Source organism: Neolamprologus brichardi, chromosome 20, assembly GCF_056152115.1.
Source record: "Neolamprologus brichardi isolate AB-2024 chromosome 20, ASM5615211v1, whole genome shotgun sequence".
Classification (NCBI taxonomy): Eukaryota; Metazoa; Chordata; class Actinopteri; order Cichliformes; family Cichlidae; genus Neolamprologus; species Neolamprologus brichardi.
The window spans coordinates 26,341,276-26,604,535 of record NC_142123.1 but is presented as its reverse complement, the minus strand read 5'-3'; the positions used below and the strand labels follow the sequence as shown (position 1 = coordinate 26,604,535).

Below are 263,260 nucleotides of genomic sequence, written 5' to 3'. Positions count from 1 at the left end.
GTTTAGAGGAGAACATCAAAAGGTCAATGAAGGTTCGTGAACAGATGCTAGTCATTAACAGTCAGCACGATCACCTGACATTATCAAAACAGCTGTTTGTTTGTTTTTTAATGTATATTTTCCCTTTAGAAATCCCCGTAGCCAAAACCTGCGAGGGAAGTTGGGGAAAGTTCACCGAGAGTTCTGGAAGATGACGATGGAATCATAAATGGAGTGCTAGTGAGGCCAGGTGGGTCTGACTCCTTGTTTTCACCAGAAATGTCTCTGAGCATTTTATTGCCAAACATCGGGAGCTGCAACTGTAGTTGCTGTAGTTATGCAAAGTAACTATGAAATAACCGAAAAGAGATGCAAAATATTAAGATCAGTATGACATCCAAAAAAGCCTTTAATCACAAAAGCAGACAAACAGTGCCTTCACAAAGTCACTGCAATTTTAGTGAAAAAAAAAGCAAACGTTTCCCTGTTGTCTAAAACTATGCATTAAAATGCACACTGAAAAAGTAAACGTATGTCGAGGGTTGGCGTGACAGAAGAAGAGGCTCGAGACAGGATGAGATGGAGATAAATTATTCGCTTTTGCGACAGATAGAGAAAGATAAAGCTCAAAAGCAAAAGTCTGTAGGTGCTTATAATTCACACTTGTTTAAAAATATTTTTTGGTCACATTCACATCAAACGGTGAAGTAAACAGCACACGGAAAATCCATTTTCACATCTTTATGTTTGAATGACTAGATGGGAAGAGGAAGTGTATGAAAGTGCTGCAAATGCCAATTCAACCCCCTTCTTTTTATTTAAAAAAAAGTGATGTACTGCTGGCATGTCCAAGTTGTACTTACTTCCCACCATGTGACACCTGGGGTAGATTAAAGAGGGCCTTATTATCTGACATATATAGTATAATACTATAACTGTGGATAATCATATTAAAAATGTTAAGCATAGAAACGAGTAATCCCTGCTACATATCCTCCAGATTAGACAGTTTTCTTCTTTGTATGGTGTTAATGAGAGGGATGTCATTAATCCAGTCATCTGGCCACCTGCTATTAAAATCTACTAATAGGGTGGGGCGACCAATCAGAAGAAATGTTTCAAGGGAGGAGGAGTGGAGCTAAATCCCTTGTTTTAGTCAGTAAATTAACTGAAGGGGATGCATGAAGTATAAGATATATGTAGAATAGTTTGAACGACGAGTTATGCAAAGCTACTTCGGTACAGTCCAGAAATAAAAACTGAAATTTGGAAATGCAGAAGGTAGCTTTCCTTAAAGGGTACATTATACAGGGTTTTAATGTTGCTGTGCAGAGATAATCCAACCTCCTTGTCTTGAAAGTCTTTAAGAAAGCTGTTATGTGACAAGAAACCACTTCTCCAATTGTTTGCATCAGAATGGCATGTTTAAAGATTTTAAGCCAGCCCCAAAGCTCTGGTCAGACAACCTTCTCATAATGGTGATTGCCAAACGTCTGATTCTGGGGGAGTGGAAATCTGCCTCCCCTCCCTGCTTCAAGAGGTGGCTCGAGGAGATGGTCTCCTGTTTATACCTGGAAGAAATTCGGTTCTCTACGTCTGATTCCATGGAGAAGTTCAGGAAGATATGGGGGCCCTTTATAGACCACATTAAGAAGGACAGTTCACGCCCTGGGTCCTGACCACGTTGTTTTAACTACTTTCATTCTGAGCTGTTGCCCATAACTGTTATTGTATGATTGTTATCGGCTCCTCCTAGCGATCTTGTGAATTTGATCTTGTGGATTGGACTCACTGGATTGTGAGTTGTTTGACATGTATACCAGTTGCTTTTTTTTTTTTTTTCTCTGTTGTTCTTAATAAGTGCTGGTCGTGTACCCTGTTGTGGGGTTTGTTGCTGTTTTTTTTTTGTTTGTTTGTTTGTTCCTGTGTTTTGTTTTTGATTTTTTTTTTGTTGTTATTGTCTTTATTGTCTGTGTTCCTCTGTCCCCCGGTTTGTGAATGTGTAAAAATTTCGAAACTTGCATAAATAAATAAATTAAAAAAAGACAACCTTCTCATATTAGATGATCAACTCGTCCTCTTTTTGCTCGTATTGTTAGATGTTAGACGTGGGTTTGACACAACTGATTGCAAAAGCTGGAGCATATTATTTGGATTAAAGGCACCACACTCTTGTTTATATCAGTAACACACACGATCATGGAGTTCACCTTTTCAATGCTGTAGAGATAAAACTTGGCTTATGTTAGTACCACCAAAATAACATGGCCCGTTGTACCAGACGTTCTTTGTGATTCTGGTCAGTGAATTTTTGTATTTTATTCTCCTCTTAATTTGCACTGGCTTGCAGATATCTGTCTGTGCTTTGCACTTATATAATTTATGGATGCAGCTTTCTAATGAAGCTTGCATAACTCTCATCCGAATATGGTCACTGCTTACTCCAAAAACAGAACATAGCATTTACCAAAAGGCTAACATTTAGAAAGCCAAAACGAGGGGTGAATATGATGGTGGCTGCATCCATCTTTAATGTACAATACAATCTATTGGATGACACTGACAACAGTTAAGGCATGTCTTAAAACACATTCTGAGCATATTTTTTCAATTCAAAGACAGCTTAAGTTTTTGTATGTGGGCCAGTGCTACTGTATGTCATGGTCCTGGGTACTTTGATCCAGTGTTTTGAGTTTTCCTGTGGTTTTTTTGCCATTTTTCTTTAAGTTCACTTCTTGTTTTAAAGGTTAATTCTATGTTGCACAGGGTGTTCTGTTAAGTTTTGTTTATTAGATCCCCCCTTGTTTCTTTTCCCTCTGTCTCCCTCAGTGTGTCTGTGTTTATTTAATTGTGAGTTCTTGTGTCCCCGTGTGTTCCCACGTCCCTCGTTATCTTTCTGTGTATTTATGCATCTCCCTCAGTTCCATGTCGTATCCTCCCTCATGGCTGTGTTCCTCTCCCTGTGTTTCGTGTTATCATTAGTATTTTCCCAGTATAGTTTTGTCTCGTTTACACTTTAAAGTTCTGATGCTGGTCTATAAAGCTCTGAATGGTTTAGGACCAAAATACATCAGTGACCTCCTGACCCAGTGTGAACCTTCCAGATCCCTCAGGTCATCTGGATCCGTTTTTTTTTTTTTTTTTTATCAGTTCCCAGAGTCAGAACCAGACACGGAGAAGCTGCATTCAGCTTTTGTGCTCCATATATCTGGAACAAACTCCCAGAAAGCCTCAGATCAGCTGAAACACTCCAGGTTGAAGACTCACCTGTTCTCAGCTGCATTTGAATAAAGCACCAAATCCGCACTGTTTTACTTTCAAGCTTAAATTTCAAAACGTACATTTTAACTACTGATTTTATCTACTGTTTTCTTTTTTCTTTTTCTTTTTAAATCATGCTTTTTAATTGTTTCTGTTTTTTAATGTCTCTGTAAAGCACTTTGAATCACCTTGCTGTTGAATTGTGCAATATAAATAAACTTGCCTTGTTTTTGCATTCAGCAAATAAAGCTGGTTTTTGAGTTAAAGTCCTGTTTCCGAGATTTTGCATTTGGGTCCTTCTCCTGCCTGCACACAGCCGTTTCATGACACATGCAGTCTGAGATCAAAGAGCTCTATTGAGATAATATGAGGTCTTTAAGATGTGATGGATCCTGATGATTCAAGCTCTTATGTAGGAGGAGAAAATTTTTAAATTCAATTCTGGATTTAACAAGAGCCAGTGAAAAGAATGTCAAATGGGAGAATTTTGATCAATGTTAGTGCTGTTTAACAACTCTTCTGGAAATTTTGGAAATAAAAGAAAGGTTGGAAAGGGCGCTGGATCAAGTAAAACCTTTTAAAGTCTTGTCCTATTGCAGAAATCTTCAAACTGAAACGGAAGATTTACCGTGAGAAATGACGAAGGTATCATTCCCTCTGTGATTCAAAGCCTTTAATAAGGAATACTTACCCAACCTTAAAGCATCCTGTAGTTACATTGCTATAAGCCTTGGATACAAAAAAACCCCTCCCATGACATGCCAAGCTCCTGTCTTCTCCTTGCTTTCACTCTCTGTGTACTTCATAGACACTGTGACTCTCTGTGACATAGACTCTCTCAGGGTTTTGCTTTTTTTGTAATCCAATCTATATATTTTTATTTCCTGTCCCTTTCCAAATACTAGCAGCTAACCTGGATAAAACAGTAGCACAGACTCTGATCAAGAGCACAGACAGAAAAAGGAAATATAAAACGGTAAAGCCGTACCTAAACAAACCAAAGTAAAAGCTTTCTACTTAACACAAAATGGATTTTACACAGATACTTGATGTACTACTACAATAGCACCGAATAACAAGCATCCATGGCTAATAGCTTTGCATGTTTCTTTTCTTTAAAAGGGGAAGTGAAACCCAGATGTTACCCATCTGCTGGTCCATTAATGTCTGATTATATAATTCGCTGCTTTAATTTTGTTGTGGGTTTTCAGTATGTGCTTTTAAACAAATACAAAGAGCCTTTGAGACCGTGTGCAACGTTTGGAACGATATCCGATCTGCAAAACAAAAATTAACGAATGTTTGAGAAAACATTTCATTTTATTTGTGCACAGTGGATAGCCACGCAACCGTTCAGTCACAATGAATCCGAAACATAATTTGGACATTTTCGCCACAAGTTTGCATTGTGCATCTTAGAGGATATTCATTATATTTAAATATTTCTCTAAAGAAGCTAATGCTGTTGGAAACTCACAGTCTTACTCAGTTGTATCAAGAGTAAAGAAAAGTATTTGATCTACATGTGCAGATTTAAAACACTCTTATTTCAGAGTCTAGTTTCCCTGATTGTAGCTGAACACACGTGTATAAAGTGACCACAGTTCAAGTAGGGTACAAAACGAGAGCACAATGCAGAAAATGAACTTGCGTCCTGCTGACTCTTCTGCTGCAATCAAAATTCTTGTCACAAATTGACACGTACACTTAAAATCAAAGTGTGTTTTTGGCATTCACAAACAAAAGCACATCATACCCAACATGATAGAAATCTCATATGTGGGATGTTTCTTTTTGTTTTCAAAAGACATTTAAACACACACACACAAAAGATTTTCTTCTCCCTTTTTTTTTAAAAGAAAAAACAAACTTCACATCTCAGTTTCTCACACATTTCTCTTACAGTTCAACTGATCTCAGTAAGAAATCACACAGTTCATTTCATCAGCCAGCTCCTCCTCAAATCGAGAAATCGACTGAGTGGCTCCACGCACTATCAAGTCAGCAGCTGCGCTCTCCATTTCATCCACGCTCATGTGGCAAGCTTCGGCAATCTCCCGCTTAGCAAAGTTCACAAACTTCGGGTCCCTTGCATAGACACCGAGACCCTCAGAGATCAAGATCTGTGGTTGGTGACAGAAAGAGTAAAGAAGCAATCATTTAAGACAGGTTCGTGCTGTCAGCTGCTCACGTCCAATCTAAAGTTGAGCAAATATTCAAATGAATGAGCAGGATTACATTTCAGGGAGGCGATAGTGCAAAGAGTTGCTTTAGTCATTCATCCTGTTCATGGTGAGATCTGTTCCTAAAAGGATTTTTAATATGATGGATAACACTTTTGCCATCCTTTTTACTGGGCAAGAATATCCCCATGAGGTTTCAAAAGTTCAAATTAGTCAAAACAGGTGAATATCAGCCTTAAAGTCTCACCAAATCAAGTTACAAAGGGTCACGGGAATTTAAAATACACCAAGTTCTACATAATAGTGGGTGTAGGAGGTTTCACCTTTACGAAAATCTCAAAAACTACTTACCGACTCCACCAGACTGTCTGCGCTGCCTTTGCTTATGAAGCCCTGGTTCACAGGGGGTGGCATTCTTACACTGGTGTACGTCCTGGTTTGACCGGGGTACCAGCCGGGGCGCCTTCCTGCAGGAAGGCTGGCAGAACCGTCATTCCACAGCGGTTGACTGGTACCTGTGGCTTCATCCATCAAGATCATAGGAGTGTAGATGAGCTTGCCCTTGCGTGCCGAGGGGGCAATTATTCCTGGAACAGGAGTGGCACCAGCTGCTGCCGTGTTCGCCCAGGAGGTGGACGACATGGAGGACACACTGCTGGGCCGGGACTCCAGGCTGTGCTGGTTCTGACAGAGGAGAGCAAAAGTAGAGCCAGTAAATCCAGATCAGACAGGCTGCTCTCTTATCATTTATTCATATCATTATGAGTTTAAGCTAGAAATGAGTAGGAAAACTAGCAGGCTGAGTGTCACTGTTTTACCTGCAAACGTGATCTAGTTGGAGATGTGTGGCCTTGATAGATTCCTGGGATGGGGAGGTTATCTACGCTGCTCTGTGGTCTCAGACACTGGAAATTAAAGGCGGGTTTATGACCTGAAACAGAAAGCAGGAAGATATTAGTAAAATGACCTGAGTGCAAGAGTAGCAGCATGCGTGGAGAGAGTTTGTATTAGCAGGGTTCAGTTATAGTTCACATGCCCAATAAAACCCCTCAGAAAAGTTCAGTTTATAAAGTAAAATAACAGTAATATTTGATAAATTCACTTGACAGATTATTTAAACACCAAAAACATTATCAAAATATTTGAATTTTAAATTTCTTCTGATTGGCAATGTCCAAAAATACACAACCACCTCTGTCTATCAGTACAGAATGGAATAGAAGGAGGAAAACCTTTTGGAATAGCAGGAAGTAACCTTCTCCTAACAAACTGGGCACCGCTGTTCTCATTGGTAGTGTAGCCGTTTCCAGTGTAACCGATGCTGCTGCCGTTTTCGTGGCCGCCGCTCATTGCGCTTCCGTTCCCGTTGGCGGTCATGACGCCGTTTCCATTCTCACTGTATCTTGGATATTCATTCTCATTATATTCATTTGTGGTGTAGGGAGTGGGACTCGTGGCAGCACTCCCTCCATTCATGTTGATGTCAGTGTAATCATTGCTGACGAAGCCACTGGTACCATTAGAGTCATACGGTATTTCGCCAAGGCTGCTGCCTCTTTCCAGACTCTGGCCATTGTAGCCTGCATCAGTTGGTACTGGGGAAACAGCCTCTGGATACATATACCTGCACAACCAAAGAGTAAAAGTCCTAATTAGTGAGCTCTAGAGGTGCTGGTAGGTTGAATTCTCTACCCCCTTGTTTCCAGTCTTAATGCTAGGCTGTTCAATCTTGTCTTCAGTTGTTGTTTTTTTTAATGCATCTATTTCCCAAATTGTTTTTTTTAATGAATAATTTAATAAACCTACATCTATCGCTTGACCCTCTTGATTATTCCTTACCGGTCTACTGATGCCAGACTTGCAGCATCTCCTTCACTCAAGTACGCCTGCTCGGATACTTCCTCTGTAGCTTTGACTTCTTCAACAAAAATCTCAGGTGGAGGTGGAGGAGGAAGAGGCGATTCACTGATGGAGTCCGCCCTGTTTGTTAAGAGTACAAGCAAGTTAGAAAACTCCTTGGTATAAAATAGAAGGAATACCAGTGTGAGTACCAATGTGAGAATTCACGTATGACGCAGTAACGTACCTCACTGGGAGGGGTTCTGACCTCACAGGCTGCTCTGTTACCACGCTGACACCTGCCAGCTCGGATCCCGGCCTGTGGTGTTCCTTCAAGCCCGTCACCTGCTCTGTGATCACACCTCCGTTGGAGATCGTGGGCTCTGGTTCCATGATCACAGTCGTCTGCTCTACCAGCGTGTCCAGAGGTGGCATCGGTGTGCTGCAGGGAGTGGGGGTTGCTGACGTTTCAGGCCCACTCTCGAATATGTCATCGCCTCCACCTTCCTCGTCCTCCAGATCAGAAGCCATTGCCAGACGCATCTCTGGAGCCAGATCCTGCAGTGTCCGCAGCCCTTGCTACAAACATATCCATAAACTGAAGTCAGCCTACATTCAACAATGAGTTTAATGCAAAGTTAAGCACCTGAAGAGAGATGAAAAGATTTTTTATTTTTATAATTATTTATTTTTTATTATAAAAAAGTATATTTGATCGTAAGTTGAACTTAACCTTTCAAATCTCAGTTTAAAACTCGCATGAAAAAGATGATTTTAACTCGGAAAGCAAACATGGTTCAAGATGCAATTAAAATGTATGTGCATGAGTTTTTGTATTTTGCATTTTTTTATTCTTTTACTTTGAGCATTTAGGTTATTTCCTTTTATTTTCTGCCAGTTGCCTGTTGGACTTCTGCCTCACTGAAATAAAGATTTGTTTTGTTTATTAATCCTCTTTTAGGTCAGCATTTGGGTCCACATTCACACACAGACATGACCGTGTGATTTTATTTTGCATCGAGTCAATGAAAAAGTTGTGTCAAACATGGGATATTTGAGTTGGATAGCAGAGTTTATGTTACCTGTAGAGAAGCTGCTTTGTCCTTCCTTTTGGATTTCCTCTCCCTTTCTTTTCTTTTCCGGAATTTTTTAAAGTAGTCTTGAATCAAGAAGCTGGCATAAACCTTTCCACAAGTCACCTCATCTCCTGAGAGAAGGTAATGTTACACAAACATTACTTATATGAATAAATGTACATATTTGGCATCATCAGGTACACAATATGAAAGAAAAAGGGCTTGATTTAATATTCAGTGTGCTTTAGGTTTTCTTTACTTTTCATTATGTTGGAAAGCAGTGCAATTTTGTGGTATACCTCTAGGGGGAGGAATGACTTCATCAATGAGCTTGGGTTTAGTGCGCTTCCAGAGCTTCTTGATAATCACCTTCAGCTCTTCATTCTGCTGGTCGATGGGACCTGAGCGGGACACAAACAACAGATCCTTTAATATAAACAGCACTATCGTCAAAGAGTGAGGTAATCTCATACACAAATAATGAGCTTCTGTGTTTTTGTTTATATGCAGCAGGTCAAACCTTCAGTCTTAATCTTCAGTGAGGTTCGCACGAGAGCAAACAGAGTAGCGTTGAAGGTGACTGTGCCATCAGGATGCAGGGGAACATTCATGGCAACCAGTCTCTGCAAAGACAAGTTGAGGCAGAAGGAGTCAGATACATATCTTTAGTTTGTTCATTAAATCCGCAGGAGCAAATGTGTTTTTGCTCACTTTGCAAGCAACACGATGAGGACATAATTTTCCGAAACCAAGAGGCGGCTGAATCCTGCGCAGCATAGTGACAACATCGATGTGTTTTATACGACCGCTGTAGGAGAGAGATGGACGCAGAGCTGGTGAGACAGATGTAAAACAAAGTATGCAAGGACAGAAAAAAATACACAAGTTGTGGAGAATGATACTAAAATGATTCTCACGTGGCCTCTGGATCATAGTCAGACCAAACTCTCTTAAACTCGTCCAGATGGTGAGTGCCGAGTACGGTCCAGTCTCTTGTCAGATATTCAAAGTTGTCCATGATGACAGCAATGAACAAGTTGATAATCTGAGAGAGAAAGATATGACTATAACAGCATGTGTTTTATATAAATAAATCTATTATTGAAAAAAGTGAGAATAGGGATCCAGAAAGTCCAGTATAACCAGTGTTGGGAAGGTTACTTTTAAAATGTATTCCATTACAGAATACATGCCCCAAAATGTATTCTGTAACGTATTCCATTACGTTACTCAATGAGAGTAACGTATTCTGAATACTTTGGATTACTTAATATATTATCATGCTGTTTACAACTACGTGAATGTACTATTGCTGTGATTTATTACTGTTACTGAAGGTCCGCGGCTCCGAACCGTAGTAAAGGGACCTTTGGCTGATACCTTGGGTTCGTGTCAGGCTCGTAGCCAAAAACTAGCTTTACTTTGTTGTCTGGGTCAACTTTGCTAGCGAGAGACAGAGAGAGGCGTTGAAAGGCTGCTGCAACGGAACTTATTGTTTTTGGAGGAAAACACGAACACCGTGTACAGTCGAGTCTTAATAGCTTACTTACAACTGGGCTCGTCAGGCACTCTTCTTGGCTGCAGTGGTTATTATTATATTTACATGCTTCCAGCTCCCGTTTTTGCTCCGTGACAACTCGTACTTTTCCTTTTTCTCCCTCCCTCGCTCACAGACACATAACGTGTATGGCAGTCCATTCTCCCTGCAGCACGGACTACACTGCCTATGATGCTACATTCTTTAGAGCTATACCTGTAGCATTCTGCCTGTTAGCTTAGCACAACAACAACAAGGCGCTCTCTCACCCAGGAAACACAGAGAGAGAGAGCGTCACCCTGTAACCATGGCAACCGTAACGCCGCCGCCTGGAACAACAGAACGTAGCTGTCAAACAAAACCGAAACAGGCCTGACCCGCCACAATATGAAACAGGGAAGTACCGCCGTGTAATCCATTTATTTCAACAAAGTAACTGTATTCTAAATACCACCTTTTTAAACGGTAACTGTAACGGAATACAGTTACTCATATTTTGTATTTTAAATACGTAACGGCGGTACATGTATTCCGTTACTCCCCAACACTGAGTATAACATGGTAGTATAGTGTAAAAATGATAAAAGAAAATTTAGGAAACATTTTAAGTAAATTTAGCAAATAAAAGCACCTGAGATTACATTTTGAATTATTGTTGCTTCTAAATTTTGTATAAAGTCATAACAGGCAAGTCAGGCCACCACAGTTCTGTGAACATATTAAAAAAACCCAACAGCACACAGAGGTCCTGATCTATATTAGCTGCCAGGTGGGTCTTTGTGGGTTTGTGCTAGAGGCCGAAAACCACATACGGATTGATTTTTGTCAGCTGTCCACAAAGGAAGAAAACATAAAGAAGGACAAATGAACAGAAAAACTGTAACACTGCTATAAATCGAACCGCCTAAACCAGGGGCGGGGGAACTCCAGGCCACAAGGGCCGGTGTCCTGCAGGTTTTAGATGTTTCCTTGATCCAACACAGCTGATTAATATGGCTAAATTACCTCCTCCACATGCCTTGACATTTTCCAGAGGCCTGGTAATGAACTAATCATTTGATTCAGGTGTGTTGACCCAGAGTGAGATCTAAAACCTGCAGGACACCAGCCTTCGAGGCCTGAAGTTGGACACCCCTGGCCTAAACTGAGAAAACTGTCCAGTGGAACAGTGGAAGAGATTAAAGGCCAACGTCTGTCATAGGTAAATATTATAAATCGCATGGATTACATTGGGTTCCATAGCAAGATTGAAATTGTCTATGTATTGGACTAGGGTTATATTTTAGGTCAGGGGTAGGAAACTCCAGGCCTCAAGAGCCGGTGTCCTGCAGGTTTTAGATATCATCCTGGGTCAACACACCTGAATCAAATGATTAGTTCATTACCAGGCCTCTGGAAAATGTCAAGGCATGTGGAGGAGGTAATTTAGCCATTTTAAATCAACTGTGTTGGATCAAGGACACATCTAAAACCTGCAGGACACTGGCTCTCAAGGCCTGGAGTTCCCTACCCCTGTCTGAATCATATATGATACTGCTGATAATTCTAAGCAGGTAATCTGGAACAGATTATACTCTGCTGTATTTTCTGCGTTTTTTACCATTTCCACTGCAGGAACGCAGCAACTTGATAGAGTATGAGATCCTACGTGGACCCTCCTCTGCCTGCTCTCTAGGGCAAACGCCACCTTCTTTCGACACATTTAATGTTTTAAAATAGCACCATGGTCAAAGTACTGTTACCAAAATATTTGTGCCCTTTTAAATCGGGATTTTGTGGTTTGAGTGTGCTGCCTGGATTAATAAAATCCGTGGATGGGAGTTGTCTGATGAGCTGGGAATTGGAGAAGACAGGGTAAGCTTTTAAACCTGCTAGTACGCTGCAGCTGTAATACTATGCTGTCTGCTTTCATCTAACTTTGATTCCTCCTGACCTGATATTCTACAAAACACGAGTTAGAATTAATTATACCTACATTTCTTTTAGAGACAGGAGGTAGAGTGTTTAGTCATATCAAAAGAAAGGACATGTTTTACCACAAACAAGATGAACGAAGGGATTTTAAAAAAATGATCCTGAATTTTCGGTGGCTTTGCTTACCAGGTAAGCACATAGCATGAAGAAGCTGATGAAGTAAATGTAGGCCAAGTTGCTACCGCAGGTGAACTCTTCACCAGGTTCAACGTCAGCTTCTGGGTCACAGCGTCTGCCAGGCAAAGCTGCCAACATGATCTCTTGCCACTGCTCTCCAGTGGCACACCTACAAGGAAAAACAGCAGCATTATCACTATTCCTTCACACTGTGTTAGACCTTCTAGATGTTAGAAAAGATGCATGAAAGTAATTCAAGTTTCACACTAGAAGCACTTTTTGTTTGACCAAAAAGTCGTGTTAATGCAGCACAGTAACTTCTGATTCTGAGTAAGACTATAATCAGTGTTGGGAAGGTTACTTTTAAAATGTATTCCATTACAGAATACAGAATACATGCCCCAAAATGTATTCTGTAACGTATTCCGTTACGTTACTCAATGAGAGTAACGTATTCTGAATACTTTGGATTACTTAATATATTATCATGCTGTTTACAACTACATGAATGTACTATTGCTGTGATTTATTACTGTTACTGAAGGTCCGCGGCTCCGGACCGTAGTAAAGGGACCTCTGGCTAATACGGTGGGTTCTGTGTCGGGCTAGTAGCTGAAAACTAGCTTTACTTTGTTGTCTGGGTCACTTTGCTAGCGAGAGACAGAGAGAGGCGTTGAAAGGCTGCTCCAACGGAACTTATTGTTTTTGGAGGAAAACACGAACACGGTGTACAGTCGAGTCTTAATAGCTTACTTACAGCTGGGCTCGTCAGGCTCTCTTCTTGGCTGCAGTGGTTATTATTATATTTACATGCTTCCAGCTCCCGTTTTTGCTCGATGACAACTCGTACTTTTCCTTTTTCTCCCTCCCTCGCTCACAGACACATAACGTGTATGGCAGTCCATTCTCCCTGCAGCACGGACTACACTGCCTATGATGCTACATTCTTTAGAGCTATACCTGTAGCATTCTGCCTATTAGCTTAGCACAACAACAACAGGCGCTCTCTCACCCAGGAAACACGCAGGGAGAGCGTAACCCTGTAACCATGACAACCGTAACGCTGCCGCCTGGAACAACAGAACGTAGCTGTCAAACAAAACCCAAACAGTCCTGACCCGCCACAATATGAAACAGGGAAGTACCGCCGTGTAATCCATTTATTTCAACAAAGTAACTGTATTCTAAATACCACCTTTTTAAACGGTAACTGTAACGGAATACAGTTACTCATATTTTGTATTTTAAATACGTAACGGCGGTACATGTATTCCGTTACTCCCCAACACTGACTATAATAAAGAAATGTATTATCGGAAGAGAGAAGAAAGCCATGGACTGTAGATAAACGATGGACATAGCTTCCATGCCATCACCAGTTGTTTCTTAGACTGTGCATTTTGAAGCTTCGGCATTTATGTTTTGTCTGCAAAAACAACGATATAAAATACGGAGCTGTCTTTGAAGTGCGTTGAATGTGCATTCTTGCTAATGAGCAGCAGGGAGCGATACCTCTGGTTGCACAAAGAAACTGCCCCGTATTAGTTAGAAAACAGGATGTTCATCATGTAAATTATGATCCTCATAAAAGTCAAAAAGAAAGATAAAGTAAGGCACATGGTGTCACATTTTAATTTTTTATTTAAAGTGCTCCAGAAGGCACCTATACTACCAGCAGTGCTGAGAGGTTCAGTCCACTGATCCAGTGGTCACTGAAGGTGGTAAGCCTCAACACAAAACACTTTTCAAGAGGCCCACTTAAGAGTCTTTATGAAGGAGGACATTAGTTTCATTGCCAAAAACAGTTTTCATTACAAGGCTGTAAGCACATTAATTTAATCTCTCTGGTAGCCGGCCTCCAGTGGCCATTGGATGAAGTAAAGCTTCATTTTTCAACAATTCAGCTTTGTCCCTTTAATTTTGCCCCTTCCTCTGGCTAAAAAGACTCACCTAAAAAGTACCAGAACAGCCATAAAGAAAGTCTGGAAGTTGCAGTTTCTGTTGATGTGTGTGTCATCATCAACAGCCACCTTCCCAAACATCTACAAGAGAAAAAAAACTGTCATTAAAACCAGAGACTTTTTATTATTATAGACTTGTAAACTGGGGGCAGCCTGTATGATGTAATGTTTTGTTTATCATCGGATACCTGTTTGATTAATTGCAATGAGTGAAACGGCCAAAATTTAAACCTACGTTCATAACAAAGACTCACCTGCATGCCGATCACAGCATAGATAAAGAAGATCATGGCAATGAGGAGGCCGACGTAAGGTAAAGCCTGAGCAGATAACAGTCGAGAGCAAAGTTACATAAAAGTTGTCTACAGGTGTCACAAGAAATTGTTTAATCCTTTTGTTATTTCTGTGCTGCTACTGACCTGGAGGGACTTGACAAAAGTCCAGAGAAGAGTCCGAATGCCTTCTCCTTTACTGAGGAGTTTGACCAACCTCAAGACTCGGAAAAGACGGAAAAATGTGATGGACACTTTTCCACTTTCACCTTTCCCGGGACCCTAGAAAGAATAAAGGCAGACAGAAATAGTTAAATATCTGAGACTGAAAAAGCAGATATGTCATCAGGAGTGTGAAACGTGTCCTGAAGGCCAGGACGGTTTATGTAAACGGTTAATTCTGGCCTGCTTGAAGCGCTTGTCAAGTGTAAAGACTGAAGATAAGAGCACCGTTTTTGGACTTTTCACAAGCCATTTGGATTGGAAATCCTTAAGGTGAATGTTCAAACTATTGATTTCCTCCAATCCAGAAGAGTTTCAAAGCTTTCTTCCTGACAAAGGTGTTACACAAACCCTGAGATATCACAAAGAAATGCAGCCAAGGAGCAGCACAGAAGTGTTTAAGTTATGAGTAGAAAAGCTGAGACATGTTGTTCAAGTTGCACTTCTTTTTCTCAAGGTTATTAGCTTATTAGCTTTTGTCCACCCAAAGTGTATTGCAGAAGAATTAAAACGAGTACTTCAGCATTCAGCTCTTACCTCACCATGACCGCCTCCGCCCTGCATTGTTTTGCATGTGGTGAACAACAGGCAGGCGATACCATGCAGGAGAAAAGAAATTAAAGCACAAATTATTTCATTTTCAGAGTAATACATATTTCAAGCCATATAGAATTTCTTCCTCAAAAAATTGTAGAAAGGTTTATTTTATTATTTTTCATCGTGTAGTTCTTAATCATTTGTTAAGTTAATTGTTCACAAAAGTGCAGCTGACAACCCTGATGGCAGTAATAGTTTTCCTTCTCGCATCTGAATTATCTTCTGATTTTATTCCTACATAATAGCACCATAATAACCGACACCAAGCTGCTGAGATCCCTTTTAGCCCCTGCAGCTAAATACCAGCAAATCTTCAGGATATTTAAAGGAAAGTTTCATCAAAATTGAACAGAAAATACTGGGACTGGCTTCACCCAGTGTGTTAACTGCTCACCTCGCCTGAATTTAGGTGAGCAATTGCTCACTGGATATTTTTTCTTTTTTAGACCATTCTCTGTAAACCTAGAGATGTTTGTGTGGGAAAATCCCAGTTCTCCACCAACAACCATGCCTTGTTCAAAGTCATTTAAATCACCTTTCTTCCCCAATCTGATGCTCTTTCTGAATTTCAACAGGTTATCTTGACTATCTCGAAATGCCTCATTTGACTCATTTATTGCATGACTAATTGTTGGCGTGTGATTGGCTGATTAGATATTTGGGTAGATAAGGAAGGTAGCTGGTGATATTTTGTTGCTGTGTGAACAAACTTACGCTAAATTCAGAGACTGCAATGTCCAACACACTTCCCACGACGATAAGTGCATCAAATGAATTCCAAGGATCGATGAAATAGTGCTGCAGAGATTAAACAAGCAAAGTGAGAGTCATCGAGACAGCAGACAGTGAGTGGAGTTGTGCCAAATATCATTGTCTGATGAAAAAGAGTGAAACCTTACATGTGCGCGCAGAGCCATTAGCTTGATAATCATCTCTATAGTGAAAACCACAGTGAAGATCATGTTGAGGATGTCCATAATGGAGGTGAATAGTTTTGACTGCTCATAATGCTGAGAGGAAAAACAACACAAAAATTCACATCACAGCCCTGAATCAATATGTTAGTATTTTATCTGAGTGAAAACTGACTGACATTGTACCTGAACAGCCAGAGTAAGGGTGTTTCCCAGAATCAGTACAAACATGACATACTCAAACTGGCTGGAGTTGATGATTTTCCAGAATTTGAGCTGGGATGGGTTTTTGGGAATGTAAATCTTAATTGGTTGAGCTTTCAATGCATAATACACGCACTGACGCTGTGAGGAGGGAGAGGATAGAAAAGATTGAGTCTGAAATAATGCTATTACACTGACATCAAAACTACAGTTTTTAATGATAACTAACCTGATTTTTATTGAGTTCGCAGTTTTTGAACTCAGCCTCTCCTTGCTCTCGAAATGTAATGATGACAAAACCCACAAATATGTTCATCATGAAGAAGGCGATGATGATGATGTAGATGATGAAAAAGATGGAGATTTCCACTCTGTAGTTGTAAATGGGGCCTCGATTTATGGCGTTGGCATCGATGGCCCGGTACAGAAGCCTTTAGGCAAAAATAAAATAAAAAAGACAAAGCGAGTGACACACAGGATTCCTGATACATTGAGTCATTTAATCATTGATATAAAGATTCCTAAACTTATGTTATTATTTGGAAATTCCATTAAAAAAGCCATGAAAAGGTGATGTAGTTTCATGTATGTATTTCCTCTCTGTGCCGTCACAAAAGAGCATGTCATTTCAGTAGCAATATCTTTACATAAGTAATAAAGAGTAATCTCATAAGGCAGGCTGTAAAACAACAGTCCCAGTGATATTGTAGCGTAGCCCTCAGACACACAAGAAACACAGTATTTCTTTTGTCTGCTTAAAATGGGGTAGTTCAAGCTTTGGCATAGCCACGCAATCATGAAATGTCAATTCAAATTCTATATTCATCATTATTTGTGTGATGTGTAAACAATTTATGAAACAAATAATTGCTTGGTGAATATTTAGATGGATATATTTAGATTACAATGAAATCTGGTCTACAGTCACAATGACAAGTTTTTGGCAGTGACACATATTTTGTGTTTCATATACTTTCCTGTTTTTATTGTTGAGCACAGATGTTTGATGTGATTAAGATATGGACATTTTAATTTAATGATCTTTGAGCCTTCCTAAAGCGAAAGAAGATGGATGGATGGATGGATGGATGAATGGATGGATGATCTTTGAGCCTCTTACGTCTCATTTTTGCCTTGTGAAAAGTGCTATATCATGCTGAAAACTTAACAGATTGTCACCAAACTGCTTCTGGATCATTAAAAGCTGGTCTTTGAGTACATGTTAAGTATGGCCAGTGCTTAAAAAGCAGAGAGACAAACAGAACCCCAAAAACTGTGATCAATTTTGAGCACTTTTAAGGCAGGACTGGATTTTGATTAGTCTAAATATTGACTCTTTGCATGGCTTTAATTTATTGACCAATAAAAGTCTTGATGTCATGATGGTTCTTCACTGTTTCATGGAAACATGTCTTGGAGCAGCTGTGACCATATAATTCTCTCTGGGGTTAATAAAATATTCTTATTCCGATTCTAAAAATAATCTAAACAAAAAGTGAAGCGGCAAAGTGTATGAAACATAAACATTTGTGCCACTGATAAAACTTTAAGCCACGACTGTAGTGCTCTGAAGGCTGTTTTCACTTAATCTTCAGCTAAAAATAGTCCCTACAACTGCTCTGTTACTTCCTATTTTAGCGATATTTTCCAAAATAAAGAAAATAACAAAACGCTAAGTTGTTCAATAAACTTCTAAGAAATAAACTTATAAAAAAATGAAGCTCCCAAGGAATGACACAGATAGTTTAGAGAGGTGATGGACTTAAAATGTAGAATTAATACTCACTGCGGCCAACCTTCAAATGTTGACACAGTGAATAAAGCCAACATTCCCATTAGCACATTATCAAAGTTGAAATCGCTGTTCTCCCAGATGCGTTCCCTGACCATGGGGTGATTCATATCTCCATCCTTATACACCACAAATGTGCCTCTAAAATTAGATGCATGCACATCTTTTAATAAACAGCGTGATAAGAAATTGTCAAGAGCTTTATGTTGTGTGAAAAAAAAACCCCACTGACTTGCACTCATCTGGAGTGTGTCTGGCTTCGTCAGTGCAGCTGTAGAATCTGCCCTATAACAGCAAACACAGAGAAGTTACACTGTTACAAACACTCACTCGACACACTCTATATATCTGCTGAGGGTGTTAAAATCTTATCGTGCTGAAAGTGTGAACATGAACCTTGAAAAGCTGCACTCCAATACACGCAAACATGAACTGGAGGAGGGTTGTGACAATTAAGATGTTACCGATGGTGCGGATCGCCACAAACACGCACTGCACCACATTCTGTGAACATATAAACAGCAAAAACGATGTGACTAAAAAGCACCATGTTACACTTTTTTTATGTACACTGAATAAATTGTACAGTATAAACAACAATATTGTCACAGTTGCTGCAGATTTGTCAGCTGCACATCCAAAGGTGCTCTGTTAGACTGAGAGCTGTGGAGGCCATTTGAGTTCAGTGAACTCATTGGCACGCTCAAGAAACCAGCTTGGCAATTCGAGCTTTGTGACATGGTGTGTTATCCTGCTCGAATTAGCCACTAGAAGACAGAAGATCACACTGTGGTCATAAAGGGATGGACATGATCAGAAACAAAATGCCGGTAGGCTGTGGCGTTTAAAGGATCCTCAGTTGCTACAAGGGGACCAAAAAGAATATCCCCCACACCTGTGCATCACCACCAGCAGCCTGAACCGTTGACACAAGAGACAATGGATCTATGCTTTGTTTACACCTAATTCTGACCCTACCACTCAAAAGTCACAATCTTACAATCTTCTGTTATCCAATTTTGGTGAGTTTGTGTGAATTATAATCTCAGTTTCCTGTTCTTAGCTGGCAGGAGTGGTAGCTTGGATGGTCCTCTGCTGCTGTAGCCCATCTGCTTCAAGGCTTGATGTGCTGACATGATCTTCTGCATACCTTGTTTGTAACAAGTGGCTATTTGAATTTCCTGTTGTCTTCCTATTAGCTGGAAGCTGTCTGGCCATTCTCCTCTGACCTCTGACATCAACAAGACATTTTCAGCCAAAGAACTGCTACTCACTGGCCCCGTATTTTGGACCATCCTCACTGAACCCTAGAGATGAATCCCAGTCTATGAGCACCTTCTGAAATACTCAGACCAGCCTGTCTAACACCAACAATCATGTCATGTTCAAAGTAAATTCAATTTCCTTTCTTCTTCTGATGCTTAGTTGGAACTTTGTCAGTTTCTCTTCACCATGTCTACACTCCTAAATTAGTGTTTGCCATGTGAATGACTGATTAGATATTTGTGTTAAGTGATCAGCGAGTTTACATGACACTGATTAAGTGTGACATGACATGAAAAGGAGGAGCTGAGGTGCAAGCGGCTTGCAGATGCAGCAGGCTGAACGGTGCACCCTTTATGAGATTTGCTAATTGGATACATAGAAGGGTATCAGCTGAGCCATCAGCCGATGTAGGTAGGCAGTGGGATCAGCTGTTATCAGCTTGGAGACCAAGCTTTACTTGGTGCTCTGTCTGAAATAATGCTTAAATGAATATTGGAATGAAACTATAGAATATAGCTGTTTACTAGGGGTGCAACGATACTCGTATAGATATTGAACCGTTCGATACAGTGCTTTCGGTTCGGTACCCATATGTATCAAACAATACAACATTTTTTATTTATTTTATCAACTTTTCTTCTGACGATGCTGTCTGTGTTGAGCGCTCAGTGGATCTGCGCTTGACAGTGCAGCCTAGGCGGAGTAGTCGAACGCAGATTCACTAAGCGCAGGGCAAGCTAGCGAGACAGAAGTTAAGCTCTCCTTGCAACATGGCAAATTGAACCTCCCCCACCCTCACTCAGATCTGGCGTTTGGAACTATTTTGGTTTTAATGTGATGTATGACCCTGAAGGTAAGCGTGTCATGGACAAAAGTAAAACAGTATGTTGGATGTGCCACGCAATGCTCAATTACATTGGTGGGAACTAGTGGCTTAGCGCAGATAGCTCGTTAACGTGTTGGCCGTCCAGCCCCACGCACGGGGCGATCCGCGGTAGCTCGTTAACGGAGATTTGCCGTGTTGTGGCGTTAATGTCATTTCAATGAGATTAACGCTGACAGCACTAGTGGGAACACAACGAACATGACTGCACATTTATGCTGACATCATCCTAGTGCAAAGACAAGTGGAAGCAGACAAAAACAACAAGCACGCATGCTACAAACTTTACCCGAGTCATTTAGACAGCCGTTAGCACATGATTCTCCTTATGGGGACCTGATATGTTTAATATGCTGCTGAGAGTATAGCCCAGAAGAAGCGTATAGTATAGCTTTTATTTTGGAAAGAGCCATTTCTCTGTAATAAACTCTCTTTTCCAAAGATGAGTGATTTCTCAATCAGATAGATTAATTTTTTTATTAATTTGTTGTTTCAGCAACATTAAATTTAAAAACTGTACTTTTGAGTTAAAATATATATTTATAATTTTAATAAATGACAAACTAAAAAGGCATGAACAGTTTTTTTGTATCGAAAAAATATCGAACTGTGACACCAAAGTATCGAACCGAACCGAACCGTGAATTTTGTGTATCGTCGCACCCCTACTGTTTACCTTTAATCCTTTGGCTCTGTTAATGGCTCGAAGAGGCCTGAGCACTCGAAGCACTCGGAGAATCTTCACCACAGAGATGGCACTTGAGCTGGAAGAAACAAGGAAAAGAGATTAGAAAAGAAAAGTTTGAGCTCATAAATTAAAAAAAGTTATCCTCAAATCTCTTCTCTTTGCTACAACTGCTCCTGATCTTTCTGCCAGAACCCGACAGAAGAACCACAGCTTGCGTTTCACGTGTATCTACTCACTGCAGAAAGAAGGACGTGAGTGACACACTGACAACCAGCAGGTCAAGAAGGTTGAAGGCATTTCTACAGAAGGAGCCAGTGTGCAGAAAAGCTCCATAAACAGTCATCTAAACATGAGTGAGAGGGTGAAGAAACAAAGTCAGAAACTCATTGCACTGCCATGTACTTCCGAGGTCTGCTAGTGCATAATTTTCTATTAGATTTGGTCCTTTACAGCCACTGCAGCTGTTACCTTAAGTACGATCTCCACAGTGAAAACTGAAGTGAATACATAATCAGCATATCCCAGCACCTGAGGAAGACAGAAGCTAAATCAGTTCTCAGTCTAATGAATAATATTATGAGTCAGTAAACATGTAGGGAATATGACAGGAAAAGCAAGTGAAGCTTGGCCTTACAGTGTTCCTGAATGAGTGGGATTTAATGGGATCCTCAGCAGCCAGTGAAATACTACTGAGGATGATGAAGATGAGGATGAAGTTGGTGAAGTAGGGGTGATGGATGAGGTTGTGGCAGGCGACTCGTAAACTGAGGAATGAAAAATGGGAAGGAAATCACGTGCACGGCACTGGTATTAGATTGTATCCCTTCAATCATTTCTCGGGTTCATGATTATTTAAAATTACCAGTTTTTCTTTCCGAGAATGAAGAAGGAGCTTCCATCGGGTATTGGTACAATCTTTTCTTTGGGTCCGGAGAAATCGGGCTTCAGAGGAGCCACTCCTACAATAAAGACACACTTATAATCACTGTTGGTCAAGATAGTTAATATCTCTCTGTTGGGTGTAATGTCGATCAAACTCACCCTCCAGGCCTTCGATGACTCTCAGCTCCTCATTTTCCTGCCAGTCGTCATCTTCGTTCTGCTCCCAAGACAAAATACCAGCGGCTACTTCGCTTTCTATAAACATTCAATATAATATATAAAAAGATTTCAGAGTTCCTTACCCCTGCATCTTCATCCTCTTTCTCTTCATCTTCATCCCACTCTTCTTCATCTTCCTTTTTCTCTCTGAATAAATAAATGTTCATACACTACTGTTATGCTTCAAATAACATTTTATATTGAATACACTGATGCGTAAATGCAGCAGAAATTAGAAGAACGTGTCACCGTTTCCTTAAGCATATTGAACCAAGCTGCAACCTACACAGCTGACCTAAACTCGTGTGGGAGGGACAAAAACTGGGACGGGGGATGGTAATTGATAATGATACAAAAATGCATTATGACCAAACATCTACACTTTGGTCATGTCTGTTTAAAGGGTATTGTTCCCAAAGTCATGGGATTTGCTCAGATGCAAGAGAGAGAAGAAGCTTTCTCACAGCTTTCTGTATGTATTAACACAGATCTGAATGCTCCAGACCAGGGGTAGGGAGCTTTAGTCCTCGAGAGCCGGTGTCCTGCAGGTTTTAGATCTCACCCTGGGTCACCACACCTGACTCAAATGATTAGTTCATTACAAGGCCTCTGGAGAACTCCAAAAAAGTATTGAGGAGGTAATTTAGCCATTTAAATCAGCTGTGTTGGATCAAGGACACATCTAGTCCCTGCAGGACACCGGCTCTCGAGGCCTGGAGTTCCCTGCCCCTGCTCCAGACCAAACTACTAAGCTTTTTTAGAGAGGTGATGAGATTCGCTGATGCTGAGTTAATCAGTTCCATCTGATTAACTTGTTGCTACTTATCCTCTTAATTGCTATGGAAGGAGTAGGGAAGAGCTGTGAAATATTTGTGTATATAGTCCCAGAGAGGGACATAATGCTGAGTTCACAAATTTGGGTGACTGTAGCTACATCCATCTGCAGTCTATATATCAAACTTACTCGACTTTTTTCTTCCCACCACCTCCTGCCAAGTTGTCCACAGCGATAGCCAAGAAGACATTAAGCAGGATGTCTGATCACAAAATTAAGGAATTGCTGTTTATTCCTTTTGAAATGAAAGACCAAATGTAATATTTAGACTGTTCTAGCTGATATCATTGCTGATAATCATTTGCTGAAAAGGATACAGTTACCACAGACAAAGAGGATGACAAAGTAAATGCACACCACCATGTTAGGGAATATTGGCCCTCCGTATGCCATAATGCCATCGTACATCACAGCGTTCCAGTCCTCTCCAGTGAGGATCTGTAACAAAAGTCCATCCGAGATGAACAAGAAGGAATTCAACAGACAGAGGGAAGGAGATCTAATCAATACCATAAACAGAAATGCTAAGCAGTGAGCATAAGAGAGAGATGTTTTGGAGACGTAAATCACCTGGAAACATGTGAGCAGCGCCTGAGGGAATGAGTCAAAGGTGCTTCTTTTCATCTGAGTGTCATCAAAGTTGAATTTGCCTCCAAACAACTGCATACCCAGCAGGGCGAAGATGATGAGGAAGAGGAAGAGCAGAAGCAGAAGGGAGCAGATAGCTTTCATAGAGTTGAGCAGTGAAGTGACCAGATCAGACAAGGCAGCCCAGTGCCTAAAAATGACAGGACATCATGACCACACATCAGGATGGGCAGATAGGGCATGGAAATTTGTAGTTCCCTTCTCACGTAAGGTTTAATCACTAATTACCGAGTCATCTTAAATATGCGGAGCAGTCGGATGCAGCGTAGCACCGATATGCCAATGGGCGGGATGACTTCAAATTCTACGAGGAGTGTCTCGAGAATACCGCCACACACGACAAAGCAATCAAAGCGATTGAACAGCGCCATAAAGTAGATCTGCAGACCAAAGGCGTACATCTTCATCAACATCTCCAGAGTGAAGAGCATCAGCAGGATCTTATTGGCTCGCTCTGAGGGACAAAAAAAAGTAACATTTGTTCTTATATCACTGACTCATTCAGAATCAAAGCATAAAGATGGTTGGGATCACAGGTTAGAATAAAAACGGGCGGGGCTATTTAGTACCTTGCATTTCTGTGAGCCATTTCGGCTGCCCGTAATGCTCTGAAGCGCTGGCCACAGTGTTGAGAAACACCAACAGAAGCACCAACCAGTAGAAGTTAGTGGTCTTTACTGCAACGCGGCAGTTCTTCCTGAGAGTGTGATTCAGCTGGCACAGCTGGTCACTAAAGAAAGTGTGGAATGAACATTTTTACTGCATGCATAGTAGACATGTACAGTCAAAAAGTATTAATATGACATAGCACAATCTCACCACTGGCCTCAGTACTGAGTGATCCCGCTCTGGTCTACAAGTTCTAACCACTTACAGAATATTTAGGAGGGAAGAAATTTCGCAAGCTGACTTGTTTCATTGGTGTCATCCTTCTATAGTTTGAGCGTGGGCTCAAATTCAGTAAGCTCTTTAAAATGATCAATTTTTCAGTAAGTTTGTAAAGGCACACTGCATCAATAGGTGATTGATTTTATACACCTGTCATAATGGGACTGAAAACGCCTTAATTCAAAGATTTATAGTTTTTGTAGACTGCACCCATAAATTAATTTATCTGTTTTGTCTTTTCTTTATTTCCAATTTGTGTTATTTCTCATCCTGTGTATAGTACTTTATGTTACCAGCTCTCATTTAGCCAAAATTTGTGTTTAGCATTTAGTGTGCAAGCAGGAAAACCGCCTGTGCCTGCCTGAGCTGTGATAAAATCATGACATCATATTTATTTTTCATAATTATTTTACCATTAACTTGAAAATAAAGTCCTTTTTGTTTCAGGTGTAAAAAAATGCATCATTTATTTAAACCCACTGAGCCTAAAGTTGTACGTCTTCTCTTATTCTTACCAGAAACTATTGGCCATCATCTTTGCCCTGTGAAAGAAATCAAACAAGAGAATAACATTAATAAAATGACACCATCTCCTCCACAGAAAAAACGATTTAAAACAACGTTGACCTTTTTGTTTCCTTACATGAGAGACGCACAGAAGCCGCTATCATCATCCAGGTATGCTATATCATCATCTGAGTCTGACTCTGCTGAATGCACACACACGTACTGGCTGTTAGAGATTATCACGTAAAATGAAAAATAATAACAGCAACAAGCAGCAGCTATCATACCTCCTCCATCCTCACTGTGCTTATACCAGCCAAACTTCTTCATCATCTTTTTCTTTGCAATTGCAGCACCTTCAAAGACACATCGAGCCAGATTAGTATGTACAAATGTAAAGATTTGAGAGTTTATATTTGAATGTAAATGTTCTCCTAACTAACGTTTGTTTCCTTCTTCGTCCACATCCTCGGCCTCTATGAGCCAGTCCATGTATCCTATCATGTCCTCCTCCATCTGCTTGCTCTCCTGCGCCTTCTGCAGCTCACCACGAGCGACGGCCTTCTCTCTTTCTTTAGAGAACTCTCTGTGCTCATAAATACAAGCACAAACTTAATAACAACAGGAAAACCATTAGGGACATATGTGGTAGATTCATTTTAAAGTATCGCCTTTGTTTCTCATTGCACAATTCACGCAAAGTTAGTTGAAACCTGCAGTGCAGGGACTACCCACCCGCTCAACACACCCAATACAAGATTGATAATGAAAAATGATCCAAAGATGACCAGAGAAACAAAGTAAATCCATGGGATCTCATAGCCAATAGCATCATTCATCTGCACAGAGACAAAGGCATAAAGAACTGATAAGTATTGTCAATCAACAAAAGAAAAAAATGGAGCTTGAAAACTGTGATCTAGCAATATGTATGTGTACCCAGTAGAGTACATCTGTCCAACCCTCCATAGTGATGCACTGGAAAACTGTCAGCATGGCAAAGAAGATATTGTCAAAGTTTGTGATCCCTCCGTTGGGGCCCTGCCACTTGCCCCTGCACTCAGTCCCATTAGTGACACAGAAGCGGCCGTTCCCAGCAAACGCACAAGGTGTTGGGTCATCGTCCACCATGAGACCTGGAACAGGAAACGGCAAGAGACCAAAAGGCTTTGAGTCTAGAAATCAATGACACATGGAAAATCCACAGAATGACACAGACCTGTGCTCATGAGGTAGCACGTCTTGTGCATCCTCCCGATGAAAAGCTCCAAGCCGATGATGGCGTAGATTATGATGACAAACATGACCAGCATACCAATGTGGAGCAGGGGGACCATGGCTTTCATGATGGAGTTCAACACAATTTGTAAACCTGACAAGACAAACAAACACAAACATTAACCACAAAAAGGCAGAAAAAGAGGAGGAAGTTTAAATAACAAAATTAAATTTGACCTTTTAAGATTAAAATGAATTTTTGCTTTGATGAAGAATAGTATTTGAAATGTCTGTGATTTAAATTTGTATAGATGTGAACAATAAAAAAAATGTTAAGAATACAATTAAAATAAATCTAAAAAGAACAAAATGTTGAAAATAATAAATAATAATAATAATAAAAATAAGCTGCTTTGTGTCCCCCCCCCCCAGTGCAAACCTTCACTTCATACTAATATCCCAACAAAACTAATTGTAGTTGACGCACTTGGCACTCCAGACACAAGTCGAAGTGGTCGTAACACTCTGAACGCTCGGAGAGCTTTGACATCCAGGCCTCCAGGTTTTCCTGCAGCGTGGTGGGCCTCACCGGGCTTGTGATCTGTCATTCCTTCTGCCATCACACTGAACAACCTGCAGAGTCAGAAAATAGCCGCTGTATTTGACTTTTCGTACTAACAATACAACATTCGTGGATGCAAAATGTGACTTTATAAAGTACACAAAATACCCAACAATGACGATAATGAAATCAAGCAAGTTCCATCCGCTGCGTATGTAGGCGCTGGGGTGCATGACTAAGCCGTAGGCAAGAATTTTAGTGAAGGTCTCAATGGTGAAGATGACGAGAAAGACGTACTCAACTTGTTCCTGAGAACAAAAGAAAAGGTAACACGGGGATGGTTAAGTAAAATTGGAAAGACCTTTTACAGACGGAATGTGAAAAAAAATGGACGAAAACTAAAGAAAATGTCAAGTTATTGTTAGGGCTGACATTTAGAGGCTGTTATTCTATTTATCACACATTGCAACTGGTTTTAGCTCCCGCCTAATGCAAAAAACAACCTGTGCAGTCATTAAGAGCTGATACTGTTGGCTTTCTAACCTCTTAACCCACTGTCTAACACATGCATAAGTCTGCCAACAGATCCCTTTTCTGTAACCTTCAGCTTAAAGCTTCTAATCAGTGTCACTGTCACTGGGACTTTACCTCACGCTGACACTATAATCCAGGAACTAAGTGCTTTAATATAAGAAGATGGAGCTTGGAAAATCTGTAACCTTCCCCAAAATCTGATCCAAAAGTTATGATGATAACGGATATAGTTAAGTCTCCAATGAAGAATATCTTCAACTGTCCGCTCTGTGAAATCCAACAAAGAAATCTACTAACATCTATCCTGCTGCGACTGTGTGTCCACTACACATTTGACTAAACGGGTCTGAGCTCAAACTCAAATACTGAATCAGCTGTTATCTCTCTGCAAACAATGTCAGGATTAGGTCAAACAAAGCAAAATTATTGCATGACGTATTTTATAAATGTATTAAGTTATTATTTAGTCATAGGAATCTTTTATGATTAATAGAACTTGCTTACAATTTGACAAAAATATGACATTTGATTTACTGGAAAAAGAGATCAGAAAAAAAACAGAGTGCTGGAAGGAAAGAAGGGGCAGATGGTTGGTGTTTAGGTAAGTCATGATCCCAGATAGATGTCACGTCACCGAGGTTGTGGCACAACTTTTTCCATGCTAATGCATCACCATCCACCAGAATACCAGACATACTGACTGAACTAATGAAATAATGACTGATAATACATATCAGGCATGTGTGTCTCAGATAGATAATGGTCACGCTCACTGCACTACCACCAATATGGATGAATGAATGGATTCAGTCACTTATATTCGATCCAACAAAGAAAATGATTCCAGGAAGGCAAAGGGAAATCTTCTTACTGAGAGTAAAGCTGTAGAAACCAGGAACAGAAAAGCATAGAAGTTGTAAAAGGAGATCAGACATGTCATCACATGACAATACAAAGTGTTAACCTTGTTATATTTCCAAGGCTCGAGCCTCCTTTCTGAAGTCTGATGAAGGCAGCTCTATATGATCAAAGCACCAGCGTCTCTTTGACGTTTATAGATAACAAGACTTCCTCCATGTAAGATCTTTCATCAAACATTTTTTCCTCTTCACACGTCCTCCAACGATATGATCTCTTCGTCTATTTGACTTTCTGACACCACTGCCAAGTATCCACAGATGTGTCTAAAAAATGAATAAATCTGTCATGTATCCTGCAAATTAAGAAGTAAAGGTGAGGCACTGTTAAAGACGTAAATTCACTTTCCTTCCTTCCCTTCTGTGTAGTGTTACAGACCTTCTCCTTTCTACACTAAGTTGGGTTTCCCTTTGCAGGAGTCAGGATGCCTGAAGTATAGTCCTCCACACAGAGGTTAAATAACGAGCTATGCATTGTCTACCATTCCTCTTGCATGCCTTGCCCCTGCTTAAATGTCTAAATAAATACTTTCTCTGCAGACTAAGTCTAAATTGTGCACTTGTTGGAGTCTTCATCTAATAGTAAGGTTTTAGACTTCTGCATGGCTACATCTCTTTAAAGGCTCTCACCAGTTGCCCACAAAACTAATATGTCCTCGGAGACCTGTTTTCCTGACCACTAAAGTAAAAACATAGCAACTCAACAAGTGTCAGCGTGTGGGAACTGCTGTGAACCAGAGTCGCTGGTATCTGTGTTTGACGAGTAGGGTTATTTTGTTGGGTAATAGGGTAGGCATTTGGACAAAAGCAGTTAGAGCTGGGTATACCGGCCCAATGTGGGGTCAAACAAGTTTCTAGCAATTCCTACTGGGATAACAATGACCTTCAGGGGTAGAGACTTGGACCCTTTAGACAGCGAGCTGGTCCAGCCTCTTCGTCACTGGCTTTTACCTTAATGTTTCTAGATTAGAGATGTCATCAAAACAACTAAATAAAAACAGTGTGCCAGTTTGTATTACATATAGAAGCTGTTCAGTAAGTTATTCACTATCAAGCTGTTTTATTCATATCCATGTGTCCAAAAACATATATTTGACCCACACTATCATCTGTGATCTGGCATATATGTACAGATATGTACATATATGTACAGGGTGGGCCATTTATATGGATACACGGTAATAACATGGGAATGGTTGGTGATATTAAAGTCCTGTTTGTGGCACAATAGTATATGTGAGGGGGCAAACTCCTCAAGATGGGTGGTACTCCTGCTTTACAGGTGAAAATAGAGCAAAAGGACCGCTAGTCTTTGACTTTATTTATTTTCTGCTGTGTTTTACTTGCATCTATTTGAAAGAGTGAGTGTAAACACAAAAGAAATGAATTATTTTATGTGCTGGAATGTGCAGAAAATAGGTTTAAATATTAAACAAATTTCTTCCACTCAGAGAATGTTGCATATAATTAAATGTTTGCTTGATACATAAAGTTAAAAGATTAAAACTGATAAAACAAGTTTTAAAAATGGACTTTTCCATTTGATTACATTTTGTATGATGGATTATGTAGAAAAAGTAGAATTGGGCTGAAAGATCTATCGCTTTATCACCTATTCAGGTTGTAAATTGTGTTTTTAAAAAGTAACTAAGTAATTAATTACTTTTGAAAATAAGTAATCAGAAAAGTAACGGGATTACTTTTTTGGGGAAGTAATCAGTAATTAGTTACTGATTACTTTTTTCAAGTAACTTGACCAACACTGGTGGTGACCATGGTGGCCATTTCGAAGTCGGCCATCTTGGATACAACTTTTGTTTTTTCAATAGGAAGAGGGCCATGTGACACATCAAACTTATTAGTAATGTCACAAGAAAAACAATGGTGTGCTTGGTTTCAACGCAACTTTATTCTTTCATGAGTTATTTACAAGTTGCTGACCACTTATAAAATGTGTTGAATGTGTTGATTGTCAATGCAACCCTCTTCTCCCGCTCTTCACACACTGATAGCAACACCGCAGGAGAAATGCCAACACAGGCATCCAGTATCCAACCATTCCCATTTTATTACGGTGTATCCATATAAATGGCCCACGCTGTATATTTTTGGTGGCTTTGTTAAATTATTTTATATTTTTACTGAACACTTACTAGTTGGTGGTTGGTAGGGTTGGAATCGTCATCTGGAAACGGCTTGGTGACACCCATGGCCACACAGTTGGCAAAAATGGCAAGAAGAATGAAAATGTCAAAGGGCTTGCAGACTAGTTAAGGCAAGAGCGGGCCTTGTGAATGTATCTCTCCAGGAAAATACATGAAACAAATGATTATTAATGAATGTGCATCATATGCAGGATTAAACATACACAAACCAAAACACACTACATGTGCAGAGACAAACACAGCAACTCTCTCAGAGAAAAGGATATTTCCACTCCACCAGGGCCAGTGCAGCCATCCGGATGGGGTTGCTAAGGGTGAGGCAGCAAAGAGCTCGGGGGGCCCTGAGGGCAGACTTGTTTGCCTGCATCGCCTTCTTGGCGCCCCCTCCTCTTTTTCTGACCGAGCCAGTTGACCCGAGGGTGTCTGATTTGCCTGCATCGCCCCCAGGGAGGGCATCTGAAAATAAATAAGTCAATATATACATAAAGATTAAAAAGGCAGGGTGAAAATGTGCATTTTCACACACAGTGAATGTTAGCTCTGTTGGGCATGGGTTGAGTTGTTTTATTGTAAGTAAGGACATATACATGCAAGGTAATTGTTTCTTTTGTTTTGGGGAATAGATTCAGTGTATTAAAAAAAAAAAAGGCAAGTTAAACAATGTTTTGTCCAGTTCCAGTGTGCATTTGCACACAGATTCAAGTCATGTTACTCTAGCATTGCTTATGTGAGCTCAGATTTTATTATCTAACACAATTAGGAAAGGATTTGACATGTGGCTGTGGCAACAGGGAGGTATTCTGTCCCGGAGGCCTCATATTATAAGACCAGATGTGACCTACTTCTTTAGTGGGAGCAGCGTGGCACTTAGCCCAGCCCTATCCCCAAGTAGACCCACGAACACCTGTTGACAAGGCACTGCACAGAGAATAAGCCTAAGGGTACTTTTATCATCCCATCCGTGAACAAACTAAACGAGCAGCCAAGACATAAACTGTCTGCCCTAGTAAGAAAACTTTGAATATGAGACCAGCTGTGCATTTCCTGGTTATTATAAAAGCCCTTTTTTATTTTACTAGTTAGGTTTTGTTACTTTTCAGAAAAGCGTCATGACAAAAATGTTTATGCTCATCTTACGTTTGTCTGTTCCCACTCAGAATAGCTTTACAGTGCAATAAAACATAGCAAATGTTACGCGCGGAGGCATACTAAACACATTCCTGAAAGCCTGACAGACCATACCTTTCTTTGCCGGGTCCATTTTCGCAGGTTAACGCCACGTAATCACTGAAGAAAACGCACCATCAACTCCTCACAAAATCTGTGATGCGTAATGGATCACAGATTTGAATTTGGCCCCCAAAGAGAGAAGGGAAAAAATAAGGACCATCTGTAGCCTGTCATTTCATATCCACATGCAGAAAGCCGGTGCAGCTGAGAGGCTGCGGGCCATTCTGTTCACCGCCAGTTTGTAGCCCATAAATCCAATTAAAGCCGCTTTCTGGTCATTTCTTGCGGTGAGTAAATGAAGACTGCAATTAAGTTTATCTATGCGGGCACACAACGGTGAGGAGTATTAAAACAAACGCGTGCATATATTCGCGGCGGCCAGCCGTCAGGATTAAAGTAGCTGAGCCGTTTAAAAGGATGACAAGGGAAATCTTTCAAGGGGAAGGTGGAGGTGGAGAAACTCTCCGGCTCTGTGGGAGTTTGCTGCGATGTTTTAGTTTTGAGAGAGAATAATATTAAGAAAATAGTCCATCAAGATGAAGAAAACAGTTGCAAGCTGGGACCCCAATATTTCAGGACCTTGGAGAGAAACAGCCACTGTATGCAGTACCGAAAGGCCGGCGACGGGGGGCGCCAGTCAGCAGTAAATCACAAGACTGCAAAAATATTCATCACATTACACATTACCTGAAGTCACAACCGTGAAAATAAACAATCGATCACATTTTTAAAGATCATCTGAAGCTTTATTATTTTTAGGAACATTGTTCACAATACGTTTATTACCATAAATATTTGCTGACAGTTTGTAACCAGATCGATTTGATAGAATTTTTTGTGGATGGTGCTAATTTCAGGAAATGAGAGACTTTCAGGTTTTTAAAAAGTGCTTTGTTGCTTTATACAGCAATTAAAGTGACAAATGGTGCACAGATAACAGACTAGACAAACACTTATAATCAACAAAAACTATTTTTTTAAAAAAAGGGTTTGCTGAGTTTCAACAAAAAAACCCTCAAATGTCCTTTGAACCGACTTTAACACCTCACAGGTAAATAAATATTAATGTTAATATTCGAAAAATATCTTTCTAATGCAAAACTTTAAAGATGTGCAGTTTTCTTACTTTAACTTTCTGCCTTTCAGTCATTAAAATACATAATCGGCCCAAGTATAAGATCTTTGGAAGCATAAAGCAGTTTTTGGATAAAACTTATTTGGTTGCTTGAGTATTGTCCCCAACTCTCAGCAAGAATATAAATGAGCGAAAATTATTTATTTTAATAGATACGTGTTGCTATAATAACTAATTTAATTTACTATGTGGTTTTGAGAACTACACATTGAACAAAATAACCATAAATATTGAAAACGTTGATTTTTCAGGTTGTGCAAACATGAGGAAATTATTATCATTTACTCATAAATAACTGAAACAGTAATTTGTCCCTGAGGTATCTATTAGCATCCAGTAGGGACCAGTATCTCCACCTCTCGGTCATCCTGGTAGATGCTGTTCATGTGCTGGCATTCCTGTTATGCTTTTGGTTGTCCACAGCTTCAGTCCTGAACCTTCTTTACTGAAACTGCCCGCTTTGCCCCTGATGTTGATGATCTCCATCCTTTGGTGGTAACTGACTAGGGTCGTCTGCAAAGGGAATTGCTGGAGAAATCAAGGAAGAAGACACAACAAAGTCAGTTTTTCATGCTTCACTGGCATGTAATCAATATATAACCCATGTTTCCCTCAGAAATATTTCTATGAATATTACTACTGTCTAGGTCTGCTGTGCATTCAGGCTTTTTGGTTTTGTAGCCTTTCCTCAGCTCATCACTGTCCGGGACCTGGATCTGAGCTACCTAGGGTCCCTGAGCAATTATGGACTTGTTTTATATTATATGTGTTTTTGGTGTTGCTGTCCCTCGTTCTCCCTGCTTGCAGGTATATGTGGGTGTGTGTGTGGATGCAGGTGTATCTGGGAGCACCTGTTTACAGGCACCTTCAGGCCTGGTGGGTGTGCCAGGTGGTTGGCCCCACCTGAAGACCTTCACACACCTGCAGCTGATCAAGCCTCGTCAGAGGAGCTGCTTAAGAGTGTGATAGAGCTCTATCCGATGCTGGATCATTGCGTGTCTTCACGTTAATCTCTCGGCCAGTTAGTATGATTAGTCCGCATTGTGTGTGTCTTACAGCTGCCTCTTTGCTATTTCCGCAGGAGAAGCGTGGAGACGAGAGGGAAGCGAGCACGGGGTGCTCAGACACTGAGGGAGTGGCACTGGGAAGAGGACATGTCACGGGAGTCAGGAACGCACTGAGGATTTATTGTTATTGTCCATTCACTGTAAATAAACGCACTGCTTGCATTCAGAGCTCCGCGCCTAGGTCCTCCTTTTCCTCACATCCCCACGGTTGGCCAGCATCAGCCGTGACAATCTCATCCAAAATAAGACATGTCTCAGCAGGAAATCTAACTTGAGCTGTGCTGGAGGCAACCTGATGTTCATACATTTGTCTGGTGATTCATAGCAACACTAAAAACAAAAACGATTTTAATAGTCTCACATCCTTCAAAGTTTTTTATAAGTTATATCATTAACATTGTGAGAAATTGTGTTGTTTGGAAAAACGAATCAAACAGGAAACACAAATTAAACTGCACAAGAACTTTGAGAGAGTGGATGATTTTCCTCAGGTTCTTTAAAACATTTTGATAGAAACAAAAAAATGCTACAAGTGTGGCGAGGGTGAGTAAAAATGGGACCAGTGAGATGAAAAATGTTGCTCTATGCCGAAGTCCAGCCATAATTCTGTCAAACTGAGGAGTGGACACCAGTACAGGGGTATAAAACCACTCACACATTTAATCATGTGACATTTTGCTAAACTACTGATAAATCATTGGTTCTGCCCAGTTTAAATATCATTTCTGAAACATAATTAACTTCACTCACGGTTCTGAAACTGCTGCGCTGTGTATCTGGTTAGGAGAATCCCAAACCCCTCAATGAGAGCAAGCAAAATTCCCCCCATCATTGCAGAGCCCATCATTGTTAGAGGTCCACCTGGAGAAAAATGCAATATTCAGCGAGTCACGCTAATTATCACAATGTAGAAACCCAATTCCAAAGAATTTGGAATTTTGTTTACATTTTACACAGCGTGCCAACTTTTTCAGAATTGGGGCTGCATTTACTGACACAGAGAGACACAGTGGTGTATTGTTTCTTTTGAGCTAATGAGCTCCTTACTGCGTGCTGCTAGGATGGCTCCAGTCAGCGCACCACTGGTTATAGAGTTCCAAGGATCCTCTTTCCCTCTCAGACGAACCAAACCACAGTCAATTGTGGAAAAGAGCCCTCCCCAAACAGCAAAGCTACCTGCAACATAAGAAGTAACCAGACTTCAGCTACTTTTATGAAGCTAACTGTACCTAAACTATTTAATCTACACAAAAAATGGTATATTACTAACTAACTGCCATGTGTAACAAAAAACAGGAACTGCTCACCTCCAATCTGTGGAGCTCTAACTCTCACTGCTTTTGCACTCCCTTTCAGCCTGTGTCCGACACCCTGAAATATTAGAGCTCAGTTGAATTCTGCTTTTAACAACCTGACGAGCCAGAGAACAAACAAAAACCTGTGTTTTGAACTCACAGCAGGGGCATTTCGAAAGCCCTTGACCGCCTGGAACACCCCTCCTCCAATTGCACCCATTGTGAAAGCACCTCCACAGTCATCCACTATCCTCCAGGGGCTGCGTTAAGAGAGAAATGGATATCTATGTGATAGGAAAACTGACAATGGAGATATATCTGACAACTAACATCCAGTTCATATACAAAATGCAGAAGTTATCTATCGGGGTTTTGATGAAGCCGAAGACAATATGGGCACAGTTCTGGCTGAGAAATGTATATTACCCATGGATGAAGAACTAGTTCCTTAAAGCCACACAAATAACTAAATACTCACCTCTGAGTTATGTTTGTGTTATAAAACATGTCAAACATCATAAATGAATATGTCAAACAGTAGTGAAAGAACTAATGAGGTGTGGAGAAGGGAAATGACAATTTAGTATTCTCCAGCCAAAGCCCAGCTGCTTTGAGGTTTGATATGTTGTCCATTCAGAGATGCTATACTGCACACTTCAGTTGTAAGGAGTGGTTATTTGAGTTACTGCTGCCTTCAGTTCAAAGCAGTCTGGCCACTCTCAACAAAGCTTTTTCAACCATATAACTGTTGCTCACTGGATATTTTCTCTTTTTCACGCTGTTCTCTGTAAAACCCTAGAAATTATTTTGTGGGGAAAAGGCTGTAGTTAAACAGTTTCGGAAATATTGAAAAGATCGGCCATTCTGGCAAAAACAATCATGTGATGTTCAAAATCAATAAAAATCAGCTGTTTGAACTTCTCCAGCCTGAACTTCAGCAATGCGTCATGACCATGTCCATATGCCTAAATGCACTAAGTTGTTGCCAAGTGACAGAATGTAGGTTTACATTAATCAGTAGGTGGACAGGTATGCCTAATGAAGTGGCCGATATCTGGATTCTTTATCCCGTTCCTTTGAACTCTGTCATTAAAGTTTGACTTGTAGGGGATCAACCTTGGCTCGAGGTGTGTCTTAACTTGATAAATAAATAAATAAAGCTTCATGTACTGCCTGTTTGGAACCAGATTAATCCACCCTGAACTATTTTTAATTTCTATCCTAACTCCAGTTGTCACTTAAAAACAGCGACATTTTCAGATAAAGATGACTCTACCAGCTTATTGTGTGTGCAGAGGGCGCCTCTATATAACGTCTTTATCTTTTTTATATGCCTTTAATAAGCAGGCCGCAACAACCACAGAGCCTTTCTGCTCACTCTCACATCAAAGCTGAGTATGAAATTTAAAAAAGTCAACACTTGACTCCAACTTAATTAGTTCTAAAATACAAACAAACGCTTAAAATCGAATCTTACCAGGGCTCTCGGGCATACTCCTCCATGTCTGTTTACGTCGTCGTCTTCGTCAAGAGGGCGTGATTACGTCATCATTAAGCGCGCCGTGTATGCTGTTTTGGAAAGAGGTATCGTTAGCTTGACGATAAAAAACGGCCACCTTTTTTTAAAAAAAGGTAAGAATTTAATTATTTCTTGTTGTTCAGTCTTTTGAAGTAAAGGGTAACATTTGTGTTTGTGTGGTGTGGATGCTTTTTGGAGACGCATAGTTTTGTTTATTGCGTTAATCTTACATCTGCAGCCACGGATGCACCACAAGCGTGTTAGTTTCTCGTTAAAGGAAACAGTTTGTATTGTACGTGGTACAAATAATCACAAAGAAAATATATATATATATGTATGTGTATATATGTAAATACATATATGCACATACACATAAGATAAGGAGCTAGTAAAGTTTTACCTGGGATTCGCGTACGATGGCCATATAACCTAAGAAACTGATTTCTTTATTAGGATTATGGAGTTACTTTAATTTTTATGAGCAGATTACTTTAAATGATGACAGGACACATAACAGTTCAGGAGTTTAGTCATTCTCAGACCTGCCAGGATACATGCTTTAAACTACAATTCAGGAATATCATTGTGATATCGACATCAAAACAGCCAGCAGTAATTTATTGCAGGAAATACTAGTCTACAGATGTGACAAGTCTGCTGCAAAAATGTGGTTCTGGGCAGTGTTAAAGCTGCTTTTGATAGAATTATTACAGTAAAGGCTTAATCTCCGCTTATCAGAAAACAAGAAATGTCCCAGAAAAAAATGGACAAAACAAAATAATGATAATGAGAAGAAGATGAAGAATAAAAAACAGGTAAATATGGGAACTGTTTCAAAACCAAGTGCTCAGTAAAGTGTGAAATGAATGGTGTACCAAAAATATTAAACATAATGATGATAAAAAAAATAATAATTAAAGACATGTGTCTAATATATAAAATAGCCCATGAAAGTAATGAAACGGTTACAAAATGTGCTTATATTAAAGATCACTAAACTATATAATGGTGGTAATCATGTGCATTTTACTTTATGGCCACATGTGACTCAGTGGTTTGTGTGTAAATGATGAGTTTCTATATGTCCTAAATAATCAAAGGGTACATATTATTGAAAGTAAATGATATGTATTATATTATCTGATTTATGACAGATCTAAGACTATTTTAATACTGTGTAATAATGTGCTATGAGCATTTGTTCTGCAACTGTTATTTTGGTACCCCAAGTGAATTTCAGCCATAATATGAACAGAGTTTGACATGGACTCCGTCTTTCAGGATGCCTTTACCTCCAGCACTACTGGCCCGATTGGCCAAGAGAGGGATTGTTAAACCAACAGAGCAAGGTAGTGGAACAGATTTCATATTCGGGTCTCTACCCTTCGTGAATTTCTCCTTATGTTTTGTGCTTTTTTTCCATGCCTTTTTAAAAACCTTTTCCCCTTCAATTAATTCAGGGGCAGATGAGGAGATTATTGCTGAAGATTATGATGACAACAATGTAGATTATGAAGCCACCAGAGTGGAGAATCTACCACCAAACTGGTACAAAGTGTTTGACTCTGCTTGGTATGTACACTTGATATACTATAATTTAATATAATAAGAATTTTATACTTTAATTCAAAATGATTGTTATAAACGTCACAATCAGAATGCGCTTATTACTTTTTCTTTCTTGTTTCTCATTTTATTCTTGAGAAGTCCTTGAACATTATAACTACTGTCATGGAGAGCTAAAGTGTATTTTTAAACTGTTAAGTAAGTTTTATTTAATTTTGTGGTTGCAATAATAATCGCTAATGTTTTCTATTCCTTACACAGTGGTCTTCCTTATTACTGGAATGTCGAGACAGATATGGTTGCCTGGTTATCCCCAAATGACCCATCTGCAATAATAACAAAACCTGCCAAGAAAATAAGAGGTATGCTTTTATTCAGCCTCTATAATGTAATGTTTTCAAGAAGCACAAATTTCAGTTCTGTTACAGTTGACGTGTGCTACTTTGCATGTACAACCTCAGAATACAGTTTGCTTTTGACAGATTTCAGCCATGGCTAATCTTGTGATCCTTGCCTTAACTTGTGTTTTTAGTAGAAGGAGGAGATGAAAAAGGCGAGAAGCAAGTTGAGAAACCAGACAGAGACAGGGACAGAGAACGACACAGAGACCGGGATCGGGAAAGGGATCGAGATCGGGAAAGGGACAGGGAAAGGGACCGGGACAGAGAGCGTGATGATGGGAGGGACAGAGACAGAAGAAAGCAGAGAAGAGATGAGGCAGCACCATACAGTCGAAGCAAAAAAGGTAATGTTTACATCTGATTCATTACGTTTACACATCAGCGACTTTCACACGATTGAATATTGAACACTTAATATTTTTTACAGGTAGAAAAGATGATGAGATGGACCCCATGGATCCAAGTGCTTACTCTGATGCTCCAAGGTACAGTACAGATGGTCACCTCGATATAAGCTATATACAGGTCGTTCTCTGGTATTCTGATTTTGCCAGAATCATTGTTTTGCACTTGTTGAAAAATAGTTATGAGAGACAGACCAAATCAATTCCCATCATGCATTTTTATCTTAGACGTAAGAACTAAACCCTGACATAGCACAGGTACAGTTTTTGAGTGTGTCCTCTCAAAATTCAAAATGGTAATCAGCATAGCTGATATCCCTGGTTTAGGGAGCTCACATAAATCTACATTTCATGCGAGGCACAACACCTCAACAAGAGGCAGATTTTATTGCAGTAGCATAATGTTCATAGTGAACTGGATTAGTTTTCCTCCCATTTTCATAAAAGATATTCTTAATATTTGACCAAATTTGACCAGCTTTTATCACAACTCACTTATTCCCTTGAGCATAAAATAAAGACTTGCAGAAAGGCCTCGTATCCTTATGAGCTCTGAGCCCTCAGAGCAGGAACTCGTGTGAACGCTGGGAAGGGGCCATACACTTTATTTTTTTTAAACAGCATTTTGACTTGGCATGTCAGAGAAAGCACAGGTATAAAAACAACTCAAAGAACTACTTCAGCACGCTAGTTTCATTATCCTTGTATGTGTAGTCAGTCTTATTGTAGCTGTAAATGCAACATACTGTAGCCATCGCTAACTAAATTTACCTCACTTGCAGTTTTCCTGCCACCATGAGCCAAATTGTCTGCTGTGGAAATGTCTATTAAAGATCTACACCTCCAGGGTTTCTGTTTAAAATATTCCTAAGACCAAGCTGAGATTGTCATTGCAATTTGATCAAGGTTGTTTTCTCAGGCTTGACAAAACCCCTTTTCAGACACAAGACATTGTAGTGCTGATTACAAATGCAGTTAACACAAACGTATTCATTTTTGCAGGGGGTCGTGGTCAAGTGGGCTGCCCAAACGTAATGAAGCAAAAACGGGTGCAGACACTACAGCAGCGGGGCCTCTCTTCCAGCAGCGTCCGTACCCGAGTCCAGGAGCTGTTCTTCGGGCTAACGCAGCAAACCAAATACCCAAGGAGTAAAAGCAAATACTACGAAGACAGCAACTTAAAACCCACAACTCTACAGTTGGTCTTCATTATGGTCACATGCTAAACATCATAGTTTGACAGGCTTTTCTTTTCATTGTGAAATGTGTACATGTCAGAAATCAAGGGCTGAACTTTTTTGGACAGCTTCTCTATTCATACTCCTGCCGTGTAGAGCATTTGTAAATATGTTTTTATATGACCCAAAGGTTCACTTCTCGTTACTAGACCCATCAGTGAACATGATAATAAACTTAAGACTACTGTGAAAATTATCTGTTGCAGCTTTTTCTCAATTGTTGCATTGCCATATGTACAAGGAAAAAAAATCTCGACAAGTTTTTATTACAAAATTGCAATCTTTTAAAATCCATAATACTTGAATAATAATAATAAAAAAAAAAACCCAGCTGGGATGAAGTCGATGGAAAAAGGACAGTGAATATTACAGTAAACATCAGAAATCAGTGGTCTGCTGCTGCCCCAACATAGTGACAAATGGAGTCATAGTCCAATGTGAACACTTTATCCTCGTATCTGTCGAGCTGGACCATCGCTCTGCACTTGTTCTTGTCCCGCTGAAGAATACGGCCAACCTGAATCAGGTGGGAATATAGTGATCAGCATTAGCTAATCAGATTTAAACAAATATATATAAAGCAGTGAGGTTACTTTGCTCACCTTTCCCTTGTGCTCACCCAGTACCACCATTACAGAATCATATTCACTTTTTGGGACAATAGTTTCCAGCATGTCCTGCTTCACATCTGCCACAGGAAAAGAAAAAAGACACGCTGGGTCATTCATTGAAGAATTTCTACAGTAATACCAGCTAGGTAGCACTCAGGAGTAGAGCCAGCAGATTCTGACATTTACAGTGAAAGACCAATACAAAGTGGTGAACACGTGAGAAGTGGAACGGAAATCATACATGATCCCAAACATTTGTTACAAATAATTAACTGCAAAGTGGGGTGTGCGTAATTATTCAGCCCCCTGAGTCAATACTTTGTAGAACCACCTTTTGCTGCAATTACAGCTGCCAGTCTTTTAGGGTCTGTCTCTACCAGCTTTGCACATCTAGAGACTGAAATCCTTGCCCATTCTTCTTTGCAAAACAGCTCCAGCTCAGTCAGATTAGATGGACAGCGTTTGTGAACAGCAGTTTTCAGATCTTGCCACAGATTCTTGATTGGATTTAAATCTGGACTTTGACTGGGCCATTCTAACACATGGATATGTTTTGTTTTAAACCATTCCATTGTTGCCCTGGCTTTATGTTTAGGATCGTTGTCCTGCTGGAAGGTGAACCTCCGCCCCAGTCTCAAGTATTTTGCAGACTCCAAGAGGTTTTCTTCCAAGATTGCCCTGTATTTGGCTCCATCTTCCCATCAACTCTGACCAGCTTCCCTGTCCCTGCTGAAGAGAAGCACCCGCAGAGCATGATGCTGCCACCACCATATTTGACAGTGGGGATGGTGTGTTCAAAGTGATGTGCAGTGTTAGTTTTCCGCCACACATAGCGTTTTGCATTTTGGCCAAAAAGTTCCATTTTGGTCTCATCTGACCAGAGCACCTTCTTCCACGTTTGCTGTGTCCCCCACATGGCTTGTGGCAAACTGCAAACGGGACTTCTTATGGTTTTCTGTTAACAATGGCTTTCTTCTTGCCACTCTTCCATAAAGGCCAATTTTGTGCAGTGCACGACTAATAGTTGTCCTATGGACAGATTCCTCCACCTGAGCTGTAGATCTCTGCAGCTCGTCCAGAGTCACCACGGGCCTCTTGGCTGCATTTCTGATCTGTGAGTTTAGGTGGACAGCCTTGTCTTGGTAGGTTTACAGTTGTGCCACACTTCCATTTCTGAATGATCGCTTGAACAGTGCTCCGTGGGATGTTCAAGGCTTGGGAAATCTTTTTGTAGCCTAAGCGTGCTTTAAATTTTTCAATAACTTTATCCCTGACCTGTCTGGTGTGTTCTTTGGACTTCATGGTGTTGTTGTTCCCAGTATTCTCTTGCCGGGCTCACACTGTGCGATTTTGTCAGTCGCGCGATTCAGCTCCTGCTCAAACTGTACGATTGACTCGCAGGGGTTAGAAGTTCGTAGGTCACGATGCAGGGTCTCACACTATGCGACCCGAGTGCTCGCACTGTGCGTCCATAAAATGAAGGTTATAACAGAAATTCTGTCGTTCGCGCTCCCTCTCTGTCTTTCACTCACACAGACACGCACACCACCGCCATCAACTTTGCTAAATTGCTAATGAAAAACATTGATCAGGCAGCTGTGATTCAGCATCAATGTCTATCCAACTATTTTCACGTTGTTGTGGTCGTGATAATTTTGTGAGGCCACATCGAAAAGGCTCGGATGAGCTTTCCAAAGTTCTACAAGTGCCTCCATCGCTTGTGTCCAGATCACACGCTGCACTGCCGTGCTGCGCAGTCTTTTTCGCTGACATTTGTGTTTGCGCGTGCGCAGTGTGAGAAACTGCGGAGACACCCTCACGACCAAGCGATTGATGATCGGGAGCTGGTCGTGAGGTGTTAATCGCTTCGTTACCCCACGTATACTACACGATGCACGACGAAGGCCAAAATCGGGCCGATCGTCAAAACGGTCGCACGACTCAAAAGTCGGCTCAAAATGGGCCAAAAATCGCACAGTGTGAGCCCGGCATTAGTCATTAGCACTCATAAGGCAATGTCTATGGGCAACTGACTGCACTCAGACCAAAAGGGGCTGAATAATTACGCACACCCCACATTGCAGTTATTTATTTGTAACAAATGTTTGGGATCATGTATGATTTTCGTTCCACTTCTCACGTGTACACCACTTTGTATTGGTCTTTCACGTGGAATTCCAATAAAGTTGATTCATGTTTGTGGCTGTAATGTGACAAAATGTGGGAAAGTTCAAGGGGGCCGAATACTTTTGCAAGCCACTGTAAGTTTGCTAATAACCAATAAGGAAAAAGAATCAAATTAATCCCCAATCTGGGAAGTCTGGTTGCCAGATTTAAATCAGCAGACCAGCCTCTCAGAACAATAACCAATGCTTCCACCATAGCCAGCAGATATCTGTGGTAAGAAGTCCTGTTATTATTTTTGCAACAAATACATTTTAAAGAACAAATAAAATGTAAAATATTATTCTAACTCAAGGTTATATTTAGGCAATAACAATAATCAGTAATCCCTCCCCTTGCTCTTCAACAGGACCATTTACCTGTAAGTAATCTGCAAACAGATTCTTGTCCTGCGCCTAAAGATTCTGAACACTTTTATGATGACATGATTTTAAAGTGACAGATTTGACATGATAGCATTGTGTAAAGTTAGCTGTTGGAAAGCACAACTGCAGCCAGGACAATATGAAGTTCATTTCAAACAAAACACAGATCTTTTCTGTCATGATAAGTTTTGTTTCTGAGTATAATCCTAACAGATTAAAACTGTACATATCTCTCAAATTAACTAACTGTAAACAGTATAGAAGACTGGTTATTCTGGAGATTCGGTCGTGCCAAAAGGGATAGTTCAACCATTTTTTAAAAATCCATATTTGCTTTGCATTGTTGAAAGTTAGCTGCGAGCACCTATACACCTTTATATTTAAATATGCAAAGGTGCAGACCTGGGAAACTTAACCTGAGGGAAAAGAAAATGAGCATTACATGTTAATCTACTGGTCAACAATTATAACTTACTCATCATTATGTGCAAAGAAATGGGAAAAAAAGAGATTTAATAAACCTTCAAAAACAAATGAAGCCAAACTTTTCCTTCAAATTCTAACAAAAAAAGTCATATCTGTCTATTCCTTAAACACCTCACAATAACAGTGATTAATTTATAGCTTGTTTTATACTATGTACGATATAAATATACTACATAAAAAGCTTTTTTCATGCAAATTATGAGCAGCTAAAAACACCTTAACTTGCTAGATGAATAAGGAATTCAACAGAGACAGTGACAGCACACATTTTACACATTTCCTGACAAGCTCCAATTAGGCAACAGAAAACACGAACGCCACAGACTGAGAAAAATAACACTGAGCAAGCCCGAGATCACACTAATAACTCACCGTCTAACAGTCTTCCCTCTTCAGTTCGGCACACACAGGTAGACGGCGTCAGGACATCCTCCACTTGCATCTGCACAAAAACGAGACTTATTTTAAGAGCTCTGACGGAAACTGAAGGTTTGCAATTATCACAGCAACATTCTGTGGCTTTTCTGTGAATGCCGATACTTTGGTTTAAAACTAACTACAACTAATGTCTGACTCTCAAAAAAGTGAACACACTTGAAAGATAAAGTAGTTTCTGACATGCTACATGATGATAACAAAGCAGTGATTCGTCTATTTTAGCTGCTTAGGATTAAAAGTTTTCTATATAGAGTGTGAAAACTAAAAAAGGCTATTAAAAAGGGCTTTCTAGTCCTTTATTTTCACATCCAATAAAGCCATCTTTAATGCAAACTGGCACACCGCTAACAATTTAAAGGAAAATCCTGAGTCCCTAACCTTACAATGAGGGTATATCCAGCTTGTTTATGCTGTGAGGGCTATTTTTCTGTCCCTGTTGGGGTTACCGCACTTAATACAAAGTTGTTCTGGGGGATTAACATTTCTATCACAGTGGGAGTGGGCTCTTCCTGGATGATAATGACCCCATCACTGGTAAACAAGTAGCCACACTTCGATGTGTCACCAAATCTTAAACCAACTACTCATGTCATATTAGTACTCTCTAAAACCATCATCAAAGCATCAAATGGGAGAATTTTTTTTCAGAAGAATGATTTATGGCCTCGGTAGAATTTCAAAGACTTAGAGAGTCAGTGCGAAGTAGGCTTGAGCTGAACTGTAGGGTATTTAGAAATCCTGACAGCAGGATTTTCAATACTGTCACAGAAAAAAACCCCAAAACTAGACCATCTATTTCTATAAAGCTATCTATCATGGCATGCCGCCCAGAAACGCCACCAGAGGGCAGGCTCTACCAGCAGTGGCAACTGAGCTCAGTGAGCTGTGAACAATGACAACTTCAAGTAGTAAATGGAGCAAGTCCTGAAACTCCACCTTATTGATGCAGGTGAGCAAACCAACAAAACAGAGACCACTTAGTTCTACAAGTGTCGTGTTGTCCCCAGCCCAGATTTCTAGATTAAATTATTTCCCAACTAAGTTCACGTCATAAGATGGTGTTTGTTTAATTTTCCATCCATCCATTCTGTGCCGTTTATCCTTTTCAGGGTCGCGGGGGGGCTGGAGCCTATCCCAGCTGTCTTACGGCGAGAGGCAGGGTGCTGCCTGGACAGGTCGCCAATCTGTCGCAAGGCTAACACAATGTTTTATTTTCCTCCTTTCTTATTTATGAATTCCAATAACAGGGAGAATGGAGAAATCAGGAATGCAGTGCCACATAGACTGCAACAGTGAGACGTGTGGGCTGGCTGTATGGCTGTAGTACATTCATGAAATGAATAATTATTTCAATAAATTTGTATTTCTGATGTTATTTAGGAATTGTTTAGTTCGTTATACCGTTTAAGCCTGCTAAATGTCAGAAAAGTTAAAAATCCCACCAAAATCTAATGAAGGCACAATGAAGCTGTGGTGGTATGTGATTCCCTATCAGCTTGCCCTTTCCTTTAATTTTTTTTATCTGCCTGTAGCTTCAACACATTAAAATCTGTTAAGTCAAAGCTGTTAATAACTGACATAGAAAGGTGTAATAAAGCTGGAGTACCTTTGAATTGTAGTACCTGCCCCCTTTGAACGCTTTGTCTATAAAGCGAACTTTCAGGTCTCTCTGGAGCCAGGACGGGGGAGCTGGTGGTCGCCTTGCTTCTTTCACTGGAGGCTTATCTCTACAAAACAAACAGCAGATGAACACATGTAAGCAGAGAACATGCTGTTAAAATGATAAAGTAAGTAAAAAAACATCAGATAATTCACTTTAAAATGCTCATTATTGAAATATTACATCTCTTAGTGAAAATGTACCTGTCTTGACTTGATTCTCTGTGTCTCCTCTTCTTCTCGTCTTTTTCTCGATCTCTTTCTGAGGACTTGTGTTTTACTTTGTCGCTGTTACTACTCCTCTCGTTCTCCTCCCGCCTCTGACGCTCTCTCTCTTGATCCTTTCCCTTCTCTTTCTCCCTTTCCTTGTCTTTGTGGGCTTTACTGAGGCGACCTAATTGTTGGGGGAAAAGCAGTATTAGATGGCATTAAAAAAAATTTTTTTTTGCAAACACAGACAAAAGTACTGAAAGAGTTATTCTTCATGGCCTTTTCATTCTAGGAAAAACACTGCTGGCTAACGTAAGTACAGGCTGTGGCTAAATCTCTGTTCGGTGAAATGTCACTGAAAAGGATAAGTCTGATTCCCAGAACACTGCATAACAGCAGGATCCCTTAGATATTTAATTAAAAAATTAATCTGTATTATATGTAACTACAATAGCAATAGTCTTTTACAAAACAGAATTTTGGTATTTAATGAAATGTCACCATATTTTAAGTGAGATTTCTTCCAATTCGTTATGCAGGAAAAAAAATAAAGGTCACTTTTTTAAAAGTCAGAGTTACTCACTGAGATCTTTGCTGTATTTCTCATATTCCTTGCGCTCCACCAGTTTAATGGCGTATTGGCTAATCGTCACAACCTTGCTGCCAATAGCCAACTTCACCATGACTCGAGCATTGTCTGGATCAACACCTTCTATCTACCTCAGGCAAAGAAAAATACATAGAAGTGGGTAGTACAAAACAAATGGCTAACTTCAGTTACATTTCTTACAGGTTTAACGTTAGAACCTGGTGTATGTCTAAGTGTTTGCATGCCTGTGCGTGTATGCACCTGTTTGTGATAGCCAAGAACTTTATAACAAATAACTGAACAATATAAACAGCTGCCTCCCACAGTGAGTGGCCACTGGACAGACTCCAGCTCCACGCCTTGACTGCAGATGGGAACGATAGTCCTCGTTCTGCTCTGTGTACTGAAGCATGAACCAGTTCTCCATCTGCTGCTGGTTCTGGTTCGCTGGGGGCTTCTGCTCCAGCTTGCAGCAGATCGACAGAGCTGAACAAGGACTATATCACTACTCTAGTCCAAGATGGTGAAACTGGAGTCCTTTCAACCACGGCACACATGACTAACAAGTGAACCAGTTTTCAAACATCAAGCGCTCAACTCCATTCCAGCCCCTACATGTTGCCACTGTCTGTGATTCTATATTAGGGTACACACTACATGACAAGCAGTTCCAAACTGACTAGCCTTTAATCAAAATGTGTTGCGCAGCCCTCCTCAATGAGTCTGCAGAAATACCATCTTACTATAGCTGCACAAAAATGAGTTCCATGAGATTATTTCATAAATACAACCCACGATTTATACATGGTTTTGTGAAATGTCTCATAATTATTTATTTATTTTTCTTCATATGATAAAATACAAATATGGTGGTAATGAAAAAGAAGATAGAGTGTGGGATTTCAGAAAATGAAATAAAATAGGTGCATGTTATAACAGGTGAAGAAGATCTCAATAATCTGACAGCAGAATAAATTGCCAAAGATGTTCGTTACAAGTCCCTGTCTTTGGTGCAGGAAGGTGAGGAAGACTCAGAGGTTGCTGTTGTATTTCTACTCTATCCCTAATTAGAATCTCTTACATTTGCTGTGGAGTGAAAGGGTGTAGGGGGGCGGACTTGTTAGCAGACTGAACTTGCAAAATAATTGTGAGAAGAGTATCTACAATTGAATCATACACTTGTATAGTTAAAATAAATAAATAAAAATACCCAAATGAGTCACTGAATATACTTGGCTAGCATGTCTAATACAGTCCTTGTGTGGGAAATGCTGACTTTGTTCCACACAGATTCTAGATCAACTCTACCTTGCCGTAGAGATCTTTATGTGGCCCCGACTGTACCAGCACACAACCCCCGGGACCCATCACTAGCTCCTCCTCCTTTCCCCGCTCCTCGCCTGGCTTTGGGGGACGCTGATGTTTGCTGGGCTCCAGGTCCTTTACTGCCGAACGATCTGCTCCAAGACCCAATCCTTTTGGACGCAGCTGGTGCTCAATTGGCTTCACATCTCTATAGCAGTTAGGCAGGCACAGGAATAAATCAATAGACATGAATAGACATGTTCAGGTTGTAAAACAGGCTAAAGATTTAAATGCTTTACTTTTATGTAGGTGAAGAATAATGCACAGTTATTAGTTATTTTTAGTTTTATAGTCTGTGCCACTGTTGTAGGTTAATAAGAAAATCCACAGGAATTAATCAGTTATGCAGCAATCATAACAGCTGCCAATTAATTGTTTGCCAGTTGACTTGCTGTTTCAGTATACATTTGAACACCACTGCGTTAAAACGTCAGTGTAGCAGAACTATCAATTTGTTACTTACTGTTTAAAGGTACGTCCAATGCCTTCCTCCTTCTTCCAACCCATCCCTTTAAGCATTGCAAGTCCATAAGCCTCAACAGGAACACGCTCATAATCTGCCTCTGTTGACTGACAAATAAATACTGCAAAATTATTTTGGAAATTAAAGCATATTATATTCAAAAATTCAGACATCACAGTCTGCATTAAAAATTCCCAACGGGCTAAACAAGGTGCTTATGTAATCTTTGACTTATAAAGCACAAAAAAAAAAAGTTTGTTGCAGCTGACAGAGAGAAACAGCTTGTCACGCCGGTCTTACTCAGCCTTTTGGCCACAGGCTGTCAGACTCGGTCCCGGCTGACTCAGAGTCAACAGGCCGCAGCTACAGCAGCAGTAGCCCTGCTCATCTCTCTCCACTGAAGGTCTTCCTCTAAAGGGGGCTGGGAGCCCTCGCAGAGGATACTGCATGAAAATGAGCTCAGGGGCACCGTGAGCAAATTTTCCCTGACTCTCGTGTTTTGCTAGTCACATCCACAGTGACAGAGCAGATATGGGCTGACAGTGAGAAGACATGTGAGGCCTTTACATGAAAAGAAACAGAGAGAGACCCAAATGGTTGCCTTTATGTCTCTGGGAGACTCTGATGCTTGCCTGCTACCAAAGTCTTACTGTAATGACAAAGTGTGTGTCGCTGTGTATGTATGCAGGGGTGTCTCCCAGTCCAGAGTCAGCACTTTCAGTCTGAGTCAAAGCAGCCAGTCTACCAGACAGTTTGCACTGTCGGGCTTTTTTATTTGCTCACTGCTTTCTAATAGATTATATTGTAGATTATACACATTTGATACAGTCATAATAGTTTCCCTTTTTTCATTATTTTTAGCATTTTATTCAACATTTTTTTGTTTTGTTTTAAATTCCGTTTATTTTAAAAATGTTTAAAAATCTTTATGTTTTTATTGGTTTCAGTGTTAGTTTTGCTTAACTTTGTTTTGTTTTTGTTGTTTTAAAACAATGCAGGGTTAACTGTAAGGGCAATATAATAGGTATTTGAATATGCCTATTATATCTCAACACTGTTGAAATATAATAGGATATGGACTCATGTCCATACAGAAATCTAAGTGGGGACCAAAATTTACACAGGTATGTTTTCAGGACTAATTTGACTAATTTAAAACAATTTATGTATATATTTTTCAACATGCATGGGCTATATCCCAAAACAAAAAACAGAATTCATTTTGTAAATGCAATATTGTTCCAGTTAATTGTCATATTAGAGTCACTTTTTTTAACTTTTGAGACAACTAAAGTTGGGGTTTTTTTTTTTACACCTAGTTTAAATTTAATACAAGAGTTATGTATCAGTTCCTTAAATTGTAATTTCTATGGTTCATTTCAGACTTTTCCCTGAGCAAAGACTGAAATTCAACATCTAATAAGAAGCTGTCTTTTAGGATATATCATCAGGTTTTTCACGTTCAAGCCCTTTAATGCTGTCGCAATCAGATATTAGTTCTTTGTAGTTCCAAATATACTGTGTGGCTACAGACCTTAATGTTCATTTTGATGGTGGTTTTTTTAATTCCATACTGCATGTTATTTATTTATGTATTTTTTTTTATTTATTTGCATTTTTATCCATTAATTCCATTTTCACCATTTTTTTAAGTATAAAAATTTGTTTAAATATATTGCAAAAAGGGTGATTTCTAGAAAATTATCATCAAAACAAATAATTCTATATTTCTACACATTTATTTATTTCATCATTTATTTTCTTAACTGTCATAGGCTGAGAGGTGGGAAACATCCTGAACATAACCTCAACTAAGCTTACACACATCTTTGAAAAGTAGCTAAAATAACCAAGAACACAGAGAACATGCAAAGTCCCAGTTAATTGTCAGGTTCAGACCCAGGACCCCTTGGTGTGAGGAAACCATTGTGCTGCCCAAATCACTCTGGAATTTTCACATTTCTTAGTCAGTACAGTTCAGCTGTAGTAGAAACAGTTGGATATGAATAAAAACAGGCATGTCTAAAAAAGTCTCTGTAATCAACTTTTCCCTTTAGGAGTCACCAAAGTAGTTCATCGGACTTCATTCACCCTTTTCTCTGGCATCCTCTTCCATCACACAAACCCTTATTCTTGTTCTCTAGTGTGTGCCTTTCTACTGTTTTTGTATATTGTGTATTAGTGACACTAACCTGTTAGAGTACTTGGAACTTTGTTAAGGTCCTATAATATTTAATATTTATAATATTTATGTCTTATTTTCTGTCTTTTATGTGAAGCACTTTGGTATACCAGTGGGTTTTAAATGTGCTCTATAAATAAAGTTGTATTGTATTGTATACTGTACTGACTTTCATTCCTGCCTGACGTTACCTGTCATCCTGTCCATCACCATCACAAGCACACCTCACCACTATCTCACGGTTCTCATCCATGTCCTGCACCACCCTCACATAGAAAAGACATAGTGCAGCTTCTTGTCTATACTTCTAAACTTTGTATAAAAATAAAATTAATATTATACCCTTCAGCAGTGTATATTGGCAAGATAATACTGTGAACTGCACAGCAAATAGAATAGAATTTATGTCCTTATGTTGCTCTCCATACTTACAGATTCAGGCCTCAGGTCCACCTTTACTTGGTCTCCATCCTCAAAGCCTTCTGGCACTTTGTTTTGCATTAACAGGGGGATGGAGAGGTTTATGTTTTCTGACTTAGGGCCATTTTGCCACAGATCAAGCTGCCTCCGCGAATCTATGAACGTAAAGAGAAGTTTTAGGCGATTTGTGTTATCTAATGGTACTCACAGCCTTGCTTCCTACACATACACAAACCTTCAATGAGCTCCTTAACAGCTTGAGACTCCACAGAGTCATTGTCTTGGGTTGTGTTTTCTGTTTTGCCTCCATTTTCTGAGTTCTGGCCCACTTGGTCCGGCTTGTGCCAGCGGTTCTTCTGGATCAGAGGGATGATGAGCTCCTTGGGTTTCTCACTTGGCTTTGAACTGCACCAAAGTACAAAATTAGAGCGCCGTCAGGCGGGGCCGTTTCAAAATAACAGTCTGCATTGCTAACTGTGTCCATATCACAATTATACATAGTTATTCATTGTCAAAAAGCACAGTAATTACAATGACTAGCTAAGATTAGAAACGTAACCGGTAAATGACACCGAAACGTTATGTTAGCATTAGCAGAAAAAGCCGACCTTTGCAGCTCATGTCCATGAATTCCTGTCAGGTAATCTCTGTCATCTTTCTTGGCCTGAGCGTCGCTCGTTAACGGTTTAAATTTACTGGCTGTTTTGGTGAAACCAAACGACACGGCCGCTGGTTTTCTCTCTCCCTGCTGCTCCTCCAAAGACGCTATGGGCTTGGAGGAACCCGCATCTGCTCCGTGCGACGCCATTGTTGTTTGTGAAAAAGAAAAAAATGACGTACGCGGAAAGACTTGTGGTAGTTGTAGTTTATTCCCGGCACAAGAACGTTCTCTAGCCAGTTGAAGATTACTACATCTTCCGTCATGCGTCATAATTAAAGGTACAGAGTAGTTTTGACGGCGATGCTGTCCCTGTTTTGTAATTTTCAAAATCCACAGAGAAGAGGAAACAAATGTTCACAGTTCACGAATATAGTTTTCATATTTATAGATGAAAAATATATTATAATAACACGTGTCCCTGATAATGCTCAGTGCCGTGAAATTGTTTGCGTTTAATTAAAAACCAATAAGGACCGAGTAGTCATTCTAATTTGAAATATTGGGGGAATATTTAGGTAAATTTTAAGAACATATAATATTTCCAGTCGGTATTTTTAAACTGTAAAGTTTATAAGACTATTTCTGCATTATTTTCATAATTTTACAAGCATTTGAAATCAGTTTTCATTCGTGTTTCGAAAAGCAGTAGCCAGCGGTGTATCCGGGCTCCCATACGTCCCAAAACATACTTGCAACATCCCTGAAGGACAACCTAGATTCTCACCTTCACTAACCTCAGATTTTCATATCCATTACGAAACCACGCTTGCCAGCGCTGGATTAAATAACATGCAGCGCAATTGTGGCTTAGAAAGTCTCCTGTTTAAATCTTGCTCTCACGCCTTTAACTCGTAAGCGAAAAGTGATGCTGCTGCTGCTGCTACTGCAGGTACAAAGAGACCTAACAGGGGCGGTACTTTTAACTCTTTTATTCCCTCCCCTCCGTGCTCCTTAACTTCTCAAGATAACCTTCTCACTTGCCATTTATGCTTTCACTATTTCTATCGCTGCAAAAGTCCATTTTAGTTGCACCAGCTGCAGCCTATACCCGCACTTTCAACCGGACAGTAAAGCCTAATCTAATTTTGTCTCTCTCACTTACGCCCCGGGAGCACCGCGCCTGCAGTTCAATGACACCTCTACCCGGTCAAATCGATAGTACCGATGTTGGTCTTTTTGTTAGCTGCTGCAGTTGCATCGATCAAATAACTATGCATCCGTAAACAATTAACCTGGACCATCTCGCAAACAAGGAAGGGAGGATTTGAAGCGAGTAACGCGGACATGGAGGTAAGTCCAGCCATTATTATTGACACTTATTGCACAAGTTAAACATTTGTAACCACGTCTTTCATCCATCCTCCACGCTGGTTTGCCCACAGCAGTGCAGCAGCTGTTACAAATTATGAGCGGCCGCTGTCACATTTAGCCGACAGTGTGTGTGTGTGTGTGTGTGTGTGTGTGTGTGTGTGTGTTATTTTCCCTCTCTCTCCTCTCCCCTCTCTCCCTCTCTCTCTCTAAGATCAGCACAGCTCTCAGAGCATCACTAGTGTCCAAATATATCCCGTCAGCCGCGCACATCGTATCTGACTTTGTCTGGGATACAGTGGCAGCATCTACACATCACTGCATTCCCACACCTTTTTTAAAAAAAATATTATACACCGGACTGCTGCTGCTACTGTTACTGCCGTTGCTTTTTAACAAAGCAACTCATTTTAATTAAGTATACTGGCTTGTCATTTAACCTCAGTCGGGTCAATGTATATAGACGCGTTCAAACGGATCCTCTTTGAAAGGCTGAACTGCTTGAAGAGGATGTGTGTGTGTCAGCGGCAAGGCAGGTTAGTATTTCCCTAAATATGGGAAATCTGAGAATTTGTTGTGTGTAAGCCAAGTGTGTGTGAGGTAAGATGAGGGGGGGAGGTAGAGAGTGGACTGAGAGGAGAGAGAGAGAGAGTGTGTGTGTATGCATGTAAACTAGTCAGCCTGCGTGTGTGTGAGAGAGAGTGTGAAGAATGTGGGTTTGTGATTAGGGTGGCAGATCTTTTGGATAACAATGTCAGTTTTAACAGATGTAGCAGCTGTTAATCACGTGCGCATGCTTGGTTGTGTGTGTATCTGTGTATATGTGTGCACATGAACCCTTGAATGGCTTTCGAAAGTTTGTTGAGCCCTGTTTCATAAATCCATTCGCCCGTGTGTGTTTTTTCTCTCCACTTTTCAACCCCCTGCTCCAGAAATGGTCTTAATGAAATGCTCGATGCACCTGCACCCATTTTGCCCTCAGAAATAGACTGACTTGCAAAATGCACTCTATAGTTCACAGCCAGGTGTGTGCATGCATGTGAACAAGTGCCTGGCAGCTCTCTGTACATGCTTGCGCGTGCGAGTGTTTTTGTTGCAGTTCGTTTAGGGTGTGTCCTGGTTCCATAAAGGCATCTTGTATTAAATTGATGGATGTGTAACCCTGAGTTAATAGCGTGCATTGCCCTGGGTTTAGAAAGCAGTCAAGGTTATGCTGTTAATATAAATCTTTAATTTGTTAGTAGAGAAACATACATGTGTGTTAGGTAGTCCACACACTGAGAGCTCGTTCTGCTCTGGTACTCCACTGTTTGTTTTGCCTTAGCTTAACCTATGCATCCAGCACCTGTTTTGCACTATAAATAAGGAGAGCCTTTTATTCTGCATTTGTCCCCCTTTTGTTTCCAGTTATCCAGCTCAAGTTTTAACCACCAGTAAGTGGAAATGCATGTCAACTCCCCTTTCACCGCTAACTAGAGGGGAGGATGAAGTAAGGTGCATTTCTCCTCTGTCGTAGTAATGCATGTCATCTGGGAGTTGGTGGTTGTCTAATTATGTACCTCCTGTGTCCTTCGGCATCATGAATATTCATGCTGTTGTTTTAAGGTGTGGTGAAAACAAAGTGTGTGTGTGTGTGTGTGTGTGTGTGCGTGCGTGTGTGTGTGTGTGTGTGTGTGTGCGTGTGTGTGTGTGTGAGTGTGTGAGAGTGTTTCAAGGCAGTTTACCCTTGACAGGGCAGGGCTACGCAGGCACATTCTCCCATCTGTGGTCCAAACCTTTGCTCCCAGCCACTGCTTTTGAATTCTACAGTTGTAGCTTGCTCTATTCTTAGTTCTCAGCAGTTTGTGTGCAGTCTGATATGAAATTTCAACAACAACAAAAGCATGCTCGTGCTGGAACTACCTCTTGTGGACATACCTGCACACACACTGAAATTCAGTTTGGATCGGCCAAGCTGCCTTTAAGTGGTTTACTCTGACTTAGGTAGAAAATCAATAACTAATCAATGCTAGTGTGTGGAGTTACAATTTACACGGTTCCATATTTGAAATGTCAAGAAGGCAATGAATCCTTGTATCCTTGAGTCAGATCTGAGTTGGACAACTGGGATCAATATCAGGTGGTGAGACTGGCAGCAGGAGCAAGCGAGGGTCACCTTCACCCATCCCTACTGAATCAGCAGTATCTCTCTTCCACACACACAACTGAAGGCACACACAGACACATGTACTTGAGGGCCTGCTTAGGTTACCAAACTGCGACCTCACAAAAATGCTCATTATAGTGAACTGAACCTTCCCTCCCATTTCCTTATGAATTATTCATTTTGTTATTATGATTTCAGCCATTCTTTCATAAGGTTACCGCACCCTTCTCTGTTTGGATTCTGTTTCCTTCCAGGCTTCCACTGATTCCCCCTTTTTTATTTTTTTTCATCCGCTTTGAATTTTCCTAATTTCTTTCTGCTTTTCCCTTTTGGTCTCTCTTATCCATCATCACTGTTGAGGAGCTGATCTGCTGTGTTTAATTAAACTGCTCCGTCTTCCTGATGAGAGCTAATCTGGGATCGCGGCGAGGGGTGCACCGCTTTTGCGTAAAAGGGGACCTGTTGTCACAGCGCTGGTCCTCAGAGGAGCCGAGAGTCTGCACAACATAAAGTGACCCACTAATGTGCCTCCTGCCTTGACCTTGATCCCGTGACTCTAAATATACAGTTTGCCCAAGGCGAGCATCACTGAGCTGGTGTTATCCTTTCAGGTGTGTGTGTTTGTGTTTGTGTGTTTATCTGGGTGTTGCTCCAAAGCTCAACAATTTTTGGATCTCGCACTAAATCCCCTTTTGTCGTCAACACCCAAGCAGCTTAGTAATAGTTCAATAAAAACATGAACTCATTTTTGGATTTGTTGATGCCGTGCAGAGAATATTTTTTTTCATTCCTTCTATTCTTATCAACTATTCATTGTGTTAAGTTTATATTGAGTGTGTAAGAGTGGAAAATGCTTTAGTGCATGTGTATGCCACTGTGCATGGCATTTTGAACCCACAAGCATTTAATCTTATATTTATAAATCTGCCACTGCTGTTTGTTTTATGTCGAGCACTCCCATGCCCTAGATTTGAGAGAGAGTGAGCATCAGGGAGGTTTAGTACACCCGGTGTTGCTTGTGCAGTTTGGTGTAAATGTTCGGAGCGAGAGGTCAGGGCATGGGTAAGCGATAAGGCGACAAAGTAGGAGCTGGGAAGATTTTCCTGTGCGTTTTCCATCTGTCTGCCACTCCACCAGTCACATGAATTTAAGGTCACTGGTTATTTAAGATGCTTTACTTGGCTGACCTCCAACACCTCCTGGGAGGATGCTGCAAGATTAAGAGCAGTGTGCCTCGCCACAGGTTAGAGGGAACAGATGAGCTTATAGTGCTCAGTGTGTGGGATGGGTTCAGCTGAAGGTTTTGTTTTCTTCACTGGTACCTCATTTTTCACTAAATACCCCTTTCTCTCTGAACTTCCAAGATAAATGTTTCAAGATGCATTCTGGGCTCTTTTCAGAATTAATGCCAGAAATGTTAGAAATAAATGGATTTGCTGAAAATTCATCAGTTGTTATTTTAAAGACTAAAATATTCTCTGGTTTTGTTCAAACTCTTTATCTTGTGTGATTTAGGAAGTCATTATGGACTTTGTCACAATGAGGCTAGTTTAGGACAAAAAGACTTATCGATAAGTCCAAACAAACCAATCATTAATAGTTAGGTGTAACCCTGGAATGATTCTTTAAACAATGTGAGTTAGTTCATAAAGACTGAGCTAAAAATTAATAATGATAATCAATTTATTGATTATGAGCTGCACTTCTACCACATCAAAAGGAGCTAGTTCAGGTGGTCCAGCCATCTGGCTAAGATGCCTCCTTGACTTCCCTAGGTAAGGCATTAAAGGAACAAGGTGACAGGGCAGACTCAGGACATGCTGGACAGATTACACCTCCTGGTTGGTTTGGGAATGCCTTGCGTCCCCCTACAAGAGCTAGAAGAGATGGCCAGGGAGAGGGAGATCTAGGGATATCTGCTAAAACTGCTGCCCCTATGGATGAAATGAATGAATTATTTTACAACAAAAATTAAACTCCAATCAAAATGTCAATTAAACAACAGGCAAATGGTGAAAAACTTCACCACAGGTGTCGTGAGCTGAACATAAAAAACATCAAATAGCTTTTTTGGTGGGCTCAACAGACCAAACTCTTTTCATTTAGAACGTAAATGATTAGGTGAGTAATCAATAAGTCAATTAGGAGAAAGGTAATCAGAAACTATGCAGAGTAGGGTCACTCAGTCAAGGAAAACCTTGAACTCCTGACCCACAGTGAGAGGATCTGGCTCTGTTATGCAATGGGATGTATAATAATACTTGGATGGTTTGGGTTCACACGTACCTCTAGTGGGAGGGCCAGTACAAATCAATATATATCCATAAAAAGGCACAAGGGGTCACTGAGGGACTTAATGATTATGAAAATGATGTGGATCAATCAATGCTATGGCCTTCGCTGTCACCAGATCTTAACCCGAGCGAACACCTGTGGAAAATTTTGAACTGATGTGTCCCTCCGCCACCACCATCAAAACACCAATGAGGAAATATTTTCTGGAAGAATGATTCACAAAGGCTTTCATTTACATCTCCTGAAGAATCAGTCGAGGGAGTTCTGAAGCTGTTCTGGTGCTGCTTGAAGGCCAAATACCTCATACCTCACACATTATATTGGGTTTTATTTGTCACCCTTTTCTATACTGTAGTAATGCATAGCTACAAATGTTACACATCTTCCTTTAACATGTCAGTGCTACTGTTTTGACTCCAGAATCCACCTGTAGCAAAGAGTCTTACTTCATTTGTTCTTTTCCTCACTCATCCACACCTCACCTCCCTTACCTCACTTCCTGTCCTGGTTTCCTCACTACTGATTGGCTCCCGTGTTCCTTTGTTGCTCAACGGAATTCACCTGCTCACATTATATAAGGTCTGCACTCACTCTTTTCACTCCCATATGTGACGGCAGCTTAGGTGAGTTAATTTTGTTCTTCTTCTGAGTAGAATGTGTATATTTTTAAGTCTGTCATTTAGTGTAACCTTCTTTTATCTCGTCAGAACGAATCAGTCAATGTGTCTCAATCACTCGTTTAGTTAAAATACTTTAGATATAAAGTAAAATAAGTCTAAAACACATGGACAATCATGGCTGTGTTCTTTGCATTCTGATAACTGTTTCCTTTTAACCTGCTAATTAACTCTCTAACCTGTAGTCTCCAGGATGAGGAATGCTGAAAACGTTCCTCAGAGATTTTGGCCCTTATTGACATGATAGCATCACACAGTTGCCAGCTGCACATCCATGATTATACTGTAATCTCCAGTTTCACCACATCCCAAAGGTGGTCTGTTTGATTGAGTTCTGGTGACTGTGGATGCCATTTGAGTAAAGGGGATTCATTGTCATGTTCAAGAAATCAGTTTTAGATCATCTGAGATTTGTGACACGTGACTTGTTATCCTACTGGACACAGCTGTCAGAAGGCACTTTCTCCATAAAGGGATGAACATGTCCAGTATTAGTACTCAGGTGGGCTGTGGCATTTAAATGTTGCTCAACTGGTACTAAGGGCCCAGAGTGTGCCAAAAAATATTCTCCTACAATATTCTACAACCAAAATCCTGAAAAACGGATAGAAATCAGGAAGCTTTTATGCTATTTATAACAAATCTTTACCCCATCATCTGAATGTCACAGCATAAAGTGAGGCTCATCAGATTTGGCAACATTTGCCCAATCTTTTTTTGTACAATTTTCTGTGAGCCCAAACTGTAGTCTTAGTTTCCACCTCGTAGCTCGCAGGAGTTGCACCTGATGTGGTCTAGTGCCCCTTTAGCCCATCTGCTTCACAGTTTGACGTGTGTTCAGCGATGTCTTCTGCATACCTTGGTTTTACTGAGTGGTTACTGTTGCCTATCAGCTTGAGGCAGTCTGGCCATTGTCCTCTAACCTCTCACATAAACAAGGCATTTTCACTCAGAGAACTGCTGCTTACTGGATATTTCCTCTTTTTTAAAAATCCCAGAAATTGATGTGTGGAAAAAAATCCCAGTAGATCAGCAATTGCTGAAATACTTAGAACAGCCCCTCTGGCAACGACAACACCACTTTTAAGTCCTTTAAATCTTCCTCACTCTGATGCTCAGTTTGAACTTCATAACATTATTAGGTCTGCCTAAGTGCACTCAGTTGGTGCCTTGTGATTAGCTAATTCATTCATTTGATACTACAAGTATACCTAATAAAGTGGCAGTGAGTGTATTATGAAGTGCTGAGCTTGGAGCTTTGATGTTGAACACTAACTAGAGCTGCCGTCTGACTGAAATGTCTTTTGGTTTAGGCCTTTTAAAGACATCATGCTGGGCCTTTGTTGTTGTTTTTACATTTTACAGATTTAGAAGTTGATGCAATATTTGGAAAAATAAGCAGGAGATTAAATGATTATGAAAATAATTAATGTAACACTTAATTCAATTTAAAGTCATGAGAAATAAATTAGCAGGAAATCCAAACACTTATGAAACAAGGATCAAAAATTATTTGACTTTGTTCCTTTTTCATCTGTTTACTGTACCTTCTCTGGATTATCTAATCAGCAATAGTAAAAACACTGTTTCTGCTTCAGTGTCACGCAGTGTCATGAATGTCAGTGGACATTTATTATAGCCGTTTCAAAGGTTTGATGTGGAGCAATAGTGTTGTTGGTCAGTAATCATTATGTAATGCACAGTCATGCTGACTGGCTTATGCAGCGTTGTATAAAAACAAACAAACCCTCTCTTATTGTTTTGTTGTTTTGTTCTGTTTATTCATTGCCAGCATTTGCAGAGAGACCAACAAATGGAGCGCTTAGGCATGCTGGTCACATTCTAGCTGACAAAACACAAAGTCAGTTCATCAATATCCACCGGAATTTACATTTAGGAAAGACAACTGTTCGTCGCCTTGCATTTCAGCGAGCATGCATGAAATACAAAATAAGCTTACATAAATTCAAAGAGCATTGTAGCTGAGCTAATTGCCCAGGCTAATTTCATTACCGGAGGCTCCATTTAGAGCTGCAACAAAATGTGGACAGCAGAGCAAGCGTGACTCCAGCAAGTCAAAGCAACCAAGAAGCTTTTATGAGCACATACTAGTTCTGCTGCTTCGTGAAGCAGCAGGACAACAATTAATGACGTGAGGATTTAAAATGAGATGATTAAACTGGGGAGAGCAGCATTTGATTAGAGCAACAACTCAGAGGCAAAACGCTGATTGCGTTAAAAGTTTCTCATCTTTGGAAGAAGTTGAACAAACTCTGCTTTTGTCAAAGCTGATTATGTCAGAGAGTGATCTACAAGCTGAGAGACGGCTTTGATGGGATCTAGATAGACATCAGGAACATGTGGAGAATCACGAGAGCTGACAGTCGCTGCTTTCCCCATAAAGCTGGACCTCTATTATCGATACAGGCAGACTTTGAGAATAGGTGTTGAGGTGCCAAAACGAAGGTTAAATTCATTGCTAACAGCTGTGTGGTCAATAAAACGGTTTTAAGTGCTGTTATGAATGGAAGTCTGTGCACCCTGGCTTCGCCCTGCTGGATAAATCTGTCACGACAAGATGTTCTTGTTTTGCTGGCCTCACCAGAGACACTTTTTACCGAGCAATTCAATTATTCACCCGTCTTAACTGATGTGTTTTGCTTACACCTGTTGGGGGGGGGGTTCTTCTTGAAGGTCTTTCAAGACATCGTCCAGCCCAATGTCAAGTGCTATTCCCTCTTGTCCTTGCTTCGTTGCTTTAAGTTGACTTTGAATTATTGAGCTCCATGGCAAAACTCATCTCTGTAACTTTAATAAATTAACACCCTCGAGATCCAACCTGAAATAACCGCCAAGTTAATTTGTCGTGTAATAAAAATATTCTGATCATGACTATGAACTGCCAGGGGGAAAATGGCCTTTTAGACTAATCACTGTAAAGGATTTTGTTACCTATAAATGCAGCTTTTTGCACTGCTGTTTCAGAAGGTGTTATTATATTCTGTTGAGGCTTAAAGTGCACTTTTGCTTTCTTTTATTGGAAAAATAACTATTGTGGTTAATTAGCTAAGAACGACAAATGTTCTGTGGATAATGAGTGCTCATGTAGTTCAGGGCAAAAAGACATTTTCATACAGAAATCTGTGAGGCACAGCTGTTTGTGTTATACACTGACTCGTAGCCTCTAGCACATGCACTGTAGTTTCTGAATAAACAGATATGATGAGGAAAAAAATGGGCACTAAGAATAGACTAAATCAAGGAATTGTGTGTTTTGCCCCTGACAGATCACTGTGGAGGTTGAAATTACACTGAAAGGCAGAGGTTGCAAACTATAGAGATCCTCACTGGTGCAGAGGAAGTCAGTGAAACAGGATATGTATTGGTCAGCTCTTTTCTGACCTAAAGGTCAGGAATCTCTATAGAGCATTCTTTTTATAGGCTTAGATATCCGTGACCCTGCATATTGTTCAGTCTATGTAATTCATGCTCTCAGAATGGCTTTACTTATAGCAGCGCTAGTGGGGCAATTACTTTGGTCCATATTAAGCTCATAACTGTGTAATGAATTGCTATTAAATTATGTACAGGCAATTACAGCCCCCAGTGGATGAATCCTACTGTCTTCCATGTCACTATTTGATGTGTTTCATAGTGGAAAGATACTATATTGACAAAAGCATTGGACCACACCTCTTTATCTTTTAATTCAGGTGTTTTTAGTTCCATTGTATAAAAATAAAACGTATAAAATCAAGTATAAATCAAAATCAAACACCTAGCCATGCAGTCTGCCAAAATTTTGTCACTGATTATTTTAAAGAATGTCGCCGCTGCAACCAATTTGTGAAATTTCTTTCCTCATAGATAGTCAATGAGTTACTAAGTGGTGTTATTGCAAAGTCGAAGCGTGAGTCTTGAAGTAGCAGAGCTTTGACATCATAGAATTCCAAACTTCTTCTGACATTAACATCAGCACAAAAACTGCGCTCTGGGTGCTTCATAACATAGGTTTCCATGTTCAAGCAGCTCCAGTAGGTGTAACGTGAAGGTAACTTGGTTCCTGTTTCCTTATAGTGTACCTCTTGATTGATTTGGCATTAAGTACACAGATTTATGTTTCCACAGGATCAGCTTCATTAGTCTTACAACTTTAGTAATACACGTCTGACATGCCTGTGCAGGTTCTCAGTCATCCAGCTCGTGGTAGTCTAAGGAGCTTGGAAAGAAAACGGCTGGACTCCTTTAAGTTTCATTCAAGCAACTTAATGAAGTCCAGTCACTCTCTTTCCAAGCTCCTTAGACTTTAGTGATTCACTTTTTATTTGTCGACATCTTAAAACTAATATTTAATAATTTAATATTTCAATTAGTCCTGTGTTAATGGTTTGGGCCCAAATCCTTGCAAAACTGCTGGGATCTCTTTTACTGCTCTTTATTTGATAAGATCGTTGATAAGATCAAGAACAAGGTAGAAACTACAGCTGTTATCTCTCAGCATGTTGCCATGCTTATTGGGAACATGTGGCTGACTTTAGCTTAAAACACAGTCACATTGCTTCTAGCATAGCTGCATATTTTTAGGTTTGCTTTGAATCAGCATGAGAGGATGATTAAGAGCTCATCATTTTCATCTCATAATCAGTTCAAGCAGTCACGTATTGCGATTTTGATCAAAGGAAATTTCATACGACACAAAATCTAATTAGTATTTCAGAAAATTCATTCATGTTTTCATACAATAGGCTAAAGGCAATATCACCTTTTGGGTTGTGTTCTCCTTTTGAAGCCTATTTTGTAGCATCATGGCCATTGCCATCTTGGATTTTTGGAACCAAAAATAAATATATGTGAATCAGAAAGTGGAATGCTAAGTTACTGGTTAATGCTTGGCAACTGCTATCTGTTAATTAATGCTAAACAACATACATGTAAACTGCTAGAATTTAACACACTAAAACTGAAGAAACAGCTTCCTGGATGTTGCTGAGGTGGCACTGCAGACTATTTAAAACATGGACGAAGTTGCATTGATAACATCACAGACATATAACATCTATTGGTTTGTAAAGTCCACCGCATGCTCATATAGTAGCCATTTGCCAATGAAATCCATCAAAATGAGCATCATAGCGCACTATGTCAAACTCATTAGGAAAGTGCTTACTGAGCTGAGGGCTATTTTTCCATAGGAGTCTATGCATGCAGACTTCTTTGTGCAACTAGTGGTCATCAGAGATAATCCAGGTTTAAAAGACTTCCACACAGGCTTCACATTTAGGCCCAGAAGCTATATTGATCTTTTATATACAGTCTTTAGGAAACCATTATTGCACTGCTATCCCAGTTAACATCCAGCTCTGGCTTTAAACCTTATCACTTAACATAGTTTAAACAGGTCAGTAATTAAAAAAGGGGAAAGAAATCAGTCATTACAGTTGACATAAAGGTGGAAATTAGCTATGGAGACTAAATGAAATTTCTGCTCTGTAGTTTATTTTAACATGGAAGTCCATGTAGATTGGTTCTTTCTTCCTCTTCCAGTTTTTAAAAACTTGCCATTCAAGGAATTGCAATTCATGCCACTCCTGTATTAGCTTAATTTTCAGCTATGTGGAGTAACTGATTTATACAGATATGGTCCGATACAGGTAAGATCATCATATTCAAAATTATATTAAATGCAAACAAATGATTTCTTAGTAATCTATTAAATCTAACATGATAAGATCACTGCGTAGAGTCAGTAGCCCTTGCTCCTCCCCAGCCTTGATGACAATGTGTTTTTAATGAACATGGTAAGATGAGCGTGCAGGGCCAGTTTGTAGTGTCAACACCAACAGCAGGGAGAGAGAGAGAGTGTCAGAGTGTGTGTCTGCAGCGGGACGAGTCAGGCTTCAACAACCTGACAGGCTGTGGCTCATTAAACCCCCATCAGACGCAGGAGGTCAAGACAACAACTACATCTCAGGCAACACACGTTAGGCAGAAACACAACGCAACTGTGTAGTTCCAACAGAATACTGCTTTATACCTATGAGTGGTTTTATTTTAAGCTTTTTAATCTTTACTGTTGAGACGTTCCCAGAAATCTTTAGATAAATCATGAAAAGACCAACGGCTTATAGACTTATTATTCAGGGACGATGCAGATGTTGTGTACAATATGATTAAATGGAAAAAGTTGCTTTTGTTTGTATTCTGGCCTCACGCCACCCTTAATGCACGCTGTATTGCTGTGTTTTCTGTGTGGGCGGATGGCTGGCTGACTTCGGAGAAGCAGGTCGACAGTGTAGCTGCAGAAGGTTTCACAGTGGGGTAGAGAGAGGGACTGGGGGCACTGTTTGGCAAGACTGAAGCGATAAGCATAATTTCAGGCTGAAATATGCCGGCGTAAACAACGCTACTTGTTTGATTGTGTTTAATTCAAGTGTGCTTGAACAACAGTGACAGGCTGTTATTCCAAAAAGAAATGTGTGTTTTGGGGTTCAACTATTTCTCTAGTTTCACCTAAGCTGAAGTCCTACAAGGTCAAATAAGTGAGTCCTACGCCAGCCCTCAGGCAGGGTGGCGCCTCTCGATCTCCATCTGACCTCTGCTTTTCCCTTTTTCTCTCCTCTCCTGTTACTCACTGAGTGCACTGCAAAAACACAAACAACCCATCTGTATTTCTGGGTTTCATGGTTCTGTTTTTTATAATTCAATCTTATTTAAAAAAAAAAAAAACCCACACCAGGGACCTCCCTTCTTTAACTGAGCAGCAGCAGAGGATGGAAGAGGATCTCTGTCAGATCTGCAAGTCGATTTGCCAGTCAGCTGGAAAGGATTAGAAATATCCTGTCCTTCTCTCACTCTTTGAAGCAGACTTACTAGGTCTGTTGGGTCAGAGGACCCTAGGGCCTCCCTACTAGCTCTGGGTCTGCCTAGCCAGGGGTCACCACAGCCTTTTAAGAGGATTGCATCTTGGTGAAGTGAAGTGTAATGGCTTATTTCCTGGCCACACTGGAAGTGGAAATCAGTAGTATCCATTTGGGATATTTTATTTAAGCTAAATTGACTTAGTGGAGGTGTTCCAAAGTAAGTAAGAAATATGCTTAATTGTGTTTGATGAGAAGATTGATATCACCATCATGTTGCTATGGTAATTATGAAGCCTGAGCCGGGGGGTAGGTAGCTTAACTTAGCATAAAGACTGGAAACTGAGGGCAAAAGCCTGCCAAACGCTGCCCAAAGGAAATTAAATCTGCCTGCCTGACTTCTAAAGCTTTTATTCCACACATTGTGTTTGTCTTTTTGATTGTGATATAGTGTCTTGTGTGGCTCCGTCTTACCGTGTATTAAGGTGACAATGCTGCTCTGATAATGTCAGAGGAACATTGTCTGTTCTCTGGCAGTGCAGCTGTCACATCCGGGACAACTCAAACAAATCTTCACCGTGCCAGCTACATCCTCCTGCACCCTCCCACCCCACCCAAACACACAGCTGCTCTCTAGGAAATGTGTTTTAACAAAAAAACAACAACCCAAAACTGTATTTCAGTACAGCTTTGCCTTATTATTTGTCTTCTTTACCGTAACCAGCTGCCATTAGTGGACAAAACATCACCCTAGCAGAGCGTAGGAGAATCTATCCATGGGAAAATAAATGGCGTGGTTATTGATGATCTAGAAAACGTATGGATAAAGACAAGTATGTGAAAATGGATTCTCATACCTCCATCAAACTCACACTCGATTTTTCCCATGTGACTGTGGCTGTGCACTCATGGCCGTGCTGCCTGTTTACACATAAATAAAACGTCAGCCAAGAGCACAGTGAGCATGAGGGAAAGTTTCTCTCAGTCTTTTGGCTGGACAGTCATTTGGCTGTTGTGTTGTTGTGTGTTTGCATAAAACATAGACACATTTTCCATGTTGTCTTGTTCTTGACTTTCAAGCTGCCATCCTAACCTGTGACGCTAGAATTATTCATGACTCTCTGATGTGAAACGCAGCAACTCCACAGGCAGTAGGCATCTGCAAACTGACAAAAGTTAAATAACATGAAGTCACAGGTTCTTTCTCTTCCTTGTTATGTAACCGACACTTTTTCCCCTCCTTTTTTTTATTGTCCGACGCCTTCTGCTCGCTCTCTAAACACCCGTTTCCTTTCCCCAACAGTTCATTTGCCATGTCTAAGTCGGCGGTGAAGAAGCTGCACTGGCGTTCAAAGGTGCTAGACAGCTTTGTACCTCTGCAAGGTTCGTCGGGAGAGCTGGGCATCGCCATCGGTGGAGGAGCAGATTATGGAGAGTTTCCCTTTGTCACGTCAGCCCCGGGTGGTGGCCTCACTGTGGGTGACATCATCCTAGAGATTGGGGGAACACCAGTTTTAGGGATGACATTAGGAGATGTCCGTGGTATCCTCAACTCTTGCCCCCATCCTATCCGCATCAAAACTGTGTCACCAGGTATGACTCAGCACCCAAAACAGCCAACACATTAGTCTGCAACTCATTTAAATAGATGAGCAAATTATGGGCACAAAGGTGATGAAATGTGTGAACACAGGTCTGCTTTGTTTCTGGTAAGGCCCTTCACATATCTTAACTCTTAATCTGAAATTCCCACACTCTTACTGTAGACAGTTTACAGTGACTTATCACTGTTTATCTTGCACGCCATTGCACTTGTTTCATCTGTCTACACCCAAACAATCTGCTACACTTGCTTCCAAGCTGTCATCCATGATATTCCTGCACAATAACACCCTCCCTCCCCCGAGCTCTCACACTCCAAATCGTCGGTCTGTAGTGTTCTGCTCTGCTGATTTGTGCTTGTCAATTATGTCAAGAGGACTGGTTAACATGTGGGTAGGAGTTCAAAATGTTTGATGACACATGACAAGAGTGTGGCAATCGAATTGCCTGTCACTCGTAGTGGGGCCTTGATGTTTAGAACAGAGGGCTGGGGGAACGGATGTCTTTGTCGGCTGCGGACAGAACGATATGTCACCAAAGTGTCACCTGACTGCACCTCCCGATGGCCTTGCTCGCTAGATTGATGGCCGATTTGGCCACAGGGGCGTAAATGGGGACCTTTGCTCCTGGTCGTTCTGCTACCGGTAGATCCATTATCATTTCTGAAGTCTGCCTGGTCCTGTCTGTGCAGCTTGACTGCATGTGGTGTGGACAGTGATGGATGATCTGATGCTTTGGGTTTCTGTACCACACCTCCTCTGCTACTCCTACTACTACAACTCCCTCTGCTCCTGCCTCAGAATACTGACATCAGGCTACAGTCCCGAGAGGAAGCAAGCATTAATGCTGCAGAGAGAAAACAAAGAGCAGTGATGCCACACAAATCAAAAATACCCAACTTTAAAATTTCATTCTCTGGTTTTGATGACAGCAAAGCTCCAGAAAATCTTCTTTGCATTCCTGTTATTCCTGGCTTCAGACATATGCTTAAACATTGTGAGTTAATTCAGTTCAGATTTGAATTTTGCTCTTCAGCAGACTAGAAATTAGCAGCTGTTTCGTAACATCACGAACAAAGCCGCCATTTCTCCCAAAGGGCGGCAGGCTAGATTCATTTCCCTTTACAGGCAGCAGCCATATGTGACCAGTCATATGTACATGCTGCCTCCACTAATAAAGTTATATCACTGATCCTTTTTTTTAAATAGCCCTCTGTAAATTCTGCCTGCTCCTGGGCAGAACCACTGTAACAGCCAGTATGGATAGGGGGTGACAGGAGTGTGGATGGCTCGGCGACAGCCTTCAGGGGAAGCACTGACAGAATGGTCGTCTGTCAGACTGACAAACTCTAGACACGCTCAGTCCATCCATAACAGCACGTGGCCTGCCATCAAAGGCCGTAAAGCACGCGAGACGATATTAAGAGATCAGAGAGGAAACAAAGCCCCGCTGTGTTGATCGGCTCTGCCTCCTCTGGTGACAGCCTCTACCGTTGTGTCTGGAACAATTAACCTCAGTAGGCTGTTGTAGGTATACGCACGAGGAACTTGGACAGGCACGTTTAATTCTCAGGAGCTACTATGAAGTGATATAGAGACATCAGCGGGCTGTAAAGTACTGGTGCTAAATCCAGCTTGTCAGGAGTAAAAGTTAGCGCTTTAGATAAATTTAAGTATGCATCATCCTACTGTTTATGCTTACTGAGCTGATTTATTTCTTTTTCTCTCTCCTTCCTCATCTCTATGCCAAACTTGTTTTATGTGCCCTTCCCTCAGGCCCCACATTGTGTAAGGACCTCAGGTTGTATCTGAGTAAGTGCTTCACACCCGGATCAGTGGACAGCCAACTTCAGCAGGTCATCAGAGAGAACCTCTACCTCCGTGCTGTACCTTGTAAGTCCTCTCCTGTGTTTCACTTCTTATCTTTATATCCAGCATTCCTGTATGTATCTTGCCTTTGTATATCTTATCTTGTCTACTGCAGTTTCATCACCTGTGTCCTGATGCTACCACGTGGCATGCCCTAATAGCAAATGTATTGTCTCCAGGTGTAATTCAGTTTTATTTCACTGAACTGTATTCAGTTCATTTCAATGAAATTGTACTGAATTGAATGAAAATACTGATTTATAAGGGCATGTCTCTTTTATTAGTTGCTAATATTTTGTTTTTACACCAGTCTCATTGTTCCTGCCATGTAAACATGATGGTGTTAATTAGCATTTGAGCCGGCAGAATTGTTTTGATCACTTTCTTGTGTCAGTGTATATTTGTATGGAGTTTTTTTTTTTTTATGAAATATTAAACGTTGGCATATGAGAAATACATATATTTTAAATCAGCTTTTGGTAAAGCTGACTGAACTGTAACAGCAACCATTTGTATTGTCACAACACTGAGCCTTTTCCTGAGTGGTAGTCTCATGTTTACAATCCACATCCGTAAGCTGTTTGACCGTTTGTTTGGTGGGATATCTAATTCTATTCATGCTTAACAAGTTTTTTCTTTTGTCCTGGTGTTTGCATCATGTCCTGAAAATCAAGCCTGTGGTCTGCAAACGCCGTTTCATTTTGATGCCTATGACTAAAATCAAGCACAATGGCAGCCAAAGGCAGCTAGTTGTAGTGCATCTGTTGCTATCTTAATCCTCTGTAATATGACGTCACTGGAAACAGCCAGAGGATATAACAGCTGAGTAGAGTTTTATCAGAGAAGCTTTGTGTTTTGTTGTATTTTCCTGGCTTTCTTTAATAATATATTTTTTGTTGTTGTTGTTGTTGCTGGGGGGCTTTTTTTTTCCTTATTTTTTTCAGGTGGTAGTGTTAAATATACAACCCACCTCGTGTGTCAGTATTGTTAACCTTGTCGTGGCAGTGTGGAGTTTTGTTGCTAATCTCTCCTTTAGTCCATGAAGTAGGTCATGTGGGACAATCTGCCCCCGCACCACATGACGCACTCGCTGACAGAACAAGGAGCGGTTGAGAAGTGCGTAAAAGAGTTTAAACTGCATCTCTCAGTATACCGCATGCTTATTGTCATTACAGTGTAATTGCAATTTTAGCCACACTCCCTCATTACTTAGCCATGCATCTACACAAGCAGCTGCTCGGGGACTGAATCACCCAAATTAACATTAAGTCTTTCAGCTGTTTTGTAATGAGAACGGTATCAATAAGGAGGGGATCTTTGTATACACAATAAATGGTTGTTAAATGATTTCACACGTTAGTTTGAGAAAACAGAGGATTTATATATGTTTACCTATATATCCATATTGATTAGATATGGATTTATCACTTGAAACAGTCCAGAGGATCCAAACTTGGCAAACTACCTCCCATCCCTGGGTGCTTTATTTTAGTAAGAGTGACAATAAAGCAGACTCAGCCCCTGCAAGTGCAATCCCCTGACCTGCTGAAGATGACACCACAAAGATGCTGTTCATCTCATGCTTATAGCAGCACAAGCATCTCCGAACCGATCACATTTCAAATTTGATCACTTGTAGATACGTAGAAGCTGAATTTTCTTCCTTTTTGTTGTTTTTGTACAAGTAGGCAGCTGTGTTTAACAGGAACTTAAAGCTGAAGAGTTTTCATCAGTGGCTCATTGTGGCCCCCTTCAGGATCATGTGCGTGCTCCTACTGCTCCCTCCAACACCTCCTTGAATTACCTGATACAATGAGTAATTAGCCTCAGTTCAGGTTTTAAAAACGTGATTGCCGTAGGGAAGCAAAGATGGTACGAGACTACCTCAGTTTTGACTCGCTTTTTTATGTGTAGATAGTTCTTCCCTGGAAACTGTGCTCAGTACCAATGAGCTATTTCAGTCTTTAAACCCTTTTGATGAGACAATGTTCTCTGATATTCAAGCTGGCACTGATGTAAGAAATAACATTACAAAGGCTCAGTCAAGAGGACAGTGCATAAAAATGGAAATGAATTGCAGAACTAAGTAAATGCAGGCTACTGTATCAATAATTCTGAGGTGGAATTAAATTAAAAGCAAATGTCTATCAGTGCCAAAGTGGAGGAGGGGACGGCTGCGGTCTAATAGCCCTGTGTGTGCAGAGAGGATGATCGCTGTGTAGCTTTGGAGAACAGGTACATGCTCAATAAACAATCCTGCACCCTGTGTTCTGTTCTTTTATACAGATTGTTCTTTTTTTGTCTTTTCATTCCCATTATTTTGTTCTGTATTCATGCTTTGCAGAATTTACATGACCCTCCTCAACTTTCCCATCCATATTTCTATAATCGCATTTGCACATGTGCCCTTGGATGATTCAGAACCAATGTCACGGTATCAAGGCTGGCTGTTTCTCTTTCTCCTCCATAAAAGACTTTTATAATTGTCTTCTGAGTGAGTCGGAGATAAGAAACATCATCATTTAGTTATTCTAATATGCTTGCTCCAGCATGTCACCCAGACTCTCTGTGCCCTTTTCAACTGCAGGATTTATTGTTGGCTATTTGTGTGCAGTGATCTTGACAGACAGCTCTCTCTGGGTGTTGATACAGAGTTCTGTGTAATTACCTCTTCAATCCCCCCCTCGCCCCGTCCCCCGAGGATCAGAGCGCCGCTTATACGGGGACAGGCGGGAAAGAAGATGTCAATAATCCATCCTGTCTCCCCGCCGACATGTCATATATGTCTCCGAGGAGGGTGCATAGATAATGAATCTGTGACTCTCACCATATCAGCTGGAGTGATGCTGTGTGTCCTGAGGGGAGGGGAAGAATCATAGACATGTCAGATGCCATCAGGAGATTTGCAATCAAATCTTTAATTAGTAAAAGAAACTGCTATTTTTTTTTAAGAAAAGCATCTAAGAATAGGTTTTTTTTTCTGTTGCCATTTTTGGAAACCAGAGGTGCAAGACCCACCCTGATCTGATACAGATAATGCATCACATCAGCCCTTCTCATCCACTTTAAACATGGTCGACAGTTTCCTAATAAGCTGGGACTGGAGCGTCAGACATCACTGGAGACAGTAAGCCACATACTGGAAAACTCAACATGTGGAAGTAAAACACAAAAAAAGAGGTTAGCCCAACAGGCATGAAACCAAACCGATATAGAAGTGCATAAGTGATTTGAGCATATACTGTTCATTAAAGGGGACCTATTGTGCCAATTTCCAACTCCATCTTGTACTTTTTGCGCTACATGACAGTAGCTTTGCATGGCTCACAGTTTGAAATAATCCTTATATTTATCTTATACTTGCCTTTGCTCATCCTCAGTTAGAAACAAGCTGTTCTAGCTAGTCTGCTTGTAAACCAGCTTCTAGGAAAGATGAAAAAGAAAAGGTGTAGGGAATGTAAAAAACAAACCCAAATCACAGTGATGCTGATTCACACTGGACTAATATTATCTTGGAACCTCAGTGGCTGACAAAGTATAGTAGGTAATTTGTGGCTGAAATTTGACTTTTGACTCTGGGTAATTCTGGTCCTTTGTGATTGTGGCTTCAGAAGAGAAGATCAGTAACACAGATCTATCACGTCTGTGGGGCAGTTTAAAAATAAATCCTGTTTAAAAGTTGTTTTTGTTTTTTTGTGGGCAAACCTCCTGATTTGTTTTTTGTCTCTCTCAGGCTTAACCTGAGCTCACATCCTACCAAGCTGACTCTCAAGTTGACTTATGACTTATGCTGAGTTTAATAATAACTATGGCAGTGAGGTAGGTGATGTTTTCAGTAAGAGCTACAATGACTGTCTGACTGTTGACTGTTTGTCAGTAGCCTTTATGCTACAGTTGACCTGTTCTGCATATTATTGTTTTTGTACTATATTGCAGCAGCTTTGCATGCACAGTTTTTAAAAAATCAGGTTTCATGTGATACTGTGCTTTGGTTCAGCCTCTCATTTTATCTCTTGTCTTGATTAGCTCCCCTGCCTTTAAGCCCCCCTCCCTCTGAGGCAGGCTTTCTTCTGATTGGTTGCCCCTGGAAACAGAAGATGGATGGGTGGGGCTGATGTTTTAATGTCTGATGATCAAATTAAAATTGTTAACCTTGAATATGTCTAAAGCCAAGTGCTTAGAGCGGTCTGAAACCCAGGATTTCTTATACATACTTGGAACTCATAATTTTTTAACATTTTCCATGTTTGGTATGAGAGCCTGCCAGTGTAACAGTAGTTATATGACAGTAAATAATGAGCAGCATCATAGGTTACTTTTAGATACATTTTACGCTTCAGAAAGAGCAGGTCAGGCTGATGGAGATTCCTCATGCTCTCTAATGTGTGGTGCCTCTGTGACTACATGGGTGAATTGGCTGCAGAGTGTGTGAGGGCTCATTGTGGGGCTTTGTGTGCACTTGTGTGCATAAAGTCCTGTATGTGTCATTGTGGCTGCGAGAGCTGCTCCCAGGACAGCAGTGCATTAATCATGGGTTTTATAGGGTAGCTGGGTATGACTCCCTCCTGCTGGATCCACAGACATCATATATGGTCCTCTAGGAGAAGGACAGAGATTTGTCCTTACTTTGGCTTTGGTTGGGGATTTTTTTGTTTGGGTTTTTTTTTTTTTTTTTTTTTGTGTCTTGGGAAGTGAATTAATTGTTTCAAGGTCAGTGTGGGTGCCACAGTGTTCAATTTGCAAATTAAAATTACACCACTGGATTTGCGAAAGATAATTTTGTGGTGTGTGGTGTGATATTTTTCACACCACATGTCTGTACTTGTGTTTAATTGGTTGGAGATTTGGCATTGGGGTTAAAATACAGCACGCACACAGCGTTACCTCAGTGATCCCACAACGACACAGGATGCTTTTACTGCCATGGCTTGGACTCACCGTTCTCTTCCAGGCCAAGGTCAATGTGAATCAATTATGATGACAGACCATTGATCATCTGAGTGCTCCATCTTCACAATGGTGATAGAGCGGCTTTAAGACTTTCTCAGTGCCTCATTAATGTTTAATTCGGTTCTTATTGATCTGTTTATAATAAAGAGGCCTTGGTAAATGCCTTTTGTCATCATTGTGCTTTTCATGCCGAAGGGTAAAGTTTGGTTTGTGGACGCTCTGTTCACCTTGGGCTGCTTTTACAACGACGTGGAAATCCTTTTATTAAAGAAAAAAAAAGAAAAGAATAGCCGACTTGGTTATTTCTCTGCCAAGGAGAGAGCCAGCGCACAGGTTGGGGCTTAGAGTTGTTTGTGTATTTGTTTCCTAACAAGAGAAATCCACCCTGCCAAATTTCACGAAACTTAGTGGTGAATTAGAAGCGGTGTTACATTTTGCTGCAGAGCTGCATCAATGCAAATTTGCATTGATTTGCAATCTGCAAATGTCCGTCTGGTTGTAATGATCAATGCATGTTGTAGTTTCTCTCCATTTCTACTTTTTAGACTATTTTTGACACTGTTCTGAATTAACCAGTAAAATTAATCTTGTATAGAGCGATAGGCTTGTTTCATATTTCATCTATTTTGTCAAACTTATGTACTTATGTAATCCTAAGCTATTTATAACCTGCTGATTTGCAATTTTTTTTCAACGCCGAACTCAGATTGATGACCCCTGACGAGAGGAAAGGGTCTTGATTAACTGATACATCATCCATGTCAGAACTGATGGTGTATTGAGCCCTGTGATGCTGATGTATGACATAATAATTTGGGTTTTTTTCTTCTCTCCTAGGTACAACCAGACAGCCCAGAGAGGGGGAAATCTCAGGGGTAGACTACAACTTTGTCTCTATTGAGGAGTTTTTCTCTTTGGACGAATCGGGAGCGCTGCTCGAGAGTGGAAAGTTCAAAGGTAAACACTTCAGCTAACTGCCTGTGCATTCACAGACTGCAAGATGGTGTTTCATTATGCAGAGAGATGAAAAGCTTTCTTTACAGCATCTCTGGATTCTGATCAGACAACCCAACATACATCAGACAATGAGAAATAACCCCTCAATGAACACAATTTACTTATAGATATAGATATACATATATAAATAGCATAAATTGGTGTTTATATGTCAGAGGATTGCTGGTTAGATTATTATTCCTGAAAAGATTAAATTTGGATCAGTATTTAACGTTTGACCGTCATTATCCACTGGAGCAAAAACTGGGTGTGATTAGGACACTTCAACACACAGCGAACACCATCCCCACAGAAAAAATGGCCAGAGAAGCAGAAGAACATCATATCAAGAAGGCCCTCTGTAAGTGTGGTTATCCCAGGTGGACATTTGTCAAAGCCCCAGGTGATCTAAGAGAGAAGATCAACTGCTGCCTAAGCAAAAACCCTTAGTGATGCTTTTTGTGTCAGGAGCATCGGGACAGTTGACACTCATTTTCTCTAAACACTGCATCTCTGTGGCTTTCAGACCCCAAAAAACACTGGGCCAAAAATTGGTCCACTCCAAGAGCCCGGTCCCCCAGCACAAAGAGAGTAATATAGTGTATGCTTGTTCCCTCCTGGAGAACACGGCGGGTCTGGGCCCAGCGCTGGAAAAATAGCTGCAGGGCAGGATGGCTGCTGTGTTTGTTTGAGATTACTCCTCACCCCCTACCCACCCCAGTTGCTTGTCACATGCTCCATAATGTTGTGCTGTGGACATTTATGTGCTTCTGTGCAGAGGAGTTTTTCTGTATTATCCTTTTGTTTTCAATGTTTTTTTCCCCCTTGCCAACTAGCCTGACCTGTAGGTACACTGAGGGCAATCGTGGCTCAAGAGTTGGCAGTTCGTCTTGCAATCGGAAGGTTGCCGATTCGAGCCCCGGCTCGGACAGTCTCGGTCGTTGTGTCCTTGGGCAAGACATTTCACCTACCGCCTACTGGTGATGGCCAGAGGGGCCGATGGCGCGATGTGGCAGCCTCGCTTCTGTCAGTCTGCCCCAGAGCAGCTGTGGCTACAACTGTAGCTTGCCTCCACCAGTGTGTGAATGTGAGAGTGAATGAATAGTGGAATTGTAAAGCGCTTTGAGAGTCTCGAAAAGCGCTATATAAATGCAATCCATTATTATTATTATTACCTATTTTCTGATCATTGGTCAATGGTCATGACAATCTCCATATAAACGATCCAGAAAGTGACCTCATAGTCCATTGTTTGCCAGTGATGCTAGTTTCAGTCATTGTGCAAATGTACTGTTTATAAGGTTGCGGAAACTGAAGACTGAAGAAGTCAACTAGATGAATGACAAAATGTTTCACCCACTGAAAACTTTACGTCCAGATTAACAGAATCATCTTTTTGGGACATGGTATGCATTCACTGGCTGCTTTTTTGTATACACCTGTTCAACTGCTCATTGATGCAAATGTCTAATCAGCCAATTAGACTGCAGCAACAATTCAGTGCATTTAGTCATGTAGACATAATCAAGATGACCTGCTGAATTTCAAACTGAGCATCAGAATGGGGGAGAAAGGGGAGTTTTGTGACTTTGAACGTGGCATGGTTGTTGATGGCAGACATACCAGTCTGCTCAAAAGCTGCTGAGCAGCTGGGATTTTCCCATACGTCCTTCTGGGTTTACAGAGAGTGGTCTGAAAAACAGAAAATATCCAGTGAATGGCAGTTCTCTGGGGCAAAATGCCTTGATGAGGAGAAACAGTTTCAGCTGACTGCTGACTATTTCCATCCCTTTACAACTACAGTGTACTCATCTTCTGATGGCTACTTCCAGCTTGATAACACCATGTTACAAAGCTCCCATCATCTCAAACTGGTTTTTGGCCTCAACAGTCACCAGATCTCAGTCCAGTAGAGCAACTGTGGGATGTGGTGGAGTGGGATATCGTGGATGTGCAGCCAGTAAATCTGCAGCAACTGTGGGATACTATCATGCCAATATGGACCTAAATTGCTCCTTGAATCTATGATATGAAGAATTAAAGTGATTCCTGTACAGGCGTCTTTCCTCAGTCTTTTTGTAAGGGTGAATGACGAATACATGTACAGATTCACGCATGTTTCATCTGAGCCTTAGTCTGGAAAAGGTCCCTCTCCTTTGGAAGACTTTCTGGTGTGGGTCCAGTGCCAAAAACCGTGCACCCCAGGAAGCCTAATCATTTTCAGACTTGTGTTGTTAACTTCCTGCCTGATGTAGACCCTGGAAAGGATCTTCCTCACCCACCTGGTGAGCACAATACTTGACCCTCTACAGTTTGCCTACTGTCCTGGGTGGTGAAGGTCATCACTGACTTTGTCATCTGGTGTGAATTCAACCACCTGCATATCAACACTAGTGAGATGAAGGAGATGGTAGTTGTGTTCCAGAGAAAACCAACTCCTGGGTGTTCACCTTAACAGTAAACTGGACTGGTCAGAAAACACTCATGCTCTACACAAGAAGGACCAAAGTCGGCTCCATCTGCCCGGCAGGTGGAGTACTTTGGGGTGTGCATGTCTTTACTGAGGACCTTTTATGACACAGTGGTGGTCTCTGCAGTAGTCTGCTGGGGAAGATGGCAGCATGGAAAGGGGCCAGAGCCAACTAAATAGACAGGTGAAGAGGGCCAGCTCTGTCCTGGCCAGTCCACTCGACTTTATAGAGGAGGTGGCTGAGTGGAGGATGCTATCCAAGCTAACGTCCATTATGGACAATACCTCATATCCCCTGAGCAGCTTGTTTAGCTGTTCCAGCCATGTTGTAGGACGGAGCACTCATCCCGACAGCAGTCAGGCTGGGCAAAACACACGTACAATAGATACCTGCTAAAATATATGTGTATGTATAATCACGCCCACTGCTCTTTGTGTGCAAATGAAAAAATCTCCCAGTGTATTTTACTGTATTTACTAACCACTTATAAATAGTACAAATTACTCTTGTATATTTTTTTTACTTGTTTATTTTGTACAATATTTTTTCTTATTTATTTATTCTTCTATTTTTATTTTTCTAATATATCTCCAATTCACATTTTCATGTAACACGTGAATTCCCCCAGTGTGGCGTTAATCAAGTCTATGTCTATGTCTGAAACCACAATTTTGTACCAGTGCAGGAGTCAAAGAAGGCAGACAGGCAGGTAGTGAAACAAAGGTAACTTTAATCAAACTAAAAGAAGAAGCATCAAAAGGTGCCGCAAAAGTGAAAGCAGCATGAATCCAAAAATGGAAACAACGCGACCAGAGATCAAGTAAAAGAGCCAAAAGTTAAACAGTTAACAGAAAAAAAACCCACCATGAGACAACTTGTCATCTTTACATTTTACCTTCTGTCCATGTTGCACAACTGAGATTTATCTTGTAAATTTGTAGGTGCTCTGATTTGTTGCTTAAGTTCTGTTGTTTTTTACATGAACCTATTTCCATTCTTTATGCTTAGCTCAGCTAAATGTCTCCTGGCTCACATTAAGTGTGCATTTATCAAACCCATGTCATATCGGTCTTCACATTTACTACTCAGCAAGAAAACACTGGAAGACTTTTGTCACCCTCTTCCCTTATTGTGCCTCTGACAGTGGTGATGTGTAAGGTAAATACAAGGAGGCTTCAAAGGCTAATTCTTGGTGCTTATTCATGAAAGCTGGTGATACTCAGCTTGTATCTTCCCCACAGACTCTTCCTTTTGTAAGGGTCAGAGTGCTGCCTCTGATTAAAAAGCCTCCATGCATTAACACCCATAATTTATAAGAGTTTAATGGGAGCAATAAATGCCGTCCTCACCTGCCTTGCATGTGACATTGACGGACGTATTGCTACAGTAAAGCAGTCTGGAGTGTCGGCAGCGTTGTTCGTCCAATCGCCTGCAGAAAGCGCAGTAAACGGTGACGGCTGGTGACCTTGCTGCTGAGTTCACTAATCTAATGTTTCCCTCAGCCCATTTGGATCTCCACGAGCCAAATGGAGGGGTGGAGGTAATTTCATTTCTGCTTTAGGAGCTGGAGCAGATGGCTCGTTATAAGAATGTAGTTTATGATCTCAGGGGATACATAACAAAGGTGTGTACATGCATATGTTGTACGAGGTATATATGTGCATAATCGTGCAATTTATTTACCTCATGAATTCATATCATGTTTGAACTGTTCATATAGGCTTTGTGAAATTAATGATCTTCAAATGAATGCCAGTGGATTTGAATGGGCTCATAATGTCCATTAATCCCAATATCTCAGTTTATTTCATTATAACATTTAACTTTTTCATTGCATTTCAATTTATTAAGAAAGGACGTCTCTCTTCTGCTTTTCTCTGTCTCAGGGAATTACTACGGCACACCTCGGCCCGTTCACGTTAGTGCAGAGAGCCCCCCCATCACCTACCAGGAACACCGCAACCTGCTCAGAAACTTCCGCACACGCAGCAAATCGCTCAGCAACTTGGAAAAGGCTGCACCAGAAGGCATACACAACGAGGGAGACTCGGGCAAGTGTCGCTGAGCTAAACTATGGCCGGTGCTGGCAGAGCAATGAATGTTCGTCTGCATCTAAGTAATCATAAATGAAGCATTGAAGTTATCAGTTATATTGAGTTATTTATATAGCATATCAGCAGTGGGAAAATGTATCTTCTCAGAACTGCAAAGTATTCAGCAGCTTAATACTGCGTCGTCTCTCTATCAATAGCTCCAGTCTCCAATGCCCAAATTAATCAATCATTAGCATGATTAGTATGCTCTAAAATCTCAGTTGGGCTGTGGCCTCATCGATTGCTGGATCACCTCCAAGGGAAGGTCAAGCTGCCTTGGGTCAAGCAGGTAAAGAGGGAAGCAGACAAGTGTGCACACAGAGAGGTGAGGGACGAAAAGTAGCAAATCATGCGACAAGAAAGCAGCATTGTTCGACTCGAGTCATTAGGCTCCCCAAACATACGGTCATTGCAGGTTTTTGTGGCAGTTGTGACCAAAATACTATCTCGTTTAAAGAGAAGGCTTAAAGGGCTCATTAATCACCAGTGAGAGAAAAGACTAATGCAAAGAGCTTACTTTCAAAAACATATTTAAATAAAAGCATCCTCAGCGAAATGCACTTAAATGATCAAAGTAGAAGCAGCTTGTTACTAATAATGCTTCGACTTGTGAGGTACTCCTTTTTTTTTGAGTCCTAGTGCAGATATCCTTTGCCTGGGACTCAGTGTGGGTATTAGATCATAAAAATACAATTAATATTTATTCAGTTGTTATGAAGATACCTCCGGTTCGAGTCTAGATGGGGACGCAAATTCTCTTTGGTTTTCTGCCAAATCAAAAACATCTGGAGCTACCTGCTGTGGCGACCCCTTGTGGCGAGAGAGCATTTGGAAGTAGTTCTCATTCACACCATGGATGAATTTCGTATGGACCTACATTTACTGAGCCAACCTGGGAGGCACGAAGAACCCGAACACTCAGAGGTTTCTGTGCTCTATTATATATTCCAGAGAGACTAGAACAGCTGCCAAAAAAGTCCAGGAATAATGAGAAATAAATGTAAATGACCATAAAGACACACAGTGACCATAAGAGATGCAAAATGGATTAAAAATAACCACAGGTTGAAGCAAAAAGGCGCAAAAGCTTTGCAAGATACAGCGATCAAGACAGGAAATGATCACATATACAGATATTTTTGTGCTTTCATGATTAAAAGGAAATGACAAGGGCCTCCAGCCATACACTTTCAAATGATCCCAAGCTACAAAGAGTAAAAAATATAAATTATAAACAATATTACCCTTTGAATTGTGGTGAATAAGCTAAAGATAAATAACCGAGTGAAATACAAATACTGCAAAATTATATACTTGAATAGACTGCAGGCACAAAGAACAACATGAAACTAGTACACAGGAGCTGAACAGAAGGTGAGTGTAAGATTAAATATTAGAGAAAGGGAGCACGGCAGCAGCGTAGGGGGTGGAGGTGGCAGGTAGGGTGGCTGAGTGTTAAGAAGGGTGAAGGCAGGGAGCCAGAATGGGACAGAAGATAAGAGAGAGGCAGGCAGTGTGGGAGGTGAGAAAATCAGGCAGACAGCTATCCAGAAACGTGCTCCAAGCAGTCAGGTATTGCAGCAGGCAGTCCGGACCGGTGCAGGATGCAGGATGCAGGCAGGTTGGAGTTTGAGAGCCGTCCAACACCCTGACCTCTGCTGAGTCATCTTTTGAAGTGACGATGCGTGGGTGGATGGGTCCAGCATCACTTGTCGCGTGCAGCAGGACTCCCAGTGTTAGGGCTGACGTCTCTTAAATCCATGCTGGAGCTCAGAACTGAAGGACAGCTACAAGGACAGCTAGGAAAGAAAATATGCTTATTTTTCATCTACTGCTAGTGTGGCATGCATAGTCACATATTCTTCCTCCTTAGAGAAAGGACAAAGACAGCTGAGATGCTGACCTCAGGTCTTTTTGCCTGACAGCCCCCAGTGGAAATGCCAGAATAAGGTCATTACAGCTTGCAGGAGAAACTTTTTACCTGCCACATCTGTTTAATAATATATCAGTGTTACGTATTTCTTCTCTGTCATAAAAAAAAAAATCCTGCATGTGCACGTGACAATAAAAGTGATTCTGACTGTAATTACAGGAGGCTCTGCGGGTGTTAGCAGCAGCATCCCTCTTGGTCACCGGTCTCCCGGTCGCACACGAGCATCCAGTAGCGGAGGCGATGGTCACGTCATAGAAAACGGCATCATCAGCAGCAGGAGTGGTGCCAGAGTGAGAGGCGTGATGCCCGATCACTGGGAGCAGGCCTTCAGTGACCCAGGAGAGTCAGTTTACATAGAGTAAGTGTCGCCATAAATCTATTAAATGAATAGTCCAACATTTCAGGGAATAGGCTTATTCACGTTCTGAGATTTAACTTCTATTCACATGGGATTATTATTCAAAGGGGATCTTGTGATTTAGAAATTACCCACCCCCCACGTCTGTATTTTGTGCAGCATGTTCGCACAGGATCAGTGAAGTCTGTGTTTTACTTGAATTTACTGACATCTGTGGTCAGCAGCTACAGGACTAAGATTAATAATAATAGGCTGCCACGTAATAACAGCCAAGTCTGTTGAAAGACAGCAAAATGTTAATTACCGATTCCTGTCATTGCGGTTATCCATCTCATCATCATCCTTGTTCTTCTGCAAGAGGATATAAAATTTCTATCGGTCTTTATGCTATATAGTGACACTAACCCTCCTTAATTTGTAACAGTCACAACTCTGACAGCAAAGATGCACAAGCAAGGTGTGGAGAACACCTTAAAGATAATTTCATACAAATAATATATAAATAACACCACAGCACCTCTGGGATTCACCATAAAAAGGTTATCTGTGGTACAAATATTAACTTTCCAAATGATGGATCCTGTAGATTTGTATGAGATTTTGATCTCAGACTTCTTGAGCAATTATTACAAATGACTAGAGGTCTTCAGATAATAAGTCCTGTGTGAATAAGGCTTTAGACAAGAAGATCAATAACACCATTCTATCTGTCAGCTTATTATGAAGCTAAAGCCAGGAAATACAGAACAACAGCAAGGCTGGCTTTTTTTTTAAACCCCAGCAATAGCTGAGTTGCATACACTTACCAGCTTAACATGGCCGAACCCCACCCATCTACTCCTAATCCGAACCTAATCACTGACATAGAAATATTTAATTTATTCAACATGTACATTATTTTTATTAATGAGATTTACTGTTTTCAGGCATTTTTAGTCAAAGCCTGACTGGCTGTATTTCCTTGCTGGTCTTCTCTATTATAATTCTTTTGATTCTTGGACTCTGTTACAGTGGCTTTTGCACAATTCCTAATTCAGATCAATCAAGTCATTCTCTATTCGATTATTGATTGGCTGCCCCTCGTAAAAAGATGTGAACAATAGGAGGTCAAGGCTTCCATATTCACAGCAAAAATGCTGCACCTGAGATAACAGTAGAAGGGATATCTACTCTTATAAATAGATAAAAGTTTTTTAAAATAAATATATTATGCATATTTTTAATATGCATATTAAAAATATGCATTTAAAAAAGTCAGAAACCTGAGTCTGTCTGTCTATCATTTTCATTTCATTCTAAAAAAAAGTGAATATGTGATTTTCTCAATTTGCTCAATGCCTCCTTTTAGCACGCTGGAAAAAGATGGTAGAGCGAGTTGCATTGTTTGCAGTGGCAGGCGTTTCTATTGTTCAACAAAAGTGTAATAAATTCCAGCACTGTCATATTATATCCAATGCTGTTGTGTTTCTAAAGAGGGTGGCTTTCATTTCTTTTCCAACTTTGTCTCTCCAAGACGCAACCCAAAGAGGACCAGCTGGCAGAGTCATCGAGCCTCAAGCAGGGAAAACCTCTACAAAAACGACTGTGAGCGTCTTTCGTTTGCATTCGTCTCTATCTTTCTCTCTACGTTTCACTCGAATTCCGTGTAATTATTAAAACACTGGCAAGCGATTTAACCGTTGAACAGTCTAAATGAAGCTATATATTTGTCAAAAAGGGAAGAAACAGACACAGCCAGCTTGTTAGAGCCAAATGAGATGGAATGAGCTTTTAGCTGAACTGAGACGTGTAAGTGATTAAGGCCTAAAGCTCAGAGCTGCTGGCGAAGAGCCAGACTCGCTGCTGGGACTGGCAGGGTTGACACGTGTATGACATGTGACTGGCAAGTTGATTTCATGATTTGGCCACATCATTTGTTGTTTAGAGGCGTAATCTAGTTGCAGATGGCTGTTTGTCGTGATTGGAAACGCTCTGTTGCCACACTGTGACTCAGGCTTGTCTCGACAAAGTGCAGTACACTTTTCTCACCAGCAGAAGGTGATATAATATTCATTATGATCAGAGGTACCTGATAGGATTTCTGCACAATCTGGTACAAACATTTACATGTTTACAGCTGGAAATGATTGCTGCTTCTGTCCCCACAATTAGGGCAGGATTGAATTACGAACAAACATGAAAGGAAAGGCGCAGTCTGTAATAGCACAGATTTCTTGATGCAACAGTAAATAGTAAATAAAGACCTGGATTACTGTAGAGAGCTGGGTCGACCTAATGGATTATGTTTCCATTTTAAGGTGGTCGTCTGTAATGGATTCTGCTTTTAATGCAATCGCCCAACCATATGCTTTGGTTTGTGTAGCATTTTGTTAAAAGCCCATCTGCTGATTGGTTTGCAGTGTTACAGCTCTCTCTCTTTTGCCTCATTCGTAAGACCTGTCAGGTCTAAGCACTGAATTGTATGTAAACATGCAGGACGGTGTTCAGTATTTTCAATGATTCCACCCTTTTGGCATATTTTTAAATTTCTTTCCTTAAGGACTATTATGACTTTTTCTTGGAGGTAAGCATCGTTATTAACCCATCCTCTCTTTTCCGCCTTTATCGCTAACTCGCAGGGTTCACGGACGAGCCTGGGGACCTCAGGGGTTTCCCTGTGCACACGCACTTGATCAAAGGCCCCAGAGGGTTTGGTTTCAATATTGTGGGGGGAAGCAGGCCGAGAGAGTTCCTGCAGGTGTACAGTGTGACAGAAAGTGGACCCTCCACTCTTAAGACAGGTAAAAGATTATATGTATCATGGTCATGACTGCTACAGTTTTGCAGTTGGTAGTGTGTAAGTGTCTTTTTCTTATTTTTGTTCTTTCTGTCAGAATTTCTGTGGGTTTCACTATAAAATATTCCACAGAAAGTGAGTGATCAGTTCTTAATCTTCAGGGCTAGCACACTCTAATCTGGCCATCATGCATAAACACCATTGCACATGCTGGTTGCAGACACACTCATGCAAATGCACTAGGCATGGTATTTGCACTCTAGAAAGCCGGGGCACAGGCTGTCTCTGCAGGGACTGATCTAGTTCATATCTGTTAATAGGCTGGTTTAGGAGGATTATGTGGTCGGATTAGTCTACACACATACAAAATACACAGTGTGTATTCCATTTACAAACGCTGCACACTTAAGCATATGAAACTAGTAAGAAAGGTTAACCCTTACATACTGCTCGGGTCAAATTTGACCCATTCTGACATTTTTCAGCTGCAAAAATAACCTAAATTTTGCTTAGTTAGACTGCAATATGAATATTTTTATACTGTTGTACGGGTGATACAAATTTTTGTACACTGCGGTTGTTTGGTGTCACATTTAACCCATAATAACTCATAAAGATTTTTAGATTTAATGATTTTTAGGTCCAGCAGTGTCGGTCAAATCAAGTAAAATGGTGGTTTGAGGGAATCGTGACAGACATGTCATGTCTGTGTGTATTTTTCACGGGACAGTGGTGACAAAGTTCATCAGCACACTGTCATGAGAACTGCCTGTGTTCACATGCATTCACCCAGCGTCCCGCAGGGACACAAAATCGCTGGTCTTTGCAGGGTCATGGGAGAATCTCAAAAGAGCGTAATAGTAAAACAGTGTAGATATGATCATATATGGTCCGCATCAGGAACAGAGGTCATACAGAGGTCAGAAGGTGCCTTGAGAGATGGTGCCTTGACACAGACACGGGATGTGAAACCGTGTGGTTGTAGTGGGATGAGCCGCACTGTTGCCTCACATCCAGATGGTTCATGGTTTAATTCTGTGCAGAGTTTGCATGTTTAATCCACTCCAGAGTACTTGCAGTGGGTTTTCTCCACACATTTTGAGTTAACTGGTGATTGAAGTGCATAGAAAACAGTTATTGTGTGACTTGTAGTTCAAAGGGCTTTGAGGAGTCAGTAAAACTAGAAAAGTGCTAAATAAATATGTGTGTTTGTGCTTTGCATCTGCAAGCACAAACGCACACAATTTCAGAAAACAATGCAACAATTAACAAATTATAATCTGTTCATTTTAAATTATTTGAGATTAAAACAGATCAAAAGTGTGCTTTGAACGCACAGACTGGTTGATAATAAGCAATTTTCTAATTAATATTGAATTAACATGGGTAGTTATGGACGGTAGTTTGGTAGGTTGATTTTTTTTTAAAAATATGACACAGAAGTGAGAACAGTTTAACAGTAGTAGTTATACATAGTTATGTAATAAATCCCAAAGTTCCAGAATGTTCGTGTCATTTTCACGTTAAATAAAAATATCTTTAAATCTTTACTGTTATATCTTTTTTTCTTTATAATGTTATGACTTAGGTAAATGGGACATGACACTTTGATGTTTTTCTCCAAAAACAAGTGCTGGGAAACTTAAAAAACACACTATTGTTACTCCTTGAAACGTTAATTAAGGCTTAAACCGCCATTTATTAATGTCAGACATATTTATAGATTCTCAATTAATCTGTAGTTAACAATTCTTTGTTGTGACTTGTTATGTAGGAATTTTTGGCCCAGATTAAAACCATTCTGTGAAGGCATGAAATATGAACAGTATGTAAGGGTTAAAACAGTATAGCTGATTCGAAGAAATTTGTGATAATTATTTTTGTATCCCTGTCCTTTTGTTTGTGGTTTATTAGCGGACATCCTGGTGTACATCAATGATGTCTGTGTGTTGGGAATGTCTCACAAAGAGGTTGTAGAGATGCTCAAGGTGGTGTCTGTAGGCCACAGCGTGGATGTCGAAGTTAGAAGAGGGTATCCAATGCTCTACAACCCGGATGGTTATCCAAAGCACTCGAGGTTACTGGACAGTGTGGACCCCATCCTACCGCCCACCACCACCCAACCTCAATCTCTTCACCAACTACCTCGCCTACCAGCACCCTCACCCCACATGCAGCACTTTAATGGGGTTCACGGTGATGGGAGGTACATGGAGCCTGGCGTGACTCTGGACACAAATGGAAATGCCATGTCTGTCACCTCCAGACACCTGCCCCCTTACAGACGCTCCAGTGTGAGCAATGCCGTCTCTTTGTCCCCTGTTCGCCCACCTCGCTCCCACAGAAGTTTAGCCAGGCTGCAGTCACTCGACCCAACAATGGCAAGCCAAAGTGACAGCGAAGTTGTTTCTGCGATTGGTTCACACAGGTAATAACTTAAATGCAAAAATAAATGCATACCTAGAGACATTAAATGATTAATTGTCTTTTAATGTGTGTAATTTGAGTATAATTTGATCTATTTATGAGCTCATTGGGGAAGTCCTTCCAGTTTTTCTTGTAGCCCCTTGGGAAATTTAACTATCCACCGCTGTGTGGGCGTAGCTAGCTCAGCAAGTTCACCATCAGTCTGGAGTCAAGGTGCAAACCATAAATCAAATTTTCCCCTTAATGATTCATGGAGTACAGTTTTATGGGTTATCTTGACATATACGCCTACAGGCCACTTTATTAGATACACATGTTCAACTGCCCATTATCTGATCAGCAAATAAGCGCATTTAGGCACATAGACCTAGCCAAGAATACCTGTTTAAACTGACACCATGATTCAGAATGGAAAGGTGATTTAAGTGACTTTGAACATGGCATGGCTATTTATGCCAGACGGGCTTGTCTGAGTATTTCAGAAACTGCTAATCTACACACAACCATCAGTTGGGGTTACAGAGAATACTCTGAAAAAAAAAGAAAGGAAAATATCTGTTGTCCCAGTAGTTCTCTGGGAGAAAATGCCTTGTTGACTTGAGAGGAGAATGGCCACACTGCGACAGTAACTCAAATAACCAATTATTACAATCAAAGTATGCAGAAGAGCATCTCTGAACCCACAGTATGTCAAACCTTGAAATAGATGACAACCACATGGGGTTCCTACCAGCTAAAAACAGGATACTGAGGCTATAATTAGCCTCAGTGCAACAAAATATTCAGTGATCAGTCAGGTAATCATCTTGCCAGTCGAAAAAAGGAAGCATTTTGAAATCACAATAATTATTTTTGAAGCAAAACTTACAAATGTCAGATAGATTAAGCTTCACTACGGTTTGCTGGGTTGTTAATCTATCTGCCATGTTGTGATGAGAGAAAACGGGATTTCAGAGATGGACATTATTTCTAAAAACTAAATGGCAGATACTGCAGCCCTACATGTTTTAGTATGATACTGTCTCTGAACACAGAGGCATTTAGTATTGATTTTAACTCTCCTTTCTCTTCTTCATCAGGGCATCAATGATCCGTAATCATAACAATAACTCACTCGCGACACCTCGTCATCCTTTACTTTATGGAACATCCAAGTCGTCTGAGAGTGACCTGTCCACCCTGTCGGGGTCCCGGCTGCCCCTGCCTCAGTCCCCAGGAAGGCCCTCCTCTTCCCCCGGTGGTCCCCGCAGCACTCATCCCCACCTATTCAGACCACAGACCTCCCATCTCAGACCTCCAACCCCAGACAGCCCGCAACACCGTGGCTTTAATGGTTTCCAGGGCAACACCAGCCCCACTGCAAGTCCCAGCAGCATGTCCTCACCTGGGGCAATGAGTGTAGGCAGTGGACTTGGCGCTTTCAGTGGAGGGGAGCTGGTGCCAGTGGCCTTGGCCCAGACTGAAGGAGACAGAGGCCTGGGCTTCAGCATGACGGCTGGCGGTCCAGGAGGCACTATTGCTTTAGTGAATCGAGTTTGGGACAGGAAGCAGTGCAACTCCCTGCAGCCAGGGGACGCTGTTGTCAAAATCAACGGAGCTGACGTCCAGAGCCTTAGCTTTACACAGGTAAAGGAGAAAAAGTGGAAAGAAAACCAGGGAGATGAAACATAAACCGATGAAGATGATACAGTGCGTAAAAACAGTAGTTTCCAACATTTTAGCTTATTTTTTTCTTCACACCCCTTAAGTTTGACTCATCAGAAATGACTTTGCATAATTAAAAATTTTGAAACAATTTCAAAACTTAATACTTTTAATGTTTGTTCTCAGGTACAAACAATTATCCAGGAGCACGCCAAACGGGGAGAAGTCATCTTACTGGTTTACAGAGGAGGTAAATAATTCACAATCATTTGATATTCAGTGATTTTTTTTAAATAAGGTTGAGCTCTCCTGCAACCCTGACTTGCATAAGAACTAGAACCAAAAAACTGCTTTGCCAGCTTAGTAAAGTGCATACATAATGTGCATGTTCGTTGCAGTAGAATCAAAGATGGGAACTTTTTAAAGTTCCAACTTTTCCATCTGACCAACCAATTAAAATGTTTGTTGGTTTTGTGGAATTCAGATTGAGCAGCTGTTGTTCTGATGTTTACTTTGCAATCTGCTCCATCAGCGGTTCTCAGCCTCTCCCTCCTGACATTCCTCTGTAGCTCTGTCAGGTCTCAAGAACGTTCATTTTTACCACCTGTCATGTTCAAAAGTTTTAATTTAACTCACTATTTATAATTTATAGTTATAAGACAGTTTCAGCCACTTGTCCTGTTAATATCTGCTTTAACCATTTATGCATTCACTTTTTTCGTCCATTTTTACTGCTTACCCAATACTGTGAAATTTTCTGTTCAGACCTGCAGGTAGACTCGGTTCTTTAGATTAGATCATTTCCCCACATTAGTTTTTTCATTCTTTTTCCAATACCCTGCCACTGATGAAATGAAATAACTCAATTGTACCAGTGGAATAGTTGGGAATAACTGCCTCTCTACTGGCAAATTAGCTGCCTATTTGCTAACAGACATGATGAACATGAATGACACGATCATTTGTCAGGAACAAGCTTATTTTGAAGTCATACTACGAGGAAATTATTTGGTGATTAATGTGTAGATTTTCCTTTATTCCTTAAAATGCCTACTCAGCAGCGATGCTACTCTGTAACATTTGCTGCATCACATTGAGCATAACGGTGGTGTTTCAGTGCACTTTGCTGGACAAACTATCCTTTAGGGCTATTTAAACTTTTTAAAAAGCCCCTTTTTTGTTATATGTGGTGTCTCCAGTAATTAATAAAATAAGAAGCTCTACTTTTTAGTGAATCGTTAACAAAATGTATTCTCTTTGTTTTTATTTGTTTCGGTTTTATTCTCTCACTCTCCTTATCAGGAGTCTATCATTCAGCTGTCTCCCCTGGAACTATCCGGAGACTCCCTCCACCTCTGCTCCGTCCCCCTCCTCCACCTGACAATTCCTCTGTGCTCCCAGAAGCACTGCAAGTGCCCCGGACCTCTGTCGGCACACCTCCCTCTCCAGCACGTTCCTCGCTAATCCAGAGCACGAGTTTCTTGGAGTCCATTCCAGTAACCCTCACTATGGAGCCCAAAGACTGGATTAACACGGGCCTGGAGGATGAAGCTGCCGGCGTTCCAGTGCTGGAGAAGCAGAGCGGTGAACGAACTCGGCGGCATCGAGGAATTGAAGTGGAGCTGAGGAGAAAGCCAGGAGAAGGCTTTGGCTTTGTGATTGCCTCACAGGACGTGGAGAATGGGAAAGGTAAGATTCAACTTGTGACTTATCATGACACTTTCATCAGGTTAAATCTTTTAGAAATAGTAAAGCTTTTAACTTGTTTTGGTGAGCGACACAGTATTTTTTTTAATCCAAAGAAACAGAATTGGATGGACATTATGCAACATTAGTTGAACTTTTCTGGCTGGGTAAAGCGATTTGGTGAGATGCCCACTAAAACGGGTCTCATTTGGACGCCCTTGTGGACAGAAAGACCATTAGGTAATTACAGATTAAAAAGCGGTCACCGTGGCCACATGCCACTGGATGAGTCATGATGCACCATGAACCTTTCTCTTTTAAAGGCTTCCAGGTTGGTTTTATTTGGGTTGTAAAGAAAACTGGTTCTGACCTCTATTTTCAAGTGACTGCTTCATCATGAAGTGCACTTTTGGCTTGGAAGCAGGAAGTTGCTCACCATTTGTCAGGTGCACAGCTGTGCTTTAGATTCATTCACTCATTTGTTGTTGTTTTTTTAAATGTTTAAATGTTTATCTAGGGTTCTGGGCTACCAACTCATTAATCCCGTTGCAGGACCACCCTAAGGCATAGCCTAATTTATCCTATTTTTCATACTATTTGACAAAATGAACTCAATATTTTTATTTTTTTATTTTGTCAGAGTTGAAACAAGTAATTGAAACATTTAAGATTATATACAATCTACTATCCCATCTCACACTGGACTCCTTGGACAGGTTGTTTCTTGCACTTTCTTGGACTGTGGGAGGAATTTACCAAAGAAGGAATCACATTCACATCACTTTTATTTATTGGAAAATGCATGTCCTGTTTATTTATTTATTTTAATTGGAAACTATCTTGTATAGATTTGTAGGCATAAACCCCCTCAGCCAGTCAACAAAAATTTCAAAAATATAGACAACCATACAGCTAACTCACAAAAGCCTGTTGTACAGGCCTGAACATGACCACTGTGTGGTAACATAAACAGCAAGGAAGGTGATAAGTGGACAGCATCAGCATACTAGTCAAGTTTCTTTTAAGTGTACTTTATTTCTGGCATCTCCATTCTACCATAAAACAACCATCCTGGTAGGCAAAAATCCCACTTGCTGTATACAGGACTTTACACACACCTGAACCTCATTAGTCTCTACCATTGAGAAAAAAAAAAAAAAATAGGTCAGACAATACGATTCTAAACAAAGAACAGGAATAAGATTACACATGAAACTGACAAACTCATTTACTCTGCTAAATGGTTTGGAAAGTAAAACATTGCATTCAGTACAACTCGAAAATCTACTTTAAAGAAAATAAACAATGCTATACAAAATGAAAAAACCCTTCACTTGGTTACACCCAGTGTTCCAATCAATGACCTCATGACCCTATATAAACAGGAAGTACTGGGGCAGCCCTTCCCACACACCTGGTTTAAATATAGGACCTGAATAAATGGACAAACATGGAAAGTATAACCAAAGCAACATAAAGAAACATCATTTACCAGACATTTGCCTGTGAACAGGAGAAAATTCAAATGACCTGATGGTTAATAGTATTTGCTTTAAAAAACATGGATGCATGCATGGATGTGATGGATGTAACTACTGCTACCACAAACAAACCCGGGATAGTATGTTAAGCAAAGTTACACCAACAATGTCTAAATTAAAGCATTATGGTTGACTGTAAAATAACAAGGAATAAATTATCAATGTGGTTAAGGGACAAGTGGTAAATGAGTTCATGCCTGACCACTTTGTCACAGGGAAATGTAATTTTAGAAAAGAAATGGTCGTGTAGTTTACATATGTCATACAGCAAAGCAAGTGAGTGAAACCGGTTGCACAGAAAAATGTAATATTTTTCTGTCCACTTTGAGGACAAACTATACTTTTGCAAACAGAGATTTCATTGTTGCAGATAAAATTGTTTAAGTTGTTAAGTTAACATATCACAGCTAGAGCTGCATGGGCCAAAATTAATTGAGTCTAACCTGATTTGCCAGCCACAGATTTTTTCTACAGGCCTCAAGTTTGACACATGTGCTGTTAGCTGACCGTGCAAACCACCAGCATACAGTCCATTTTATATTGTTAATGGATCGTATCCTTTTATCCACTAAAAAATACTGTAAGTTCAAACTGCTTGAACTGCTTTAATGCTAAAAGATCACAAAGTTTATGTGGCAGCCCCATCTTTCATTCATTCCCAAAAATGATTTAAGAATGGATTTTTTTTTTAATTTTACGTCTGGAATCTTTTGAATTGAATATTCAAGCTTGAATTAAGAAAAGTAGTCTCGTATCTTTGATCTTATGGGACAATGCTGCATTGTTTCAGTTCTGTCTGGGAAGTGAACACATCCTGCCCCTTATTAGCTTTCAGTGTATTGCTTATGAATAGCAGGTTAGCCGCAGCATCCCAGTGATGTATTACCCCCTCACCTTTACATGTCTTGCATTAGCTGCTCTGTTCCACTTTGATGCAGTTCAATTTGCTTTATGGCCCAAGCGAGCACACATTTGTGTTTTCATGGTGAGATTAAGGTCGTAGGTGCACCTGTCCCTGCAGTACAAAGTCTGTCCACTCTTGTAAGCCTCCATCTCCATCATGTCCTCATTCTCCCCTTCATTTCACCCCTGTCATGCCACTCCTGTCTCTCTTTTCCTCTTTTTTTTTTTTTTTCTTAATAATTTTCTATTCCCATCTCTGGCTTTCTCTTCCTCTCTCACTCTCACTCATAAGCTCCTGCCCACTCTCCCTCTCTCTCTCACACCCCTTTTGCTCTGCAGTAAAAGCGTCCAGTCGGGTTTTTCAAAAGATTAAAACTCTCTCTCCGTCTCTCTGCATCTATCGCTCCGTACCTCCCGCTCTCTCCATCACTCTGCAAATGCTACACTGAATGTTTCCCTCGCCGAGGAGCAACAGAAGCGACAGCAAACCTGTGTTTTCGCTCCTGTCGACCGCTGCATGTGAATCTGCTTGACACAGATTTTTTATTTTTTTTTTATCCTTTTGTTTGTTTTCCTGTGCATGCGAATCAGAGAGCCATGCTGGAGAGACTACAGTCTGCTTTGAGAACTGTGAAGGAGTCCAAACGTAATTATTTGCTCCACTTCTTCTTGTGTGTTTGGCAGAAATGAGGTTGGTCTCGGTTTGGTGCAGTGTTTCACATTCAGCTTTGTAGGTGAGGTAGTAGTGTTAAATACTGCGTTCTGTTCTCGAAAGTTTGCTCAGCCAGATGTGTTGACGGTGTGAAAGTTCGAATCACATGCTCACACGTTCGAGGTGTCAGACGCTTGATCAAAAGGATGCTGCAAGAGATGCGTTGTATGGTTGATTTTGCAGTTGTGATGATGCAGCCTTTGTGATTGAAGCAACAGCTGATGAAAGGAAATCTTGTTGTTATTTTAAGCCCAGTCAGGTGTAAAGCGGCACAAGACATAACGAGCATTTGTGGTAAAAGGCGATTAGTCCCAGCTCTAATGGTAGTTCGATTGTAGCGGTGATGTTCAGCATTAACTAACTGGCAGAGACACTACCATGTGAGTGATCCTGCTGAAAACCAGCACTCCTCTCTCCCCCTCGGTGTACAACATGTAGTATACATCCGCAGGCTGCTGTAGCGATGTCCGCGCTCGCCGCCTCATCTGGGGTCCAGAGAGGGTTTTTTACGGAAGAGGGGAGGGCGGGCTGCTCGACTCCTGAGCGGTAATCAGTGCAGCACGTCAGAGGTTGGCTGGCTGCTGGGCATACCGCAGTGGGATTACTGTGGACAGGAGAACATGGAGAGCCAGAGGAAAAGACACTACGATATAATGCAGTCCGTTCAGATGCATGTGTGTGTAGCTTGTGTGTCTGTTTGTGCATTTGTGGCTGAGTGCATCTGTCCTCATCTTTTTGCATGTGAGTCACTGTGTGTCTGTGTGTGTGTGTGTGTGTGAGATTCTTAACATGTGTCTGTGCATTTCTACAATGCTGCCGTGTGCGTGTAAGCATCGCTGTTGCATGTGTATTCATGTGTTTAGCCACTGTTGATGTATTATGCATGATAAGAAGACTATTTGCAAAGCTGCCTTGGCTTTGATTTGACCTGATTGCTGTTTCCGCCTGGGTCACCCAGATTAGGCCCAGATTGGACTCGTGTCTCTGGGCTCTGATTTATAGGCTGAACCTTGTAACTGAATCATGATTCCAATGTGACATGCTCCTCATCTCATACGACATACTCCTACCCCCAAGAATACAATTTTAATCTGTTAACGAAGCATTTCATTTTGCTCTTTAAATCACTCTAAACATGCTATTTCGGTACCAGAGGGACATGGGCAGAATTGAGCGTCATGTACCTCAGCTGAATAACAGTTTCAAAATGTTTATGCTGCCTGATGGGTTACATAAGGCCACTGGCAAGACTCTAGAAGGGCCAGCTGCCACTAAAGCTCCGCATTCCCTCAAAGTGGGGTCAGGGAAAGCCTAATAGGGAGTTTATTAAAACACAAAAAGAGAAATAAGAGATACAGCAGACAGAAACAGCTGTCCAGCTAAAAAAATTTAAGCTTTTTATTTGGTGCAGGCGATTAAAGGAAGCAAATTTATTGTTAGGCTGCTGAATATTTTTCTCATCAGCCTCAGATTCTGACCATTTTAGCTTAATTGCATGTGATCTCTTCATAAAGACAATAAGACAAATGGAGTTCATTATACATGAAGCTAATGGTCCGGTCCTCGGCTTCCACAACACACTTGTGTATTATCTGTAACCTCAGTTTCACACTGTGTCTTATAGCTGATGAGGGTGAGAAGAGTCGTTTTCCCACATCGAGGAGAAAAATATTCGATGGTGCTTGCACGAAAAATAAAAGTACTGCTGTGTGTGTTTTGTAAGCCGGTGGCATACTAATGCACACAAGCTACAATTTGAGGGGGATCTTAGATGTGCTGAGCATAAGAATCACTGGTGCTGGGTAAACAGATATCTAAAGATCTAAAGTTTGTTGTTATGTGCGGTTTGACAGATTTGGGTTGGGAAAAAATATTGCCGGAAAGATTGCGTTCCATGACAGTTTATTCTTGAGGGGGAAGATGCATTGTTGGACAGCTGAAAAACTGTTTGCGGCGTGTCAGTGGTTAGAGAGGTAGGTTGATAGATGGGAATATGAGGGAGAAGAGGAGAGTGTTTCAAGGTGATAACGGGGAAAGGAGGGACTAGGTAGGCTCCTTTAAGGAAGTAATTCATAAAATAGCCTGTCAAGAATGATCCGAAGCTAAATTATAGCTTGTTTTAGGATTTCTGGCACATGCGCTGATGAGTTAAAGCTTCCTGTTTTTATAATTATCCACTTATTACTCTCAGCCTTCAGTTAAGAGGAAACTTTTTAGGCCTGATGGAATCTCGTGTTCCAGCCTCATCTACTTTAATGCGCTAATAACTGTTTTATTCTGTCCTATTTCAGCTGCTTCTCTTCTGCCTCACCGGTTTGTGACGGTCCGTCGTGGCAGTCCTGCGGCAAAGAGCGGTCAGATCCGGCCCGGGGATCGTTTAGAGGCTGTAGAGGGACGCTCGGTGGTGACTCTGCCACATCGGGAGCTCGCTCAGATACTTCGCCGGGCAGGAAATACTCTACGTCTTACCATTGTCCCGCGTTCCAGCACCTGTAGGCATTCACATAAGCATCCAAACATACACATATGCCACAGTGCAAAGCTTGGCTCTTATTTCACAATCAGACTATCTTTTGCAGACTCTGCAAACCTTCCGGAAACTGCTGACTATGACTCTGGTCACAGAAACAGAAAGGGACAGAGGTCACGTCCAAAGGTGAGGGAAGCACATTCAATCACGTGTACCTAACGGGCACTGAAATTCCTACATCGATTGTGGCTGTTATTAACTGCCAGTGTATAATATTAACCTAAACTTCTTTATCTGTGTGTCCCAGCGGGACTCCAGGTATTACAGTGTGGATCTGGATCGCGGCCCCTCAGGATTCGGCTTCAGCCTCCGAGGAGGAAGTGAGTACAACATGGGCCTCTACGTTCTGGGACTGATGGAGGGAGGGCCTGCATCACGGAGTCAAAAAATGCAGGTGAGTCTGTTTCCTATGTGCATTTCAGCTTGTTTACACAATATATAACGAATGCATTGAAGTTCTTTGAGTTTTGCTTTTATTTTTTTCAGCAAAATCTACAGAGTCGTGAGGTCGGGGGTTATGGTTTAATAATCCATGTTGAAACACTCTTCCCTGACCTCAAGGTCAAGAAAAAATGTGAAGGGGAATTCATATTTTTCATGTTTTTCCTAAGTGAGAAATTAGGAAAAGACAACCATAGTGCTTAAAGAATCAGTTTTTACTTATAAAAAGCTGCTAAATTAGCCCAAACTGGACATTGTTGATTAGAGTCTCCTATGTTGAAAAAGAGCCACGTTGTTCCTCACCCTTCTCTGTGGCATGTCTGACGCACTACATGGCAAAAGCTGGGATGGACATTTCATAACATGTGTATTTTTCTTCCTCTACTCCCCCACAGTTTTGTTGGAGTCTCTGTCCTCATTCGGACATAACGAAAATGGTCTCTGTGGTCTTCTCTGACTACTAAACAATAAAACACCTTCTTGCACATTTCCATTGATGGCTATGGTATCTTTTTGAAACCTCTGAAAAACATCCAACAAAATGTTCAAATCTAGTCCCTTCCCTTCCTCCAAGGGTGGCGCCAGCTCAACTTTGCCATCCTCTCAAACACTGAGCAACAACAGGTATCTGTGCTCACAGTCATTTCTCTTTTCTTCACTGTCAAAAGCAATATGCTTCCTGAAAAGAATTACACAGATGTTTGCTAAATCCAATTTGGGGCTATACTGAAGAGCTAACAGAAGCCTTTCAGATGCTAAAATACAACTTGAACTCCCAGCCCTGGGTCCAGAACCACAGAGGCTCAATTAGGCTCTGCTTTGAGCTATTCTCAAACTGGAGGAAACTCTGCAATGCTTCAGCCTGGCTGATTCATGTCAGCATCATTAAGGAAAATTCTCACAGTGCAAAATGCAGAGGCTGGAAATGTTTCAAACAGATGTCAACCACAACTGAGCCCTCGCAAGAAAGTTGTGATTATTCCATCTGTGTAACATGATGTCTTTAAAGAGTTCAGACATCTCGAGGAGGGAAAGATGTTTAACAAGCAACGCCTGTTCAAGAAGCAAAATCCTTCACATTTCGTGTATCATTTGCAGACCTCTCAAGGGAACATACTCTGATCGTCCCACACATCACAATGCCACACTGCTTGTGAGATTCTATCATGACAAAGTATCTCAGTAAGGACATAATATAATGGAGGCAGCAGTCCAAGCAGCTGGATGCTGGGTTTTTGGCAGAAAATGCTTTATGTCCTCTGTTATCCGCAAGTCTGTTATTTGTCGCAAGTTACGTGGGAGAGGACTAGAGGATGGCATCAATGTGTTTAAATCCTGGACAATTATTAATGTACATGTTCTCCGAAAGGTGGGAGTGCAGACAGCAAGCATTGGACAGTACTCGTTACCTGGATGTCAACCAGAGCTGTGCACATCGAGCTGATTGAATTAATCAGCTCAGCGGTCCTCAAAACTCGCAACGACCAACATTTTTGCAAATTGGAAGTGAAGATTATAAAGGAAAGAACTTTCAGGTTATTTTTTTATTTAATTGTAGGACAGAATTATCTGTTTTTCTTTCAGAAAGGATGATCCAGTGTATCCTGTGGTAGAAGATGAAATAAATTAAGCAACTTTGCTTTGCTAGTGCAGCAGCCATTCCCAAGTAAACACTGCAAAGGCGGTGGCCAATTTCCAGATCTGCAAACCTGTAATCAAACCTGTAATAACACAAGCCTGAGATGAAAGATTTACTCCTTTGTTTTCAATCAGTCTTGTTGAGATTTATTCTCCATTGACAGTCAATTTTGTAAACTGTAATTTTGTACATTCGAAAATTGAAAAATGAAGGTTTTTTTGAACTACTTATTGTGTTTCCATAGTGTTGTAACTCTCAGATTCGCCTAAAAATGTGAAAAGATCTCCCGGTTCAAAAGCCCAGGGAGGCTTGTGGTGTAAAATCTGTAAAAGGTAAATATGTGGCAAAACTAAAGAGAGAAGAGAAGCAGCCGAAAGTACCTACCTGCCTGCCTGCCACTCCTATTCATAACAGCCTCACAGATACTTCCAGGCCATATCACTCAGAACCAGTTAAACTATTATTCCTACTACATACTTCTAAATAGAAACCCTATAAAATATGTGCGTGTAATCTTTTCTGTTAGCTAAAATGTGTTTGGATGATATTTCCTGAAAAGTCTGAAGGGGAAACCTTGACATTAAAGTTGATATGACTATAATAATAATAATGGATTGGATTTATATAGCGCTTTTCAAGGCACCCAAAGCGCTTTACAATGTCACTATTCATTCACTCTCGCACACACTGGTGGAGGCAAGCTACGGTTGTAGCCACAGCTGCCCTGGGGCAGACTGACAGAAGCAAGGCTGCCATATCGCGCCCTCTGGCCAACACCAGTAGGCGGTAGGGTAAAGTGTCTTGCCCAAGGACACAACGACCAGGACAGAGAGCACAGGGATCGAACCGGCGACCTTCCGGTTACAGATACGCTTCCCAACCCCCTGAGCCACGGTCGCCCCGTGTTTGCATGTTCTCCCCATGTCTGGGTGGGTTCTCTCTGGATACTCTGGCTTCTTCCCGCAGTCCAAAGACATGCAGTTAGTGGTGTTAGGCGTGAATGTGAATGGTTGCCTGTCTCTCTGTGTTAGCCCTCCCATTGAGTGGCAAATTACGAAATTCTTATATGAGAAACATTTAAGACATTTAACATTAACATTTAATAGTTGAAAATAAAGGATAGAAATTTCAGACTCTGGTGATTAAAACGATTGAGCTCCAGTTTGTAAAGCGGTGAAATGATGTGTGTGGCTACAGGTGAGCGATCAGCTTGTGGAGATAAACGGGAACAGTACAGCCGGGATGACCCACAGCCAGGCCGTCGAGCAGATCCGCAGAGGAGGCCACCGCATCCACCTGGTCCTCAAGAGAGGAAATGGCTATGTGCCTGATTATGGTAAGGCAGCGTGGGAACATTTTAATTTTAAGAGTGGCAATACATGAGAGCAAAAGAGAAATTTGAGAGTGAAACATAGGCAACCTCGTAGCTTTTGCATGTTATATGTCTGCTATGGGTGTGTTTCCTGTTTTTCTATGGGACTGATTCCAACTAAAATGCTCTCTACTTTGTTTTTAACATTTTCTCTTCTGGTGTTTCCCACCTTTTAACCCATCACATCTGTGTTTCATTTGACTATGTTTGCTTTTAACACTCCCACACCACATTTCTCATTTGTCTGTGTTGGTTCTTCTTCCAAACACTGCTCTTCTTTCTGCTCCACTCCTTTGTTTCCTCTCCATTCCCTTCTTTCTCTCTCTTTCTCTCAGTGGAGCTCTCCAGCTTGTCTCTATGCATGACCAACTCCAAGCTAGGCGAGCCTTGCTTCTATGTCATTGGACGGACAGAGAATACGCGGTTGGTAATGGTTCCTGTTAGTTCTCCCATTTTCTGTCTCTCTACATCTCTCTACCAAACCAGCATTGCTGTCTTCATTAAGTAAACGACAGTACTTGGACTTGATTAGCAATTAACATTGTAGCAGAGTACAACATTATGCTTTATGTCTCTCAAACCTATGCTGAAGCAGTAATTGGACAGCTTGTAATTTGCCCATACACTGAACAGTTAAACAATGAAAGTTTCACTAAAATAGAAAAGCAGCTGTTATTACACAAGCTGACCTAAGGCACCTTTCTGGATTTCAGAAGTCTTTAATAACAGATTACATAATTCTCTTTACCATAGATGCTGTCATTCCTCTTTAACTGCCTGCTCAGTCTATATCTTTTGTCTCTGCCCACCACCCTAACCCTACACAATGTCTGTCCAGGCCATGAGCACCAAATCACCTCCTCCCCCCTCCTGCATCACCCCAAGAAGCAGGGTTTGGCTCCAGTAAACTCCACCGGACGAAGGGGGCGCAGTTCACAAGAGAAGAGGAGAAGCAGGTCAAAGGGAGGCGAGAGGGATGATGGGACGGGAAGGAGAAGAAGACATGTTTCAGGTGAAGGACAACGCTTGCGTTTACAAAGCCCCATGTCTGATCAGACAGAGAGGTTGAGGAGAGCCAGGGACAGGAGGAGGAGAGAAAAAGCCTCTCAGAGTTTACCTAGAGATGCCCTAAGGAACTATGATGATAGTGACACGGAAACGAGGGCAGAGAGGGGAACGAAAAGAGGAAAATGCAGGGGGAGGAGCAGGAGCAGAGAGAGGAAAAGCAGGAGCGAAGAGAGGGAGAGGACGTTAGAGAGAGAAGAGTTTATGAATCGGGACAAGCTGATGAGGGTGGGAGAAAGGAGGAAGGAGGTGGTGGAAACGTTTGAAAGTGAGAGCGAAGACAGTGACGGGGAAGTCATTTTACCAATTCCAAGTCTTACCCAAAAGCTTCCCAGGCCCAAAGAAATCTGGGAGGAGGAGAGCGATGACGACTGGGGTATGGCAGCAGAGTACAGAGAACTGAGGGAAGAAGGGAAGCCAGAGACTGAGTGGGAGAGGTCCTGGGGTGATGACAGCAGAGAAAGTAAAGACACAGGGCTGAATCGGTATGAAAAAGAGGACAACGTTGAACAGAGCAGCAGCGTCAAGCGGCCTTTACGAAGCGTGGGTGTGATTGATCCGGAGTCACAGAGAAAGCCCTTCTCCTTCCTCGCTTCCACACTGTCCATAGATCAGTTGGGGGATGATGAGTCAGACTCTGAAGGCAGCCACTCTGACGGAAGTGTGTCTGCTGCCAGTATCTCAACTCTTTCTTTGGTCACCACACAGCCAGGTCCTTGGTTCATGCCCAGCCAGCAGAGACTGACTCAGGTCATGAAGGAGAACAGGCAGGCGGACAGGGCGTGGGGGAAGAAGAAGAAGTGATGTCTCTTGACTTTTAACAGGAAACTGAGCATCCATTGTAACAGATTCTGTCAGATTCACACTGTTAGACCTCTACTTGTTTTCTGCAGCTACCCCCACTACCAACTTTTTTTCTCTGAGTCACTTTGATATTTAAAGTAGTATGAAGTCATATTCTTTGTGCCTTTTTACAGCTGGTCTCTGGCTGTTAATATTTTAACTTGTAAATGACACCAACAAAACAAGATTATCCCTCTCCCAACAGTGTCATTGTCTTTTCTTCCTCCCCTTCGGCACTGTTGCCCTACTTAAGTTGCACTTTCGTCTTTTCTCACCTACCAGTGATTCACACTACATTAACAGTGTCCTCTCTCAAAGGGACAGTTCACCCTAAAATCAATTTTGGCATTTATTTCCTCCAGTTTGTAGTGCTTTTTGTCCATCTAGATTATTTTAGTGATACCTATTTGTGGTTGGTCTTCTTTTAAATGTATATATAGAACTAAATGGCACTCGTGTCTTTGAAAAACTCAGCAGCAGGGTCTCTTTTGAGAAATCGATACCCAGCTACTAAGAAAGAAAATGTTGGTGTAAGCAGTTTTCATGTAGGAAATGTTTTCTTTCTACAGTGCTGCACTAACCAACCATATCACTGTGTAGAAGGAGCGAGCATCTACCTGTAACAAGAAACGTGCCCATGTGACAGAGTGCAAATGTTAATTTGTGTCCCCCTTCACTTGAGTTTTAGTGTTAGGTAGCTACATTTTTCTTTTGCATGGTAGATGTAGTTCAGTAGAAGCAAAGTAGTTTCAAATTCTTGAATAATCAGGCTTAAAAACCCTCTTAGTATCATTTTATTCCAACAAAGCACTACGCTGTTAGATTGCAGGATTACTTGTGGTTCTTCTAAAAGTAGAATGGGAGGCAGTTTTTCACTTCTTTCCACCATCACCAGCTGCTTGCTTATAGAGGATCACCAGATTTCTTTCTTAGTATTGTGAGCATCTCATCTTAACAGACACTGCTGCTAATTTAACAGCATAAATAGCACTGCAGGCCAGAGGAAAAACAATACATTTGATTTTCAGTCAAGCTGTCCCTTTAAGTATCCCCTACTGTTTAAACACAACATAGAAATTCACTTATACCTCATGAAGATATTGAGCAATAATAATGCAATCAGTAATCCATATCCACTGCGCCGCATCTATCTGGCCTGAGAGGAGTCAGTGTTTGTACAGCATCCTCTTTGTGTTGCCTCAACTTGTAATCTTGTTCTATATTTGATTGTGATAATGCAAATCCCTTTTAAAAGCCAACGGTATATTCTGTAAATATCTGTAGACAACAGAAAGCACTGTAAATACTATACTAAATGGAACCGGATTTATATTGAAATATATATATATATTATAATATGTCTAAACATTTGAATATATGCAGTATATATCTAGATATTACAAACAACAGCTAACTATTCATATTATTTATTATTGTGTGATGACAAATAATGTGAGAACTAGCTTTTGTGAAGGCTAAAAATGTAAACAGACTAAGAACTATATTGTAGCCGTCCTATTTATACATGAATGTTTTGTATTATGCTGCTTGGGTGTGGATTAGAATGCTCTGTGTTGTACCCTACTTCAGAAGTCAGCAAAAGATGCCAAAATATGCATCAGGTGCGTGCATATTTCAAGTACTGTTAAATATTGTGTATGTGGGGTCAGTACAAAACCACTATCTAGATTCTAAAGAGTGCTGTGCCCATCGTGCCACGTACTGTTGCCTTGGTAACATAAACCACTTTATCCTAACCACTGATTTTTCTTACTGTGAAAACCTTTGCTCTGAGGTCTCTCATACTAGAAGTGTGTGGGCTGTTTAGTAATTTAAGTCATGCCAAAAAAAGGCCCCACAAAAATATATTTAAAAGAAATAATAATAATCTGCAGAATCTGAGCTCGGTGTTGCATCTGAGGTGACAAATTAGCACATTGTTTTCTTTTGCTCTCTTTCTTTTTTTAAATATTCTGTTGAGGGGGAAAAAAACAGAAGCCAAGTTGAATGGATACTGTGAGATGTTATTTTTCTATGAAATTATCTTTTTTGATATACTCAGGTTTTCTTGATAAGCCATTAGGAGGAAAAGCTACAGTCACTTCACGCCATTTTCGTAAACACACGCAATGGATTAATGTTATTTAAATGTTAAAGCAATATTACGTTGGTTCTCTACGGTGGCATTTGGAGACACAGACTGTTACAGCTGTTATTTGTTAGCACTCCATAATCATTTAAAGGTTGATGCCATAAGTGACGTCATTCCTCCATTTGTACCCAGAGGAACAAAGCAGAGAAATAAAAAGCGTGGTGTTCTCTGTCTGTTTGCTGAAAGACATTACAGCAGCCAAACGGACATTCTGTATTCTCCATCCAACGGCCATACAGTGTTGCTAGGTAGCCTATATATATAAGACCTTTTTATATATATATATATAAATGTTTGCCAATATTCTTTTTTTTCATTTCCTAAGTATGGCTGAACTGTAAACACACTAATAAAAGTGCAAATAAACTGCTGAACCAATTTCCTCTGTGGTCATGATGGTGTTCCTTTCCTCGGTCCACATAATGGACAGCAGATGGCAGCAAAAACATAGACAACAGTATATTTATGTGAAGTGGGATTTCACAAGATGAAGGTGTGTGTGAATGAGAGAGAAGGGGAAATGCAGCCTGATATTCAGATGCAATATGTGGGTGAGATGTCTGTTAATAAATCAGATGTAAGCTCTTTAACTAGTGGTGAATGAGATCCACGAAGAGGCTGAAATCTCAGCATTTCCCGCAGATCAATCATTCATCTAGCCTTGCTAGAGCATGCATTTTGCATACAGCCTCACTCCTCAGTGGAGTATTAACTGTACAGTGAGGCAACCTCACCTGTCCAAGCTGCTGTGCAGGGAGAGAAGCGGGTGAATTTACAGAGTCTTAGCTTAGATATGAGCACTTAAGCACTGACACTAAAAATAACAGCGCTCTGAGGCCTGTCTTTCTCTCGTGTTGTCCTAAGCCGCATCCTTCTGTTCAAATCAGCTCGGATGCAAAATGGAAAAAAGAAAAGAAAAAAAACGGCAGTAATAACAGCGCTGCTTTCACTTCAGCTGCAGGAGATTGTCTTATGGAAGTGGATTAAATCACGACTTCAAATATAGCATTTTCAATGTTATAACAGGGAGTTATTTGACACGACAGGGGCAATGTTTCACCTGCAAAGTGTTGCAGTGCACTGTATTGTTTTCGTACCTGAACACCAGGGATTCAGGCGCTCAACAGGGTTCCTGGAATACGTAAAGCTACAAAGACAGAAAATGAGATTCTCGCAGTATTTTCAATATAAAATGTCTTCTTTGCGCTTCTTTGTTGAAAGCTGCATTCCTAAATTCACTATCTGACAAATGTAATAGGACCTGTGAGATCTGAGGGAAAAAAATGAATGCCATTTTCTTTGTGCTGCACAGTGTGGAGGTATGAATAAAGGTGTCGCTTTTGGATGAAATGGGTCGTTAATATGCTGAAATATCCTGGTTTAGAGGTAATTAATTAGCTCTTAAGTTGCGCGCGTTTGTCTCAGAAGACTGTGAAATAATGACCAAGAATGACAGACGTATTATTTACCAGCTAGACTAGTCATTCAGATTCCTGCAGAAAACTATTAACCGACCCAAAGAAAATGTCTTTCTCTATCTACTGCAAAGAAAGAAAACCTTTTTGAAAGCATGTGCATAATACTGCTTAGAAATTTGAAAGCAGCGCACAGTTATTACAGTATAACACGGTGCTGGTCTGTGTGAAGGATGTCAGATTCTCATGTCACCCTCGTAAAATTGCTTTTGACCGTTTGATCTGAAACAAACACGAATAGTCCACTGGAGGTCATTTTATAGGCCACCGGCAGTGCTCCCCCTCATTTTCCTCAAAAAAAGGAGCAGATACTGGTCATCTGCTGCGTTGAAGTCCTTCTACGGCCCTGTCCAGCTCTCCTTATAGAATCAGAGAATTCCTGAATTCTCTCTTCCACAGTCTTGAGACTTAACTTAAGCTCTCCTAAGAGTGATAGCTGAAATCAGTCTTGTCCAGTAATTGTCAAGTAATTTTTTTTTGTATTTTTTTTGTATTTATTTATTTCTATATTTATTTTGTATGTATTTTGTGCAACTTTGTTTTGTCTCATTTATACCTAAAATATTGTCTTTGTTTTCTTAGAAGACACAATAAACAGTTTTAACGTGTTTTTGTGGATATTTTGTTGACTCCATTTACATATAGGAGATTTTCACATTCACAGTCAAATCCGTCAGGAGGGACGAAGAGAGGAATGTGCTGTGACCACCGTTCTTTTCCTTTTTGGGGGTTTGGCCTCACCAGTGCACATCTGGCACTTTCATTTCTATTACGGCAGGTGAAATGGATCCATAATATACTTCACAAGTGGACAGTTTGAAATCCATCAAGTTTAACTGACTGTGTGATGCGTTAATTTTTCTTTTATATTTTTTTAAGCAAAAGATAAACTTTCAGTTTACACTGTTTGGTAGCTCAACCTTTAATATATATTTTAATCAGTGCTTATTAGTTGTGGAAGTTGTGGAAATATTTAGCCATTGCACCGACTGTGTCATTTGTTTGTTGTGATCTTGTATGAAAATCAGCGCTCTGCAGCTTATACACTCAGGACACCTTAATTTATTAATTTGCGCCTTTTTTTAATAATTCGTGTTTGTTTTTGCCCACAAATCAACTGATTTTCACTCAAAGTCAGTACTTTATTGTCGACCGTTCGTCCTTTATTTTGAAAACCTTGCCCGGAAGTTACTTCCTTATTTTCGCCAGGTTGTCTTTGATGAGCTCCAGAGGAAAAGGCGCACGCAACGCTGCGGTTCAGACGCTCAAGGAGCGAAATCCTCTCTGTTTCTGCGCCACCTCACAGGAGACTCAGCGCTACTCTCCTGCATGGATTACCGACCTGCTGCCACTGAGAGTCAGATAAGTAGGAAAGGACGCTCCCTGTTCTTTTCGACCAATTTCAGATTTTTTTTACGCCAGCGGCAAAAACAAAAGTACAGTTTTAAGATTAGAAACAGTCATTAAGACTTTAGGACCTCAGAATCTTGCGGTTAGGTTTTAGCCTTTAAGAGGTGACAAGTTTTATCTTGAAGATCAGTATTTATGAGTGCATGACGAGGAGGTAAAGTGCATTTTTCTTGGATGAAAAGGCGAGACAGATACTGGGATCTAGTTTGATTTTTTGTTTTGTTTTGTTGTGTTTTTTGTTTTGTTGTGTTTTTTAATAACGGGATGTAGTTTTGGCGAACCAAAGAGGAGGATTCGGACTTCAAGAATGAACTTCGTAAACCACCTCTACTCACTCTCTGTGCTTTAAAGACACATCAAATCATGGGTTGAAAGCGACGATGACAGACTGCGGGGATATTCAACGTGGGAAGGAGCAGATTTTTCTGTGTTATGTAATGATTGACAGCGCCTGATAATTAGTGGTAGATCAAAACTAGCATATCCCCCCTCTCCCCCACCCCCTTTCCCCCTATATATCGATGAAAACATAAAGTGTTTTTTTGTTTTTGTTTTTTAATTAACCAAAAGCTGATGCCAGAGCTTTTAAAGTTAATGAGCAGTGTATGTCACAGGTCAGTGGATAAATTCATATTCTACTTATACTTTTTCTCTATCAATCATCGAAGCAAGTTCATTATCAAACTCTGAAAAGCTTAAATTACACCATACCTATGCGTGTCACTCCCTCCGCCTGGAAGTCTGTTTTTAAACATTTCTTTTTAGTAAATTAACATTAATCATGACACCCCAAACTCTTTACCTGCTACGTGTCGATTTCAAAATGCCTGGGACTTCACGAACTCAGACACTCAACAGTGCCATGAACTTTTTTTTTAGCTTTAAATTCTCTTCTTGGCTTTGTGACGTTTTCAATGGCTACTAAGATGTTATAATGGTAAATTTTGCCCTCATGTTTGGGGATATGTAGTCGCTATGACATTCTCAATATCTTAATATCTGTGACTTCCTGTTTCTGAACATCTGAAGCCTATAGTTAATCTTCACCACAGCCTTTCTTGGTCCCTCCCTCCCCCCAACTCATCAGGGCTGGTGGGGAGGGTGGATCTCTGCCCCACGGGGTAGAACCTGTGGCTGGTGGTGGTCGTACCCCGAGAGGAAGGGCTCCCACCATGGATACCAGCCCAGAGAGCCCAAACCGGGCAGTGGAGTACCTCCTGGAGCTCAACAACATCATTGAGAGCCAGGCCAAGCTCCTGGAGACGCAGCGCAGGCGCATCGAGGAACTGGAGGGCCAGCTAGACCGGGTCAGCCAAGAGAACCAGGACCTGAGGCAGGAACGCAGCCCGCGTACCCCTGGAACGGACACCCCCGAGCAAAACTACAACCACAACCAGCCCCTGTCACTGCCCATCCATCATGGCAGCGGTGCTGGTGGCAGCGGTGGCAGCGGGGATGGTAGCACCTCAACAACTCAGGTGATATCCGGATCAGCTACAACTCCAGCGCCCGGCAGGGAGAGGAGGACCCACACCAGGCTGACGCGAGGTCTCTCCTGCGGCTCCTCCACCACAGACCGGCTTGAACGCACTGACAGCACAGACACCAACACCAGTTCCACCTTGCGCCGAAAGTAAGTTCACCTCGAATACACGGGCCTCTTCTGCTGGCTTTATCTTCCGCCTGTAATGAATGTCAATAATCTTGTCCAAGTGGCTCTAAATTATAGTAATGACCACAGTCTGCATGATAGCTGAGTGTGGCAGAACATTCATAGGCCAACATGATGACAGGCTGTACGAAGCATCAGATAATCCTCGCAGTAATGGGACTGAACCTAAGATGAAATGTGTTAATACACCACCATGAGGAAATATGCTAAGTGCTGGAGGATTATGAGTGGAGTGATAAGTGGTCAAGGTGTGTATTTCATCATGCTGTGTATGATTCTGCCTGCAGAGAGGATGATTTGTGCACTGATCTCCGTCTCAAATGTGAATCCTGTAGGAGTTGCATAGTAGTATGCTGAGGAAAACATGGGCCCAGGCAGGAGAGTCTTATTTTTTCATAAAGATCTGAACTTTCTAGGCAAGAGAAGCATTTCTGGATGAAAATCTACCCGCTGTTTGCTAAAAGTGTGTTTTTCTTTTCTTCCTCGCTCTGAACTGTCGGCTGCTTGGTCTCCAAGAGAGTTTTTTTCTCCCCCAAACTCAAGGCTGACCTGAAGTTAGAGTGCTCCAAAACACAGCTTTGGCAAACAGCAAGTGCATCTGTCCTTGCTTTTACTTAACCACGCACACACCCGCACGCACACACATGCAGATAGAGTCAGCTTTTGTTCTGGAAGCATTAAGCTTCGTGAGTAGGCAGCGATTCATGTGAAAAAGCTCACTGTGAAATAAATTGTTGCAGTCTTGGTAACAGAAGCCGTTTGTTCTTGTGCATATGTACTTCTCAACACGCAATCATCTTAGCAGTTATTACTGGATTTCGCTCACTGTCTGAGTTGTTATGGTCCCAATCCTCTTATCAATGATTGACTCAGATTTGACTAAATCCCTTATCGATTAGAGTTGTCTCTGGTCCCTTCTCCTCATCCCTAGGGGCGACTTAGTCATTAGACAGAAGCACATATTAGTTATTTATGTGGGTGTTAAATGCAGTGATGAATTGCAAATGTAGATCTTGCTGATTCTCCCTTGTTAATTGCCTGTAGCCATTGTAGCTGACTTTGGATCCAGGCTCAGACAAGCGTATCATATGAAGTGCCACATTTAATAAATAGTCACCCGCACAGCAGAGCCATATTGTGCTTGTCTGGCTGTGACTCAGTCTAGCCCAAAAGTGGCCTATTAGCTTAGGTCAGTGACAATACGCTCTGCTCTGATAGTGGATCAGATACAAACATGAATTTCTCTATCGTCAGTGCTTGTGACACGCTAAATATGGCTCGGATCAGAGGGAGAGACAGAAGGAAGATGTGGGAGAGGAAGGGGGAGAGGAAAAGGGATGACAAGGGGGAGGAAAGTGACTGAGCGACCTTACTCAGCATGCCTCAGTCTAAAAGAGAAAAAGGTGGAACACACACACTGATTTGCCATCTGTCAACGGAGTGTGTATAAGAGGGAGGGAGAGATGAAAAGGGGAGTCTGGGCAAGGCAAGGCAAGGCTCTGAGAGCTGCCTTTGTTTTGGTCCAATTAGTTTTTGGTCCTCCAGCAGGAGCCCTCCTCTCGTCCCTGTGTCTCTGTGTGGGTCACATAACCCACAATTTTGATCTCAGACAAAGAAACTGAATAAACGAACCCCCCGCCCGCCTCCACTTCTATTAGCCATGCGTGCAAGAAATGCATCAAAACAAAGTCCTCTCCTCTTCTTCCTCCTAGCGGCACACCATAAACAGCTGTCCCAAACGCGACCCTGTTTCATCCTTTTCCTGCTGTTAATGGCAGTGTGAACAATGTGAGTCTGAGGCCTTGCGGTGAAATGATGTTTGACGTGAAGTCCCTTCTCCAAGAAGGGTTGAGGGCACTGCCACAGCTCGCTGTGCGGCGGTTATTTTGGGAGACATCTGCAAATGTATTTCGTATTACCCTCCGCATGTATGTGTATGCGAACGAGTGCATGTTTATACAGTACACGTGCTAGTGTAAGTGCACAAAAATGTGTGAAAGAGGGAGGAAGACAGACAATTAGTGTGACTGGAGTATAATTACCACTGGCCCAGAGGTGACAACTGCTGCTGCGCATGTGTGCGTCTCCTCGGTGTGTCTTTCCTGCGAGTGCGTATGCCCGCTTTGCAGGACATCACCTGGGATGTCCTTTATAATAAAGCTGATGCAACCCTGGTGCTGACAATAGAGCCTGTCATGTCGTGAAGATGTCGCAGTTCATTGTGTGGGTGAGAGATTGTGTCCTTGTTTATGTGCTACGCGGATGTAAGTGTGCTCAAACAGCTCATAGGATGACAGGCAGGAGGTCTTGGTGACAACCCCAGTAGTGCTCATACTCTTAGCAGTTTTATTATGTAATGGCAAAAAAAAAAAAGATCTGCGCTATCTTTCTTCTCTTCACTCCACTTTGACTGTCACACTGGGAGAATTCAGAAGCTCCAAAGAGCCCCGTGAAGGTGCTCGAGTCTCCGTGCGTCTCTTTATTCCATCATCCCTCCATCTATCTCCCCTCTCCACGCATGCCATCGACGGCATGTTCACTACTCCATCGGAAATTGACGTTAATTCCTCTGGGAGAATATGGAGAACGATAATGGCCTTTCATTTCAGAAGGAGCTCAATTTTGCTAATTTTACGTGGCTCTACTACACATAAGCCATCCCCTTTCACAACCCCCACTCCACCCCTTCTCTCACTCTTCGTTTCTAACTCTCTCTCTCTCACATACCCACGTACATACACTCACTCTCTCCCCCTCGCTGTTTCTGTTTCCCACTGCTGCAGATATGACTCAGAGAAGCAGCAGAAATTACTTTTGTGCTGTTCTCCTTCTCTTCCCCTCTGTGCTCATCTGCCTTTTTTTCCCCCTTGCATTTAACTGAAGCACGGTTATTGTTCCTGATTGAATTTTCATTCTTGAGGCTAAAATCAAGCTCATAATGTGTATTCATTTGAGCCTTTTGGCTTAAATTTTACATCCTATGATAACAAAGATAGCACAGATACAACTGGCCCCGGGCAAATGTGTGGGTAAGCTCGGCTGAGCCTGTACTGACCTTCTCGAAACATGCCGTGTGAAGTGATGGGAGGTAATCTATTCTCTCTGGATCTGGCATGACTTTCTAGAAAAATAATACAGTGAAGCTGCAGCTGTTTATGCTGTTTATCTCACAAGAACCCAATCGTAGACCTGTTAATATTTTTGGTTTCGGGACTGAATAATGTTGCCGGGAATTAAAATATCGTAATGGTGCTAATGATTACAGTGATGGAGTTTAGCTTGATGTAAATTTAAATGATGGATGTGTGTGTGCGTGTGTGTGTGTATGTGGGAGGCAACTGTATGTGGGTGGTGTTTGTTGCTTTCTACTTGCCATTTCTGAGTGCAGTGAGTGTTCATGGCTGCATACATGCACGCGAAGAAAAAGTCATCGTTTTGTTCATTTATATTTAGCTATGCATTAGTCTGGATTCACGAAAATGCATGTTTTGTTTTAAATATCACCAGACCAATTAGAAACACGCACCTGTGCTTCATCTCCAGTGTAGACTGGCCGCTGAACCTGCCTCTTTCTGCATATATTCTATATAATTAAGATAAAACACACAGATTTAGCTTCTGTTTTTGTTATCGGGCTAGAGATTATATGTAAACGCTGATGAATTCGCAGGTTTGATGAGGCAGTTATCTTCACATGTTATAGATAGGCTTTATGACAGAATGAAAATGATAAAATTATGGCTGTAATATGTTCAAGTTAATTGTCTCAAGTAGTATGTTGTTGTGCTTCTAGGCACAAACCCATGCCGCTTTCATTCAAACAACATCCCTTCCCAGTTTCATTCCTCTTATAGCTGCATGTATCATCAGACCCGACTTTCTTGAAATGGCGAGGAGACAAATAAGCAGCTGTGATATAAAGATTTCCACAGGAAGTGAAATGTGCATGCGAGTTGCTGTGGAAACCGTAAAGCTGTCCTCAAGACAGTTGCGATATTGCATTCCTGTCCCTCCCTCCCTCCTGCTCCCCTCACCTGTATCTTGATCCTGACATACCCCCCTCCCTTTTCCGTCCTCATGTGTTTGGAGCAGCCACCATTGCTTTGTTTGCTGAGGGCAGCTGTGTGCAGATTGCATCTTAACAGCACCAAGTGTACTGTAAATTAGCGCAGAGATTATGGGTCTTGCTTTGTCATTAGTGAGGAGGACAGAGTGCTAAGCTGCTGTCCAGTCATCACTGGGGATCTAATTATGAACCCCTCGCTATAGTATCAAGAGTTTTGCACATCATCGCTCTTTCTATCATTTAAACTGGAGCTTGTTTCGCTAAGATTAATTAGACTGGTCGGTAAGGGTAGTTAGAAGTTAGAAAGTTAGAAAGTTTCACAAAAATGAAGACTTAACTCATTTTAAGACAAAAAACAATTTGATCCTTACCTCCCATTTTTGCCATTGTAACAATAAGCAGTGCCTCCATTTAACAGTAGCATTTAAAATAATAAAGGAGAGAAAAGAACATGGCTCATAGTTTGCTAAGAATAATAAACATTGAAAGCACTAGTTTATTATGAAGCCAGTGTCATACAGAGATTAGTCAACTTTGATTGGATTGATTGATTTTGATTTAGGACTTCAGCTGAATCCACAGGTAAAGAGATTGAATTATAAGGTCTTCCCATGTTTTCCGCCTGTTTCTCCCAGGGTCACTCAGTTGGACATTTAATTTATTTATTTAACTTTATTTACTCATAATTCCCTGTACCATGCTGCTACTTGAGGTAGTCAAGGTCTGAAGTGCTTTGTGCAGTGGATGAATTCAGACATTTATCCTAAGTTGGCCTATTTGATCTAATCTGTAGTCAAAATCGCCTCCAATCTGCGCGTACTGCCCCCAGACTCAGCATCTGACCAACACAGGCGTGATTCCCAAGTCTTTTCTCAGCCAGGACTTTAAGCATTGTCTTCTCCCCCATTCAGATGCAGATAAGTGGCACTTTTGAGGCGGGATGTTTGTCAAACACTCATGCACGCGTTCTGCGGAGCCGAATAAGGGAGACTGGTTACCGTGGGAACGCTGTGAGCTCTTCTGTGAAGAACTCTGTGGGCGAGAGACACAGAATAGAGAGAGATACAGAGAAGTGAAGAGAGGGTAGGAGTGGGAGCGGGAGCAGGGCGAAAGACAGAAGCGGGATTGAATGACGACTTGATGGAGATGCGGGAGACATATTGAAGACAGATGAGTGCCGCCGCACGTTTTCATCGCACGGTGCATGTTCTGTTTCACTGGAAAGTTGGGATGCGGTTTCTTTGGATACTCTGGATAATAAGAATATCCCTTTCGGTGATCCGCAGTGATATCAGTTTCTTGAATTACTCCTTCTCCGTCTCCCACATCACATTCAAATGAAGCCTAATTTTTCTTCATTTGGATGAATCATATCCAGTTATAATCAAGAGCGTGCACGCACACAGACACCTGTGCACAAGTGCTCACACGTGCACTCAGACTCACAGGGTACAGCAGGTGCCTGGTATGTGTATTTGAATCGTAACTGTAACTATGCCCCTCCTTGTCAGTGCTTTTGCCTGGCACTTAACGCCAGACGCCCACACAGGCAGTCCGCCCTGTTGCCAAGCAGCAGGAGACTCAAGCTTGCGGTGGAAAACCGGGGGGGGGGGTTGGTTGTGGAAGAACTGGTGGAAGATGGTGGTGGTGGTGGGGATAAAAACACACTCTACTTGAAGCTACATCAAAAATCTCTGTTTGTCAGCAGGAGTGAGCCAGGTCAGGCTGGAGGTGGGATGACGCAGTACGCTCCCACACGCTTATTTCATAGACAATGGTGAAGAAAAAGAAGGAAAAAAAAGGTGAAAGCACAGTTTGAAGTGGCTCGCACCATTAAATCGGGCGAATGGATTTTCACATTAAAACTCTGGAAAGCCACACAGATGTAAATGGTAGTGCTCTCTGACCTGTGGGCTGTGGTATGTAAACCTGCCACAGAGATGAGGCTGAATGTCTTCCTGTGACTGCCGCATGTGAGCCTCGCTCCCACTCTGCTCACTCGTCTATACATAGACACTCACCTACACGCTGACACCCCCAAGCCCAGCACAGGTTTGAGGAAACACTGAATCCAGCACTATCACTCCACATCATGTCCCCCCCCCCCCCCCCCCCCATCACCATTCTTTTTACCTTCATTCTTTCTCTCTTGATTATTTTCACCCTTGCCCTCCTCTGTATTCAACCTCTCCCACTCTCGCGTAGCTCTTTCTCCTCCCACTCTTCTTCCTGCCTCGAGCCTCTGTCAACTCACAGCTTTAAATACACGCCACCTCATCCGTTCTCCCAACGTACCGCTTTTTCTTCTAGCCTGTACTTCCTGTTCCTCTCTGTTTTTACTAATATCTTTTGACTCGTGTTGATTCATATCTTATTCTCCTCTCCCTATTGTCTTGCTATTGTGTGTGGGTCTGCTAATAATAGAACAAGAGATGTACATACTATGTGTGGGTAGTATGTGTGTTTTGTGTTTCTGTGGTAGAAGGAGGAGGATGATCGGGAAACTGTGTGTGTGTGTTTTTATGGCGCTCGGGGATTCAGGCGTAACTGCTCATGAAGCAGAAATCAGATTCTAGATTAGCCTGTCAACACTTGCCTCACTGGGGGGATACTCTTAACAGGAGGCATTCGTTACCGCTGGTAAAATACAAATCTTGGCAGTGTAAAACCACACAGTGTGTACAAGCAAGGCTCAGACTTACGTAACAGCACCTCTGCTTCTCTCAGCATCTCCATCTGAAGATGAACAGGTCAGCGGGTTTATTTGTTCCGAATGTTTAATTCCTTTGTCTTCCACAGACCTGATTAAAAATGACCAAGACAGAAGTAACATCTTGTCAGAATGTTCAACAATAGAACATCTGTCCTTGTAAGTTACGCCTAAACTTTTCATTTTAATGCGCTGAAGTGTAAGTTATATAGACAGGAATGAAAAAGGTGGTCTTCGATACTATGGTGCTAAAATAGCCACTGACAGTTTTTTGCTACCCTAATTGGAACTTATTATTCATCTGCACTAAGGAAACGAGCGCTCCACCTACGTGATTGTATCTTTAAACACTCTAATTTCGACCACTCTTGTAGATCTTAAAGTGCTCTTAAAATTAAAGCAACGGGATGTGAATCGCTGCTCAGTGTGGTAGATCTGTGTCTTCTTTGACTGAGCCAGTATTAAAAAGGGCAGAGTCGGAGTGAAATCCTGTCAAACATCTATTAGGTTATATGTAAACGTTATGTCATCAGGAGGATTAAGGGATAAAACTGAGTATGCCTTTTGTCATTGTCAACTAAGCCCATGAAGTATTTGCAGAACCACAACCATGACTTCACCCCAAGTAGTTTCATTTTAAAGCTCTAGTTACTTCATGTTTTGCACATAAATTGCATCACTTTGGATCAAGCTACCCAACAATAAGATCAGTCAATGGCTGCAACAGTGATATGCAGTACTATGTAAAAGTTGTGAGCCGTTTTTGCACCAGCAAGATGATTTTCAAAGAAAAAAATACAGTGAAGACTTGAAGGATCCATCTGGTCCTTCAGCTGATTCGTCTGCTATTTGCCAAAGCCTCTTAAGAAATGTTGTCAGTGGAACTTGGCTGTCAGGAAGCCATTCTTAAAGAAGGAAAACAGGGAGGAAAGATTGAGGTATGTCAAAACACAAGGACTGGATTGAAAATTAGTGGCAACAGATCTTATGGAGTGACTAACCAAATTTGACCATTTTGATTAAAGTCAGTGAGTGTGTAAAACACATGAAGGCTCTGACATGGTTTGGCAATGCATTTCAGGCAACAGTGTTGGGTATGTTGTCAAAATTCATGGAATTATTGCAGAAAAGTATCATAAATTTGTTAGTACTGTTTAAGCTCTGTTTCTGCTTTATATACTATATATGAGATTTAGATAAATTTTCTTAGGGTGGCATGGAAATCAGATGGGGTGGGAAAATCATATCCATTTCTTTACACATATGCAGGTCTTACATTCTGTAATATGTACTGTATATGGTAAAATACATCAAATGCTGCAAGTATATACACAAATAATTCAACATTTGAGTTACATTTCATTTTATATAGCCTGTATAATAAATAATCATGCCGCCTAATAAGTATAAAATCCAGAATGCTTCACAACATGAGGTGGATCAGTTAGAAAGTCTTAAGTTTCACACGCTCTCAATTATTGATCTGAGTTGCTACTGAAAATAAGAAATAAAGCGTTTCAACACTGTGGGCTGAACCATTTTTTAATGGTCGAACCCAGTATGTTCAGTTTTATAATTCATATTCAATGTTAATTGTAGCTATTGTCATATGCAAAATGGAAAGAGATTATTTTAGGGTAGCACAACCCATCCTGTTCCGCATCAGTAGATCTGCCTCTTGCACATTTCACTAAATCACTGCACTTATTTCCCATTTTCCTAATGAAATATAAAGAATTGGGTTTAACTCAAAGTGTTTGCCCAGTACTTTACACATCAATGAATTAGAAATTATAATTCAATATGTATAGGAAAATTGGTCATTTTAGCCTGTTGCTAGGCAACGTGATGGTGTCATAATATATCATGCATAATTCAGGTTTTGTGGGTACAAATGAGATCTTATTGTTACAAGATTAAAATGATAGGATGCTTTTATAAGGAGTTATAGGTACATACATTTTAAAAACGGGTCATTTTACCCATAGCTAAATGGTTGCTAGGCAACATGATGATGCCTTATTATCATGTACTGCTAAGAACCTTCAGGGGCCTGAGATGTACCTACGTGCCAAGTTCGGTTGCTCTAGTCCTGGTGGTGTAGGCGGAGTTTGTGGACAAAGAAACAAACAGACAGATTGAGATTTTGTGTATTATAGTAAGATATGAAACATTTGCAATTATTTGCTAACGTGAGCTAAAAAGAATAGACAAAAATGAAATTGTTAAAAGTGGTTAGCAGTTGAAATGGTAATAAATTGCTGTAAATAGAGATTAAAAATGGAAAAATGAGAAGAAAGACATAAAGGAATGCTCGAGTCTGAGTCTGGCTTGCTAGCAGATACAGGGGAGGATCGTCATTTAATCTATTATACAATATTCACTCTTTTTTTAGTTCTGCTGTTTGTCTCTGTTAATTCCTGAGGAAAATATCTGGCTCATTAGCTGCTAAATATTCCACTGTTCCCCAAAAACCTATGGCTCTATTAAGCTAAGGGGAGCTGCAGATTTGGGTTTATTACTGTTTTCATAGAAAGTCACAATAATGTATATTCAGTAAAAGATGCTTGGTAATTGTAACAGTGTAGTGAAAAGCTACTCAAACAGCAGTAAATACCATATTTGCCGGGGACTATTTTCAGCCGTGGATTTGGTGTTCTAGTGAGTATTTACGGAAGCTGGAGGGTGTATGTGGGCTTGACTGAGAATAAACTACAGTGCCCATGTTCGTAGTAGTGACGGAGCATGTCACTCAGTGCAAGAGTGTGCCTCACTGTTATGTCTTCTAGTCCTTGTGCTATCTGGCACAAAAACGTAAACCATGTCAGGCTTTGGCTGCACATGCTGTACTTAAAATGAAAAAGGGAGAAACCTTCAAGAATAGATGCTATGAAAAAGATTAAAATACCTCAATGATGTATGTATTAAACCTTCAAAAAGGGCAATATAAGATCACTCTTGGGTGCAGTGTAATTTTCTGTAACAGTGTAGTGAAAAGCTACACTGTACAGTATAAATAAACAGCTGAGACCAAAACAAAACCCTGAAAATTTAAAAGTATAATTTAAAAAAGGGATTTTAAAGACACTGTAGTTCACAAGGCAACTATTTCCATAACCCTTGTGGTGAACAGTCAAGTGGAAACAGTCAGCAGGTTCCTGTCTGAAAATCTCAGGGTGTAAATGGGTTAGTAGGGAGACAGCAATTAAACGGGTAGCCAGTGTTGGATAATTAAAAGTGGAGTATTGTGTTCTCTTGTGTTTTGTGGTAAGCCTTACAGCTCTGTGTTTCACAGCTTATTAATCGATTTCTCTTTTTTTGACAGCAACATTACAATAGTCCAGCCTGTAAATAGAATGAAGTCTTTGTTGGTTTAGTCTTTTCATTGGATTTGTTGATAGTGGAAAAAATATTAAATAAAGTCTATCTTTAACAAGAGATTGCTTCTCATTGTTTTTCCCGGTTCGGCTGCCTCGTCCTTGGACCGCCCTCCATAAAACAAGCTGGGAAACTACAATGAATTGCAAAAGTATTGCATTATCTTATTCCCTCTTACTCTCTTTGCTGCATCCGTGCCTCCCTCTCTCTGTGCTTTCCCCCCCCCAGTGTTTCCATGCTAAAATGACAGGGACTGCATGTCCTTGACAGCAGCTGGCCCCAGCGAGAAACCGGCCATTTACATGCTAATCTCAACCACTGCTCCCTCTTCCACCGTTCACGCGCAATCTGCAGATGGAACATCTCTGATTTCTGCCAGCGTAGAGAGGCTTTTGTGTTATACGTGCACTTTTGCATGCATTACAGAAAGTGGTTTCCCATTTTCATACAGGATGATCCACTGAAGAACTCGTATCGAGCTTTATATAATCCATTAGAGTGGTTGGAGTTTCACTAATAAAACGTATATTTAACAACTTTAAAAGGGACATTTTTCCCCATTTTACTTGTTTTTCTTAAATTGCTTTTGTTGCTCTTTAATACACTTGTAACTTATCTGTCGGAACTCAAAACTTGTGTAGTTGGTGGGGGCGTATGTCTTGATGATGTCAGTCACCTTACTGTTATTACACTTTGTTAGCTGTCGCACATCTGCATTACATTCCTCCTCTTAAATGTCCCATTCTTTGTACTACCATTGCTATGATTTGTCACTATCAATGTGCAGCTTCAATTGCTTCCTTTGCCTGTCGCTTTTTCTGCTTTGGTGCTGACTGTATGTGTCTGTCTTTCTCTGGTTTCTCCATCTCTGTGTGTGTGTGTGTGTGTGTTTGTGCGTGTGTGTGTGTTGTCCATCTCTGGTCCTTCCTGTCAGTGTCCGGCCGCCATCTATCTCAGGGCAGCCCACCTCGGCTCCCTCCACTCCTACGGCAGTGAGCAGTGCTGCCACTCTGTTTCCCACCAGTCTGACTGTTCACAGCTTCGTCAGTCTTCATCAGTACTGCTGCCCTTCTACTGACCAAAGCTTACAGCAGGAGGACAGGTAAGGGCTGCCTTCATGGGGCCTAATTACAGTGAGTACAAGATAAATAAATAAAACCCCTTAAACCCCATTAGAAACATTGCGATGTCAAAACCTGGCAACCACCTGAAGATCTCTCCCTCACGCTGTGGCCAGTCCATTTGTCACCATCATTGTCTGCCAGTTACCTGCTTCTCTCAAGAGCCTGTGTTTCAGTCTCCTACCACTCCCAGGTGTGACTAATAGCTAGGCAATTCTACCAGCCCGAAAAACACACAGCTTCTTTTAAAGAGTGAGAGGAAGCAGTCGTCCTCAGAAAGCTTTGGGACTGAGATGGACTGAGTCACAAGTGAACCTGGTGAATTCTCCCCCTCTGTCCTCTCCTCATTTCATTTATCCTTTAACTGAGGCTCAGACACATGTGCGCATGATGGTCCAACACTGCCATCTAATGGTATTAGAAGGCTGTGGCTGCTTAAACTGTGTATAGAAAGCACATTTTTTAATAAAGATGCCTTCATGTCCCAGATTTAACTTAAAATTGCCACCCAGTCTCCGTCTGTTTGCTTTCTGCTTTTTCTGCTTTTCTGTCTCATACTGTTGTGTTTTTTTCACTCTCCGTCCTCCTCTTTCTCTTTCTCCCTGTCTGGTCTGTCTGCCTCCTGTCCTGTGTTTCTTCACGTGCTTCGGCTTGTCCCATGTTGCTTTCCAAGGGAGGAGGGTGAGGATGAGCGTGCCCATCAGTTCTGTTGTTCTGCCTCAGGCTGCAGTAGCCCCTCCTCTCGCTGAGCTGAGGTGTGACTGACCACACGACGACTCGCTCGCACATTTACCTGTGAAAAGGATATCGCAGCTTATGCTGCCAGAAAACCGAGACCTCGCTGTGTACCAAAAATACTGAGTCTTGCTGCATCGGAGCAAGAAAAATAGAAATGCATGCCGTATTTGTTTTTATGTATGCTGTCACTGATTTAGCCAGGTATCATTTTTGTGTGCTAATTTAGACTTTATGGAATCTCGATGTTGTGTTCTCTCTGTATACTTTGCTGTTTTTTTTTCTTTACTTGCAGCCATATCAGGCTGTCAGATCACATCACTAGCTCCTGCTCATTACTGTCACACTCATGTTTATCTTAGATCCACTAGCTGAGTCATGTCATTTTGGATGTGCACAGTAGTCACTATTTGTTATCTGTGCAAAGTGCTCTACACCTCTGTCTCCAGCGATTATGTATTGTCAGAGAAGCTAGCATATGATGATATAAAAACATTGTTGTTTAGCCTGTTAATTTATTTGTTCCATTTGATAAATATCTGCCTGTTTATTATCATTTTTATTCATGACTTCAAAGTCAAGTCTTGTTGATTTCATCTTCTGAATAAATAAAAGACTCCAAGCTCCTGAAGACAAGGATTTCTCTCCTGTATAAATGTCTGAAGATGACGCTTGTGCTTCTTTAATTGCTAATTGTGTTTCAGTCATGCAATGTTGCTCATACATATCTGCCACCTCATGTATCTACACCTTAAGCCCATTGTATTCGCAGGAAGTCATAATAATAATTCTAGTTAAGCGTTAAATTGACTCTGTGCTCTGCATTGGCCTTCCATGGTAACCTTTCATTGCAGAACACACAGGAAATGCATAGTTATCTATGACATGTTGTTATAGTTTGGTTAAAGTGTTATTTCCAACCAACTGGCTTTCTTTACTCAAATTGTATTTCATTTATTTTTAGCAAATGTAGCTGTTTTTACAATCTCTATAAATGTGTTGGGACAGTGTTTAAAATGTAAACAACAGCTATGCAATTTATACTTTGTAAATAGGTTTAAAAAATTATATTAAATGTTGAAACAGGTCTTTCTTTTGTTTTCTAAAAACCCAAGCCCATTTTGAATTTTATTCCAGGCAGCACATTTCAAAAAATGCAGGACAGGATAAACAGGTTTTGAAGATGCTGACATCTTCATGACGTCCATACAGGAAAGGCCTTGCCTACCACATTTTGCATGTATATTAATAGCATCACAGTGAAAGATGAGTTCTAAAATGGGCTTGTTGCAGTTTAGACCTGTTGAAAACATTTAGAGCATTCAGAAATGTAAGAACACGACAGAGGAAGAGTTGAACCACGGAGTGGCTGAAATGAAGAAAGAATGGGGACCCGTGTTGCTCTAAAGCAACTGGACTCCTCAGTTCCCGCATGCTTACAGAGGGCTTTATTAAAAGAACTGGTGATGCATCACAGTGTGAAACATGCTGCTGCTCTGTCTGTCGTTGGCCTCAAATTCAAAAGCGTGGATTTTTCAAAAAGCAATAAACATTTTTAGCAGTCTATTTGTTTACTGTGTACAATTTTCGTGATTTACAAGTCCTTGTATTCCATCACTATTTACTTTTATCCAGCGTCCCAACTTTTTCGGAAAAACTTTTATAAAAGTATATTAAGGAGAATTATCATTTTGTAGTATCGTGCTATAGAAGATTACATTTGAAAATGTGTCACTGTTTGCCTCCCGCTCTATTTTTCGCTAATATTGTGGCATATAACTCTCCCTCCATCCATTTTCTTAACCACTTATCCAATTCAGGGTCACGACACGGCTGGAGCCGGAGTTGGCTCCAGCCGGGTTACACTGCGGATAGACAGGGCTAACACAAAGAGACAGGCATTCACATTCACACCCAATGCCAGTTTAATCAGTGATTAAACTAACATGCGTGTCTTTTGTTATGTTGCCCATCTCATTTCAACGCACAGCCCATGTGTCTTTCATTTTCACTTGCTTCTCATAGACTTGTAAAAACCTATAAAAATACAAAAGCACAAGATGAAACAGCACTCATTATGTTTTTTTTTTTAATTTTATCCTCTTGTTCTTCAATAAATGAATGCACTTCTCTGTGTCTCTATTTCCTGTGTTTTGATGTGTTTTATTTGCTTGGTTTGCTCTTGTGGAGTACAAGTGATCGTGAGCGTGTGAGTGATCTGGCAGAAGAGGGTGGAGATGAAAAAGCTGGGCAGGGAGAGGGAAGTTCATAGCTGTCGAAGGATCGTCAAGAATGTAGCCTGTACTGCTCTGCGGGGTGAGCAGGAGCCATGTGTGTATGCAGAGAGAGAGCGAGAGAGGGTGTGTTTATTATTACGGTGTTCCGGTTAGTGTGGGACTTTCTCTGACAGTAGCAGCATGGTAAGAACTCAGCTTTTTCACTTTTCTTTTACGTGTAAAACTACCCCACTTTATTTTGGCATCTGTATGAAACAACTTGTAACACCGGTGTGTGCTTTTGGCGGCCTACAATGCAGTGGTGCGAATTCATGACATGGCTTGTACAGTGGATTAACTGCTGTGTGTACAGACGGTGATATTTAACCATCACAGACAGACGGCAGCGGGAACTGATAATAAATGGGGGTCTGTTTGCACTAGATGCAATTTTATTGAGGGAAACTCAATTTGATAAACTTAAAAATGGAAAGGAAAGGATATAAATGGGCTCTGATGGGTAATTGTGTGACAGAGTGTAAATGCCAGTCAGCTGACAGATTCACATACTTTTAGTCTTGGTAATCTGCCACTGTTATGAGTGCTGCTCTTGAGGAACTGCAAAGAAAGCATATAACCATGTGCCATATGGGGTCTGTTTGAAAGAAATGACTTTAAGTAAATTAGTTAAAACGCCCTCGCAAATGTTTGGCATGTTAGTTTGAATGCCTAGTAGCAGGAGTTGTCAGCACTTTGCAGCACTTTGAAGTGTGTTCACAAGATGCTAAATGCCAAATCAGCTGTACCCAACCTGAAAGTGAATCAGTCGAGCTTGACAGTAAAAGGAAGTTTCAAAAACAGATGCCAAGCTCAGAACTGCAAGTGTAATAAGAGACGAGAAAACGAAGTCAGTTTCCAATAAAAGTTTACACTATCTTGTCACCTTGTCTCTTTATACAACACTTATCTCTTCATTCTTTTTTGCTTTAGTGCCAGAGATTATCTGATGAGTTAAGGTTTAAGAAATGCTGCCAATTCTCAGCCTTCCAAACAAGTTGTACAACATTTTCATTAAGTACCTCTTTATTGGGCTTTGAACTGGAGGCTCCAGGTAGTAGGAAGAAAGTGTAAAGTGTTCATGTGTGCGATGGGAAGCTCATGGGTTGAGATGGTGAAATGGCTGGAGAGTGTTGGCGGTGCAGGAATGCTCCGATTTGACCCATGAATGATTTTATTGTTTCCTTTCAGTTTGGCCATGAAAGAGAATACTGACTGCTCCGGCTGAGGATTCATTTCTGTGGTTTCTGATCTCTTTAAGTCCTGAAATTAATGGCAAATATTATCACATCACATCTCCAAAGTAATTAGCTTGGATCTTGTTGAAGGTCTGCGCTGCACTTTTTATCCTTCGTTGTCCACATTCAGCTTGGCGGGGTTATACTGGGTAATAAGCTCGGAGACAAATGGAAAAATTAACACAAAAACTCAGCGATGAAGAGATTAGAAAGGATATGAGATAACTGCGCCGAGTCTATGCTCAGGTGGAAATGAGTCAACGTTCAGATCGATGCAATTATTGGCATCTCATTGCAGACAGCGGAGAGGCTAATCCCTCAGCCTCCATGTCCCGATGGGGGTTCGATAGCACAGTCGGACCTACTGCTGTTCTCTCATAAGCGCATAGGCAAACACACATACACACACCGTCAGCACATCAATATTATATGATGAAGGGAAAAAAGGCGGGGGATTGCATGAAGTTGGCATTGTCCTTTACAGCGCATGCTCCCATACACTTTTCACTTTCTCTCATCTGCCCTGTTATCAATTTCACTTCTATAACCCACTTCTGTAATTTTTTAAAACACCATCAGCAGTCTCTTTCCTGTTTATGAAATTCCAGCCATCTGTCCCATCTCCAATTAAATGATAGGAGGTAGTAAAACCCTGGGCTGGTCTTTATGCGGAAGCCTCTAGAGAGAGCCTCTCTGTGTAACAGGAATACAGTGTTTCCTACATAAATAATGAGATTCAGATGCCAGCTGCGATATGGCCACACTCATGTTTTATACAACAAACTTTTTACTCAGATATCATGGTCTTGTCTCTTCCCGCATATTACTGCCTGGCTCCTACTGCAGGGAACTCCAAATTAAACTCTTTCCCCCTGGGGAGGTCCCTGCACCAGCAGGCAGTAACTGTAAAACATAACCAGCTGTTATTTTTTTGTTTTTTGAAAGTTGCACATTCAGTAAAGAGGCTGCCTAAGTGTAGCATTTCTATAGGGCCTGCTGTGCTTCATTTCTGTTGCATAAACTTTGTTGAGGTTGCATTTCAGTTCAGTTTTAGAACAGGTTTGATAGCATCAGTGTCTGCTTTAGTGACATATTCTGAGGATTTTATTTAGGCTATTTGTGAAGTAAGAAAAAACAATTACTGAAGGGTTTAAAACATTATTGTGATCTGATGAGGGCTAAAAGAAATTGCATTATATATTTCAAATGTCTCCCAAATATCTCTCGGATATTTGAGCCGAAGCTTGTGCAGTTTGGCATTATCGTTTTGTAGCTGTTATTGACTGAATCTGAGAGAAAATCTTTTTTTTTTCAGGTGAAAATAAAAATAGCCAGAGTTTTAAGGGAGCATTGCATGCACAGTTGGACGTGGGTTGCACTGCACCTAGATAGGAGAATTTTTTAAAAATGTTTTCTTTAATATTTTATCAACCTGGATATTTTACAGTGTGACAAATGTTCTCCCCACGCTCAAACAAAGAAAGAATCTGTGATATTTGCACCCGTCTTATAGCATACAGTCTGTGCAAATGAATAACACAGTTATATGGTCACATAATCCATATAGTTGATCTCTTATTTGGTGGCAGTGGAGAAATTGTGACCTTTACATTTGGTTTGCATTTTTAGATTTTCCTTTTTAATGAGTTTAAAAGAGCTTAAAAGCTCAAATCTGGGGATCAGCTATGCCTTTTCAGAGACAGGTATATGGAACTGGACTTGTAGTTCTCTAATATTCCTTTTCAGTTCATATTTTAGGTACGCGGTTGAATGAAAGTAGCATTTGTTCCAAGTGACGTGCAAAGCTGGAAATCATACAGTAGTCTACCTGTTGATGCTATGCAGAGGCACTTGTGTGGCCAGTTTCCTTAAAAGAAGCCAACTGAAGCCGCTTTGAATTAGACAGAATTTCATATTCCTACAGGTTATGCAAGACAATGTGTAAATAACCAACATAAATATAGTAACGATTCATCCAAGGATTGATCTATCGAAAATAGCAAGTTTAGACCATACAGTAATTTCATGATTCACTCTTTACAAATATCTTACTTTTAGTGTTTTCGTAAAAAGGCAACTATTACGTAGACCGTCATTCACAACCTGTGGAGCATCTTCAACACCCACCGAAATGGTGATAACAGTCAATACATTGTCATGGTAACCACGCTTCTCTTCCTAACAACCGCCCACAAAGGTCCCACAGCAACCGTCACCAAGCAACCCCCTCCCGCTTCTCAGTTTCTCTATTTAAGGAGCGGAGGAGGAATGATAAATGATGTTGCACAGAGAAAGAGGAGGTATACGCAAAAACTTGTTGAAAATGAAAGCAAAGCATAGCTTGGTATTGTGATGAATTTCTTGAGCACGGTGTAATTATAATATATTATTACGCATTCACAATATAATATATGTGGATCCTGTCTTAACTGTGGTAATATGGGCTATCCTGTAGATGTCAGAATTGCTTCTTTAAAACTGTGTTTCAACATGACTCTTGTGTTATGCAACATATTAAAGCTTTTCTTAGAGTTGTTGTTAGACTCAACAATAAATTAGTTAGGTCATGTTTTGCTTGAAGGCACTGGATGTCCTTCTTAAAAACCCTGCCCTTTATTTTCCCCTTCTGGCGACAGCAACGACTCTAAGTCGGTCGAACTGCGGGGCTTGAATTTCAACAGTATCGCTTACAACATCAAAACCAAAACAAATTAAAATAGTTTCCTTGTTGCCCGTGAAGACTTTTCCTTGTCTTGTTTTTACCAACTAAACTAACAACAGGAAGTCTCTTTGATCCAATGGAACAGCGACAGCTCAGGGAGGGAGGGAGGAGGACACTGAGTGACCCACTCAAACCTAAAATGGTCAAAAGAGTCATTTTTCAGTCATGTTTCTATCATGTGAATTACTGTGTGATGCAGAGCTTAAACAATACGGAAGGTTAACACTATAAAACCAGTCTTTTACTGCCAAAATCTGTTTCACTTGCTGACTCTAATGCTCCCACACATCCTTGACCCTTGCTGCACACTCTGTGCCTTGTTGCGGGACAGGACACAACTTTCTGAAGGGGGTGCGGCTAACACAAGAAGGAAATGTAGGCAGGGACATGTGACAGCAGTTGTTCTCCTAAACACACACTGAGTGATTGACTCGGGTGGATTTTGTCTCATCAAATCTGGATAACAGGACACTGAAGGACTTCTGGGACTAACTGATATCTGAGAGGTTTTGTTGTTATTGCTATCCTGACTGGAAATAGGATTCAGTTGGATTACGACGGTACTCTTAACTGCTTGCATTTACAGCCGCATAATGGACTGAGTGAGTGAGTTTGGAAGGAATTGCGTGAATTTAATTCCAGTATTTAAGCTGATGGTGCCTGTCGTACAGCTAGCGCTAACCTGTTTTTTCCTGTCAGCATGGTGCTGCTGGTATTTGGCACTTATTTGGTTACTGTTATGTTTGTCAAACAAGGAGAGTGCAAAAGTGCATAAACACTACTAACCTTGGAAACGCTTGGTAGTACATTAACTACTCCTCTGGACTCTTAAGAAAGACGATACATGACAGAGACCTTTTATATCTGTTGGATTACCTATTTATTCTCCAGGCAAGCAATATTGTCAGGTCTCGGGACTGGCACTGCTTGAAAGTAACCAGAATATTGCTTTTCTATAAGTTCATCATGAGCTCCACTAAGAGATGGTTAGTTCTGCACCGCTCAAAAGTTTACACGTAAGTCCTTGTTAGTATGTTTTTAAGTCTATCCTACAGAATTTTTCATTCAGTCTCCATTTAAGACTTAACACACTTCAAAGTCTTTTTTTTGGAATATTTAGTGAAGCTGCTTGTGAGTCCTTCTTATAGCTTCTGCTCCTTTTTCTTCTGCAGTGTGGAAGGGGAATCCCAGTGTCCAGAAACGGGCACCCACAAAGACACCTCGTTCAGCCAGACGCCTTACCTTCGAGGCTCAGAGCGCTACAGTGACAGCAGCAGCAACGCTCCCTCCGGTTCCAGGGGCCCTTCATGCGTTACAGCTTCCAGCTCAGCCAGCTTGGCCTGGGCGTTGCGAACACGCCACCAACCTGCAAGTTTGGCTCTTCGCAAGCAAGAAGAAGAGGAGAACAAGAGATGCAAGGCTCTTTCAGACAGCTATGAACTATCGACAGATCTGCAGGATAAGAAGGTATCAGTCGCAAGAATATATTTGTAAATGTGTTCTTTGAAAGCAGTAAGCAGTAGGAAACATATTTTCACTGGAGCAGTATGGGTGCAAAGCATTCAGACTGTGATTCCGTCCTTTACCTTGTGTTTTTTTTAACCCTCCCCTATTTCAGGTGGAGATGTTGGAGAGAAAATATGGTGGCTCCTTTGTAAGTCGCAGAGCAGCAAAGACCATTCAGACAGCCTTCAGACAGTATCGCATGAACAAAAACTTTGAGCGCCTCAGAAGCTCAGCTTCAGAGAGCCGCATGACGCGCCGCATCATCCTGTCCAACATGAGACTGCAGTATTCGTTTGATGAGCGCCAGCCTCAGCAGCAGGCCCAGACACAAACAAACTTCACCCACAGTGTGGCCGTGGGGCCTCCTCACTCTCCTGATCCAGACCGCACAGGAGACTACACCCACTTAGAGGACTCCTTCTCCAAGCAGGTAAGAGTGTTGTTTCTTTCAGTAGTCATCGTCAAGTTCATTTAATGCTAAGTTTTATATAATATGAAGGTAGTCACAGAGACAGAAAGTAACAAAGAAACATTATAATGAACCAAACTTGACCAGCGTCCCCTGTCTTGTCAAACTTAGACCTTACAAGCAAACTACTGATAAACCGTTTCATGTTTAGACAATTTCCTCTTTTCTTTTAGATGTGTGAAAACTGTGCGCTCATAACAGCTCACCCTCTGTTCCCTCTAGGTTAAATCCTTAGCTGACTCCATAGATGATGCCCTTACCTGCCGTGCAGGTCGCGATGACTCCCAGGAGGGCAGCAAGGAGGGTGGAGGGATTAGTGAAGACTTTGGGGAGTGTGTGTGGAGCAGCAGCAGCAACCCATCTTCCCAAAGAGGTTTGGGAGAAAGAGGCAGGGGTGCTGGAGGAGGACTCAGTATGCATGGTGACAGTACAGCTACTTCATACAGTGATGTCACCCTTTATATGGATGATGGTATGCCATCCTCCCCTCTGTCCCTTGACCGGGCACCTAGCAGCACAGATACAGAGTACTGGGGTCCTAGTGGCGGTGTGGGAGGGCGAGAGGACAGCAGGGACACTGAGGGAGGCGGCAGCAGTAACAGTCGGCGAAGCACCCCGTGTACAGAGTGTAGAGACTATCGTCTCAGAGGTGCACACCTGCCTCTCCTCACTATTGAGCCGCCCAGCGACAGCTCAGTGGACATGAGTGATCGTTCAGACCGAGGCTCTCTGAGCAGAACGCTGGTCTTTGAGCAGGAGCCAGGTGTGGGTGCAGGTTCCCCTCAGGGAACCCTCAAACACTCCCCCAACACAGGTCCTCGAACCACCTCCACAGCAGCTGCGCAGGGCCAGACTCGAGCTCCTGGCAGACCCATACCCACACATATCCCGCACCAGGTGGCAGCCCACCACCACCATCACCACCACCCTATACACCACCATCAGTACCCTGACACACCTTCATCATCCTCGTCCCCACAGCAGCCTCCTACCACCCCTCTGTCGTCGTCGTCCTCTACAGCTCTGCCCCCTGGGGGCCTGGAGCAGCCGTGCTGCTCCGATGGAGACAATGATTCACTCAACTCCACGACCAACTCTAATGAGACAGTCAACTGCAGCTCAGGCTCCTCATCTCAGGACAGCCTGCGGGAGCCTCTGCCTCCTCTGGGCAAGCAGACATACCAGAGGGAGAGCCGCCATAGCTGGGACTCGCCCCCCTTCAACAGTGACGTGGTGCAGAGACGCCAGTACCGTATTGGTCTTAATCTATTTAACAAGTAAGACATACTAAGAAACACAACACAAGTAGCTGTTTTACTGAGAAAAATATGTCGAATGTCGTAATACTGGAGCAAAAAGAAATGTCCTTGGTGGGTTTTCTTCAACAGGAAACCAGAGAAGGGGATCCAGTACCTGATAGAAAGAGGTTTTGTGTCTGACACTCCTGTTGGCATTGCTCGCTTCATTCTGGAGAGAAAGGGTCTCAGCAGGCAGATGATTGGAGAATTTCTGGGAAACCGACAGAAACAATTCAACAAAGATGTTTTAGAGTGAGTATTTGAGACAGACGGCTGTAATATATTAAAACGTGTCAGACACAGATGTCTGAATGATCCAAATCCATCTACATTTGTAACTTCAGAAAGTTTGCCCAAAAATATGTCAGTGTATACGCACACTCCATCTCACATATTTCATGCCAAGTCTAAATTGAGGCAATCTTGAAGCAGCTTTAATCTCCTGCCCATATATAGGATTCATTTTTCTTAATATCCAAGTTGGAGGGTAGAGACGTGTCATCTGTAACTTCTGACATGTGTGTTTCAGCTGTGTGGTGGATGAGATGGACTTCTCAGGCATGGACATCGATGATGCTCTGAGGAAGTTCCAGGCACAGATTAAAGTTCAAGGAGAAGCCCAAAAAGTAGAGCGGCTTATAGAGGCATTCAGGTTTGTTATAGATCACTAAAGGGATTCATTTCAGTCGCTTGGATGCTGCGTCAAAATGAAAATAATCTTTTTGTTTTATTTTTTCACACAAAATTTGTTTCTGTCTTCAGTCAGAGATACTGTGTGTGTAATCCGACCCTGGTTCGACAGTTCCAGAATCCCGACACCATCTTCATCTTGGCCTTCGCCATAATCCTCCTCAACACAGATATGTACAGTCCCAATGTCAAACCTGAGAGGAAAATGAAACTAGAGGATTTCATCAAGAATTTGAGAGGTGCTGCTGGACAGAAAAGATCAAATTACCCTCTACATGAGCTCATGAAACACATATTGCAACTTTTAAAATATGGCTAAAGTTGTGAGAATTTCCTAGATTATACGTTTTCTGTGTGACAACTCTAAAATAGCTTTCTTTGGTTCCACTCAAGGTGTAGACAATGGCCAGGACATACCTAGAGACCTGCTGGTTGGGATCTACCAGAGAATACAGAAATGGGAGCTAAGGACCAATGATGACCACGTGTCCCAAGTACAGGCAGTGGAAAGAGTCATTGTGGGCAAGAAGCCTGTGAGTTTATCCTGTAATACAAAGCTCTTTAATATATCGTTCTATTTAGCTAAAAGTTGTCATTTATTTGTACTGTGTTTGTCTATGTAGGTGCTGTCCCTTCCCCATCGTAGACTGGTGTGTTGCTGCCAGCTCTATGAGGTGCCTGACCCTAACAGACCTCAGAGGACAGGAGTGCACCAGCGGGAGGTCTTTCTCTTTAATGACCTGCTCGTGGTAAGATTTACATTATCGTTTTTTTTTATCATGTAACAGATAAGCGGTCAGTTTTTCCTGTACCTGTTAAAAAAAATTCATTATACTATTTCTATTGTGTACTAGGTGACAAAAATCTTCCAGAAGAAGAAAACCTCAGTGACTTATAGTTTCAGACAATCTTTCCCTTTGGTTGAGATGCAAGTGCACATGTTCCAGAACTCATGTAAGAAGCGATCTCTGTTTTGCACCTTCTAACTGTTCTTAAGTGCATTTTGTGATGACAAGAGTATTTATTTCTGCTCCCCCCCACCCCCCCCATCTAGACTACCCTCATGGCATCCGTCTGACCTCAGCAGTCCTGGGTGGAGAGAGGAAGGTTCTTATTGTGTTTATGGCACCCAGTCAGCAAGACCGCACCCGCTTTGTTAGCGACCTCAGGGAGAGTATTGCTGAAGTGCAAGAAATGGAGAAATACAGAGTTGAATGTAAGTAGCCCCATCTGCTGGCCTTTCCTGTAAACCATAATGTTACTTTTTGGTCAGTCAAAATGTTTCGTTTTCTTCACATCCTTTCTGGTCATTCTTCTCTGTGCTAAGCCTCAATTTTATTTCCAATCCCCCCTGTGCCCTGTGTGTAAATGTGCAGCGGAACTGGAGAAACAGAAAGGTGTGATGCGGCCCAGCTTGCTAACTGGAGGTGTGGTTGGAGGAGGCGTAGGTGTGAAGAGCGATGTTGTGAATGGCACCTTGGGAAGAACGAGTTTTGATGACAATTGCTCAGTTGGTGAGGGTCTCAAACGCACAGCGCTCAGCTCTTCTCTCAGGGACCTATCGGATACAGGTGAGACATTGCCTCATCGGAGACAGGGTCAGCTTGATTACATTACTACCAGCTGGGATGAATTGGGTTGCATGATTTTGGTCTCTGTTTCTATTGCTACAGCCTGTTTCTCTTTCTTGCTGACAGTCAGACACAGCTTATGCAACTCTTGCCTTTTTTTGCAAAAAATATTCCAATCTTTCATGCTTTGCTAACCTGGTTCTTCCTGGTGGGGTACAGGGAAACGTGGTCGCAGGAACAGTGTTGGTTCTCTGGACAGTACAATGGAAGTAAGTCTTTATGTAAGACTAGAATTAGACCTATAACCTTCACTAGATTTGCATTTTCCCCCATTGGTTCTTTATCCTCCCGAGCAAGTACTGTATGTACATGGTGTGTGCGCGTACATGCATGTGTGTGTGTCCTGGACTGACACCTGTTGCATGACTATGTGCGTATATACTTACCCTAGCATGTTTTCCACCTCCAGATACAATTATTTCCTGTGTGTGATAATAAGCGGGAACCGGGATGTATTGCAAGACTCTAGTGTTTATTCTAAAACTCGATGATACTTTATCTTCTAGGGCTCCATCATTAGCAGCCCACAGCCTCACCAGCGCTATCCACTGCCAGGTGTGCTTCCTGGTTGCTATGGAACAGAAGACTTCCGGCCTCATCGCCCCATCCTGAGCCCCGGGACGGGGGTGGGGGGTGGGCCGGGGCAGCAACATACCACTGCTGGGACAGGAGCTGGGGGAGTCTCCAGCAGTGCAGAGAGAGCAGGAGCGGGGAGCGGCCCTGGGGGGAGCAGCAACAACAACAGCGGTTCCTTCCTGGGTTCCCTATTCGGCAGCAAACGCGCCAAACCACCAGGGCCCCTTATTCCACCGGGACCACCCTACCCCGCACCTGTCCCCCCACCGACTACGGGAGGGCCCCCTCCTCACTCCCCTTCATCTCTATGCCAATTGGAAGGGGGGGCTACCAAGCTCCAGGCACTTCACGCACAGTACTGTCACGCGGGCACCGTGCAGCCGCCACCACCTTACTACCATCACCATCGCTACCATGTCCAAACTGTCCCTCCTCCTTTGCCAGGAGTGCCCCCTCATACTATACAGAGAGGCCCTCTACCCTGTCGTCCACCGCTTGGCCCACCGCACGCCCAGCACCCGCAGCTGGCCCATCTCTCCCAGCTCTCCCAGCATGGGCTTCCGGGTCGTTACGCCAACATGGTGGTGGGATGTCCCCCACCCCTTTCTCCTCTCTCCCAACATTCCCAGAACCAACAGTTCGCCCTCTACCACGTGCAGCCCACACACTCTGTCAGAGGGGCCGGCGGCCCTGGTACCAAACCTCCACTAACCTTGTCATTCTCCCACCCCCACGCACACTCCCAAACCCACCCAGGACACGCGCACACACCACACCCAGTCAGCCACAGCACCCACCAAACACACTTCATATTCGGCACTCTGCCCCACAATCTACCATCCGCTACCGTCAATGCGCATCACGCAGCCTCCGCCGGCCCGTATCTGCCCCAGTACCCTCCTCTTTCTTCTATCCCCCCTCCCCCACCACACTCCCCTTTACCCCCCCCTTCGTCCCCCCTTACCCCTCTTACACCTCTCTCCCCTCACCCCCCCCAGCACCCCGGGCAGCCTCAGCAGGGGCCGCAGGTGACAGGGGCTGGAGCGACCGGTACAGGGGGCAGCTCCAAATCCAAGCCTATCAACCGGATAAGTACCGTAGTGTGAGCAGGATGTGGGGCTCCAGAGTTCAAAGGTCAGATGATAGATTGGAGGAGATGGGCAGAGCTAGGCCTAGAACCAAATCTGCCAGGACAGAAAGTAACAGCAGCAGCGCCACTGAGAAGAGGAAACGAAGTTTGCTCCGTCTCTGTTACTTTCACCTCCGTTTTCCACATATGTAGACGGAGACAGAAAGCACAATTAGAGTTAAACGACACGGCCTGTGGACGCATCCTTGAAACCTGAACCGGCACCACAGAAACACACACGCGTGCAACATTACACAAAAACACACACCACACGTTTCCCCACACACAATCAGAGAAGTCTATAGCCATATATTTAAGATGAAACTAAATCTATATCTAGATATATTGCCTCAGTTTTAATTGTTTGGAGTCTAGTTGAGTCTGTATGAGACTATTTACATGTACAGTACAAAGATGTGATAATGTGGCACTGGGAAACTGGAGACCATAGGTATCCACCTGCTTACGTGGGCATGTAAATAAGGACTGAACCACCAAATGTATTCCAGCGGAGTTTGGCATTAAAAACTGCCCCTTGACTTTGCAATAATTTACTTGGCTTCATGATGTCTCTGTTCATTCTTGCAGGTTACGCTTTGCTGACAGGCATCTTTTTTTTTTCTAAAAGAAGACCTCAGATATGTTGCTTTGTCTAAAACTTCTAAAACCAGTGCACAGTTTTCTGACAGTCTTTTGCTTATTGGTCTTTCACACGTCAACAGATGTCACCGGGCTTTCTAATGCAACGTGGGGTATGGGAATCAATGAGACAAATAATAATATATTTTGAATGTTTATGAAGCTTCTTGCTGTTTTATAGATATTATAATATACCTGCCATGAGTATGATGAATATTGTCCAATAATTGTTTTGATCAGTGAGTAATTATATCAGCAGATGTTTGTACATGGTTTTAGAGAGTATATTCACATAGAGATTCCCTCACTTTGCCATATCCAGTTGAGGGTATTCAGATATGTGAAGTGTGAGTTCTTTTCATAGTACCATGGTTTTATTCAGTTCATCTTATAATGATTAGTATTATTGACTGTTCAGGATAAAGAAGGAGGTTTAGTTTTTGTTCAAATCGATTTGAACATTTACACCATTCCTCTTTTTTTCCTGTTCTGTTTGCAAACAGGGCCACAACCTCTTGAATGGTGTGACTTGACAAAAACTTGAATCTACAGAATGAATCTCAGTTAGTGTTTCCTTATTTTTTTTTCTTTTCTTATGACTCTCCCAGTATTTTAAAAGGCTTAATTATGATCGTAAAAATTGGTGAATTTTTCATACAGGGTGCATACGCAGTGCCCCATATCGCGCTCATCAAATTTATTCATTGTGTGTTTTTTTGTTTTGAAACAAGCACGCTTTTACATGAAGTTTTGTGGTTTTTGCACACGTGATGTCTTAAGTCAGAAATGGCCTTCTTCTAATCCTCCCTCTCCTGCTACTTTCAGAAATCTCTGCTACCGTTTTCTGATGCCTTGGCATCTTGCTGAGGGCTTCTTGTTAGAAACCATAACAAGAGTCAAGAATGTAAAATAGCCTACAGGTGCATACTGTATTTCCTGTTCTTTTTTTTTTTCCTTCTCTGTGGGCCTCGTGTTAGTGTCATTCCTTTTGCTACTGCAGATTTTGAAGTAAAAATTGAGCACTGATGTAGATTACCTTCAGTGCCACTGATTACAAAGGAAAAACTGCGTGTATAATCGGATTCAGACGTGAATATTTGAGCAAGGGAAGTATAAAAATGCAGGTGACGTAAGCTACAGGAAGAATATGCCAAATTTCTGGATGATCTGAATCATCAAAAGTAGGTTTTAAGAAGTTTTGGAGAGAGTCGGGAGTATTAAATGAAGAATTTTATAAGTATGTGTTGGCTACTTTTTTCTTTATGGTGTCCTTTTTGACTCTATTTGCATGAATATATCTGCACTTATTGAATAGATTGTACTGTATAAACCTGAATGTACATATTATAATATACATAGGCTTCTTATCTTAACTATGGGATGAACTGCTCCCATTCTGTATTCAGGTGCGTGCATGTGAGTGCCACTAAGTATGTACATAAAAAACAGGGATATGAGATGTTGGCCAAAAGGAATATCAACTTCTTTTTCTTTTCTTATCATTTCAGACTAAGGGTGAGAGAATGAGTTAACGTGATTTAAATTAAAGCCTAAAAAAAGTTTATATGTCAGTTCACTTATGGATATTATTTTAAGGAAACAATTTTGTTTTTTTCTGTGTATGTACTATGTGTACTGAAAGAATAGAGAATTGAGATGTGAATATTTATTGCTTCTGATACATTAAAGTGTCCTTGCAGTGATGTGATGTGTGTTTGTGTGTATTTTGTACATGCATTAAAACAGACCTCGCCACTAAATATTCAACATAAGCAGAATTGTCGTTCCTAGATAAAGAGGAATATACGTAATAATGAAAGTCAAAGGGGAAAAGTTTACGTTCCACGTTTCAGTTCTCAAGTCAACCCAAATGCAGCTACAAAAATATGATGTAAAACAAGAAGTGAGTGTTATCACAAATCTGATAATAAAAGTCCATAATGCAACAAAATGTGAGGGGAGAAAAAACTCCACAGAAACAAAAACTAACAAAGAACATGGGAAACTTACATGGACAACTCATGACAAACAACAGATGATCTGACAAAACAGAGCAAGGCAGGACTACCTGCACACAGGGGCCTGACTGGGGAAGTGGAAACAGCAGAAACAAAACATGACAACCTATCAGCATAGAACAGGAATTATGAAAATCAAACTAAATGCAAAGACAAGAAAGCTCACACAAACAAGATTCAAGGGGACATTAAAGAGGTTAGAAACCAGAAAAGCTCCAAATCTGCAGTCACTGTGGGATGCTATCATCATTTTTAATCTATGTGAGAAAAGAATTAAGGCAGTTCTTAAGACAAATTGTACTTAATAAACTGACCAAAGAGGGTAAGTGTAATAACAGAGAATATCAATTAGAAATCAAAAACTATACCTAGGAGTAATACATTAAAAAAAAGACTTAAGAGAATAAGAAGAACAGTGAAACTGGCAAGACCAAAACTCTAAAGCAACACAAACACCCTGAGACCAAACCAGACCAAATGACAATAAGTGATTTTTACAGGTATATTAACAATGAATGATGTTACAGTCAGTTCAGATAGCTTTAATATATAAAAGTTTTGATGGCCATATACTAAAAGCATATAGAGCCTTCAAAAGAAAGTTTTCATGTGATTCATTCCATATGAATTAGGAGGGCATGTAGCATCCAGGTGGGCAGCACGGTGGTTAGCACTGTTGCCGCACAGCAAGAAGGTTCTGAGTTCAATTCCACCATCAGGCTGGGGTCTTTCTGTGTGGAGTTTGCATGTTCTCCCCGTGTTCGTGTGGGTTCTCCCTGGGTACTCCGGCTTCCTCCCACAGCCCAAAAACATGCAGTAGTGGGGATAGGTTAATTGATCAATCTAAATTGCCCATAGGTGTGAATCTGTGAGTGAATGGTTGTCTGTGTCTCTGTGTGTTAGCCCTGCGACAGACTGGTGACCTGTCCAGGGTGTACCCCGTCTCTCGCTATGACAGCTGGGATAGCGATAGTGACCCTGGAAAGGATAAGCGGAAGCGAATGGATGGATGTAGCATCCAGGTGCTGCTAATCAAAAGCACTTAATTAACTGATGATCAGCAAGTGTGGCCAATTTGCCAATCTGGGACATTCAGATGTATCTTAACTCGATGCCAAGAAGGAAAAGCATCAGTAATGACCTTAGAGAAGCAATTGTTGCTACACATCAGTCTGGAAGAGGTTATAAGGTCATTCCATAATTCTTCAGTGAGAAAGATTATTCACAAGTGGAAAACATTCAAGACATTCTTCCCAGAAGTGGATGTCCCAGCAAATTCCCTCCAAGGTCAGAAAATGGTCAGAGAATTTGCAAAAGAAACAAAGAAACAGCTACAGGCCACAGTTAGCATATTACATGTTAATATTCAGGACAGTACAAGTACAAGAAAAAATAAAAAGACTGACTTGTTTAGAAAAGCTGACAGAAGAAAGCCTTTTCTCTCTAAGATGAAGATTTACATTAAAGGTGCATTAAAACAACATTTCTCTGAGTCACCATCTGAATGCCAAAGTATTTTAGACCCAAATGTGAGACCATCTGTCTGAAATCTGATTGTGAAAGAGGACACCAACAAATCTACAACAGAATCCCCGAGAAAGAAAAGAAACAAAAAGTTGCAATCAGTCCAGTCTAGACCTCAATCCAACCTAAAAAATGCTGCAGCAGAACCTTAAGAGAGCTGTTTGTTTTCTGAGTCTTACAGAAAACAATTACTTGCAGATCTTCCCCATCCCTAATTTACAGGTACAGATAGATCTCCAGATCTACCTGTACTTGTAAATCTACCTGCTAAAGGTAGGCCTACAAGCTACTCAATCATAGGGTGTACTTTGTTTTTCATAGGACTACATAGAGCCTTATCTCACATGGCTGTGGCTCAGTAGGTAGCCTGAGTTGTCTACCACTCAGGTAGATGATTCAGTTGTTGACTCCTGCCTAAATTCATCCAACAGAGTGTCTGCGTGTGTATATAAAAGTAGTGAGTGTGTAAATGAAGGGATGTACGAGGCTTGTAGTATGAAAGCACTTGAGAGCTTAAAGTGCCAGGAAAGTGCTTTATAAGTACAGCCTATTTACCATAACTTTCTTTTTCAGGACAAAAGAGTGTTGCCTGATGGTAAACTTTTAGGAAGATCTGCATGGCAATAAATAACCAGGAATCAACCTGGTGAAAGTCTGATACTGTTATTGATTTGTTTATTTTTTTCATTATTAAGCTTGTCATTTTTCTGCTAACATTTAATGTTTCGTATTCCTTCCGAAATTCTGGAAGAGAACGGAAGAGCACTATCGTGCTGATCATTACCAGTGACCTGTTAATGTGCTGCGGAAGCGCAGGCGTCACAGATGTGAACTTTTTTTTTCTTTTTTCCTCCCCTAAATACACACTGGAACCTCCCTTCTTCTGACCTACTTCTTCCCCAACTGGTCGCGCAGCAATTACATGCTTTGTGTTTTGCCTACGTGGGTACTACTTTCAGGGAGTAAACGTGAGAGACGTGAGAGATTTGAGGTTGTACTTCGGTCGTGAGAAAAAAGCTAAGATGGCGTCTCGTCAAGAAAGATAGGATGGCCTGAGGAGAGTAATGATGTTGATCGGAAAATGACTGATAACGACATAATTGACAAAGTTTGAGAACCTCGTTTAGTATTAAACGAACATCAGCAATCCATGTTTTGAGCCCGTATGCTTGACAGACCGGAGTATATGGAGAGCTGAAGCTAAAAAAAACGGTCAACTTTGCTAGCAGCGATAGCTAGCCAACTGGACCGAGCACAGCTGGCCATCGTTAGCTAAGCCACCAGTCATCACAACAACAGAGGAAGGAGAGCGGCCACAATCCCTATCATACCCCGGGACATCGAGGTGTCTTCGGGTCAGTCACGGGAATGCAGCGAGATGTTGTAGTGTAATCAGATCAACAGATAACTGCATATCAACTTGCATATATACGATTAATGTTCACTAGCTGCGTGTTGGCGTCGACTTCAGCGACATTATGTAGGTTAGCTGGTCTGCGGCTGTAGTATTGACTTAGTTTTTTCAGCCGCCCAGTTAGCTAACTAAGGCTAGTTACCTACCACTGTGGGTGGCGATGGGACGGAGCTGAGAAAAAAAGTGCAGGCCTCGGTGCTAGCGTTTAGCCACAAGCTGCGTTATCGCCTCTGATAGCCGGACAATAGACACAAATAGAGTTCCTAGGTTACAGAAGATGAGAAATGAATGACACATAGATAACCCACTATAAATAACGGAACTGGAGGCATTTTCTGATAATTTATTTCTGTCGTTACGCTTCTGGTTGAAGGTAAGGTTCGTTTAAACGGCAGTTATGTTAAGTTTAGTTGGTAGAAGCTAACAGTTGTAACCTAATAGTTACATGTGTTATTTAATAGTGGTGTTTAGATGTGATTCTTTGGCTTCTGTAAAGAGGTTATTGTATTTGTCATATTTAGTAATCTAATCCAGCCCACTCATGAGTGGTGATAGCTGCAAGGCCTTCTGTATCTGAGGGTTCATGGCCTCCACGCCATTGTTTGGGATTAGATGGATGTAAAATATGTTACTGAAGTCCCAGCTTCAAGTTCCTTTTCTATTTTTATTTTAATAAAATAAAAATAGAAACGTTGAAAAGCTAAGGCACTAGATTGACACTTTTTGCAGGCTGGTACAGATATTTAATGTACACATTGACAACAGTGCTTCTTGGTCATTTTCATATAGAAATTACTCGTGTGTTTTATCAAATTTAATTATTCTTGTGTAGCACAAATGATACAGAAGAACTTCAAACCTTAGCCCCTTCCAACACTGGGCCTTTAGACCTACCAGACCATGGCATTTGTTTTGTTGTCTGATGATGGGGGAGGGGTTTTTAACAAGGAGCACTTCAAGGGTAAAAAACATATCATAGTCCTCGCATGATATATGTTATTATTAAGAAATGTGTAAACTGTTGTGAATACTAGAAACAGTGTTTTCAACATGATCATCACACATCTGTATATATGTAAACCTGAGAGCAGAATAAGGAAGTGATGATTTGGCAAGACTAAGCAAATAGGCTATTTGCGCATGTATGGGTCTTTTTTTTTTTTCTGATGTGCAATTGAGATTTCTGAATACCTTTGCAAAAATTGACGTCACCAGCCCGCCCACTTTTTCTTATTTTCTGTCAGTGAGAGCATTTAATGAAATATTTAACATGTATGTAAATATGATTATGACACTGACTTATAGTTTTGTGAGTATTCTTGACACTGGACTGTCCTGTAGTATCTATAAAGGTCACTAGGTCATGAATTGGGTCCGGGGGTATTCAAATTGCTGTGTGTACACTAACAGACTCATGTACATAAAATATTTTTCACATTCCATTGCTGCCATGCACATTACTAAGTGGGCTAGAGTTTATTAACTTGTATGATTTGACAATTTGCCTATTGTCAGGGCGATGGAAGGGGAAGAATTTGTACCTCCTCCGGAGTGTCCAGTATTTGAGCCGTCATGGGAGGAGTTTCAGGATCCCCTAGGCTACATCGCCAAGATACGTCCAATTGCAGAGAAATCTGGGATCTGTAAAATTCGTCCTCCACCAGTAAATACTTGCTTATACTTGGTTTATGTTGTATTTATGTATTTAATTATTTATTTTTCTTCAATTTTATTGTCGTTTTTAAATTCCATGACTCTGGAATCCTAATTAATTAAAATGTCTATGTATGTTGCTCCTGAAGGAGGATTACACTTGCGTTTAGTTGTGTATATGTCCACTAAATCCAATTTGCTTTTCTCATTCATATTTAGGGCTTGGTCAGAAGTTATACAAATAGGAGCTATTATAAGTGCTAGTCAAATTACCTGCAGTGGTGTGTTTTGTTTTTTTTGTTTGTTTTTTTTTTTTTTTTTAAAAATCCGTATTATAATTTCTTCAGAATTGATAAGAGCAGAGATAGGCCTATTATTGTGGACAGCTTGAGCTTCACTTACTCTTGATTGAAAGACCTTAACCATCCTTTCTGGTTAAAGCTGTGCCAAGTTCTTGAGCCCAAAAGCCATTAAACCCAAATAAGTCCAAAATAGGCTCAGTGTTCCCTTTCTCCCATGCTCTTTTATTCTTTTTCTTACCTCTTTGAATAGTCTGTTGCAAGATATTGCACAAGTTTGATTTAGCACATAGGCACACATGTTCTAATTGAATGTCTTTCCTACTAAATAGGACTGGCAGCCTCCATTTTCAGTGGAGCTGGATAGTTTTCACTTCACACCTCGTATTCAGAGGCTTAATGAATTAGAGGTGAGTCCCCCCCTCCCCTTTTGTTTTTTTAATTTCTTTATTTGTCAGTAATTTATTTGGGATGAAAAGGCTATAGTAATTGTGGTGTTTTCCCCATACATCGGTTTTTAGGCGGAGACAAGAGTGAAGCTTAATTATTTGGACCGCATCGCCAGATTTTGGGAGATCCAGGGATCTTCTTTAAAAATTCCACATATTGAAAGGCGCATTCTTGATCTTTTCAGCCTGTCAAAGGTGAGTATAAATAAAATATTTTTTTAACTCAAAATATATACTTCATATATATATATATATATATATTTTTTTAAATTGTTCAGTTTGTAAAAAGTATGGGTAAAAATATATTTCTGCCAAAGATTGTGACGGATGAAGGAGGTTTTGAGATGGTCTGTAAGGAGCGGCGCTGGGCTCGCATTGCGCAGAGGCTTGGCTACCCTCCGGGCAAGAACATCGGTTCTCTGCTGCGCTCACACTATGAGAGGATTGTCTACCCCTATGAAATGTTCCAATCTGGTACCAGCTTGCAGGTAATGCTCTACATTCTGGTCTCTTGGTACATGGGGTGATCAGTTAATAGACAGCCATCAAATTGAGTTTATCTGTGAATATTATTAATAAATTATTATTTTTTTCTTTCCTTTAAAAAACCAAACACTTACCAGCACTGTAAGCCAAAGCACTATGATGGGGAAGATGTGGACAAAGAGTACAAGCCTCACTCCATTCCCCTACGACAGTCAGTGCAGCCATCCAAAATCAGCAGTTACGGACGCAGAGCAAACCGCTGCCAGCCTGATGTGAGTGAGACTATCAGTCCTTAAGGCTCTTTGAGTATATTTGCATACCTCTGTGACCAATAACTCTGTTGATGTGTGTTTTGGTTACATAAATGGCATTTGTTGAATCACATTTCCAAATAGGCTTGCTGCCTCAAAAAGAAACTGTCCACCACAGAAAAAGTTGTTTGTAAAGCAATGCAAAACTCGTGTTGGTTTGGTTAATCTAGTCTGTTTCAGCAGCAGCGTGGTTTTAACGTAGTCCAATTTAACCTGTGTGTGTGAACACCTGGTATTCATGTAGTTTTCAGGCAGCCTGATTGGGCTTATTTATAATTATATAAGGGAAGAAAAATGTGACTGTTCAGATTTAAAAAAACTTCTTATGTAGAAAGTGTTGTGGTCAAAATAAACAGCAGTACAATCAGCGCTGGTTACATTTACTGGAAAGATGCATAAAATTAGCAAGTGCAAACCTAAGAAACTTTTCTAGGAGGAGTTAAATTATGCACCTAAATTAGATGTTTACTTCAAAATCCGTCAAAATTTTTCTATCTTGCATTACAACATTTTAAATCTAAGTGTAACATAGTTATCTGCGCATTTTTATTGTTCAATCTAGAAGTAACAGTGAATTCAGAAGCCTGTTCTGTCATGCTTAAATTTTAGTGTCATTTAACAGTTCACTTTCTACTTCTGTGGTCATTTTGCATAGAAATAACAGTGCTTCCATCACTGCAGGCACACCATTTACACTGCAAGTGTTTGAAAATCTTATTGAGTGGACCATGCTGTCATGCTACTGTTTCCAAGTCCTTTATGTACCCATGTGAATCAGTTGTATCTGGAAAATGAGAGTGCACTCAGAGCGCATCATAGTTTGCTTATTCTCCATCCTGTCGCGCTGCTTTGCTTTCCTCTGCTGTCGCCCCTCTTTGCACTATTATGTTGTTCTCTGATCTGTTTCTTGCACTTTCTCCAGTCACTCAAGTAAATGCACAGTATATTTTTATTTATTTATCTTTAATAATTTTTACTAATCTACAACCCAACTTTTGGACAAACCTACATTCACATCTGCTTCTACTTAGATGCAGCATGGCTGCCTGTAGATTTTAATTTTCTTTATTTTTTTTATGCTGGACTACATTTTTATTTTGCACATTTAAGTTTGAGAACAAACAATTTCGAAAATTTAATGTGTGCAGTTGTGACGAGTTAACTGATGGTGATTACTGCCTAAGAATGTGCTTTATAGCCTATTCAATGCGTGGTTTTCTTTCAGCTTTTATACAGCACTATACTGGGATTTGAACACGTCCAATTTTGAGCACATGTTCAGATTTGGGCTGGGTAATTTGTCCCCAAAAATCATATATTAAATATTTATACTAAAAGTGATATATGCCTCACAATATTCTTCAGAAGCAACAGGGGAGATGTCAAAAGAATTTTTATCATGAGGTTGCTCAACAAAAAATGTTATAATATTAATTTCATGGGTCCTATTTAAAAGCAGTTTGTTTCTCTGCCACAGTTTACTACAATTTCCAGGAAACTCTGCACTTATTTTAGAGACCCAAAACAGTTTTCACTTAGAGTTCAGTTCATTAAACTGTGTGTGTGTGTGTGTGTGTGTGTGTGTGTGTCAGAGCTATAATTGATATTACCTTCAGCCGATATACAAAAGCAGACAAGAACACCCAACTGAAGTCATTTGTGGCTATGGACGAGGTTGATGGCATCATGAATTTTAGCCATTTATAAGAAATCTATATCAGTGTAAGTGTCTTCACCACTTTACCTGCTGTCAGACAAATCTTTCTGACAAGAAAGGGAAGCTGTGACTCCACCAGACTTCACTGACAACAGCAATTTCAAAAAGGTCACACAGAGTAACCTGCTACTCTTGTTTTATACTTTAAAATAATCTTTCCCTTCGAGTCTGCACTGTATACTAAATGCAGACTGATAGTTTTGAAGTTGGTGACTGACTCTTAACATTGCTTATACAAGTCATCATACTTGGATGACTTTTGCGACATGGACCTTAAGTCCAGGCGCTTCCTTCCAAGCCCCTTAGACTACGATGAACTTGATGACTACAAACTGCACAGACATAAACCTTCAAATTTTCCCTCCATGCGGTAGGTGAACTTTGAGAATGAGCATGAGTTGGAGGGTTCACAAGCACAGCTTTACTAAAAAAGTCTCTGTGTAAAATAATTGATATCGTGCTATGTCAATATAAACAATATTGTTTAATTCTGTATTTACAAATATCTCTATCTCTCTAGAAAAGCTAATCTAGAAAAACTTCATTTTTCTAGACTGCATTCCAAGTGTCGTGCAATAAAACAAACCTCAGCTAAAATGGCAATCCTCAGCAACTCCTATTAGATCTAAAATTGTACATCCTACATAAGATGTGATCCTGGACTCATAATGTCCCACTGGGTTTTTTTTTTCTCTACAACTACTGGCTGTTCTTTCCAGGCTCTCTCCCTTCCTCTTTCATCTCCTGTTTTCCTCTTGTCTTAGTTTATTGTTGCTGTTATTGTCTCCCTTTGCAGGGTCCAGAGGATCTGGCCCCCCATCCTCTCACCACTGGCTCTCAACTCATCTCTGCGGTACTGCCTCTTGAGCATATGAGCTCCCTTTACGTCCCCACTCTTTTCCTAGACCACCATACTCCCTTTGAAGTTGTCTAAATGTTTGATTTTTTTGTTTTGTTTTTATAATTAACCACTAAAACATTCATTAACATGCAATCATCCCTTCTCAGTGTGGGGGTGCCAGCCCATAATATGGTCACAGAACTGTTGCCATAAAAAGCCTTCTCTTGTTAAATCTCCATATTGATTTACACTGAATGCAGAGAAACTTCCCTGACTTCTTTTCTTCTTATTTAAGCCCTTTGGTCTTTTTCTTAAAATTGCTCTAGGACTATGAGACCGTGTAGTCTCATCTCGGACAGAAGTGTTTTATAATGCTATCGATGTGTTTCTAGACATTATATTATTTTAAAAATTCAAGGGAATTGGACTTTGAATACGAGAATGACACTGCTGTTGAGAACCATTCTTCCAAGGCCCTAACTAAAACGGTTTATTATAGACAATATTGACAAACAAATTTTTCTAGTCTCGTTTTTGGGCTGTCGTGCTCTCTAGTCTTCTCTATTTCACTCATGCTATTTCTATGTGGTAGTAATTGGCTTGTGATGCTTTGTTGCTGGGATGTCTGTGTGCCTTTTCACTTGCGCTGTGTTGGCTTGTTCCCTCATTACAGCAGTTAACAGTGTGACTGCATGTGTTCTTTTTTTGAGTGCACTCACACTGAAGAACCAGCTAGGTTTAATTTAATAGGGTTTCACTTACCAAGCACTATATTTTGACAGCGGACAGCGAAATATTGGATTCTTAATGCACTCAAGCACTAAAATAAATAAGCGCCATTCTGAACACATTGTTGTCATCTAGGTGGTTTTGCCCATTTGAGATCAGGAGGCCTGTACTATGAAGCAAGTGAGGCATATCCAGTATGTCTGTTCTTTATTTGGCTTCACTTACCCTATCTGCAGTCGCACTAAATCACACGAAGGTGTCTGTCAACTCAATAAGGCACCCCGGTGTTTTTCTGTCTAGTGTTTACAGCATATGTGATTACAAAGATTAATAGGTACAGTGTTTTTAAAAAAACAAAACAAAAAATCTAGAAATATATTTGCTCTAAAGGCTATTTCTTACTGGTCCTCATGAAGGAAAGACTTTTTAGATAATTCTTTAAATTATAGATGCTTTCACAACATGCACTATATTTGACAGAATTGATTAGTCACTAGCTGGTGGTGTTTGTTGATGTCAACTCTTATTCCCAAACATGACCTGCTCTGGTAGAGGTAGCTTACCATGGCAGTAGAAACACACTATTGGGGAAAATTATGTTTCAGCAGTGGTAGCGTGTGGGAAGTCCATTGGCAGCTTTGGACTGCTTGTCTACCTGCAGAGAGCATCTGTTGTTAGATGGGGCAGTAACAAAAATATGCGGTGCAACCGGTCCGAGGGCTACTCTTGCTTGTGTGCTGTTGTTGGTCTATGAGCCAGCCGTGGAGATGAGTAAAAGTTGTAACATACAAAGAGCTGAAGTGAGAAAGTATTAAAAACAATGAAGTGCTCGCTGTAGCCACTGTCTGTATTTTATTACTTGTGATTACTTTCTGATCTTATTCTTTTTGTCGCACTCCTCTCATTCCTGATGAGCCCTCAGTGTCACTCCCTTCTCTGGCCCACTTCTCAATCTCAATCAGATTTCGACCAATACGCAGAGTTATCCACATTGAGCAGCATGTAGTTGGGATTTTGAAGGACTGCATGGGAGTACTTTTGTGCTGGTTGAAAATCCTTCTCTATAGTCAAGTACTTCTGCAAACGGACACAACCGTGGTAGCGTAAATTAAGCATAAGCGGTGAATAAGCTCAAAGACTTTAGCTCCATAGTTGAACCTGAAGCCCAAACTTTGCTTTGTAGTACAGGCCTCAGATCAAAGAGTGATTGCTCAACAACCTCAAGCCCTTTTCATCTGCTTTGATATCTTTTGCGTTCAGTCCACAGGGTTTGGCTGACTGAAAAAGGTGCTTGCATTGTGCACAAGGACAATATAGGTAATGTTTTAGGCGGCCAAAGCTACATTTGTCAGTTAAAGGGAGTACAACTGCACACAGGTGGAAAATATTTTGAATCCTTTTTGATTAAATTTGTAACGTTTTTTCCTTGTAATGTCTTGACCTCTTATTTAAAGAAATTTTGAGTCTTTGGTATTGTTTATGTACAGTTTTTGTGCTGTGATTGGCAATAGTATTGGTATGATATGCAAACATGAACTGTCTTGTTGGAAGACGGGTTGTGGTTTGAATGTGGTTTACTGGATTATTAGTGCACACCTGTGTGCTAAAAGTGGGGGTTGGGCAAGTTTTCACCAAATCCTTTCATGATTGGGACTAAGCGTCCACACGTACCCGGGTATTTTTGTAAACGCAGATTTTTCTATGCGTTTGCGCCTTTCGTCCACACGTAAACGGCGTTTTCGGTCACTGAAAACTGAGATTCTTTAAAACTCCTGCCAGGGTGGATATTTTCAAAAACTCTGCTTTTGCGTTTACGTGTGGACGAGGTAAACGGAGAAAATGCAGTGTCAAAGGTGTGCGCATTTTTGACGTCACACTGCGCCACGTTATTGTTTCGGTGAAATGAATTTCTACAATGGCGGACGTAGACAAAATACTGTTACTGTTCATTTTACTCTCTGCAGTGTTTAAGTGCCTATATATGCACACAGTTACTGTCCTTCCACACATACGACTCAGTTCTGCTTCTATGCGCCATCTTTGTTTACTCTTTCCCACCCAGGCTTATTGACTTCTGATTGGCTAACATTTCTACACAGATAGGAATATAGCGCCACCTGCTGCTTTGACATGTTCCTAGCAGCGTTTTCCTTCGTTTTTGGCTTTTATGTGTGGACGGGATTTTTTTTTTTTTTTTTTTTTTTTTTTTTTCCTTTATAAACAAAAACAGAAAATCTTCGTTTTCAAAAATACACGTGTACGTGTGGACGTAGCCTAAACTGACTGAGGAAACCTCTTAAATGGATGTTATGAGAAGACATTATGTTTGTTTGGACTGGCTGTTCTAAACAAGAAATGCTTTTGTGTCTTTCTTTTTAAAAACAATAATTCTATTTAATTGTGACATTAGGGCCTGCTATGGTTTTGTCAGCATTGCTGGTCATGCATGTGTTGCGTGCAGTCTGCAAACTGAAAATCTGATCACTGTCCTAAAATATTCACCCCCCATTAATATTATGTGCAGGTAATATTTTGATTAAATTGGATTTCTCCATGTTCTAAACCTCCCAGATGCAGTATAGTCCAGAATGTGGCTACACTAATTTGTAGTTTTCATGTTTTGCTGTAATGTGATGTCATTTTTCTGCAGTTTTTCTCAAGTTAAAACATCCAATAGGAATGGAAAACGAAATAAAATCTGTTTTTGGGATGTTTTAGCACAGCTTTAGATGCTAAAATGGCTTATCTGTGTTATATGAGCATGAAACTTTGTGTCTGAGATGCATTCCTGCCTTTGACATTGCTTTTCAAAACTCATTTACCCTTTTAAAAATAATTGTGAATGGCAGCCCTAATCTACTCTGTATGTCTGCTATTGATTTATTTTTGTGTTCTCACCCGAATCGTAAAACTAATAATCAACCTGAGTTGACTAAATAGATGACATAACTTAAAATCCTTACCAGTGCCCTCCACTTAAATGAATGGTTGCATCTGCTGTTGATGTGTGTGATGGTGATGGTGATGGGTCTTGGTCTTAACCTTTAAGCTTCACTGTGGTGTAGGTTAACTTTTCCTTACTTTCTAACCTAGAATAATCCCTTCTTGTGATGCATTGCTACGCTCTCATGTTTTAACTGTGTTCTGCTTGCTCTTTGTGCTTTGAGGAGTAGCTGCTGTCTGTTTCTTGCTTTCTGATTTGTAAAAGACTTCTTCTGTCCACAGCCTGAACCAACAGAGGAAGACATAGAGAAGAACCCAGAATTGAAGAAGTTACAGATTTATGGTGCAGGACCTAAGATGATGGGACTTGGACTGGTGGCAAGGGACAAGGGCATCAGAAAGAAAGGTATCATTACTATAACTTTATTAAACAGCTTTTTTAATTTTTGTATTTGAGGCCCATGAATTTTGGCTTGTATATCTTGGCACTAGTAATTCGAGGGAGGGGGGATGGCGTGGCATGGCACCAGTCAGTAATTGGACAGTTGAATAAATGGACATATTGTGAAGCTTGTTTTGTGTGCTATAATCATCCAGTCATCTCACACAATATAAATTTTACTTGTCTTGTGATAAATGACCACATCTGACTCTGAACGATTCTTCCTCCTGTTTTTAGATGAGTTGCCTCAAACTGTTACTGTCAAGGACAACATACCACCTCCTTTGAGTGACACCTCAGTCAAATCAGAGCCCCTGGACCCTCAAGAGAGACAGAGTGATGGGAGCTCATCAGGCCCACAGCTTCCTCCTCCTAGTGTTACAGTAAAGATGGCAGTGAAGAAAGAAGAACCAGCAGAAGAGAATGGGAAAGGACATAAAGAGGAGGAAGATGATACACCTTGCACCAAAATGACAATGCGCCTTAGACGCAATCTCAACAATCCTCAGTGTGTAAGTAGAGTTAGTGATTACTCCATTGCGGCAGTTAAAATTGTAATAAATGTGATATCTAATTACATTATAGCATAAATGATTATTCAGCCCTGTAAACAAGGTAGATGGTATTCTTTAGAACTTTTGCGAGAATCACTGCTTTGGTTCCCAGGAACCTGTTTTTCAGATGTTCGATTCAAAGTTGGCATCATTTGGCTCCAAGCCTTGTGATTAATGTTATTTTAATCACTGACTTTCAAAGGTGGATTCTTTTGTGTGTCGGATGTGTGGTCGGGGAGACGATGATGAGAAACTAATGCTATGTGACGGCTGTGATGACAACTACCACACTTACTGTCTACTACCCCCACTTGCCGATCCTCCCAAGGGCAACTGGCGATGCCCTAAGTGTGTCGCAGAAGTACGTAAGAATGTTTAAAAGCATGTGTTTGCCTTTTAATCTGCAAGACTCTTAGAGGTTTTGATTTTCTTTATGTGTCATCTTGTTTTGTTTTGTTTTTTGAATTAATGTTTTTAGGAGTGTAAAAAACCCACAGAAGCCTTTGGCTTTGAGCAAGCGACACGGGAGTACACACTGCAGAGTTTTGGGGAAATGGCAGATACTTTCAAAGCAGATTACTTCAACATGCCTGTCCATGTGAGTGTATCATTTGCTTTTCATTATGAATCATGATTCCCCCTTCAGTGATTAAAATGGAGAGAGGCTAATCTCTAGCGTTTATATTTTTTGCCTGTATAGATGGTCCCCACTGAGCTCGTAGAGAGAGAATTCTGGCGATTAGTAAGTAGTATTGAGGAAGACGTGACTGTTGAATATGGAGCAGACATACACTCCAAAGAGTTTGGTAGTGGCTTTCCAATGAACAATGGCAAGAGGAAGCTCACAAAGGAAGAGGAGGTACGTGCATTGTTTTTCTTATTTTCTAAGCTCAGTTTTTCATTGGCAGTCTTTGTTTGAGTGATGATTGCAGTATCCGGCTTTAGATTAACTGTTGAAAATCTTGTCAACTGAAAAAGCCCGAAAGTAGTTAGTGTATCCACAAAACACCACTGTAGAATGGATTTTGTGTGAAACTAATCCCTACCTAATTCAGAGTTAAGATGATAAAGGTGGGGAAAAAAATCAAAAGCATCCTTTAAAATGTTTCAAAAGTAAAACTGCAGCTACATCAGAAAACATTTTTCTGCTAAATGTACTAAACAGACGCTTAAATGAAAATTGCTGGTAACCTACAGTGAAGACACATCAAAGCTGCTGCTGCACCTGCTGTGCGTTCCATGTAATTCTACAGTGTGAAATTTATTTACATTTTCGACTGATTTACTTTCTTTATAATAATTTTTGTCAAAAAAGTCAATTATAATTTGTCGCAGTTCAAGAGTATTTAAGTAAATTACTTCTTTTGATTATACCTTTGGTCCAAAGTACAACAAATGTTTTTAAATATAAATATTTATCAGTATTTAATTGACCAAATGTTTTATTTGAGAAGGAAACTCTGCAGTTTATTCCATTTGGAGAGACAGACACCAGTGTATCTTTGCCATTTTTGCTTTAAAATACTAAATGTTGCCAATCTCTAATCATTAAAGTTGTTCATAACCATGTTTTTTGTTTGTTTTTTCTTTCTTTTTGGTCAGGAATATGCCCGGTGTGGGTGGAACTTGAATGTGATGCCTGTGCTAGAGCAGTCACTCCTGTGCCATATTAATGGAGACATCTCTGGGATGAAGGTGCCATGGCTCTACGTGGGCATGGTGTTCTCAGCTTTCTGCTGGCACATTGAGGATCACTGGAGCTACTCCATCAACTACCTGCACTGGTACAGCATGCTCAATGCATTTGTTCAGGAAGCTTTTAAGTGCAGAGACTATATGTCATTTGTACGTGTACTTTAGAGAAAGACTAACTTTGCATTCTCTCCCCTTCACTCCCCATGTATCTTCCATCTCTAGGGGTGAACCCAAGACTTGGTATGGGGTTCCCTCTATGGCAGCTGAGCGACTTGAGGAGGTTATGAAGAAACTAACACCAGAGCTGTTTGAGTTCCAGCCTGACCTCCTGCATCAGCTGGTCACCATCATGAACCCAAATATTCTCATGGCTCATGGTGTCCCGGTCAGTGTCACATCAAATCACATACACCAGTGTTTCCTACACATGGAGTTTACTTTAGTAGGCCTCAGAGGCATTTAAATGCCCCCCACCCCATTTAAAATACATTTGAAACCATTAATCACAGTTTCCATTAATCAAACTGTGAATTCAATGTTAAATGAGGCTAAAACAAGTGGTGGTTTGCATCATACAAAACATTGCGCTCACCCAGTCATATTATCAGTTTGCCAAGTGTGGGTAACGTTGACATTGTTAGCAGAAGTGGATTAACGTCCTCACACCCATGCAAAATGTGGTTATGTATTGCTCTGGTTGAATGGTTACAGCGGGCATACAGCTGCACATTTTCTACTTCAAAGTACAGACAAGCAGCAGTAGTTTGTGCAGCTGTTTTCCACCTTGCCTGTTTACATCTTCCTGTCACACAGCAAAGATTCCCCTGACAATCTCTGTATGGGGGTGCTGTGGTGGGAAGTGGTGGGTGGCATCCTCACATCTCAGAATCAGCAGTACAAATGTTGTTGTGCATTAGTAACATATCAGTTGTTTAACATACTATTGTCATACCGTAGTCATTGATAATCTACTGCTCTGTTAATTGGCTGGGCACTCTAACCACACTTGTAGCTTGTTTATGTGCCACTGATCTCACACTGGCTACACTGGAGAAGCACTGATTGTACTGTCCAAGTATTTGTCAGCAACATGCAGAGTAGGGCTGTTTGATATAACGATATATATCGGATGACGATATAAAAACGTCTATCGTTTCATTTTACGCTATCGTTTGTTTCGGGGTGTCGCAAAATAAACTGTTTACGGCAACAGACGCACAAGCGACTGTTTTTATGAGTTGTCGTTAGCAACAACGATGGTAAAACCATCGCATGCAGGGCTGGCGTGGCTCCGCCGTCCGCTTGTTTATTTTCACATAAACCTTTCAAAATAAAGCTGAAGATCCTGTTGAGATTTTTCAAAAGAAGCTGAATCACGTGAAATAGTATGCAGAATGTTTACGGATGATAAGCTAAAAAGAGTCTTCAGGTGCTAAAAAATAAACTTAAGAACAGGCTTTTCCTCGCAGCACGCCATGTAATAAATACTCACAAAGAAAATTGCGGCCATTTGAACTTGCATAACACTCGACTCCAGGTACATGACGCCCAGCTGAAAACACTTCACACAAGTCGAGTTGACCGAGATTCTCAGAATTTACTGAAAATTTAATTTTTGTGTAATATATATCGTTGTCGAGACGATAAATGTCTTATAGATGAGATTTTGGTCATATCGCACAGCCCTATTGCAGAGTAAAAACATGTAATTTTTGATTGTTAAATGTCTTTGTGGTGCACAAATAAACAATTGTTCATTTATACATATTATATACTGCCCAAGCAACCATCTGGGAAACGATGTACACACGTTAGAAAGATTTATGTTTTTAAATTGATTGCTGTGCTTCTGATTGGCAGGTTGTCCGTACCAATCAGTGTGCTGGGGAGTTTGTCATTACCTTCCCCAGAGCCTACCATAGTGGCTTCAATCAGGGATATAACTTTGCAGAAGCTGTCAATTTCTGCACTGCAGATTGGGTATGTCTGTTTACGCTGTCCCAACTTATCATTTCACATTGCTCCTTCAATATTGCGCGATCAGTATCACTTTTCTCTGTCTCTTTCAGCTGCCTGCTGGTCGTTCCTGTATTGAGCACTACAGACGTCTTAGGAGATATTGTGTATTCTCCCATGAGGAGCTCACCTGTAAAATGGCTGCTAGCCCAGAGAAGCTAGACCTTAATCTGGCTGCAGCTACACATCGGGAAATGTTTATCATTGTTCAGGAGGAGCGGAAGCTCCGAAAGAGTCTGATGGAAAGGGTGAGACACAGAAGCAAACTTTATTTTATTCACATATAAGTAAATAATGCCTCAGTTGAGTAATATTTATGGATTGATGATTATTTAATGTTCATTTAAGAATATGGGAAAACTCGTTTCTTGCAGGGCATTACCGAAGCAGAGCGTGAGGCTTTTGAGCTGCTGCCTGATGATGAGAGACAGTGTGATAAATGTAAGACCACATGCTTCCTTTCTGCCCTGGCCTGCTCAAACTGTCCCGAGCACCTGGTCTGTCTCTATCACACTCAGGATCTGTGCAACTGCCCCACTGAAAAACTCTACCTCAGGTATTCGTCAGTTGTTGTTGGTTTTTTTTGTTTTTTTTGCTTGCACTTGTAAATACAATTGCCATAAAATAAATACAGTGGTATTTCTCTTTTCTAATACATCTACCATCTGTGTTATTTTCTATCTCTTCACTCTGCAGGTACAGGTACACCCTGGATGAGTTATTAGCCATGTTACATCGATTAAAAGTTCGATCAGAGTCCTTTGATTCTTGGGCCAACAGAGTAAAAGAGGCACTTGAGCAGGAAGAAGGAAACAAAATAGGTGAGGAATCAGCATTAATTACATAAAGCCTTGAAATTTCAGTAAAACATAATCATTTCAAAAGACGATACTAACACCAAAGGCCTGTTGAACTGCAGAAATTGACTACTTGGAGATGCTGAAGATGGAAGCAGCGGAGAAAAAGTTTCCTGACAATGAGCTCCTCAGAAAACTCAACACTGTTCTTAAAGATATAGCACACTGCCAAGAGAAAAGTACAGAGCTCCTCAGCAATTCAACAACTAGGTAAGATAGAATCCAAGCTTAAGTTTTGCACAAAGCGTTAGGTTGTATGCACTGACATAGTTCTGTTTTTTTCAGTGAAAACAGGATGACTCTGGACGAGCTGAAGTCCTTGGTTGAGACTATACAAAACCTGCCCTGTGTAATAAACCAGTTGGAGGGGGTCAAGGTAAGAATTCAGAATTAATTCAGAATTATTAAGAAGTTAACATAACATTTCACACAAAACAAATAATCTTCTGTTTTGTTTTGTTTTTCCATATTTATGTCATTTACAATTGGAACCTCATTCACAAAGGCTTTAGCCCTTGTGATTGTGAATAACTATCTGACAACCGCCATTCATAAGGGAAAAACCTGTATTCCCGGAACAGTTGCAAGTGGTTGCTAGCTGTCACTATGTGAAAGTGGTATACTACTCACCAAGCAGTATTGAAACTTAAAGTGTGACTCAAACTAGAAATTGATAATGATCGCTGTTAAAATAAAAGTTGCAAATTACTACTTGGAAAGTAAATGCCTAGTGTCTTCATGCAAACTACAGGAGATTTCTATTGACTAAAGATGTTTGGGCAGCACCCTCTTTGTGACCAGTTTGACCCAGCAACTTGCCAGTCTGGTGGGGAATACACATTTTTCTCTAGTGATCTGTGCTTTTTCAGGGGCTCACAGAATGGTTTTTGTAGCTGTGTGACTGAGATCTAAAGAAAAAAATCTTGTGATGGGTCTCTGCTTAAAAGTGTGAGTGATGTTAGCTTGACCTCAGTACTCTCTGATTCTTCAGACGGTTCTGCGGGCAATGGAGGATTTCCAAAGCCGAGCTCAAGTATTGATCAATGACAAAGATTGGAGGAAGGACTCGCCACCCCCTGAGCAGTTGCAAACCTTGTTGGAGGAAGGGGCCAAGCTGGCTGTTTTGGTTCCAGAGTGTAATTTACTCCAGGGGCTAAAGGAACAGGGCCATTGGTTGGCCAAGGTGAGGTGCACCCTTGGGACAGAAGAAGGTGAGAGGCAGGAAGTGACGCTGGATGTGTTGAGGAACCTGATGGAAGCAGGCTGCAATGTGCCCCAAAGTGCGTCTGTGGAGACCGCCATGGCAGAGCTTCAGGAGCTACTCACGATTGCAGAACGTTGGGAAGAAAAGGCACAGATCTGCCTCGAACAAAGGTGAGACGGGCGAATCAGGCCAGAGAATTTACATTTCCTGCCATAGTGAGTGTTATTGTTTTACAAGTGTTTCTGTCTATTCTATCAATGAATTTTTTGGCTTCTGATCTTCCAGGCAAAAGCACCCTCTCTCCACCCTGGAGGCAATAGTAAATGAGGCCCAACTTATCCCAGTCACGTTGCCCAACATTTTGGCTCTACAGGGGTGCCTTACTCGAGCTCGGGCATGGGTAACAGACTTGGAGGAAATTCAGGTGAGGAAAAAAAATATCTATCTACTTTTAGCTTACCTCCCACTTTAATGGATTGATTTATACTTGAAATACCTTCAATTATTAAATAAGGTTTGTGTTGTTGTAGAATGGGGAGCATTACCCATGTATGGATGATTTGGAGGGCCTGGTAGCTATTGGCAGAGACCTACCAGTCTTCATGGAAGAGCTGAGGCAGCTGGAGCTGCAGGTGACCAGCGCACACTCGTGGAGGGACAAAGCCAGCAAGACTTTCCTGAAGAAGAGCAGTCAGCACAGTCTACTAGAGGTTATTGTTGAATCGATAATGATGTCTGAATCCCAAAATTGAAAGCAGAATACTTACTAAACAAATAATTATCTGAATAAATGCTTGTGTGTTGAGGTTGTACTAGTTAATTTAATTTTGGTTTGTACAGCGCTGTGACCTCCATGAAATCATTAATTAAACTTTGCGTTCCCCCCTGCAGGTATTATGTCCATGTGCAAAAAGGAGAGAGAGGCGAGATCAGGCAGGGCCGCTGGATGATCCTTTGGATGACTCCGATACCAACACTCTGGGACTCTCTGCTCAGGACTTGAGGGACCCTGCAGCTATTGTGAGTATTCAGAATATGATTTTGTTTTAGTTTTTTTTTTTTTTTTTTTTTTTTTTTTTCCGTTTTGTTTTGGGTTTTTTTTTCAGTGTTTAAGTTCCATCATTATTAATGCTTTTTTTATGCTAAACTGGTAAACCTATTTCTATGCCCTGTTTGTAGGTGATGGCTTTCAAAGAAGGGGAACACCAGGAAAAGGATGCGCTATTAAGGTTACAGAAGGTGAACATGCGTAAATCTGGACTTAGCATTGCAGGTTGTAAGGAGGACAAGGAGAATGGGAGCTGGGATGATCCCATGGAGACGGACACATGCGGCCTCTCCAAGAACTCTGTAAAAGAGAATGGTAACAGAAACCACACCTCTCCCCAGTCAGTCTGCGTGTGCTCTGGGCAGCCTCGTGCGCCTCAGTTACGCTGCCATCTCTGTAAGGACTGGTTTCATGGTGGCTGTGTTCCTTTCCCCTCCCTACTACCCTCTTCTGGACCACCAATAAACTCCCTTTGCTGGTGGGACTGGGACTCGCGCTTCTTGTGTCCTCGGTGCCAACGGTCACGGCGCCCGCGCCTGGAAACTATCCTGGCATTACTTGTAGCCCTGCAGAGGCTGCCCGTGCGTCTGCCTGAAGGTGAAGCACTGCAGTGTCTCACAGAGAGGGCCATCACTTGGCAGGGCCGAGCTAAGGAAGCACTGGAGACACCTGAGGTTCAGCAGGTACTACAGAGGCTGCAAGAACTCAAAGAAACTCTTCATCATGAACCAGAAAAGGAGAAGAGCGTGGAGAAGGAGACAGAAGGGAGTTCGGTTATTGTTTTATCCGACTCAGAGGGAGGTGAAGGAGACGACGGTGTCATTGATTTAACCGAGGAGAATTCACCTAAAAAGAACACAAAGGAAAGCAATGGCACACAGGTAAAGTCCTTATATCAACAACTTGTGTATTTTTATATTACACCAAATCTGAGCTGTCCAGTCGGGCAAAATCTTTAATATATTTATGTGCCCGTTTGACAGGGTGGATGTGAAAATGGCATCAGCAAGAAGTCAAATGTTACAGGTGAGATTGCATGTTAATTTTAATTTAACCAAAAGTCAAGTTGTGCACTGTACTGACTGTGTATCTGCCTTCCTTTCAGGTGTAGGGTCTCTGCTGGCCCTGCTGCCCTTGCTAAAAGGTCAGGGAGTGGAACTTTCCCCTGATACCAGGATCCGGCTGGAGGAGCTGCAGCTAGAAGGAGATCTGCTGGAGGTTTCCCTAGATCAGATGCATACCATCCACAGAGTCCTGCTAGCTGCCTCTGATCCACCCAGAGAAACACTACACACACTCATACAGGTACTGAAAAATAAAGTGACTGTATAGTTCAATTTTAATCTTCCAGAACTCATTTGGTTTCGATTTGCAACTAGAACCAGGACTAAAGCACAAAAAGACTAACATCATGTACCTCTGGCCCCAAGGAATGTGTGGTGTTGGTCTTCTTTGTGCACCTCCTTATTTGAAATGCATTTAAAAAAAAAAAAGAAAGGAAAAAAAAGAGTCAAATCTTAGAGTTTGAAACCCTGTAAATTGTCAGGTGTTAAAGTTAATACAGTTTTACAGGCAAAGGTTCAGTGCTGACTAATCCAAAATATTACATCACTGTATTTACTTGAACTTGTGCTTCCATGTACTTCAAGGGCTTTTGGGATAGACGGGAAAGGCAGGAAGATTCAGTCCAGGTCTCTGCATTAGCCTTAGTACATCTAGGTCAAATGCTTAACCCATCATCGATATTTTTATATTTTACTAAAACGCTTACTTTAATTTTACTACAAAATGTTGCAGTTGAAGCCTCTGTTATCGTCTCTGTTCAGTGACACAATGTCGTGTGTCTGGCATCTACTTACCTGTAGATATGTGGAATAGCGGAAACTAATGACATTGAGTAATCAAACTATTCTCATACATGAAAACACAGCTCTGTATAGGTAAACATTGCTATACACTGCTGTTAGAACTGATGAATTCCCCATATTTAATTTCACTGATGTATTTTATCAGTGCAGACAGTCTTGACTAAAGTGTTCAGATGATTTTGGTTCAGTCTTTTCTCACATATGACTAGTAAAAACATAAGCGTTTGAACTTCTGCAGGTTTTACAAGATTATTTCCAGAATGTTTTTTATTCTGACCTGCTACATTATTTTTATTTATTTATTAATTAATTAATTTATTTATTACATTTCTTTCATCATCTCTCAGATTGAGCTTGAAGAGCAGAGACGAGCAGGCCGTGGGCGAACCAAGGACTCCAAAAGGAAGAGGAAGAGCCACAGAGGGGGCAGTGGGGACGGAGGACAAAGGTCACTGGATGCCTCGGAGACAAAGAAAACCTGCCCCTTCAGACACACCCCCTCCCCTGTCCAGACCCATCCTGAGGTATCGTATCCCCTTTCTAGATTTTTCTTTTTACCTTGAAATGCATAAAGTACCTTAGTGTTAACCTTTATTTATTTATTTTTTTGATAGATTTTGTGATGCAGTCATCGTTGGAGCTTCGTTACAGTCAGTTAGCCCGAAAAACTGAAGGGACAGGGGCTTTCTGTGCCAGAAGACTGTATCAAGTTACAGAGAGATACAGGACCTCCCCTGTGCTCTGCTTTCCTTCTCACACCTCATTTATGCATTCAGACACTAAGAGTGGTGACTCTTCTACACTCCAGTATCATCCATAACACCGCAGTATCTCATTTGTCCGGATTTTTTATTATTATTATTATTTTCTTTTTTGTTGTTGTTGTTGTTGTTGTTCAGGCTCGCAGTCTTACCCAAACTTTATTCTCCACCTTCCCTGGACGAATTCTTCCTGTGAACATAATAAGACTGTGCTTGACAGATGTGAGACTTGCCGTAATAGGAGCGTCTTTGGTCTAGAGTTGTCTCTGAGGTCTTTCAGTATGCTATGTTATCCCAACTGTGTTAAAAGCTAGTTTAAGCGAAGCCTGTCACGAGGACCGGCATTTGCAGTTTCACTTCACTTGAGTCACTTGTTGAAGTTGGATAAGCTATGGGTTTATTTTAGACTGTTGTTTGGGCATGACTCCTGAAGCTGTGCTGCAGTAGAGGATTTTGACTACTGATCTGAGACAACAGCGCCATGGATACACTTTTTTTTGTTTGTTTTTTTTTTGTTGGTTTTTTTTGTAGTTGTTTCAAATCTCGTGTTTGATGCTGTTTTGAGGGGACATGCATTTTAAATAAGTAAATTTTGGGAAGTGTTAAAAACAGGCATTAATGTTTTTGGTGCTACTTTCCCAAAATGTACCTCCGCACCTCCTGGCTTCCTCCCTCTCTCCTTCCCATTTTTTTTTCTTCTTCTTTTTTTTTTTTTTTTTTTTTTTTTTTAAACTCCCATCCTTTTGACTCCTGGTTTTATTCCTCCCTCTGTCATTGTCTCCCTCTTTGCAAGTTAAGGTTAACTTCACTGTAACTCACTTTATCCCAATATATTTTGTTTTCTTTTGTTCAGATGATTATTATTATTATATTATTATTATTATTATTGATATTGCAGACACACAGATGTCGTGAGTTTGTGTATAAACTTTTCATTTTACTGTTGCCTTTTGTTTCTTTTCACTCTTGTTAGAAAAATAAAAGGTTTAGAATTGTTTAGGAAACATGGACTGATTTTTCACCTTGTCCTTCTATAGTCATAAAAGCGCTATATATAGAGATGGTATGTTGTTTTTGGGAAAAGATTTACACATAAGTGCCAACCAACAACATTTTCAGTTCTATCTGGAGAGAATTAAGCCTGTTTATTATTATTATTATTATTATTATTATTATTTGTAGCTGTAACATATAGATTTCCTATAAATGCAGTTAAACACACTGATTAAGTTATTATTTTGGAAGAACTGCTGTAAGGATTCACATTCACTACATGTGTTTTTGTGCTTGTTCAGAAATGTCTGCGAATGAACAAATTATTAGGAGATTGAAACCAGCAGTCATGGGAAGAGAGGCAGGTAACAGAGGAGAAAGACAGATGCTCACATGCACATCTATTGCTAATTAACCATTAACACTGACTGGAGTATCTGGAGAGAGCCTGTGCAGATCTGGGTAGACCATGCAAGTGCCCCGTTTTCAGAAAGGACCCAGGTGGCTGGATTTGAACCTAGAATCGTCTTGCTGTGTGGCAGAGCTGACTACTGCACCACAGTCAGTATATAACACTGACTATTTCTAACTTTCCTTTTGTGAAAACCAATTTAAGTCTCAAGACCTTCAGAATGAGCGATGGCTCTGATGGTTTTTCCACTCATACTGTGTTACAGCAGCAGGATAAAGAATAAAAATAGTACATATGCAGTACTGCCACCACTGCATAGTGAGTGCATTATAGTATGAGAAATTTAATATTCAAATTGAAAGTTTTCTTTGAAGTGGATCTTCATTGTTATTGCCATTACTAATTGGATCTCCCCTCACCCAATTGCAGCAGATGGCAGCCCGTCCCCTCCCCTGGTTCTGTCTGATGTTTCTTACTCTTCAAAGTGAGTTTATTCATCCCACTATCACCAGGTGCTTGCTCATAGGAGGTTATGTGACGGGGTTTTTCTAATTCAGTTTTATTTATATACCACCAAACTGCAACAACAGTTTCTTCAAGCCACTTTATGTAAATGCCATAGAATCATCATGTAATATCATTACCCAAAGCACAAACTTGTTTGGTTGAACTGAATGGTATTGAATGTCTTCATATCATATTTGCTCCATATAAGTCTTGTTTCTTCCATAAGAAACAAAGCAAAAATCAAACCTTTAATGGCACCAAATAATTTTGAAATGTCACTCCTCTTCTTGCGTCCCTTTATCGGCTTCCAGGGAAATTTTGAATGCATTTTCAAATGTTATAAATTAACCTCCTAGGACCTGGCATCCACATATGTGGACATCACATTTTGGGTTATTTAGACCAAAATACTCAATTTTGCTCTACAAGGGCCTGATATCCACTTACGAGGACATTATACTGCTACTCTTCTATCAAAATTTTAAACAAATATCCTCATATGTGGCTATGAGTTTTCTTACAAACAAAAATTGTGTATAATATATATATATATATATATATATATATATATATATATATATATATATATATATATATATATATGTATATGTATATATATATGTATATGTATATGTATATGTATATGTATATGTATATGTATATGTATATATATATGTATATGTATATGTATATATATATATATATATGTAATTCTTTGTTTTTACATTTATCAGGTCCCAATCAGCCCAAATATCAAAGAGAAATTAAAAATGCATTCCGTGGAAGAGTTCAGGTCTTAGGAGGTTAAATATAAAACTCTACTTGGCCACACTCCTGTGTGTAGCAGAGCAACTGAGACCTTATTATAGCTCATTCCTTCTCTCCGATCATCTGATCCGGGTCTATTAACCATGCTTTTCAGGCTTTATCACCTGAACTTTGGAGCAGGCTTCCTCACTTCATCATTAGTTCATTTAAACGACTGCTAAATACTCATTTTTATAGGTTAGCGTGTCGTTATTCATTTACCCTTTATTTTTGCCTATAGTTCAAACATGTGAACTACATTCTCCCATATATGTGCGGAAGAGTCCATACTTGAGGTGAGTAATATAAGAAAAGAGTCCAGTTTTTGAACTACTGAATTAAAACATGATGAACAGTATGCTGACTATGCTAAAACACATGAGAAAGTTTCGCCTTAATGCTCTAGTTCCATTAACACAATGCTTTCTATTATTATTATTATTATTATATTCATTTTAATTTATATATTGGATGAAAGGTTGTTTAGATAGATGAGGATAAGGATGGACAGACTTCTCAAATGATTAGTAAGATGATCACAGCATTTATTTAGAAAAGCTTTCACTGTAAAATGACAGACACTGGATTTCACAATATTGAACAGACGAGTACACCATGTTTTCTTTTTTCTATGCTAGGATTTTGAGCAAAGTCATAGAAAGACACATCCACAATTACATTATGTTAAAGGCCTTCAATTTTAAAGAACATGAAAAAAGAACATTTCGGTCTTAATATCAAACATGCATATAAGCCAGATGAAAAATTAGCTTTAGTTTACATAAGTTAGGAAATTAGTCGTCCCATCCTTGGCTATGATTGCAATTCAAGTAGACCAAATTAACAGGATTTTTTTTTTCAACTTTATTTTGCATTGCAATAGCCTTGATCACAGTCAGCATTAAGATAAACTAGACTGCATACTAACCAAAATGTATTGGTCTAGTTTTGCATGAAACGCTATCAAATGATTAATGTGCTTTTATGATACAGTGTTTCTTTTTGGAAAAATGGTAATTAGGCTGCTTTGTGCATCACCGTTTATTTTTTCCTCTAGATTTTTTTTTTTTGTATCATTGAAAAATGTGCTATATACAGTCAAGTCTGCCCGAAAGGAAGGCACCGCTCAGCTCCTCATGACCAAGAAGCATCTGTGATCAGCTGAAGATGTTGGCTTTCTTATGACACAAACAAAGAGGCATTTGTACATGAACACTTCAAGAATGTAGGAAATTTTAACGACATAAACTGGCGCAAAATGTTCTTTTGAAGGTGTGCTTAATGAGAAGTCCTCTGTGGACACTAAATGTTCAGTTTTATGGCACAGAAGTGACTTTAACTCATCTTATTTCACAGCTGCATGGCTCTTGGCTTCACTTTTGATTTTTCTGCATTCTTTCGATCATAAAATAGTTTCTAGTTGTTAAACAGCAGGTGGTTCAATCCCTGACAGCAGACATCGTTTTGTTTACTTAATTCTGTGTCTTTAGGTCTATAGGTCTGCTACAGTGTATTTAAAATGCATTGCATTTGTGGGCTTCGAGTTCATTTCTTCAATGAATGATCATTTCGACAACATTTTTACTGCGTGTTTTTCTAGACACAGAACGTGACAGTTTTCCTTTTGGATTTTGAACTCAGGTCTAAGGTTTTGTAATCATTACAGTCATTTACCATCATGAATTTGAGTTGCTGCATCTCTGCAGATTAACATTTGTGCCATGGTTTACTGAAGCTGCTCATCCTGAAAGTAAAACACTTTGGCACTTTCTTATATTCCTAACTCTCTGCCCTCACTCTCTAATCATTTATTTTCTCAGACTGTGGTGACAGACAGCAGGGGGTTGTAGACTTTCTTCCCATCCGCAGACCTGGTTCCATGAGCCAGTAGCTCCTGTATAGTGATCCAATTGTCCAGGATTTTGCGACTCCGCTTCTTCATGCTCCTGCGGTGACACAACTCCAGGATGGAAGTTGGTTCTTGCTGTTGTTCGGTTCCCTGCTGTCCTCCTCCGCTGCTTCCCTGCTCCCTCTCACGCTCTCTCAGACAGTCGAGGCGGCTCTGCATCATGAACTCTCTGCGCCGCCGCTGCTCTCGGGCCTTCAGCAGCTGCTGCTTGCGTTCCTCTTTGCTCCAATAACGTCCCATTTTCATTTCACTTACAGCGTCGTCGTCTGTTGTCATGCCGCTGCGCTCTTCTCTGATCTTCATGGCGCGTGCCTTCAGGAGGCGATCCCTCACAGGCCGCTTGGCCACGTAGCGCGTGCCATCGCTGCGAATCTTCACCTTCCACTCCATTCGAGGGGAGGCAGGCAGCAGTGGAGGAGACAGGGGTAAGGATGCAGCACCTGGGGCCTGGGCGACATCTTTGCATGTGCTACCCAGGCTCATTGGGCTTTCATCGCCACCATTATCTATGATGCCCTCTTTGGGAGCATTTCTTAGTCCACCCAGCTGCTCAGAGGTGGAGGGGGACCTCAGCTGCATGCAGCTCAGGTAGCGTTGAGGCGGCTGTGTTTCAGTCTGACGGCGAGACAAATAAGGGCTGTTTTCTGCACTGCGTCCACCACCCCTGTCAGCCACTCCGTTAGCTTTGGGATTACGTCTCACTCCTCCATCTGAGCCCCTCCTGGTTCCCCCGTCTCTGGACAGGGACCTAACCTTTGCACCAGGGCTGGAAGTCTTTGCCTCAGCCCCTCGCCTGTGAGCGTGGGGAGAATAGGGTTGGTTCAAGTTTGCTTGTATTCCGTCCCCTCTGGTTCCTCTCTCTCTCTGCCGAGTGGACGCTGGACTCTGCATACCTGCTGAGTGAAGACACTCTCCTCCCTCCAGACTCTGTGTGGAATGTGAAGGGTACTGTTCATTGACAAGAGGGGTACTCCTGCAACTTTCCCCTCCAGTGTTGTAGGCACTCGTGCTATCTTTATCTGAGCGCTCCCTCTCGGGAAGCTCGTTGATATCTGAAAGAGCATGGTGACAGGATTCCTCGCTGACCAAAGTACCATTAATGTCCAAGCGTCCAGCTCCTGCTCCAGCCCCTACACTTGCCCCATTCTTTTCCTCTAGAGGCCAAGCCTTCAGGCATCGCTCCCTCAGCTGCTGCATTTTCTGTGCCCTCAGGATGTTGCGACACTTGAATTCCAAGTGGCGCAGTTCCTCTTCTAGGAGAGCCATCTCATGCTGTGTCAGACTTTCATTCCTGTTCACATCCAGTGAGACACCCCCTTCCTCTTGTGCTGGCCCCTGACCTCCCAGTAATGTTAGAGCATTACTGTTCTTTTCATAGTAACACTTGATTTCCAGCAGCTCTTTGTATCTCTCACACTCCTCCTCAGTCAGCCCAGGCATCATCATCCTCACAGGATCTGCCTTGTAGGGCCTTTCCAAACGTTCCCCCTGTTCCAAGCCGCCTCCATTAACAGATTCCAGACCTAAAAGGGAGTCCGTGCTAAACTGGAGGTCCTGGGAATGCAGCAAGGGTGGAGTTTCCCCTCGGCTGGAGAAAAATTTGCGCATGCTGCCTGGTGTGTTGGTTGCATTCGTATTGGAGGCACTAGTGTGGTCGTCTCCCAGAAGGTCATGCTCTGAAGACTCCTCGTAGCGTGTGCTTTCATCTGTACGACCCACCCCACTGTCCAGCTCCTGGCTGTTGCTCAGCACTGTCTGAAGCAAACTGGGGGAATCCCTGCTCAGTGAATGACTGTGGCTGGGTAGAACACCAGCAAAGCCTCCAGGTCCTGCACCCAGAACAGAAGGGCTGTTCTTCACACTATGACAGCTGGCCAGGTGGACAGCATTGTCTAATGGCTCCAGCTCCAGCTCATCTGGGTCCAGCTGGTTGTCATTCTAACAGGTAAAAGGTGTATCCAGCACCAGTTGATGATGGCAGTTGTTCATTGTTGAAGAGACAAAAAACACAGGAAAATTATTCATTAGGAAGTTGGTCAAATCAAAGAATGGGTATCGTAAACGTCAATGGTAAGTTTTTACATACAATATGAAATTCAGCAGGTATACGGTCATAATATGTTCATATTTCTTGATGGCAGTTAAAATCTGGGCAATGCCGTTCTGAATCACCTGGTGACTCGGTGACTAAAGAGTATTCCACTAATCAAGTCAGGAAAAAATGCAGCCTTGTGGAAATCATTAATGGACAAAAATGATATAACGACTGTATAATGGTTTTTACTTGAGCATCAACACAGACCTGTCAAAAATCCCTCCCAGGTTACAAGTAGACAGCTTTACATTTTTGATCAATGAACTAAGCTTACAGTGAGACAGAACTGTGGAAATGTTTAGATCAATCGCTAATAAATCAAATGTATCATTATTTAACTTCAGAGGGTTTTGAGATAAGCCAGCATTTAACGTTATTAACTATGTCAACTGCATAGTTGAGGTGGGTGATGGTACGGTTATGAATGATCTGACTAAGACAAAGCATGTGTAAAGGAAGCATGTGAAAAGGAAAGTGGACCAAGGATAGAGCCTTGAGGAATGCCACAATTAAAATGGCATCAATGTGATACAGTAAAGGTAAAAAACAAAGAAAGAAACCTGACACATGTCTACAAAAGAAAAATAATTTCAGTTTCAGCTGAGACATGTTCTCAGTGTGAGATTTAAATAACCAAAAAGTCTGATAATAATAGTCTGATCAATGATTTAAGTTTAAATACTGGCCTAAATAAAGCTTACATAACGTCCTGACCAGTTTAGTTTCAGTCCCTTGATCTTAGAAAGAATAACCTTTTGAGAATAGCAAGGGTGTCGATTTGTGTGTATTTTACACAGACAGTGTAAGGTGAGTTCAAAGCAGCTTAACAACATCAAAGGTAGTAGACTGTGAAGGAGGCAGTTGCTTATTTATACGGGTAACAGACACAGGAAAACAGGATCCGTGACTCCAGTTCAGACTTACTCTCCTTTTAATCTGGCCTCCAACCAAAGGTGTACTTCAGCGGCTAAACTTTACTGCCTTTATGAACTTGCTGTTGAATTATTAGCCTTAAAATAGTGTTTTAGAGTTGAAAATACATGAAAAAAAAAGAACCTTGAAAATTTGATTATTTTTTTGTGGAAATTTGGACCAATTTTTTATCTTAGCAGTACTGATAAAAGCAGCTTTAATTTCGACTACAGTGTATGTCTGAACTGAGTCCTTTTGTGTCACTAGATGGAGCCAGTGCTCTGTAAGATTTTTACACTCAAAAATACATTTGATTTCCATTTACCAATATGTCTCTACAGAAAACAACAAACAAAAAATCTGAGAGGACTAGGTGCCAAAAAGAAAATGAAAAATGATTTGATGATATGTAAGTATCAGCATTAGTGGATGAGAGTGATCCAGTCTTTAGAAATTAAAGAGAATTTAAATTCATAAAGAGCTGTTGTCTTTTCTAATCTGTTTAATTTGCAGACTTGATTGGCACCCCCTCAAAAGCTAATTAGATATATTTCAAATACTTGGTCTCGAATTAGTAAACAACTCACTCCTCCTCCTCTTTGCCTAATTGGTTTGATTTGAATGTGAACTGCACGCAGACCGTGAGGCGAGCTATTGATTAGGTTCGTCTTCATTCTCATTCTTTGGCAAACCCCTTCAGTTCTCCTTCTTTCTCCCACAGGGCAACAGATCTCTTTAATCTTTGCTTGTGCATTTCCCTCTGATGATTCTCCCTCTCTCACTTGAATCCTAATGTGGGACAATGCCTTAGCAATATAAATCTTGTCAGCCTTTCACAGCCAGTGCTTGTGCTCTAACACAAGGACACATTTAAACAGAGGACAGGCTGTTTGTGTGTGTGTGTGTTTGGCTTAAACCATTTTAATGAGTGCCTTTTAAATCTGCACTAAAACTCAGATTGCATACAAATTTTTTGCTTTCTCACATATTTCGCCTGCCTCCGTATGAAGCGCGTTCTTGTGAAGCTTTGCAATGAAAAATCCATTTGAGCGGGTCGACACGTGTTGTGGTTTTACAAGAAATTTGGTAGAGGTATGTTATTCAGGGCCGTCTGATGTGTGTTACAGTGCCCCCGTATCTGCTGGAAGAGTGACCTTGAGTGAAACAAAGTGGTGCCACATTAGCACTGCGAGTACAAGCACTATTTGTCTTTGTCTCTCCCTTCATGTTATCTGTGTTCTCATCGTGTTTTTGCACCCCTTTGCTTTTCTGCCTCCTGAAACACTAAAGCACAACGCCAAGTTATTCCTTTTTGTTTTCTATCTCTTCTTTTATTTGTTCTTGTGTCTAAATTACCTTTCATTTTTGTGACTAAATGTTAATGTAATGTCTGTAGTATCACCTATATCCAAGCGAACGAATTTCCTGCTGCTCAAAAAGGGAGATAGAGGGAGAACAGTGCATTTTCCGCTGGGTATTTTTGACTGAATTTTGTAGCATTTCCCCCTAAAAACTGCATCTCCAATTTCCTCACCTCTATCTCGGGTCGTGCGAGAAGCAGAGATACATTAGTGCTGTCCTCTCGGGTGAGAATAGCCACCGCCTCCTCTCTGTTCTGGATGTCCACTCCATTTATCTGACAGTGAAAGGAGAGAATAATGTCAGATAATGTAAGAGCCTTAATGCCAATGTTAGATTGAATTAAAGTGCACAGTTCAGGAAAATGGGTTTCTTTATTAAGCTACTGAAAAAACCTCTCTGTAGTTTAACAGCATAGGAAATAATATTCAAGAAGAATTAATCTTAAATGTGGCGCTATTTGCAAATTCTTTTGAAATGAGGCACACAGGATGTGGTCCAGGGGGTTATCTAAGACTTCAGATTTAGGCATTAATATTACATAAAGTAATGGCATAGAAAAGGAACCTTAGCTTAGAAAACCTCTACCTGTAGTATTCGATCCCCTTTGCGGATACGACCATCCATTGCAGCTATACTGTTGGGGTTCACCTAAAACGATAACGTCTGGAATTATGAACAAATGGGAACTACTTTTTTGAACTACTGATAAAGTTTCAACATTCATGATACTGTCTTCACCTCGCCTACATAGATCCCGAGGTCCTCCTCCTCATCAGTTCTGTAACACACTGTCAGACCCAGTTTATCCTGCTGTCGAGACTTGTACAACTCCACCTCCTGGTGTAGTTAGAAAAAAAGTTAACAAATGGCAGACAGGAAGTGGAGATCAGCTTTCTGTACTAGAGTTTTGAGGTAGCTAATAGGCTCTCACCTCATATTCCAGCTCATCCTGCCTGTCCACTTCATGCTGGTTGATGTCGAAGTAGTCTGTGGGGTCATAGTACACAGGCTCTATAAAGCTGAGGATGAGAAAATTCATGAAATATTTGAGTAATTGGGACAGCTACCGACTTCAAATGTGTGAACAGAATGGCATGGGATAGCACAGCAGGTGAGTTCTGGTCTGATGGTTGGACATGCTGCAGAATCCAATTAAACTGCTCCCACTCACAGTTCATTGAGTAGATATGGTTCCAGGAGTGGAGGCAGAGGAGGGGATGGTGGAGGGTCGGGTGGGGGTGGAGCTCCACAGGGATGCTGGCTGCTCTTGCCCAGAGTCAACATATGCTGGAAGCTGATGTCTGTTTGGGTGCAGCTGTCCACACAGTCGGCCATGCCCATGGTCACTGGCACTTGGCCTCCAGGAGCTCCTGCTAAGCCCGCCCGTCTGCGGGCCCCCCTCCTCAGTATGCTGGATAGCACAGGGTCCCGTATGTCCAGGGTGGGATCCCCCGACAGACGCGTCAACTCCTTCCCATTCACCTGAAAAAAACAACAACAACAAACATCACAATTCAATAGTGGAAGAGCAAAATGAGAGGAGGAAGAGGAATAAAATAAAATAGTTCCAGGAAGAAGAAATAAGCTGTAGATTTTCCACAGCTGCAAAAAATAAACAGCAAGCAGAAATGACCAGAGACTGAATTTTAGTAAAAACTGAACCATAAAGATGCTGATATGAATGACAAGAAGTGGAGGAGAGGAAGATAGCAACTCATATCAGCAGTTCGATTAAATGGGCAAGGTTAGTTCACAGAAGGAAATGAAGGAGGGGAAACTACAGGTACAGATACCTAAAATAAAGCAAAACTGACACTAAGTTAGTGAACAGAAAACTCAAAACATACACTCCAGTGTCACAAAGCTAGTAGACTTCATACATGGACACGGAAGCATAAAACCAAGTTATATAAAAGGCTTCGACACATCACACCAAGCAGCAGAGCAAAAAGCTGAATACTGAGACCTTCAATCGACCATCAGCATCAAAAGAGCACAGCATGTTGCTTATGTGACCCTTCTGTGAAGAGAAAGAAAGACAGCAGGAAAATAGTGAAGTTCGAAAGTAATTACAACTGTGAATAGATGGGAAATGGAAAGGGGTCACTGAGAACTTTTTTTTCTTATAATGGAGAGGACCAAAGGTAATGGCAGAGAAAAAACGCATATTAAGCTTCAACACTGACAAATATCAAATGGAGTTTCCTCAGTACGTTAGTCATTCTGGTCTGCAAAACACTTTTATCTTTCGTCTGTGCAAAATAAAGATGATTCCTCTCTGCATAAATCTTTCAATCTGGAAAACATAGTTTCATTTTCCTTCTTTTTACAGAAGAGTGGGAACTTTCCTGAAAACCTTTGTCAGATCATTTTCTGCCAGCAAATCACACTTTCAGAATTTTAATCAGGAAAACATTTATACCTATGTTTCATAGGTATTTTAGATATTTTATTAAGCATACTTTTGTGCTCTTGAACAGTCCCAAATATACGCCACAGTATACTGCTCCTGCTTGTGTATGTTTTGATTCACTTGTACTGTTTTAATATCCTTTGGCTTTTGAAACTTCTCCTTTCTGTCCATGTACTGTTCGAACAACAAAGCGGAGAGAAGGCATTAAAAATGTAAGATTATTGAAAAAATGAAACAGTACAAGGATTTTGCCTTCAAGGTGACTTAAAGCAAAACAATCCTTATCATACCAAGCAGTGCTTTGCACAAACCTAAGGGAGAAAGATTTATTCAGTATTCAGGCTAAACTGGCTTGACTACCACCACAGAATGAAATGTTATGTATTTTATACATTCTGCTTTCCCACAACATGTGATTTCAGTACTCTTTTGCTATAACAATAGCCCTAATTTCTTCAATATTTTAGGTGACGAACAACTAATTATAGTTAACATTATACTCAGTGGTTTATTTCTAATTTACAATTATAGTACTGTGCAAAATTCTTAAGTCACTCCTCATTTCTTTGTTTGGTAGGAAAATTGAAATAGCTGCAGGATTTATTGGAAGATGCTTGTATTAAAATACAGTATATGAGGCAAAACATAATTTGCACACTTCTAATGAGACTGAAAGTCACCATTTAGTCTGACCACTTTTATTCTTCAACACAGACTGAACTCTCTTAAGCTATATTTTTTGTATATCTGAGTAAATGTAAGCAGTCTTCAGGAATAGTTCTCCATGCTTCTTCAAAGAGATTCTTTGGATGGAATGCTGTAGTCGTACTCCTTCAGTAATGTTGAGCTCCAAGGATAGTGTCCCATTGTGTTTTTCTATCTAAGTGTGCTTTTATTGGTTGGCATTGTGTTTGGGATCATTATCATGATGAAATGATAAATTTAACAAAAAATAAACTACAAGAAACTCTGGATCTTTACAAGATAAATATAAATAAAGATAGCATGGCTCTAGACGTTTGCATGGTATTGCATGCTAGCATGGAAGCTAACAATAGCTTTAAGCTAACTAGCTATTGAAAATTATGTATAAAATATGTATTGTATATAAAAGATGGATATAGCTTCAGACTATACTACAGTGAAGTGCATTTCTGCAAGTACTTTAGCTTTACTGTATACTTCTAATATCTAGTAATCTTTTGAAAATTATTAAAAATGCCAACAAGGGAGTGTGTCATGTTACCAATTAGCAGAATGCTAGCAATTTATAAGGACAAACCATTTACCCTGCGAGAAAAACTAAAAACATAAGTGTATTTCAGTTCTGGCATATTATTACTAGTGCAGTTGTGAAAACTAAAAACTGCTGGCCTTTTGGTCCAGAAGCAGGACTGAATAGTTGTTTTAGGTGTTTAGCTTCATTTTCAGTTTGTGGTCATGATTGCTATTTTCAAGTCTGAATACAGTGATTTTGGCTTTATATATTATGGCCTCAATTAAAGTCAAATGGGAGACTAAAGCTGGGTTTCTGATGAACCTATACTAATTAAGCTAACCAGCAAGCCTCCACTGGCACTAATAGATTGTTGGTCTATGAGTCAGATCACCCCCTTGCTCATTATGTCGCATTTCAAGACACTCCAAGATGACAAACACAGTTTGCTGTCACAGTGTTCATCTTTTTTATGCAGTCCGTGGCTAAGGATCAGAATATTATCATTGCTTCAACAACTGGGGCCTCATAGAGCCAGTACATCACACGTTTGTAAATTTCGATCTAAAATACCATTAATTTAAAGGCATTTACATCACATGTAGATAAATTTAATTTTCTTGGTGTCATTCCATATGAGAGACAGCAAAATGAAGATGTGTGCATATCCATGTTGCTGAGCCAGACAGCCTTGGTATAATTTCATTCATGTTGTACACAGTCACTGACCTTGGCTGTCTGCGACTCGCCACATCTTTACCACTCTGCTTCATGCGCCCACTCCCTCTTTCAAATCTTGTCCCCTTCCAGTAATTGCATGTCAAATCAATGTTCCCCTGTGCAGCCAAGCACAAAAACTTTCTTGCCACATTGGGCTCCTGTTCCCCACACTTTTTTTTCTTTCCCACATTGGTTCTCCCACATACTCCTACAGCAACTGCATCTCCATCCCTTGGGGTCTACCTTTCGTGTTTTTCCATAGCATCCAATTCCTTTCTGTTCTCTGCATCTAAAGCCATGTCCTCTCCTGCTTCTTCTCTCTCCAGTTTTCTCCAGGCTCTGCATTTATTTTGCCATGCTGCCTCAGCACTTCTGTCTGCTCTGTCCCTTCCCTCGAGATAGCAATTCGCACTCCTCTATTTCCATCTATTTCTGCTGGCCCACCTTCCTCTCTCTAATGTTCCTCCATAAATCTCGCTGCCTTTCTTAATGAGGCTCTTCGCTACAAATAAGACACTTCCTCCCCGCATGACCTACTGGTGATGAAGGAATTAACAATCTACAATTTGTGTGTTTTGTATTATGTGTGTTGCAACACTCAACTCATTATCTATTTTTCACTGTAGGACATTTCTATTGTTCCTGTGCTGTATGCCCTTCACGATCAGAGAGAGGCTATTAGAAGTCAGCTCCATGGTCATGAGTGACAGGTATGAATACTGATAGAAGGGGTAAAAGGGGGCTTTCTCATTTATTATCAATGAAAGGTGCTGAGATTGCTTTTAAGATGACTTCATGCGGGGTAAACGTTGTTGTGTGTTAGGCAGCTTTTCAGATCCGACTTGATGGACAATCCGTTACACTCTTTCCAAATGCTGTACTCTATTTTCTCTGGGTTACTGGGTCATTATGTACATTTGCGGTTTAGAAGCTAAACTATGCACTCACAAAAAAATAAAATGTGAAAAACAAAAGCTGCTGTTGCTCATTCATCCCCAGGCTCCTTGTGTAGTTTATTTACATTTAAAATTATATTAAAATTCAGAAAAAACAGTCTCCGAAATTCACAGCGGGGGGCTGGCGGTGGTGGTATCTACGGTGGCTGTGAAGCGGAGGGTGGGGATGTTGTGGATAGAGATGAAAGAGAGGCTGAGTTCAAAGTGTAGACGGAGAAAGCAAAGCATGCGAGACATAAGGAGCGGAAAGGAGGTGAAGAGAGGTGTAATGATGATGGAGAGATGTAGAAAACAAGCTTTCAAGAATTTGCCGGGTAAATGTAAACAGAGAGAGAGCCTGACACTGCGATCGAGCTTGCATGTAAACACACACACAATGGAGCTCACGGGGAATTACTAAGTGGTTGATGCATAATTAGTTTTTATCCGAGAGCCCTTTAAAGAGCAAATTAATCCCATGTGCTGTACAACAGGCTGAGATGAAAAAGAAGGGGGAAGGAAATGACTCACTACACAATAATGCACATTATCTCACACATAGTCTTCATTGTAGGTTAAAAAAACCCCACACAAATAAGATCAATCTTAATCTAAAGTGCAGCCTTTAAGCTTTTCTTCTCAGCATCACCAAGTTTTTCCGAGCTTGTGTTCATTTGCATTTCCACAGTGTTTGTGCAGGAGCATGCATGAACGATACCTGCACCCCCCCACCCCCGACTTATTGAATTCTGACTTGTTTGGTAATTGATTTTTCTCATCCTCCCATGCTTTGAAGGCTGCACCAGTCACCTCAGAAAATCAATTAATCTGGAGACAGAGCTGACCTACTCCAGATATAACCCCGATTGTTTGATATCACCGAGCTAATTTAAGTTGACAAGCCTGGAGTGGTGGTCTTATTATAAAGTGATAACACTGAGAAGATATTGATTTGACAAAGTATTCACACATTGCTCATCACAAGGATAAGCAGAAGAGAATGGATGGATTCACACATTGCTTTAAATGCTTAGGCAGATACATAGATTGGGCGTAGACAAACACACCTTTGGCATTACAGACAGCCGACACTTGAGAAGGTAACAAACAGTCTGTCAGGCAGTCTATTTAACTGCTTTAAATTACCTGTTTGTCTTTTCCTTTTTGCTCCATTTGATGCTTCAATTATTTCTAACACACTGTTAGGGTTACATAGAAACACATTCATATCGATGCCAAGAAGGTTATGTGATCGTTCGGTTTATCTGTTAGTTTGCACAATTACTCATGAAAATCTTATCACAGCTGGGACCCAACTTAGAAGTGATTAACTTTTGGAAATGATCCATATCCGAATCTGGATCTGGATTGCCACTGTGAGATAGGGCAAAATTGGACATTTTCCACACACCGGTTTCATGATTACTAATACAGAAAATGTGTAACTGTGATATTTAAAAGCTGAAATGCCATCTAATAAATAAATAACATGGAAATGATTCCAGTCATTCATCTATTATTCTGATATTATTCTAAATAACTGAGTGACTGGGTATTGCTAAAGACTGTCTCCTGCAATTGTATTTTGTGTTTAATTGACCAGAAAACACCAGAATTTGACTGATATCATTATTTTCTTTTCTTTCGACATTGCAGTAACATCATTATCACGGTCACTGAACTGATACTGATATTGTCAATCATCGCAGTCCTCATTTCTTGTCATTTTTTCACAAATACATATCAAATTAAAATAAGAAAAATCGAGACACATCATTTTGATTATCTTAAGAAAAAATGACAGGCTTAGAGGGACCAGTAATTCTTGTTGATCCAGGGACTAAACCCATTCGTGGGAAGGAGGGAATTGACAGTCTTGGCAGAAAAATGCAGTCTCCATCTGCTCATTTTGATGTATTTGTCAATATCTTTAGCTCCTCCTGTGAACAGGATGTTGGTGTATAAACATATAACGAATGGCTATATGAGACAACTGAGTTTAAATTATTTAGGTAGGATTTATAGAAGCAGCACTTCACCTTATATTTGACTACTTTATAATGTGCTGTAGAGAATTTCTCACCAGTTTTAAGATGTTAGATAGAATAAAATAGTATTTTAACCAATTCAATTAAAGTATTTATAGGAAAAGGTGTAAATAAAGATAAATTATATAATCGGTGAATGATATCATAACTCCAATATGATAGCACTGTAGTACAGCATGCTGTTGAAATACTTCTGTAGTAAATCATGTTACTGTCAGATGTATCTTTATTCTGTCCACATGTGCTAGCATGCGGCTGCCTTTGTCATTCACACACACCGGGGTGCACCGGCTGGGTGTGATTGCCTCTGTGCACTTATCCAGCTTTATCAGCTGGTCATTGGTATGAATCGATTCTGATGTGTTTGCTTCTTGCGAGTGTCAGCATGTTTCTTCTTGTCACCGTGAATGAAAGCACATCAGGTCCATTTAATGACGTGGGTTGCCATGGAAACAGCCTCCTGCTTTACAGTGACGGGAGAGGAAAAGAAGGGAGCGGCTGAAGGGCTCAGAGGGGAGGAATGGGTTTGCTGAGTGTGTGGGTCAGGTACTCTGTAAAATGTATGTAAAATAAAATATGTTGCTTAAAAAATGGTTGGTAATATTCATATCTGCCTGCAGCTCTGCTATTCATCAAGTGAACCGAAATATTTCTTCTTACTTGTGGCTGTAGGACGCAGTATTGATTAGAAACATGCCAATGGGTGTGTACCAACCACCAGTATGCAGCGTATGTGTAGCAGAGGCCCAATGTATAATGCATGAGTTTTATTCCTTTGGCAAGAGAAGCAAGTGTTTTGATATAGTCAGATTTAACAGGCTGGTTTTAGAGCGCGATGTAGCTGTAAGCTGTTTAACGCTGTATTTATTGTCTAAAGACAGACTCAGTTACTCAGTAGACTGCATCTAATTTGAAGGTATAATTATACATGTTAGTTAAGGAAAACAGCTCAAAGCCGCTTCACTCTAAAGGGAAAATGAATAGCGTGGAAAGCCAGGAAATGTGGGGTGCAAGTGTAATTATGTTTCTCTTTTATGATGTTTTTTTTAATGATTAAGTGCCGTATACCTCAATTTTTTGCTTGGCGTGATCTTTGGATTATTCAGCCATCTGCACAGCAAGATTTGATTTTTCAGTTATTGTTACCGTAAAATAACCTTGATTGAATTTTGTGTAGAAAAGCAGGTTTGTGATCACCTTCCTGTTGCTTTTTTTTCTTCTTAAGTGTTTTACTTTTTTTTTTTTTTTTTTAGCAGTTTAGCACAAACCAGCTCGTGCTTCTTTTATGAGACTTCTAGTGTTCATAATATTCTGATTGCACTTGTAGCAATCAGCCTCTCTAAGCCAAGGGCTTTGGCTCCGCTTTGATACCCCATCTGCGTTCGCTCTCTTGTCTCATACTTGTATTTCATGTTTAATAGAATGTATGTAGTCTTGCTGTCTCACCACCTCAATACTTTGGGGTGCAGAGAAAGCCTCTTTCTCTGCAACATGACAAGTCTTCTGCCTGCTCCAAATCATACACCCTATTTTCACGGCTGTCACTCTTCAGTCCACTCCTCACCACACCCGTCTGGAAGGCACGTGCAGGTGTCTGATCAAGCTGAGTGGACTCTGGGATGACAAACCTTGACAGATGCCTACGTCTGACACAACCCTCGAGTACAGTTGACCTCACAATCACCATGTTAATGAAATTATGTGTTTTCTACTTGCCACAATGCTGACCTGCATGCAGTCAGTGTCGATATTGCTGACTCTTGTTAGGTAAGGTCACTGATTGTGGAATGATCCACCCGTGCTCTGAATTTATGATCACATACCAAACTGTGCACGCCACCACCTCACCCCTCACCCTCCACCCTGGGAATTTGTGAAGTCACTCAAACTTCTATATTCGCCCCTGCTCCCTGAAGTGTTCAAATCAATTACTTTTGACATCTAAGGACAAGCAGCGGGGAGAAAAGACAGTCGGGCTTTCCCAGACGCTTTCATTCACATGCTTGGACTCCCTCTTTGACACATAACTGTGCTTCTGTTTGGGCTCTCTTCCTGTTTTCCTCTCTCTTGGCATTGCCTTTGGCACCAGATGCAACCCAGTTAACTGGCTCAGACCCCGACTTCAGCAGGCAATAGAGTTTCAGCTGAGGCTTCTGGTGCCACAGATACTACAAGTGTTGCACTCCATAGCTATGTGTGCTGAGCATTTTTCATGCTTAGTAAGCATGGGACCTCTTTTCGGTCACCGCGTGCATCGCGGCGTTGCGGAGCAGCAGCTTCCTTTAGGCACTGCACAGCCAGATGAGCTTACTCACATTCAGTCTGTGGTCCCAGTTGGCAGGTGGTGCTGAAGCTGTAACCGTGGCAACCCCTCTTTCTCACAACACTTTAGCCCAGTTTAACAACCCATCCATCCTCATGCCTCTGTGGTTCTGCACCACAAGGCTACTTCGTCTGTGCCAGCCTATCTCTCCATCTCATGCAGTGGTACCCTGTTCTCTCAGATCATATCATCGTAATCACTGTGAAGTACCATTATCATAATTATCAGTATTATTGTCACTAGATAACTATTCCAATACATCAATTAGCAGGCTTGTTCAAGAGGTACTAGGCTAATTTATACATGTATAAAAATCCATAAAAACGGAGGAGAGAAGAAAAAGCAGGTTATGATTTTGAGTTTGCATCAGTCGGGCTGATTCACGTAATTAACTTTATTTATTGATGTTTATTTGCAACTAGTTTTATTCATTTCTTACATACCATGACTTACAGTGTAACTTCACAACCGTTATCCTGTAATTTTCCTGCATTCAGCTTATCATTTCCAGCACCTAAAAAACTTACAAGTAGGTAAATGAGAAAAGGAGGGTAACAGTTGAAGGTTTTAGAAGTAATGAGTATAATTAGACAATTTTTAAAGAAAGTGGGAAAAAATATGAGGAAGATACAAATTATACTGCAGGATGAAAATAACTATTTATTAAATACGAGCTGATTTTCATCTGCAGTACCTGGACAGGTAAACACACTTTTTTTTGGAAAGTTATTAAATAAAAACACATAGATACAAATCTGTTGTATTTTATAACAATTAATTTTAATATACTTACATAACCTAAAAAGCCTGAATAGGCTCCTGATTTTTCCCTACTCAGAAACACAGAGACATTGTAAGATCTTAATATATTAGGTACACACACACCCTATATTCATTAATCACATTACTACCCGATCAATATAACCAATATAAATCAGGTTGGTGAAGGAAGAAATGCTGATGTTGTGCTGATGTTGTGCTAACGTTGTGTTTTGATTTATTAATTATAGATATTTATTATCCTTTACATTTGCTTCAGTGTAAATAACTGTGGCCAACATGTCATTAACATCTTTCTATGCACATAATTTAGAGCTAATGTTTGACTTTTTATTCATGAGCTGACGCTGATTGTATTTTTGTTGTTTTAATCAGAGTGGCTCATTTATGAAAAATTTATTTGGGATTCAAATGTTGTTTGAGTGTGTAAATGGTTTAGTTAAATTGTTGGCAAGAAATGTTGAGCGTTTGCTGATTTCTGAGAAAGATGGTTGTGCAGCAGCTTCACTGTAAGGAAAATAACAAGTTGGGAGAGAATAACAAAGAATACTTTGGGGACACACGCAAACACTTCCGCTTGAAGACTCACGAAGAAAGAAATTCAAGAAAGTCAAAGGACAAAGAGAGAAGAGGAGACAGACAGCTCACCTGGAACATGACCCTGTATTGTTCCTCAGGTTTTTGGACCACACACATGTTGCACCCCATCGTGGCTGTGCAGGTCCCACAACTGCCCCAGATGACCAACGCTCACTCCAGGATTCTTTGTGCGGTCTTTGTCTATGGCAGTGGGAGAGCCCCACCCTCATTCGCAGGGTTGTAGCATACAACTAGTCCTCAGAGTAACACACAACACATCCCTGGCTGGGAAGAACACAGTTTAATTGGCTGTGTCACTGTTCGCTTCTCTTCTGTGCTGTTTGCAGCTCAAGTGTTGTAATCCAGAGTAAATTTAAACGTGGAGATAGTTTCAGAGCAGCGAGCCCACGTGCTAGTTTCTGTTTCCATGGCAAGCAGAAATGTGTCTTGTTTAAGTTTGTGTGCTTGTTGTAGATCAGGAAGGATTTTTGACTGGATCTGTGGAAAAGATGTGCTTCAAGAGTCCTGCTGGTTTGTGTGTCATTCAATAGATCAGGCATAAAATGTTGTGCTTATCCAGTAACTTTTCAAAAATAATCACACGGAAAGCTTGCTGTAAATTGCTACAGTGGCTTTTTAGTTTGAAAAACTGCACTAAAAGACAAAGTTTTCCCAGAAGAACTCTCGCTGAACTCTCCCACGCTGTTCCTGAGTCTTTTTCACTCAAAGAATTAAACTTCCAAAAAGCACGTTTTCAAAAATGCTCTTTGAGCCCGTTAGATGCCAACAATGCAGCTATCAAAGAATTTGCCTCAGTTTTGTTTTTTTCCTTCTGCTATCATCGCTGCCACTTGGAGCTTCCCACGTACTACACTCTTTCTCTCTTTCCAGGACTGCTGAGTGTGGCTGCTGAGATAATTTAGCCTCTTCAGTGCCTTTTTTAGAACCCTCTTTACCTATTCTGATCCTCCACTTAACGATCAATGCGTGTTTAAAGTAATTTCATAATTTAAATCTATTGAAATGCACCGAGTAGGGAGGTGGGGCAGGTTGGGTGGTGCCCGTTATGCCAGTATCCTGGTTCTCTAAGCCCTTGCTGTGCAGCTAAGATAAGCTGCGTGCCACAGACAACAACCTAAAGACAAGCACACCTACAGACACATCAAGACAGGAAACAAGACACGATTCTTTCAACTACACGCTTTACTGCACGGAGGGAGAGCCAATTTTCCTATAACTATCAGCAAAACTGTCATTTTTCATAAAGCTTCTCCAAACAATACAAGCAAATAAAACATACAGAAACTGTAAAGTTTGCAGATTGTTACAGCAAATCGCAGCATTTATCTGATCTGTTGTCAGAAGTCATGACCGGTATCAAACCACTTATATTCAGCTATACCATACTCTCATGGGTTGGACCCACTGATTTATTATAATTACTGACACCTCCTATCCTGTCTGTGTTGGGAAATCAATACAAAACTGATTCATTGATCAGCTGGATTTTGTGCTGGGTGGGTCGTTGTTGAGCTCAAGGTTCTTTATGACAAGTACCACCAATGTTCATCCTACATATCCAATTAATTCATTTAGAAAGGCACCTTATTTTTTTATGAATTTGCAGACATGCTCTGCACTGTTACTAATTCTGATGCTTTAGTTTTAACTCTTCAAATAAAGCTGTTGTAAACTGTCTCACTGAATTTAAATATGAATTGAAAATCCCGTTTGCTTTAGGATTAGCCTCAGTCTGCCTCCTTCAAAGGTAACTAGAATTAGAATATGCCATATTCCTGTCTCCTCCTTTGCCCTTTAAGTGTCATCATATTACTCAGAGCGTTATCATTAATCCTCCAGCAAGAGGTCATAGTTTGAAAGTCTTGTCTCAAAGTACCATCGCGCTGTCTGCTGCCAGTGACAAGGTGTTACAGCTGCTAATCTTTATTCAAGGCTCTGCTACACCTGTATTCTTTCCAAAGGCTGTGTAATCCCGAACTCCACACACACACACACCGAGTGGCATCCTCACTCACACAAGCACAGAGGAAAGCTAAATACACTCAATGAACCGCATGATAACTTGGGAGAAACAACCTGATAGTCGAACTCTCGAGAGCAGACGGCCAATCAACCTATAGTGAAGTGCCAGACAGGCTCAGCAGGCAAGCCGGTTCCAACTGTCACCCAGTCTTTCCACCTCCTGCTCATCATCATCATCTACCTCTACCTGAGTGTCAGTCCTACATGATTGTTGCAGTTGAGTGTTTAGGATGTTTCCCAGCCTGCCATGCTTTCAGAATAAAATATGGCATGGCACGCTGTGACAAACGCAGCCTTTCTGTTAGAGTGGTGGGTGTAAAAATATATGTCCTGTGCTTGTGTCAAAGTTAGTCCATCTTCAGTGTGCTGCAGGAAATTCAAGAACATCAGTCAGTAAGTCCATTTTAATCCTTCTTTTGTCCTCTGGTCTTTCCCTTTGAAACATCCACAGGAGGATATTTATTTGTAAGAAAAGAAATAAAAACCATGGCGAGTATTCCAGGTGGTTAGAGTGTTGTGCAGAGTGCAGCGCTAGTCTCAGGTCAGTGATAAATCACCGTCAGCAGCCTCACAAGATGAGAGAAATCATTAAAGGCTGATTGGAGGATACTTCTTGGCTTCTCCCCCTGGGCAAGACGATAAATGCACCCCCCCACTGCAGTAGAGGGGGAGAAACAAAAGGCGGTTGGTCCCCAGCGGTGAAGGAGCTTACTGATCTGCACGTCGCACTACTACTAAAACTGCATCTTCTGGTTTTACACTGTATAATCTCTTTCTTCCTCTGTCTCTCCCCCACCCTCTTTCTCTCCATATCCAGGGCTGGGCCACTGCTCTCTTTTCCAGTCCCCCATAATTTTTACCCACACCTCATTTGCTACCCTCTCCCTCCTCCTTACACTCTCCTCTCCCCTGCCTCTCTTGCTCTGCTTGTCTGCAGGCAAGAGAGCAAGCACTAGAAAGTCTATGCGCTCTGTTTCGGCAGGACAGGACAAGATAACGAGCAACGCCACATAAAAGTGAATGAAATATCGAGATTTTCATGCACTGTACTACCAAGACGTGCAAGAAAAGTGGGGAATCGGTTCATTTAAGCAATTCAGTGTCAAGCCTTGTTGAGATGTATCAGAAAGAAAAAGGATGATTGCACTTTTTCATTCCAATAAAAATGCCCAGAGCAGGTAGAGAGCTGATGACTGGCTGTGCATTTAGATGAGGTTCTGTGCTGCCACAAAGAAGGAGGGAAGCGAAACAGGGGGGTGGGAAAAGAAGAAAAACAAGTGAATAACAGGTGTGACAGGATAAATCGAAAGATATGGAAGAAAGCCAAGATAGAAAATGCAAATGACTGTGTGGGAGATCACTGGTGAAGTGGAGAAGGGGTGGAAACAAGGGGTTTCTGCAGTAATCAAAATGACCTGCTGAGAGGAGGGTGAGGCGGAGGCATATGGAGATGTTTCATTTTAAATATCTGCACAGCCTGGGAGATATTTGTGGGTACAATTCCTTCTCCCTAGTTTTCCCTGTGGAGCTCTGTGCTCACACTCAGAACACCACTTATTTTCTATTTAGAAAGGCTTTAGTGGCACCTTTGCTGCAGCGCCAATGCCAAGTACCACAAGGCTGGAAAAGTGAGACGCTCCATGGGACAAGAAGGACATGCTGCCATACTCAGATTAGCCTTTTAATTTTCTGCCTGCCACTTTTCTGTTTTTCCATCTTTATATGTGTGAATCCTCTCTAATACATCACAGGTAGACCCTTAACTGCCATTTAATTAAGACCACCCTTTTGTCAACATCTAGTCCTGTGCCACTTAGTTTGTTTTTATCTGCTGCTCTCTCTCTCCCTCTTTGTGTCTCTCTCACACACATTCAGCCTCCCCTTTGTGTGTGTTATTCGCTGTAAGCCAGTCTGAAACAGGATTTCATGGTGGCTGTGTCTGGTTCAACAGGCTTACATGTATTTTGCTGCATAGCCAGTAATACCGAATGCACCCCGCACACTTAGCAGTACTCACAGGAATCACACACACACACGCCGATCCCGTCGTCTTGTTATCTGTTGCACTCATGTGCATCATTCAGCCCCAATCTGTCCACTTTAGATCTTCATCTCAATACAAAATGTCAGAGTGTTATCTTATTATCCTCTGAAATATCAACTGTCCGTTCCACAAGGAAGAGAAAAGTAGAGAGCATCGCATTTAAACGGACAGATCTGGCTCGCATTATGATCCGTCTCCAGCTTAAATACCAGTGGTTGTCATTTCACATTACCCACCACTGCTTCTTTCATTCCCACCTGAACAAAGGGGACGTAGCCTGCAGGTCGCCGCCCTTATCTATCTCCACTCAACTTCACCTTTGTCCTGGCATTTTTTTTAAAAGGGCATTTTTAAATGGAAAAGCTAAAAAGCATTTAAATCCTTTTTGGTAGTCCTCTATGAGAGCTACGTTGGCGTAATTTATCAGCATTTAGCATGTAATTCTTTTCCTTTTAAGTTGTCAATTCAATACATAAAAAACTTGGTGGTTCTTAAAGGTGCGGTGAGACAAGATAATGACAATTACTGGTTTGAAAGAAAGGAAAAGAATATACTGCTAAAAGTATTTTTAAATAATGAGTACCTTTGGAGAAATTTAAAAGAAAGGAGATGCAAATTATTTTCTAGTGTGAAGTGCTTCACTTTTTTTCTTTTTTTTTTGTGTGTTTCTGGCACATTCCGCATTGCTAAAATGAACAAGGGAGATGAATTGGGAGCTTTTGTTTTGCAAAAATGTTAATGGCAAACACTCAGGAATGGCAAGGTAACAACAGCAGTGAATTTCAGACGCAGCAAAGAAGTTTTTTTTTAAAGGGAGAACGAGACATAAAAGAGTAGGGAAAAGGGAATAATCGCAGGGAGATAAAAGAAGAGGGGAACAGAAATATGTAAAAATGAAAGAAAAAAGAGAAATTGCATTCCCACTGAGGCCTTCCTTTTCTTTATCGTGAGGCAAAAGGCAGCAGAGCAATGGAATACTGGCAGAATTTTAACCGTGTTCTCATTATTTATTTACTGCTCTGAGGAGCACAGCACCAGTACACAAGCTGCAAAAGAACCACAGTTTAAGGGTCTTTTGTTTGGGTTTTTGCACATATATATAATATATATATATGTATGTATATATATATGTGTGTGTGTGTATGTGTGTGCACATGCGTATGTGTTTATGACTCAACTGTCACATCATAGCGAGGACTGTGATTGGTAGGTAGTAAAAAATGACCCTTGCAGCAGCTTCATTCACATTCCACAGAGGTTACTGAGTGTGAAAGCTATTTCACAGAGGAAGCAGTGAGGGCCAGGTGCCACAAAGAAGCATTGCGATGGCATGAGATGGGGGCTTAGATAGACTGTGAGGAGACAGAGAAATGAAAGAATGATGGAAAGGGAAAATGAAAGAAGAGGCTCTGTGTCTAATCTTATTTGAGTGAACGAAACTTTGGTCTTCAGAAACACAGAGAAAGCCATATATACCAGAAGCTTTCAGCTCCGCGTGTTTTGATTTGAGTTTTACGCTGGATGCCCTTCCTGATACGCAATCCTAAAGGGGATTTGTGTTTATGGCTGGAATCAAACTGGCAACTTTTCAATTGCCAAACAAATATGTTAGGACTGGAGGTGCACTGAGAAAACTATATTGAAAAGCAAAAGAAAACAACCCGCGCCGCCCCTCAAATTCAGGGCGCAAAGCTGCACAAACAGTTCATCATATGCGTTTGCTTTTGTTTTTTGTTGTTGTGAATGATATTCTCAATCACACACTGCATATATTTTTTTAAAAAATACTGGCAGCTGCCAGTGCCACTCCTCAGAATCCCAGTAGATGGTATGAATTTAAAATCATTCATACCATCTAAAAATCCTAGGTGACTTCCAGAAAATTTGACCTCTGACCTTGAGGTCAAGGTCACTGAGATTCAAACTTGTGCAAGATTTTTTGTTGCTGCACCTGTGGTATGAATTTGAAAATCCTAGGTGACTTCCTTCTTGAGTTATCCTATTCACAAGATTTTCAGAAGACTTGACCTCTGACCTTGACTCTGAGGTTGAGGTCACTGGGATTTGAACTCATCCAAGATTTTAACGAGCTACACCTAGGATACCACCTTTCTATGTTCATGTTTATGTCGATATCGGCTACACCTCAAGGCAGGGTTTCTCTCTAATGATGATCTCTGTTCGACCTTTAGACCTTGTTTACAATTTCATTTCTCCAAAGAGAGAAAGCTTTGATGTTTCTACGCAATTCATCATCTTCAGTGAAACTCTAGTGGATAATATAGTATTTGCGAATTTGGCTAGTGTCAAATTTGAAAATTCAAACTGACTAGAGATTTTCTGAATCCACGTGCTGTCCTTATGTTATTATTGACTCGCTGGTCAACATTTTTCACAGTACCTTTTTAATTCAGTTCAATTTGCCCCAAGTTGCCCCAAGGCACTTTATATTGTAAAGTAAAGACCCTACAATAAAAGAGAGAAAACCCCAACAATCAAACAACTCCTTTTGAGCAAACATTTGATGACAGTGGGAAGGAAAAAATCCCTTTTAACAGGAAGAAACCTCCGGGAGAACCAGGCACAAAGAGGGGCGGCAATCTGCCGCAACCAGTTAAGGGTGAGAGAAGGAAGACAGGACAAAAAGGGATGTGTACCTTTCAGATTGTTACTCAAGAATTTGTTGCTGACATTCAGAAAGTCTCAGTATTCCAGTTTTCCTAGTTATCAAGCATCAGAGTTGATGAGATATTTAACAGAGAGTGTCGCTTGAATTAAACAGTTATGATACTGCTGTTTAAGTTAGCCATAAAAGCTGAGGAACACAGATTTAGAGCATGCCAATACTGGAATAAACTGCAAAACTGTGGTGCAGATGTACACTATGGGGATTCTAATTCCAACAAAATATTTTTTCATGTCATCTTCAACTGATGAAATAAAAAGGTTGATCAAGTATTTTGTAATTGTTAATTAAAATCATAAGATATGAATGTGTGGCTTCGCTGTTTAAATGTGACTGTTTAGAGGCAACAGCCACAGAGGAATTGTTAAACAAATAATATGAGTTTGTAAAATTAGTAAGTAATACCAGTTCTGAAAGCGTGTGTATAGTCAACTCTCAGCTTTCACCATTGGTCGTGTGTGTGGTGCCAGCACCAACAAGCCTGGGTACGCCTCACGTCATCCCCTGGTATCTGTTTTTGTTGACAGACTGGATGGACACTACCACCACTGACATCACCTATTAAGTTGTGAAGTCCAGTGTGAAATCTTGTCTCTTTCGCTTTCTTGGTGTTTTGAAACATTTTGTTGTATTCAGAAAGATGTGAAACTAGCCAGTGTCCATGAGTGAAGCTGAAGATGCACTTTCTTATAGACTCCTATACAACTGCGATTAAAGAAGTTGATCTTTGCCAGCCTTTGGAAAGGAAGCAGGTTTAGAGCATGCTAGCTTTACAAATATGATCTCAATTTAAATGAAACTTCTTGACAAAAATCAAGGTTAACAAATAATAAATGCAAAAAACTGGAAGTCTTTCAGTGAGGACTTAGCCTCAAGGCTAAAACATTTAAAACTGAGATTCGGCTAAAAAGAGAGATGTAATAAAACCTAATAAAAAGGATTTTTTTTTTTTATGAAAGAGCGGAGGGGCGAGACGGAGACAAGCAGACACACTTGAGGCTTGTTCAGCTTTATAAGGAATTAAATTATCTGTCTATCACAAGGGGCTGGCAATCATGTGGGGCATGTAAGTCCTCTTACACAAATTAATGGCTTTTTGTGGTAGTCAGGGTAACAGTGGCTTATTCCCTAATGTCAACCTTTTCTCAAATCCTCACTCATCACTACTCCATACCCTCTATTCCCAATTCTCACAGGCTTTGCTATCATGTCACAACAGACTGATTAGGGATGGAGGAGAGGGCAGTAAAGTGGAAGGTAAGGCTGAAGGAAAGAGGAAAGGACTGCAACACTTTAATGTAAAGCTGAGAATACAGTGTATATAATCTGCTTCTGGATCACGTCCCTAAGGTGCAAAGTGCTGCTTGTTGCATGCAGTAACAGAGAGATGAAAGAAAGGAGAAACTGTGAGGGGGTTTGGAGCTGGAGGGAGTGGAGTGAGGGTGTAGGGAGCTTGAGAGTTAGTTTTGTAGAAGTGGAGAAAATAGCCACTAAAGTAGTAGGTGAAGAAACGAGGATTTGAGAGATTTAAGCGAGGAAAAGACAAGAAGAAGTGCAGTAGACATCGACTTGACTTTTCCAAAGAAAAAAGTGATTATCGCGGTCCAAAGGGAGGAAGGAAGGCTTACTCAGAATGGTCTAATTAATTTGAGCGCTAATACAAAGAACACAATATGAAGTCTCCAACTCTTCTCTCCGGATGACTGCTCGTGCCAACCACTGTCTCAGCCAGTATTGCAGATAATTTCACATGCAACAGCAGGAGCAGGAATCTGGTATCACATAAGAACAACAGGGAGGAACTGTCGCAGCAGCCAGGTAAGAAATCAAAGTAACAAACTGCCAGTGTGGCCGTGAATTTCCTAAATTAATGTATTATCTCTTAAATTTTCCACCCACTGCCGTCTGTGTGGCCGTTCCAACAGTGAGTCTCTTCCCAGAGCATGTTTCTTATTATCATAATCTCTCAATTGACTCTTAGAATCAATAAAGAGCGAGCCATCCATCTAGAAGAGATGTATTTATATTTAATAATCAATATCAGCATCTGTCTTCTGCTTTGGCCAAAGGGGCATGAGTGCACGGGCACATGAACACCAAATTGATGAGAGGAAGATGTAGAAAAAGCCATTAATTTCACCTTCATCCCTCCACTTAGTCCCACCACTCTTGGGGATCTCACCTAATACGATCCCCAGTGACAGCCCACCATCTAAGTGCTTGCCTTTATAGCCAGAAGATACCATTCTGTTCCAGCTCAGCGATCTTGCTGACATCTATGCTTCCGTTATTCCTGAATTATTACCCATTTAAAATGTACTTAAAAATTCTCGTTAGGTGCAAGCGCTATATGTATAAACTGTGTTTTCTGCCTTAACGAGATGCCTAAAGATGTTTACAAACTGTGCTTCTGTTCCCCCCAGTATAAGCATGCAATAAACAAAGCGTATCCCACTCAGGTCTTTTAAGACATCTGCAAGCTGTGACTCTTCTTCTCCTCCCACATACGCCTACATATTTGCCCCGGGCCCAGCCAAATCAATATATCATTAGCCAGTCTCTCCACTCACCCCCTGTTTTCCCTCCAGAAAACCTTACCTTCCTCCCACTCCACTCTTACTCTGTCCTCCCCTCACATTTCACACTATTTCATGCTGTTTTTCTCCAAGTGCCTCGCCTTTCATTTTTATTCTTTTGGCCTCCAAACCCCACAATCTCTCTGCAGTTCTGCTTCAGTCCTATGTGTATTTCTCTGCTGATGTGAAGCAAACCGTGAAAGAGGGGTAAAAATGAGAGGGGTGGGGGGTTAAAGGTGTAATGGGTGGAAATTTTGAGCCACATCATGTAGAGATGGAGACGGTGGGCGTCGGCAGAGAGAAAGAGCAAAGCAGGGAAGAAATGGGGAGCACGAGGGGGAGGGGAGCTTGGCTGCTTGACTGTGCGGGTGAAATGAATGTGTAATTGAGTTGTTGTGGCTCAACCCTTGAACAACTGAGTGATGGAGGGAGCGGCAGCCACAAGATCCCCCGGAGAAGGTGGCTGAGCCCGTGGCTGCTAAACGCAGGGAGTTGTCAGTAGCAGTGTAAAGGTGCCAACTGCACCAGGTAGCAACATGTCCATCGCTCACTGCAAAGTGTCAAAAGCATGGCGTGTGGAATTTATGAGCGTGATTAAGTCAGGAAAGCATGAAGAAAGCATGAAAACTGGTCACTGGATTGATGCAAGGAACCACAAATTCAGCTTCCTCCTCTCTATTTGATGCCCTCTCCTCCATCTTTCCCCGTGACAGACCACCCATTCCTATTTACATTTTTAAACATTCGCATCAATCTCCTCTTTATTTTGCCTTCGCCTTCCTCCTTCCAATCACTTAGAGCAAACCGAGCAGGGGTGAAGTAGAGGGTAATTAAAATGGGAGTGCTGTGCGTTGAAATGAAGCCAGTACAAAGACACACCTCAACCCTAAAACAGCAAGCCGTGGAGATGAAAACATGAATGGGATAGGAAGGACTGTGTGTGTCATCAGGAACTATGTTAACAATATATATATATATATATTCAGATGTTGTTTTAATCAAACATTTCTTTCATAGAGACTAGACTAGCCTTCTTTGATGACCCATGTACACACCCTTCCCTCGCACACACACACGCGCACACAGAGATCACGAGCAACGCTGCAGAGCTTTGATTGATGTGCTTAGTTCATTGAAACAGGTGAGATGGTGACAGCTCAGAAAAACAAGAGGGGAATCAGATCCTGGTTACTATACCACAGTTACTGCAGAGAGAGGTATTGGCAAGACCAGGGAGGGTGCAGATGGAGGAGTCACCTTGAGGGAAAGGCGGAGGGAAGTGACACAGTGGGAATGCCAATTTATTTATTTTCAGGTCACAAGCTTGTAGATATTGAAGAACACACCTGAGAAGCAATGGATTTGTATGCTGGGCCTGAATAATACAAAAAGGTTATAATATATGGCAACAACATGAGCAAATCCTGAAATCTCTCCAAGTGTTAGCTGTTGGTTCTTGTCTGTTTGTGGTACAAGCAGGTTCAGCAGTGACTAAATGCTGGCTTCAGTGGAACTCTGCTCCCCCCTCTCTCAGTGGAAGTTTGAGTGGAAGTGAAATAATATTGATTTAACTCTCAGGCGCAGCTTTATAGATTGATTGTCATACCAAGCAGCCTTTATCCACAATAGTACTGCCCTCAGGCAGCCTAGATTTAGTGTTTATCACAGCAACAGATTCAGGTTTGAAATCCACGGTGAAATGTTTTAGAATGACTCAGCCAGGACATTGGGGAGGATTGATTATAATGTTAGTTACACATCACTGAGTACGAAGTGAAATGGAGGAATATATTCAAATTATATTTAATAAATATATCGGGCATGGCTGCTGTTTTGGTGCTATTTTAAAATCTCCCCAAAACTGGGCAGGACACAAGTGTGCCACATTACACCACAGTGACATCTATTGGTGAAATGCTGATATTCACCCAGAGAGTGAGACGGGTGGCAGGAGCAAATCCTTTTATTCCAAAGTGTCAGGTTCACTGATATCAGAAGACAATTTATTATCTGTAGCCCTGCCTTATTCCATAAACACACTTGTAAATGCACCAGTGAAAACAGTGCGACAGTTTTTCTTAGGTGAACTTCTTTTAGGGCATTACTGGCTTTTCAATACTGAAAGAAGCATAATCTTTTATCACAAAGCAAAGAAAAGAAACTAGCACGTTTACCACTTCATTTTTCTCCACTCACCACAGGACTGTTTCACAGATGACATTTAGGCGTTTCTTAGTAGAACAGGTGTTACCAATAGCAACATGGCACCATTCTATGTCCCAGCAAGCATCATTAATTTAATTAGCACTCATTTAATTATGCTTTTCCTAATTTGTCATTTCATTTCATCATTTCATCTTCATATTCACATAAAGTATATGTATCTAAAAAGCAAATACACCTTATTGGTCACACTCTGCTAATACCAGGTTTGACCCATTTTACCTTTAAAACTACTTTAATTATTCATAGTGCCACACATTCAATAAGATGCTGGAAACATTCTTCATAGATGGGTTTGCTGGGTGCACATCTGTGATGTGAATCTCCGTTCTGTCACGTCAGCAAGGTGCTCTACTGGAATGAGCGCTTGTGACGGTGGGGGCCATTTGAGTACAGTGAAGTCACTGTCGTGTTCAAGAAACCAGGTTGAGATTATTTGAGCTTTGTGATAATGGTGCTTTGTTCTGCTACACTATGGTTATTAATTTGTACTTTCTTCATAATGTCTCCCGTAATTTCTTTTTTTAAAATCCGTTTCTGGGAAGCACTTTTATCACTCTTGTTTTAAGTAGTGCCATACAAATAAACATTATTATTATTATTATTTATAACAGGATGGACATGGCCAGTAATGATGCTTCGGTAGGCTGTGGCATTTAAATGATGCTCAGTTAATACTAAATAGCTCAAAGTGTCAGAAGAAAATATCCCCACATCATTACAACACCCCCACCAGCCTGGACTGTTGATACAAGGCAGGATAGAGCCATGCTTTAATGTTTTTTATGATATATTTTGACGCCAAAATCAGAATTTTGCAGCAGACGTTCAGACTCATCAGCGCAGGCGACATTTTTCCAATGTTCTACTGTCCAGTTTTGATGACCTGGTACAAAATTGTAGCCTCAGTTTCCTATTCTTGGCTGACAGGTGGTCAACTGCTGCTGTAGCCCATCTATTTTAAGGTTTAATGTGTTGTGCGTTCAGAAATGCTCTTCTGCATATCTTGGATTTAACCAGTGGTTATCTGAGTTACTGTTGTCTTCCTATCAGCTTGAAATAGTCTGGCGCTTCTCCTCTGGCCTCTGACAGTTACTCAGAGCGACTCATTTCACACCAATAATCATGCCACATTCAAATCACCTGTCTTCTTCTCTCTGATGCTCAGTTTGAACTTCAGCAGGGCGTCTTGACCATATCTACATGACTAAATGCACTGAGCTGCTACCATGTGATTAGATGATTAGATATTTCAATTAACAGGCAGTTGACCAGATGTACCTTATAAATAGTTCACCAATTAATTCCTTGTTTACGCTATTTTAGCAGATGAATACTCCGGAATATGTATACATTGGTGTTACCATTAGAAGAGAAAATACAAAGCCGGCTACCTTAAAATCTGCAGATGAAAATAGTGCCAGACGGCACTCTGTTCTGAGTAACAGTCAGGAAAACACTTGAGCCTACTTGTGTTTTCAGTAAGTGGCAACAATAAGGGGAAGTTGGAAAAAAAAGAGACGCATTTCTTTAAAACAAAACCAAGGACAAGTCAAATGAGTTTTAGGGGAGATTAATTTTTTCTTCTGACTGATAATGGGAACAAAATAACTGAATACAAATGTGTCCTTTGTTCATAGTCACGGGAGTGGAAAGTGGTCGGGAAAGTGCATTAGGCGTGGCACTGTCGGGGAAACGCTAGTCCTTAATTAAATAAATATGTTTTGAAGTGTCCTTGATTGTACGTTAGTGAAACCTTTGTTTAAAGGATCAAGGACCCTCTGCCTCTTCGGTGGTGAAAATTATGCATGTTTTGGGATGTGTATTCTAATGCAGATAACAATTTCAGGTTAAAAGCTGAAAGACTGTTTGTCTCATGCCTGCCTTATACCTTCTAATACTACTGAGCACAAAGGAATATGTTTTTAAAAACTGGACAAAGCAGTGGTGTTCTTCTTACAGCTCAGCTGAATCTAAAATAACCCTTAACCATCGAAATAGCAAAATGTATCGATTTTTTTTAGTGTGAATTTTTTTGTTATTTAATAGAAATCATTGGTAGTTACCAATATTTTTTTCCAGTGTAGATGTGGCCAGGTAAAAAAACAAACAAAGAAACTTTCTTTTGGTTTCTTCCTTTAGAGGTAACCAAAGGGAACCCTCTGCTTCCATCTCACCTTATCCCTAACATCCTCTGCATGGCCTCCTTCACTACATCCATGAATCTTTTCTGTGGTCTTACTCTTTTCTGTCCAATATATACACTGACGCTCCTCTCCACATGCCCAAGCCTTCTCAGCCTCGCATCTCCAACTTTGTCTCCAAACCACTCAACCTGAGCTGTCCCTCTGATGTACTCATCTCCAACCCTGTCCATTCTGGTCACTCCCAGTGAAAATCATAATGTTTTCCTCCTCCTAACCTTGTTTTTTATTAGAGTCCCAGTCTCCAAACCACACATTATAACAGGTCTCACTGCCATCTTCAATTTCACTCAAGATTAAAATAATAATATCAATAAAATAATAATAAAGCAATTTCTTTATCCTACATTAGTAGAACATAATAAATAAGACTTAGTCACATATATACAAAATTATAGACGAATTGTTTTTATAGAAATCTTCTAGCAACCGAATAAAGTCGCTTTTTTTTCAATTAAATTTCCGATTAAATTTTATTTAATTTCGAGGAACCATTTCAGGTCACAGGCTAATCAGGCTCACAGATATGAGTGCGGACAGCAGGGGTCCCCAGTTCACTGCGTGCTGGCGGTGTACTCCCTGTAAAACTCTCCTTTTAGTCAGCAGTCTGCCAAAATCGATGCTGGATCAAAACATTAAAATAAAACAGGAAAAAAATAGTGATTGTTATTTGATGTTTACCTAACATTAACGTAAAACAAACTGCCCGGCCACCGTAACGTCCTCACCAGGGTTGCGCGCGCCTATAGGCAGCGGAAGTTGACTTTAGTTGTTTCTGATAACTTCCGTAACCCGTGCTAACCACAAAACCCAAACAGTTTTAAAGCAAAAATGATAGTTTGCTGCGTGTCTGGTTGTAAAAAGCGGTATATCCGCAGCAAAAAATTGAAATTTTACAAAATACCGTCTCGGGGCCACCGGAGGCGTTTGTGGCTGCGAGCAATACAAGAAGCGAACGGCAGCACTGCGAGACTCACGGAAGATGATCGCGTTTGTGGCGCTCATTTCATATCAGGTAAGCTAAGATAGGAGCTATGCTAGCACTGTAGACATACTGTAACAGAAACAAGCGGTTTGTTGATTAAAATTGTCGGATTTAGCGCAAAGCTTCCTACATATTTTATTTTTATTTTTGTTTTTGTTTTATAGGAGAAGCATCTATGGAGCGTGATAAGCCGGACTTTGTGCCTTCTGTTTTTACCTGCACCAAAAAAAATCAAAGCCCCAAGAAAAAAGTGAGATGGTAAGACATGTAAAGTATTGTTGGGTCAGGATAAAATCTGTGAGGATCAAAGTTGTTGGATAGCTTTGTGTTTCTCTAATAATATTTTTTCTTTTTTTTAAAATTAACTTATTATGTTTTAAATTTCATTGTAATATACTTTTTTGTTACTTATTCTGGTCTGTATTGTCATTAGTTAAAAAAAACGCTTAAAATTAATTAAGGTAAGGGTGTTTTCTGATAGTTTTGCAACTTCATTGTTTTAAGTGTCCTCTTTAAAATTATATAGAATTAATTTAACTAGGTCCTTACATTTTGATGCTAAACATCTGATAACATGGCTTAATGAATATGGACTGGAGTGTAGCTAAGCTAAGGTCATATAACATGATGGATGCTTGAAGGTTCCAACAGCAGAGTTCACAAATCACAAGTTTTGCAGGTAAAGGATTGATGTTATTTATAGCGCCTCATCTATAGGACACATACTGCCCTTTAAAGCAGACAAAATTATTCAAATATTTTACAGATTTTAAAGCTTGAAATTAAAGTTAAGTGCAATATTCCCCAGGTATTACACCATGTACCAAATCCAAATAATTCATATCCAAAATTTGTGAGGGTATTCTGTCCCGTTTTTGGTTTCTCAAAGGTTACTTATTTATTTTCAAAGTTTTAAGTAGGGATTTAAAGTTTACACAATTTTTCTGAAGAACGGTATTTTTCCCAGCAAAATCTGTGGTGGTCATTTGAGAAGTCTTCATGTGATGAGTTTAGATGGACAGAACCTTTAGTGAATTATACAAATCATGGTGAGGACATACTTTTAATTGCCATCATCAGTTTCAAGTGAATGCACACAATGTGATGTTCATTTTATAAATTATGGTCCACAGATTGAGGCTTCCCAACAGGAGCACAATAACCTATGGGTGATGTCCCAATAGGTATGTCTATGTGGGCTGCAACATAGCCTAAATAAAGACTGTCTCGAACTCTACTATAACAGATAAAACCCTACGAGAACCTGTTCATTCAATTAATAGAAGGTTGCAGATGCACATAAATCAAGCCTTTATGGCAGAATGTTCCAGGTTTTTTATAATGCCCATCACTGTAAAGATAACATTAACAACATATTGACTCGGTGTGTGATATTTAATGTGTGTGCTGTAGTCAGTGCTCTGCTCTGGGTTCATAGTTGTCACGTCTCTTTGCTTCTGAGCTCTGTGTGTTTGAACAGTGCGAGGAGAGAGGGTTGTCTCGAAGCTTGTGGTATTTCAAACAGTACTGGTGTTTTCTGTTCTATTTTTCTTCTCTGACTGATCAAAAGCATAAAAAAAACTTTTTCATTTTCACTGAGTGGGCGAGAAGCACATTCAGGTCTACTCTGGCCTATAGCTATAGCCAGCCCAGGTCAGGGTTACAAAGGTCATCCCTTGGTATTAGTTTCCATAATAGAACAGGCACAGTAACTGGTAATGAATTAGAAAGGGTGATAAATATTCAGTAAACAAGCTGCATAGTTATCTCTCATCGTATGTGTTCTGTGTACATATTGAGTCACAGATCCTGAACTGTTGAAAATCTGTGCAGCTTTACAGTGTATGACAAAAATAAGGTGTTAATGCTAATGTTAATTTTCTTTTACACTTTGATGAGTACTGTAGATATGAGACCCACTTTTATAGATCACTTCATATGTTTGTTTGTGTTTTTTTTTTGTTTTTTTTTAAGGATTTATGGTCGTAGAAAAAGGCATCGCCGGAAGGCAAGAGGCAGAAGAGAGGAAAATGCAGCTCCACTTCAAGCTGATTCTTCTGCGAATCCCGAGCCGTCTGTTTTGATGCGAACTGAAAGTGAACTTTCAGAAGAAATGCAGACGCCAGCAACCCCCTCAGTGCCAAAGGTAGCAGCCACAACTTGCTCTTTCTGTATATCTTTTCTACTTGGACATTATGCAAAATATCTGCGTTTTTGTTTGTTGTAAAGTAGTTGTTTTGTAAGACACGAGTTGCAAGATTGTCATAAGTATTTTTATTGTCTTCTAATGATAAATTCTTTACAATTCTTTAAATTTTTTGCCTCTGTTTTTGTATTTATGTTTTTCAGGAAGGAGAAACGGTGGCAAAAGTGTCTGAGACTGAAGCAGAAACCCAAATTATCCAGTCTCAAACAATGCTCGACTTAAATAAGACATCACCACCCTTCAAAGGACTACCAGACACCCTAAAACTAGATAAGAGAAGGCCAGTTGTGCTCCTGAAACCTTTAGTTGCATCAGAAGGTGGTTATCGGTGTGAACTGTGCAGTCAGACCTTCCCTGATATACCACAGCTGGTAAAACACAAACGGCTGCATGAAGAACAAAGGTCCTTTGTCTGTGAAAATTGTGGAAAAATCTTCATAACTCAGGCAGATTTCAGTGAGCACCATGCTGTGCACAGGGATGAGCCCCTCTTTCCGTGCAACATGTGTGATCGATCTTTCACCACGATTCACCAACTGAAGCGTCATAAACTGCTCCATGTTAAAGATGGCAGGAAGTGCCTCAGGTGTGGCACGCTGTTCTGCCAGCGTCACAACCACATTTTATTCCTTCCGCAGACAGAGTTTAAAACAGAGTCTGAGCCTGAGGACAGTTCCTCCAGGAGTGAGACAGAAAATGAACTGGAACCAAGCCAGATGACTGAAATACCTGGCAACACTCAGAGCTCAAGGACCGTTACACCTCCACTGTCTACTTCTGCTCCAACTGCTGCTCCTACACCCCCAAATCCTGGATTTCTATCCAAGCCCCCACCTTTGGCTTCATTCAGTATATTACCAGAAATCCCCCCACCGGTGTTGCTGAGACCGTGTCCTGTGCCTCGTCGACTCTATCCAGAAGTGAGACACTCAGAAAACCCGGGTTCCTCATTTCACCATGACTTGTTCACCCGAAATACAGAACTTCCATCTTCACTGAAGATCTTTTCACCTCAGTACCTCACCTCAGCCTTCCTAGAGGTTAAAAGAAATTATGAATATATTTTAAGCAAGCCGAAAAAGTGCAGGGTTAAGAATCCGGTGAAGAAGGAACAAAGTGAGGCACCAATAATTTCACCAGAAGAACACACTAAGTCAGAAAAAAAGGAGAGAATAGCTTATGACCTGGAGATTATGCTCTGATCTGAATAATGGATTAGAATGACCTGTTTACTTACCTGACCTTTTTGCCTTACTTAAGATGTTCAACATTAGTGCTCCTATCCTATTAGTGTTTCTGTTCTTTGAGTTAAAAGGCATTTTAACAAAAGCAAGGCTGTGTTCAGTATTAAACCCGTAGTGTTTGGCTTATACTTGCACCACTTTTGCCTCTCTTAGCACACTGATATATTTGTAAGTACTGTGATGCTGATATAATTTTTTTTAGTTCTGTAGTTAAAATCTTTCACTTCTTAATCAGTGATGAGGTGCAATTGTTTTTTTTTTCCACTGCTGTTTGATAAGTAATACTGTTATGTATGTAAAAGATAACTGACCTGTGTTGTAAAACTGCACCAGGTGGGATTTGGGCTTCAGGCTGTATTCTGTACTTGGCAATTTGTGCCGTAATAATCACTTTAGTCTGTGGAAAAATGCACCGTGTGCTACAAACGGCATCAATAATATGATCAAGCATCTCTAATAACAATTGCCACACAATTCAGTTTTCACATCTGCCTCACTAACTGGAAACAGATAGCGGTTGCAGCGTATATTACATACATAAACCAATCAGCCATAACCTTGAAACCGTGAATAACCTTGATTGCACTATTACAATGGTTGGTTCTGCTGGCAAACCTTGAGCGCCCAGGAATTTGTGTGGGTGTTACTTTTACGTGCAGCACACGCCTACAAACGGAAAGGCTCGAGGAGCACGACAAAGAGTCCAAGGTGTTGACAGGGCCTCTAAACTCTCAGATCTCAATCCAGAAAAACGGCTGATCCACAGAGGCCGCTACAGCAGAAGACAGCCGTTGCTCCTGGCCACATGCCGAAGAGGACAAATCCAGAGGGTCCAGTATGCGTGCCATGAGGGATTACAGTTATTTTGTCAGATACCAGGTGCTTTTTATGTTGCTGATCATATGCAGTGTATATGATCAACAACATGTATGTATGATGTAGCTACAGTTACATCAACCATTTATTACATTTTGTGCATTTTTTTTTTTTAGTTGTCCTCTTTGTTTTGTTTTTTTTGTTTGTTTTTTAATCTGTATATGAGAAGTGGATCTGACTGTGAAACCAATGCTGTTTGTTTACTAAAATACATTATGGTTATGGTTCGAGTAAACAACTTCCAGCTAAAAAATGCCTCCATCAAGTGTTTGTCGAATCTTTAAAGTGAACGGTAAAATTCTCTGAGAGCAGAATTAACTACCAACACTCCTTCATTAACTACAATCAATTAAGTTTAGTTTAGAGTCTTCATAAAAGAGGTACATTGGTCACAGGGATGTCATCCATTGATTGCTAAGCTCCTTTTTTTTTTTTTTTTTTTAACTCTTTTGTTTTTTGTCATTTTAGCTTTTTGAAACTGGACTTCACAAGTGTGTGTAGAGGTAAAACAGAGGGATACTAAGGGATGCAGCATGTTTTTGTGAAGGCCAGCTCACTGTAGAGCATACCCTGCTTTACCTTGCTTTTTCGGCTTGAATGGGGGCCGTAACTAGCAACTGAGACTATACGCTAATTGGGAAAATAATAAAATGACTGCAGTCATAGGTCATAAAGGCTCATTTTTCCTCACGATCATATTGGTTACATAAAACTCAATATGGTCATCCCACATCACTTTTTAGCTGGCTTTTAGTCACTAGTGGATCTTCCACACTGCCGTTGTGTAGCAGATCCGTTTAATGTATTCATGAACATCTCATATCAATTAACAGTATGTTTTGATCCCATGCTTAACTCCAAAAGTGCTCACGTTCCATCGCTCAGGGTTATGTCACCTGCTGTTCCTACAAGTTGCTGAATTTAATTAACATTTTGTGGTCTCTTATATGGATTAAGGCACCTTCGGCTTCGCTTTTCTGACTTGTAAGCTATGATATTTGCACTGTTTGCACACAATATGGAGTTTTAATTTCCCATTTGTAAAAAGAAACAACTTTGGACTGATTATGTTTTATTTTTGTTTGTTTGTTTTGTTCTTCTTCAGCTGACCTGTATGTATATTTACTCAAATGTAGAAATGACCGAAAACATGGACAAATGGAAAGATTGAACTACCATGTACCCATTTCCCCCACACCAAGAAGCACCTAACCAGCTATAGCTGTCCAAATGACACATTCTTGGAATAGCATTATCTGTTAAAATAGCTAAAGCTATTTCTCAGCTGGTGATTTGCAGCTGTCTACTGCGTGCCCATTAGACTTGCTCTCACATGGACACAGGAACAAGAGAAAAAAAATAAGCTGTATGAAGTGAAATATGCTCTTTACATAAGGTAATAAAATAAAATTGCTGTATTATATTTTTTTGACTTTTGTTCATGCGTAGATTTCACAGAGTTGTAACAGTTTTGAAGGGAAGTTCAAGGTTGTCAGACCAAGTAGTCTCTGTCCTGATGGTGGCTCTAGAGGGATTGTTAAAATGACCCAAAAATGTCTGTCTAACTTTCTTGGACAGTCTTCCTGTCAGTGTGTCACACTGCATTAAAACCACCTGCTTCTTCTGTGAGCTGACTGCACAGAAAAACCCCGCAGTACAGCAACAATAAGGTGTGTACTAGTTTTCATTGCTTGGAACTTTTCTTGCTATGCAGCTGAATTTTCCGAGGAGGATTTTTACTTTAACTGCTGCATGGATGTGAAGTAAAAAAAAAAAAAAAAAAGGACCCCATTGCTCTATAATCCAACCTGCCAACCACAGTTTACATAGTAAAAGTCCTATTTGGCCATACAGATGTTTTCAGTTAACATTGCGGTTATAAAGCCTTTATGTTATCAACTTCTGGGTCGTTAGGTTCAGCTGCATCGATCTGGTGAATGTTTTCGCACTGTCTGCAATTGAGCCGTGACAAATATTTTAATAATTAATCATAATGTGAAAATGCAGACTTGACTCGACTATTCCGGAGAAAGCTGGATCCGATGTATAGTGCCCTTGAGCATGAGACTGACAAAGTGTTACATTTTTTTTAAGATGAAAAACCCTATTTTATATTAAAAAAATGTTTATACATTGACAAGTAAACCAGTGAAAAAACAAGTAAAAATTATCTCTAGTAGTGTCTATTAGTATGTTATCTAAAATCTATTTAATTGACCTCTTTTGTGTGTTTGTCCCCCCTATTTAGCTATTTTGTTTTTCATACCTTAATTTATAAGTTTTGTTTTATGTTTTTGCTGCTGGAGGAATTTATTATGTGCTCACTAACACTTATAACTACAAAGCAGCTTGCATTATTAGGAAGCAGAAAACCTATCAATCTTAATAAAAGTAAACAACAACAAAACATTTGATTGATTTATCATCTTTTGAAAGCACAATTTTCAAATTGCTTAGACAGGTAAAAGTAGAATACTTTAAACAGATTGCCAGGCGTTAAGGCCACAAATCAAAGTGAATAAAATTAAAAGGCAGTTAAGACCCAGTAAAATATCGCATAAAAGTGGATGCAAGAGACTTTTTAAATTAATTATTTAAAAGCAAAATCCATTAATCCCCATTACATGAGGAAATACAACAGCCAAATGGCCTTTTTGTTGATCGTGTTCTTCTTTTAAACCCAGTATTATGGGTGACTAAATAGAAAGTGAAACAAATATTAAGCATAAACCTACGTTGAAATTATGGCAAAGGACACACAGCATATGCGTAAATACGCATGAACACTATTTATTTTTAGCCTTTAAATCATCATCAGCTTTATATTTCAGGGTTGCACATCGGTGAGGGATCACTCAAACTAACCATTGTCTTTACATTTGCATTTATGAATTACTTAAGACGAAGAAAATGTAGGTTATGTTTGAAATATTTATTTCATGCACAATGGTAACATTAAATTAAAACTGACTTTCTGATTGAATTTGCATTTTATCGATGAACTAAATGAATAAGAGATCATGTAGATTAAGGGTACATTGGACTTTTTGCATACGTTCAGAGAGGGCATTCCTCCGCATCCACAACAGTCCCGTCTTCAGTCCATCTGTACGCTGTCCACGTCTCATTGGTTCGGATGCGCGGGGTTATGCAGGGCGACGATTCTGTTTGGACCTTCCTGCTGTCACATTAGGGTGACGAAAGCGAGGATTGGCTGAGATCCGTTCAGCAGCGGTTTAGATTGGCCGATGTGTCGTCGCGTGGCTTCATAGATGGCAGGTTAGTGGTGCTGATGCTGTGACAATGGGAGTCATCCAGATATGCATCATCTGGCCCGAGTGTGCCTGAAAGACAGCAGCAGGACCCAGGCTTGTTGTTATTTTAAAGGGACGGAAAAGTAGCAGCAGAGACACGAGGATCATCCTGCTGCTCTGAGAGGGTGAGTTTTACGCACGGAAAACAAACTGGCATGCTGCTGGCGGGGGGCCTCATAGCTGTTTTTGGTGTGAAGTGGGGGGGGGGGGGGGGGGTAGCTCTGAAGTAGGTTGTTAGCAGGACCGCTCACTGCAAGGATCAGTAGCTCCTGCCGGATTTCTCGCATCCATTTACGATGCGTTTGCTTCTCCCTGGACGCGCAGCGCTGAGTACGCCGAGGCACTGTTAATGCAGCGGCTGAAGGAAGGGAGCTGTGAGTCAACTCATCCCCTTGGCCGACTGCATTGCGGAGAGAGCATGCCTTGCAGAATAGCATATGTCAAATATTCTCCACATGCCCGAGACCCAGGTCATGGTGTTATTGTGATGAAGTCTTGATATTGTTTTACATCCTGGGATGTATTTCATTGTATCCAGTCTGATACAACTAAAAATATGTTTAATTACAAGAAGAGCTCTCATCATCTTTAGTGAAACTCTGAACAGCAGCTGTTCTGCATGTGCACTGATCTGTAGTGAATTGCTTTGCATGCTGGGATTTGAAGTTTAATGAAGAGTATTTAGCTATAAGTCACCACTGTTAACACAAATGTTATTTTTGTTGCTGTAAAAATGCATTTTGGCTTCTCTTTGTTTTCTAAGTCTAGTGATGGGAGTGTTCAGCCGACAGAAGTTTTTTCAAGAGCTCGCTCATGGCTGCCTGCTGCCCACAGCTCAGCAGGGCCTGGAGCAGGTTTGGCAGCTGCTGGTTATCTGCCTGCTATGTCGACTTATCTGGATGTTCGGTGAGTACAGAGCTTTTGCACCCCAGTCAGTGTTATCAGACCTTCACTTTAATCTCTAATCACATAAATTATTCTTTATTTTTATCTGGCTATGTCAGGTCTTCCTTCTTTTGTGAAACACCTGGTCACAGTGGCAGGAGGTTTCTACACGCTTTACCTGTTCTTTGAGCTGCACATGATCTGGGTGGTCCTTCTCAGCCTTCTCTGCTACCTCTTCCTCTTCCTGTGTCGCCATTCTACCATCCGAGGCACCTTTCTCTCCATCACTGTGCTCATTTACCTGCTCCTGGGGTAAGAGAGTCCTCTTGTGTTACCTGACAGTTCAGTATTACACATTAGGGGTGATACTGAACCAAAGAGCTTCTTTAATAATTCATTTTCCCAATGGGGCCACATGAGAAGCTGGAAGTGTTGTGGGGGTTACATAAATAAGCTGAACTCAATCTAAACTGCTATAAGCAATGAAAATGTGAAACAGGCAAATCACAAAGCTGGTCTTGACAGCTCCATCTCTGGATGTGTAAAGTCCTTGTTGCTTTTGCAGCTTCGCTAGCAAAGCTTTAGATGTCCATTTTCAGTCTGCATCAGTCAACTTCTTGTATTTCTCTGTGTGTTTAGTCTCGTAATGATGATTCAAACTGTAATCCTCAAACACAACAATCTGCTCTCTGTAAACTAAGCACAGTTCTATAGATGACTCCAGTAAATAAAAGCTCAGAAGTCAATGTCTTCTTAAAAACTCTGCATTCTACATCACGATTTCTTTTTTAACGGGAGCTGACATCTGTCAGGGCTAGCAAACACATCTGTCATAAACACTGGTTCCAACACGTTACAACGTGCTTTCACACTGGTTCACATGTACGCATGTAAAACATTTTTAAAAAGCACCTGAATTCAAAATAAAAGCAACAAAGTTTATTGTGATTTCCCACAATATTTTTTTAAATGTATGATGTATACTTATTCACGTCTAAATCCTAATTTCCAATTGACTTTAAGCTTGTGAATTCGGGAATTTGGCAGATTTGGGAAAACTCTTTTCATTATGACTACCTTTCCTTTTCATTTCATCAGGGAGCTACATATGATGGATACCACTAACTGGCACAAGATGAGAGGTAAGACACCCATCATTTGTCTCTTAAATGTGATTGCTGTCTGTATACTTTAATATTCCCATTAGTAATATCTAATTTTGGAATACAACAATCATTTAAATGCTGCTGCTGTCATCCAGGTTCTCAGATGGTGGTTGCAATGAAAGCCATTTCTTTGGCCTTTGATTTGGATAGAGGTGTTGTGACCAGTGTGCCCTCACCCATTGAGTTCATGGGTTATATCTACTTTGTGGGCACAGTCATCTTTGGTCCCTGGATCAGCTTCAACAGCTACAAAGAAGCTTTAGAAGGCCGTAAGCTGGTAGGTGCGATTCTATATCTTTTAGATCTGAGTGAGGATTATTTAAAAAAAAAAAAATCTAAGAACAGCTGATGTTTCCTTCTTCTCCTTAGAGCCTTTCGTGGCTTTTAAAAGTGTCTGTTAGCTGGGTGAAGAGCCAGGTCTGCCTTGTTATTTCCAACTGTGTGGCACCCTACCTCTTCCCTTATTTCATACCTGTTTATGGAGACAAGCTGCTACGAAGGTGAGGAGAACACACACATTCATACTGTAAACAAATGCCTGTGTATTCTCGACTTGGTTTGTGGCTTGCTGTTCTGCTAAGGTAATGTGTCTGTCACCTGCTTTGTTTACAGCAAAAAGAGGAGGAAGATCAGGTAATTAATTGCCCACCTCAGTGACTCTGAATAAACCAAACACTGTAGGCATGCATTCCTCATAATTACCATTTGTCCAAAACCTTTGCTTGCATGTATCTACCCACTTCATCCTCCTCCTCCTCTCTGTGCAGTTATATATGTACCAGGATGTCCCTCTCACCCTCTCATTTACCACAACACTTTCACCAGCTTGATGAGGCATAAATCATCACAAGGCAAGTCAATAAACATTTTTGTCACTAACATTGCTCTCTTTATCCTAATGCTACTCAGGGCTACACCAGCTAAGTATGTTTTTTACTCATCTGTATAAGTCGGACGTTATTTGAAACTGGATTGTGATATTCATCTATTTCTTCCCGTTTTGATGTCCCTGCATTAGGTGGCTACTGGCATATGAGAACACACTGTCTTTCCACTTTAGCAATTATTTTGTTGGCTATTTGAGTGAAACTACCACTACTCTGGCTGGGGCAGGCTTCACAGAGGAGAAAGACAACCTCAAATGGTTAGAACGGCAAGCGCACCTGTTAACCTTGAGTGTGTTTCTCTTTATTCACATTTATAACAGGCCACCGCCCATTTACCTTTTACTTTGCAGGGATATGACCGTATCCAAGCCGCTTAATATAGAGTTTCCTCGGTCAATGGTGGAGGTGGTAACATCGTGGAATCTGCCCATGTCTCGCTTTCTGCACACCTGTGAGTTCAAGACAGGCGGCAGCTGTTTTTGCTTTAGTTTGCCATTGTGAGTGTAATGATTTTGGCTCATTTAAATAGAAATTCTTAGACCAGCTCACAGATGTTTTTACTCTAATTTCACAGATGTTTTTAAGAGTGCACTGAAATTCGGGACATTCTCTGCTATAATGGTGACATATACAGCCAGTGCCCTTTTGCATGTGAGTCCTATGCAGACTTTTCCTACAATTACTTTTTTAAATGCATTTTTTTTGTATCAGTAACTGGATTATTTTAACTGAAGCTCTTTTACCTCACAGGGTTTGAGTTTTCATCTAGGTGCAGTCCTAATATCTTTGGGATTCATCACTTATGTTGAGCACGGTAAGCAGAGTTTTTCTCTTTTCCACATTAGAACCTTTCCATTTGGAGAAGGTGCTTAGGTTTGCACTAATGGCTAATTGCACTCACTGTGAAACACTGTTTCTGTTTACTGCAGTGCTTGTAATTTTCCTCTTATGCTGGAAAAAACTCATCTATTTGTTTTGTTTTAATGCACTGGTCTTGTTTCGTGTTTTAGTGTTGCGGAAGAGGCTTGCAGCTATTTTTAATGCCTGTATACTGTCAAAGAAATGCCTGCCAAACTGCACTCACCAGAACAAAAAGGTAAAATGCAGCTCCCTCGTATATTTGTTGTTCTTCTTCAACCAAAAAACCTTTCAATTATTATTATTTTTATTAAAAAGAATTGAGTAAGTTGAGTAAATATGATTATTTCATATTTGAAACAGTGACAAGATTGATAGCCTTCATGTAGATGCTCATTTTAAGGAAGGAGATGCCAGCATACACTACTGTGGAAAAGTCATTTGTTTCTGTTTTGCTTCCAAGGAGCCAGACCTTTATTTAGATTTTTTTACAGTGGTACTGAGCAAAAGTTCTCCAGGCTTTCTGAAGGTCATTTTCTATTTTTCACTTATTTTCAGAACAGTTCACATTCCTGTGAAAATGCTTAATACTGACCTGTGAGTCATTCAAGGGTAAAAAAAAAAAGACAGATTTTTAAGCATGACAGTGTTGCCACACACACTTCCAATGCAGTAAAAACAGAGAAGAGCTTTATAGAGTGGAACACTATCAGTCATGGATTGACCTTCCCAGAACCCTGGACCTCAACATTAATGAAGCTGTCTGGGGTCATTTAGACAGAAAACTGAACAAAAGGCAGCCATCCAGCCTGGAGTACACTTCCTGAAGACTACTTTGAGAAATTGCAACAAAGCATAAGACTGTTTAGCTGTTTGAAGATTAAAGGTGGTCATACTAAATATTGACTTTCAATCTTAGCACGTTTCAATAAATCACTGTTTTCTTTCTAGCAAATTATGAAGAAATGAAGGGTGGCTTAAGACTTTTACTTTTACTTAGCACTATATATATATATATATATATATATATATTTGTGTGTAGGCAGACCTACATATAAAACGCTCATGTAGACTTTTCTTTGTGTACAGGCTGTGGTCAGCCGACCTGTGCTCCAGCTGAGATGCATTGCTCTGTGTGGATTTAACAAGATTTATCATGTAGCAATAAAATGTTATATGATGCATCATGGTGGATTTCCAAATGCTACACAGTATGAAGTTAGTATAAAAATTGGAATTCATTGAGTGAATATAATCAGTATAACCATCATAAATTAAAATTGATGTCAGCTGCTCTGGATTTAACCTGATTTTGACCAGAAAACCACAGCACACTCTGTACCAGTCCATGACAGTTCATTACAGTAATCTTCACCATAATACTACAAAATAATCACTTTATCCTGCTGTAAACTGCCTGGTGTTTTTATGCAACCTTTGAATTATATACAGGAGTTATACTTCAAATTATTCAGTAAGACATTTCTCATTTTGTGGGGGAAATAGCTTCCTTTTATGAAAAAGGAACACTTCATGTATAGATCCAGTATCTGGTTAAAGAAAAATGAATTACAACATCATAGGTTGGCTCTAAATTTCCAGTTAATCAAATTTCCCTCGCTGAGCAATCCTCACATATCTCCTGTTTTTATTTCTGTCTTTCACCATCTCTACGAGTGTTACACTTAAATATTCCCACTTGTGTTTGCCAACCTGTTTGGAAAGCTGCATTTGAATTTACCTCCCACTTACAAACATTCCCCCTTATTTATGTTCACCCCACTTCAGCAGGACAAGTTAGATGCTAAGATAGTGTGACCACAACTTTATTAACTTCTGCACAATTAACAGTTTACACGGCTAATAAGAGGGGGAAAGGGATGTGTTGAGGATGTCATTCATTTTCCTGCTGCTTAGTAAATATATCCATGCCATCAACTGGAAACAAAAACTCAAATGCATCACCTCTATGAAATTTTGCAAAACAAAAAAATAGCATACAATGAGAATGAAGTGATGACATTTTTGATATTTAAAAGGACAAATGTCTGAGCAGACTTGCAACTAGATTTGTTGGCATTAGAGTTGCAAACAGCTGAAAATACTGCTTTTCTTCCAGCTGTTTTATTTGTGAAAATTCTCATTGCACAGACATATATGTGACACTTGAGCAGGAGATGCTCTAAATGGACCTACTTTAGCTCCATACAGCACCAGACATTTTTCCCTGTTTGTTTCCCCCTCAGAGGAATAAAATTATAACAATTTTATTCCTCATCATCTTACATTTTGATTTACTGTAGCCTTCTTTAATTTCAAACAGGATAACAGGATAAGTCATTATGGTGGAAGACACAAGATTATTTACTTAATGTATTACTAAAGAAGTGTGGACATCAGGTTTTATTGCCATCGCATCTGCTGCGGTTATATTATAGCAGTCCCGAGGGACTGTCTTGTGCCTTAATTTGACACAATTTGAGAGTTTGCTGACAGGATGCCCAGCAAAAATCCCTTTTTTAACACACAGCAGAGCACTGGGAAGGGGAACATAATCATTTATGCCAAGGAAAAACAGCTTGCATAAACCATAGTACATAATTGGGACATTATTACATTGAAGCCCCTGAAATCGTGCTTTTAAATCTTAAGTATTTTGCCATACTATTAAGTGAAACTGGCTAAAAGAAGGCATTAGTTTTTAAGAGTTTAATAAACATTCTTTGATAATCTTCTTCAACAAATCTGTGTAAGGTTCTCGGGACCCTAACATGAAAATCTTGCAGAGGTTACAGATTTGGGGTAGTAATATTGAGTAAGGAACTTGTTTATTCTTACATTATACCTTCTTCCTCCACAGGGGTTATGGGTGTATATGATAAACATAGCATTCAGTGCTTTGGCAATACTGCACTTGACATACCTCGGCTCAGTGTTCAACTCCAGTGTGGACTTTATGGAGGAGGATGAGGTAAGACATGATAAGAGTATGCTAAGCCCCAGAGGAAAGTGCACATTTTGCAGGATAGAACCAGAGAAGAGATTGGAAAAAGAACATTTTAAAGGAGAAAATACAGTAAAATGTGAAATCAAGTTAATGGTATTCAAAAGCTTTAGATATTATTGTTGTGTATATGACTAGTTAGGCCAAATGCATGAGTTATTTTTGAGGAACCATTACAAAAACAGGATATGTATAGAAGGCTAGCAGTGTGCTATTGACGTAGCATTGTGACATACTGAAGTCCCAGCATGTTTAGAAGATTAAAGGTGTCTATATTTATACGCCCTGCTATAAAAATGTGGAGCTCACTGTGACATATGAACGTGTGAATTGCTGCATAGGAATGTAACCTTAGTTGTGATATTCATTATCAACAGTTAAAGTAATTTATGGTTTTGCTGGATGAAAGGCCTTAGATGAAATTATTTTCAGTCAGTAATGACAAAAAAAAAATCACATTTTGTAAAGATCTTTCAGGAAAAGGTTTAAATGATACTATACACTATACTACTACACATTACTGGACTCACTATGTACATCCCCTTACAGGACAATATCACCCATCATACCATTCAGAAGTGGTCAGAGCTGAGCTGGACCAGCCACTGGGTCACATTTGGATGCTGGATATTATACCGCCTTATTCTCTAATAATAAGAAATGAAGAAAGAGTGAAGGAAGTAATAATGAGAGATGGAAAACTGGTTCTGCACTTCTGCACTGTGACTTTATCCCGCATCAGACCGAAGAGAACAGAATCATCCTGTATACAACAACGAACCAACATTCAGTGTTCAGGTTGCACCACAAGTTGGCTGGGTAATCTATTATTCTAACCTGCTGGGGACTAGTTTTGATATCCATGAAATGATAGCTCGCTCCTCATTTCTTTTCTCTGCGTCGCTCCCTTTTTATCTGAGCCGCAGTTATCGAGCCCTCATGTTGTGACAGCGGTTACCGATGTCTCACTGTGAGTCACAATCAATACCTATCAGCATGGTGGATATTGGCTGCTTGTTTCTGTGGACACACGATAAAGCCCATTATCTAGGTTTCAGCGTCGACTGCGGCAGATGGCCTCAGTCGACATTTCTCTTCCCTTTTTATGTTATAAAATCATACTTTTCAGTTTAAAGGGTAGGGGTGGCAGTCATCAATGTCTTCTTATAGTGAACAATTTCTATGAAATGACCTAAATCAATAGTGCAATTGTAGATCTCTCAGTATTTTACAGCTTCCTCCAACTTGTCTGTCCGTAGTACTCGGCCCTTTCTAAAAAAAATTTAAAAAAAATGCTCAAAAGAATATGAAACAGCTGGGACTGTAATTTTCAGTGAATGTCACTCAAAAAGAAATGACGAGTACATTTGTGAATAAGGTATCTCTGCAGTCCACACAGTCGGCATTCCTCTGTCAAAGCTGGTGTTCATCAACCATCGTTAACATCGAAGGCTCCACTCTGCACTGGTGCTATGCAGAGCTTTGCAGGTGCACGCCTACTTGATATAGCTATCTCCTGCCACTTGGGGGTAGTATCAAGAACAACTGGAAATGTGGGTTACTTTTTGTGTTTGCTTTGCTGTTGGTCCTTTGCCTTTATCCACAGAGACTGTATATGAAAGACGGCCACCTCAGCCTCATCTATTGATTTGTGAAGTCCCATTTTAAGCCTCTAGTTTAGCTTAATGGCTGAAACCATCTTTTTGTTACTTTGTTTTTTACTCAGAGCACCGTATTTTCCCGAGGAGGTGTATTGCTACATTGTGAGCTAGTGCTAACTTGGTTAGCAGTCTGCATTCATCAAATGCATTCAACAAAAATGCTATAAAATACAACCAATACTTCTAATTATTGCTAAGTGCTTTTAGAATAAACGAATACGGTTTCACTCACTGACACCGCAAATCTTAATTTAGACAAGTTAACTTAGACAGCTAGCATCCTAATCAACTCCCACCAGCGATAGAGGCCACAGCTGCTTATTTGTTGGACATTTTAATATTAAGCCACTGGGGATTGTTTCATCATGGCCATTTGAAGTATCTGGCACTTTTTCCTCTTTATGTGAACACTGCAGTGGTTGTTCACTTTTTGGTTCAACCAATCAGCATTCAGACTATTCACTGGTATAGGAGCAATGCACCTCTGACCTGTTGGAGGAGAGCATGCAAACATGTCTCCTCAGCACCTTCTTTTGGTTGCGTTTTCCTCATTCTATCCTCTGGGTAAACACGTAGAGCTACACCAGCAGCGGACAATAAATCAGCTTTGACCCAACCACATCAGACATTTTTTAATTGCCTCCTTTGATTGAGGAATTGCCATTGGTCTTACGCAGAGACCTACTTTTGCCTATTTTCAGTTTATTGTAGTTAACAGCAGAGACAAAACTTTCCTATAGGTTAGTTAGGCTGTTAGCTTTGGTCTTTTCATGGAACTACTATAAGAAAAAAAGTGAAAATGACGAGTCTCGTTCTTTAATAGAGCTTGTCTCTTGAGCACGTGTAAGACAATGAGGAATTAATTTTGAATGAAAAGAGCACAGATTATGGTTACGAGGCAGCAATTTTATTGTCAACAGTTATGATTTCCCTTTTAGTGAATTTTAGATAAAGACAAATATTCAGTAAGTCCATGAATTAAAGTTTGTGGTGGAGTTTCCTGGTGTTTGTATTTAGCTTTGTGTTAATTTGTTAATTTCATTTGAACTGAATTATTTCCTCTTGCTTAGAATAGGTTGTATTAGTATTTTTAAAACTCTGTTATTCCTCAGTGCTGAAAAAAAAAAGGTTTAGAATCAGGGTAATTTAAAATGTGATTATATTAAATATTCAATCTTAACTACAGATTTTTAATACACGGCTGCTTTTAATGACACATTTATGTAATTAATGATGATCTGATAAAATAATACAAGTGTCCAGTCTGTCTTTCCTTAATCTAGACTGTCAAAGGAATTGCTTCTTGCCTAGCATGTCGTGTTAGATTAGAGCCTGAATGTTCGTCTCTGCCCAAGAACAAGTGCTCAGTCTCTGCAGACCTAACATCACTCAGTATTTTAAAACCTGTTCTGATATTTACTTTAGGTCAATGTTTTTTCCCTGTAAATGTGAAGGCACTGGTACACCTGTGATATTTTTATAAAATTTGTAATGAAACCTGGAATGTTGTCTTTGTTTGATTCAGTGTCGACATTTCAGAGATTTTTTTTTCTTTTTAAAAAAACAAATGCCAGAAAAACATGGACTGCTGTAATAAATAACTGTTTATTTTAGTGATTTACAAAAATAATGTATCAACTGTTACAAAGTCAATCATGGCATTAGGGTGAGTTGAGAAGGACTGCATGATTTTTTTGATTTTATTTTTTTGCTTTAAGCAAAGATCTGGTCAAACCTGGAGTCTATTTCTGAGCATCCAATAAGCTAAAGAGGACAATGTCAGGAAGGTGACAGAAAAAGGTTGAACGACAGATGGTGATGGATGGAGATCAGGTTAATTTTTTTTTTTTTTTGCCACTTCCAGGGGTGAGCATATGCTGTATTGCCAGGCCACACAACAGCACAGTCTGCAGGCTCTGGGGAAAAGAGCAAAATGGAGGGAAGGGGAGGTGCGCTCAGTCCTGTCTGCCCCGAGGACCCCCATGTTTACGACGGCAGGACCCAAGCAATGTCTCCAAAGCCATCTTCACAAATGCCTGGAAGTTATTGCTTCTCTCCCTTCGGCTGTCCTGCGAGGGGATAAAACACAGACAGATAACTTCACTGGGGACATAGCACTTCATTTCACCCCTGTGTGCCACATGTAGGGGATTTCATATACTGCTCCAAACTGTCAAAATCAAGTCTGCACAAAATAAATGTCTTCTAATTATTATTAATATTTTCTTTAAATAATATAATTAATATAAATGCTTACCTCCTTGCTTCTTGTTATCATCTCCTTTCTGATCACCTTTCTTCGGCTGCTCTTTAGGACTCTGAGGTTGCTGTGAAATTAAAGTAAAACGAATAAACTCAAGCAGCACAAAATGCAGATTGAGACAAGAGTTAGAATAATAATGACGTTCCTACCTTGGTAGTTGACTTCTTGTCCGACTTATTACCTGAAAATGGCACAAATATTCAGATTAGTTTTAAACATTTGGCAGCAAGGCCAACTTTTCTGTAGCTTTTGCTGATTTTATTGGACATGGAGCTCTGGTATGCAGATAAATTAAAAAATTTTTTTGTATTATTAGGGGTTTTTTTGTTGCATGCTACTAACCTTTTGTTCCTGGCATTTTGGCTGTCCTCCAGAGTCGATGGTGTTTTTTTTTTGAGAATGCAGTGCTTAATGTGGTGTTCAGCTCGGTCATTTATGGCCCGTGCTTGTGAATGGCTCTGTCACTGGGGCCCCTTCGAGAAAGAGCACCATGAACAAGCAAAGAGCCCCGTCAGCTTAGCAGCACGCCCTACAGCTCTGCAGGTCTTTGCTGAGCCAGGCGAAACCTCGGAGCTGACCTTGTAATACTGCCATTGTGAACCCACTGGAACCATGTGTTCACCTATTGTGCATGGCAAGAAAGTATTTTCATCATATTACAGGCAAAGTGATCATGTTTTTGTTTTTTTTATTGTTGTTATTTTTCAGCTAAGTCATGGATCACACTTCCTCCCACATTGATAGAAGGTAACACTTTGTCCTTAGAAATTTAAATGTTTCTGCTACATATTGTTACACTGAATTGGCCTCCAACCTTGTCAGCACTTTAGGAGTGGATGGTTTTGGCAGGGATCATTAAGTTATACTCAGATTTGCAATGCTTTGCATTTTCTCTGTGGACTAGTAAAATATTGCTGATATTAATCAATTGATTATTTTGCTTCTCAGCGGGTCAAAGAGATCACCATAATGCAACCAAACCATGCACAGTTTTTTCCTATAAGTAAACAAATATAAAGCCCTAATATTTTATTGATTTCTGAATAAAAAACCCTATAGCCGTGTACTTAATGAGTTAATGGACTGTTAGATATTTTGCACCTCAGTCGATCCATGGTCGGTTAATTATTTTGAATGTAACGTTACATGTAAACGCTGTGAATCATCATCAGGATTCAGCAGCTCCACATCAGTGACTGGGCTGGTTACAGTGTGTCACGTGATTTGACAGAAAAGGCAGCGATGGAGAAAAGCTAAGGAAGGTGAGCGATTTCTAGCCGTATTTTGCTGAGTTTCTTTGCTCTGTGATCACCATTCATGTCTTATACGCTGTATTAAATTGTTAGCTCCTAGACTGTGTGTCTAAGCTGAAAACTGAACGAGAAAGTGTTTTTTATGAGCGGTAGTCGCATATGATGTTGTGGCTAACTTGCTAAATGACAGGCTAGCGCTAGTTTAGCTCGTCTGCTTACATTGTTTCGAGAAAATAAAAGCGGAAACCGTTCAGCAGATTATGTCGGTTCTCCTTACGGATTGTTTTCTAGTGTCAAACTCGCATTGCATAACATTTCAGTAACACACCCATTCATTTGCCATTAGAATTTGAATCATTGCTACCTTTGACGCTGAGGATGTGATGGTGGGGGTAATATTTCAGTTTTATCAGTGCATCATTAATACTAGCTTGTCTTTTTTCGACCTCATACAGTTGGTACATGCTATTTTTTTCCGTTAAAGTTGCTAATAATGTGAATTTTGTGTTGTGTCTTGTGACAGGTATCTGCCCTGGCAGTGGCTTCCTCTTTACCCAGAGTGCTTGTGGAATGGCAGCAGTTTGGCAGCAGGTGTTGGCAGTGGACGCAAGGTGAGACTCAGTCAGGCAGCTGGCTTTAATAGTCCAAACTGATGACGAACCCATTCAGATGTGTAATTGTATATGGATCATTTGTGAGTTATTGCCTGTGCTGTGTCATTTCTTTCCCCTTTTCCAGGTACAATGCTTACCGCACGCCTACCTTCCCACAGTTCCGAACTCAGTACATCCGCCGACGCAGCCAGCTGCTCAGAGAGAACGCCAAGTGTGGCTTTGAGCCAGGGCTGCGCAGGCAGTACCTGAAGCTGCGCAGTCAGCTGCTGGCCCTGCGCTACGGGCCCCTGTCTGAGCAGAGCAGCTTCAGGGCCAGCAGTGTGCGCAGCTCCCGCACCACACTGGACCGAATGGAGGTCAGACCCAAAGAAATAGAAAGGGCAGGAAAAGTAGAACAGGCGGGAGAGTAGGCGGGTGTGGTTGCACTAATTTGGGGGAAAAAGATTTTAAAATAACTTAAAGCTGGAAAGGAAATTTAGGATATAAGAGCCATCTGGAAGGCTTAATGTGAGTTTTGATCAGTGAGCAACATAGCCAAGCAACACTTTGGTTGCCCGTTCATATTAAACTGAGCAGCTTGGTTGAAATTGCTGGCATTGCCATGTAAGTGGGCAGTATCAGTAACTTGAAAATGCATGGTAATTTCAACAAGTTTTCAACATTTCTTGGTTGTTTTTGTTTCATGATTGTTTGAGGTCTTGAGTTCTTGCACTCACTCCTTTGAGGTTCTTTCTCTCTCTGCGGCCCCTTCTGCTCTCTGTCAGGACTTTGAGGAGGACCCCCGTGCCCAAGGGGCTCGTGGTCATCGCCGGTCTGTCAGCAGAGGCTCGTACCAGCTACAGGCCCAGATGAACAGAGCCGTCTACGATGAGAGGTACCCAGAAGAGTGCACTCAGAGACCAGCTCGCATCCAGCATTTTGTCTCATTGCTTTAAGCAATTAAATTCATTTTTGATTTACTTCTGCTATGAGTAGATGCGTTAGTTTAGATTTACTGGCCGTAATTCTAGTTATGTGGCACTGAGTAATGACTGGATCTCTTATATTGAGTGGTCAGCTGTAGGCAAGGGTTGTGAGGTGTGTTTTATTGATTATGTGCTTACGTGGCAGTTTTTATTTGTGACCACAGGCCTCCGGGCAGTTTGGTGCCCACCTCAGTGGCAGAGGCCAGTCGTGCCATGGCAGGAGACACAACATTGAGTGAAAATTATGCTTTTGCTGGCATGCACCACATATTTGATCAACATGTCGACTCTGCTGGTAAGTAAATGGTTTTGAATTCATTATAATCAATGTGTATACACTGAAAATCTCCATGTATTCCACGCTTCTGTCCTCTCATTGTTCTTTAAGTTCCACGTTTGCAGTTTGCCAATGATGACAAGCACCTCCTTGCTTGCTGCTCACTGGACGGCACTCTGTCCATTATGACACTCTCACCACCTCCTCCCAGTGTGAAGGTGACCCTAAAAGGTCATGGAGGTCCAGTTACAGACTTTGCCTGGTCTCTGAGCAATGACATCATTGTGTCGACATCCCTGGACGGGACACTCCGTATTTGGAATACAGAGGATGGCCGGTGCATCCGAGAGGTCAGAGACCCAGAATCCAGCGAGTTGCTCTGCTGCACCTTCCAACCCATGAATAACAACCTTACTGTGGTGAGTCCCATATTACATGTGATATAAAAAGATAATACCACATAACAAAGAAAGTAGAACTGAAATAAAAGTTACTTTTGAAAATCACCTTGAATGAAAGACTAAAATGTGAAAGATGACTAAATAACCGAGGCTAATTGAGTACAGTGAACTCATTATCGTGTTCAAGAAGCCAGTTTGAGAGGATTTGAGTTTTTTAACATGGCGTGTTATCATCAGCTATCAGAAGACAGGTACACTGTTCATAAATGGATAGACATGGCCATCTACAATACTCAGGCTGTGGTGTTTAAACGAAGCTTAACCCTTTAGGACCTACCATAGAACCAAGTCCGCCAGAGCTTATCTTTATATTTTTACATACTGTAGTGCCATTTTTGGGAGCATTTCAAGTTGCTATACATCTATACAACTGTTATAGCCCAAATTTTAATAATATCTATGCATTAAGTCCATAGTAACTACATAAATTGCAAATAAGTGCAATAAACTACAAAAAAAATTGAAAATAGTTTTTTTTTACACATATTTCTAGTTAGAGAAATTTCTAGTTTCTAGTTATATACTGCAGGAAAAATGAAAAAATAAATATTATAATGCACATTTGCAAAAAAACCAGCATGTGCATTAAAATAAACTATTTCCAGCAGTGCAATTTGAGTTCTAAGCATCCCAGAAACGATACAGAAAAGCATGAAGTCAAACATAAAAAACACCAGTGTAGGCTTATAAGGCCCTGAAGGTAAAAAACGAAATTTTCGCAAAATTGATGCCACTTCCGGTTTCGGGCAGGTATTGGCGGATGTGCAATAGCTCGCGCTGACGTCTATTCCCACGTAGGAAGTGGTATGAACAGCTGATCGGATCAGCAAAGCCTGTTTCTGGAATATTATATTGTTGTTGCTGCAAGTGCTTTTTATGCAGTCTTTGCAAAGCTATATGTGGAAGGAAACCTAGGACAAACTGATGGCATAAGTTGTGAGTACAACTCCTCCGGTTTCAAATGCAAAAAGAATTATTGCGCTAGCTTACGTGGTTCCAATTCTACAGGGATTTAAAAATAGTTACGCAAAATGGAGCATGCCTGCTCCGATTGGTTTTAAAGGGTTAATTGGTGCTAAGTGGATCCAGTGTAGTGCTTCCATAGTTTAGCCTTTCTGATGCTTGGTTTGAACTTTAGCAGGTTGTCTTGACCAAGTCTGTATGCCTAAATACATTGAACTGATGCCATGTGATTTGTCTTAGTAAACAGTTGAAAAGGTGTACCTAATAAAGTGGTTGCTGAGCATATATCCTTGGTTGCAGAGGATATAATTTGTGTATTTTATTTTGCATTATTGTGCTTTAATATGTATTGTTTGAAAGGATTAAAGGGATTAGTGCTTTGCTGAAAATATTACAATAAATGATGTCTTTCTTTGAAATTCCTAAAAGATCTTAAAGCAAGGTAGATGAATGACAGTCGATAATGTGTGAGTGTGTAGACTGGATGAATATTCTCTTATTGGGTGATAAATATAACATTTAAAATTGAAATTCAAAATTTCAGGGGCTCGGACTTTAGTTGCAGGCTTCACATTGAATGTGTGTGCTAGTTTTTAGTTGTTAAGACGAGACACTAGTTAAACCTGAACAATAACTGTGTAGTCCGTCACCAGATATCTGCTTACACCTTTACTGTTTTCCACATGCTTAAAGTCTGAAAGAAATTACCTTTCTGAGTAACCTCAAGGGACATTTACAGCTTTTATTTCCTAAACTTCATAGCACGCTCTGAAATTAATTCATTGTCACATTTATTCCAGATGTTTCCCCTTTTGTGAGTGAAGTATAAATTAAGCCTTTCATGCTGAGGCAATAACCTCCAAAGAGAAGCCTTTTATCCCAGTCTCAATAACTAAATGAATACTTCCACTGTGTAGACATTGATTAAAATTTTAGAATAAAATGTCAGCCTTTGTGAAGTGGTAAATGTGACGGATAATTTGGATTTCACTTAGCGGTTTGATGACAAATACTTTAACGGATGTACAGAATGTAAGCTGAAAGACGTGTTGTCACAGCAGTGTCCATTTACGCCTCATTAAATATAACATGAGAAAGATAAATTTGGGTTTTGCAGGTTAAATTACAACAGAAAGAAATGGTGCACACTGTCAGTTTCTCAGTGTAGCGCTGTGGAATTATTAAAGGTCTTCATTCCCAGATCTGTGTTCCAGGTGGGGAACAGCAAGCACCACCTGCAGGTGGTGAACATCTCCACTGGGAAGAAGGTGAAGGGGGGCTCCAGTAAGCTGACAGGCCGCGTGCTGTCTCTCTCCTTTGATGCTCCAGGGAAGATCCTTTGGGCTGGTGATGACAGGGGAAGCATCTTCTCTTTCCTCTTTGACATGGCCACAGGTACACCTACCACATTTACATTTGGAAAAGGGCCACATTAGAAATTATAATGAGTTTTTCTCTGAAGAGTATGTCTGCTCTGGAGGGTCAGCAGCTGATCTGTTTCTGTCGGTCTTTGCTGGTTTTGTTCCTCCCGACCCAACCACAGGGAAGCTTACTAAAGCCAAGCGTCTGGTGGTGAGTGAAGGCAGCTCTATCTGCAGCATATCCGCTCGTTCCTGGATTAGCCGAGAGGCCAGAGACCCCTCGCTGCTGGTTAACGCCTGTGTCAATAAGCTGCTGTTGTACAGGTCAGTCTGCAAGAGCAAGTCACTGTTAATTAATAAGCAGCTTTGTTTCCACTGTGCAGATTTTAAAGCTGTAACATGTTTACTCGTGATATCTGTTTGTAATTATGCTGTTACGCTGAATTTGACCAGTTATGACACCTTCACATTGGCAGGGTGGTAGACAATGAGGGAACACTACAGCTGAAGAGAAGCTTCCCCATCCAGCATGGATCCCAGCTCGTTCATAGCATCTTCTGCCCCCTCATGTCTTTCAGACAGGGTGCCTGTGTGGGTAAGAAGTCTCCCAGTGTTCCTGCTGTAATATTTGAATACAAAATTAGACCATCGTTTATATCCTGCTGCAGGCAATTCAGTGTAAAACACTGACCAAAATAGCATACCACTGCCTCTGGAGTAAAAAAAAAAAGACAAATTTTGAGAGATAGTACTTGTAAATTGCTAACATGAGACCAGCAGGGTTAGAGTGAACCTGTTATGCTTTTATTTATTTTCTTAATTTTCCTTAATTTTAGATTTATGGAAGTTTATAGCAAAAATGAGCCGAGTTTAAAATATGCATGTCCAACCTCTGAAATCCAGAAGCTCAGGCTATTTCATGTCTTAAAATATATACTTTCACACATTTATTTAGAAGGTCCTTGCCAGCATTTAAGAGTTCAGTAGAATTTACCCATAAAATATGTGACAACATGAAAGAACTATCTGTGTTTTTGCTGTTTTTCCCGTTTTCAAGAAAAGCATGCAAAACACAGATAGTTCTGTAAATAAATGAAAATGAGTTCCAGTGCTAATCCACCAGGGAAGTTGGTATGTCAAGTCATTTGAGATTAGAATCAAAGGTATAATCAGTATTCAAGGATTATTCCAATATTTCCCTTGTGATGATCAACTAATATTTCTGCTCATCCTTACTCAGGCTTCATACTGCTCTAAATGCTTGGTTTAGTCAGGAGAAGAGCTCAAATGGCCTCAGAAAGTGGATGAACTGAGATTATTTTAAACTGTGACTCATCTAAAGCTACTCTGGTCACGTAAAGTCCAAGGACAGAAATATGGAGCCTGTGTGTGGATCCCCTTTTACAAACTATAACGCTGCTCAACCTCAAAGTCTGTCCTTGCTAGATTTAATGGTTTATTTTCTATCTATCAATCATTTTTAAGACTTGTGTTTTTATTATTAGGTTTGTGTCTCCAGGCAAACTACTGTTAGTTAACCTAATGATTCTTATTGGCCTGTTATTCTTATTATTTGTTGTTGTATATAGAAAAAGAAGATGGAAAGTATAAAGAGACTCTTAAAGATATAAAAGAAATGTTTGAATAAGTTCAGTTAAAATCAGTTGCGTTTATATAGCACCAAATCAGAGAACAGAGAAAACATCAACCATCAGATAATTCCCTTTGAGCAAGCGCTTGGTGACAGTGGGAAGGAAAAACTCCCTTTTAACAGGAAGGAACCTCCAGCAGAACAAGGCTCAGGGAGTATAATTTTATTTTCAGGTGGTCATGCAACATCTGTCTGTTTAAATCTGTCAGCAAGTCATCAACATTTATGAATAAGCTCAACCTTCATTAAGCGCTCTCCTTCGTGTATAGCCTGTGTTACTTTCTCTTCATGCTGGAAGCGGAAAATAAACAAGCTGTGTGTCTCCGTCCTCTTGTCAGGCGCAGTGTGTGACCACCTGTGCATTTCTGATTTCGCCCAGTATGCATTAGAGTGTGCAGATAATGCTGTGTTGATTCTAGTTTCTGCTGGAAAGAGAAAAAAAATATATAATATACATCCTGTTGTTGTCACAGTAATTAGTGTGCACCTTGCCTAGAGACAATCCCAAATTAAATCTTCTCAAGCTGTCCTTGTAATGTCTCCACGCCATTTCTTTTTGTGTTTCTCCCTCTGCTGCAGTGACTGGCAGCGAGGATGGCTGCGTCTACTTCTTCGATGTCGAGCGCAACACCAAGGCGATAGTAAACAAGCTGCAGGGTCATGGGGGTCCAGTGTTGGATGTCAGCTTCAACTGCGACGAGAGTTTACTTGCATCTGCTGATTCCACTGGCATGGTCATCATCTGGAGGCGTGAGCAAAAGTGACTGATCCACTACTGAAAAAAAAACCATGTTAAAAATTTAAAAAAGCTTCCATCCACTGCATATAAAAAGCCTGCTGCTCCTTAACCGTCCAATAACAAGTCTGTAGATTTTCACTGGAATGTAACAGGCTGCGTCAAATGTTTAATGTAATGATACTCAAGTGCAATCAGAACGCCATGCTGTGTAGGTGGTAGGGATGTCTTAGAAATTCATGGTGTGGGAGGTGGGCTGTGTGTGTCAGTGCTCCTACAGCTGCAGCTGAGAAATGGCTTTTTCTTTTTTTTTTTTCTTTGGTTTGTAAAGAACGAACGAGCACTAATACCATGCATGTGTCATGGCTGACCTCAAGTTGTGTGGATACGACCTACTTCATGTGAAGAGAACACATAATTTTCCAAAAAAAACAAAACAAAAAACACTTTATATCACACTGACAGTCCCTCTGGCATAGATCTAGTTCACTATTTATGTAACTGTTATTCAATCAGTGTAATCAAGTGTAGTAAAATGGCCTTATTTGCTTTCAGTTGCTGTTTTGCATTTGAGACCATGTGCATGAAACTGAAATCCGGATCAGGCAGTAGGCATATCAAATCATCACAAAAAAGATTAAAGGGTGTTTTTAAGTATGTGTTTGTACTTTACCTGTATGTGTGTGTGCGTGTATACTCGGGTCAAGCTGGTTGCTGATTCATTTAATTTATTTCACAAATCCACAATAAACTATTGTAAATGTCAGTTGCCTTTGCTGCCTTTTTCATGACATACATGGATCTCGGTATAATTGGAAACGGAAATGCGCATACCAGAGGTGCTCAGAGTAGTAAAGTGGTCAAACCTACAGTGTAGGAGAATATTAGTCATAGTGTGGGTCTTCAAGATCTACACTGGAACAGTCATTTCTGGTGTTCAGAGATGGTTTATTGTATATGGAGAGGGGTAAATTCTTCTCTGGGTATAAAGGCCATCCTACCAACATGGCCCTAAAGACTAAAACATAACATAGTTCATCAATCTGGTGGCAAAATGCACTGGATAGATTGCTATTCAGTAAAAAGGACTATTGTTACAGTCCCTGATAATGCATGCGGACTGTAACATCTAGTCCTTTTTACTGAATAGCAATCTATCCAGTGATCTTGACTTTTCTGATCTTGGTTGATTTTGCATTCTGCCTTAATGCTGAGTGAAATCGATCCCAGCAGGTGGCTGTCCCTCCCTGAGGGACGGCTGGTTCTGCCAGAAGTTTCTTCCTGTTAAAAGGGATTTTTTTTCCCTTCTCACTGTCGCCGAGTGCTTGCTCCAACGGTGTTCTTTTCATTGTTGGGGTTTTCTGTTTTCTTTGTATTATTGTGGGGACTGTACTTTACAATATAAAGTGCCTTGAGGCGACTGGTGTTGTGATTTGACACAATTAAAACTGGTTATTGAATTGAAATATCTCAAAAATCTCTATACCTTAAATATTTTGTATCACTTGTGGATGACTTTCACTTTGGTGATTACCCTTTCTTTTGCTAATCTAATAAGAAATCTAATCAGATTCTTGATAACCATGGTTCCATATTCATAAGCCAATCCATTACATACACCTGGTCAAGTAATTGTTAATGCAAATCTCTAACCAGCCAATCACAGAGCAGTAACACAGTAGATTTAGGCACTTAGACACAGTCAAGATGACATGCTGAAGTTCAAAACGTGTAACAGAATGGGGAAGAAAGATGATTCAAGCGACTTTGGACATGATGTGGTTTTTTGTCCCAGATGGGTTGGTCTGGGTATTTCAGAAACTGCTGATCTGCTGGGATTATCCCACACACCCATCTTTTATAGACAATAGTGTGAGAAAGAGAAAATATCCAGTGAATGGCAGTTCTCTGGGTGAAAAAACCTGCTTTGAGTTGATAAAGGCAACAGTAACTCAAATAACAACACGTTACAACTGAGGTATGTAGAAGAGCACTGCTGAACACACACTACTTCTAACCTTGAAGTAGATGGCCTAGATAGCAGAAGACCACACTGGGTGGCACTCCTGTCGGCTCAGAACGGGAAACTGAGGCTACAATTTGCATAGCATTAACAAAATTGAGTAACAGAAGATTGCTAAAACATTGCCTGGTCTGATGAATCTCAATTGCTGTTGCAACAAGGGTGAGAACTGGGTGTAAACGGCATGAAAACATGGATCCACCCTGCCTTGTGTCAGTGGTTCAGGCTGCTGCAGGTGGTGGTCTGGTGTGGGGAATATTTTCTTGGCACACTTTGGGTCTCTTAGCAACAACTGAGCATTGTTTAAACAACACAGCGTGACAACACTGAGTTTTGCTGCTGTACTCATCTTCTGACGACTGCTAGCATAAAGCGCCATGTCACGAAGCTCAAACTGTCATAAACTGGTTTCACAGTCACCAGATCTCAATCCAATAGAGGACATCTGCTATGTAGTGAAACAGGAGATTCACACCATGGATGCACAGCTGACAAATCTACAGTAACAGTGTGATGCTATCACGTCAACGTGGACCAAAATCTCTGAGGAAAGCTTCCAGCACCTCGTTGAATCTGTGCTACAAAGAATTAAAGCAGTTCTATAAGCAAGCAAGTGGCCAGTGAGTGTATCTTGTTCCAGTTTGGCATCAAATTAAACACTAGAACTGCTGTCACTTTTTAATCTGATCACCATGTTAGCATGTTGACATTAGCAGTGAATTTGAAGCACTGCTGAGTACTGTTATGAGGGAAGTTCCTTTATGTAAGTCGTCACAAATTGCTCACATTATCAATATAGTGCTTTTGTCGATACTTCCTCTTTCTTTCTGATCCTTTAACTGATGTTATTCTTCTGAGCATCCTGTGAAACATTTATCACACTGATTTGTATCCCAAATACCTTTTTTTTTTTTTTTAGTAACTCACTCACATGACGGCTATATTTGGTGTGGGACATAATTATTTGATCCCCTGATGAATTTGTAAATTTGCTCACTTACAAAGAAATGAACTCTAGTTTTCATGGTAGCTTGATTTTGATTTTGATTTTGATTTTTGGGGGGAGTCACAAGAAATCAACCAAAAATCCTCATTACGGAAAAAGTTATAAACTGAATTTTTGGTTGATGTTCTGTTTCACTCCATTAAAATGAAACAACCATAAAATTAGAGTCTGTTCATTTCTTTGTAAGTGAGCAAACTTACAAATTCAACACGAGATTAAATAATAATTTCCCCCTCTTTAGATGTACACCATGAAGACTCATAATATTTAAGCTCCACTGAAAACAGTGTTTAGTGGAGTTAACTCGTCCTCTCTGAGGAAGTGTAGCAACACTTACAGGCCTTTGTTGGTTGTGTGAGGTCAGAGGACTGGCTAGAATAGCCTCACTGACCATGGTGGTGTCATGCTTGTGGCTAGTTTAACTAAACATAATTTACTTTTATTTTAATTTAGATAATGTTTCTAACATTTAAATGGGTGAAAATATTATAGAATTTGCAGTAAAAAGAACTATTAGAAAAAAATAATATTAAAATGACTGCACACCCCTGCATTGGAAATCACTGCGCTCACAAATTGTGACTGCAGTTTGCATTGCAGTCTCTACACAGTGCAGAGAAAAAAAAGAAATTACCAAGTGAAAAAGAGATTGAATTAAAGTAATTGAAAAGCACGGCGTTCGAAGGAACCTGTCGTTTCAGAATTTCCAGCACAGCACTTTCACACTCGATTACATTCTTCTCAAGGTTGGTAAGGAGTTTGCGACATGCAAGTTTGGATACACTGCAAGGAAGGACGCCGGCTTTGTTTGAAGCAGCCATGATAGGTGCTGATCAAAAACAAACAAACAAAAAAAAGAATTGTCTATGAGGTCAAGACAAAACTTCACCCGCTTGACCACATGTTTTCTGATAGGACCGTGCAACAAGGCCTATGCAGCACTCTGCATCCTCAGAACGTACAGCGGGCGGGGGTGCGCTTTCACAAATGAGTAATACCGCCTATGTTGTTGTGAATCTTGGAGAGAAGTGGGAAGAAAACTAAAAATAAGCGCTTAGATGAATCTTCAGCATCAGTTCTGGGGAGACAGAGAGGCACAGTTGGATGCAACCTGTTAAACCTGGACTATTTAGAGGGCGTTCACACAATTGATGCTGCTCACTATAGAAACATCCTTTTCATCAGCTTGAGCACAGCAATTAAGACAAAGGAAATTATCTCTCATTCAAATTTAAAATATAGGCTAATTGTTTATCAAGACATTACATAACCACACAGTGACTGGATTTCAATCATGTCCTAATTACAACAATGAAGTATTTTTCTTCCAAGCCATCCATTTTCTTTTAACGTGTCAAAAGCACTGCTGTTGCATAAGGCTTGCTGTACATGTGGAATCTGTATGAGCTGGGGTTTTTTACACTACATTAATGTTTCTTATCCTGCAGAGAAGTTAACCATAAAGTATATCCAAACTTATTTTCTATGATTGTATGTCTACTATTCGTTTAAGATCCTGATACTACTACTATGTAGAGCTATTGATCCAAATATCTTAGCATGAGCACTAATTCTGCCTATTTTAAAATATAAAATGTGTTTTCATGGTCTTTTGAGGGATTAGATACCCCTTAAAACCCTTTCTGCAGTTTGCACAAAAGACTCAACAGCTGCCACTTGAAAACGGTAGGTGAAAGAAAAAGCTACTTTTAATTTACATAATTTATACAGTGGCCGTTTTTTTCAGTTTTCTGCTGTATTAATTGTTATCTTTTAGAGTACACCATACAATCTAACCAATACAGAAATACTAATGATTATGAAATTACTGCAACCCATCATCTCCAGAGGTTACTCCTGTGCATGACCATTAGTATATTTATGCTTTATTTGTCAGATTTTTTTGCTGTTTTGTCTTAAGAAGTGAAACATTTTTAACATTTGAAAAAAGAAAATAACACAGTATTCCACTTTCAAATGGATCCATTTCGTTCATTCAGTTGAGTACACTTTGAACCTTAAAGATTAGCTTCGTCTGGTATAAACAACAGTTTATTGTGACCTTATGAACATCCTAGAGTTGCATAATGTGACCTTTGGTTTTATTGCAGGAATGTTTCATTATATTCAAAAAGGCCAGTTAGGTTTTTCCTTATTTTCTGTATGTATGCACTGTTACAATAGAAGACGCTCATATTAGCGTTAAGGATAGGGGTGGCATATTTGCAAGTAATGTCTGTGATCCAAAAGCTCAGGCTTCAACTGATCTAAATGCTCTCTTTCTTACATTTCTGCTACCTTTGGCTCTCTGTGATGTCACCAAGACGATGAACCAAGTATAAGATAAATAGGGATTATTTCTAACACTGAATCATCCAAAGCTTCTCCAGAAGAGTCTTTGAATAAACATATGGAGGTGGAAATGAGCATTTAAGCTGCCTTTTTTTAAAGCTCCACATCATAATTCACTGATACACTTTATGGGCCTATCAGGTGTTTTCAGTCCCATTTAGAGTTACAAACCCTCTCTGGCATTAAAACTGTGCACCAGGAGCTTCATGGTTTTTGGTTTTCATGGCTGAGAAGCTCCTGCAGGTGTGACGTGTAGGTGGGCTGGTATTTTGTCCATATATTTTATGTTTTCAGTTCTTTTTTTTGTGCGACACCTGTCTCCACAGGTCTGAAATGCTACTGGAGAAGAAAATCACAATGTTTTTTGACTGTATAGTGGTTGTTGATCAGTGCTCAGTGGAGGGGATGACTTTTTCATTTCATCCAGTGAAGTGTACAATGATAGACCGATGTGTCATAAATTCAGCTTTTTTGTATGTGTTCGAGAACAACAATGGACACAGGGTGCAATTTGTGCTGCACGAACTGTTAAGTGGCCTATTTTGTGTAAAGTGCTGTCCACTGGGCCCGTGTCGCAATCGAGACAGGTCATAAATCAGAATGCATCAAAAGTAGAGTCTTTATTGATGAGTGGGCAAAAGAACCAACTCAGTTAAACTGTACAGTTACAGAATATCATCTCGCGAGGAAATGCCAGACGTAGAAATTATGGACCTCTGTTCACTTTTCACTTTTTCTTTCCATAACAACATCTGTACAAGTTGTAATCCCCAGTTTTGAATCTATGAAATGCAGTGGAATGCATGCTTAGTACAGTATGCTGTGCAAGTGTCCACATTTTTAAAAAAAATTGACTGCACGTGTATATCTATGCCTAACACATCGTAGGTCAGACATTTGTGTCACATGAATTGTAATTTGGAGAGACAATTCATTGTATTCATTGCCAGTTTTCATACACCACACAAATTGGGGGTCGTATACAACCTGAAGATGTTTGGATTTTGAACATACTGTGATCCAGACACTCAAGTGCTGGCTTTAATGTTCGGGGGTGGGGGGGATATAAGATGGCCCGGTAACATTCAAGTTTCATTCAAATTAAGTGCCACTTCATTTTCTCTTTTTTTTTGTATTCTGGTGAGAGCAAAACAGCACTTTAAAACATTCCCAAGATCGTCATTTGCAAATAAATGTACACTTCCTAATGTTGTTTTTTTTTTTTTTTCCAAATAACGTAATATACATCACCATTCAAGTCATTAAATCCTATGGCCTGTTTTCAATGTACAACTGTTGTTTTCTAATTATTCTGTCTCCCTTTTTTTCATTATCCATCTGTATTTCACAATTGCTTGCACATTAGCATTAAAAATCCAGCTTAAAAATCCATTTGAAGGATAAATTTCCATATGATGAGATTGCTCAATTTTCCATGATTTTGAGACCACAAGATGAGGCTGCTTTCATATTGACTCAGTGTTACTGGAACCTTTTCTATCGTCATTATTTCTTTCTGTCTTCTTTCACTTCCCTCTGCATTTTTTTTTCTTTCTGCCTTTTTTTTTTTCTTTTTCACACACATACACACAAATGCTCTATAAAAACACACAAACAGGAATATAGATTCCTGTACGGTCTATACAATATGAAATCAAGTCATATTTCAAAATAGTGTCATCTGCTTAACATGTATTGTTTACAAATAAAGGAAAACAGGCAATTTTTTTTTTTATGATACAAAGAAACCTGACACGCCCTAAATCAAGTCCAAAAAAATCAAGCATGTTAGGGGCTTCTGGGATCACAACAGCTATTTAAATGTATCCAAGGTTATTGAGTCCACTTGATATTCTGCAGTCTCTTTTGAATTACATGAAAAGGCGTCCAGGGTGGTCTATCAATCCATTTAGACCCTTTGAGTTCCTTGATGTGTTTCAGAGTTAGTAACGCTCTGATCAACACTTTCTATTCACAGTCCACGGCACATTTCTTCAAGGATTTCAAGCCTCTCTGTGTCTGTTTTGTGCCTTATGTGACACAGAAACGCATTCTCAGCTGAAAGCTCTGGGGCGTGTCCCTCTGAAATAAGGCAACGTTATTTTAAAATGGCATCTGACACACTTAGCTGGAGCGGTGATTGTTGTGATGTTTCCAATTTATTAATTATATAGTCCGTCATCAGCGGTACAAACCCTTAAAGTGTTACCAGGGCGTTTCTACTGCCCTATCCAAACCTTTGCAACTCACACATTTTTTCACATATAAACATTCTTCAGATATCGGCACTGTGCCTGCATTTGTTAGCAAAATTTGGATTTTGTTGTGCAAAACAACAAAACAGACACTGACACTTAAGCAAGGTGCATTGCAACCCTTCTGCTCTCCAAATTCCCCCTTAAAACGTGAAACATCCCCCTCTTTAGGCTCATTTTAATCTCACATGATGCAGTAGGCCTCATCCTGGGGCAGGTGTTGTTTAGTCCTCCAGTAAGTAGGCAGATGAGCTCTCAGCACTTTCCTCAGGTCCTCGTTCAGCAGGAGGCAGAAGATGGGGTTCACTCCAGCCTGGGCGAAGCTCATCCACACTGTGATGGAAAGGTACCTATGAGGGATGGTGCAGGACTTTACGAACACCCTCCAGAAGCACGCCACGATGTACGGTGCCCAGAGGACCAGAAAGAGCAGGGTGATGGTGTAGAACATCCTGCCCAGCCTCCTCTCTGATCGCACCTCCTCCATCCCGAGCAGCCGCCGGTGCTGATTGTGTAAATTTTGCCTGATGCCCAACAGAGTAGGTGGCATGGGACCACGACCGAACCCTGCGATCCAGTTAGCTGCAGCTTGACCTGTGGCCCCGGGACCGTGGAAGGTCCAGTTCTGGCTGATAGCAGGCACCAGCTGGACAGGTTTCATCTTGCGGTGCCTGTATTCAAACAGCAGCAGCTTGGCGTAGAAGCCATGAGTAGCCAGGACCACCACAGCCAGCATGAGCATGAAACCCAGGGTGTCGTTGGTCTTCAGGTAGCGGTGTTCAAAAATGCACTGATCCTCATCACGAATGAACTTATAAGTCCCCACGTCAAAGACGGGTGGGAACGCCATGGCGACTGCCAGAGTCCACACCATGCATATGATGGCAGCACAGGTCCAGATGGTCATGCGTTTGGCGTAAAATCGGTGGTGGGCAATGGCAAGGTAGCGAGTGACAGCCACACAAAACAGCATGAAGGCAGCGTGAAAGCAAAACAGCACAGCCATAAAAGCCACAACTTTACAACTCAAGGCACTGTAAGTCCAGGCCGAGCTGTTGTGGACTGAAACCAGCACGAAGGGGAAGCAGGCAGCAGAGCGAACTGCATCGGCCAGGCACAGGTCCAGAAGAAAGAAATAGGGAGCCTTGTGAAGCGTCCTGTCTCGCAGGACCAGCAGGGAGACCAAGAGGTTGCCTACAAGACTGACACAGATGATCAACCCCAAGAAGACCAGCTTAAAGTAGGCAGACACATCTGTGGCAGAGATTCCTCCATTGTTGTTGCTGCTGTCACTGCTGCTGCCGCCCCTTGCTAGTCCACTCTGAGAGGCCAGCACAGCCAGCAAACTGCCAGGGCCGTCGATGGCAAAGCTCTGGTTAGCCATTCTTTCCCCTTCCACAAGAGCCTGCCTGGTTTGGGCCCCTTTAAAAACAGTACAGATCCTCCTACAGCCGTCGTCTCCCACGGCTCTCTCGTCTTTACAAGGAGAGGCCGAAAGGATCTTTTCTACAAGACAGAATCATCTTTCCTCTTTGTCCACAACCTCGCCACCTGCGAACAGAGACACACACACATTTTGAGGAATGAAAAACAGCACGTCTGACCTGCTCGTTAGGTCGAACACGCTCGCCACTAAATTGAAGCAAAGCTTACATTTAAACACAATGAATATAGAAGTGCTGTGTTGGGCAACACAGTGGAAATATCTGCCTTCCTGTTTCTCTAAGGCTGGGATCAGATCAGCAGCTCTACAGCATGCCAGCTCCTTGGCTCTCTCAGTAATTACCTTGCTCGTTGCTAAGATACAACAGCTCACATACTTTGTGCAAGTGTGGGTGTTTGAGTGAATGCATGGGGGTGTACGGTGGGGGGTGGGGGGTGGGGGGTGGGCTGGAGCAGACACAGTACAACCGACACTGGGCATGTCCAACAAACAGGGATGTTGTAAATGAGCAAAGAACATTTTTCTGCTTTCTCTCTGCATGCGTGTATGCGTGACAGTTAAAGAGCAGAGGGTGTAATCAGTATCATTCAAAGCACATAACAAATATAATGGCAGAGCACGGAGCCATTTGGGTTTTTACCGAAGGCCTGTGCGTGTGTGTGTGTGTGTGTGAGAAATGTGTTATGTTACTCAACAGGGTGATAAAACCACTGTTGCCATCACCACGGCCAGACATCAGTGTTGAAGCAAGGAAACGTAAACCTTATTCTGGGAATGAAAAATCAAATATAAACCAAATCTGAGACCTGCAAACTCATTTGTGGGTAGAGGATGATAACAATACTCAGTCGTTCTGCTTGTATGGGTGGGCCTTGTCTATGTAGGCCATGACACCCAATACGATTTGCCATAACTGTAAGCTTGTTTTCTTTTCTTTATTCTTTTTTCAATCATAGCAGCTCTCTGCCACCTTGACAAATATCATTTCACCTGATTAAATGGCTGCCATGGCAGCTAGGCCTGAAACACAGGGTGGAGTGAAAAACACATGAACAGGTGTCAAAATCACCATCATTTTTTTTTATTGTGTGTGTGTGTGGGTGTATGTGTGTGTGTGACTGAGAGAGAGAGAGCGATAAAGAGATGGAAAGAGAGGGAGAGAGAGATAATAACCTACCTTTCATCCCCTCATTTTTGCATCCTTTCTTTCCTCACGGTAAAAAAAAAAAAAAAAAGCAAAAAAAAACCCCAACAAAAAAAAGGGATCCCAGTCGCTTTGCTTCAGTGTTCGTTAAATGGAGAGAAAAGCACATAATAAAGCTGCATGGTCTTGCTGTGTGATCTCAGGCTCAAACAACACCTGTTATGCATAAATCCATCGCGAAGAAAGCGAACTGAGCAACATTTAATAAACATAAGACGGGCAGAGGCTACCTAATAATCAACAGCTGATCAAAAAAATAAAAAATCCAGGATGAGGACTGATGTAAAGCCACATTTAAAAGATATGCATACAAAAAACACTCTCTCACACACACACAAAAAAAAATCCACCGCCACCCTTTTACATTTTCATGGAGAAGAAGGTGCTCATTTGGTGTCTGAATATCATCCGAGAAAACAGATTTTATGTTGCATCACGTCGAGGATGGGTTTCCAGAAGCCTAGAAACACACGCGGTGGAAAAATAACATATCTTGCTCTGTTCATATATCCAAATGATGTCAGATTTTCAATGCTTATAATAACCCACCCACAAACGTTAGAGAGGAAAAAAAGATCGCGCATCCCCTAAATGAATCGTCTTGGCGTTTATATTGACTAGAGGCACCGGGACAATTAGTCCACACAGACAACAGCCGCGATACGTCTCTTTTCCCCATCTTTCGGCGTAAAAGGCGATGTATTTACCCTGAACTGTTATTATGCAGTCTTTGTTTTGCTGTCCAGCGAAGGTGGACTACATCTTAATGGTCCAAAATAAAAGCCTCCGTGACAGAACAAATACATGGTTTTTGGACAAATCCAGCGACGGCACAGAGGGCTTCACATCGCAGACGCTGCCGAAATCAAATGAAAAAATAGGAAAAACAAAAACAAAAACAGCACGGCTGGATTAGGCGAATTATTCCTGAATAATCCCAATTATGGCTGCTTGCAAGGAGGCAGCTCGCACATTCGCGGAAACCGTCGGTTTTATTCGGAGAGAGAGAGAGCGGGAGGGAGAGAGAGAGGGGGGGGGGAGGCAGGGAGGGAGGGAGAGAGAGGCGGACCTGTGCAGTACTGTGGGCCCAATAACTTGAAAGTGATGTTCTCTGAATGACACGCCAGTTTTGTCCAGTATGGGTGCACTGAGGAGCTCCACCTGTCAACTAGCTACGTCTTACACTGGTGCTCCTGTCCTCGGTGACAAACTGGGTTGACTGGACCACATGGGCCTGACGGGGTCCAAGGAATTCTGCGGGCTCTGGAAGAATATTGGGCCTCCTTTTTGAAAGTGGAAAAACATCTCATTTAAAGTTCTGCAAGAACCTAAAAACATCACCAGAACGAGCACACACAATTGATTCGAGGTGCCTTATATTGTAAGGCAAAAACCCTACAATGATACAAAATAAACAGATGAAACTCCAGCAATCATATGACCCCCTCTGAGAAAACACTTTGGCGACAGTGGGAAGGAAAAACTCCCTTTTAATAAGAAGAAACCTCCAGCAGAACGAGACTCAGGGAGGGACAGCCATCTGCCATCTGGGGTGAAAACAGTGGACACCACAGCACCACAGTAGCTAGTGCCCTCTATTTCATCTATGCACACACACACACACACACACACACACACACACACACACGTATATATATATATATATATATATATATATATATATATATATATATATATATATATATATATATATATATATATATAGAAGGTCTGCTAGATGATGTTAATGCAGCACTACGGACGATACCTACAGCCACGATTACCGACACTAACAAGCTGATCTACAATACGGCAGCAGTGATCAGTGAGATGCTTGGCTACAAGTTGAACAGCCACAAGGGGCAGTACCCTCCATGGAGAAGGAGGCTAGAGGGCAAGATCAAAGTAGCACGGAGGGAGGTGAGCCAACTAACGGAGTTGCAGAAAGGTGCGACAAAGAAGGTGCATAAGAAATACAGCAAGCTGTCCATACCTGAGGCCTTGGAAACTGCCAAGCAAAGACTCACAGCCTTGGCCAGCCGCTTGAGGAGGCACACTAGAGAGATAGAAGGCAGGAGAATAAACCAGCTGTTCTCCACAGAACCAGCAAAGGTGTACTCTCAGTGGCAAGGGAACAATAATAAGAGAACAGCACCACCAAGGCTGGAGACGGAGCAATACTGGAAGAGCATATGGGAGAAGGACGCAACCCATAACGGCAATGCTCAGTGGCTAGTGGATCTGAGGGCAGACCATAGCGACCTCCCTGAACAGGGTCCAGTAACCATCACAGTGGCAGATATCCAAGAAAGGGTCTCCAGTATGAAGAGTTGGACAGCACCAGGGCCCGACATGGTTCACGCCTACTGGCTGAAGAAGCTGACTGCACTCCACGAGCGTCTGGCAGCACAAATGAACCAGCTGCTAGTTGATGAGAGACACCCGGAATGGCTAACCGAAGGTCGGACGGTCCTGATCCCCAAGGACCCCAAGAAGGGACCAGTCCCCTCCAACTACCGACCAATAACCTGCCTCAGTACTACATGGAAGCTCCTGTCAGGCATCATATCGGCTAAGATGAACAGGCACATGGGTCAATACATGACCGGGACACAGAAAGGAATTGGCAAGAATACCAGAGGCGCAAAACACCAGCTACTGGTAGACAGAACAGTCAGCCGAGACTGCAAGACCAGACTGACCAACCTGTGCACTGCCTGGATTGATTACAAGAAGGCCTATGACTCAATGCCCCACAGCTGGATACTGGAATGCCTAGAATTGTACAAGATCAATGGGACCCTAAGAGCCTTCATCAGGAACTCAATGGGGATGTGGCGTACAACACTAGAGGCCAACTCCAAGCCCATAGCACAAGTCACCATCAAGTGCGGGATCTACCAGGGAGATGCTCTGTCCCCACTGCTGTTCTGCATAGGCCTGAACCCCCTCAGTGAGATCATTAACAAGACTGGCTACGGATACCGACTACGGAACGGAGCAGTTGTCAGCCACCTCCTGTACATGGATGACATCAAGTTGTATGCCAAGAGTGAACGAGACATCGATTCACTGATCCACACTACCAGGCTATACAGCAATGACATTGGAATGTCGTTCGGGCTGGAGAAGTGTAGTCGGATGGTAACAAAGAGAGGGAAGGTAGTCAGAACTGAGGGGATTGAACTACCAGAAGGCAACATTGCAGACATAGAGGACAGTTACAAGTACCTGGGGATCCCGCAGGCGAATGGGAACCATGAAGAGGCCGCTAGGAAAGCTGCAACCACCAAGTACCTGCAGAGGGTCAGGCAAGTCCTGAGGAGTCAGTTGAACGGTAAGAACAAGATCCGGGCCATCAACACGTACGCCCTGCCCGTGATCAGGTACCCTGCTGGGGTAATAGGCTGGCCAAAGGAGGAGATAGAAGCCACTGACATAAAGACAAGAAAGCTCCTTACCATGCATGGAGGGTTTCACCCCAAGTCCAGCACCCTGAGGCTGTACGCTAAGCGGAAGGAAGGGGGTCGGGGACTGGTGAGTGTCAGCACCACAGTCCAGGATGAGACAACGAACATCCAAGAATACATCACGAAGATGGCCCCAACTGACAGCGTGCTCAGTGAATACCTCAGGCAGCAGAAACCCAAGAAAGAGGAGGGAGACGAGGAACCATCATGGAAGGACAGGCCCCTGCACGGTATGTACCACCGGCAGATAGAGGAGGTGGCTGATATCCAGAAATCCTACCAGTGGCTGGACAAAGCTGGACTGAAAGATAGCACAGAGGCACTAATCATGGCAGCACAAGAACAAGCTCTGAGTACAAGATCCATAGAGGCTGGGGTCTATCACACCAGGCAAGACCCCAGGTGCAGGCTGTGTAAAGATGCCCCAGAGACAATCCAGCACATAACAGCAGGGTGCAAGATGCTAGCAGGCAAGGCATACATGGAACGCCATAACCAAGTGGCCGGCATAGTGTACAGGAACATCTGTGCCGAGTATAACCTGGAAGTCCCGAGGTCAAAATGGGAAATGCCCCCAAGGGTGGTGGAGAATGACCGAGCTAAGATCCTGTGAGACTTCCAGATACAGACGGACAAAATGGTGGTGGCTAACCAACCGGACATAGTGGTGGTAGACAAACAGAAGAAGACGGCCGTAGTGATCGATGTAGCGGTTCCGAATGACAGCAATATCAGGAAGAAGGAACACGAGAAGCTGGAGAAATACCAAGGGCTCAGAGAAGAGCTCGAGAGGATGTGGAGGGTGAAGGTAACGGTGGTCCCCGTGGTAATCGGAGCACTAGGTGCAGTGACTCCCAAGCTAGGCGAGTGGCTCCAGCAGATCCCGGGAATAACATCGGAGATCTCTGTCCAGAAGAGCGCAGTCCTGGGAACAGCTAAGATACTGTGCAGGACCCTCAAGCTCCCAGGCCTCTGGTAGAGGACCCGAGCTTGAAGGATAAACCGCCCGCAGGGGCGTGCTGGGTGTTTTTATATATATATATATATATATATATATATTAGGGGTGCAACGATACTCGTATCGATATTGAACCGTTCGATACAGTGCTTTCGGTTCGGTACGCATATGTATCGAACAATGCAACATTTTTAATTTATTTTATCAACTTTCCTTCTGACGGTGCTGTCTGTGTTGAGCGCTCAGTGGATCTGCGCTCGACAGTGCAGCCTAGGCGGAGTAGTCGAACACAGATTCACTGAGCGCAGGGCAAGCTAGCAAGACAGAAGTTAAGCTTGTTGCAACATGGCAAATTGAACCTCCCCCACCCTCATTCAGATCTGGCGTCTGGAACTATTTTGGTCTTCATGTGACGTATGACCCTGAAGGTAAGCGCATCATGGACAAAAGTAAAACAGTATGTCAGATGTGCCACGCAATGCTCAATTACATGAGTGGGAACTAGTGTGTTAGCCAGTTAGCTCGTTAATGTGTTGACGCTGTCCAGCCCCACACACGGGGCAATCCGCGGTAGCTCGTTAACGGAGATTTGCCGTGTTGTGGCGTTAACCTCATTTCAGATTAAGGCTGACAGCACTAGTGGGAACACAACGAATATGACTGCACATTTACCCGATAGCATCCTAGTGCAAAGACAAGTGGAAGCAGACAAAAACAACAAGCACGCATACAAACTTTACCCGAGTCATTTAGACAGCCGTTAGCACATGATTCTCCTTATGGGGACCTGATATGTTTAATATGCTGCTGAGAATATAGCCCAGAAGAAGCGTATAGTATAGCTTTTATTTTGGAAAGAGACATTTCTCTGTAATAAACTCTCTTTTCTAAAGATGAGTGATTCCTCAATCAGATACAGGGCTGCAAAATCGCTAGCCCGACTTCCTGGGGCTAGCGATTTTTCCAGTCGGGCTGCCCTGCTCTGCTCGTCGGCCTATCGTAGGAAGGAAAAATATATGTCAATGCTTTTGCATTCTTTCGGAAATGTAGCTGGGTAATTATGTCATTGGCATCGGTGAGCCACTGTCAATATGTGACATATTGAAATCGCGTTTGAATTTGCGCTTGTTTTTTGCTTTCACTTTGCAATCGCGCGAACTGTGTATAGAGAGCGACAGCACTGATTGGTGAGTGATGATAATTTGCGCACCAATTCCTCTGACATCGTCTTATCAATCGTTAGCTTACTATGCAAACATGACAAGTAAAATCTCCCGCAGCAAGCTTAAACATATGAGAGGTTGATCGCGCAGAGAATCGCTGAGCGTTATGTGAGTGCGTGTGTAAAAGCAGCAGGATATATATTTTAGTTCTGCTGAGCCAAATAAGACAGTACAGGGTGAAGACGTGACAGCCAAAGAAAAGCTTACCACAAAACGGAAAAGTTATGACAAATCAGACTATAAGGCAAAAAGAAAGTGCAGCTTTATGGTTTCATGGACAAAAGAATTTCTGTGGCTGCAATATGACGAGCTAAATAACCAGGTCTACACATTAGTGGTCCGCAGGTGCGCATTCGCTGTCAAAATAAAAAAGTTGCAACGCGTGTTTGCATACATAAGATTTTCAGGAGGAGGACAGACATTTGTTTAGAACTCTTAAAGATGTCGAAGAAGCTCCTTTAAGCAGTTACTTTGGTGTTCCTCCACCTCCAAAGAAATGTCAGGAGTCCGAACCACAAAAGAAGCGCATATTCTCGGAAAAGTGGTTGCAGGAGGTGAGCTGGCTTCAAACAAATGATGAACGCACAGAGAGGTGGTGCAGAATGTGCCGTGAAAATTTAATAAATGACAAATTAATAAAAAGGCATGAACATTTTTTTGTGTATCGAAAAAATATCGAACCGTGACACCAAAGTATCGAACCGAACCGAACCGTGAATTTTGTGTATCGTTGCACCCCTAATATATATATATATATTTTGCTAGGTCATAAAGTGTAATTTAAAGTGCAGACTTTCAGCTTTAATTCAAGGAGTCAATCAAAGTATTGCATTAGCTTCCAGGGTGATATGTGAAAAAATATAAATATAAATGTAAATATAAATATAAAAGGACACCAGTACTGACAGTAATATTTCTGAGACATTAATAAGTAAACCAATATAAGCCCCCCCCCCCCCTCCCCCTTCCCCAATAAAATTATGAATTATCGTGCATAAATAGGCTGTTGATTTTCTTTACTCATTTCAGGTATTACCAGCAAAATAGTTGCATGTTTAATCATCTGGGAATTTACCCAGATTTATTTATTTATTTAGACAGAGATCATATCATGTATGTGTGTATATATTTCTCTTTAATGTTCCAGTTGTTGATTATTTTCAATACTTATATATTGCAGGGTAGGTTGATCTATAATAATGCAGTTAATCTACAGAATAATTATAAACTAAAGATTTAATACTTCACATTAAACCTATACCTTAGTAAAGTACTTGAGGAAATGAATTTAGTTACATTTCTACTGTTCCTATCCATGCGCTCATCCAGTGGTGATGTAAGATTAGCAGTAACTAGTACTATGTTTCAAGGCAAATTATATTTCAGCTCATCCACCCCATGCTCCCGCCCCTCACATATCTGATAACTGTTTAGTAATTAAAGCCATTTTAATGCATTTTCCTCCATTTACAATGGACCAAAAGTACTTAGACAAACTATCATAATTTTAAATACAAGGACTGTTTTAATAATTGATGAAAATAATTTCCAGTCAAGAACTGTCTGAAGTACAGAATCCATGAATATCACCTAATGCATCATATCCTCCTGGATCTGCCAGGCTTTTACTGCAGTTTCTGGTTGTTTGTGCTTCTAGTTTTATTTTTAGGAGCTGAAAATTATGCTCTATTGTATGGAAGCTTGAAATTGCCACTCATGAGTTAAAATTTTGGTTGTTATGTCAAAATTTTGAGTCAGGTATTGCAAAAGTTCAACTTACTAACTCAAATGTCTGAGAAAGGTTTTAAACTGAAGTTTCAGTCATAGCTGGTGCCACCCCTAACCTCCTTCTGGATACACCTCTGTTTACGAAACATCTGCAGTTAAAAATATATGCTCGACTACGGCTGGGAAAAAACACGTTTCATCAATTTTTATTTATTTTTTATTATTAACAAAAGTTGGGATGCACAGTTTGACATGTTAGTTAGTTTTACTAATGTATATTCTGCTTTTTTTTTCTACATCATTCATGGTAATGATGAGCTACTTGGGTTTAAGTTTAAAAAAAAAAGAGTTTTACATGTTACTGCATGAAATCTAATTTTCTGTCTTTAGGACCTTGTTAGCATTACTGTTTGAATATAAATATACAAATAAATAATTTGATTATAATTAATACAATAATTTGAGTTTTTAGCCTCACAATGAGTGTCCCAGAGTTTATTGTGAAATCAACTGCCCTTTGAAAATGGTAACACGCTAACCAGCCAAACTATGTAAGCTGATTATACTAAATGTGAAATACATGTCTAATATTTTTGACATAAAACCTTTAATTTATATTACTTTATTTAGTTGTATTACAAAACAAACAAAAGCAACAGGTGAAAACCATGTGAAATACCCCAGTGTTTAAAGAAAAGTGCATCAGCTAAAACAAAATATGAATTAAATTATGAAGGCAAAGGTAGCTAATGTTATAATGAGCTTTAATCTAACGCAGCATGTAGATGAATGTAATCAGAAGCTTCAGTTTGTCATTTCAAACATATAAACAGAACTAAATGTTCACCAGGCACAAACAGTGCTTAGTTGAACATTGACAGCAGCACAATGCTGAGGTTAGATATTTAACTGATAGTTTGTGTTTCCAAACGTAAAACATTGAAGCAACCTGAAGTTCACAAAAGGCCTTCTGTTTCTTTCTGGCAATGGCAGATGCTATAAGATGCCATCATCTGTTACAGAATAAAGTTCTGGGTCTTTGAACACCAGTGTACAAGTAAACCAAAGCCGAATGAAAATGATAAATTATAATTTTTGGATCCATTTAATGAGGCATATTACCTTTCTCTGATATTAAACAGAGGTGACATGAAATACAGTTATTATAAGTGTTAGGATCATGGATCCTTTGGTTGAAAAGAAGCTCAAATGTTTTCACAACACTGATGCATGATATTAAAAAGCCTTCTGAAGGACAACAGTCAATAATAATGACAACTACATATTAGAGGCTCACAGCTTTAGGCGTACAGCCCAAAAATAAGTGCACAATACTGAACATCGAAGCATTTCTTTTCATTTGTTTTATCCTCCATTTAATAAATGTTTTGAGGGGGTTTAACGAAATCTGTGGATCTGGGAAATGGAAATGTCTGAACAAAAAAATAAAAAAAGGACTAAACGGGCAAATATGTGTGAAATGATAACTGTGATGGACCTGATAAAACCAATAAACATTCACAGGCCACGCTTGGAGGAGTACAATGACAAGTTAAAGGAGGGGTATTGTGGAAAATCCGATTTGTCTTGTCTTGGAGGATTTCACTGTCACAGACAATATTTAAATAAAAGCTGGTACTCCTGCTGTTGCAATCGCTTCTCGTGATGAAATATCTCTGTTCAAACAAGCTGAGGGTGATGCCACACCCTGGGTGGAAAACGATGCCCTTCTATCTGCTGTTTCTTAATATTGCCACAGCGCTCGTAGATCTCCTGTTGAAATCACTGCTTAACATGGACTACCTGAAAAAAACAGTAATTATTCCAAAGGGTGGATCTTATAAAATTCACACCAGTTATCCTGCTTAGGACAGCTTTCAGAATTTGCCTAAATTTTTAATGTTTTCCACCCTGCATGTGTGTGACCACCACACAAATTAGTCGCTCCTGCTACTTTCCCTGCAGAAGTCTGCAAAATACAAATGTGCTTGGATGAATACGTCTGTTTTAAGGCTAATGCGTAATCTGCATATAATCCACAGGGTGCCTAACATCCAAGGATCAAAAGTTTAAAGTTATTAAAGCTTTATTTGGCCAAAAATGAAGATAAAATATTAAGACTAAGCCCTAAATATAAGAAGAGGTAGACCTGACGAGAGGTGCCGTCTTATCGTATAACATCCGAGGAGATTTTCAGAGAATTTTCAGCCTTCAAACACTGAGCTCAGCTTACAGTGGCCAGTGTATACTATAAGCTACCATGACTTCAGTGCAATGCCTGACCTTTGGCTTCTATCCGCAGCTCATGTTGCTGTCTGTGTATTTCCACTTCAAGCAAAGCTGAACACGCTCGAGTTGTGGAGGCGCTGAAGGCTCTGATGTTATTTTAAAGGTGTGTCAGTGCCTTCAATGCGATCTGTTCTGCACTGCAGTGTCATTACTGTGCATAAAGCTGTCGTGTTGTTCGTGTTTGTTCTGCGGACTGCATAAAAAGAAAAACACAGATAAGCAAAGACACAAAGTGGTACAGGATATGAGACCATGTTTAATGGCAATACACTGCAAAAACTTTCACCACTCCAAACGTATCAATCAGTGCCTCCGTCTGTCTGTGAGATTGTCTATTATGTTACGAGCTGAGTGCTGCGCTACAACAAGAATAATATGCATTTACGAGCGAGAAGGAAGACCTGTGAAGTGAAAAGTGCCACAGTGAGGTGAACAGTTTTCCACTTGCTTTGCTGTCACTCAAGCGGCTACCATTTCCGTCTTGTTTTCACTAAGTATTAAGGCAAAAACACACACACATGACCATGTTTTTCTTTTGCATTTTGTAAACAAAATCCCATTTTTATAGTAAGTCTCTTATATTTACCACTAGGGTAATCTTTCTGTTGTTCTTTTGTTTCGTTTTTGAAGCGATAACGACTTGAAATTCACAAAAGTCAAAGTCCTTAAACAACAGGCTTTGTTACATTGACAACAGTGAAAGTGCATTGTGATAGTGACTAAATAAACTAGAACATAACACCACAGAGACTCTCTACATGACAAGAAAAGGTCATTAGTGATCACTTACAAAACAGCTCTAATACTACATTGTGCTTTAATACTGGGTTCACAATGTTGTACAAATGGGGCGATTATTATTATATCTATAGAAAACACAATGTGTACGAAAATATCGCCATAATTACTTTCTCCTTCTATTTGACTTTGTATGAAATAAGCATAACTTCAAGAGGACTTTGTGTGCATGTTGCTTAGCTTGATGGCTTATTTTAAAACCATGAAAAGGCACTTAGCTTGACAGAAGATTTGGGGCAAAATCACCAACGGCACAAAACGAAAATTAGTCCAATTAGGAAGAGGGCAGTGGGTTCCTGCAACACTATCGAGAGGGAGACAACTCCACTCAGAAATATGACAGATGGCAGAAGATTCCTGTTTCTGTTATGCTCAGACTGGGGCTCGGAAAACCCTGACGCTGTGCTTGGTTCATTCTCTAATGACGTATCGGGGGAAATATGTGCAGCTTCTTCCTTCTCTTCCAAGGCTGAGACAGACTGAGCTACGTTTTCACTCACCTCAGTGACACCCGTACTCACTGAGGTGTTCTCTGGAAGCTCGGGTGATGGTAGAGCTTCACCTTCTGCTTTCAGAGATGTCTGAGTCTCAGCCACGGGAGACAAAGGTGCAGGCGTACTGGCTTCGTGATTTGCTGCAGACCTGCTGGAACTTTCTGATAATCCTTCAACAGGTTCACTCATTCCCACAGCAACGTCTCGCTCAAAGCCCTGTGTCACACTGGGAGTACAGGCACGCTCAGCAGGCAGTTCAAGGCAAGGATGACTGGCTGGTTTTTCTCCAGCTCCATCCTCTCCTGTTGTTGTCTCTGTGGCAGGAAGACACATGCAAGATGGTTCTAAAGGGATTTCCTCTCTGCCAGTCTGGGAGATGTCTGATCTGGGTTTGGAGTCTCGTTGCAGAAAAGGATGTGAGGCAGGCGGCGGCGTAGAGGGACTACTGTCTACGCGCTGCTCAGACGTCTGGTTGCCTAATTCACAGTGGAGTCTGGGTAAAGGCTGTGACTTATTTGGCTGGACTGATTCGCTGGCACAGAGTACAAAGGATGAATTAGTTTGATGTGTGGTTTCGGAAGACATAGAAGGAAACTGTTCACCTGGGAATACAGTGTGAGCGGACAGCGTGCCATCGTCAGATGGAAGCTCTTGGTTGGGTGGGACAAAGGGACCAGACGGGTGAGCTGCGATCTGCTGAAGTAAAACAGCAAGACAACAGTGATAGCTAGGAGACAAAGGAGGAACATTTGTATTCCACATTAACATTGCACGCTGAGGGAAGAAAAGCATTATACTGCATACTAATGCTTTTCTGTGAAAAGGAACTCATGCAGAAGTTTTAGCTGTGAGGAAATGCAAACAACTCATGAGCAGTATGAAGAGGTGGACTTGAATCTTTTTTTAAAATTATGGGGAAAAAAACCCTCTCCTTCCCTCGAATTTCGCTCCCAGGAGGGCAAAACAACAAATGTAGTTTAAATATTCCTTCCTTTAAGTGAACTCCACACGGCACAAGTGAATCCAAAGGAGAAGAAAATTGGATCGGTTCAATTTTCTTAATTATTTTCTCCTCGAGTTTTCCCACGTTTACACATACTGAAGTGAGGGTGGCTGTTTGAACAGCAGGGACTGGACCAAATGTAATGCCTAAAAAATACTTATTTACATTTTAACAGGATTTTATTCAAAAAAGGAAAATGGCCATTAGCAAATAATGGAAAAGGAGTTTCCCCTGCTATGAGGCTGCCCTGACAAACATTCAAGGTCATATTGAGATGAAATCATTGCAATATAAAACCAAAAGACAGACAAGAAAAACAGCACCAAGAAGAACATATGCAAAAGCTGGACACACAAAATATGAAGACGGTAAGAGCTGAAATAGGGTAGGTGGGTTTTAGTCAGCAGAAAGTAACTAGATTTTTCTATTTCACAAAAATCATACCTACGCATATAATTGTGCAATATTTGTTCAGTTAATCCAAAAAACGGATTCTACTTTCCAAGAAGGTTTTTAATTTGACTTAAAAGAATTTTATTTTTGATTTTTTGTAAAATGTGCAGCTGAATCATTTAAGATCACTTAGTAGACCAACAATCTATGACTAAAAAGCTTCAGGGAAACCATCAATTCAAATAAAGGAGTGCTAATGAGATCAGTGTTTTAATGCCTTTGTGTAACTTTAATGTATTATACAAAAGTTGGGGTATCAGTTTGTTGGGAATTATAAAGCCCAGATTCTCAAAACCTACGGAACAATACAAGGAATGATGGGAAATGATATCCACCTTTATTTGTGTTTAAAAAAAAAAAAAAAAAAAAATTCTGCCAAAAGGAAAAAGCATGCATGTGATCGCTGAGGTGAAACATGAGAATGAGCCAGGACAGCGTAACAGACACTTTTGTAGTATTGTGAGATATTAATATCAGATCACACGTTATCATGTTATTCTGTTAGGAGGTGGAGTGTGAGAATTTTTTTTTATGTTATGCAGAACTAATAAAACTTTCCCTTCTAAAATACATAGTTATTATGGAAGCTGGTATATCGATTTCCACGGAAGCATCTTTGCTCCATTGCCATGTTTTCAGTCTTCATGCTAATTGTGGAGCAAGTCAGATGAATATATACCCACTGACCACTTTATTAGGTATACCTCCTTTTGCCTTTAGAACTACCCTAATTCTTCATGCCATATATTCAAAAAGGTGCTGGAAACATTCCTCGGAAATTTTCATCCATATTGACACGATAGCATCACAAATCCATTACATGAATCTTGCTGTTCCACACCATTGCGGGACCATCGCCACCAGCTGAGCTGATGATACAAGGCAGGATGCTTTCATGTTGTTTATGGCAAAATTTGGCATAAACAACAACAGTAGACCTGACAACATTTGTCCAGGTTTCTCTCAGTTTCCTGTTTCTGTCATTGTTAGCTGACATATGTGGCACCTGGTGCGGTCTTCTGCTGCTGTAGACCATCTGCTTCAAGATTCAATGCACTGTCCATTCAGGTGTTTTGTGCATGCCTTGGTTGTAAAGAGTGGTTATTTGCATTATCACTGGATAGTTTCTCTTTTTTTGATCAATCTCTAAAATCACTAGAAATGGTTATGTTGGAAAATCCATGAAAATCAGCAGTTCTCTGAAATACCATCAACAACCATGCTACATTCAGAGTGGCTTTCCCACCATTCTGATGCTTAAGCAGAACATCTTGACCATCTTGCGTACATGCCTAAGTTGTGTTGCTGCTATGTGATTAACTGATTAGATATTTGCAGAAAGTATACCTCATAAAGTTACCAGTGAGTTTTAATGATAAGATACTTGAAGATTTCATGAACATGTTTAAAAACTACAGCACTACAATCTCAGAAGAATGACTTCCCACTGGGGGAAATCTTTTTTGTTATTATTATCCCACATGAATGCACAATATACTTGGGCTTTTCTTTATATTCGTGAATTTTCTTTATTTTCTTTAATTTTTTAATCTAACTTTCTGCAAGAAAGCAACGAAACTGTAAACGCTTCCTTTGAAGATATCAGCATGGTTACAGTGGTTCAGTTTTCCTTTTTTGTGCACCACTGTGTGCAATCTAACACAAATATCAGCAAAATTTCCACATAAAGAAAGCTGACAATACATCGCAGCACAACAGTGAACATCAGTACTGTTTCAAACAATGGAAGCATAGAGGATATTAGATGTGATCACATGTGGGTAAAAAAAATATTACTGTCCTGAGTTATGTAAAAGTACAAGAGATGTGAATTCAAATTAAAGTGTGCACAAACTTGAACAGCATGCTTCATGAATATGATGAGAAACTGAAAAAGAGACATACAGCAGTGAGAAGCGAGACGTTACCTAAGTTGTTGCTGAAGCTTCAATGAGCTGTGAACAACACAAACAACCAAGCCAATGGTGATAAGGTTCAAAAGTTGATCACACATGTTTGTTATGTTTTATTAGATACATGGCTTGTCTAGAGGGATAAAGCACTTAGAATGCTAACATGTTAAATGTGAATTTGTCAAAAATTGCATGCAGATAAAGATCATTTTAACCAATCCTGTCCTCTCTTGGCAGGTGAGCCAACATAGGAGCAAGTTCCAATCAAAACGGACTGTTTTAAACTTTTGAAGGATGAATCAGTACTCCTCCTGGTGGCTTACAATCCCCATTCTTTTACTTTACTCTTACCTCTACATCAATCTCCGGCTTTACAATGACCGGACACACAGGTGTAGGCCGGAGAAGTCCTGGACGAGCCTCAGAGGTCCCTGCTTCTTCTGTAATTGTAACCAGATGAAGAAGTTATGAGAATGTGTTTAGTAAGTTATGTTAATCACAAAAAATAAAATATGTATTTTTTTTTAGCCTGGGTAAATACCTCTGTGACTCTTGGGTAAGTCTACCTGGCGGTAGGAACATTTACCTAATAATGATATATGTTGGCACTGAGCTGGATTGTGGCAAATGTAGGAACTGACATGTTTGTGACTTTTTCCTCTGCTCTCTAGTGCAATTTATATTATAGTGTGCCCACTTATATAATCAATAATCTAAGGGAATTAAATGAAACTCATCTTCAGAACGTTATGTGTGAAAATCACAGTAGAAGGGTCTGTTTCTGAATCTTCCTCCCCTCACACCCAACCAGTCATAGCAGATGGCTGCCCCTCACCGAGCCTGGTTCATTCAGTTTTGTTCTGTTTAAAGGGGGTTTTTCCTTCCCACTGCCCCCAAATGTTTGCACATAGGGACTCATCTGATTGTTGGTGCTTTCTCTGTATTATTGCGGGTAGGGATGCAACGATACCAATTTTTTCAAACCGATACGATACCGATACTTGGATCTGAGTACTTGCCGATACAAAGTACAAAAAACGATACTTCTACCACACACACACACACACACACACACAAATGCAATGAATTGGAAGACAGGTTTTATCATATTCCTTGCCGATAAAAAATTAAATCTTAATAAAAATGACCACAAAAAAATTTCAAGTGAAAAATAAGCACTTCTGTTAAATTATTGCAGAGTCTCCACATTGTAATTTTACAAAATATCACTGAACTATTGGCACTGTCTCGAGCTTTCGGAATAATAAATAAACACTTCTGTTTGGAATAAAATAAATACAAATTAGGTTTGCGAATAAATGAAACTTTTAAATTATTGCAGAGTGTCCATATTGTAAACAAACAAACAAACAAATTATTATAAAATAAATAATAAATAAAATAATAATTGGCCCCCTAGTGGCCAATCTAAAAAACTACAACAGAAATGACAAGCCACCCTCTGATTAATGAAATAAGTTGGTATCGGTTCATGGTATCGGTTAACTTTTTCGAGTATGAGTACACACACATTTTACAGTATCGGCCCCGATACCCGATACCAGTATCGGTATCGGTGCATCCCTAATTGCGGGGCTTTAACCTTACAATAATAAGTGCCGTGAGGTAACTGTTGTTGGGATTTGGCACAATAAAAATAATAACTGAACTGAACTGAACTGAACTGAACAGTCTCGTGCTTGTGACAGCATGGAAACATTAATGGTGTCTCAAGTGTTAACTAGCTGCACACTTCTATTGATTGGTGGATTTAGACTGTTGAAAGAAAAGATTTCTGGCATGAAACTGTTCACAAAAGGTTTGTGGATTTTTTATTTTCTTCAGTAACTAGGTCATGATTTATTGAAAGAGACATTGCTGCTGAGTGTTTCAATTTTTATTTTTTTGGAGCAGAAAGCATTTTCCCTTCAGTCCTATTTTATCTAAGAGAAGGTAAACATTTTATCAACGCATGTCTCCAAATGTGGGCAATAACTGCCAAAGCAATCTATATAAATAAACAGTTCAAATCTGAGCTGGAGTGAACTTGTGATATCCCCACTATGAAACAGGATAGTCTTATATCCATTTTAACCCATTTTAATAGTCCTTGCGCTTTATAAAAGTATAGTAAAAAATCTCCACATAACTTTAAATCATATAATCAAGTAATAATACAGCATATATTAGATTATTTATTTTTGCCTTACTAGTGAGTGTGTACATATGTATTCATTCTGTACCTTCTTCCTTTTCCAGTTCATCCTCTGAATCATTGTTCATACTGAAAGAGATGAGAGAAATTTGGGTTATAAGAAATACATGAAGACGTGACAAAACCATTGAGTAGTGCACACTTTAGATGCAAATGTAAATGTGTTTATTACTGTATACACACACAAAGCAACACTGCACAGAGGCTTTGTCTGCCAAGACACAAACAACGTAATTGTACATAGTAAAAATATGTAGTGTAAGAAGGAGTATGCAGTCATTTTTAGTCTGACTGAAGCCTGAGTAGATTCCAGACGATGGGTCAGACCTTACTATTTTTGTGTTGTTAATATTTAAAGATCATTTTGAGCTATAAATGCTAAATGTGTATATGCACCATCATCAACACCTGCTCTGGATAATTACACTTGTTCATTGTTAATGCGGTTAAGCTGCAAACGCGTTTAGGTACCTTATTTTCATTGAACACAGACTATCTCTTTGTATTATATTGCTCGTTTTGTATAGTTCCTGCAATCCTGGACTAGATGAGCGTTGCATTAACATGGATGGCAGGATAGAAACTGGAATTTCGTTCACCAATGGTAAGTACAAGCACAAGCCAATCCATTAAAAGTCATATTCAATATCAAAGCTGATGTATCAAATATAATTCTGGTGATCAAAATTACAGGAGAAGACATTGACTTAAGTAGAATAAATGTATATTAGTTCATTACATAATCCATGCCTATCTGACACTAATGAAAAGTGATCAAAATCACGAAATAGAAAGGGTCTCTGAAGACTGTTCTCGCTCGAGATTAGGGGGATGCAACATTGCCAAGAGTCCAGCATAGGATGCCAAAAGAAATGAAAGGTCAAGACATGTGATGAGCATGTGACAAGAGCTACAGAAGCTGTTTGTTCCCCGTATCCAATTTTAGCTGAGAGACGCTGATTTATAATCCGAAAAAGATCTGATACACATTCTTGCTGAATTGATGACCTAAATTTGGTAATTTGAGAAACTCCAAGCACTTTGTTTGTTTGTTTATTTGTTTGTTTGTTTTGGGTTTTTGAATAAATTAACGCTAGCACCACGCCCTCGTGAATAGCAAGCTAAATAAATCCTTTGGAATTTTTGGAACAAAATAAACAAGCAGATATTAAAAGAGATTTATTCCAGCTCCATATTTTTATTCTTGCACTCTGCTAGAGTAGCTTTCCATCATTCTGGGACTTGGTGAAGCTTCTTCCGCTACCTAAAACAAGCTCTTCAAGCTTGTCCTTCTTTAAGCCAAGCTTATTATGAATGGCAAGTGGGTCAAAAATCATACAGATCCAAAATTAATTCAGAAATACTGACTAAAAGTCTGTCCTTTATACCTGTCTGAAACCTGCTACGTATATTTGGTTCATATGGATTACTGCCAAAAATGTAAAACTCTGGCTATTGTAACAGTGTTATGAGCAAAAATAAGGAAAATATTTCCCTTTAATCTTTCCATTATTCCTTTTCAAGATTTGAGAAGTAACTCTGAGAGATTCATCTGGCCCAAGAAGACACCTCAGTCACGTGTCTAGTCCAAACCCCGATCTTAACCTGACAGAATAAATAGTGCTTGATCTTTTTGTGTGGGTAGGTGTTGTACATTAAAGACTAACGTAGATAAAGTAATAGAGCTGATTCTGTTAGCACTACTTAAGGGCCGATCTTCAGATTTGACACTGTTTGACTCGGGTCAAGACGAAAGCTCGACTAATTCAGCCCCAAACTCGAGTAAAACTCGAGCAAAACTCAGCAACTCGTAGTGCTCAAGGCAGATGACACTGAATCAAAAGGACATCGCTACTCCACACAGGTGTTTAATATTTGGTATCTGTTACTTCAGGTGGAAATGTTTTGGCTAAATGTAGTTAATTTCAATTGTATGTAATAAATTTGCATGTCTGGACTTGTTTTATCCCATAATAACCTTTCATCTTACTGGCTGCCTTGTTAATATGTTAAAAATCCAATTATCAGCTGACTTCAAAGCACTTAATCAACCTGTGGTGGCTGTTATGGTGGGAGATTGATACAGATTCTGCTCCCAAACCAACTTCTATTTAATCAGTGACTCATCCATCCCTAACAACCCATCTGGTGCCTTCCTTCCTCCAAACAGCTGCAGTGGATACCTACGTGACAACTACATCACTTTATATTCAGCTTACTGCTTTTACATGTCCTCACAAGCTTGGGCAACACAAGCAACTATTGCTTGTGCTGCCCAAGCTTTAACATTGTGAGATTTATCACACACTTTCATGTTGATATTACAGTAAATCAGGGGATTAGCTGAGTTTAATGGAGTAGCGAATGAAGCAAGAAGGGTCTGTGTGCCAGCCTTTAATTACAAAAGGGAGAGGAGCCAATCCGTTCCTTTGAAATGGTTTTGCTTCCCTGATGACTCCAATAGAAAAGGTCAGAGGTAAATTTTAGTGCAGGGAAACGCCACGGCTGAAAACGACACCTGCCCTTTTCCTATTCTGAATTCCTCAGACACCGCTGGGTGATTGATACACTGAGCAGGGAATGTTCTTCCAAAAAAATCTCTTTCTGTACCTTGCTACAGGCTGTAATTGTAAAAGGTAAAACTAGTAATGGGAAAACTTTGAGAACTCTAAGGTAGCTTTCCTATTGTCCTTGTACTTTGTTTATGCAACAGACCGAACCACTTTTCTTATGAAAGCCTGCTCTGTTTGAGTTCTTTCTGGGCTAGATGCACTCTCTGGGCAGAACCACTACATTGAGTGAATTAGTAAGCAGGTATAGTTTTGTAGCTGTTGCACAGCCCCTACCTTTGTGGCATCCATATCTTTTTTTATAATTACATAACTAATATAGAAATTATCCCCTTTTTTTCAGTAAAACCTTTTTGGTCTATGAGCATCCGCATTTCTCTTCTGATTAATAGGATGGACCGCTTTTGAGGACCTTAAACTAACTGAGGCTTGATGGTGACATAATTCTGTGGATGTTTCGGATAAAAGGCATGGGAGGCAGAGATTGGGCAAAATATTACACAAATACCCTTCTAAGTCTTTGTCCTCTGGGGTGTCTAACTGACAAGTGTGACAGGAAATGTACCTGTAAGCTTTTGGAGGTTTCAGGATACTTTTCATTTCCTGTGTGTAGATGTTTGTATGAGCTGAATCATCTTCATAGGTCAGGAGCAGAGTTACCACATAGTTCATAGAGGAGTTATTAGCCCAGTAATCACCATCAGAGGTTTCATAGCGTACAACGAACTCAATGCGAGAGCCATGTGTGGTATAAGGTGGCGCAAAAGACAGCTTGAAGGAGAACTTGTCAGTTTCTCCATCGTGAGATCCCGGGACATACTCTGCTGGGTGATCAAAGTAAGTGGCCCAATTGTCCATTGTCGATCTGACATAAACTGCTTTGTGGAAGGAAATGTTCAGCACTCGTATTACCCCTGTGAAGGCGAGAGGATCGTTCTCAGCTGGAGACATCTGCTCAACCTCCACTTTATTGGTGCGCACAGCCTGCAGCAGAGCATTACCGGTGGGTGCATGAAACTCTGGGAGCACATGATAGATCGGCTCTCGCTCAGGCTTCCGATACTTTGCCTCCTCTTCGTCCCACTTTGCAATAGAGTCTTCATCGTCCGACTCAAAGGCAACAAATTCCTTCACATCCACCAAATCCCCACCTGTTGTGTCGGCAAATGACACTCTCTTCCCGGCGGACAGCGCCAAGTGGATCCGCATATACTCAGCGGTCTCATCGAAAATTGACGCACCTCGCTTTCTGGGTACCGGGGAGCATCTTGGGATGAAGCGGACGTCCTCGGTGTCATCATCATCATCATCGTCATCATTCTGGTTATCTTCGGCGTCCATTGGTGACCTACTATCTGCGTCCTCGCCTGATCTGCCTGTTTTTATCGTTTTAAAAAGACCCTCTTGGCTTGGTATGGTCAAAAAAGACATTTTTTAAAAATTATTTTTACAGACATAAACACTCAAAGGAGCCGAAGACTACATATGGCGTCTCTAAAGAGCTACCAAATACTCATGATTTGCGCAGCTGTGGTCAGTGATGATCCAGCGCTGTCGCTGCGTAACGCACAGTGCCTCTTCAGTCAACGTGTGGCGTTAAATGTCACCCATGGAAACATGGTCTTTACTGCCAGCCCTTGTGATAGTGTATCCCCTGGTTTTACATGACTTTATGCACGGCAGTTTGGCTGCTGTCGTGGAAGCACCAGCCCCTAATTTTAGCACTGACCTACCGGGTTTCCATGCCCTAAATGTGTCGATAAGTTGGTATAATCCTGCGGCTCCCCCTTGTTCTATTTGGTTCGGCCTGGCTATGCGCCTGCTGCTGGAAATAGCATATTAATGTCATAAATGCCAGCGTTGGAAAGACAGGCTGCATGCGTATTTACTGAAACCTCTTTAGAGACAATCAGGTGGGAATTATTATTTCAAGATGGCGTCTCCAAACTCCCTCTCTCCAAGCCTGAATTCATCGAAGACTCAGTCTGTGATACATTATGTTCGTTAGAGTTTAGGCCATTTTAATTCCACCACACTGGGGAACGTTTTGCCATTCAGTATGAACAGCTGTCAGTGTAATTTAATGCCAGTCCAGTTGTAGCAGTGGTTGAGATGGTAAGAAAATCTAAAGTATAACCCATTGTGATAAAAATATGAAATTATGAAAAGATTGTTGATTGGACTTCATAATACGGCCCGTATTTTATTGTACATGCCGTGAAATACCTTAGTAAGGAGCCTAAGTAAGTAAGATTTAAGAGCTTGTCAAGAACAAAATTCTCAAAGTGCAAGGGTATCTAGGGGGATGGTATATTTACCTAGGAACACTTTGTAGTTGATACAATTCAGGTTTTCACAGGAAAAAATTACACTGCCAATAATTTCCAGAAATGTATTATTTCCAGGTATTTTAGCAGAAAAACACAAATTTTCCAGCTTACACTCTAAAATCACTGCACTTTTTGTGGCTTAACTTGGTATTTTAAATTTCAATTATACCTTGTATTGGCGTGCATATAGCAGAAACAACAAACACCAGCACGCAATGCAGACTATGGCCTCTGTAATGATAAGACCATATGGACCTGTGCCCTGTGATATTTGCCGGTGTAGCAAAGGGAGAACTGTCCTTATCACATTTTATATATAATATAAATGCAGAACTCAATAGTGGAGCATCCATGATGAACATTATGGCATGCTATATTTATAGTGTAAGATGAGAAACTTTGGGGGGTGGGGTTTCTGCTATACCTGGAAGCTGTGCATCACTTAATATTACTTTTAATTGCTTCTTCTCTGTAAAAACTTGAATTGTTACCTCCTTATTTTAATACATCTACTGCCAATTATTGCTAGGTAATTGTAATTACATTGTAATTCAGATAAAATACATAGCAATCTCATTTAATTCTAGTGTAATCACACCGTTAGTTGTGGGCTGCATTATGAAATGCTACAAGATAATCTTATAATTCCAATTTTTTTTTTTTTTGCGGGGGGTTGCCCTGGCTGTAGATGACTCTTGCTTGGATTTGATTATCTTGGATCAGATGACCTCTGGTTTGTGATTCTTCTGTATAACCTTCAGCAATTTGACGAGGGGGAGAAGCTACGCAGAATAGATGCATGGCTATATGTGTGAAATCGTCTCTTGGAATAGGCCCAAGCTGCATCCGTTCTGCAATACTCAGTTAACCACCACACAAGCCACTGTGGGCACCGCAGATGATTTCACATGCAAACAAAGCCAAGTCCTTGCTTACATCTGGCGGGGTTTTTGTGGGCTAATGTGCATATTTTCATTTTAACATAATTTGTTTAGCGTGGTGTAAAGTGTCTCTTTTTATATAATGCTGTCGTGTAAACACTTAAATATGTTTCCCAGTATTGTCGCAATGATTTTCGCTACCCTGCGCTTGCTGCGCAGTAAACCCGCGGCGGCCCCGCTACAGATTACCGTGTAAACACACCCTTGTATGTGATTGGTCGAAACATTTTAGCGCGACGTACCACAGCCAATCACAGGATTGTTTTTCTATCACGTCGGTGCACGGATAGTAAGCTAACGGATAATGCAAAAACAAACTATTATAAAGAAGGCGGATTGCGGCTTAACGGCGATATAGCGTGGCAGGGCTCGATTATCTGGAACGAGTGTTTCTTGTTAGGATTTTATTTGTGAGCATGCGGTACGGCCGTGACTGCGAGGACGCAAGAATTGGGTAAGCCGAGCTAACCAGCGTTAGCAGCAGCGTGCTAATTTTCAGCGTTCCGCAAGGCCGCAGAGAAATACGAGCACTGCTTCCTGTTGTTGCTTCATTGAGAATGTAGGCTGAGCTACGATCACAACGTCAACCCCAAAAGTGTTATCTCGGAAACGAGCGCAGTCGTGCAGTTATTTGCACTTCAGTTTATTTTATACGAGCTTGCGAGCTACCTAGCTCGTTAGCTAGCTAGCATGAGTGAAGTGACGGACTGCAAGCAGTCCGCTGACTCTGCATCGAGGAAACGGTGTCCATCACCCGATAAGGATGAAGGCAGCCTGATTCCCAGCAAGTCCGCAAAACTTAGTGACCAGCCAGATGAAATGAGGGTTAGTTCTGAAAGTTGCAAAGACAGTGAAGCCGAGAGTAAAGAAGCAGCCGGGAGCGAGGGCCAGTCGAAAGATGGCAAAGAGGAACAAGCCGCTGTGAAAGCAGATCAGGGTTCAGAGAGCACTGGTGGCACCAGTTCACAGCCTGTCAACAGCTCCAGCGCTGACAGCCACCACACCAGCAGTAGCACCGACAAGCCGCAGTCCTCGGATGAGCAGGAGTCGGCTCATGCAAAAGACAAAGCAGAGAAAACAGTAGAAACGGAGCGGCGTCCCACAGCTCCTCTGGACAAATCCGACTCAGCTGCCATAGCAGCTGCTGAAGCGCTGGCCAGTCTCACAGGGGGGGACGGAGAAGACAGTCAAGAGACTCCTTGTTCATCTGAAAAGGCCAAGCAGGTGAAACAAGGGAGTAAATTTAAACAGCGCGGGGGACACCAGTCCTCAAAAGTTGGCTCCAAAACACAAGCAGCGGCAGCAGATAGCTCCACATCTGTGCATAGTACTGACAGAGAGGATACAGATGATGTGCCTGAAGCAGATGAGGGCGATGAATCGGTATCTGGCTCTTCCTCCACACCGAGCTCCTCTTTCCCATCAGACAATGAGGAAAATGATGATGGCGAATGTGCCATTGTGTCTGTAAAGATGGCTCCAGAGTTGAGGCAGTCGGTTGCTCTCCTGGCACAAGTACAGATGAGGCTGGAAGCCCTTGAGAAGAAAAGTGCCCGGCTTCACCAGAGGCTGGAGTTGAAGATTAGTCGTCAGCGGCGCCCGCATCTGGATCAGAGAAGTTCCATCACGAAAACGATCCCTGGGTTTTGGGTGACAGCTGTATCCTTAAAATATGAAAGTGTAACGCTCGACCGATTGCCATGCTGTGTTTGAGTATTTCAAGTGAATTTGTCATGTTGTTTTTTCGTAACTTTGATGTGCCAGCTGTTGAACCATCCTCATCTCTCAGCTCACATTGATGAGACCGATGAAGACGCTCTTAGTTACATGACTGATCTTGAGGTAGGACATTTTATTCTCACAATCTCAGCTGATGCATATTTGTAGAATGGAAGAAAACACGTTTTCCTACCTCTTTCCTCAGATTGAGTCTTTCAAGAATAACAAATTGGGCTACAGAATTCGCTTCCACTTCAGACGAAACCCCTACTTTCAGAACAACATCATCATGAAAGAGCTGCACCTCGGAATGGGAGGTAAAAAAATAAACATGCGATTATAAAATCAAGTGATATTAGGTAAAGCATAGTGTAGCCTCAAAATTATATCAGTCTTTTGGAGAATACAGTAATACGATTTTTGACAGTGCACAAAAAAAACACAAAACATTTTTTTAGTGGTTGCTGCTTGCAGGCTGCAGCATTTATTAGTGTGATCAAAATGAAGGGCTTTTTTCCTCCCACATAAGTCAAATGTTTTCTCCAAAAAGCATAAAATAACTGCCACACTTTAGTTTGACAGCTACTACTTAACCATATGCATAGTATTGTCACATAATAAAATCTAATTAAAACACATTTTCAACCTGGGATGTTGTATATTGGGTTGACCTTTTTAACCGACTGCTTAAAGCCCTCTTTTTACCACCGTGCAACTACATGAGTAATTTCCATCCACCATTTGATTTTCCTATCACATAGGAACTTATGATAGGAAAGGGTTACTCCCTAGTTGCATTATGTGCAAATAGGAAGTGCTCTTGCAGTGCTTACGTGAGGCATTTGTTTACTTTAGGGCACACATCACCAGCTCCTAGTATCTCCTCCTCATGTGCCTTAATAGCCCGTTTGTGCAGAACAGTGTGTTTGCGTCAACTGGTGGAACAAGTTTGTCGTTTCCACCTTTAGTGGGATCAGTTTTCTTGCATGTTTTGGAAAGCACTGTGCTTTGTCGGAGCTTGATGAGGTAGCTCCCTTATTAGGTACAAAGTGGTTAATGGAGGCTAACATGCAGTTCTTGCTCTCAGATGTGTCTGGGCTTGAGTCATTGTAGTGTGTGCTAGGGAAAGTAAATGCATGCCATTGGTGTGTCAATGATATATTGATATGACATTTATATATCATTTAAAAATTTACACTGGTATTGTGAAAAATAAGGTTCAGTACAGCCCTAGCATATAAGGATAATCTTAAAAAGTAGTGTTATCAATTTTGCCTTTTTCCCCCAATTCGGTCATATTTTGGAAGGGAAAATGACAACTAAATGGGAAATTTTCATTAACAGCTGCCTAGGGCTGTTCGATATAACGATATATATCAGATGACGATATAAAAACGTCTATCGTTTCATTTTACACTATCGTTTGTTTCGTGGTGTCGCAAAATAAACTGTTTAACTGCAATATTTTTTCATCGTTTTGATGGTCACTGTAGTGGCTATATTAATTTCTTAAAGTTCTCTCTTTCTCTTATATTTAATATAACCACACTACGAACAGACAAGCGACTGTTTTTATGCGTTGTCGTTAGCAACAACGACAGTAAAATCATCGCGTGTCCGCTTGTTTATTTTCCACATAAACCTTTCACGATAAAGCTCAAGATCCTGTTGAAACTTTTCAAAATAAACTGAATCACGTGAAAGGAAGCAAAAAAGAGCCGGCAGGTGTTTAAAAAAAAAACAACCTTAGACTCAAACGTTAGAACAGGCTTTTCCCTGCCTGTTCTAACGTTTTTCCCCCAAAAAAGTAAAGTATTGTGTTTGTTATCTTTATGGTTTGCTGATGTTATTGCACCTTTAAGTAATAAAATTTAGTTTGGGTTCCTTTTTATTGTTTGATTAAAAAAAAATATGGAATGCGAGAGTGAACTTCAGCTTCTGGGGCACTCAAGAAAAAGGGAGGACCACTGATTTAGGGGACTCATGTAAATAAAAGCCCAGTTACAATACGGCTGGTGAGTGGCAAAACTTGCTTTTAGAAGGGCACACACCGTACTCAGACAGCGCAGTTGCCTTTTGAAATGGAGGATTGGCTGAGATTACTTTAACTGTTTCACTCTTTGTCATTATATTCATGCACATGAATAGAAAGAATCATTTGTGATGTCAAGCAGGAAGCTTATATTCTCATGTTCTAATCCTGGCTGCTCATGTTTTCAGGATCTCCCATGTCATTCTCCAACCCCATTCTATGGCATCGTGGACACAACCTGACAGCCCACAGTGAACCCAGGAAGTCTTCACGTGGTGTTTATGAGACGTTTTTCAGCTGGTTCAGTGACCACAGCAGCCCAGGACAAGATGATGTAGCACAGGTACACAAGAGTACACCCACATATTGGACTGTAGCAAAAATAAATCGATAAGTATAATTTTATTTATTTGTTTATAAGGACAACACATTGATCAACATTTCTGTGAGTATGGCAGCGTTAGTCAGCTGGCTAATTTTCAAGTGCAGTTCTTTGGCAAGATGTTTTTAAAAATGATTCAAATAATAGAATAAACACGATAATTGGACAGACAATTACACTCACTACTCAAGACAAGAGGAAAGAGCAAAAATGTACTCCTAATATAATATAAAGACAAGCGGCAGCCACCACAAACATTTAATACAATAATAACAACAGTAAGCAGCAAAAAATAATAGAAACAGTAACCCTGCCTGGTAAATAATTTTAGGCAGGTTAGGTCGAAATAGAAAAATAAAAACAGCTTTACTAATAAATTAGAGAATTTACTGTGCAGATTTTAACATGTTTGTGTCTGATCAACCTGGATCAAGACCTGGAGACTTAGTAACAGTGTTGTAGGAGCTCCAGTTTCTGTTTTCACTTGGTAAAACATTTTCGATTTGAAGCTTTGATTAACAGGATCTCCTGATTTTAAATGTATGTTGCTGTATTCGAAAGCTTTCAGACCCACTAGGCTGCAACAGTTTCAGAGGTATTTTGTTAACCTATTATTAGATTTTGCTAGACAATCATTATTTGCAAGCATGGTGTACCAACTGTGTGCTGAAAGGGTCAGAGTTCAAATGCTTGAAGCAATTATGTCACATTTAGTTAACATGATTACAGTCAGACTGGAAAAATGGCGACTTTATTACCCTTTAAAAATAGAAGAAATTCCTCTTTCAGTTAATTGCATTTTTGAACTAGATAAATGTGAAGTGAACTGAAGCTTCCACAGTCTGGTTGAGAGTAAAGTTGGACTTTAAGGATGGAGCACAAGTAAAGAAAAGAGAGGGGTAAAATGTGAATGTGACACAGTTTAATCTTGATTTCCAAAATTGCGGTTGAAAATAAATTTTAAATAATTGCGCAGCCCCAATAAGGACACTTCCTTTTTTGTTTTGGTTTGTTTTTAACAGATATAAAAATCAGGGTGTCTATCAAGTTGACCACCACTGGTCAAATGTGTGCGTTCATTTATTTATTTATTTTTATACAAAAGCTTCAATGGTAAATTAACAGTTTAAAAAGACTATAAAGACATTTTAAAAATAAATAAAGAGCCAACCCATATGTTATAAAGCTAAATACTGTTTAACCTGTTTAGTTGATGAGGTCACTAAAGCCCCTTTTCCATTAATACCTACTCTGGCCGGCTTGCCACGGTTTTCAGGGTTTTCCATTAGGGGGTTCCAAGCAACCCAAGGTAATCCCAAAATATAATTTCAACAGACTGCATGCCACCGATTGGCTGGTAAGTGGCATCAATCAATGAGCTATGAGAGGGTCGCGTTCGCGAAAATCAAAACCAACATTTTTAAAACCCCGAAAACAAGGAAATGGCAACAAAAACAACATGGTGGTCTCCGAGTCTGATGAAAGCCTCAGACCGCTCGACGTCCACCTTGATTGTAGCGTTCATGTCACATACTAATTAAATCACTGGAAGTTCAGCCACGTTGCTATGACAACGATTGCGCACATTGGGTGGTACTCGATTGTAACGGAAAACCCGTCGATCCAAGTAGGTACTAATGGAAAAGGGGCTTATGTCACAGTGGGTCATCTACAAATCTGAAGCTCTGTGGTTTGATTCCCACCATGTCAAAGTGTCCTTGAGCAACCCCAAATTTCATCTGAAGCGTCAATCAGCTTGTGAGTGTGACAGATTAAGCTTCTTTTGGCTGCTCCGTTATTCACATGGGGTCGCCACAGCGGATGGCGCCAGGATATTTGCCAGATTTTGAAGCCGGATGCCTTGTATCTCCTCTCGGTCTTAAACACCGGCTTTTTCACATGTTCTACAAATGTATAAGCCACTGCAAGTATGGAGCAGAAGCCGATCAATATATTGATCTGCCATTACTGGCGATTTGAGGGTTTTTAACTATTGAGAGATGAACGATTATTAATAAATGTTTTGCATGCCAAGCACAAGTAGCAGCTGATCCAATCCAAGTGACGTGTTGTGAAAAAGTGCTTTCAGAGCCCAGTAAGAGTAGAAACCACTGTAAAAATACCAGTCGATTTACCATTTCTAAGTCCATATTTGTTCACTTATGGCTGGCTCAGGCTTTGCCCTTTGTTAGTGATGTGCTTCAGTGGGCTTTCGCTGGTATAAGCTGTAAATTGGGAAATGAACTCCCTGTTGTTGTTTCTCTCTCTCTCATCACCCGCTGTGTGTGCAGGGACGCACTGAGGCCCAAATGCTGCTCCCTCTTCAGTTAATAGTTAATGCGTTTTTTTTCTCTGCCTCAAAAGATTGAATTAATAGTTCCATATTAATTGAGCGCGACATTAAATTGCCCACCTGACCAAAGCCGCCAGGGTTACATTTTCTGATGGAAGCCCTATAATAGGAAAATTCTTAAACAATGCCATCAGGAAACCGTGTTTGTGTGTGTCTGTGGGGGTGCATTGTGTGTTTTCTATTCAAACATTTGCCTCTGGCAGGAATGCACATGGTGTGTGAAACTGAACATGTGCATCTCAACATATTGAAATGTACTGAGATAAAAATTTGTGCTGTTCTTCAGATTCTTAAGGACGACCTGTACAGAGACCCTCTGAGATACTACCTCACTCCTCTCTGGGAACCGAGGGAGAACGGCAGGTAAAACAAACTCACAGATCCTACCAACTAACAGTCAGTGGGAGAAACACACATCGTAAGCTATAAAATATAGAAGTATTCTCAGTAGCTGAGTGGGCTGCATATCAAAACAAAGAGCGTGTTTACTGTTAATGTGAAGGTTTATTTTTTTTAATTCAGCAGTAGTGGCACGGGGGCTAGAACGGCTGACAACGGCAACGGAGACGAGTGTGTTGTGATCTCTGACTCGGATGATGAACCCGGTGAGGAGGCTGGTGAAGCTGAACAAGGCAACAGTAGGGATGAGGAAGAAGAGGAGGAGGAAGGCGAAGAAGAAGAAGAAGAGGAGGAAAGAGGGCAAAGTGCAGGTCAGTGCCAAGACGGGACGGATAAAACAGTTCAAATCCCGCATTATACAGAAGCTCATTCTCACTTCTAGCTTATTTTGAAAATGGATGTCTGCGTCCATTTAGTGTTGAGCTCGCTGGGCTGTGTTGTAGCTGAAATTTAAATGTATGAGTAATGCGGGTTAAACTGAATAGACAAGAAATATCTCCTCCTCAGATGAGAGCCCAGGGGAGGAGGAGGATGGTGGAGAGATTGTGATCGACGGTAAGACATCACTCTTAACAGCAGCGCTACAAATTCACCATTGTGTCACAAATAATCAGTGGGAGGCTGTTGAATCTGTGGGTGGCATTTCAGTCTGCATATCCTTCATTCTTTGATTTATTTAAGCTGAATCAGAAAAACAAAAACATCTTGTTTTATTGGAGTTTTTAAACCAAGACTGAAAAATATTTGTATTTACTTTGTTATAGTGTTATAATGAAAATAAGAGCGCAGACACAGGTATGCAATTTCAACACAATTCGCAGTTTTTCTCAGTTTTTTTTTCCCACTGTAACTTTCATCTCAAGGCACTTTATATTGTGATGTCAAGACTCTACAGTAATATGATGTGAGCAAGGGCGGTGACAGTGGGGAGGATGAACTCCCTTTTAGCCTCCAGCAAAACCAGGCTCAGGGAGAGGGCAGCCATCCACAGATGGAGAAGATAGAAAAGAGGAGCATAGGGATATGATGAACAACAGATGGTACAAGAAACTACAGGACACATTATTGACTTGAGTAGTGGTTTATAAACACATGGGGGGGTGGAGAATTTGGGAAGTCCCCCAACAGCCTGAGCCTATAGGAGAATAACTAAAGGAAAATTCAGGGTCCTCTGATCCAGCCGTAACTGTAAGTTTTATCAAACCGCAACATTTTAAGCCTTATCTAGAAAGCAGGAAGGGTGTCTGTCTCCTAAACCCAAACTGGGAGCTGGATCCACAGGAAAGGGGCCTGAGAGCTGAAGGCTCTGTCTCCCATCCTACTTTTGGAAACCACAAGCGATGGGATAATAAGGCAATATAAGGTCTATTTCAGTGTTATAAAACATTCTTGAGCCATACCAGCTGTGATTTTCTTAAGTGCTTTCCCAATTTTAAAAGGCTCATTAATACATTTCTCATAGGATTTAATTAGAGCCATAATTACTACAGCAAAACTAAATCTTTTTCACTGCATGCTTACCTGTGTTTTTTTGTTTGTTTTGTTTTTTTTAAGTAAAAATAAAAAAAACATCACTATTTCTTTCCTTTCAATTTAGGTTTCAAAACAGAAAAGAAACAAAATAAGAAAATTAATTTTCCCCAAATCTATATTTAAAACCAAACACAAATAAATCAAAGAATGAACAATACATGGATTTAATTCATAATCTTTTCCCTCTTTCCTACTCTTTTAAATTATGGTATTTTTTATTTTTATTTACCTTTTTTATTTTAAAGTTTGCTTTGTGGAATAATAAAAGTGACCCATTGAAACGATAGATGTCTGATTTTTGTCCTGTAGGCTCCGACGACAGCGATCAGGAGGAAGAAGAGGAAGAGGGAGCATAAGAAGAAGAAGAAGACGTGAGCTTGAAGGAGTCACCGTAGGGACCAGAGGATGAAGAGAATGCTTGGTTTGTGAAGACTAACAGCAAACATTAAACCCTTCTTCCTGATGTTAGTCATTTTTATGCACAGAATATCCAGTTTTGTTTTGTTTTTTTATAACTAAAATAAACACACAGAAGCATTTTAAATCAGGTTTAACTGTAACAACAAAGCCAAGGCAGCGCGTTTCCCCTCTGTTTTATACAGTTGGTACTGTGTATTCTGATGTACTCTGATACACTTTTTGCAGTTGTTTTTTTTTTCTAAGCAGATTCTTGGGCATATTATGCCTCCTGGTTCTTCTACTGTTTTTCGATTTAAAGAGCATTGTACTACAACCTGTACGCGTGTAGGTGAGTTTTCTGATTGCCCCTATTTGGTGGCATAAAACTTTGCATTGCATATTCTTCAAATAACAGTGAAGCCTTCAGAGGCTTTATTAGCAATCTTGTCACATTTGGGCTTTTCTTTTGTTTGTTTGTTTGTTTTCTGGGTTTTTTAGGAATCGACATGTGACAAAGCAAATATGTCACAGTTTAAATTTGATGTAGTTACAGTACATTTTAGATGCACTGAGTACTGAACCAAAATTTGTTCTCAGGGATGATCATGGCGGTAGTCGCGTTGAAAGAACCATGCTGACTTTTCAGACATTTACACACTCTGGTTATTGTCGGTTGTGTATAAAGAAACGTGTACTCTACTGTAGTAAGTAGGAACAATTATTGTTTTAATAGACTACCTGTGTTTTGTTTTGGGTTTTTCTTTCTCCCCTGCTCTACGTGTCCTGTCTTGCTACACACCAGCCTCCATCAGCAGTCTGTAAACCATCTCTGGTGTTTAAAATTATTGCGTAGTTTGACGTTTTTGTGGATTTTTGTAAAGCACTCCTTGAGTAAGAAGCGTTTTGATATTTGATTTTCTTTTAGATTTTAACTTAATTTGAAATTTACTTTCTAAATCATTGAAGGTTTAATCTAATGTAATGTGTTTAAGATTTGTGTTATCTGCTTAAAATGATGGTATTTATTACTTTGTTTTTCTACAAATCCACATTATGGCATGCCTGTGAGCACGAAATATAAGATGAAGTGATTATATTCCTTACAAGGCTGTGTGGGGGGGGGCGAAGTAATTTTCTGCGCACAGTGTTAGTAAATGTTAAATTCACAGCAACAGATGGGGTGCACTGTAACAAAGCTAGTATTTGTATTGCTTACTTTTCTTAGCAAGGAACCTGTAAATAATACTTCTGCGTTGTCTTTTGGATAAGGCAAAACATGTTTAATCCATGGATAAATTTATCAAATAATCTGGAGGGTTTTTCATAAACATGATCAGAAGGTTATATTTTGTGTGCTGTGTTTTATAGAACACTGTAGTTACAGATACCTACTTGTTTGTTGTTTTGGGTAATTTTTTTTCTTTTTTTGTTTTAAAGATAAATGTCAAGTTTTTGCTCAGACCTAATAAAATAGACAGTTGTTTCACTTCGTCTGTGTGGTTGACATATGCTAGATCCCCAGTCCCCAACACCCGGGACACGGACAGTACCGATGTGTGAGTCGTTTGGTACCGGGCCGCGAGAGTTGAGGCTCGGGTGTGACATGGATGGTTTTCAGAGTTTTTATTGTTATTTTTCATTGTTTTTATCGTTAACTCTGTGTCCCTGGATCTTTTTCCGTGTGTTATGAATAAATCATCTTTTTTTGGTACCGGTACCGGTTTTATTTTGTTGTATTTTCCTGCAACACCTAAAGCAGGGGTCTCCAACTCCAGGCCTCGAGGTCCGATGTCTTGCAGGTTTTAGATGTGTCCTTGATCCAACACAGCTGATTCAAATGGCTAAATTATCTCCGCAACATGTCTTGTAGTTCTCCA

At 40.8% G+C, this 263,260-nt stretch overlaps 14 protein-coding genes and 1 long non-coding RNA gene across 25 annotated transcripts; 8 read left to right on the top strand and 7 right to left on the bottom strand.

Annotated features, from left to right (window-relative positions):
- Window positions 1–4,541: 4,541 nt before the first annotated feature.
- cacna1fa (calcium voltage-gated channel subunit alpha1 Fa) lies at window positions 4,542–30,241 on the bottom strand. The gene is made up of 44 exons (XM_087834303.1): window positions 30,129–30,241; window positions 26,693–26,832; window positions 26,450–26,595; window positions 25,964–26,116; window positions 25,684–25,880; window positions 25,480–25,583; window positions 25,188–25,330; window positions 25,032–25,100; window positions 24,881–24,944; window positions 24,753–24,779; window positions 23,919–24,079; window positions 23,578–23,803; window positions 23,272–23,479; window positions 23,019–23,139; window positions 22,831–22,903; window positions 21,950–22,013; window positions 21,807–21,864; window positions 21,628–21,724; window positions 21,400–21,529; window positions 21,234–21,293; window positions 21,002–21,108; window positions 20,754–20,841; window positions 18,325–18,432; window positions 18,161–18,213; window positions 17,923–18,069; window positions 16,366–16,567; window positions 16,119–16,277; window positions 15,918–16,028; window positions 15,733–15,816; window positions 14,347–14,481; window positions 14,182–14,247; window positions 13,917–14,008; window positions 11,976–12,135; window positions 9,256–9,383; window positions 9,050–9,146; window positions 8,859–8,961; window positions 8,638–8,739; window positions 8,345–8,469; window positions 7,510–7,841; window positions 7,263–7,403; window positions 6,656–7,047; window positions 6,242–6,354; window positions 5,775–6,107; window positions 4,542–5,363 (listed from the first exon to the last, which is right to left on the bottom strand). The coding sequence occupies exons 1-44, from the start codon at window positions 30,183–30,185 to the stop codon at window positions 5,157–5,159; spliced, it is 5,883 nt and encodes a 1,960-aa protein (XP_087690429.1). The 5' UTR covers window positions 30,186–30,241; the 3' UTR covers window positions 4,542–5,156.
- Window positions 30,242–32,094: 1,853 nt separating this feature from the next.
- On the bottom strand, window positions 32,095–36,409 carry timm17b (translocase of inner mitochondrial membrane 17 homolog B (yeast)). The gene is made up of 6 exons (XM_006794137.3): window positions 36,345–36,409; window positions 35,028–35,127; window positions 34,880–34,943; window positions 34,620–34,748; window positions 34,323–34,433; window positions 32,095–33,033 (listed from the first exon to the last, which is right to left on the bottom strand). Exons 1-6 carry the CDS (start codon window positions 36,368–36,370, stop codon window positions 32,948–32,950), a joined length of 516 nt encoding a protein of 171 aa, XP_006794200.1. The 5' UTR covers window positions 36,371–36,409; the 3' UTR covers window positions 32,095–32,947.
- A 3-nt stretch (window positions 36,410–36,412) lies between these two features.
- pqbp1 (polyglutamine binding protein 1) lies at window positions 36,413–40,191 on the top strand. Of its 4 annotated transcripts, none has more exons than XM_035909178.2 (7): window positions 36,413–36,499; window positions 37,668–37,735; window positions 37,847–37,958; window positions 38,214–38,314; window positions 38,488–38,697; window positions 38,781–38,838; window positions 39,760–40,191. In XM_035909178.2, the coding sequence occupies exons 2-7, from the start codon at window positions 37,669–37,671 to the stop codon at window positions 39,908–39,910; spliced, it is 699 nt and encodes a 232-aa protein (XP_035765071.1). In that variant the 5' UTR covers window positions 36,413–36,499; window position 37,668; the 3' UTR covers window positions 39,911–40,191. The 4 variants fall into 4 exon arrangements, with proteins under 4 accessions (XP_035765071.1, XP_006794201.1, XP_087689537.1 ...); XM_006794138.3 differs by having other exon boundaries at window positions 38,485–38,697; XM_087833411.1 differs by lacking the exon at window positions 39,760–40,191 and having other exon boundaries at window positions 38,781–39,013.
- gpkow (G patch domain and KOW motifs) lies at window positions 38,315–51,798 on the bottom strand. Its single transcript, XM_006794139.3, has 11 exons — window positions 51,576–51,798; window positions 51,203–51,372; window positions 50,980–51,122; window positions 48,366–48,472; window positions 47,846–48,050; window positions 46,532–46,664; window positions 45,943–46,132; window positions 45,686–45,806; window positions 44,014–44,083; window positions 40,598–40,683; window positions 38,315–40,512 (listed from the first exon to the last, which is right to left on the bottom strand). Exons 1-11 carry the CDS (start codon window positions 51,773–51,775, stop codon window positions 40,381–40,383), a joined length of 1,557 nt encoding a protein of 518 aa, XP_006794202.3. The 5' UTR covers window positions 51,776–51,798; the 3' UTR covers window positions 38,315–40,380.
- Window positions 51,799–66,217: 14,419 nt separating this feature from the next.
- magixb (MAGI family member, X-linked b) lies at window positions 66,218–103,284 on the top strand. The gene is made up of 16 exons (XM_006794140.3): window positions 66,218–66,504; window positions 68,289–68,405; window positions 74,169–74,288; window positions 78,685–78,849; window positions 80,984–81,182; window positions 82,696–82,766; window positions 83,801–83,962; window positions 85,873–86,386; window positions 87,465–88,011; window positions 88,216–88,279; window positions 89,332–89,718; window positions 95,163–95,363; window positions 95,451–95,527; window positions 95,649–95,795; window positions 98,679–98,817; window positions 99,692–103,284. The coding sequence occupies exons 1-16, from the start codon at window positions 66,225–66,227 to the stop codon at window positions 100,720–100,722; spliced, it is 4,221 nt and encodes a 1,406-aa protein (XP_006794203.3). The 5' UTR covers window positions 66,218–66,224; the 3' UTR covers window positions 100,723–103,284.
- Window positions 103,285–105,608: 2,324 nt separating this feature from the next.
- iqsec2b (IQ motif and Sec7 domain ArfGEF 2b) lies at window positions 105,609–135,354 on the top strand. Its single transcript, XM_006794142.2, has 14 exons — window positions 105,609–107,431; window positions 126,886–127,180; window positions 127,332–127,649; window positions 127,911–128,965; window positions 129,077–129,238; window positions 129,516–129,638; window positions 129,749–129,915; window positions 130,070–130,209; window positions 130,300–130,425; window positions 130,531–130,630; window positions 130,731–130,892; window positions 131,053–131,247; window positions 131,467–131,516; window positions 131,814–135,354. Exons 1-14 carry the CDS (start codon window positions 106,971–106,973, stop codon window positions 132,987–132,989), a joined length of 4,530 nt encoding a protein of 1,509 aa, XP_006794205.1. The 5' UTR covers window positions 105,609–106,970; the 3' UTR covers window positions 132,990–135,354.
- A 2,663-nt stretch (window positions 135,355–138,017) lies between these two features.
- On the top strand, window positions 138,018–159,453 carry kdm5c (lysine demethylase 5C). Of its 3 annotated transcripts, none has more exons than XM_006794145.3 (29): window positions 138,018–138,548; window positions 140,123–140,270; window positions 140,892–140,969; window positions 141,081–141,203; window positions 141,326–141,496; window positions 141,632–141,766; window positions 144,319–144,375; window positions 148,318–148,441; window positions 148,715–148,989; window positions 149,234–149,392; window positions 149,510–149,629; window positions 149,732–149,890; window positions 150,634–150,815; window positions 150,949–151,111; window positions 152,587–152,706; window positions 152,796–152,990; window positions 153,117–153,298; window positions 153,439–153,563; window positions 153,662–153,809; window positions 153,885–153,975; window positions 154,591–154,973; window positions 155,089–155,227; window positions 155,334–155,513; window positions 155,695–155,823; window positions 155,983–156,732; window positions 156,835–156,877; window positions 156,957–157,156; window positions 158,067–158,243; window positions 158,334–159,452. In XM_006794145.3, exons 2-29 carry the CDS (start codon window positions 140,127–140,129, stop codon window positions 158,340–158,342), a joined length of 4,761 nt encoding a protein of 1,586 aa, XP_006794208.2. In that variant the 5' UTR covers window positions 138,018–138,548; window positions 140,123–140,126; the 3' UTR covers window positions 158,343–159,452. The 3 variants fall into 3 exon arrangements, with proteins under 3 accessions (XP_006794208.2, XP_006794209.2, XP_035765084.2); XM_035909191.2 differs by lacking the exon at window positions 138,018–138,548 and adding an exon at window positions 138,561–138,980 and having other exon boundaries at window positions 158,334–159,453; XM_006794146.3 differs by lacking the exon at window positions 144,319–144,375 and having other exon boundaries at window positions 138,019–138,548; window positions 158,334–159,451.
- A 2,270-nt stretch (window positions 159,454–161,723) lies between these two features.
- LOC102794242 (PDZ domain-containing protein 4-like) lies at window positions 161,724–181,400 on the bottom strand. 3 transcript variants are annotated; one of them, XM_006794147.3, is made up of 8 exons: window positions 178,561–181,400; window positions 169,444–169,497; window positions 168,649–168,959; window positions 168,409–168,496; window positions 168,216–168,314; window positions 168,063–168,125; window positions 167,650–167,751; window positions 161,724–165,046 (listed from the first exon to the last, which is right to left on the bottom strand). In XM_006794147.3, the coding sequence occupies exons 1-8, from the start codon at window positions 178,618–178,620 to the stop codon at window positions 163,016–163,018; spliced, it is 2,808 nt and encodes a 935-aa protein (XP_006794210.2). In that variant the 5' UTR covers window positions 178,621–181,400; the 3' UTR covers window positions 161,724–163,015. The 3 variants fall into 3 exon arrangements, with proteins under 3 accessions (XP_006794210.2, XP_087690029.1, XP_006794211.2); XM_087833903.1 differs by having other exon boundaries at window positions 168,225–168,314; XM_006794148.3 differs by lacking the exon at window positions 169,444–169,497.
- Window positions 181,401–193,041: 11,641 nt separating this feature from the next.
- On the top strand, window positions 193,042–198,999 carry LOC102794713 (uncharacterized). Its single transcript, XM_006794149.3, has 4 exons — window positions 193,042–193,282; window positions 193,417–193,510; window positions 195,227–195,398; window positions 195,602–198,999. Exons 1-4 carry the CDS (start codon window positions 193,099–193,101, stop codon window positions 196,658–196,660), a joined length of 1,509 nt encoding a protein of 502 aa, XP_006794212.2. The 5' UTR covers window positions 193,042–193,098; the 3' UTR covers window positions 196,661–198,999.
- Window positions 199,000–200,862: 1,863 nt separating this feature from the next.
- Window positions 200,863–210,857, top strand: LOC102794997 (protein-serine O-palmitoleoyltransferase porcupine-like). Of its 2 annotated transcripts, none has more exons than XM_087834140.1 (15): window positions 200,863–201,017; window positions 201,661–201,798; window positions 201,897–202,089; window positions 202,876–202,919; window positions 203,039–203,220; window positions 203,313–203,443; window positions 203,556–203,576; window positions 203,853–203,867; window positions 203,962–204,087; window positions 204,181–204,281; window positions 204,405–204,481; window positions 204,581–204,644; window positions 204,841–204,926; window positions 207,549–207,659; window positions 208,242–210,857. In XM_087834140.1, exons 2-15 carry the CDS (start codon window positions 201,663–201,665, stop codon window positions 208,341–208,343), a joined length of 1,389 nt encoding a protein of 462 aa, XP_087690266.1. In that variant the 5' UTR covers window positions 200,863–201,017; window positions 201,661–201,662; the 3' UTR covers window positions 208,344–210,857. The 2 variants fall into 2 exon arrangements, with proteins under 2 accessions (XP_087690266.1, XP_006794213.1); XM_006794150.3 differs by having other exon boundaries at window positions 201,656–201,798.
- An 82-nt stretch (window positions 210,858–210,939) lies between these two features.
- On the bottom strand, window positions 210,940–212,073 carry LOC102795279 (uncharacterized). Its single transcript, XR_437029.3, has 4 exons — window positions 211,959–212,073; window positions 211,766–211,797; window positions 211,611–211,680; window positions 210,940–211,422 (listed from the first exon to the last, which is right to left on the bottom strand). It is a non-coding gene; the product is annotated as an uncharacterized LOC102795279 (long non-coding RNA).
- A 722-nt stretch (window positions 212,074–212,795) lies between these two features.
- On the top strand, window positions 212,796–220,663 carry wdr13 (WD repeat domain 13). Its single transcript, XM_006794151.2, has 10 exons — window positions 212,796–212,878; window positions 213,393–213,480; window positions 213,608–213,839; window positions 214,248–214,357; window positions 214,613–214,743; window positions 214,837–215,144; window positions 217,364–217,544; window positions 217,693–217,834; window positions 217,987–218,105; window positions 219,741–220,663. The coding sequence occupies exons 2-10, from the start codon at window positions 213,440–213,442 to the stop codon at window positions 219,923–219,925; spliced, it is 1,449 nt and encodes a 482-aa protein (XP_006794214.1). The 5' UTR covers window positions 212,796–212,878; window positions 213,393–213,439; the 3' UTR covers window positions 219,926–220,663.
- A 5,220-nt stretch (window positions 220,664–225,883) lies between these two features.
- LOC102795772 (putative G protein-coupled receptor 173) lies at window positions 225,884–231,159 on the bottom strand. The gene is made up of 2 exons (XM_006794152.3): window positions 230,155–231,159; window positions 225,884–229,084 (listed from the first exon to the last, which is right to left on the bottom strand). The coding sequence occupies exon 2, from the start codon at window positions 228,915–228,917 to the stop codon at window positions 227,718–227,720; it is 1,200 nt and encodes a 399-aa protein (XP_006794215.1). The 5' UTR covers window positions 228,918–229,084; window positions 230,155–231,159; the 3' UTR covers window positions 225,884–227,717.
- Window positions 231,160–240,087: 8,928 nt separating this feature from the next.
- Window positions 240,088–250,989, bottom strand: ppp1r3f (protein phosphatase 1, regulatory subunit 3F). The gene is made up of 4 exons (XM_006794153.3): window positions 249,861–250,989; window positions 246,754–246,794; window positions 244,862–244,950; window positions 240,088–241,837 (listed from the first exon to the last, which is right to left on the bottom strand). The coding sequence occupies exons 1-4, from the start codon at window positions 250,724–250,726 to the stop codon at window positions 240,890–240,892; spliced, it is 1,944 nt and encodes a 647-aa protein (XP_006794216.2). The 5' UTR covers window positions 250,727–250,989; the 3' UTR covers window positions 240,088–240,889.
- A 1,787-nt stretch (window positions 250,990–252,776) lies between these two features.
- Window positions 252,777–262,869, top strand: tspy (testis specific protein Y-linked). 3 transcript variants are annotated; one of them, XM_006794158.3, is made up of 8 exons: window positions 252,777–254,225; window positions 254,331–254,408; window positions 254,491–254,602; window positions 256,506–256,660; window positions 259,339–259,415; window positions 259,578–259,762; window positions 259,959–260,006; window positions 261,294–262,869. In XM_006794158.3, the coding sequence occupies exons 1-8, from the start codon at window positions 253,257–253,259 to the stop codon at window positions 261,338–261,340; spliced, it is 1,671 nt and encodes a 556-aa protein (XP_006794221.2). In that variant the 5' UTR covers window positions 252,777–253,256; the 3' UTR covers window positions 261,341–262,869. The 3 variants fall into 3 exon arrangements, with proteins under 3 accessions (XP_006794221.2, XP_006794220.2, XP_006794222.2); XM_006794157.3 differs by having other exon boundaries at window positions 259,575–259,762; XM_006794159.3 differs by lacking the exon at window positions 259,959–260,006 and having other exon boundaries at window positions 252,778–254,225; window positions 259,575–259,762.
- The last annotated feature ends 391 nt before the right edge of the window (window positions 262,870–263,260 follow it).

What these genes read in the sequence shown, in the direction of transcription:
- cacna1fa (XM_087834303.1), bottom strand. Translation starts at nt 30,185, where the DNA reads ATGGGTGTCACCAAGCCGTTTCCAGATGACGATTCCAACCCTACCAAC. An exon ending in CTGTGGAGATCGTACTTAAG is followed by an intron (nt 21,109 to 21,233) that starts GTAACAGCTGCA and finishes ACTCATGTTTAG; the next exon opens with ATGACTGTTTATGGAGCTTT. An exon ending in TTGGAGTGCAGCTTTTCAAG is followed by an intron (nt 18,214 to 18,324) that starts GTTCATGTTCAC and finishes TTGCTGTTATAG; the next exon opens with GGCAGATTCTACAGCTGCAC.
- timm17b (XM_006794137.3), bottom strand. Translation starts at nt 36,370, where the DNA reads ATGGAGGAGTATGCCCGAGAGCCCTG. An exon ending in TAGAGCTCCACAGATTGGAG is followed by an intron (nt 34,749 to 34,879) that starts GTGAGCAGTTCC and finishes CTTATGTTGCAG; the next exon opens with GTAGCTTTGCTGTTTGGGGA. An exon ending in AGCCATCCTAGCAGCACGCA is followed by an intron (nt 34,434 to 34,619) that starts GTAAGGAGCTCA and finishes ATTTTTCTCCAG; the next exon opens with GTGGACCTCTAACAATGATG.
- pqbp1 (XM_087833410.1), top strand. Translation starts at nt 37,669, where the DNA reads ATGCCTTTACCTCCAGCACTACTGGCCCGATTGGCCAAGAGAGGGATT. An exon ending in TGTTAAACCAACAGAGCAAG is followed by an intron (nt 37,736 to 37,846) that starts GTAGTGGAACAG and finishes CAATTAATTCAG; the next exon opens with GGGCAGATGAGGAGATTATT. An exon ending in ATACAGTCGAAGCAAAAAAG is followed by an intron (nt 38,698 to 38,780) that starts GTAATGTTTACA and finishes TATTTTTTACAG; the next exon opens with GTAGAAAAGATGATGAGATG.
- gpkow (XM_006794139.3), bottom strand. Translation starts at nt 51,775, where the DNA reads ATGGCGTCGCACGGAGCAGATGCGGGTTCCTCCAAGCCCATAGCGTCT. An exon ending in ATAAAGATCTCTACGGCAAG is followed by an intron (nt 46,665 to 47,845) that starts GTAGAGTTGATC and finishes TGCCTGAGGTAG; the next exon opens with ATAGAAGGTGTTGATCCAGA. An exon ending in TGGGTGAGCACAAGGGAAAG is followed by an intron (nt 40,513 to 40,597) that starts GTGAGCAAAGTA and finishes CACCTGATTCAG; the next exon opens with GTTGGCCGTATTCTTCAGCG.
- magixb (XM_006794140.3), top strand. Translation starts at nt 66,225, where the DNA reads ATGTCTAAGTCGGCGGTGAAGAAGCTGCACTGGCGTTCAAAGGTGCTA. An exon ending in CATCAAAACTGTGTCACCAG is followed by an intron (nt 66,505 to 68,288) that starts GTATGACTCAGC and finishes CCCTTCCCTCAG; the next exon opens with GCCCCACATTGTGTAAGGAC. An exon ending in GGAGAGTCAGTTTACATAGA is followed by an intron (nt 81,183 to 82,695) that starts GTAAGTGTCGCC and finishes TGTCTCTCCAAG; the next exon opens with ACGCAACCCAAAGAGGACCA.
- iqsec2b (XM_006794142.2), top strand. Translation starts at nt 106,971, where the DNA reads ATGGATACCAGCCCAGAGAGCCCAAACCGGGCAGTGGAGTACCTCCTG. An exon ending in AGGACTCCTTCTCCAAGCAG is followed by an intron (nt 127,650 to 127,910) that starts GTAAGAGTGTTG and finishes TGTTCCCTCTAG; the next exon opens with GTTAAATCCTTAGCTGACTC. An exon ending in GGAGAAATACAGAGTTGAAT is followed by an intron (nt 130,893 to 131,052) that starts GTAAGTAGCCCC and finishes GTAAATGTGCAG; the next exon opens with CGGAACTGGAGAAACAGAAA.
- kdm5c (XM_035909191.2), top strand. Translation starts at nt 140,127, where the DNA reads ATGGAAGGGGAAGAATTTGTACCTCCTCCGGAGTGTCCAGTATTTGAG. An exon ending in ATCTCAACAATCCTCAGTGT is followed by an intron (nt 148,990 to 149,233) that starts GTAAGTAGAGTT and finishes TGACTTTCAAAG; the next exon opens with GTGGATTCTTTTGTGTGTCG. An exon ending in TGAGGGACCCTGCAGCTATT is followed by an intron (nt 155,824 to 155,982) that starts GTGAGTATTCAG and finishes CCCTGTTTGTAG; the next exon opens with GTGATGGCTTTCAAAGAAGG.
- LOC102794242 (XM_006794147.3), bottom strand. Translation starts at nt 178,620, where the DNA reads ATGGGGTGCAACATGTGTGTGGTCCAAAAACCTGAGGAACAATACAGG. An exon ending in ATGCTGATGGTCGATTGAAG is followed by an intron (nt 168,960 to 169,443) that starts GTCTCAGTATTC and finishes TGTTTTTTTCAG; the next exon opens with GTGAATGGGAAGGAGTTGAC. An exon ending in AGGATGAGCTGGAATATGAG is followed by an intron (nt 168,315 to 168,408) that starts GTGAGAGCCTAT and finishes TAACTACACCAG; the next exon opens with GAGGTGGAGTTGTACAAGTC.
- LOC102794713 (XM_006794149.3), top strand. Translation starts at nt 193,099, where the DNA reads ATGATAGTTTGCTGCGTGTCTGGTTGTAAAAAGCGGTATATCCGCAGC. An exon ending in CCCAAGAAAAAAGTGAGATG is followed by an intron (nt 193,511 to 195,226) that starts GTAAGACATGTA and finishes TTTTTTTTTAAG; the next exon opens with GATTTATGGTCGTAGAAAAA. An exon ending in CAACCCCCTCAGTGCCAAAG is followed by an intron (nt 195,399 to 195,601) that starts GTAGCAGCCACA and finishes TATGTTTTTCAG; the next exon opens with GAAGGAGAAACGGTGGCAAA.
- LOC102794997 (XM_087834140.1), top strand. Translation starts at nt 201,663, where the DNA reads ATGGGAGTGTTCAGCCGACAGAAGTTTTTTCAAGAGCTCGCTCATGGC. An exon ending in TAACTGGCACAAGATGAGAG is followed by an intron (nt 202,920 to 203,038) that starts GTAAGACACCCA and finishes GCTGTCATCCAG; the next exon opens with GTTCTCAGATGGTGGTTGCA. An exon ending in CAGCCAGTGCCCTTTTGCAT is followed by an intron (nt 204,482 to 204,580) that starts GTGAGTCCTATG and finishes TTTACCTCACAG; the next exon opens with GGTTTGAGTTTTCATCTAGG.
- wdr13 (XM_006794151.2), top strand. Translation starts at nt 213,440, where the DNA reads ATGGCAGCAGTTTGGCAGCAGGTGTTGGCAGTGGACGCAAG. An exon ending in TCAACATGTCGACTCTGCTG is followed by an intron (nt 214,744 to 214,836) that starts GTAAGTAAATGG and finishes TTGTTCTTTAAG; the next exon opens with TTCCACGTTTGCAGTTTGCC. An exon ending in AATAAGCTGCTGTTGTACAG is followed by an intron (nt 217,835 to 217,986) that starts GTCAGTCTGCAA and finishes TCACATTGGCAG; the next exon opens with GGTGGTAGACAATGAGGGAA.
- LOC102795772 (XM_006794152.3), bottom strand. Translation starts at nt 228,917, where the DNA reads ATGGCTAACCAGAGCTTTGCCATCGACGGCCCTGGCAGTTTGCTGGCT.
- ppp1r3f (XM_006794153.3), bottom strand. Translation starts at nt 250,726, where the DNA reads ATGTCTTTTTTGACCATACCAAGCCAAGAGGGTCTTTTTAAAACGATA. An exon ending in TGAACTGGAAAAGGAAGAAG is followed by an intron (nt 244,951 to 246,753) that starts GTACAGAATGAA and finishes TTACAATTACAG; the next exon opens with AAGAAGCAGGGACCTCTGAG. An exon ending in AGCCGGAGATTGATGTAGAG is followed by an intron (nt 241,838 to 244,861) that starts GTAAGAGTAAAG and finishes GTTTTACTTCAG; the next exon opens with CAGATCGCAGCTCACCCGTC.
- tspy (XM_006794157.3), top strand. Translation starts at nt 253,257, where the DNA reads ATGAGTGAAGTGACGGACTGCAAGCAGTCCGCTGACTCTGCATCGAGG. An exon ending in GACAAGATGATGTAGCACAG is followed by an intron (nt 256,661 to 259,338) that starts GTACACAAGAGT and finishes GCTGTTCTTCAG; the next exon opens with ATTCTTAAGGACGACCTGTA. An exon ending in GAACCGAGGGAGAACGGCAG is followed by an intron (nt 259,416 to 259,574) that starts GTAAAACAAACT and finishes TTTTTAATTCAG; the next exon opens with CAGTAGTGGCACGGGGGCTA.